The following is a 203,692-nucleotide window of genomic DNA, read 5'->3' on the forward strand; positions in this document are numbered from 1 at the left end:
TTTCATTCATATTCCACACACAAAAAAGGATGGATGAATTGAGAAAGAGAGATGTCTGTTTTATAGCGTACGGTTTCAAGTATCTTTTGTTTTTTTATATTTTTCATTCTCTTTTTTTATTAATTTGTTTAAAACTTATTTATTTTTATGTTTGTATATAAAAAAATTATTATTTTAAGTATAAATAGTTTTGTTTTGCTTTTACTATTTTTAGCAGTTGTATAGTTTTAGTTTATTTATATTTTCGTTTTTTCTTTTTTTCGTTATTTTTTTTTTAGTTTTTAACGTATTTTCTCAAGTATTTGTTTTTTTTAAAAAGAGACTTGATAGTTTATTTTTTTGGTATTTTTTGTTTTGTATTTAGTTTGCGTTAAAATCTTACAGTCGATAGCGATGTTTCTTGCACTTTAAATGCTTCACGACGAAAATTTTCCAGTTTAACTTTATTCATGGGTGCACCTGTAAAGTAAAATGTACAGAAAAGGAAAAGAAGAAGAAGAGAAAAAAAAACAATAGTAGAAAACAACAAATATACACATTTTGGAATACAATTTTTTTGAAATTTTTAAAAGCATTAACAGAAAATTACAAAATGTATTTATAAATTGAAACTAAAGTTGTATAAACAAAAATTTGTTTAAAATTAAAAGAAATGCTTGGAAATAGAACATTTTTACAACAAAATAATAGTTGATGTTTGCAATTGAAACTAAAAAAAGCCTTGAAAAGTACAAAATACATACTCAACGAATATTCCATCTAAAAACTAAACATTTTGTTTTGTATGGAAATTATTTTTCATAATAATTAAGTTTTATAAGATTAAAAATAATCAAATGTTCAGGACTGATTACATATTTGGAAGAAGAATTTCAATTTTTTTATAATATTTCGGGTTGAAGTTGAAAATTTAAACTTTATTTTTAAACCATTTATTCTTTAAAAATACAACTTTCTAGCGTCCGAATAGTTACAACTCATTACACAACATAACTTAAGTTTTCTTTAAACTTTACATAATAATGATTTGCTAGAATCATTTTTTGTCCTTTTTTTAACGATTTTTTTCCCGTCGATGTTTTTTTTAAAAACAAAACTAATGTTTAATGATTATTTTGATGATGGTTATGATAAAACATTCGCTTGTGATAATAACAAAAAGGTGAATCTCAACAAAACAAAGCACACATTGTAATAAGGAATACATTGAAAGGATACGACGTTAATTTCAAATATTATTCCATTTTTGATGATTGAGATGATTGTAAGGAATTAACAAAATGATTTGAAAACATGTTACATTTTACATATTTAGTTGAGTTAAGATTGATATACAAGGCATTAGGGTATTGTTGTTATAAAAAGCATTCTTTTAAGGGCAATTAAAGGGTAAAAAAAGAAAATTAATTTAAAATATAAAATACAAAAATACTAAAGGAATTCACTCTTTGTAGTACATAAGCATGGTTGCTACATTTACAACAGTAATTGAATTCCTCTTTAATATTACAAATAAACATTTTCATTTTACTTACCAATATAACTTAGTAAAACTGGTAAAAATATTAAACCATGTGCAGCACCAATCAAAACAATACCCAAATACATTCTAAAATAGAAAACTTGGAAGATTTGACTTTTAGCAAAAGCCAATACTAAGATCCCGCCAAATTTCGTCAGTGTTATGCCCGAAAATATTGAACTGCCCATTTTGGTGAGACAATCGGCTGCACGTCGTTCGCGTGTACCTTCTGTCGATATGGAAAAACTATGAACCAAATGTGAACAGAATTCCACCGAAATGCCAACAGCCATAACAAGATTAACCAGTGAGACAGCATTTAAAGAAATATTCCAATAGTACATGTTGCCACCGAGATTTATAACAATCATGGTAATTGTAATGACCACAACCAGAGATGAGTGTATATCGAAACCCATCAATAGGAATGTTACAATGAAAATTGCCAAAACCGATATACCCATACTTTGTAGGGTGTCTGGCCACATGGTTAGATACTGTTCGTAGAATACATAGAATACGGAATAAGGGAAAACTTCAACTTGAATGGCTTCCTCGAAGGGTAGACCTTGTGACATAAGACGTCCCTGTATCATGTGTGTTATATTGGCTGCTATTTTACGTGCCGAACGCAAAGCGAAATAGTAATCTTCGGATGTTTTTAATATGGAGTGATAGGCCATAAAGTAGGAGGATTCAACAGTGGTTTCATTAGAGTTTGGTAAATATCTATAGCGTACACCATCACCATAGGCAGCATGACCAGCTTTAGCACATGAATCATCGGGATTATCTTGTAGGAAGAAAGGTAAATATTTGCCAAAGTCAACTTCATCAGGACGTCTCAAACTGTCGCGATTAATGACACATGTATCACAAGATGTATCTACAAAAGTGTAAAAGAAGTAATAGACATTTATAACAATAAAATTTTTAAAAATTTAGCATTTTATAACAGTTTTTTTTTTACTTACCTTGATGCGGACAAAAATCACCAGTTTTTGGGTCATATTTGCAACAACTTGAGGCCTGACTCCAACTGAAGTAGTCATCAATCCAATTAGAAGCTGGTCGTGCTATATACGTGACATTGGAACGTTTGCTAGCCAAATAAATTTGTGTGCCCACACTGTCGTCGTTGCAAAACTGTCCCGAACACACTAGATTCTGATCGAATGTTGTGGAAAAGTTTAAGCCAGATTTCAAAACAAAATAAACCGGTGGACCAATACTCAAGTATTTATTTAACGATTGGAAGTAATGCAATACAAAACTATCTTCGGGCATAGAAAGTTCCTGATTTAGGCCAATTTCAATGCGTGGTGCTATGGCTATACTCGAACACAGCCAACCAAAGAATACAATCATAACCACAACACGAACAGTTTTCTTCATTAGGAATGGAACATAGACACTCTTGAAGAATTTGTATAGCAGACCTTCGGTAATGGGAGCAGCATCAGTTTTCTTGCCACGTATAAAGCAGCAGACATCCAAACGATTTTCCGCTTGACGTTTAGTATCCAAAGTCAACAAACTAACAAAACAGGTGATTTGTAGCAGGAAATCAAAGAGTAAAGCCATACCGGCATATAAAGCAAAAGCTTTAACGGCTGGCATATCGGAAAGGCCGCCCAAAAAGAAGCAACAGCTTTCACTAATCGAAGTCAGCAACATGGAGGGACCCACACGACCCAATATTCTGCCAATATGTTCTTCATGGGTTTCATCAGATCGGCGGTTGTCTCGCTGATAGGTTTGCACCAGAATGAATATGTTATCCACACCAACGGCCAGCACCAAAAAGGGTATAACCTCTACAATAATCAAGGTGGCAGGAACGCCTATATAACCGAAAACACCAACTGATGATACCACTGAAGCCAAAACAATTATAACACCTCCCACACCCAAAGTAATTTTACTATCAATGAAAGCACGGCCCAACTCTTGTACATGACCCAGGGAGATGGCAATATAGGCAAACATTATCAAGTAAGACACCAGTATGGTTAAAACATCCGATTGAGATTCACGATTCAATTCATCTTCTATTGAGCGTTCCGAGGTAAAGGCAATATCCATGTGTTTGCTCATATTGTGTTTGGTATAGTTGAGCATATAATCAACATAACGTTGTTCCCATTCCAAGGCTGGACCCAACTTTTCTTTATCATGATGATTGCGTACTAAGAAGGTTAAAATTATAGCGGTAGCACGTTCATATTTAGTATCTGAACCCAATTGTTCGCCGGGTTTTAGGAAACCTCCCAGACCAATGGCAGGATCAACTGGTCCACCATAAGGAGCCAGACATAAGTAAGGGTTGCGTATACATTGATACAGTTCATCCAAATAATTCACCTGCAAAATAAAATTAAATAGCTAAAGAAATATTCACATAAAATCACGCAAAAAATTTACCTCAAAACCATTATCATCATCCTCATCATCTAAACGTTCCAAATCATCTCTAAAATAACCCCATATTGATTGGACCACACAATCGGAAGTTTTCACTTTATCCTGGCCTCCAGAAACCAAAGGAGCATAACAAATATCCTTAAGCATAGTGGCACCCTCAATATCTCGTCCCAAATTCTTAATATCCTCTTGCAAATTGTAAACATCTGTTAGAAATTGTTTATCAAAGACCGGGCCGAATACTAAGGGACCATTTGAGGTGTTGTGCACAATATTATCTAAATCAACCGCCTTAATAATGATTTGTTCGATGCGATAGAAAGGCTGGAAGGTAGAGTCAAAGTATTCACGTTCAACACGAGAACGTGATTGAGGTGAAGCCCACAATTGTACCGGATCGGTAGTGATGTGTAGGAATTTAATGCCAAAACCTAGAGCAGCCACAAACACCAAACCACCCAATAATGTTAGCCAAGGATAGGTGGCGAAAAATTTACCCCAAGCGGTAAACATGGTCTCCAAACATTTTTCCGTTTTAGCACCCAAATGTTCAAAGTAACCAGAATCTGATTCAATGACAATATCAATACCATCATTGTTGACGCCATCCACTTCATTGCCATCACCTGTTGGGGGAAAATTAAATAGAAATTGAACAGAAAAACATGAAATATAGTTTAGTTTGTAATAATAACAAGATCTAATTTAAGACTTTCCACTTCCATTGTTTTAAGCCAATGAATAGAGACTGTCAAAATAAATCTTTGGGAAAGTGAGTTGTTTTCTATGGAAGTTTTCTAAAAGAACGACAAATGCACAACAAGTTTTGCAAGTCAAAGGACAGTTTTTAAACATACTAATGGATTCCATTTAAAATTTTGAAAAACAACAGACAGATTTTTATATACAAACAAATCACATTTTATGGTAAATACACCATTTTTAAATGCATTTTGGAATATTAGTTAAAAAGTGAAACGAAAAAGAAATTTTGAAAATTTTCAAATAAAAAATCAACAAAAAATTTTAAGCAAATTGTTAGTTAGTTTTAAATATGCAAAAAAGTAATTGAATTTCAAAAGGAAATAAAAGGTAATTTACATTAAATTCTCTTATACAAATAGTTTTCACAAAATACATTTTGAAATGATGTTTATAAGACTTGCACAATCATCGTTTTCTTAGGACAGAATGAAAACATTACAAATTTTGCTTTTGGGTAATTATTTTTTTGAAAACAAGTGCTTCTAAACAAATCAAAACTACACAATTTAGAAATTGTTATTAAATACATTTTAATTGCAATTAATTAGATATTAAATATTATTTACTTTCATAATGGGATCACTTTTAAAAGCAAAACAAATTTTGTCCATAAAAATTTTGAAATCAAAATGTATAATTGCAATTAATTATTATTATTGAATTTTCCATGTTAGTTTGCAAATACATACTAATAAAAACCGGGAAATTTAGATTGTGTTATAAAGAAGATATTAAACCAATTATAAAGTTGGTTGAAAGTCCCGCATGTTATTTACAAATTTGGATATATTTCACTACTAATATTTGTTAATGAAGTTTGTTTTTTATTCTTTTAGTTTGCAACTAACTATGTTTATATATAAAGAAAGGAATTGTGCAGTTTATGTTAGATTTATTGGAAAATTTTAAAATCCAAATCCCATATAACAATAGAAGCAAAAGTTTAAAGTTTTTTTTTTCTAAAAATTTTATAAATTTTAAAACATTAGAAAAATTATATCAGTTTTACAACTAGTTCTAGAATGCAAGCTCGTTCTAGTGTTTTGGGTTTCAATACATAGGGAAATATGATAGCGAAAGAAAGGACAAGCTTCAAACCTAGAACTAAATGGAAGCAATAGGAGCGTAAAACGTAAAGGATGATCTTCAAAAGATTCCTGAACATTATCAACTTTAAGAGGAGATGGACTTCTGCAGATTATGCAAGAAAGTTAAGGAGCTAGAAACGATATCCTATAATACGGAGAAATAGGTTCAATGATGAACTAACAAGTTTGCTTTTATGCAATCTACCAGGTTTTATCAGGGAAACTAGCTCAAGACTACTTAATGAACTGGATAAATGTAGTCTAAGGAATCTAAGAGGAGACAGACTTCTGCCGATTATGCGAGAAATTTAAGGAGCTAGAAACAATTGAGCATATAATTTACCATTTTCCTAGAATACGGAGACTCAGACAAAAATAGCTAGGAAATAGGTTTGATGACGAACTGACAAGTTTAGCTTGGTACAACCTATGCAATCTACTAGGTTTTATCAGAGAAACTAGTTATTTTGTCGAATGGAAATGACTACTCAATGGCCTGGATAGATGTAGTCTAAAGAGGAGGCGGACTTCTGCTGATTATGCAGTGATGAAGAGCTAGAAATGATTGAGCATATAATTTACCATTGTCCTAGAATACAGAGTCTCCAACAAAAATAGCCAGGCAATAGGTTCGATGATGAACTGACAAGTTTTACTTGGTCCAACTGATGCAATATACTAGGTTTTATCAGGGAAACTAGCTGTTTTGTCGAATCGAGGTATATATAATTCAGCAACTAGTCTGAGTCAATTGGGTTTCAGTGTTGTTCCAGTCTTTCCTCTTTTTAGTTATTTCTTTTTTTCTATTTAAGTTCTATTTTATTCTTGTTGAAGGAAATCAAAAGAGTTGACAACGATCACCGAATGAAGTTGCACATTATGGTATACAACTCTTACTAACCTAACCGTGGACGCTGTCGTTGTGTGAGGTGGTCCATTATTTACTGGCATACTCGTGAAATGAAAATTGAATATGAATTGTAAAATTCCAAAGCATGGAGGAGAGAAGACAGGACTGATTTATACATATACTGCCATATAGATGGGAAATCGGGCAGTACTTTAGGTGACCTTGACTGACTAGAAGGATGACCTCCTAGGTTTGTCGAAAGACTCTTTTGGGAAATCTTGTACCAGGCAGGAGTTAGGGGAGATGGACCTATAATCCGACGAAGAGCACGATATCAGGGTCGCTTGCCCTCTGAACAAGGTTGCGAATAGGTCTCCTTCACAAGATACTAACAACACAGGCCTACTCGGACAAAAAAAGCTAGGAAATAGGTTCGATGACGAATTGACAAGGATTGATTGGTACAACCTATGCAATCTACTAGTTTTATCAGATAATATAGCTGTTTTGTCGATCGGAAGTAAATAATTTAGGTACCAATACGAATCTCTTGCTTAAGTGTTGTTGGAATACTTCCTCTTTTAGTTTCGGTTTTTCTATTAAAGCTCTATTTATTCTTATTGAAGGGAATCAGAAGAGACTACAACTATCTCCCATTCCCACGACAATTGGATCTCCGCTCCGGAACGACCCGATTCTCAATCGGCCAAAGATTGTCAACTCAGCAACAGCTGTATCAAACAGAAGTTTTTCCCCATTGAAGAACATCCGGTTACATCCAATCTGTTACAACAACAACGATGTCCGAATGAAGTTGCACCTTATGGTAACCTTACTAACCTGCACGCCGTCATTGTGTGAGGTAGTCCATTATTTACTTACTGAACTGTAAAACCCAATGAATGGTGAAGAGAAGAACAGGACTAACATATACTGCTTTCAGGGTTTGTTATATGTCCCCTCCACGAGATATTAACACAGGCCGAACGAAATAGGACAAAAAATAGCACCCGGAAATCTGAATTGTTACACCAGTGTAGACATTCGTTCTGTCAGAAGAGCTTTGTAATCAATTCTTTAATCGAAAAATATACATTATTCTGTGGCGGCGGTACTCAGGGACGTTTGCAGTTATATCCGAAATTGACACCTTTTAGAGCTGGTTCGGTAGGGGCGTTACAAAGTCAATATTTGCTTTATAGAAGAGTTCTAGATCTGTTATTTTATCAATGATTTTTGTAAGAAATTGTTACTCTTCACAACATGCTCAGTTGAGGCGTTATAGAGTCGACATTCCTTCAACAGGAGTGTTCAAAGGGTCGATATTGGATTTATAAAAGAGTTTTTGAAGCTGGTTCGATTAATAGAAGTGTTCGAAATGAGCTCTTTTATCAATGCTTTTTGTTAGAAATTGTCACTCTTCAGAGTATGCACAGTTTAGGCATTATAGGGTCGATATTCCTTTTACAGAAGGGTTTTAAAAGCAGATCTTTTAGAATTATTTTTGCTCAACGTTGTTAAGGAAACTTGTTTCTTTGATGCTTTACAGAGTTTGGTTAGGTTTCACAGACTGCTTACTGCCAGGAGTTAAGTTTTACTTGGGTCCTATGGATCGCTTTGTATTGTCAGTAAAGAAAGGATTTAGGAGATAGTCTATGAGAAAGTGAATAAAGAAAACAGAACTAAACAGAGATGAACATTCTCATTTTTAGAATGATAAGAGTCAATGTAAACTAAATTCACAACCAAATTAACAAATTTCTGAATGCTAGAATACGTTCTAGTTGAACGTGTGACAGATCAGATACATCGGTGAAATGAGACGTCTCCAACGTTTGATAGCGAATCGTTTCTAGGGCCGGGCACATAAGATTTGCGAAGTTAGTTGCGAAGAAAAGTTTTAAAATCAGTTATTTTATTAATGATTGTAAACATTCGGAACTGGTCGTGCGTTATAGGATTCAGTTAGAATCCTATAGTTCCGAGAAAATGTTTAGATAACAACTTGACACCACAGAGTTTATAATCTTTCAATAACATCCGTTGTCAAAGTAAATACATACGTACGACAACACTATGTAATGTTGACAACCCAACGTTGTGAACATTGCAACAATTCGTTGTCAAAATCTAAATTTTATACACATCCGTTAAATGTTAATAAATGTGGTAAGCTACGGCTACGGCAACGGATTGTTTGTCAATAGTGAGCTTACCACGTTTGTTAACATTTAGACAACGGATGTGTTTACAATTTAGATTTCGACAACAAATTGTTGCAATGTTGTCAACATTACATAGTGTTGTCGTACGTATGTATATACTTTGACAACGGATGGTATTGAAATATTATAAACAGTTTTGTTGTCAATTTCGTACCAGACGTGTATATTTCGTTTTCCCTGTAGAACTGATTTATCAAAAACTCTTTAAATCCTTACAATGTACCAGAGAATGAGTTCAGTTTGCATTCGTAATAGAACTAGTTATTTTAAAACAAATTTTTAACATTTTCCCGGAAAATTTGATTCAATTAGAAATTTATGTTTTTAACATTAATAATTTCTAAAGATCAAACAAGTTTGATTAAAAGATCTTTTTCTAAAATGTTGGGATTTTAATTGAACAAATGTTATTGCTATATAATAACTTAACTGATCGATGATTGATTTTATAAAGATTCCATTAATGTTTATTTGAAATTGATTGTTTGAAATAAATTTGAGCAAATGTATTTAAATATTTCTAGTATTATAATAAACAATTTATTCATGATTTGTTTAACGTATGATATGAGAAGTATATTAGGGAATTTATACGCCAAAAATAAAACATTATTTGAAAAAATTCCTCTGTAGATCAAAGATAATATGGAAAAGCTAAGGTCCATTACCATTGTGCAACAATATTTGTATTGAAAGCATTACAATTTACAAATTTCAATAGAATTTTTAAATTTTATAAAGTAAATGAAAGTGGAATTTATAAAATGTTCAATCAGTTTCCTATGATTACAGTTCATTTAAAGTTAAGGAAATTTAACATTTGTTTATAACTTCATTTATAAATTTTGTTTTAAATTTACCTGTATAATTTAAATATCAGTTTTTATTAAAACCTTTAAAATGTAGTTTAGTAAAATAATTAAAATTTAATTTATTAAAATCTCTAAGAGATAACAATAAATTCTAATTTTCAATCCAATCATTAAAGGTCACACTTAACTAATTAGAAAATTTAAAACAATTGTATATGAAAAAATGGTCATCAGACAATTTTTTAAACAAAACGATTAAAACATAAAACAGTTGTATAATAGAAAAACATTTAAAATTTTTAAAATGAAATAAAAAACACAAATTAAAGCGGTAAATTTGAAAAAAAAAAACAATAAAACAACAAATTCAGCATAATAACGAGAAACAGCTATGAATTACAATATAATATTTAGTTATTATTTTAGAACAAGAACAGAAAGAAACAGACAAGCAACAGCAGACTTTAAGGCAGACTTCAATTCTTCCACTGTTCGCATTAAGAATTAAACAAAAATATGTATGTAAATGACTTATGAATGAATAATTTGTAGGTTAAGTAATAATTTCTATAAAAACATAATTAATTATGAAATATTTACAAAAGATGAATAGTAAATGAACCATTAAATGAGTTGTCATGAGTTTTAAAAGCAATTGCAATACTAAATTTTTTAATAAATATATAAATAAGTGCCACCAAATACATTTAACAAAGTGTTTTGATTTTTTGTTTCTTCTTCTTAAAAACTTCTTTTGTAAATATCAAACCAAAACATACTGGATATTTTTGATTGCAGGGGTGAATCCTCCTCGGGTGCCAACTCATTGCTGACACTGTGATCACCAGTGAAACGTCTGCCAATGGACGAACTATAACGATTATCCACCAAACCATCACCTAACAAAACTTAAATAAATTTGTTTTTTTGCCAATCAATATTATAAAACAACAATTAAAAAAAAATAATAATAATATTATTGTATAGTTAATTAAAAAGAAAAAAATATTAATTAATTAATACAAATTATAAAACGATATTTAAATGTTTTCAAATAATATTATAAACTTTTGTTTATTTTCTTTTTAAACAAATTTCTGTATGCCAAGGTTAATAAAAAGAAATTTCTCCCCTTCTCTTCATATGATGAAAATGTTAAAAATACACTAAAAACAATAATGAGAGCATGTAATTTTTTTTTTGAGAAATAATAAAAAGAAATTAGTTGAAATTTAAAGAAGCTTCTATGCCTTGTTGTTGTCATTATTGCAAATGTTTTTTATCTAGCAAAATAGTAATGGGGAAATTACTTCCTGCTATTAGGCATTAAGATTGATGTCACGTGTACTTGTGTCTCATGATACACTGGATCTATTTGTCACTTAATGCATTCTGTTTGGGACGTGATGTGTTCTTCAATCGATCTGTATAACTGTATGATCGAATTGAATGAGAATTGTGCCATAAAGTAAGGAAATTGAGGAATAATCATATCGTACAGATGGTTTGCAAAATAGATGAACAATTGGATTGAACATGGCCGAACTAAAGCTAACTATAGAAGAATAGAAGGAGACATAAGCGATATAGGTCTGTAGGAGTATTCCTCTGTAGACTTTTTCCAGGATTAAGTGAAGGGATCACTTTATAGGCAAATTGAAAACCATTGCATTGTACTCGACTCCTCCGTTTCCATGACAATCGATTATTCGCACCGGAACGACTTGGAGTTCAACAAACAACGACTAAGTATTGTCAACTCAGCCAAACCGGCTTTACACCTGTCGCTGCTACAACAACATACAACAACAACCCGACTCCTCGGTCGGCAATGTGTTTCAACATCAGCATCGGTGGATCATCGGTTTGATTGCGTTAATAGCATTTGAAAAGTTGTAAAGTTTAAGAACACTTCGTGTTATCCCATTTATCTGGATGTTCAGTTAAAAGCTGGCAGAATGCAAGCGAGAATTGTGTAGGGTCAGAAATGTTGGTATCTCCAAACTTAATCGCGAAATAGAAATCGCATTTTCCCATGATTAAGTGTCCGGATGACAATATAGGCTAATTGCAAATCTTTGCAATGTACTTGACTCCCCGGTCGGCAAGGTGTTTCTACGTAAGCATTAATATATCATCGGTGGCGCTAGTCTTGAATGGTTTGGTTGCGTTGATGGCTTATGAAAGGTTGTGAAGTTTGAGAACAACACTTTGTTTTGGATTTCATATCTGGTTGCTCAATTAAAAGCGGGCGGAATGCAAGGGAGAATTGTGCATTATCGAAAATGGTGATATCTCCAAACTTAATCACGATCCTGTCACACAACTTCAACTATTTATACTAATCGATTCTCCACTCGCCAAGGTGTTTCAACATCACGTGGAGACACCGTCAGTGCCGATCGCCTTGGAAGGTTTGGTGTTTCAACAACAGCATTAATATGGCGTTGAGGACGATCCCCTTGAATAGTTTGGTTGCGTTGATGGCCTCTGAAATGTTGTGAAGTTTGAGAACAACACTGCGTTATATGTTATCTCTCTGGTTGCTCAATTAAAAGCGGACATAATGCAAGGGAGAATTGTGCAGGGTCGGAAATGGTGGTATCTCCAAACTTAATCGCGATCCTGTCATACAACTTCAACTATTGATACTAATAGAGTCTCCACTTGCCAAGGTGTTTCAACATCACCGTCAGTGCCGATCGCCTTGGATGGTTGGGCTGTGTTGATGGCCTCTAGAGCTTTAAAAGGCGGCGATACTGTGGTGATTTGACACTGGAAGGTTGTGAAGTTTGCAAATTACACACCATTTTGCCTCAATTTTCTGAATGTACAAAACCGGCAAAATGCAATCGAGAATTTTTAAGAGTTGGAAATGGTGGCTGCAAATGTAATTGCGACCTTGTCATACAACTAAGACTAGTTGGAGAAATATCGTACTGTAGACCACAACTTGCCAACTCATGAACACAAAGTTTATAAACTCTTCAAACGATCTAAGCATTTATTGTGCTTGTCCTCATTTATAAACATACGGTTCAGCTGCAAAAGCAATGAATCCTTGGGTTTCGCCGAATCTACTGGAAATTACGAACAGCAAAGCTAGTAGTTGAGAGCATCACGGAATTGGCTCTCTGCTTGGTGAACGCTGAATGATCATTAAAGATATGTCGTTGAATCTTTTAATTGTTTTTGATTGGTGTAATTGGAGGATTGTGGGTAAATGATCTGTCAATCAGTCAAGTTCGTTATTGTAATATCTGGGGTACCAGCGTAGTAACCCATAATATATTTTTATCAGGGAACAACATCTGTTCCATTCCCAATTAGATTCATGTGCCATTTATGTGTGTTTTTCGAAGCTGGGAAGTACTTAATTGTATGTTGTGTTTTGATTGAAAATCACGGCTCAATACAACTTGAATTTAAAGTTCGATCGATATAAATTTGATCGTTGAAGTTTTTGCAATTATATATAGTTGAGAAAATGTTTTTTCCTACGGATTGTTATATCAATAATGTCTTTACGCTTAAGATGGAAAATTGTCACCCAGCGTATTCTAAAGGTACAGCAATATCTACAGTTATCGGTCGACAAGGAAAATGATGCGTCGAGGCAAAGATTTATGTTGTAGTTTTAGCAGCGACACTTATAAAAGTCGGTGCAGTTGAGTTGAACTCCGAGTCGTTACGGTGCGCAAAACTGATTGTGGTGGAAACGAGAGGTCCTATTGTCGTGAATAGGTAGGAATGTTCCATAAGCAAACCAAAAACCGCCTAGTAGGCGATAAAAGCTAAATAGACCCATATGAATTTCATGACAATAATCTGAAATTGTGCAAACCTATTATAGAGACTCGTAGAGTTGTGTAAACCAACTGCGGCTTTAATATTCTTTAGTATTCAATGTTTACAATGTTGCAATTGGCAAACCGCAGCTTCCCTCACTCTCCTATTCAATTTGTTTTGATTCCTCTGCTGAGTGGATATTATGTGAGGTGGTTGTTGTAACATGCACGACCAATACGCATTAAGCATGTTGCTCTATCCCGATCTTAGTTGTGCCAGAACTACTCCTGTTCTCCGCGTCTGGTTTTTTTCCGTTTTTGCAATGAGCGGTGGGCGACCTCTAAGTACGACATTCATGCGGTATTCTGCGACCGCGGATTTGATGGCGTCTCTATGAATATCGTTCAAAGCTGCCGAATATGATAACTAATCTAATAGATCCTGCACATATGTAATTACTTATGTTCTCTTCGTACATACAAAGGCCTTTCCTGATATGCTTAGTGGAAGCATCCAACTGTGTGCTGTTAGAGTTGGGATGACTCCTCCAATGACATCCCATGAGGAGGAACTGTTTAATTAACATGACGTTATGCTCCCTGACTGGGAAGACCTACGTTTCCTTGTGTAGATGATGTTCTGAGGAAATTGGTAAACAGCCCTTTTACAGTCCTTAGGGCAGCACATTGGTAGCTTTGAAAGTTTCTCCATTGTTTATCACTAAGCGAAGGAGACCTATCTAGGTGATCGACTAGCGCTTTGAGGACCTGGATTCTACTTCGCAATTAATGCATGATTGCAATGGCATGAGCTGAGGAAGTAAATAGTCTGTCAAATATGAACTCCAAGTTTTTGGGGTGGTTTACTGTTGGAATTTTGCCTTTTGCGACCACAGCTAAATTTACTTCCTTCCTTTACAGTAAAGAATTCATGTATTTAGTTGAGATAACCATTCACTATGTGATAATTATTCATGATTTTTTTTTAATTCAAATAAAGTTAACGTTTTTATTACATTTTAGCTTCTTACAACAATTTCAAATAATTTCTTGTTATTATAAAAAAAATATCAAACAAAAACCAATTATTATTAGTTATAAATTTGCCAAACACCATATTTATCCTGTTTTTAGTTAAATATTGTTATTGTTTTTTGTGTATTGTTGATTAAAACGATAAAAAGTAACGACTGATACAGAAATCAGAAATGTAATGATGGAATGATAGATATTAAAGATAATCACCCCTATCGCCAATCAACATTTCACGTGTAATATGTTTCCTTTTCACTTTTTTCGTTCACTAACTTTTTTATCGTGAAAAAAATTCCACTGTTGGGGAATTTGTTGATGGAATTTTGTAAACATTGAACAGCTGTTGCATAAAAAATCAACTATTGCGAATGAATTGTTCACAACAAGTTCACGATAGCAATTTTCCCTTCGAGGCGAATGAAAATTTCAAGGGAAAAAAATTTCACTTCTATTGGCGATAGGGGTGAATATCACCTATTTCGAGTGTTATATAAAATATCTCATATTTAATCAAACACATATCGCTTTTACCCTTTTTTAAACTTATTTATAAATCAGTATATTCTATGTTGATCTTTAGACCTGCCGCCTTTCGTGTTGATACTTTTACTTAAATTTTTGTGTGATAAACATTAGTAGCCGCATTCCTATTCTTCTTGTTTTAATATCTTCCAAAAATCATAATAATAAAACTAAAGATTATCAGTTGAATTAATACTATAGTGCTAAGCTGGCAATAATATTTGTATAAACATTCCTTGTGTGCAATAGCTCTTAATATATAAAAGCGTATTCATAATTGATTTGTATTATATATTTATGTTAAACAAATAACTGATTCACCATTATTTATTTCCTAGCGAATTTTATATTTATTATTCAATGAATACACATATTGTTATATTAAAAAAAATCTTTAATCATCTAGATATATCATCATCATCATCATCTGAAAACTTTTACTTCACATTATTTATAACCTAAACATGCACGTACTATGTATTTTAAAATTCTTGCTGTTGCTAGAAATTTTCCAAACTATATTGTATTTCTAGTTCTAAAATTAAAATTTTGTTATTTCAATGATTATTCAAATTTACTCCACCATGCAAAATTATCAAAGAGTAATATATGTTCATCACGTAATGCAGGCCTGTTTATAAACAAATAATAATACAATATGAAACACTCTATAGAGAAATGAAAACTCATATTTCTAGACCCAAATGTGCTGACATATGACAAATATATAAAAAAAGTTGACCAAAAAAAAAATTATAAATTGTATTGTTCTTAAAGTGGCGGTGGTTTACTCATGGTGCTAAAGTTTTCTTTCAAATTAATTAAATAATAAAAAAATACAAAGAAAAAAAAAAACGCATATGGTTGAAAATGAAAACAAACAATAAACTTACCATCCATATTTTTGGAAGGGAATAAACATACGCCCATAAGGAACAATAAACTGCCAACAATAAAGACGGCAATCATAATAACAGTAAAAGCATCAAACCCAGCTATAGTAAAAGGTTGTGGTGCTGGCGGTTCGGGTGGTGGTATTGGACATGATGCTTCACAATCTGTACAGGAACAAGCTGGTGTCTTATCCTTTAAATAAGTACCAAAATAATATTAATTATAGAATAATAATTTATTATCATTATACTAGTAACTTACATTTAATGGACTACTGCAAGGAACTGTTGGAGGATCCAATGGACGGTAACCGTCTTTAGAGGACGAGTTATTTTCATGCTGTACATAAGTTATTTGAAAAGGTACATAAATATTATTGGAATCACCCATATAGTTAAACCATTTGGTGGCACTACAGCGTGAGGCGCCATGATCACCACATACTATATCCATAGCAAGTTGACCGGTTGAAGGTACCGATACCTGTAATTAAAAAATTTTTTATATTATGTTACTATTTTAGTTAAAATAATGCATCATATTTAATGGCTCTAATTTGAGGTCAAGATAATGAAATTATCCAGATACTGTGGCACTAAAACATAAAGATTCAGAACGAAAAGATATTCAGACGGTGGCTGAATAATGTTACTTCTCTTTAGTTGTTCGCTCATCTTCATCGAGACACCTGGAAAAACGCTACGCTACGCTTTTGGGAAACGTTTCCCAATATAGAGTTTCAAATCTACCCCTAAATTGATCGTGCAAATTGTTGTTCTGATCTCTGTAAGTCGGTCACTTCCGGTGGTAGCTTTATTGTTTCTGGTGATTAATTCCTTCATCGACGTAAGGCTTATCAAATAGAAGATAGTTTGGTTGACATTACTCTTGAAATTAGCTTTCGAAATATAGCAGCTCTACTCAGAGTAGCAACGGACTTTTTTAAAAAACCTCTGCTTAATTTAATTGGTTACATTTAAGAGAAGCTGGAGCTATAGCGGTGGTTAAACTTTAATATTTTGATGTTAAGAGATCTCCGCTGATTGTTATCTCATATTTTTCGGAAAACTTCAATTGACATCGTCCAAGTTATTGGTATCGTTTTCTTGTGTAAAATAATGGTAGAGAACAATCTGATGGATCAAAAACGTAGAATTATGCGAGCTGTCATTATACACCTAAGGTTTTGACACCTAAGGTGACAATTGACTTTTTCCCAAAAATCTGAGACATAAAACAGCGGAAATATCGAATATCAGTCGCGTATACTCGATATTTCCGCTGTTTTATGTCTCAGATTTTTGGGAAAAAGTCAATTGTCACCGTCTATGTTATTGGTATCGGTTTTTGTACGAACAAGATGGGAGAAAACAATGAGCGCTGGATCTAAAATGTGGAATGGTGTGAGCGTTCATTATACACCTAAGGTTTTATCGAGTATGCGCGACTAATATTCAAATCAGCTTTGGTCACGTCTTGAATATCGGGCATCTCCAGAGTAGGGGGAGAAATATTCCAAACTGGTGTTCTACTGAATACCAGGTCAGCAACAGAAACAGAAAGTTGTCTCTGTTACTACCTCGATTTTTATAGAAGTTATCACAAGAAAGAGGAGACTGCATGACATATTGATTTGAGTTTCTAGGTTGCTACTTTTTGCACGATCGGAGTATCTATCGGTTATGGTAGTTTATAGGATAAATGCCTTTATTCCTGCTCTGATTACTATGAATAGACACAAAATTTTGTCGAAAAGTGCAGGATTCCCAAGTCTGTTATTCCGACACTGTTAGAGTTTTCTATTCGAAATATTGCTATCAGTCCGTATTACACCTCCGCGAACAAAAATTAATTGCTATAAGCTAACACCACGTCGATACATATTCCAAACTTCTCCGAACGTTTGTTAAAAAAACTGTTGGTCAAAGTGAAACACCCACTGAGTGCGATGTACGCTAGCAAAAAGTTAGTGAGACTGACCCGATAGTAAAGTCCATAATTTTCAAACAATTTACTACTAGAACATCGACTCGCGAACCTTGTCAACAACTCGAACACTTTAAATCCATGTTTATGGACTTTTTATGAGACAAACTAAATCCCTATTAGTCAGACAATACAATAATGAACTGTCAAGGGTGGGTTGTCTGTCAGACATTACTATTTTGGGTCATTGTACACAGAAATGAAGCCAGAACGGGATTTGCTTTGGTTATATCTAACGCTGTTTCAGCCGCAACTATGCTGGTATTATTTAAAATATAAATTTCCGGTTCATTCTTAAAAAGGCTAAAAACAGATGGACTTATGTACGCACTTGTATAAGGAATCTTTACACACAACAGGCAAACTATAACCAGAAATAGGCGGTATATATCGAGGTTGCTGGCTGTAATAACTGGACAATGGTTGCTTGTCAGATATGCAATTCAGCTTTCAGGAATAAAAAGATAAGGCGATTCCACCTTCTCAGTGAATGACCTGACTTAATTCAATGTTTCTGTTATCGTTCCTAGTTTCTTCGAACGGTACAGGGTTAGCTATGGAATAAAATGTTAAAAATGAGCTGATAATACAAATATTAGGTGTAGTTAGTTGATGGGTGCTGGGAAGATGAAGATATTGTACTTCGGTACGTCCCTATGTACCGTTGCCGACTCAACAGGGCCATCTCATGAGTGGAGTTGCGCGGGTTTAAGGAGGTTAAGTCTATGAATGATAAGGAGGTTAAGTCATGGCGTATAATACCAGGAGACTAATTCACCTAATGTTGGATACGTCCCTTTTCTAGACTCTACACTATATAGTGATTGCCTTTTCCTTGTCAGTGTTTACATTGGGATTGCTCTCATGCATGCAGACTAATTCACCTAATGTTGGCTACGTCCCTTTTCTAGACTCTACACTATATAGTGATTGCCTTTTCCTTGTCAGTGTTTACATTGGGATTGCTCTCATGCATATTTATCATTCCGCAACGGGACTACTATGACAAGAGATTAGATAGTATCAAGTACTTAAGCTAAATGTTTGTAGATGAACCGATACAGTCATGTACAAAAATTGCCACCTGAGTGTTCTTTTTTGAAGTCACTTAGGGGCTAACGTAAGATTAAACCGTCAAGCCAGTTACTCACCTAAAGCACATTGATAATATTCTAATTGCCAAAAGGTATTAGATTTCTTGGTTTACATTATATCCTAACTTAGTGAGTTATCTAGCTCCAGACCTAATTACCTATTGAGATATCTTACTGCTATAGGCTGGATCTAAAACCACATAAGTATACACTACAATACATCTGCCGAGTGGTATTGTCTTGTCAAAACACGGTCCTTACGACTCTACTTGACAGTTAGGGCGTAGTAAACTACCACGATTACCAGTCGTGAAATGAACTGAAATATATGAACTTTTGTAATTAAGCTTCATCAGCATGGTACGCCATTGTTTGAGCTGTCGCACAGCAATATTTTGAGCTATAAGTTCGTTAATCGTGTTAACATCAGACATCGTAGTTGCGATTTGGCTGCTTTAAATATTTTTGAGGTCCTATTTAAAATCAATATTATGCGAATCATTTAGAAACGATTTCCCTGCTTAAGGCTTATGTCGTTCAAATCATTCGTGAGACCCAGAAAGCATTAAAAATTCTTTGGAAATTTGACTAACAGGATAAGCTTTCATGAAAAACACATACATAGTGATACTTATATAACGAACTGTGATTTCCGCTATTGCTAAAAATCATTCATTCAATGCAAATCATTGATAAAAAATTAATTGTTTTATTAAAGAAAGAATAAAAAATGCATATCTTAAACAATTTTTGGAACCGATGTGCCAACAGTTAAAATATATTCAAACAAACTTCTTACTTAACCATATAAATTTTGTCTAGGAGAAATTATAATCAAAATTCATTTGCATCCCCTACACTTTAATTCAATTTAATATATGCATTATAAATTTGGTATTTTAACGAAAATGTTTGGTGAAAACAAGAAGAAGAAGAAAAAAACTTACCTGAGAGCATGATTTGTAGGTACTATTTGTGTAGTTGGCTGTTATATGTAAATCAATATTGTTGATGTATAATTTTCCTTTAAAAATAAAATGTTCAAAAAAGAAAATTAATAATTTATACGTTTTTGAAACAATATAAATTGTTGATGATAGTTGTCGTCACATAATAATCTACATATAAAAGAATAGTTTAAAAATATACCTTTATATGCGAACAAAATGACGACAATATATTTGATGTTAATACAAATGTACTATACAAAACATCTTTAGATAGTTTGGGGGGAAGAGTGTACACTTACCATCCTTGTTGCTTTCGGTTGAAACAACGTGAATAAATTCCGATTGCCTGGGTGAACATGTAAATTCGCATAAATGTCGCACTAAATTAGCCATACATGAGGGACAACGATCTAGGAAATTACCAGCTAATTTAATATTCTTATTCAGAATATCCACCTTGTTTTTTTTTTTTTTTGTTGGTTTTGTTTTTCGAGAACATTGAAAAGAAATTTAAAAGAAAAGAAATAACCAAATTTACATAAGAATTTGAATTACAAATAATAACTTATATAGTTGTATAATATTCAATTATTTATTAGCTTTATATACCTGTTGGCTATCACAGCAAAAATCCGTTGCATCATTCTCTAAAAGATAACCACAACGTTCTTGTAAGAGTTTTCTACCCTCTGGTGAAATGGGTTTCGCCGTACCATTGTATGCACAATACTGGTTACGTTGAAAATCATCTGTATTACAGACTCCATACCAGATGCAGTCCTACAAAAAAAAGCAAATGAAATGTAATCATTTTGTTGTATAATATATAATTAAAAGCTTAGCACTATTAATAAATAATAATTATTAATTGATTATTAAAATGTCAAGGGATTTAAATGTATGTTAGTTGTTCAAGTAGTCACTTTAAAGTCCAGAGAGAGAGTCGTTTGTTATTTTCATTCAATTGTTTATATATTGCTTATCTACGGAGCTTTATTTATATAAAACATAATTACAAATTAGTTCGTTTTGGGGACTTTAACAATATGTTAAGTAATTCTTTGAGTACCACATTCTTATAACTATTTCGACATCAAAATACAAAGCATTACTCTTTCAAGTTCTTCTGATCTTTAAGCGGCTAAGTTAAACGTTGGGTTGGCAATAGAAACAATTAGGATAACCTGCTGTTCATGTGCTTTTATCACTGGGGAAACGTTTCGTTGATTTCTTTGTGATACCGGTAAAGAGAAGAGTGGTTAGTGTATTAGTACACTTCGACCTAATTACTCTGGATTTCTATCCAAACCAATTCGACGCACGATTAAAGGAATGTATCACAGATAGATCCGTTAGATCGTGTATAAAATGGGCTCCTATTAAAATGTATCTATGTACAGCTAGGACAGATCACTAACAGAGAAAGTGAGTGATACTCTCTTCTTTCTCTTCATTTTGAAAGCTTCTGCAGAAGTCAGTCACCCCTGCAGTTAAGTCCCGTAGATTTCCTCTGGGAAAGTAAAGTTGGACTTGAGATCTTCGTGAGTCGTATGACGGTCACATGATCTTCGCCAGTCTACAGGTAGCCTTATTCGACAAACTGTATAAGAAAGTCAGGATGGTCTTTTTCTAGTAAAGAGCTTGAGATCTTCGCGATTCGTATGACTGTCACATAATCTTCGCCAGTCTACAGGTAGCCTCAATCGACCATCTGTATTGCGCAAGTTCGTGGAGTTTATGATAAAGTCGGGGTGATGACAGTCCGCAGGGGTATTGCCGTTTTATGGTTGATAAATAATCCTGTAGTACACTACATTGGTCTTTAAGTTTGAAGGAAACTTCCCTCCCAATATGTGCTATGTATAGCCCATAACCTACGCCATTTGTAGATATCGATCCATCACGAAGGACTGATTCGTTCACATTTAATGAATCGATACCATAAAGCTTCTTTCAATAGATGGTTTAGAAATGCAATATGCAATGTTGTCTGGGATTTCTTCCAAACAGTTGATTATGATACAGTGACTTGAATTAATCATATGAGGCACATGACGATTGTCCTGAGTCCAATCGCAGAATTGAGGGCAACCTCTTGAGCTATTAGACCAAAAAATAACCAATTCATCATCACAAAAAGAGATTTTGACAGACATCATTAGCGTCGATGCGCAAGGATTCCTCCAAATCTCTTCCGGTGGACGTCTATTCGTACGGATTTCCACCAGACAAGTGTATCATATAGCATTATGAGCTTTATTACCAGATCGAAGAGCCATTTGTTATACTTAGGGTTTATATATCAAAGACTTATAACTAGTATTTTCTGATAAAGAGAACAAATTCCGTTATGAATGCATTTACACCTAGACCACTGTTTGTACTTCTTTCTTTGGGATATAATATCTAGATATTTGCCAGATACTATAGCGGAGATGTCGTCTGTATACGCAATGACCTTAAAACCCTTAGACTTGAGTTCATTGAGAAGGAAGTTCAATGTAAGGTTCCATCCCCCTTGAGGAGATCCGCGGTTTGCCTACTTCGTGACATTTACTGCTCCCATTTCTGATGACGGTCTGATTTATATCCAAATCATTTAGAGCTGGTATTGTCGACTCAAAGTGTACGTCGTACGAATGAAGGTATTAATCTTAAATGTATCTAAAACAAATTATAATTTAGAGATCACACCTAATTAATAAAATTTACTAATGAACAAAACATCATTACAGATTGTCATTTAAATATGACCGTTAATCTATACTTAAATACAAATTATAATTGCAATATATATTTATATTACAACTGTAATTACTCCAGCAATTATATAATAATTAAATTTCAATATTATTAACTCTATTATGTTAAATGAACTATAAAATATTATTTTAATTGAAATTATTCATGTATGGCGAATAACACTTATAATTTAAAAAAAAAAAAAAAAAAAAAAAAAAAAAACAAAATTATTACCAAAAAAATTACAAATTGTTTATAGCAAAAAAAAAGTAATGCTATAAAAAGCAGCAAGTTAGACTAATAACTAATAAATTATATTAAAAATAAAATTTCGTATTAAAACAATTTAGTGACCCTAATTTGTATAAACATCTTAATTATAAAACATTTAAACTCTTTAAAACATATGAACCGTACATTATATGAAATATGAGATTTTTGCAAAATCATTAATGTGATTTAGAATTAGACAATACATATAAAAAAATATATTTAAAATGTTTATGTTAATTTAAATGACAGTAGTTTATATAGAGTGGGTTTTTTATTTCCGTTCAAGTGTACTTAAATTGTTTTAAAGTCACGTACTGAGTAGTTAATACATATTTAATTCGGGATTCACATAATACTTAAATCAGATAAAAATATAATAACAAAAATACTGGTTTGAATAACCAATTAGTTATAATAACCTTTAACCGAAGAGTCGGTGTTTTTGAAGTATTTAATATATAATACATATAAATAATATGCATTTAAGACATAAGGTTAAGTTAGGTTCACACAGGATAAGCCTAAGGTTTTATCAAACTCAGACGAACTTATAGACGTCAACAGTCATTGAATCTGAATCTAATTTTGATTCCTTACTCCTTAATGAAGAGGATCCTACCAAATTATCGCCCGTTTTGGAGCCGTCTACATAGAATACCGTAATTGAAGAGATAATTGTCGTAAAACCCTAGTTAAAGAATGACTTTGGAATAATATTCAAAAAAGGCAAAATTATTTCAGATATCAGGATCTATTAGCATCACTCTTGTATATTACAGATGCATAATAAAAATCTCTTACAGAAGTTTTGGGTTGTTCCAATCAAACGTCTTGTGAACTTCAAAAGGAAACTATTCTAAATTACACTGACATTTGAAAATATTTAAACAGGCACATTTTCATGTCTCGCTCAGATTACCTAATACTTCTGTTGTTGATGTCACCATTTACTACGAGAAGAATCTTAAAATAAAATATGTCCATCCATTTAGATTGTAGAAATTCCCTTAGGGTCATTATGAGACTGTTTGCCGTTAGATTGTCTAAGGCTTCTGATAGGGATGCTAACGGGGCATTGTTCAATTAGGACCTTTGTCAGTAAATGGGACACGAATGTCGAGAGTTTAACGTGAACACATGCCATGACGGCCTAATTTCACGGTGGGTAGACTAGAGACGGTCTACCACGCGCCCCTGAATCCTTCAATGAAGAACTCAGGTAGCAATTTTTGTACATGGCTGAGCCGGTCCATGTACAAGCACTTTGTTGAAAAACTCGAGCTATCTAATCTCTTGCCATAGTAGCCCCGTTGCGGAATAACAGGCAGCATGGGATCAATCCCAATGCAAACCCCGACAAGGAAAAAGCAATCACTGGTCTAAAGTCAATAGAAGTGGGTGACTAGTCCCAACATCAGGTGAAATCAATCTTCCGGTAAACCGGAAGGTGACCACCCTTATGATGTCATGAAAGATTGCATTATTCAAAATGCATTCCGCATCATCTAATGACCCATTTCAGTGCATTCCTTAACCTCTTTAAGCCCGAAATGGCTCTGTTGTTTTGGCAACAGCACCTAGAGACATATTTGGTAGTCCGAAATACCCAACAAAATGGATCAGGATCCCTCTTTTATGAACCGATCAATGTGACAAAGGAAATAGGAATTTCCAAAGTCAATTAATTCCAATAATTGCCCCGACAATTAGTCGCGTAGTATGTATCAATATATCCTGTTAAGATGGCAACAGCACCGAAGAACTTCCCCGAAGCGTAAAATGGCATACTAAATCAGTACTAATCTCCAATATATGGAGACTTTCCCGATCTTTCATAAATTTTCGCATCAGTTCCATTCCCATGATCATAAAGATCGCTCTACGGGATGACAGGCAACCATTGAATACTAACCTGGCAATTCCCCAGCATATACCGGCGTCCCACTACACGACCGGTAAGAAATACCGATCGGGTTCAGCAATAGGATATATCAGTCCTTAAACCAACATTCTCTCCCCGCGATTTTGGGTATTAAACCACAGCCACTACGTGGATCCCGAAGGAACCTCAACCAATTGACCGGTCAGGACTAGGTCCTGTGGACAACCGACCACCCCTAGTGCCAGATTATATGGTGCTCTGGTTAGACCCCATGCCAAGTCATTCCAAGCGAAGCCGAGGATACATTTGACATCACCAGTTTATAGTCCCGGCAGACTAGAGGTACTGGTAGCACCTCTTTACCCCGGGATTGTAATACAGCAAGATGGACATTTCATCAAGGAAACATGCCCCGAGGGGGAGTATATGGGACAGTAATAAATCGGTCTATTGCAGGTGATGCGAAGATGAGGAGGAAGCAGAGACGATCGAGCACTGCCCTAGGATACAGATAGGTAGTTCTATTATCATCTATCTATCGATCTCGATCTATCATCTATCTATCTATCTATCAGCGAGCCTAGCGAAGCGAGCAGCTTCACTAGCGATCGCTAGATCTACGAATCATCTATCTATCCTATCTATCTATCTATCTATCTATCTATCTATCTATCTATCTATCTATCTATCTATCTATCTATCTATCTATCTATCTATCTATCTATCTATCTATCTATCTATCTATCTATCTATCTATCTATCTATCTATCTATCAATCTATCTATCTATCTATCTATCTATCTATCTATCTATCTATCTATCTATCTATCTATCTATCTATCTATCTATCTATCTATCTATCTATCTATCTACCTTTGCCATTAATTGATCTCTTCACGAAAACCATAATGTTGTCGAATTCATTCAGATTTAGAAGAAAACTCTTGAAGTGCAATTTCGAATACTTTTGGTTTACGTTTATTGTATTAATTATATACATATTTTGTATTTATATCGACAATTAAAAATTGTGTTCTTCATTATCTTCGACAATAAAATCCATAATATGCGGCATTAAATACATCATGTGATTTTAAAATATAATTGATAATAAAGAAAATTTAGTAAAGAGATTTCTAATTTATTTCAAATTAAAAGAAATACCCATTGAAAATGTATTTTTAATTTGTGCAACCTTTAGACTTAAAATGAGGCAATAACAACATGAGATTAAAATATAAATTTATAAATACCAAAATAAAAAGCAATTTAACTTCTAATAACATTTTGGAAATATAATTTAAACAAAACAAATAAGTTAGATTTGTACGATAAATTTTAGGTGGCACTGTTTGTTTACAAAATCAGTTTATTTAATTTTATTGCAAATATCGCAATTTCCTAAAGTTGGTAGCAATGAAAAAGAAAAAAAAAACAAAACGCATAAAAAACATTGCCCCATATGAATGTACATACTTATAACCCAGTAAACATAATATATAAAAGTTTTTGTTATTAAAATTTTAATATAACAAATTAACAAAATTTGCAGAAATTTTAAATTGGAAAAAAATAATATGAAATATTAAAATTTAGCACTTTATTTTGTAAAATACTTGAAGATGTAAACAAAAGTGTGCGCTGGTCTTGCAATAAACGCATTACAGCGAAAAAATAAAAACAGAATAAATAAATTAAATACACAAAAATTAAAATTAGTTAAAATATACAAGACAAGAATCTTAAATAAATAAACAAAATGTATATAAGATTTAAATATTTACTCATACATACTAAACAAGTTAAAAAAACAATTACAATTTTTCTTTTTTTTTTTTATTTATTTTATTACAAGTAAAAGTTACAACTTTTTATGATTGTATGTAGTATATACCCCTATGTATGTATACTTGTATGTACAATAAATCTGTTCGGTCTACAATAAAAATACAAATATATGACTAATTAAATGCGGATACGTACAAATGAAAACAAAAATTGTTGAATTGACCATGAAAAATTTTATAAAAAAATCATTTATATACAAAACAGATTTTATTTTGTATATATGTATGTACATACACCACACCGGTAGATTGTTGAGAAAAACAGATGATTGTTCAATTACTTGAAAAATGCATATTTTTTTTTAAAATAACCATTAAATTGAAGATGTATTATAATATAAACATATTTAAGTAAATATTGAAATTGTATGCAAAAAAAAAAAATATTTTTAATGGAATTTTCGAGGCAAAATTTTGCTCTTCGATTAAGTGGGTATTGGGTTGGTGTTTAATAAGATTTATTTATATTTATAGAATTGCAAATTGAGATCAATTTCATAATTAAAATTTTCTGTACATGCTACTGCTACTAGCTAAAATATATATATAATTTTATCAGAATGAATTCTATATAGTAAACAATTAAAACCCTTGAAAAAAATGCTACATAAACTTATTATTCAGTTGAAAATTTCCAAGACCAAACAAAATTTAAAGAATTATACCACTCCATTGCATCTTTGCAAAGATTTAATTCAGTTATAGATTGACGCTTGAACAGAGCTACCAGATTATACAAATTTACTTTGAAAATCGTTGATCTATCTATTCGTGCTACTTATAGACTTCTGGGTTTTTATGACTCGTTCAGCGATTAGGTTTATTATGGGCTTAACGGGTTTGCGAATAAACAAAATTGCCGTATATGGAGTGGGACCAATGTACAATATACCCTAGAGATTACGTTATATCCAGAAAAGTTTTCCATTTGGTGCGGTTTACGCAAACGTTACATCATCGGAAATAATTTATTTTAAATATAAAGCCGTAGCTCGCGTTACGGTCAATGAAGATTATTACCACATCATGATCAAACATTTTTTGTTTGAAATTATGTAATGCAATGATCTGTGCAAAATGTGGTTTTAACAGGGTGGCGCTGCGAACCATACGGTAACCACAACCATCGGCTTTGCGATCACTTGCCTACAAGAAATGGACTTATCAATTGTGCTGAACGATTTCAAACCTCGCGATTATTTCCTGTGGGGACTCATGATGGCACTAGTTTATGCTGATAAACCAGCAGCAATTGAAGCCTTGACACAAAATACATTTTCTCATCGCCTTAGATATCTGTCCTAATGACAAAAATAGATTTCTATTTATGTGTATCCACACAGATGGATCAGAGTAAGAGGTGGCAACTTCATCGAGGAATGATTTTACAAGATGAAATGTTATCGATAAAACGCGATGTAAATAAAGTAAAGAAAATCTCAGAATATGTTCTTGGTATTTTACTTGATGACTCTCTAAGAAGGTGATAGTACCTCCAGATCTTGAGAGTTGAACGCCGGATTATTCATATTCATAAGACTACTATAGTTTTGAGAAGCCTTTAGCAGGATTGCCTTTACCTCTACAAATTAATTAGAATTGCCTCACACTTCTGTATGTGATAGTTATGGCTACAATGGCTTTTAGATTACCAATCTCTTCATCGAGTCCTTCTCATACATCCAGTCTGATCGAACTACAAATTGACGGAATATGTAACTCGCGGTCTGACCAGATAACAATATCATACGTTGTCTTAGATTTTGACTTATTCAAGTTATTCAAAAATTTAGCGAATTGCTTTAGCCTTTTATATGTGCTTAAAACGCTTTTCCCTACTAGTCAATGATCTACGGGTTCAACGACCTTATATACCGCTTGTAGATTGTCAATATTTTTTCCGACATTTTTCGATCCTTTTCTCTATTTTCTGCCGTAAGTCTCGCTTTTCTTAAGGCACCAAAGCCCGCCTGGTGGTCTCCACATTCAATGGCTTTTAGATTACCCAGCACAAATTCTCTCTTCGACTTATTAATGTTTAATATCTTCATCGAGTACTTCCCGGGGCTGTTACTTTACTGAACCGCCCTCATCTTGATGTCTGGTACTACCAGTAACGCTAGTCTACCGAGGCTATGAATTGGCATAATAACTGACCAGAGAACTTAACAATGTCTTACCTTGTCTTGGATTTTGTCTTGTTATAGTTATTGAAGAGGTCCGTTCCGGTTGTCCGTGTTTAAAATTCTAATACCGAGATGATAAGGTTAGTTTTAAGACTGATTTGCTGTTGCCGACTCCAGAAGACCATACAGAGAGAATGAGTTGATATAAAAGGGACAGGACGCAGAGTAAATCAAGTGTGATGTCCTCGTGTTATTGACAAAGTTTATATCTTTATACGGGTATATTTCGGGGTTTACTCTGTTCATGCCTGATATACCACAGAGAGTCGTATATGTATATATATATGAAAGCAATATCTTTGCGTATTAATAATGATTCTACTTCGATCAACCTAATACGACTCTAGATGCTGTTGTCGAATTAACAGGGACCATCCTTGCAGTGTAGTTTGTAGGAAGTTTATACTTTAGTTTTAGGTTATTAACAGGCGCTAGTGTTAGACTCAACAATCTATCCGACATTTACATATAGGCACTAGAGGTTGTGGTACGTAATCTATCACACAGATTCGTACCGTCCACATAGGAGCGATAACAACTTTTTTGAGTTCGCAAAAGAATAATCACACAATGGATCATATACCATGTAGCTGATCTTAACGTGGAACATTAATTTTAGCTCCTGGTAGTCATCCGATAATTTTTTATAAATTTTCTACTTATTACTGCAGTAACGGAAATTTTTTTAAATGACTAGATATTATTTTATTTTTCAAATATTTTTATTTAAATAAAAAATCAATAAAATTTAAACAACCATATAAGTTGTTAACTTTTTCCATGACCCTCGCGCAAACAAGAATTAATTGAAAATATTGAATAATTTCTTGTCTATAAAAAATTGTTATTTGCTCAATACATTTTTATCGAAAAAGAGACATTGACCTGTGTCAGCAAGTAAGAGTATAAATTTTCATGCCCTCATATTTTATTGTATAGAAATTTATTTTACATTAAATTAAGTCGGTTAAAAAAAAAAAAACAAACTGATCAATTTGATTTACGATTCTTAAAAGTTCAACACGCATTAAAACGATTTATTTATATGAATGCCTCTCTGACTTACTGACTGATTGAATGTGTTGTTCGGCGCGGGTCATATGAAAAGAGAAATCATAATTGGAAATTATTCTGTTGTAATAAAAGAAAAAAACTACCCACAAAATTTCTTACAATTACAATTATTTCTATAAACTGTGGGAATTACATTCATCATTTCAACGTGTGTGATGTTTTTACTCTATAGGCCCTGCAAAATATCAGCATCAATGACCGACCACACTACACTGAGTAAAAAAAAAAAACATTTATAGTTTATTTTCCTTTATTACTACTTGTATTTGCACAATTGAACTTTCATTTAATTCAATTTTATTTAATTAAGAAGTCAAATCATGCAAATACAAATTTGCTTGTGTTTTAATATATTTTTTTCTTTTCTTTAACATTTTGTGATTTCTCTAAGATGTACTAAAAAAAGGAAAAATTCTTGCCACTAAATCGCAAATATTTAGATTGTAAATAGTTCTTGTATTAGAACATATTCACCACTATTCTGCATTTTAATTCGAACCGAAATCTTCTCCGTTTGATATTCTGCATTTTGATTCACTCAACTTAAAAAATCGTAATTAGAACACAAAATCGTAAAGCATTCTTCTTCTTTTTCAGACGATTTCGTTGGAAAACGTAATCGAAATGAAGAATAGTGGTGATTTATGAGTATTCAAAGTTTGACGGAAATAAGGAAAGCCATGATCTATAAAAGGCCGGTATACCGTACACCATACGGTACACCTATAGGTGTTGAGCCTGAAACAATGGTATTGTTGGGGTCTCTATGAACAAATGCTCTCCTCGCATACAGGAAGGTCCTTCCTGACATGCCGTACAAATATCTAAACTATGGTAAAGTCGGGATAAGTTCTACGGTATCATCTACGGAGTAACTGTTTTATCATAAATCTTGACTAGAAGGATCCTCGTTTCTTCAGGTTGATTGTGACCAGAGGACATTGGACTTTCTCCCTCACAGGATGAGCTTCTCTGATGACTCACCAAGGCACCTTTACGTACAGGTGCCAATTTTCCTACATTGTTCTGCCGGTGCACTTTGCTTAAGTACTGGAGCTATCCAATATCTGACCTTTGCTGCCCCGTTGCTTAACTTCCGAGATGCAAAAACATGACTTCCGTTTACAATCACGAAGATGGGATGGCCTCTTTTAAGTCGGCAACAGCACCTTGAGTGGTATTCGGTAGACCGAAACACGAATCCATCAAATAAGATGGTGTGGTAAATGTGGTATGAACAGAGGTTACCCTGAACATACCTGTACAATAAGTGAATGGTCTTTTAAGAATTTCATGTAGGAATACCACTCAATCGATGCGTATTAATGTACTGAACACGATTTTTAATCAGAGGTAGGGAACTGAGGACCTTTTCAAAAAAATTGATAGTTTTAGAGGTACTCCTCCTAAAATGTGGTCCACAGGACACGATACTGTACAAGGAAGGAAAATTCAATATAAGATACCTTTCATCCATCAACATTCAACCCAGCACAATTTTCATTAATTCGACACACTCATAAAGAACAACTCTAGGTACACCGGCGGGGTAAGGCCCGTACATTCAGCCTGTATCATATACATTTAACAGCAACTCATTTCCAACGCTTAGTCCCACAGTCACTCCTCTGTGGAGTATCTGTTGACTTCGGTAACGTGTATCAGTCTTTTAACCAACATTCTCTTCCCGCGAATTTGGGTTTGAACCACAGCTAGCAAGTGCACCCCGAAGGGACCACTACAATAACTGGGACAATGCAAATTGCGAAACTCTGCCTTGTGGGCTACAAGTTTCCGTGGTACCAGATGATATGATTCTCTGGTTCGACCCTATGTCAAATCATTCCAAGATAGGCCGAGGATACATTCAATCATCAGCAGTTTATAGTCCCGGCAGACTAGAGGAACTGGTAGCAACTCTTTTCCGCGGGATTGCAATCACACCAAAATGGAGACTCTTATCAAGGTAACATTCATCCGGAGGGAAGCAACTCCGTATAGTCCGAAAGGCAGCATTTTGACAGTGAAGGAGACCACACTGGAGCAACATAATTGACTACTGGCCAGCCAATTTTTTTTTCTAATTGCAGTGTTGTTTGCAGCATGATGTAGATTGGGAGAACATTCGTCCTTAAGGCAGCGTTTAAGTATCTTTAAATATCTCTTCACTGACCGCCGCTGGGAGTCGAGGGTGACCGTAATGAAGATCTAACTGCCTAATGGTTTTACAAATAGCAGAAAATGTTTCTTCATCTAAATTCACATCAAAACTAGTCCGGAAAAACCGAAAGTCTCACAGTAAAATACGAGACATTTGACAATTACACTTGTATGTGAGAGAGGGCATGGGAACGCTTTCGGTAACTGACGATAAATTATCGAAGGAGGTATTCATAAAGGCAAATTCATATATTTATGTTTTCTGTGGAATCAGTCATTTTTTTCTCCTGTAATCAACATTACTTAAACGTACAGTAATCTTAAACAGAGGATACAGGGATCTAAGAATGGAGCATACATAGGTTTCCATATCATAATTTTTGCTGAAGTTGTCATAATGTGTATCTTAAGCTTTGTGGAATCCACACGGCCCAACTTTGGCTCAAACGTTCTTTTGGGGATGTAGCTTATGGCGTTGCCTAGCAGCTCAGGCTTATTTTTCTTCACTTCTCATACTAGATTTCTTTCTATTTCCTTTTTATTTCATCTCAATGTTCCATTCTCTTCTTATAGATATAACAAAGTGAACATTTTTGACCCAAGGTTTCAAACCTAATTGAATCTTCATATTTGAAAAGTACAGCCGGTTAATGCATGATTGCAATAGCAATGAAAGTTTTTCAGTGATCTACAATTGGAATTTAGTAAAAAAAAATGCTTATAGCTTCGCTGGTGATAGATGCAGGGATATTCTTTCTATTTTTTTGAACCAACAGAAAAATTGTTCGTCTACAATAACGAGTAATAGACAGATCTTTATAGAATAAAGTTTTTAATCAATATTTGTTATGCAACCAAAATTTTGATACAATTTTGTAAAATTTCGGCGATATTGTGAAAGTTGCTAACGATCTATAGATAAAATTGTTTAATAAATATTGTTAACTGAAATATTTTTCTCAATTTCTTAATCTCTTATTATTTATACTTGTTGTACTATAATATAGATCAATTGATTTTATATACTATGTATGTTAGCTGCAGTTATTAAATAAATAATATAAAAAAACCAGTTTAGTTAATATTACTTTATTAATTTATTTTGTTTAAAACAACAAACACGTACTTGTTTCAAATTCAGACAGTTCAATTATTATAAATGAAGCAATATAGACAAGAAACACATTTAACGAAGATTTTATAAAAGAGATTGAACTAAAATTATTAAAAATTTTTGCTTTCTCACTTGATTTAATTAGTTTCAGAGATAAAATGCAAAATATTATTATAAAAATTACACTTATAAAAGATATTTTTATAATATTTACTGTTTATGACATTTTCTTAACGATATTTAAATTATTTAGAACAAACAAGGGGGATTTTTATACAGTGATCATCATTACTGCACAAATGTACTTTGATTTCTGTTAAGTAAAGCTAAATTACACAATGATCTTGAATTTTTAATGACCAATTTTGCTTTTTTTATTGGCTTTTTTTAACACGAGTTTCGTGTAAGTTCAATATTCCATTTGCAAACATTTACTCTTATTGTTGCAACAGTAACAGTAAAAATTTGGCAATTCATTTACCAACTCTATGTAAGACAAAGTTAATTTCAAATATAATAATTTAAAGCTATTTTAAAGCATTTTTATTTAAAAAAAAAAAAAAAAAAACATTGTTGAACTTAAAGTAACAATAAACTTTTAAAAGCATAAAGGTGACATACGTTTAAATGGGGTTTTTTACACAGAAATATTAACAGTCATTAAACCTTAAGTATTAAACAAAGACAATTGTTTTAAATACATATGGAAATTTAAAATAAATGTATCATATTTTCACACTTTTAACTAAACAAAATTTTTGACTCATCATGGTTAATAACACTTGTATACTAATCACGGTATAACAAATAAATGTACAATATTAAAGGTCTTATAAATTTTTCACATGCTCTTCATAAGTATTATTTAAATTTTTATTCTCTAACACTAGAAATAAATAGGTTAATATTAACTTAGTTTGGCAACTGGTTTCAAAACATAATAAAATTTTATCTTAAACATTTAATCTTAAAAAAAGATAGTTAATTGCTTATTTGAAAGTAATGAAATTGCTACTTATAGAACCACTTTAAAAAACATCAATCAAAATAAAACCGCAATTCACATTGTTAAATATTTGATGAAATATACATTTTTGTTAAAAGTACTTGCAAGATTTTTGTTTAAATAATATTGTCCAGCTTTAAGTTGAAGTAGTTTGATCAAATATTTGCAAATATATGAGTGTAATCCCTATTTTCTTTCTTTGATCTTGCCCATTTTCATTCTTTGATCTTTTTGGGGGGGATTCTTACTCTTCTCATCTTTCTCTTATTCTTCTGTCTCCTTTTTATTTTTCTTGTTCTTTTTTAAAGGGAATCTCGATGTTCCTTTGAGTCTCCGAGAGGCTGTATACCTTGGTATACAACCCTTTTAAACTAAATTAATCACTACTTTGAACAAATGTTTAGTTGATCTCACCAGGTTTTGTTGGATTAAACCAAATTATATTAAAGTACTAGCTATACCCAGTGTGCTTTGCTACACTAAAAGCAAAAAAAACCCACTTACACATGGGAGATGCCACTCAAATTATTGCAAGTTCGCCAATATTTTCGAATTTAATTAATATGTGAGGGACCAATCCCCCCATTGAAAGTCCGCCAATTTTTCTCTAAATGTTCACATGAATGTCAAAGTTATTCATGTAAAACTTGAAGATTCTATCTTCTACAGTATCTCAGATATACAAATTTTTCTCTATAATTCATATGGGGGTTCCAAGCCACAACCTGATGAAAGTCCGCTTTTTTTCCCCAAAATGTTCAGATGAATATGAAAGTCCTTTTTGCAAAATTTTAGGAATCCAGTTGTATTAGTTTCTTAGATAAAATATTTTGTTGTATTTAATTCATATGGGAGGTGCCGCTCCCCCCATTGATAGTCCGAGAAATTTATTACGCAAAATATTTCTATGGATGCTAAAGTTCTTCTTGCAACATTGGCAGCTTTTAACTCTAATAGTTTCCAAGATAAACGAATTTGTGTATTTAATTAAGGAGGTGCCACGCCCCTGCTGCTAGTCCGCCCACTTTTTATCCTAACTAATCACTTTGAGACTTTTGTGGCTCCGACCAAATTTGAGGGCTCTAACTGTTACATTTTCCAAGATATACTGATTTAATATTTTCTTAATATGGAAGGTGCCACGCCCACTATAGTCATTCCGCCCATTTTTTCAAAAAAATATTCTTATGGATGTCAAGGTTGTCCGTGCAAAATTTGAGAACTCTAATTGTACCAGTTTCCAAGATATATGACTTTTAATAGCTATTAAATAAGTAGGCGTTGCAACTCGCCTACTTTAAATTTTAAAATAAAAAGTAGCCTATAGTTCCTTCCAGATATACAGGAAGGAACGGTCCAGCCGTTTAGCCGTCTATAGACTTCAAACAAACAAACCCACAAACAAATAAACACACATTCATTTTATATATATATAGATGAGAAAACGTTTGATTTCTTTTAAATCTCTCAATTTTACTTAAATTTTTTATTAATATAATTTTACCGAATCTAATCGTTCAAACGATCCAAATCTTTCTAAAAATTTGTCTACATTTTTAAAATGAATTTATAACAATACTTATCGGTCATTGATTTTTTTACGAAAACATATTAAATAAACAAATATTTAACAAAAAACCGCAAATCTTTAACATGCGATTCATATATTAAATAGGTTATCATTTGATTTCAAATAAAAGTAAAACTGAAATGATGAGTTTTTAGAAATTAATTATGCATAATGTTAGACTAAAATATCGGCATATATTATAAGCGGTAAAATGTTTAAATAAAAGTAAAAGTTAATAAATAAAACATATGTTAATGAGGAACTTTGAAAATTGATCAGTTAAAGCCACAAATTGTATAAAAGAAATGAACTTTTTGATTTTCAAGAATTTCGTATTAGTATGATATTGATAGGATTGAGGAAAAGTTTAACAAAGTGGTAAGTAAAGCTTTCCAAGTTTTCTGCCCAATCACTAAGGCAAAGAAAAGCTTGCCTCCATGGTGGAACTACAATAATAAATCATGACAGCTATACCGTGACAAAAAAAGAGACACGCTAAGATTTTAAGCATATTACCTCCAATCTTGAACTAACCATCCGACTATATTACCCCACAAACGGACTTTGATAGATTTTTCAAAATCAGAGTTTCTTCCGGGAGCGAGTGGTGTAGGGGTAACCTACCGAGCAATTATACTACTAGATGCTGAGGTAAGTACATCTCACCGTCTTCCCAACAACTGTAGTGTCTTTCAGGCTGAAACATGACCTCAATATCCGCGGCAACATAGAAATTTTTGTCGATAGTCAATTCTCTCACTAAATTCATATGCTACCACTTCCCTATTAGTCAGACAATGAAAGAAGGATCTGTCAAGGTTGGGTCGCATGTCTGACATTACCCTTGTTTGGGTCCCTGCGCATAGGGACTATTTTGGAAATGAACAGTCTGATAATCTTGCCAGAACGGGATCTGCTCTTGATATCTTCAACGCCTTTTCAGTACCAACTCTGTTAGGTTTTATCAAGAGCAGAAGCTTCTGATTCTTTTTTCAGAAGGCTGAAAATTGTTAAAATTATCTGGACACATGTAAAGGGGCTAAGTTATTGTGGCACTCCTTCAATGAAAAACGCACAAGACACCTTATAAACCGGAGCAGTCGGGATATATCGAGGCTGATAACACTAATAACCTTCAATGAACACTGTCGCAGTTGCAAAAACAGGGAAAAGGAAGAAACGGTCTTCCATCTTCTATGATAATATCCTGCTCCAGCTGTTAAGAGAAAATGCTTTCTTGGCAGCTAATTCATATCTAACCTTGGTGAGATCTCACGGCTACAGGATGGATCTAAAACTATAGGGGAGTGGTCTTTTCAAAACGGAGTCTCTTCGACTCTACTTGACTGTTCGAGCGCAGTGAACTACCACGTTAACCAACCAACCATGATACTTAGTTAATAAACTAAGATCTCAAGTTTTGTATTCCAGTAAGGTATACTTCCACTCGGAAACCCATATAGACCATTAGAAATCATTAATTTCACTGATAAAGTAAATTATAATGTGTCTGTAGCTAACTTGCACATTTACAGTCCTCAACTATATTGGGTCCAATGTGGCAATTAGCATGTGGACATCCTAAATTTGAAAACATGTTGGCATCATGCTCATACGACCGCAAAGTAATTGTTTGAAAAGAAAGTAATGCCCACGATTGGACTAAAATCTATTTGTCATTTTAGAGCCTTAGTAATGCATAACTATCGACATAAGTTGTTACCATTGAATTCTCTCTTTCCCTTACTGAGACTCTCAACAAAGGTTAAATCTGCCCTCATACCGACCAAAAATAATTTCATACAGAATTTTGGTATGACCTTCCCGCAGTGGATTCTAAAGAAGAAAAAGTGTAAGTGCTGATCAATGGAAAAAGAAGGAATCAAATGATGTAGTTCCTAAAAGTATAGAATACATAGAAATCCTTCTCTAGGCTTGTTTAATTATGCAAATTTTCTCCCAAAGAATGTAGCTAGGTACGCTAGTCCCTTCTAGTTTCAGTTCAACAGAGTACATTTTTGACAAATTTAAAGATTTACCCTTTGTTGTTCAAACTATCAAGAAGTACACAGAAACCCAACTTTATATAACGAATCTCTACAGAGTCTGAGACTGAAATGGCTAGGTAGAAGATTCCACGATGAACTAGGAGATATATAAGAATGTAACTTAGGCGACATTTTAGGTTTCATCTTGATTATTCAGTAAACGGACAATGGAGATTTCCCTTTCATGTCCACTTTCTTTCTGTAGTCCTTTTTGGGGGAAAGTTCGTACTCTTCTCACTTTCTCTTTCTCTCTCTCTCTCTTATACTTTTGTCTTCTCTCTAATTTTCTTATTCTTTTGTTCACCATTAAAGGGAATCACAATGGACAATGGTCTCCGAGTCTATGTATACCTTGGTACAGAACCCTTTTTAACTAAACCAAACTAATTGTCTCATTTCTTATATCATTTAGGTTTGGGTTCAAAAGGGTTATGCATCATAAAATTGTGTAAAGTGTAAAGATTAAAGATAGAGAAACAAAACATTATAAGAAATGAAAGAGAGGGTAGGTATAAAAACTGCTCAATTCCCAAGGGGGTTTCAACCTGGAAGTGCTGCTCCTAAGATGAAGATCTATCAGAGTCTGAAGTACCTTCGGTAAGAAAGACGTTAGGCAAATAGTTCTAGAATCCATTATCTTCGAGTTGATCCTATAGAATCAGTTTAAAAATATTCGAGGTGCTGGTTAGATTTGACAGGCTGCTGTACTGCAGTTGAGTACATCTTCACTTGGCTTCAAGAAATTCCTTTGTAAAAGCCTTTAAGAGGATTACAAGAAAGACGAAGCCGGAATGGAATGATAAGTGTGTGGGTCATAAAGTGGAGTGTATGAGAGAATAAGATGAGTTTCAGATGAGTTTTCATTTCATCTTGATTTTGACAAACTCTACAGTCATTATAAAGAGGACTCATGAGCATTTCTTAGTTTTCAAATTTGTAGTGACCAGTTTGAACGGGAGACCTAAATGAAAGACTGTTTTATATGCATACATAGAAAGCTATAAAGTTCAATGATCAAGCAGGTATTGTCAATAGAGTAGTCTATAAATTAGTCAATAGATTACTACATATTCTAGTAATTAGACTAATTCAAAGACATGTTTATAAACTAATTACTAGACTAGATCATGGAATGTTCATTAGAGTAGTCGATCCGCTAGTCAATAGACTAGTATATAGTCATTATACCCGTTATTAGACTAGTCCATAGTTTATTCAATAGACTAATACACATACTACCTAATAGACATGTCCATTGATTAGTCACTAGACCTGACCATGGAATATTAAGAACACTAGTCCATATTGTAGTGTAATTCTGAGGGTCTGAGTAAATAAAGCCTAAAAGATTATTTTAAAATAAATAAACTTGATTCAATTCACAGATTTTTATTTAAGTGTCATAGTAATTCATCATCAGAAGAAATAAGATTAACAACCCACCCTAATATTTTTATTAAGTTTTTCTTTTGCACATGAACTAACAAATTACTAATATACTTATAGAATAAAATGGAAACAAATGGAACATTTTAAAATGTATTTAAAATATTTTTAAACCACTCAGATAAATAATAATACTCTTATAATACTTATAATACTAATGATTAAGGTGTTAATTACAGTTTTCTTTTACTAATTCTCACTAAAGTATTATGAACTTACTATTCTCCTAACCCACAAACCCTCTCATCTATAAAAGATTCATATTGTTAAAATGTGAGAAATCATACAAGTTACAAACAAATATACTCTTAAACTTATGAATATGTATGTATATTGCGATTATATTTAGTTTTTATTTTGTTTATATTTAATACACAAATATTTATCAGTAGATATTTTTTTATTTATGCAAATATACATATTGCTCATTTGCATGTAGATGTTTATAACTCAAAAAATATTAAAAACACACTTTTATTTTGGAAAAATAAACTTCACACTTTCGAAATTTTCATCTGATGTTCGAATTTTTTATTTAAGATTAATTTCTTAAACTTTACAATGTCAAACTTTAACATTGTAAAATAATTATAAAATTTCTAGAAATTTCAAAAAAATCTTCTTCTAATAAATTAGTTCATATTTTCAAGTTATGACCATCTTATTGCAAATTATCTTTATAAAATTTATTTTCTGTTTGTATTTTCTTATAACTAAAATATTTATTTTTACTTTTAATTATGAATTACTAGTACTTGTTAAAAGCATAAAAAGATTAAATTGGTAGGTTGTTCAGTTTAATCTGTTTTTACTGATATTGCGGAGGGGATGAGTCACATGAAAATCGTTTCGATTTTATAAACAAGTTAAAAAAAAGTAAATAAGGTTGTTGTAGTTGTTATTGTCGTCATCGTTAGTTAATTTTATTTGTTTAAATATACTTTAAGAATGAATATTATATTTTTAATATGACGAATTTAAAAATTTGTTTGTTTATTTGATATTCTTATCAGCTGTTTAAAATATAATACGTATTTATTTAAGAAATGACAAATAAAATCGTTTTAAATGTGATTAAAATGTGCATTAAAACATAATTTTTATACATTTGCTAAACCACATTTATTTGGATTGCAAAATTTTATAAAATTGTATGTTGCAGTAACTGCAACTAAATTTTTATCCATCTGCTAAACCGCAATTATTTAAGTTGCAAATTTTTTTAAGATAAAATTTGTTACACTACATTTAAGGCCGTATGGCCTAAGCTGGAGTTCAAGGCAAACAAAAAACACTAATTGAGTTGGATATGTGAAATTTCAGAACTTTGGGAGTTGTGGTGTAATAGCACTCCCGATTTTCTCCATAAACTATACAATATACTAATTCATACGTTCCCACGACAATTGGATCTCCGCTCCGGAACGACCCGATTCTCAATCGACCAAAGATTGTCAACTCAGCAACAGCTGTATCAACCGAAAGTTTTTTCCCCAGGCAAGAACACTCAGTTACAGCCAACCTGTTACAACAACAACAACTAATTCATAGACCTGTCAAAATATTAGTCTATAGATAAGTAACTAGTCTAGACCATGGAATAGTTCGTAGACTAGTCCATTGATTCGTCACTAAACTAGTCTATTGATTAGTCACTAGACTAGTCCATAAGCTAGTCAATAGACTAGACTATTTAACAGACCAGAAACTAGGCTAGTCCAAAGACTAGTCCATAAACAAGTCACTAAACAAGTCTATTGATTAGTCACTAGACTAGTCCATAAGCTAGTCAATAGACTAGACTATTTAACAGACCAGAAACTAGGCGAGTCCAAAGACTAGTAAATATACAGATCCATAGAATAGTCAATAGGCTAGATCAGTACATATACTATTCAATAGAATGGTAAATAGAGTAGTCTATAAACTAGTCAATAGACTACTTAGTAAGTAGACTAATCCAAAGACTAGTTCATAAACTAATTAATAGACTAGACCAAGGAATGTTCGTTAGAGTAGTACATCCGCTAATCTATAGAATAGTACATAGACTAGTCATTATGCCAGTCATTCGACTAGTCCATAGTTTAGTCAATAGACTAATCCATATACTACCTAATAGACAAGTCTATTGACTAGTCACTAGACCTGATCATGGAGTATTCCGATGGCTAGTCCATTGATTAGTCGCTAGACTAGTCCATAAGATATTCAATAGATTAGACTATTCAATAGACCAAAATCTAGGCTAGTCCATAGACTAGTCAAAACACTGATCAATAGACTACTAAATACTCTGATCCATAGAATAGTCAATGGACTAGTAAATATAATATTCAATAGACTAGTCTAGAAACTAGTCAATAGACTACTACATAGGCTAGCCCATAATACTTAGGCTAGTCACTATACTAATCCTAATACTAGTTCATAAACTAATTACTCGGCTAGACCATGAAATGTTCATTAGAAAAGTCCATCCGCTAGCCAATATACCAGCCATTCGACTAGTTCATAGTTTAGTCAATAGACATCCTACACATACTACCATTGACTAGTCACTAGACCTGATCATGGAATATTGAGAAGACTTGACCATTGATTAGTCACTAGACTAGTCCATAAGCTAGTCAATAGACTAGACTATTCAATAGACCAGAAACTATGCCAGTCCATATACTATTCAATATACTTGTCAACAGACTAGTCCGTAGACTAGTAAATATACAGATCTATAGAATAGTCAATGGACTAGACCAGTCCATGTACTATTCAATAGACTATGAAGATATCTCTGCCTTCTAAGGACCAGTCAGAGATAACTCATTACTAGACTACAGTTCAATAGACTAGTCAATAGATTAGTACATTGAATGGACCCTAGATGCCTTCAAGTGAAACTTAGATAGTATGCCTTCTAACGACCAGGTAGAGATATCTTATGACCTTTAATAAACTGTAGACATTAAATCACATAGAAAGCATAAAGTCGTGGCTATTAATAGCAATTAAAAGATTTATATTTCATTTTTAACCTCTTCTTAAATGTTATAAAAAGTTGACATTATTTTAATAATTAAATTGTATAATATAATATCTAAACAAGAACGAGATTTTAAACCAAAAAGAACACAAACATCTTATACATACATATTTTGTTATACTCAAATTACAAATTTAAATTGTTTTTATTTATTTTAATTGAAATGGAATGTCGCATTATCAATGTAACTTAATGTTGAAGTATAATATTGTTTTTAATTCTAATAAGAATTGTGCACAATAAATATACTATGTAGTGTGTCTCGCATGATTGTATCAATTTACAACAATTTAATAGTTGCTATTAATAATATTTAGCTTTACCTGTCTATATATAACATCTAAAAACATATAGTTATCTTAAGTTAGAAGGGGTAAATCTAACGTTTGTAATAAGGTCGAGGAAGTGAAAAAATTTCATTCCAAATTCGAGTTTAACTTTCAGTTTTCAAAAAGTTTTCTTCCACTTTCTGAATAAGTGTTAGATAAACATTTTTTTAAATTATGCCGACGATAGTTAAGTAAAATGCTGTGTAATTGAAGAACATTGAAATAGTAAATGATTCACGAGTTTTTTATGAACTATTACAATAACAAGTTAAAAGTTGGCTTGACAATATAGATATTTTTATTATTACGGAGAATAGTTTTTTAAAAGAGAAAATAAACCGGCAATAGTTATCAAAATATTACATCATTATGGTTATACAATAAAATTTTTATTTATTTAAATGTTAAAATGTTTATACGTTTAATTAGAAAGTTTAAGTTATAAAGTTAGTAGATTGTACAACAAATATTATGATATTTTTCATTAAAAAAAAATTAATTTAAAATAAAAGAATTTACTTTACAAATGAAATAATTACAAAATTATATAAATTTCACATTTTTCTTTCAAAGTTCTTTGTATTATATAGATAAATTATTTATTAGATTTGTTTATAACTTTTTTTATTTTAAATAACATTTAAATAAAGAAAATCGAGTCATTTAAACAATATGATTAAACAAAATTAAATAGAAAATACAGCGACAAATATTTATATTATTACTTTTTATCTAAACAATTTAGCTACAACAATTTGTTGGAGGGGAAAAACTATTTAACAAAGATAAGAAAAAATGAAGAATCACCATTGCTAATATGGAAAAGAAACAATTTTTTAATAACAATTAAAATACCAAAGAATATTACTCAATGTTATGGAAACAGGTGTTCAAACCCCCAAAGAAAATAATTGAATTGGTCACAGCTGGGTATGATTTAGAAATAATTGTCAAAATTTCTAATTAATAATAATGTTATCACAAATTCGGCAAAAAAATTAAAGGAAGTAAAGATAACATTAAATCATACTTTTAAAAAATGAGCAATTTCTTTATTTTTATTAATGTAATAACAAAAAGTTCTTTACTATCTTTTAGAACAAACAATTAAAACTTTGATTCAAAATTAATTAGAAGAAATAATATTAGAAAACGATATTTATTGCCTTTCTGCAAATTCTGAATATCAAAAAGAATTTAATCTAATAAAGGAACAAAGCTAATATTTATTATAATAAGAAAAAAAGTTTTGATATTGAATATATTGTAACACTAGTAAGTAGTTCGCCTTATTTATTGATAAACTATGAAAAAAATAAACACAAATAGAGAAACTTAACACTATATTATATTGTTTATTTTTTTACTATTTTAAACTAACTTTTATTTCTAGTATTACATCAGTTTATTCTATAAAAAAAATTATTATTGTGATACAAATTAAAATAAACAAAGAATTACATGTTAATTTTTAGGTTCAACATATCAGAAAAATAATAACAAAACAAGGACAGAACAAAAACATAAACAAATTGAAGACTCAACATCATAGTCTTAATAGTAAATTAGCAGAAATATGAATAAAAATGTGATTGAATTAGCAAAACCAGCAATTGAATCCCAAGAGTGTTTCAAAATCCGAAAATGCAGTAGAACTAGTGACGGTTGAGTACTTACCACTGTCCTAGAATATAGAATCTTAGGTTGTAATGGCTGGGAATTTCAGTACTCAACCTTCACAGTCTAGTTAATTTGCCACTGTCCTAGAATATAGAATCTTAGATTCAAATGGCTGGAAATAACGGGACTTAACCCTCACAGTCTAGTAGTTTTTATCAGGGGAATTTATTCCTTTGACTGGATTTTATAGGGAGATTCAGATTGTCTTACAAATCTTTCTGTAATGAATCGATTCGGTAAGACTTCAGGGTTGAAATCACTTAGGAATAAAGTAGCAGATTCCTCTATTTTACAGTTTTGTTTTTCTATCTTTGGATCTCTACACTCTATGAAGGGAATCACAATGTCCCTTATGGTCTCCGATTGAAGTTTCATCACATTGAAAATCTAGAAAACGTCAACGTTTCATTTCTGGGTGTTCAGTGTTGCACCCCTTGTTAACCAAGCCTATAATAGGTTTAGGTTCGATACAATAAAGTTTTAAAAATGTTCATATACATTTTTTGTTCTATTCAGTTTTAAAAATTCCCGTTTTATGAATATCGTAGAATATGTTCAGCTTGAAGTAATTCCAGGCAAATTTCGTGTGGAAATATGGGCAAACGAAAAGCAACTACACCTCTCCTGCATATGTAATCTACTAAGATTTCTGTCTCAACGAATGAATAAGAATTCTAGGTCTAATACACAAGCCCACAAATCATATAACCCTAATTCCAAAGAACATTATGTAACAGTCTCTGAAGAAAGTCTTAAGCTCTGTGAATCTGCATTCGTCTAAACAAGGATGTGATAAGCTTCGCCTAAAGTCGTTGAAGATGTTTTGCAACTATACATACATTCCAAAAATTCCAAAGATAAGATGCAGATCAGACGTCTCCGAACGGACTATTGATTCGTCTAAACATGAATGAAGTAAATGATGCCAAAAACTGAGGAAGATGTTTTTCAACTATACTTTCCAAAGATTCCTAAGATAAGATCAGATGTATCCACACCAAAAGCACCTCAAACGGACTATTAATTATATTTAAGTTGAGAAAATTTTGATCAAGAATAAGAACGTTACATCTCCAGCGTGTCTAGGATTAGTAATACTACAAATGATTAGAATTTCCTCACCAAAAACATAAAAAGCTAGAAATTTGTACCAATGAATCATTCATTTATAAAAGTTGTTATAAAAACATAATTTAAATTAAAAAATTGGAATTATAGTACACTTTACTAAGTGCAGTCATTGTTGGTAATTGGTCTACAAACAAAAGCCTGTGACCCAAAATGAGAACTCAACACATTCCCACTCTTCTATAAGAATGTCATACAACTTTAAATAACAATAAAAAATGTGTGCCAACGAAAATCTGAAACTCATTTCTTCTATTTAAAGGCTGTTTGTGTAAGCCGGGAGTGTTGTAATTAACTATTAGAAAAAGGAACCGCTTTTCTTGCAGAAGAAAGAACAATGTCTGCAATTTGCCCACATAATAAAACACAATATATATTTTATTTGTACCCGCATACATTTTAAACAAAAATAGTTTATAGATATGTATTTAATGTCATAAAAAACTAAAAATTTGTATGAATCATAAATTTATAGAATATGTTTTAAATAAACAAAATTAACGTTATATGTATTAGAATTAAAGTCAGTGTTGGTAATTGGTCGACAAAAAGAAACAAAAAAAAAACTATTGAAAATCTATTAAAATCATTATCAAACACTTACCTGAATACTGGGAGCAATAAAATTAAAAAATATCACAGTAAAGCATAATAGATGTAACAACGACTTTGTTGCTGAAGGCGATGATGATGATGTGTGTGCTACTGATGATGATGCATACAAGGATGAGGCAGAAGAGGAGGCGGACATTGTATAGAAGTTGCGACGAGTTTTTTGTAACGGCCTTGAAACTAGTTCCGCCGCCATTGTCATCGTAATAAGTGTAATATTAACTATAATATATATGTAAAACCCTGACTGGTTGCAGTAGTATTTAAGTTTTGGGGGTTTGAGAGGAAATTGCTATGGAATGATGGAATAGTGCTATAGTTATTTACAACTACTACTATTTTTTATTTAGTATATATTGGTAGTATGTGCCCTTGAAAAGGCCAACTATTTTATGTTTGCTTTTTTCCACTTTTTTACTTTCTTCCTTTAAGGGTGTTTTACTATCCGACAAACAGCTGGTAGGTATATGTATATCCGTTTGTGGGTATTACAATGATGACAAAATGTTGTTACCGTGATGATAAAGGAGAGTAATAAATTTGTTGTAGACAGCAACAGTTCGTAAGGTTATTGCGGAGAATTACCGTTACACACAGATGTTGATAATGATGATTTTTATATTGTTTTTAATTCCGTTGCACTTTAAATGTCACAATGTATATTTAATTTACTTTCTCTTTTGTTCTCTCTCACGTAAAAGGATGATAGAAAACGGTGGATAATATAGGACCCACCCCAATATGAATTACTGTTAAAGTTCTTTGTTATACTTTCTCCTTTTTGCCTTAACAACCCCCAATGAGAGTAAATATACGTTTTTGGGTGGTGTCAAATGTTAATTGGTTTGATGTTGAAGCTGGTCGAGAGATATATTTTGCTGGAGAGTTTTTTCTTTATGTAAAAATTTGCGACGTATTTAAAGAAAAATGTGTAGACCAAAATACACGCAAAATTAGATTTAAAACAAAATGTTTAATAAATCAAATGCAACAAAGAGAGCGTGGCTAGGTAAAACTTTTAATTTAACGGCGCGCAAAGAGAATAATATTGTATAAATCAAAGAGAGTTCAATGCAAAACAAACGTAGAAAAAAACCAGACAAAAGCCTGTAGTGACGTATGATGATGGTTAATTAAATAAATAAAATAAATATGGGGATATTTTTATTTTCAATTAATATTTTTCGATTTATTTTTTGCTATTTTAAGCACTTCATTTTTTCCTTTTATGGTTTGTTTCTTCATAACAAAAAATCACTATTATTTAATTTATATTTTTCATCACTCTTAAATAAACCTCATATTTTTTTTTGTTGTGTTGCAATTTTTTTCTATGGTAAACGTCAGTTTGTTTTGTTATTGTTATTTTTCTTTTGTTTTTTATTTTCTGCTATTTTCTTCTTTATTTGTATATTTTTCTCTCTTTCGTTATTTCGTTTTTTTTTTTTCTTCACTCGAGAGTCAGAGAAATCGAATTTTCACACATCTGAAGAAATGTTTGTAAAAAATCAATAAAAGAAATTTCACTTGTTTTGTCTTTATATATGAAGATGATGAAGTTTTCCAAATATATTTTTTCAATCTTGTAAATTTGTTATTTCTCCTTTAATGCAGGAAGCCATTAATTATTTACTTTTGTACGTTGTTTTTGTTATTAACAGATAAAATTTTGCAATTATTATTTGTTTTCTGATTAGCTCTAAACAAAGGTAATTTCCAATTGTGGAAAAATGCACTTTATATAAAAAAATATATACCCAATGTCTGTGTTTCCGTACCTTCGCACAAAAACGAACACGAATCAAACGCAGCCAAACAGTGACTGAGAATATTGACTCAGAGAGCGTTCAGAACTGCGTTAAATAAAATTAACAACGGCGTCTAACGTTAATAATTGCAGCGGCAGCTTTAAATTATGTTGACGCCGTCGTTATAATAAAATGATTTTTCAAAGTAGACCTTTTTATACCCTACACTATTATAGTGGGGAGGTTATTATGTGTTTGTGCTGATGTTTGTAACACGCAGAGATATTTGTCCTAGGCCCACCTTAAAGCAATCGGCTCAGAATCACTTTCTAAGTCCTCTTGTCCATCTGTCTGCCTGTGTGCCCATGTAAACTTTGTGCGCATGCTACAGATCGAAATTTTCAAGATAATTTGATAAAATTCTGCAAGGACGAAGCCTATAGAAAATTGTTAAAATTGGTCCATTATTTCGCATAGTCCCCATACAACCGTACCCTCTAAATACGTTTTTGACCTCATATATACATATTTTAAATGTATCACCTCAAAATCTATATTAATAAATGACTTTAATATAGACGAAAATCTCTCTACCAAAAATTTTTAAAGATAGGCCCATAACCTCCTGCCCCCATATAATCCCTCTTTGAAATAATCCCTTTTTTTGTCAACAAATTGTTAAAATATTTCTTAATTAAGGTAACAATTTAATTAAATGCTTTATTATTAAAAAAATAATCAATATTTTTAAGATAATCAACATTTTGAACATATGGCGGCCAACCATGGATAAAACAGCACAAAATATTAGAGTTTAACCCGTTGTGCTCCGCTACCATCATTGTACACCCTCATTTTATAAAACGAAACTTTCGTTAATGTAAAAAAATTTTACGAAGAATACTGGAAAATTTTTGAAAATTTGAATTTTTTCCATACAAATTTTTTTGAACGTTTGCGTTTCGTTTTATAAAATGAGACCCTTAGGGTCTCATATATGTATGTATGTACGTTCTGGATCCTTATATATAGTTGAGTCGATTAAGCCATGTCCGTCTGTCTGTTGAAGTCAAATTTCTGAAGACCCCAAATATCTTTGAGATTTAAAATCAGCAAAATCGATTCGTAAATAACGAATATATGAGCAAAAATCCGAGACCACCTGTAAGAATGCTACTTGCTTTTCATAAAAAGTTTAAATTTCGTAAATTTTTGTGAAAATATATATATACAAGATCCAAATTTCGTTTCAACCTAGTTGTAGTGATTATTTAACACCATCAAAATTGGTGGATTGTCAAGATATATTTCTGTCATTGTAATGTCTGCTGATGCTGTTCGTTTCATATTGAAAACATTTTTCTTGATATTGATTAGAGATTTTTTATTTTTAATACATATAATAAGAATATACAAGTGTAGCAGAAGAATATGCTTTGTTATACCCCAATTACACATACACGAAATCTAGTAGATTTCATTTATAATCTTTTTAAAAGTCTAGACCATTTACACTTACTATTTTTGGCATTTAGGAAGATTTCATTTTTTTTAATATTTCTTGAAATTGTGTCTGATATGGAATATAAGAAGGAAAAGTGGGATATTTATTACCATTTTATTTATAATAAAAAATTAGATATTTAAAAATAACATTACCTTCTATTTTTAATAAACTTTTCATTCGTGTTTTTCAATTTATTAAAATTTTGTTGACATTTTAATTTTTTTGTTTGTTTTGTTTTTCTCGTTTTAGCGTCGTATTTTTTAGTATTATTTGTAAAAAATTATGAGTAGATTTTAACGAAATCTAGTTACGAAGTAGATATTGTTTTGTATGGGAAATCTAGTTAAAATCAACTAGATTTAGCTCGAAATATCATAAGTACTAGATTTCGTGTAAGTGTATTATACTATTCTATTTTATATAAAAAATTTTTAATACCCAATTTTATAAATACTTTCTTCCAATCCAAAATCCCACATTTTAATCAGTCCCTTCTCGTTATAAATAAAAAAAACACAGTTGAAAACTTAACACGCATATAGACGATTTTCAGGCGCCGATTAAATGTTCGGTGTCGGTTGTTGCCGTCGTTAATATTTGTCGACGCAGGTATCTGAACACAATAAACAACAGTTTTAAGAAAAATTAGAATAAAAACATAAATTAAGCTTAATTTCTTTAGTAAAATGGCAGCAAATCCTGATGAACCCTTTGAAAATCCCGATGTAAGTAGTTATCACACGTTTTACTTAAAAAATGCCCAACAACTTAATTTCTTTATTTTCAGTTTGACGAAGAAGAGGGAGAGGAACAGTTTGTGCCCACAAATGCTGGTCGTAAACGTTTGTTCAGCAAGGAATTGCGTTGCATGATGTATGGTTTTGGTGATGATAAGAATCCTTATACCGAAAGTGTTGATTTATTGGAAGATTTGGTAATTGAATTTATTACCGAAATGACACACAAAGCCATGGAAATTGGTCGCACTGGAAGAGTACAGGTTGAAGATATTATTTTCTTGGTTCGCAAAGATCCTCGAAAATATGCCCGTGTCAAAGATTTGTTGACCATGAATGAAGAGTTGAAGAAGGCACGCAAAGCTTTTGATGAAATTAAATATGTTGGTAAGTTGAAAAAAGAAAGTTTTGAAATGGGGTGTATTTTCTAACTCAAATCGATTGCAATATCTTCAAATCTTATACCTAATAACAACATAATTTGACGATCCTTTAGGATTTAAAAAGTATGTCCCTATTCTGTGTTAATTTATAGTTAATTTGCGGCTTGTGTTGGGCTACAATAAGGCGTATAGAAAAGGGAATACAATTGGCACGTATACTCTTCTATTTATTTTCTATCGATCTGTCTGTCCTTATATCTATTCAACTATCAAATGACCTATGAGCTCCCTGTTTATTTTTTTTTAATATTATAAATTTTATAAAAATGTACACTTCAACTCAAAATTACCATTATTTTTTTCTTTTTACAGGCAGTGAGGCCAAAATTAAATGACAAAAATCCAAATAGCCTACGGTCAACAATGTTTCTAGTAAATAAACAAATTTTTCTTTTTATAATTTAATTGTATTTCTTTAATAGTAACAAAAATATATATACAGCAGTTTTATTATTTAAGTTTTAATCAAAATAATCTTCAATGTCAATGTCGGGATTAAGGATATCATCTCCAAATGGTGTTAAATCGATGCCATTGAGTATAAGGTTTTCGCAAGTTTCCGCTAACTCCGTGTTACCAATTAAAATAGCTCCTCTAAGTTTTCCGTTTTGTAACACAAATTTAATATATTCATGACCAGGTGTACTACGAATTAAAAGCTCGTAGTTGGTACCCAAACCTTGGCCATTGTAACGACCGAGTAGCACAACAGGTAAACCAAATAATTGCGTAACATGACCGAAAAGTTCGAAACAAAAATCTTGATATACAGTTTCCTTATTAAAAGCAGCAGCCATACTTCTACCAGCCATGCAGCCCATTTGACGAGCTTGTGTCCACAAACGCATTTGGAACCAATGCTCAGCTTTGGGCCAGCCTGCAGTGCACACATCACCGGCTGCATATATGAACTCATTTGAAGTTTGCATCATTTCATTAACTTTTATCCCGCTGTCTTCGTCGGACAATTCCAGTTCTGGCTTACAAATATAGTCCTGTCTTGGTACTACCCCTGTAGCTGATACTATGAAATCACAATTTATTTCTTCGCCAGTGGTCAGGTGAATATTTAAAGAGTTTTTATTAGTATCTGTTACTTTTTCCATTTTGTCTATTAATGCTTTAAAGTGTATGATTGGTTTAGTTTTGCTGTCATCAGTACCTCTTAAATCAAAATGTTGATGCCAATCTGGTCCTAAAGCTGCACCTTTTTTAAAACCAACATCTTCTGTGGGTGCAATTTCATCATAACGTAAACGTTTAACAATGCCTTTAGCAGGACTATCGTTCACTTTGTTTTGCAGTTGTTGATCAATTCTCTGCTGGAAAAAATATGCAGCACCGGGATCTATAAATGTGGAGGCAATGTGATTATCTTTGACTACCCAGTGTACTTCAACACCTTCCAATTCGTGAGCCAGTTCACTAGCAATGCCACCATTTCCTACCAAAACAATTTTTTTAGCACTCTTTAATCTTTTTTGTAATTCCAAAACAGAATCTGTATCTCGTATACCCAGAATCAAAGAATTGTTATCTTCGATAAGACGTGGTGTTCCACCCGTGCACAAACACAAGTATTTATAGTGAATTTTTTTGTTTTCTTTAGTGAAAATGAATTTTGATTCCGCCTCAATTGTTTTTAATTGATCTACTACGGTTACAATAGCTGGTGCTAAGAATTTATTGTCTCCTCCCAAAGATGTTGAGGCTAATGTCCTTTCTTGCACATCAAATTTATGCAGATAACGAGCTACTGGTTCCAAATTGGCAACAGTTTTAATTACTGTAGATTCTGTCATCAGTAAAATCGACTCTTCAGGGCAACAAATGGCTATAGTTTCGGCACATGTTACACCAGCAATTCCTCCTCCCACAACGACAAATGTAAATTTAGATTCTTCTTGTATTTGGGCCATTTTTAAACTTTCTGTATATATAAATTTTAATTGGTTTAAATTTACTTTTATATTTTTTACTCGAAACAACTTATAAAACTAGAAAACAATTGATTTTTAGAATTTTCTAATTTTTAGCTTCAACCTTTCCGTAGAATTCGCTATAATCGAAATTGCGATATGGGACGTCAAAGGTTAACAAACCGTAGTCCTTTGCTCTCTCAACGGCCACCAGCAATTGCAAGTGTTTCTTTTGACACAAGCCGGTTTTGGTGTAGCTTAGTACTTCCCCGGAATGTGGTGAAATAAACTGTTTCAGCAATTCAATGTTACGGTGATCCAATACCAAGTATTCGTCCCTGCAAATGGGGCAAGGGTTACCGGTAGTTATGGTGTCTTTACGTATGCAAGTCTTGCGAGTTTTACGTGGTGGGAACAAGCCCTTGTGATTGCGACGATATTGTTCCCACACAAACTGAGCACCGTAGGTTTGTTTATATGCGTCACTTTTCAAGTAACGAATCGATGTTTCTACAGGTATTTTACGTGAACGATCTTTTCGTAATAATTTTTGTTCTTGTTCGGTTAACTCGCGTTGCTCTTGTTGTAGTTCTGGTGCGCCTTCATCAGCTGCTAATGTACTGTCAGTTGGTTCTTCTTGTTGTTGCTGTTTAATTTCACAATCTAATGTACATGTGGTTTGCAGTGTTCTCGCTAAATGGACACTTGTACCGGTGTTACTGAAGGCAATACGCGTTAGTATATTTCCTAATCCACGGGAAAATGAAATCATATTGTATGAATAATAACTTTTTCTCACAAGAAATCTATTAAAATCGGTAACCTGCGGTAGGTTTTTTCTCTTATGTGATAGCAGAGCGCTGCGCCGACAAATATAAACGACGGCGTCGGGTGACACTAGAAATATCGGCGGCGGCTTAAAATCGGTTGTAAACCGGCTAGTTAGTTTGAAAGAGGATATATACACCGAGGCCTCTATAACGCCTGTTGTGCGTTCCTCTACCAGTGTCTCAGGTTTGAATCGAACCCGCCATCTCCGGTCCACCTGCCTATCACACTAACCACTCACCTACCTATTCTAAGTCGGATATGTTTTCAGTTATTTTTAAATGTTCAACGATTTTAAATAAAAACGGAATCCAAGAGATTAAAAAGTGGGATTTTGAAAGAAATTTTTTAAAAATCGGGATTGTCTACCAGAGTAGGAAATTTTTGGTATTCGTAATACTATTTTATAATACTATACTCGTTATACAACTCATTTTCACGACATTTATTTTTAAACTCACGAGAACTATTTCTACATTTGAACAAAAACGTTGAAAAAAGAACTAATTTTACATAAAGCGTTCTCTAAAGCTTCCCTAGAATTAGTCCCGAGGTTGACAAATTCGAAAAAATGATTGTTTTAAGAACCAGAACTACTCCAGGGTGAACCAAAATTCATCGAACTCATAGAGTTTAAATTAAATGGTCGCAAAACAGAATTTGGATGTAAAACAATTTCTCTTCTGCAGGGCGATTTAATAATAATAGGATACATCCCACCAACGAGGGCGCGTTTAATGACAGGCCAACAATTCGATTTGAGATTCACATACATATGTATATAATGCATACTAATATCAACTTTGCTATGTAGTAATTGTGATGATCTCAAAGAGCCAACCAATTAAGTACGATCTGTTCGACAAAGCCATGATATTTTTTTCAAATCCAAAGACATTCCCTCATTTGCCATGCTTGATACAGACGCAAGTATATCAAGTGATCGGAAAGAATACCTACAGATAAACGTTGTTTTTCTTCTTTTTTTCTTTCCACTTAAATGTTTCATATAGTGTGACAACTCTAAGGGATCTAAAGTCGACATAAAGCCCACAATGGTTAGTACCGGACCCAAGCATTGCTGGAAGGAAACTTCCTTAAATTTAAATTAATTTCAGATTCTAAAATTCCGTAAATTTATCAATTGTGTCCTGTAAATTATTCAAAATATTTTGAAATTCCAAGCCGTTTTAAGCTGAAAAATTTTCGGCGGCGGCTAGGCTTAGTCGTAGTTGCGTAAAACGTAAGTTACGTAAAAATTGGCATCTAGTGAACAGCTGTTGACAAAGGCTGCCAGATTGTTAGTGCTACCATACTTACTATGTAACTGTCATATGGATTTTAAATTGATATTTAAAACCCGAATAAACTGGCTACATGCTTTTGTAATTATTTGTTTCACATACTTATTTATTTTTAAAATAAATAGAATAAAAAAAAATATGTTTTATATCAGTATAAAAACATAAAATAAATTTCAATATGTATTAAGGTGATTTTTTGCAGAAACCCACTAGTAAAAACTTAAATTTTATTAAATACGAATAAATTCAGTGTAAGTAATTCCTCGCAGAAAATACCAGAACTAACACCGCAGTTAATTTTTGAACCATCTGCATAAATCCTAGATTTATATTTGTTCCTGGAAGGAACTCTGAATACTCTCTCAAAGTCCGTATGTGGAGTAATAATATTAAATGTTTATCGCAGTTAGTTTAGTATATGTTAGTTTAAATATGTGTACCCTAAAAGTATACATAATTTCAATTAAAAATTCAGGACTAATCATTCATAGATCTGGGTTAAGTAAGCGTCCACTTGCAGTTCCATTTCCTACTTGATCGATATTTTCATTATATTCAACATACAGATGTGTTAAGCATAGCTACACCGCATTATATGAAGGTCGGTATTAAGATCTTCACCTGCTATACTAATGCAGAACTTTATGTGATTGCACTGCGGTAAAATTCTTCCTAGTTGTGTTCCAATTTGTATTTTTCCCAATATTTACTTCTTCTCCTGCTCATGGTGATCACTCACTTCGCCTGGCGGAGCTGCCTTCTCCTGTGCCATGTAGCCTGAGGTAATACTAAAGCTCATGTTGTGGTTAACTCGAGGCTAATTAAGTGATGGCGAGGATTAGACTGAAAGACCGTCAACATGTTTTGTACAGATGAAGGACCAGTAATACATATATATGTTTGGTTCTGAAGCTTCAGACACGCCAACATTTTGAGTCCTTCGATATCCAAATTCTCGCGCTCTCATTTTCATTCATTTTCAGATATTTTATAATCCTTATTACAGCGTGCAAGTGTTCCATAACATGCTCAGCTATTTTGTATTTGATTGCAACCCATTCTATTACTACAAGGTCATGAAGCATCGTCTAGCGGATGTGATCGTGTTTGCTGAGGGTTCTGGTGGGGTTTGCATCCTTTCTCGTTTTTTGGAGATTTACTACCCGCTGCCAGTGAATGGTTTCGTTCGGACCACTCTTAGTCTTGTGCTTCTGCCTAAGACATTCTGGGTATAGTTTCCAAAACTTTTGGTATTTATCTACCGAAGTATTAGAACATTTCTAGCATTATTAATAATTTTGAACCGCCCATATTCTCTATTTCCTCAATTGATCGCCTACCTTTGTATCTGATTGTCTTAGTCGTCTCCAGCCTAGAGAATAGAAGGATCCTATGACACATTTTTAAAGGTTTTTGTGTATTTGGGAATCCATAAAGTGACGGAATACATGAACTAGACATGAAGTTACAACCGACATGTGTTGTCACACGTGATTGGAATTGTTAGCGATAAAAATTCGTTTATCAATAATTAGCAATTTAAGTAGGTGAAGTAATCTAAGGGAAAATAGAAAGGATTAAAATAGAATATGATTAGGAAGGGCTGCTATTCTTTTACCACTAATTAGCCATTTAAGTTCTCGAAACTGTTGCCAAATATCTCAACCTTACAAGTGTATTGTAAGAGGAAAAAGAGCTTATTAAATAAGGAATAGGATTAGGGAGGGGGAGCACAACCTTTGTCCATAAAGAAGGTATAACTGGTATGTGTTGTCTATGTATATATTATTTAATGAATTCTTACATTTACATACATATACCCTCTATCACCGTTGTTAATGGTGGAGGGTTATCGAGATAATATAAGTATAGTTCCGCTATTTACAAAAACTATTAAACCCTTTTATATTTAACTATGATTAATATTAATTATGTATCTATCTATATATATATACATATATATAAAAATTAATGTGTGTTTGTATGTTTGTATATTTGAAGTTTATAGACTACTAAACGGCTGAACCGATTTTCTTGAAATTTGCACAGTGTACTCCTGTATATCTGGAAGAGGTTATAGGCTACTTTTTATTTTGAAATTTCAAGTGGGCGAGGAGCCACGCCCATATTAAGAAAATATTAAATAGCATATCTGAGATAATATAACAGAGTACTAAAATTTTGTCGGAGCCACTTTAGAGTCAATATGATTATTTAGGATAAAAAATTAGCATACTAGCAGCAGAGGGCGTGGCACCTCCCATATAAATTATATACACAAATTCGTTTATCTTGGAAACTATTATAACTAGAATCTTAAAATTTTGCACGAAGAACTTTAACATCCATGTAAACATTTTGGGTTATAAATTGGTGGGCTAGCAATGAGGGGAGCGGTACCTCCCATACAAATTAATTACAAAATTCGTTTATAATGCAAACAAATAGAACTAAATTCTTCAAATTTTGCACGAAGAACTTTAATATTCTTCTGAACATTTTGTAAAAAAACAGGGAGGATTTTCATCTGAGGGGCTTGAAACCCCCATATAAATTAAATAGAAAAATTCGTATATCTGAGAAACTATTAGAGCTAGAATCTTCAAATTTTACATGAAGAATAGAAAAATTTGTATATCAGAAAACTATAAGAGCTAGAATCTAAAAATTTTACATGAAGAACTTTGACATTCATGTGAACATTTAGAGAATAACGGGCAGACTTTCAATGGGGGCTTGGCACCACCCATATGAATTATATACAAAATTTCGTTTATCTGGGAAACTAATAGAACTAAATTCTTCAAATTTTTCACGAAGAACTTTAATATTCATCAGAACATTTTGGAGAAAAAAGGGCGGACTTTCATCTGGAGGGGCTTCGAGCCTCCATATGAATTAAATACCAAAATTCTTATATCTGAGAAACTATTATGGCTAGAATCTTCAAATTTTACATGAAGAATAGAAAAATTTGTATATCAGAAAACTATAAGAGCTAGAATCTTAAAATTTTACATGAAGAACTTTGACATTCATGTGAACATTTAGAGAATAACGGGCGGACTTTCAATTGGGGGCTTGGCACCTCCCATATGAATTAAATACAAAATTTCGTACATCTGGTAAACGGAAAATCGATCCGAAGAAATGCACCTAGCCACTAGCGGACCAAGAATGATCATCCAATATTCAGTAACTCAGTTTTCTGAACGAAGTTCCTTAATTTCCAATCCAATCAGTGTTCCTAAGGGATGTAATATTGGAAATACCATCGTTTTCAAGATTTTAAATGGAATTTCGATGAAAGCCTTTCACTATCTTCTCATTAAGCTCTACATATTTATTTTTGTATAGTTGTGGCCTTCATTCAGAGACAGTTTTTCGTTCTTATCTCGTTTGACCGATCGAAATCAGCTCTCGTTGCATTCGTCAAGTAAAAATTCTCAAGTTGTCTTTACTTTATAGCAACTATATTATATCATGGCCGATTAACACCTAGTGACTGCTACCTAATATTTCCTTTAACCTTTTTAAAATAACGGATAATAACTTTAACTTGGGAGAGACTAAAAGCTAAAAAAAAACTTCTAAATAAACCACCCAATAGTTCAAAAAAAAGCTTATTGCGTGTCATACAAAAACAATAATAAAAAATGTTTCTGCCACTATAAAGGAACAACAATAACAATACCAAAACCTCCAATTGAACTGTTATTGTAACCGTCGTCGTCGTCGTCGGTAGTTGAGTGGTTGCTTAAACAAATACAACTTATAGTATCGGGCAGTAGTAGTATTTATGGAGCCGCAGCGAAAGGACACAAATTTAACGAATTTCAATTTTTAGATCACGTGCCTTATAAACTTAATAATATATGTATATATGTAGAGTGTATGCATATATATATAAATGTATATATGTATGTTATATAGTGTTATAGTTACATTTAAATTTAAGTGAATTATTAGAGTGTATATGTGAATGTGTGTGTGTCGTGCCAGTATTAGCCTGTAGCCTTCTAACAAGACGGGCTGACTGGGGCACACAAAACAAAGTTATTAAAAGTTCAAAAAAATAAATGAAACTAAACTGAAATTATAAGAAAAAGTCATTTTGTTTTAAGTTACATATAATACAAGTATTAATCAATACTTAAAGAACAAGTGAAATTCATGTTTTTTTTATTTTAATTAATTAATACCTTTTATGAATTGAAATGAATTGATAACCCCGTACCTATAATATATACATACTTATGAACAGACTCGTTAGCATTCGAAATTGATATTGAAACGAGGTTGTTGATTGTATATATAGTAAGTAGTTGGATTAGAATAGTGCTTTTTGCAACATTTAAAGGAGCTTACAAAAACTACTAATAATAAAATTAAAAAATATACAAAATAATAATAATAAAAAAACGAGGCTATAAACAATTGACGCCAGTGTAACGTGTTTGAGGTGAGTGAGTCAATTTATAAAAAATATTTCAGTTTTTTCATTTCCTACCCTTAAACAATTAACAAACAAATTTCAAATGAAATCATTGCATTTGTTAAGAAATATTACCTAGAAAATATTCAAATAACATCACCATCATTAAACGTAATAAAATCCATTAATTTCCTAAATCATTAGCTGCTCGTTAGTTAACCCACCAATGGAAAAAATCTAACAAACTAACAATAACACAAATTTTAATAAATAATTATTCATCATTCAATAGAAAAGCATAAAATTATTGTTAAATATCTTCATTTAGTATTAATTTCAACGTAAATATCCAAGAAACGGAAGTGGAAATAAGTCAAAAATAGAATTCAAATAAAAGAAACAAAAAATAACTTATATTTACCATAACACACACTCATACTCATATTCAAATACTTGGGAAATCATCCTTAAACACTGTGACACACAAACCTATAGAAGAAATATCCTCGTGCACCCATCAAACAAATCAAAGCTTATTCAAATGTCGACACCATATAACCCATTGTATACTTTACCATTTATAAATACTTACATATTTATACCCCTAATGATGACGAAAATATTTTTTGGCGAAAAAAAAAGTCACATTTTGTTATTTTCTTCTTCTTTGGTTTTCCATAAAGCTCAGGAAATTCTGACTACAAACAAAATTTTTGCTTAACAAAGAAAAGTCGTGAATGGTATGAAAAGACATTTGATTTTTAACTTATAACTGTTTAGGGTGGCCATTTACAAAAAAAAATCAAATTCACTTTGTGAACCTGATTTATATATATCGCTCATTTACATCTAAAAGGTCACACTTAACATTTATATGTCGGCATCGAAATATAATTAAACGTTACATCTTAATATTCTCAAACAAATTTGAGTAATTGTACATTGGACGTGGTCGATCGCCTTAAAAGTACATTTTGGCGCTTTTGTAATACCTGAAAAGAAATGAGAAATTAAATATATTAAGTCTAGGCAATATACTTGTCTAGTCCATAGACTAGTTAATTCACTAGTTCATGGACTATTCAATATCATAGGTGCTCTACTTTGGGGCCTTCTGGATCTCCCACCGGTGGTTTCCTAAGTTCCATTTACTTTCGACATTCACCACTACTCTTTAAAGTTTAGATATTCCTGTTCGATAACTCGGAAAGGTTAAGCGTTAACCAATGAATTCACAGAAAAATAATTTTTGAATATCTAGACTTCTTTCCCCCCTGGTACATGTTATCTTTATGAAAGACCCTCATCTTGGTGTTATTGCAATCCCAAGGTAAAGAGAGCAGTTTATAGTACCGGAAGCGATAGTCTTCCGGGAAGAGAATGTCGGTTAAAAGACTGATACACGGTAAAGTCTATATTTCAGTATAAGTTTGGTGCTGTTGCCGAGACAACAGATACCCCACGCAGGAGTAACTGTGAGACAAAGCGTTGTAAATGAGCTTGGATGGATGGGGAGGTACTTATTCGAACCTTACCCAACCGTATACCTAGATTGATTGGAAGTGTGATGGGTTGAATGGTGATGGATGTAACGTATCATATACAAGTGATACTAATGAATTTTCCTTCTTTGTCCAGTTCAGGGTTTACTCCGTTCATACCAGATTTACCACAGTGTGTTCATGTTTCGGTCAATCGAATACATCTCTAGGTGCTGTTGCAAACTCAACAGAGACCATTCCATTTGATTTGATAGTTCGACTATTTGAGAAAAGTGCATGTACATGAACCGTCAGAACCACGTACAACAATTGCGATCTGCATGTAAGAAGCCCAAAGAGGCGGTGGTGAGTCGTCTAATTAGCTCATCCTGTGGTTGAAAAAGTATCACCGTGAAATAAGGCCAACAAGGCCTTATTCACAAAAAGCACTTCGACTTCTTCTTGACTCGACATACTCTCCCGAGGAGCATATACGATGAGTCGTCATTGGCTCAACATGTAGATGAAAAAGGTTACCGTATGGTAAAGCCATCATTGTAGATGCAAGGCAAGAAAAGTTCATCAAAGACTATGACTAGACATTCCGTTCAAGAATGTCTGGCATTCATGGCACATTTCCGATGTAATATAACCACATGCCGGGGATTTAGAAACAGCTGGACTGTCACATTTTATTCGAATATCATTACTTGTTCTTCATAATACCAAATCCAATTTTCCGATGTTTTTAACAGTATTTCTTCTTCAGACACTTGGTCCTTATAATGATTCTTACCAATTATGCCGATCTTGAGGATATTCCTAAGTTTTTAACACATCTTTGAGACAGTCTATATTTGTTTATGAGTTCAACACCTCAGGTCAATATAAAGACAATGCTAAACATATTTGACGAATGGACTTACAAATCAGTTCCTACTGCTTTTCAGCAAAGATTTTTTATCTTCATTCACGACATTTCTACAATTTGGAAAGTATGTGTAACACTTTCTGTGAAGTTTCATTGGCGTGCCTGGATCTACAGAATGAAATATCTGCATTTTCAACATCTCCATACAAATGTTCCCATGATTCTTTTAATTCTTCTGATTTTTTCCTTTGTTAAAGCTATAGTTGTCATCCTACCTCTGCGAAGTGTTATCCATATCCGTTTTATTCAAAAGTTTTCCACACACTTTTCAAATTGTAGAAATGTCGTGAATGAAGATAAAAATTTAGACCAACATGCATGACTCCAAATCCATTCCTTTAGCTAGAATTTTTTAACGGTCTGAGAGAGAAAACTTACTATGCTGTATAGATCTAGTCTATATATTATAATGCTGACGCGGCAGAGGCTAGGTGTCCGCTTAGCTAGTGTAAGCTGTATTGTAAATCTTTCATTATCAACAAAGGGCTTAAAATGCTAAAATTTACTTACTCAATAGTATTTTTCATTCGCTTACAAATAGTTAGTTAAAGATGTACATACCACAATCGCTTCCTAATAAGGAGTTAAGTAAGTAGCGTCTACTACAAGTTTTCACACAAAAATACTATTTCTTTACGTTTGTGTAAAAAATAAAAAAAAATGTCAAGGTTAAAAAGTAAGTACTTACATCCATACGTTTGTAATTCATTACTAGACTCCTTCTAAGTAATGCAGACGGTATGTAGTAGTCGTTGGAAAGTAAATTGTTTAGTATATACAAGTCATTACCATGTTTTACGGGGAATGTATGTATTGTTCATTTTTCTGTTATACAGGGCGTATAAGGAATTTTAATTCATATAACTATTAAAATGTTACGTATACGTACACTGCACTCTAGCTTATGTTACCGTTTTAAAAGCTAAATTTAAGATAATGATTTAAAAACTTTATCATTTAAACTCTAAATTATATGAAAGTTATATAAAATTCGTTTATACCAAATATTTAATTTTCTTTCCTTCTACATATATTATTCATAAATTTATCTCAAACATAATAATTTCAACAACTAATAAATAAATATACAAAAATTAAATCAATTTTATTCAATCAAAACAAACCAAAAAACAAAAATAAATGGACAACAGCAACAACAAACAAAAATCACTGACTTTAACCAACCAAAAACCATTACAAATGGTCAGTCTAGTCTAGACTACTGGTGTAAAATACTGGCAAATATAAACAACAATACAACAACAATATAAACATGTACATATGTATATCCTTGTTGCAGGTATGAGTGTCATGCTTGGCTGTCTGTCTTTCTGACAGCCTTTAAGTCGTTTAGTTGGTTTATTCATTTATTTATTATTCTTTTACAAACAGGCGTTAGTGCTCCAACACCCCTTGTATTTCAACTGTTTTGTTTACCTAATTTTTATCCGTTAAAGCAAATAAATACAATTTGAAGGAAATTTGCGAAAAGTTCGTTGTCGTAGTCGTGGTCGCATTGTCAAAACTAAAACACTCCCATTGAGGGCATAATAATATAATATTCTAATATACTTTACTACATTTGTGTATAATATTCTGTGTACTATTTTAGGAACAGATTTGATAGTTTTTGTTGGTAAATAGTACGATTTGTTAGAACTTTTTTTAAATGGTTAAAAATTGGACTGTTATATTATTATTGTTATTTATTGAACCATACAATCTGGTACTACAGAAGCCAGTTGTCCGCATAACTGCTAATGGCTGGTCATTGGTTGAAGTTTCTTCAGGTTCCACGTAGTCACTGGGAGAGAATGTCGTTGGGTATCTCATGCCCTTCACTCAGTACGGCGCATATGTTGGGAAATTATTAGGTTAACATTGGTAGTTGCTTGTCATTCCGTAGGTGATCTTTATGATCTGAGAATGGATCAGAAATTTCGAGACAGACTCCTTTGCTTCACGGAAAAGTAATACTGACTAAGTATGTTTTTTAGTTCGGGGAAGTTCTCGGTGCTGTTGCCATCTCAACATGATACATATTGTGACTTTATATCCATTTTCGATGTAATGTCTAATCAGGTCTCAGATTAGTAATACAGCAGATGCGTTGTTGGGGTTTGTGGGAACACCTCTCTATTGATACAACTTGCAATTTTATCATTCTTGTCGGGGTATACATTGGTATTGGCACCGAGGTTCGATTGACTTTGGAAGTACTTACATCTCTGTCATACAATCTTGACATGAAGAGGGATCCTGATTTATTGGTGATATATTTCTGTCTATCAAATATCTCTCTATGTGCTGTTGCCGAATCAACAGAACCCAGTGATTTGGCTTTAAAAGGTTGAATGAATCATTGGAGGATTCATTTCTTTATATCCACTTCGAATGTAATGTCTCATTTGCAGGTCTCAGATTAGTAATACAACAGGTGCGTTATTGGGGTTTGTGGGAACCCCTCTCTATTGATCCAACTAGTAATTGTCTCATCCTTGTCGGGGTATACATTGGTATTGGTACCGTGCTCACTGTTATACCGCAACATGATCACTTGGCAAGAGAATAGATAGAGAAATGGACCGGTACTGTTACGTACAAAGTTTTCTTCACTGAAGTGACTTAGGGGCGAGTAGTGGATCGTTTTGAGTCCACCAAGTGGCTGAAAAGACCACCATTAGATTATGTGAATTCAAATTTTCTGATTTTGTATAAAGAATTTGGGTTAATTTTATATCTTAATTTGTTTGGTACTTTTCAAAACAAAAATATATGTGAAATGTACCCCGTGAATAAAAAGTACCAAATATTGTATCATCTCTTAATTGTAAATTTACTTACTCACTAACGGTTTAGTAAAAATAACTACAATATGTAAAAATCTAAATAACATACATTGACAAGCAAATTTTAGGTACATATGTATGTATATAGGTACATAGGTACATTAGGGCGGACCAGCTACTTAGAAAGAAGAAGGCTAATTTTATATCAACCATAAAAAATTTTACTTCTAAAAGTACGAACAAAATTGGGACAACCGTTGGCCCAAGCCCCTTATTTAATTTCTTTAGATCTCTTAGTACACATGTTTTTCATTTTCTAGAATTGTATTATACAACTCTACTAGTAATCGTGGTATTCATCTTCGAAAGAATGAGTCTTTAGTGTCTGATTAATACATATGGGACCACTTTTTATATTAATTATAGTCCAATGCTCATAAACTCATTTTCCTAGATGTAGTTCCCTATAATTTTCCAATCAGTTTCCTTGGGGGATAACATCGTTCTCAAGATATTTGGATATAATTTTGACAAAAACCTGGCAATGATGGAGAAAGTCTTATGGCGTTTCACTGTCCTCTCCACATGCCCGTTACTCTGGATATGCAGTCAGATTAGTACACCTAATCACATTAATCTTTCTACTTGTTCTCTCGTTCTCATTAAGGTCACCACATAGGATTTTTGGGAACACATACAACGATCCATTATTTCTATTAGCGAAGTGGAACTTTTTCGCTTTGAACGATTTTGCATTCATGCCTCTGTAGTACATACTTACATATAGACGTGTACATATTCGTTGGCGATCATCCCCGAATAGTCTAATGCAAATATGAAGTAGAGCATCTGTAACAGTTCAATTGGATGTTACAGTTCATCGGCTTATTGGAAACTATGTTAACATCTATTGGTAAAATGAATTTATCTCTGTTTCTGTATATTATCTCCCAGGAGCATACATTTAACAATCTCACAGCTCCCAACAAATTGTATCTATGGTCCAATATGTCTAACCGTCAATTCGTCTGTTAGTGCCGCTCATATCTTATAGATGTCTGCGGGACTAAAACCCCATTTCGTGAAATTGTTCTAGGGAAAAAAACAGATTCCGATATTCTTAAATCCGATGTCAAATTTAAGGCATCATAATTGAGTTGCTTGTATCGGACTTAGTGAGCACAGAAAAAAAATATATTCACGCCTGGTGCCGAATTGACACCAAATTTTTCAATAACATCCGTTGTCAAGTATATACATACATACAACAACAACATGTAATGTAGACCACGCAGCTTTGTAAACATTGCAACAATTTATTGCCACAATCTAAATTTTATGTACATCCGTTGTCTAAATGTTAACAAACGTGGTACCAGGCGTGCATATTTTTTTTCCTCTGTGTGATAGTCTAGGGTTATCAAGTTTCGTTTGATTTTCAATATCGTATAACTTTATTTTATGAATATTAGTCTCAAACAAATGGTCATGTGTTGTAGTTTCACAAAACTATTGTAAAATTTAAATAATAATAATGACTTCAAAACTGTATTACCCTAATGCTCGGACTACATACACAAACTCGTTTAAATGTAAATGAATGAATGAACACATATGCATGTTGTGTTTGATTTCACATGCATACCGTTATACGTAAGTAGTTTAAAAAGTACTTTGGAATTAATAAAAATAGAAATATTTTAAAATAAACAAGTAAAAGTGTTGAATTGTACATAACTTTGTCATATACCGAAATTAATATTCTTATGTTGGAGCAGAGATCAAAAGATCCAGAATACTTTTGAGCGTCTGCGACCAATATTTTGATGTGTCACTAACGGAATAACAAATGAGGTCTACACCAACTGTTTTGCTTTTGCTTGTTTTTCATACCTTGCTTGTTTTTCATACCTTCTTCAATTTACATGCAACGCTTTTTAAGCGTCAATTTTGTTTTTTACTTATAAAGAACTTTGGGTTTTTTAACAGCTTTTATTTACTTTTTCACCTATTAACGGGTTTTAATTTATTATAATTGATAAATACATATTAAAAAATAATATGTATAAATTATCAAAATCACCTGACATATTCGTGCGCCGCTTATAAAAGTTTTTTTTTTTTTTTTAGTTTAAACATTCTATGCATCAAGACATCTTACTCAACTAGCATTTGGAAGATTTTTGGATGATTAATCAGCTGCTGCATACAAAATTAACTATTGTCAATGAATTGTTTACGATAGCAATTTTCCCTTCGAGGGGAATGAAAATTTAAAGGGACCAAAAATTTCACTTTATAATAATTGTCTATGTTTAACAATCTTCTAAGGAAGATAGTTGGGTGACTAAACACTAAACTCTGTCAGGTGATTAGTCATACAACTGATTAAATAGTAGAGAGCTTAAATATGATTCCAATTATTGACTAAAATGTGATTTATTCGAAAAACAATAACAAAATGTACAGCAAAAATAAATTGATCATCCAGATGTTCAAAATATGATTGTTTATTAATTTATTTTGTAATTATATTACGCTCAGTCGGAAGATCATAACCTCATTTTTGTATTATTGTATTTGTTTGTAACAAACCTAAAAATGACTTACAAAATGCTCAAAAACTACTAAATTATAATTGCAAAATGACTCTAAAACGACCAGTATTTCGACTCAAAAAATATACAAAAATGAGTGGAAACTGATCAGAAGTGGGGCTCATAAAAGACTCTTTTAGAAGATTTGTCATACAACTGATTAAATAGTAGAGAGCTTAAAAATGATTCCAATTATTGACTTAAATGTGATTTATTCGAAAAACAATAACAAAATGTACAGAAAACATAAATAGATCGTCCAGATGTTCAAAATATGATTGTTTATACATTTATTTTGTAATTATATTACGCTCAGTCGGAAAATCAAAACCTCATTTTTGTATTATTGTATTTGTTTGTAACAAACCTAAAAATGACTTACAAAATGCTCAAAAACTACTAAAATATAATTCCAAAAAGACTCTAAAACGAACAGTATTTCGACTCAAAAAATGTACAAAAATGAGTGGAAACTGTTTAGAAGTTGGGCTCATAAAAGACTCTTTTAGAAGAATCGCGGATAGGGTACCATTTTCAACCGACGAATGTATCATTTATGGTTAGAAAAAGAACGCATATGTGATAATTTTAACCGTACAGAAGAGTCATAAATGATTCGAATGTTATAAGAAAATGCTAGCTAAGCTTTTGTACTTGCAAATTGCAGTATACAAATGTGTTGATTCGACTTTTTTGACAGATGAGTAGAATGCGAGAAAGCGTAGAACGCATGTTGTGAACCATGGCATAATAAAGTAAGGTGACTGCGATAAAGCAGCTGATTATTTTTTTTATTTTTGTGTAAAGTATGCTTAATGTCAAAAGTTGTTATTGTTTACATGTTAAGAATGTTATTTGTTTACATTTCTTATGTCATTTTTGACATTAGTCTGATTCTAGTACAAAAACAAAATCCATGTTGTTTTTGTATTGTTGTAGTGATGCAGTCATCTTTCTAAGTGTGCCCTGGTGTGGACCATCAGCTTAAGAATATTCTGTTGTGCAACAGTTTGACTCTATAATATACATATTAAGGTGAAAGTACACAACACGCGTTGTACGCGGCAGCGCGTTATAGGCTTCTGTCAAAAAAAGTTGAAATAGTGTATTTTCATTTAACAAGTTACACACTGTAGTTTGTAACGCGTCTGCCGCGAAAAGTTCAGCAACTTTCAACTTTTGACGCGTCGGCAGCTGATCAGGGTTGTATTTTGTTTTGTGTAGAATAAGAATAAACTAAAATGAAATAAATTTCACCAACAATGAAAGAAAAATATTAAAAAATAAACGAAATCTTAAAATTTTGATTTTTAAAACAGTAATAGTCTTTAAAAACATTAAAAGAAATATCAAAATGACGCGTGGTGTGTAACTTGCAGCTTGTAAAGCGCGAAAAGATTGAAAAGCGTAAAACGCGTTGCTGCCTCAACGCGTGTTGTGTACTTCCACCATTACTTCTGATGAAGATAACTCCTCTCTTAGGAACTAAATTAAACATTTTCGTTAAATTTTAAATTCGCAATATTTAAAAGACTTTTCGAATGACCTTTGTAGAATATATTAACTTGTAGTAGTCGGTTAGTCGGTTAGTTTACACGAAAAACTGTGTACATATAAGAAAATAGGACAAACTAAAATTTAAATATAATTATTATAAAAATACACAACAAGAACAAGTGATTAAACATACTGAAAATTGCCATGAATGAATGTGTTTCAATCATGACTGACATCTTACTAAGTCAGCGTGAAAAGGGATTCATTCACATACGAAAAAATACATACATGTTTCATTTTCTCAAGGGAAATGGTAAATACATACATATTTATAACTGCAACAATTTACACGTAAAACACTATTTGACATTACGCATGTATACGTGTATATTACAAACGAATCGATTTATAATAGAACACAGTGGTCAAATTCACACCTTTTTATTTTATTTATGTTATTTTTGAATGGCGGATGAACAATCATACATTGTGTTCCATCTTTGTGTTTAAACGACTTGGTCCATTTTGGGAATATTTTATGCCTCTAGATCTTTTCTATATTTCCCACCGTACCAACAACAAACAGACGAACTTGTATGTATTTTATTATTAATATTTTTAGTTGAAAAATAGAACCCTCTATTCGCCACTTACCTAATAAAAGTATGCGTGTAAACTTATAAATAAATAAACAATTACAAAATTTAATTGTCTCACGTAAATATTTCATTAATAGTTTATTGATTTTTAAGAAAGAAATTTGTTTAAAAATTTACAAACTTTTCCAGCCGTTTATTTTTGTACTTGTATTTGTTGACAGTTTATTAAAGGTTCTAGAAATATTTCTGAATAAAAAAAGGAGAATTATTTTAACAGTAGTACCATCCAGTAAATCAAATCCACGACAACACTACAAGTGTTGCAGTCATTAAAACGCAATTAGAAAAAAACGTACCAGGACACCCTACAACATTAGCCTTACTTTCTGTATGTAGTTTAATTTCATGATAATCATGATAGTGTTTTCTGTATAATCTGCCCAAAATAAGTTAGGTGTGTCTGTACATTAGAAGTTAACAAACAAATTAGGCAAAACGCTTTTCAGGATTATAGTTTAATGAGAATAATGTATAATGACGACATTTATTTAAATGTTGTTTCTACTTAAAGTTTTTAATTTATTGTTTGGTTGAATTTTCACCTTTAAATAAATGAGTTGTAGAAATGTTTTTAATTAAAATAAGTAATAAATACATTTATATCACGAAGTCAAAGAATAAAAAAAAAACATTTATCTTTAGCAGAGATTTTAAGATGGTATGAACATTTTTGAGTTTTAATTTTTAAACTGTTTTTATCAGCTAGTTTGGGTCGGCTACTTGCGGTAGCTTGCGTATTAGGTGCTACCGCTTATCTCAGACGCCAGTAGCTGTAGCTCAGTGTTGCCGCTGTTGGAATAGGGTCCTTTAAGATTGTTCAGCCCCAAACAGGATATGAGGGCTATTTTCTTGCTCATGGGGTAGATTGGTGTTTTAGCATTTTTGGCCTACTACCAGGACAATCAACTGCCTTCCCACTCGGAGCAAACAATGTATCAAACCGCCCAATAAATATATAATAATATACACTTGATGGATTTCAGACTTGCATATTTAAGTGCTGAAATTCTCAAGGATTCCAACGGACTACTTTGCAGAAGGCCCTGTCTCAATGACATGAGAAGCAGAGTTCTACGGACGGATCGGCCAATATGGGAATCAGAAGTCCGCAAGGCGGATGTAGGGTACCCTACTGACATTAGTACCCTGCCAGAGGCAGCCAGCTTGGGGAGAACTATCTCTTTCAGCATGAATTCATCGCGATATGATGACTACCGTTCGTGAATATTATATTTATTTCAGTTTCGTTTTTTATCCATATCCATATTTACATGGACCAAAGGTTGGATTTTTTTTCAAACAGTCCGTTTTAAAATGTTATTTGCATAGTTGACAACACTTTTGAAATATTAACGATAACAGTAACTTCGAAAGTTTTCGTGAAAAAGTCAGTATTTTCTTTTAATATATTTTTATATAAATTGTTATTGTGAACTAGATATATCCAATTCGTTTCGCTCAGATGACATACCTTATATTGATAGTTTTCCTTATAAAATTGTCTGTTTGGCTGTTACAATTTCCCAGTGCCCCGTTTCTGTAATTCTCGCATCGAGAAAAACTGTCGAAAAATTCATGATCATCTTGCGTAAAACAGGGTGAATACAAGAAATTTAAAAATTTCTTATTAAATTTTAATGAGTACAGAGTCACACTGTTAAAAATTGGAAGACTTTTATATTTTAAGTTTTTTCTCGATTCGAGAAAATTACAGAATCGAGCTACAGGTATACGAATTTTTAGTACATAAGACAGGTGCCATGGCCAGGTGTCTGAAGCTGGAGGTCCACACAACACGTTCTACGCTTTCTTGCATTCTACGCGTCATTCAAAAAAGTATAATCAATGTATTTGTATGCTGCAAGGTACAAGCAAGTAACTTGGCAGAACTAGAGAGCTGACTGCATCACTACAACAATACAAACACAACATGTATTTTGTTTTTGTACTAGAATTAGTTTACTGTCAAAAATGACTTATTAAATGTAAACAAATAACATTCATAACATGTAAACAATAACAACTTTTGACAAAAAGCATGGTTAGGTTAGGTTACGTGGGTTGCTCGCTAGTAAGCGAGTTCACTTGGAGGCCTTGTGGCCCATTGTAATACCCTTAGAATTGTCATTCCCTAATATTGAGAGAATGGTTTCCCTTCCTAATTTCGTTGACTACTTGGTTTGTTCGGTCTGCGTAAAAAAACAACCGGGGTTTCTAATAAAACCGATCATGTTTACTAGTGACGCATCTCTGAGGCAGTCCAGAGCATGGAATGAGAGAATGCTTTCCCTTTCTAATTTCGTTGACTACTTGGTTCGTTCGGTCTGCGTAAAAAACAACCGGGGTTTCTAATAAAACCGATCATGTTTACTAGTGACGCATCTCTGAGACAGTCCAGATTATGGAAAAGAGCTCTGCCAAGATAGAGTAGTATATGCTCTTGTAAGACTGGGCAGTCACATGGAAGGTGTTGTACCGATTCCACTTCTTCTTCGTCCAAGCAGTTTCTACAGTTCCAGTTAGAAGCATAATCGAGTTCTTACTAAGAGACAAGAGAGTCCTACTCCTATCTGAGTGAGAGTGGGCCAGAGCAGTCTCGATATTTTACAAGTGATGATATTTGACCGCCTGAGTTGCGTCTCACTCAAAGCCCAGTCTTCTATCAATTTTTATATTGTCGTCAGGGGAGTGTGAATATCCTTTTGCGCAAGGGTTCAGTCTAGGGACGACCCTTTGGTTGCGCATTTATCAGATATTTCATTTCCCCCGATGCCCTCATATCCTGGAACCCATATCAACTCAACGTGATGTTGTGTCAGTTGTGCCAATGATTGAATACAATTGAGAAGATATTTCGACTTAATAACATTGGAGTTAAGAGCAAGAGATTGATGCAAGGCTGTCCAAGTATATATGTATGTATAGTCGAATTTTCGAGATTTAGTTCCCCAGATGGCATATATCTCTGCCTGAAGGACCGTGCAGGTGTCAGGTAGTCGAACAGACAGTAGAGGAATATTCTGTATTTGAGCCATCAGTATAGATTGAGATCACGTCGTCCCTTAGGACGGTGTTCGCGGCCCAATCATCCCTTGTCGGTATTCTAATTTTGAATGGCTTATTAAAATTCAGTGCTCTCCATCAAACAAGAGCTCCATAGGTTAAAATAGGTCTTATGACCGCGGTGTACATCCAGTGCACAATGTATGATTTAAAACCCCATCTTATCCCAAAGGTTTTCTTAAATATATAGAAGACACATAATGCCTTCTTCATTCGACTCTCAGCATTACGATTCCACGTGAGCTTAGAGTCTAAAATTACGCCAAGATATTTGGCTTCACTTGAAGTATTCAGAATGGTACCATCCTAACAAGGAGGTCTGAATTCTGTAATTTTGCACCTGCTGGTGAAAAGAACCAGTTCAGTTTGACACAACGTTTCTTGCCTTGGCAATACCCATATTGGAGTTATTGCTTTTTGATAGTTTTTGCCAGTTAATGGTTGTTTGAAGCTTTAGGTTGAGATAACTCAAAGAATGAAGAAGAAGATATAAATAAAGGTATCTTCGATGTGATGGAGAAATTCTGTTTGTAAGAAAAGTGTATTTTGGTATCTGGAATAAAAATTTGGATGATATCACATCCTACAACATACATAATTCACAGAACACTGAGTATGATAAATATTAATTATTTATAATTAAATATTACGTATACGCCACGCAGTTTGTAAGATTAAATTTAAAATCTACAAGTGCTTGATTTGTGTTTTGGTGGTTGACTGTATTTTTTGGAAAGTTTAAATTGTACATAAATAGGACACGTGGTTCCATTTGTAAAACACGGAAAGATATACAGAAAGAGAGAGAGAAAACATCTTTGTAAAACAAACGAAAAGTTAAAAAATAATATTCATAGGTATAAATAGCTATAGAAAACGTCTACAGGTATTATTATTATTATTATTATTATTATTATTATTATTATTATTATTATTATTATTATTATTATTATTATTATTATTATTATTATTATTATTATTAGATAAGACGGGGATATTATACATTCTTTATCTGTGTGAAATCTCCAGCTGAAAATAACGAATACTTGTTCCATGTGTAAAAATATCATGTTTCATAATTCTTAAAAACTAAATAAAGTACATAATTGTTTGAAGCGCCCACAATTACTTGTACCGCCTCAGATTACATTCATATCATTTACTTCCGTTAACTTTATGAATATTAAAATAGACAACCATATTGTAAGTAAGAATTCTCTGCAGTTTAAAAGTATTTTACCCTCCAGCACAGCAAACATTTCTTTATCGAAGAACTCACACGAAAGTGTCTTCCGCCCGATAAGGCTTGCACATTAAAACGCCAATGTATCTTTACCCTGATCTTCCGTTAGTTACAACTATTTCATGTGGAAGCGTTTGCCATAAGACACCCCAAAGTTTGTTTTAAATGTCTACAAATGTCATCCAAAAGCTGTATATTTTGATTTTGTAAAATGTTAAGTATCTTCTAACTATCATCCAGCAGTGACTAAGAAGTATAAATTTAGAAGACTAAAATATTATGTTTTTGTTAAATGTCTACATACTATCATCTAGAAGTCTTCATGACGTTGTGTCTTCAATAATTACTAAAAGTTTTAAATGATTGAAGAAAGAATTTATCAATTTTAGAATCGAATTGAAGCATAATGTATGCAGTTCGGGTTCAAACATCCCGAACTGCTGGGTATGCATTTATAATGGTCAAGGAGTTATAATGTATTTATAACAGATAGTTATTATTATTTGAAATTTAAAGAAAGTGATTCATTACGAAATGTCGCCACCATTTCTCACATTCTAATTTATGAACAATTTTTGTAATATTGATGTTTCATGGAATCGAAATGGTCACGTAGAAGCCTACAGAGTTTGGCCAAATCAAAAAGATTTTTACTTTTGCTGTTCATTATTTTCTTTTCGGAACTATTATATGGGTAAAGAGGAATTTCTTAAAACTTTGCATGTATTAATCGATTAAGAAAATGTTAATGTTTCTTCGTAATCTATTAACTAACTATAGACTGGACTATAGTCTCAACTATAGTCTGGACTATAGACTGGATGATAGTCTCAACTATAGTCTGGATGATAGTCTATAGTCCAGCTATAGTCTACACTATAGTCCAGCTATAGTCTACTCTATAGTCCAGACTATAGTCTACTCTATAGTCCAGACTATAGTCTACGGTATCTAATGGGAAATATGAGTCAAAACTATATCACATTTATTTTCTATGATCTTTTTGTTGCTTTAAAACTTTGTTACTAACTATTTTCTCACGAGAGATAAATATAATTTTATTCCTAAACAGTTTAAACTCGACAATTATTCTTGGTCATCCCTATACATTGACCACATACTGTAAATATCTTGTAAATATATACACTCGCATGCGTGTGTTTTTATATGTTCGTATATTTATACAAACATTTTCTTAAAGGGTTGTCGTTGTCGTGCCTACGTGTAAATATTCAGACAAATAAATTTACCTTCAACACGTGTCCGATTCTCACTCTGGCTAACCAACAGGTGTAATCTCAGCCAAAAATTCTCATGCCAACAATTTAACAAGCAGTTTTTCTTTGTCTTAACTGAAAAAAAAGGAAAATTATTTTAAACACATAAAATCAAAAGATAAAAACTAGAACTTATATTGCGCAGTTGAAATTCTTATAAATTACATACGACTACTAATACTACTTATACGGATTACTTCGTTATTATTTCAAAATTTATTTGTTTTTACTTCTTTTCTTTTTCAATAAACAACCATAAAAGATGTCCTTAAAAAGTGATCAGGAGATATTGGAAAATTCAATGCACGAAGATGATCCAAATGGCAATTCCGCACTGGAGCAGACATTTACAGAGAAAGCTTCACCGCGATGGGGTCCACAGCATAAGGGAGCTCAAGAGTTGGCAAAATTATATAGTCCAGGTATTTAATTAGTTTATTTAAATAAAATTGGACTATAGACTGGACTATGGTGTGGACTACTTACTGGACTATAATCTGGACTATAGTCTGGACTATGGACTGGACTATAGTTTGGACTATAGACCAGAATAGACTATAGAGTTAATTATAGATTAGACTGTAGTCTTCATTATAGATTAGACTGTAGTCTTGACTATAGTCTTAACCATAGACTGGACTATAGTCTTGACTAAAGACTAGACTATAGACTGGACTATTGTCTGGACTATGGACTATTTTCTGGACTATAGACTAGACTATAGTCTGGACTAAAGACTAAACTATAGTCTGGACTATAGACTAGACTATAGTCTGAACTATAGACTAGACTATAGTCTGGACTATAGACTAGACCATAGTCTGGACTATAGACTAGACGATAGTCTGGACTATAGACTGTACTATAGTCGGGACAATAGACTTTGCTATAGACTGGACTATAGTCCAGACTATAGTCGGGACTATAGACTGGACTATAGTCCAGACTATAGTCTAGTCCAGACTGTTGTCTAGTCTATAGTCCAGACTGTTGTCTAGTCTATAGTCCAGACTATAGTCTAGTCTATAGTCCAGAATATCGTCTAGTCTATAGTCCAACTATAGTCTAGTCTATAGTCCAGACAATAGTCCACTATACTATATACTGGAATATTGTCTGGACTATGGACTGGACTATAGACTAGACTATAGTCTGGACTATAGACCAGACTATAGTCTGGACTATAGACTAGACTATAGTCTGGACTATAGACTAGACTATAGTATGGACTATAGACTGGACTATAGTCTATAGTCCAGCTATAGTCTACTCTATAGTCCAGACTATAGTCTACTCTATAGTCCAGACTATAGTCTACTCTATAGTCCAGACTATAGTCTACTCAATAGTCCAGACTATAGTCTACTCTATAGTCCAGACTATAGTCTAGTCTATAGACCAGACTATAGTCTACTCTATAGTCCAGACTATAGTCTATAGTCCAGATTATAGTCTAGTCTATAGTCCAGACTATAGTCTAGTCTATAGTCCAGACTATAGTCTGGTCTATAGTCCAGACTATATTCTAAACTATAGTCCAGACTATAGTCTAGTCTATAGTCCAGTCCATAGTCCAGACAATATTCCAGTCTATAGTCCATACTATAGTCCAGTCTATAGTCAAGACTATAGTCCAGTCTATGGGCAAGATTATAGTCTAGTCTATGGTCAATAGACTGGACTATAGTCTGGAGTTTAAACTGGACTATAGTTTGGACTATAGTCCAGACTATAGTCTAGTCTATAGTCCAGACTATAGTCCAGATTATAGTCTAGTCTATAGTCCAGACTATAGTCTAGTCTATAGTCCAGACTATAGTCCAGACTATAGTCCAGTCTATAGTCCAGACTATAGTTCAGACTATAGTCTAGTCTATAGTCCAGACTATAGTCTGGTCTATAGTCCAGACAATATTCCAGTCTATAGTCCATACTATAGTCAAGACTATAGTCCAGTCAATAAACTGGACTATAGTTTGGACTACAGTCTGAACTATAGTTTGGCCTATAGAATGGACTATAGTCTGGACTATAGACTGGACTAAAGTCTCGACTATAGATTAGATTAGTCTATAGTCTCGGTTATAAATTAGACTCTAGTCTCGACTATAGACTCGACTTGAGACTAGACTATAGTCTCGACTATGGACTATATATAGTCTGGATTATAGACTGGACTATAGACTAGACTATAGTCTTGACTATAGACTAGACTCTAGTCTCGACTATAGACTGAACTATAGTCTCAACTATAGACTGAACTATAGTCTCAACTATAGACTATAGTCTCGACTATAGATTGGACTATTGTCTCGAATATAGACTGGACTATAGTCTCGAATATAGAATGGACTATAGTCTAGAGTATGGAATGAACAATAGACTGGACTATAGCCTCGATTATAGACTTGACTATAGTCTATACTATAGACTGCACTATAGACCTGGACGATAGTCTTGACTGAAAAGACAAGACTGAATTTTAGTCTTAAATATGGACTCATGGTCTTTTGCTTTTCAGGAAAACGTGCTCAGGAATTTCTTTGTGTCTACACATGTATTGCTCTAATGATAATTGATTTCATCTTAATATTAAAACACTTTCATTTCGATCGAATAATTGTCACCTGCATATCAGCTATATGTGGTATTATTACAGCAGATTTTGGTTCCGGTCTAGTTCATTGGGCAGCCGATACTTGGGGTTCAGTCGAACTACCCATCATAGGGAAGGTATGCATATTAAATACATTAAATTTTAATCATAAAGTTTTCATAATTTCCATTATTACAGAATTTTCTACGACCATTTCGGGAGCATCATTTAGATCCTACGTCCATAACACGTCATGATTTTATCGAAACAAATGGTGATAATTTTATGGTCAGCATTCCGATATTGGGATTTTTGGCCTATAGTTTTAATACAAAATCGCACAATGACATACAGCAAGATTTTGGTTGGATTTCGTATTTATTTTTATGTTCGATTTTTGTTGCCATGACCAATCAGGTAAGTTTGATTTTTATGTGAGAGGGGAGTGTTAAGTAATTTACTTTTTTTGGCTTATAGATTCACAAATGGTCTCATACATATTGGGGTCTACCGAAATGGGTACTATTTTTGCAAAATTATCATATAGTATTGCCACGCAAACATCATCGCATCCATCATGTTGCACCGCATGAAACTTATTTTTGCATAACAACCGGTTGGTTAAATTGGCCATTGGAAAAGTTAAGGTAAATTTAATTTAATTTGATGTGATTTTTTTCGATTTCTGTAATAAGTAATGTTAAATAGTAGGTAGAATTTAGAGAAGTAGAAGACTGAAAAGGGATTTGGTAGAGCTGTTAAAAATGAGAATGACAGGGTTAGAATTTGAATTATATATAAGTGGAAGATGACAGAATCCTCCAATTTGTCACTATTACACGGCGATTTTCGAAAGCTAACTAACATAGTGATAAATGAAGTTATTGTTGTTCAATGTTCCGAAACTCAGTTTCTTGGACGTAATTCCTAAGAATTTTCCAACCACCACACGTGAGGGTTGTTATTTATATCCGGAATAATACCACTCCCAAGATATTTAGATCTAATTTCGACGAAAGTGTGACAAAGAAAGGGCTTTAGAGTTTTATTGTCTTCTCCACAAGCTCTACACTCGTCAGAATCCGCAGGTCCAATTTTGTATAATTCTGACCGTAATACTGTATGTAAAGTTAAAATACTGTCTTACTAACTTCAGACTTCCTCATTTTGACGAGGTTTCTCGTATTGCTCTTAGTAAGACTGACTCCATATGATCGTTTCCTTATTCCAATTAGCCTTATCGGATTCTCTCGCCTATATTTTTACATAAAAGATTTTGTTATATCGTCAGTAATGCATCGAAATATTGTTATTAGATTCAAACACGAATCTGTCCGTTTGTCTTTTTAAAATAAAGGCTTAACATCAGACATATCTCCTTTATACTTCGAGTTATCTTCACCTTTGTCGGCCTGTGTAATTGATGATGCCTCCTTCAAAAATGACTTTAATACTAAATTTGGATTTTGAAGACTTTTTGATCCCAGTTTAGTGTCATTCGTATTACCACGGATTCCTACGGATATTTGCTCTAATGTTCCGCTTGACCATGACATTCTTTCTGGGATCAGTGTTATAAAGTTCCCGACATATCCTGTATCTGGTAAAAGTTTCACTGTTAGTTTCTTTTTAAGGAACACAATTTGCAACTAGATTTTAGACCATTTCCTGTAGTTGAAATTCGGCAAACGCGAAGATGTATACAATTAAGTCGTAAATAGCAAGTAATGTTCGAAAAACTTTAAAATTGCTCAAATAATTTCCAGATCAAGAAGTTGAAATTAAAAATTTTGCAAATAATTAAAATTTAGCATAAATTGGTAAATAATTTCTTAAAACTTACTTCAATACTCTTTCAGATTTTGGTCATTGCTAGAGAGTCTTATCGAACATTTCACGGGACTTAAGCCACGCGATGATGACTTAAAATGGGCTAAAAAAGTTACATAGCTACTTATAGATTACATAAAATGGACCAATAAAATTTAATTTACGAAAACTACATACTACAACATTTACTACTATTTATTAAAAAAAGCAACACAAAACAATTAAATGAAAGAATTCAACTATTTATCTTGCTGAATGTACAAAAACAAAAAAAGTTTAAAGAAAACAATACGGACAAAATTTTACAATTTTTGCTACATAAAAAGAAAAAACTACAATAATATAAAATAATATTTTAAACAGAGAATCACAGTTTAGGTAATTAAATATAGTTAAAATAGTTTGTTAAAATTAAAATCCTCTTAAAATAAGGCTAAACAAACTACTTAAAAAGTAACACCTAAAAGTAGACTATTAAACCTTTTAGCAAACTATGACTATTTTACTATTATAAACTGTTATTCTCTTTTTATATTAAACGCATAATTTATTTTTACAACTTTTTATATTGTTTTGAATAAGATTTAAAAGAGAACGAGTTTTTATTGCACAACTATTATTAAATTGTAATTTTTTCATAAACATTTTTAAACAAAAAATTCACAACAATAACAATGTTTTTTTAGTATTAAGATTAACAACAACATAAAAGAACTCTAAAACATGTTTTATTTAGTATTTGGGTTTTTTGATATTAAAAATAATTTAAGCAATATATTAAAATAGAAATCAAAAATAATTATAAATTTATATTTATATGGATTAAGATGAAAAATGAAAAAAAGGTACTTTTTAGACCTTTTTTTTCACTATAATTTAAGTTTAGTTTTAATCGTATGTTACAAAGAAGAAAAAAAAAACAGAAAAATTGTTCATTAAATACAACTGAAAAACTCCACCACCATTGCTAAACGGGAAAGTAAATGGTATTGTTAAAAAGATATCAATCAATCATTTCATAACAATTAGTAATATAATTTGTTTGTTATTATTGATACATTTTATATTACATTTTAGCTGTGTGTGTGTGTTTGTACTTATAAATACGGTTGTTAAGTGTTATTTACTCATAAATATGCAATAGAAATTTATCATGTTGTTCTTACTAAATATAGATTGTTATTTTCACACCCATTTTAAATAGCAGGAAACAATCGGATTTTTACAATACTAGTTTAGTACTTTTCCATAATAAGTCAAATGTTAAATTTCTTTAAGATCTTAAAATAAGGTTAGGTTGAATGTACATTAGAGATGTCCAAAATATTTCGATTTTGCTCAGATGGGTTTTATTTTGTTTATTAGTGTCTAATACTTTCTGGTGTAAAATTTTAGTAATTTTGGCTAACAATAACCTATGCCAATGTCTACTGAGAATACGTAGCATCATACTAACCTCTGACTTATACATTCTTAGGAGGCTTCTTATCCTCCTCTCGTTAGGGCCACCTTATAGTATTTCAGTTTTTCAACCCAATGTTCGATTATGTATTTCAAGTGACCACATGGGATTCTCTTGCTCATGATTTTAATTCAGCCCTCGTTGCCACGAATGGTTTTGCATTCGTCAGGATTACTTCTTCAAGATACCTTTCCTTTACAGCAAGTAAATTTATTCCTTTTTGGCTAATTATTTTGCTCAGATGGGTTTTATTTTGTTTATTAGTGTCTAATACTTTCTGGTGTAAAATTTTAGTAATTTTGGCTAACAATAACCTATGCCAATGTCTACTGAGAATACGTAGCATCATACTAACCTCAGACTTATACATTCTTAGGAGGCTTCTTATCCTCCTCTCGTTAGGGCCACCTTATAGTATTTCAGTTTTTCAACCCAATGTTCGATTATGTATTTCAAGTGACCACATGGGATTCTCTTGCTCATGCTTTTAATTCAGACCTCGTTGCTTCGAATGGTTTACTTCATCAAGCTGCCTTTCCTTTACAGAAAGTGAATTCGTTCCTTTTTTGCTGATTATCCCCGAGTGGTCTGTTACCCATATAATGTAGAGCTTACCAATGGAAGAGTTTCGGTAATGGGTCTCTTACAGTCCAATATTTAAAGCTATTGGCTAATATTGACCTTGTTGCCTTCTGGCTGTTGGAAAATATGTTAAACTTCGTTATCGCTTCAATCTATTTTGCATATAGCTCAGATTTCCGCGTGGAAGCTAGTTTTGTGATTATGGTATGTTTACTATAATCGACCATTTCTGTTTCTGGTATTCGAACGGAAATGTCTGGTCTTTGCGCATAACCTTCAACAATATCATTTCATCTAAAAATAAGAGCCGCTCGGCTGTTAGATCGAAATGAAATCCAGCAATGTTTTCTGAACTTATCACTTATACTCCAACAACATGTAGGGTGAACTCCTTATAGTGGCATTATGTTATACTTTTTGTTCATATTAGTCTACCCGATTATAGAAGCGTAAGTTAGAATTGATATAATTATGCTTTTATAAAACCAGTGTGTCATAGTTGTACTAAGACCTCATTTCGAGCCTTTGAATCGCCTACATAATGGTCAACATTGTTGTTGTAACAGTTCTACTGTGTCCGATAGTTCTTTCCTGGGGAAAAACTTTTGGTTGATACAGCTGTCGCTGGGTTGGCAATCTTTGGCCGAGTCGTTTCGGTGCGAAGATATGCTTTGTTGGTTCTATCCTTTATATGGATTTCCATTTTAGTTTCTGATCAAGATTTTTAACCATAACGATTACTGATATCGTCCTGTCAAAGTACCTGGTTAAATATGATAAGCTATGTCCTTCTTTCTTGTGAAAAGACAGGTTTCCATTTTAGTTGGGATATTTGGATCCTTACCTCTTACGATATCGTAGCTAGTCTAAATCATTTATCGGTTGAGGTTCTTATATAACGAATATGTCTTTTATGGCCTCCCCTTTTCTCCGTATCCGTTTCTCTATTATAGCTGTTTATAAAATGTTGATAAACAACACTCCATTAGGAATTTAATGATCTTTCCATATCCTTTGTTGTTGTTGTATCTTCTAATACAATACAATTTTTAAATAACTATGGTTCTGTGTCGTTGAGATCAAAGCCAAGATGTTGTGCAACCTCAACTGGATGAGTCCAAAAGTCTTCAGAACTGAGTGAGGTAGGATTGGCACTGCAGTTAAAAAGGTGAGGACCTTCACCACAGGCTGGGCATATGTTAGGGATGTTGTAGTCTATACGAGACCAATAGGCATTAAGTCTATTACTCCATCCAGATCTCAGTTGTACCAGAACTACTCTTGTTTTACGTGGCAGTATATGTTCATCTTCTGCAATAGGCGGTGGGCGACCTTCAAGTACGATATTGATATGATAATCTGCAACAGTTTTGACAAAATTCCATTACAAATTTTGAACTTTAGCAAGGAACTAACATTTAAATTTTGAATTTTAAAACATAATATTGTAAAGTCATCAGGAGTCTTCATGTCAGACAATTTGGCCATTAGAATGAGTGACAGTTGTGAATCTTTTTATTGCAGCAATAACCTGATTATTCAAATATTTATGATATTTTTGTAGGTATTACACCACATTATCGCTAAAATGTTTTCTTAAATTAGTTGAATAATTTTGATATTTGTAAATTGTATTTAAGTAATGGTTGTGGAAAATCAAATGCTTTAACAAAAGAATTGCCTTAATATTTACACATTAACAAATAAGCGAAACGATTATTTTTTTTATTATAAATTATTATTTTTATAAATTAGCAACACGTCATAAAAATAAATTAGCTTTATACTTTTTAATGATAAATACACAAGATTATTAAGATAAAAAGAAAATACCATGAAATTGAAATAAATTTTGTTGTTTTATTTTAAAGAGTTTAACAAATTATGAACTACTATAGGGCTACTTCTTCTTTTATATAATAATGTGTACAGTAAAATCGTATTCCAGAACATTTCCTCTATCACCCAGTAAGTAAAAGTCCTGTCCCAAAACTTCTATCAAGGAATGTTAAATATATATTTTTAAAGAACTTTATTTTGCAATAAAAACAAAGTAAATTTTTATTATAAGTATTTTTTATTATTTATTTTCAATTAATTTTAGCTTAAATTATAATTTAGGCACATGTTTTCTTTTATATTTATATTTCTTCCTAATTTAATTTAAAAAAATACAAAGTAAACAATTTGTACAATATTTATCATTCTTTGAAAACGAAAATCTTTTAATAGTACGTTTTTTTTTTTCATAATAAAAACAAATAATTGAAAAAACTTCAAAATAGAAATAATAATAAAAACATATTTTAAGGCCTTGTCTGAAAATACACACCAGAGTCGTAGTAGTAGATATATAAAACTAAAATTTGCCAAAAGTATTAATTGAGCAGTTTTTTTTTTAAATGAAACTAAATTTTGAGCAGATTAACAACTAAATTACAGTTATAGTTTAATGCCTTCATGTGTAGACAAATTGTTTGATGATTGGTGGTTTCAGATAAGGCCCTTTTATCACTTTGTTAAACCTACATAAAAAAATTAACTAAAGAAAATAAAAACATTAAAAATTATCTCTAAATTTTTGATAGTTATGTTCCATGTAAATTCGGATGATGACCACTTGTATTGTTGACCGCTTTGGCGATTTCCTCTTGTAACGTTGAGGGTGGATCAGATAAAATATCGGTTTTCATTGAAAGATATTTTAATTTATTTGAAACGGCTGTAAATGGAATTATTTTATATAATTAAATTTTTCAACTTTAAGCAAGGTGTTTTAAAAATAGTATTTTACCTGGCCTTAAGTCAATTAAAGAACAATGTTGATCCACCCATAAAAAGGCTGTGCGCCTTAATTCATCTAAACTTGCACTAGAGACTGTGGAGGTATATGACGTTAATAATGGCTCTAGTATAAGGCCCAACTGTAAAAGTTTAAAGCAAAATTATTAAATTAAAGACTAAAGAAGTTTATTATAAAATGTAACAAAGTAAAATGACAACTGAACCAGAACTGAAGTAAAAATGAACTAGAATTGATGAAGAACTGAACACGAACTGAGCTAGAATTTAACTAGAACTGAACTAGAACAGAACTAGAACTGAACTAGAACAGAACTAGAACAGAACCAGAACAAGAGCAGAACTAGAACTGAACTAGAACAGAACTAGAACAGAACTAGAACAGAACTAGAACTGAACTAGAACTGAACTAGAACTGAACTGGAACTGAACTGGAACTGAACTAGAACTAGAACTGAACTAGAACTGAACTGGAACTGAACTAGAACTGAACTAGAACTGAACTAGAAAAGAACTAGAACTGAACTAGAACTGAACTAGAACAGAACTAGAACAGAACTAGAACTGAACTGGAACTGAACTAGAACTGAACTAGAAGTGAACTAGAACTGAACTAGAACTGAACCAGAACTGAACTAGAACAGAACTAGAACTGAACTAGAACTGAACTAGAACTGAACTAGAACTGAACTAGAACTGAACTAGAACTGAACTAGAACTGAACTAGAATTGAACTAGAACTGAACTAGAACTGAACTAGAACTGAACTAGAACTGAACTAGAACTGAACTGGAACTGAACTAGAACTGAACTAGAACAGAACTAGAACAGAACTAGAACTGAACTAGACCTGAACTAGAACAGAACTAGAACAGAACTAGAACTGAACTAGAACTGAACTAGAACTGAACTAGAACTGAACTGGAACTGAACTAGAACTAGAACTAGAACTGAACTAGAACTGAACTAGAACTCAACTAGAAGTGAACTAGAACTGAACTAGAACTGAACTAGAACTGAACTAGAACAGAACTAGAACTGAACTAGAACTGAACTAGAACTGAACTAGAACTGAACTAGAACTGAACTAGAACTGAACTAGAACTAGAACTGAACTAGAACTGAACTAGAACTGAACTAGAACTGAACTGGAACTGAACTGGAACTGAACTAGAACTGAACTAGAACTAGAACTAAACTGAAACTGAACTTAACTAAACTTAAACTGAATTAGTACTGAACCAGAACAGAACAAGAACTGAGCTAGAACTGGACTAGAACTGAACTAGAACTAGAACTGAACTAGAACTGAACTAGAACTGAACTAGAACTGAACTAGAACTGAACTAGAACTGAACTAGAACTGAACTAGAACTGAACTAGAACTAGAACTGAACTAGAACTGAACCAGAACTGAACTAGAACAGAACTAGAACTGAACTAGAACTGAACTAGAACTGAACTAGAACTGAACTAGAACTGAACTAGAACTGAACTAGAACTGAACTAGAATTGAACTAGAACTGAACTAGAACTGAACTAGAACTGAACTAGAACTGAGCTAGAACTGGACTAGAACTGAACTAGAACTAGAACTGAACTAGAACTGAACCAGAACTGAACTAGAACAGAACTAGAACTGAACTAGAACTGAACTAGAACTGAACTAGAACTGAACTAGAACTGAACTAGAACTGAACTAGAACTGAACTAGAATTGAACTAGAACTGAACTAGAACTGAACTAGAACTGAACTAGAACTGAACTAGAACTGAACTGGAACTGAACTAGAACTGAACTAGAACAGAACTAGAACAGAACTAGAACTGAACTAGACCTGAACTAGAACAGAACTAGAACAGAACTAGAACTGAACTAGAACTGAACTAGAACTGAACTGGAACTGAACTAGAACTAGAACTAGAACTGAACTAGAACTGAACTAGAACTCAACTAGAAGTGAACTAGAACTGAACTAGAACTGAACTAGAACTGAACTAGAACAGAACTAGAACTGAACTAGAACTGAACTAGAACTGAACTAGAACTGAACTAGAACTGAACTAGAACTGAACTAGAACTAGAACTGAACTAGAACTGAACTAGAACTGAACTAGAACTGAACTGGAACTGAACTGGAACTGAACTAGAACTGAACTAGAACTAGAACTAAACTGAAACTGAACTTAACTAAACTTAAACTGAATTAGTACTGAACCAGAACAGAACAAGAACTGAGCTAGAACTGGACTAGAACTGAACTAGAACTAGAACTGAACTAGAACTGAACTAGAACTGAACTAGAACTGAACTAGAACTGAACTAGAACTGAACTAGAACTGAACTAGAACTGAACTAGAACTGAACTAGAACTGAACTAGAACTGAACTAGAACTGAACTAGAACTGAACTAGAACTGAACTAGAACTGAACTAGAACTGAACTAGAACTGAACTAGAACTGAACTAGAACTGAACTAGAACTGAACTAGAACTGAACTAGAACTGAACTAGAACTGAACTAGAACTGAACTAGAACTGAACTAGAACTGAACTAGAACTGAACTAGAACTGAACTAGAACTGAACTAGAACTGAACTAGAACTGAACTAGAACTGAACTAGAACTGAACTAGAACTGAACTAGAACTGAACTAGAACTGAACTAGAACTGAACTAGAACTGAACTAGAACTGAACTAGAACTGAACTAGAACTAAACTGAAACTGAACTAGAACTGAATTAGTACTGAACCAGAACAGAACAAGAACTGAGCTAGAACTGAACTAGAACTGAACTAGAATTGAGAACTGAATTAGAACTGAACTATCACCAAATTTGAACTGAACTCGAACAGAAATAGAACTGAACTGAAACTGAAATAGAACTGAACTAGAACTGGATTAGAAATGAAGTAGTAAACAAATCTTTTCTTTAAAATTTCATAAAACAACTTACTATCCAAAATTTCCAATTATCCTGGGTCCGACAACGTACATATTGTTCATAGAGCTGTCTAACATGCTCCGTGCCCTGACGTGTTACTGGCGCTCCATTGGCTGGTAATATTGAATGAAGATGTCTACAAAAAATAAAAAACAATTGTTATTAAAATCTTGAAATAACAAACCTTTTTATAAAATCTTACGTTAATGAATTATTTAAGGCATCACGTTCCATACGTAAGGCATCCATGCGTTCTTTCAATACATTGCGTTCATTGCGTAAATGTTTGATATGTTCAGCACCTTTTTGAAGCATTGCAGCTTTACTCAACTGAAATCATTGAAAACATATTTTACAAACAATGAATGGAACAATAAAATTATTAACCCACCTTGGCATTATTTTGCTGCAGTTGTGGTATTAAATCATGCAATTGATCAAAACCGTTCTTAATGTTGTAACGTCTCTTTTGTTCGGCATGTATATGACCAGCACGACGTTGACTATCGCGCGGATACTTTAAACTTTGTGTGGGCGAAAGTGGTGAATCTTGATCATGAAATGATTCTGGTGATAAGCTGAGATGTGTTGAACAGCCTGTTTGAGAACTTGCAGTTAATGGATAACTTAACATCTGACAAAAAAGAGGAAGAAACATTTAATAAGGAGATCAAAATGGAAGTTACGATGTAATATACTTACTTTACTGGCTGGTGGACTGCTTAGCATGGAAGGTGCTACCGGTGTTGGCAAGGAGGTTGATTTCTTTGGTGATTTATGAGGCTGCTGCTGAAGATGAAGATGTTGCGTTTGTTGTATGTGTTTTTGTTGTTGTTGCTGCTGCTGCTGCTGTTGACTTTGATTAAGTTGTTTTTGCTGATGCTGCTGCTGTTGTTGCTGCATGCTAATTGGCGATGTTGCATTAATTAACGTAGGTGATGAAGGTGAAGACAATGATTGATGTTGTTGTTGTTGCTGCTGATGATATTGTGGTTGTTGTTGTTGCTGAGCAGTCGTTGTATACATGCTACTAGTTGGTCCCGTTATGGTTGACACTTTGTTTTGCACATTCATTTGTGTTGTTTGCATTTGTAGCCCTGTCATTGTAGACATTGCCACATTTGGTGAGGTTGCAATATTACTTGTAGACACACTTTGTTGCTTACCTAATGTCGACGACATACGGGAATCTAAGGTTGAATTAAGTTTAAATTATTATGGAGCACTTAGAAAACGTACGTACTTGGTGCTCTGTGATTTATAGTTTTACATGGTCAAATGAAATGCTAACATAAAATATCTATCTATAGCGTGAATATTTCAGAATAAGACTTTAATATTTATTTTTCGGAATTTGATCGTAATTTTCACCAGACAAGAACTAGAACCTAACTAGAGCAGAACTTCAACTGAACTGGAACTAAAGTAGAACTGAACTAGAAGTGAACTAGAACAGAAACAGAACTGAACTAAAACTGAACTGGAACTGAAGTAGAACTGAACTATAATGGAACTAAAACTGAACTAGAATTGAATTATAACTGAATTAGAACTGAACTAGAACTAAACTAGAACTAAACTAGAACTGAACTAGAACTAGAACTGAACTAGAACTGAACTAGAACTGAACTAGAACTGAACTAGAACTGAACTAGAACTGAACTAGAACTGAACTAGAACTGAACTAGAACTGAACTAGAACTGAACTAGAACTGAACTAGAACTGAACTAGAACTGAACTAGAACTGAACTAGAACTGAACTAGAACTGAACTAGAACTGAACTAGAACTGAACTAGAACTGAACTAGAACTACTGAACTAGAACTGAACTAGAACTGAACTGAACTAGAACTGAACTAGAACTGAACTAGAACTGAACTAGAACTGAACTAGAACTGAACTAGAACTGAACTAGAACTGAACTAGAACTGAACTAGAACTGAACTAGAACTGAACTAGAACTGAACTAGAACTGAACTAGAACTGAACTAGAACTGAACTAGAACTGAACTAGAACTGAACTAGAACTGAACTAGAACTGAACTAGAACTGAACTAGAACTGAACTAGAACTGAACTAGAACTGAACTAGAACTGAACTAGAAACTGAACTAGAAACTGAACTAGAACTGAACTAGAACTGAACTAGAACTAAACTAGAACTAGAACTAGAACTAGAACTGAACTAGAACTGAACTAGAACTGAACTAGAACTGAACTAGAACTGAACTAGAACTGACTAGAACTGAACTAGAACTGAACTAGAACTGAACTAGAACTGAACTAGACTACTGAACTAGAACTGAACTAGAACTGAACTAGAACTGAAACTAGAACTGAACTAGAACTGAACTAGAACTGAACTAGAACTGAACTAGAACTGAACTAGAACTGAACTAGAACTGAACTAGAACTGAACTAGAACTGAACTAGAACTGAACTAGAACTGAACTAGAACTAAACAAGAACTGCCAGTATTGAAATAAACATAACACAAACTTACTTGTTGTTAAGAGTTGAGCTAATGTACTATTGAGCATTGGATCACTGGTTGCCGACTGTAACTGGTGATTCAGATTTAGAGTGTTGGTACCACCGACGCCGCCGCCAACACCACCACCAGTACCACTGTTAACAAGCATTGCATTTGCGGATGATGCTGATGATGAGGAGGACGATGAAGACGATGCCGATGAGTGTATCATGTGCTGATGTATTGAATTACTGCGAGAACGTGTCTTACTACTTTTACCCACATGATATTTTGTTGGCACCGCAAAATTATTGTCGTTTTGTGTTAAACGTGTATCGAGCTTCTGCAGTGATACATTCAAGGGTAAACTATTCGAACGAAAAATTTCTTTTGGCACCAAAGAATTGGTGGAAATTGTTGGTTGCGAAATTTGATGTTGTGGCTGTGGATGGTGTTGTTGTTGTTGTTGATGTTGTGAATTTAACAGGTTTTGTAAATGTTGTGCCTGATTAGACGACTGTTGCTGATGATGATGTTTTTGTTGCTGTTGTTGTGGGGTTTGCTGTTGCGTGGATTGTGGAGGTAAATTAAGTTGTTGCGTTATGATACGTTGCTGACTAGTTTGTTGCATATTTGGTGGTGATAACTGGGCGGGTCGTGTTTGTAAAGCATTTGCTAAACCAGGCAAATGAATGCCCAGTGTAAGAGGTAATGATTGTGTATGCATGGTACCACCTCCGGCAGAGGATGTTTGATCGTGTTGTGTTTGTTGCATGTACATTTGATTGTTAGATGTATTGCCTCTCATATTTATATACGTACCAGTGGAGGCGGATTTTTTAAAGTTACCTGTATGATTGTATGGTTTGTAGGTAGCATACCCCTCCGCTGAACCCTGCGACAAATTAAACATTGTTAGAACATCCGGCGAGGGAACCTCAATTTTAATATTTTGCAAAGTGTTATTGTTTGATTGATTGCTGGCGTTCATTTGATTTGGGGCCTGTGGAGGTGTCATAAGACCAAAACCTCCGGCAGCATTGCTACTGTTGATATTTTGTCCCGTTAACTGACCACTCACCATGTTTGCAAGATTTTCCGTTGAACTACCATAAGTGCCCGGATTATTTAACAAATTCGTATTATACTGTTGAGGTGATTGTGTAAATGTGTTGCTGAGCGTTTGTTGCTGTTGCACTTGCTGCTGTTGTTGTTGCTGCTGCTGCTGCTGGGCTGCCTGATAAACAGTGGCCTGGTGATGCAGTGTGTTGCTCGCTAGTGTGGGCTGCTGCAAATGTTGAGGATGCTGTTGCATTTGTTGATTCTTTTGTTGTTCCGCCAACATCTGCTGATAGATAGTAGTCTGATGCAGAGTCGGCTGGGCCTTGTCGTAATTGTGCGGCTCCCGCCTAAACAATAAAGTAATTTTGTTTTTGGTTTGCCCAAGAATTCTAAGCATGTTAACAATAAAAACCCTATAAATTACCTAAAAGGTCTCTGAGAACTCTTTGAAATACGTCCTTTCTTCACGGGGAAGTCATTGTTATTCTGACGTCCCATACTGCTGTTGCTGCCCGCTGAGCTAATAATATTACTGTCTCCTCCACCACTTAGGGAGCTACCGCCGCCACCACTAACAGAATTACTGAAATGTTTCATCTGTTGTCGATTAACCTGTTGCATTAGAATGCTGTTCGAGGTACTTTGGGCATCACTCATAATGGCATCATCATTTGTAAGAGACTGCATTTGATTGGCGGTTTCATTTGTGCGATTGACGGGAGGAAGCATTTGTACACTATTGTTAGCGCCACCTCGTGTAGCAAATTGCTGTTCAATATCAGAAAACTGTAGAGTATTAAGAGGTGTATTAAGTTCCAACATATTTGTATCATCATTGTTATTTGGCATTGATTGAACAACATTGGAGGAGGAGACATCCATCATATTACTAGAATCTATTTGTTCAGCTCCTGGCAAATAAACGAGAATAAATATTTTATGATAAAATAGTTAAAGGTTTTGTTACAACTTACCCATTATGGAAGAAAATCCATAATCGACATTTTTAATCATTTCATCTGAACCTTCTTCCGGTACTGGTGGTAAGCGGGAATTTTGTAATAGTTCTAAAAGTTTAAAATTTGTTTAATTTTCAAAGTATTTTTTAAAGTTTATTGATACTAAATGTTTATACAAATAATTTGATATGTTTGCCAAAACTTTTTTATTTTTGCTTTTTCGCAATAAGTAGTTCCCTTTTTACGTACCAACAAATGTTAAATCAATATCATCTAAATTCGGTTGTAATGGACCCAAACTGGGTTGTATAAAATCTGCAATACCAGCGCCACGTGCTAAAGATTATAATTAGATTACAGTTAAAACTTGTTAATAGTCAGTTGTTTATATTGGATATTTGAAAGTTTTACCAATTTCTCTTGAGTCTGGAAATGGGAAAGGACCATTTATCGCAGAAAACAACGTATCACTAGTCCAATCGTCCGATAACATCAAGCATCTGTCATTCAATGGTGACCATTCTAAAAAGTCAAATTCACTTTTCTGTAACAGAAATAAAAAAGTAATTGATTAAACATTTAGTGCTATAAAATTAACCTAACTTTTGCATTCGCGTTAACCTTACTTTTACCTATTCTAGAACTTTACTGATAACCAAACAATTTTCAGCAATTTGTAACAATATTTAATTGTTTTTCTAATAAAACAAATGAAAGGAATTGAATTTAATTTGTTCACCTTAAAATCGATAACAATTTTTTACAAATTATTCAAATTAATGAAAGGATAAAAGATTCCACTATAAATAAACAATTTTTCTTTGCCTAAGACTAATTTGGCTTAAACCTTCGAAGTGTAAAGTAATACGTTAAATCAAAATGTTAAAAGAAATAGAACTCTACTATAATATACTTCAAGTGATCGGCCTATTAGGTGTTTGTTACGATAAAAATAGAAAGTGTTATAGAATAAAAAATAATCTAATATTTTATATACGTTTCATTTTCTTACAATTTATATGGATGCTATCGATTTCTATATTCATATTTTATCCAGAAGGATTAATATTCGATGAATACAATAAAACCGGAAATTATTTCAATCAATTCTCGGCAAATATTTCTTCTGGTTTATGTTTTTTACTAAGTTTTTGTTGGATTTTTAGACAACACCGGCATTATCATCTATTGGAAAGTTTACATAAATGGAATTGCATATATTTAAACAATCACAGACATCGAATTAATTCCAAAATCCGTGTGATAATACTTGTACTGGCTCTTGTAATCTATGCTTTAAATATCGTACGTTCGTCATTCTTAATTACTCGTGTTGATTGGTGTTATTTACCTTGGTTCGCCTATTTTACACGAACTCTCCTATTGATCGTTGTGTCATCAATTTATTTTTATATTGTCCTTACATTATCTGATTGTATGGCATATGTTTTTGTTTCTATGGAAAATCTAATGTTGGAATTTAATAATTTGGATATGAGGAAACTTCATGATTTGTTGTTGCTATACTATGAAATAAGATATCTGGCGAGACAGGAGGTGAGCAGTACGTATGGGCTTGCCGTTATGGTTTGTACAATTGCTATAACTATGGAAGCAACATCTAATGTTTATATTTTCGGTACATCGGAAATGAATTTTAAAACCTTATTTAGAGCAATTGAATCCTTGTCATATATGTTTCCAATTTTAATATACCTTATCCTGGGAATTGCTTGTAATAACTTGGAAAAAACGGTAAGTTTAAAAGTTGAAATTTTTATATTAATTTCAGTAGAAAACTTGAAAATGGCCAATCTTTAGGTGAAAGATTAGCGATTAAATTAAAATTAATCCTCGAAAGATGTTTTTGAGTACTCAATTAGTTAATTTTGTTTGCAAGTTTAAGCGCCCAATGGAGGTGGTTTAAACATAAGCACGAAATGCAAAAGTGTAAACAGCTGATGCAAAAAAAATAATACAATTTTAATAAATATTAACATTAAAATGTTCTATTTATTGATTAGTATAAGTTATGGACACTTCAAAAGACATTTTTTTGTTTTTAATTTAAGTTTTTATTAATTTTCATATTAAATTTACAATTGTCTTCTTTTTTTATAAAATATGCATTGTTTTGATAACAAACAGTGACGTTTTCTGTTGTTTTGTATGGCAACACTGCGAAGTTTAATCTTGTACTCAAAACATCAAAGGGGATTAACATAAGATTAAATTTATTTTTAGATTAACTAATCTGAATATTAATTGGCATTTGATTGCCATCTCAAAACCCCGCTCTAAAAGAATTATATTCATCGGTTAGGAGAATTCGGTAAATTTTGAGACAGGACAGTTTCAATCAAATTTTGGCCAAAGGGCTGGTTTATTCCACTAATTACGTCACGGATTTTGAGTTTTTATGTTGGAATTGATTCGATTGGCTCTGAATAGGCACTATCTTTAACATATCCCGACAAGTAACATATAAATATAGATAGATAGATAGATAGATAGATAGATAGATAGATAGATAGATAGATAGATAGATAGATAGATAGATAGATAGATAGATATATAGATAGATAGATAGATAGATAGATAGATAGATAGATAGATAGATAGATAGATAGATAGATAGATAGATAGATAGATAGATAGATAGATAGATAGATAGATAGATAGATAGATAGATAGATAGATAGATAGATAGATAGATAGATAGATAGATAGATAGATAGATAGATAGATAGATAGATAGATAGATAGATAGATAGATAGATAGATAGATAGATAGATAGATAGATAGATAGATAGATAGATAGATAGATAGATAGATAGATAGATAGATAGATAGATAGATAGATAGATAGATAGATAGATAGATAGATAGATAGATAGATAGATAGATAGATAGATAGATAGATAGATAGATAGATAGATAGATAGATAGATAGATAGATAGATAGATAGATAGATAGATAGATAGATAGATAGATAGATAGATAGATAGATAGATAGATAGATAGATAGATAGATAGATAGATAGATAGATAGATAGATAGATAGATAGATAGATAGATAGATAGATAGATAGATAGATAGATAGATAGATAGATAGATAGATAGATAGATAGATAGATAGATAGATAGATAGATAGATAGATAGATAGATAGATAGATAGATAGATAGATAGATAGATAGATAGATAGAACAACAAGAACAAAAGAAAAATTTGACAGTCGTATGGCTCTCTTCATTTTTTGAAATGAAAGAAAGTTTCATTTCATCAGGGATCTATTTTTATGTAAACACATAAAAAATGAAACAGCTGTTTTTATTCTACTTTGTTAGTGTCTTATACCAATAGTATAAAAGCAAAAAATATAAATCAACATCTTTTATTCTCTTTTTAAGCAGATTACAGATGTAATTTAATTTCATTTTCCATGCGTAAAGTCTTACGAAAAGTCTCATAGTCAAAAGACACTTTAACTTTAGTTTGAGTTTAACTGATTCTCTGTCTGTTTTTCGAATTAACATAAAAATTATCTTTTACTCCTTAGGTCAATATTTTTGACAAATTATTAATATGAAATCTATCTAATAATGAAATCTATAATTACATTTTTGTGTAAGTTAGTCCTTCTTTAAGTATTTGTATTAGAACACAAATTTATATTCAGTAAAAGTGTGTAACAGTTATCGAAAACATTAAATACAGTTGTAAAATGTTCGATGAATTTCGAATCTATTATAACTTACTAAAAATAATCGGTTTAATGAACGTTTATTATAATAAACATTTAAAGTGTTATAAAATTTCAAATAATATAACGTATTATATTTATCACATATGCTTACAAATTGTGCATATATGCTCAATTGCATTATTTATGTTCAATTCAGAAATTTTCATGTTTGATGAATACCAGAATACAGGAAATTATTTCAATCATATCGCTACCAATATTTCTTCAAGTTTGTGTGTATTATTAAATTTATGGTGGATTTTGAGGCAACACCAACACTACAAGCTCTTGTTAAAGATACATAACTGGAGGCACGAATATTTAAAATCTCCAAAATATCTCTTTTATACAAAAATCCGCATGGGATATCTACTATTGGTTTTTGGATTTTACTTTTTTAAAACAATACGTATGGTGCTTTCAATGATTGAAATAGATGAGATTTATTTTTATTTACCCTCGATTGCCTATTATTTGCGTACTCTATTATTGCTTATAATTTCCTCAATTTATGTTTGTATTGTCATGTCTTTAACTGAATTTATGGAATTTGTATCGGATTCTATGTTGCATCAAACTTTGGACTTGAATAGTATAGAAATTAAGAAGGTTCAACTACTGCTTATGTTTTATTATAAAGTAAAGCATATGGCAAAAGTCGACGTTAGCTGTACGTATGGTATTGCCATAATGGTGTGTACAATTGCTGTTATTATGGAATCAACATCGAGTGTTTATTTATTGGCCATATCAGAAATGGGTTCTAATAGCACAAAAACCGTTCTTGAAGCCATGACATGGATATTGCCAGTTTTAATATGTTTGATTGTGGGCTTATTGTGCAATAAAATAGGAATGGAGGTAAGTTTTCTAATGGATTTAAGTTTAGAGAATTTTTGTAAACCTACTCGACTTTTGCATAAACGGTTTCCGAATATTTTGTCATTGTAGAATCTATTTAATACTTTTGATGTAAACAATTTAGTCGAAATATTAGCCTTTTGAGATAATCAACCCAATTTCCTATATAATCTCGAGTGTTAATTCTGGAAAGACAGACCTTGTTATACATATTTTCTGGAAAACATAAGATCCATTGTTTTCACCACTTTTGAATGCTAGGTTCTTGTTGATATCGAACAGGGCTAAGTATAAATCGAAATGCTTTACGTCAACATGTGCCATGATGGCTTTATTACACGGTGGTACTTTCACAACCACTGGATGAGCTGTTAGATGACTGACCACCGCCTCTTTATGACTTGCAAAGCACACGCAGGTGGCAATTTTGATACAGGCTTTGGCCGGTCCATGTACAAGATAACTCGAGTTATATAATCTCTGAACATTGATGGCCCGTTGCTTAACTTCCGAAATTCAAAAACATTATATACAACTACGCAGACAGGATGGCGTCTGTTGAGTCGGCAACAGCACCTAGAGACGTAATCGGTAGACTGAAACCATCAAATAAGTCTAGGACTTGTTGTTAGTCACAGAGAACACATTGTGGTAAATCTGTTATGACCAGAGTAAACCCTGAACATACCACAGCCAACGTCCAAAACACTTCCCTGTGAGCTACCGGTTTCTGGTTTGACTCCAGGTACATAAAATCTAAGGAAAGGCCCTAGCCTCGGCAGGTAACCATAGCACTTCGTTCTCCCCGAATTTCAATCAAATTTTATCCTAGGCATACTCTGGCCTATGGTCTGCCGGTTAAGTCATTCCAGGAAAGGCTGGGGATACATTTATAGTCCCGGCAGACTAGAGGTACTGGCAGTACCACTTTTACCCGGGATTGCAATCATACTGAGATGGAGATCAATAGGAACTAAGATGGCGATCAATAGGAACCATTAGCCAAGTATGCACTCGAATCAATCTTGCATCGATGGCAAATAGATAGATCATTTGCCACTAATAACTGGTCACTGTTAATATGGAATACATTCTAAAGGCAGTGGACTATATAATGTTTATATGGGATATTTCATAACAAAGAAAGAGAAGACATGGTAGTTAATCATCCAAGTTCTTCCCCTGCTCTCGAGAGCGAACATAATTAGACTTTAGGACCTACGTTTTGCTCTAAACATGCTGATCTAAGTGATGTTCCTGAAGTGGTACTATGTATTTTGAAATTTATGTTATAAAAATGGTAAAACATGTTTTACAATTTACTTGCTCCACTGTAAGGTCGCCATCTACATATTTAGATTCCTTGTGAAGATTAATTTGTCTATTTATTATTCATAAATTAATTTCTTAAATTACTACAACCTTTATTCGTTATATGGTAACCACTAATATCACTAATTAGTAGACGTCGAATACTTCCTCTATAAAACAAATATGAAACACTTTACGGTTATTTATAAACTTTTAAAATTTGCGGGTTTCATGTCCGTTTCTTACGATACTAATGAACATTGTTTTAAAATTAAAAATACATTATTTTATTATATATATTTTGCGCTCATACAAATCGCACTAACAATATCGATAACTTTATTTTTGCTCAATAAAGAAAAATACTTTTTTAGTAAATTCAATAAAACGGGAAACTATTACATTTATATAGTTATGCAAATTTGTCATGGAGCTCATATACTACTCAATACATGGTGGCTAGCGCAGCAACATAGACATCTAAAACTTTTAGAGACAATACGAAAATGGAACGTTATATATTCAAATAAGTTAACGGTTGAAAATTTGAAAAAATTAAAATTATACCAAAAAATATGTGCAATAATGTTAATTGTGATTCCTCTTAATTACCTGCAAAACGCTGTAAGATTTTATCACATACAAACTGATAGAATACCAAATTTTCTATATTTTCCCTGGATAACATATATAATTTGGTGTGTTATAACGATTTTAGTGTCTGCGATTTATATTTATATTGTGTTAATTGTATCGAATAGTTTAAAATATGTTTCAATTTCTATAACAGAATATGTGTTACAATCAAACGTTTCTGCTAGGGAATGTGATTTAAAAATATTGCAAAAATTATTAATAATTCACAATAAAATTTTAGTCGTTTCAAGAACGGAAATTAGCAATATTTATGGCTTTGCCCTATTAACATGTACAACAGCTATAATTACCGAAACAGTGGGAGATAGCTATATAATGGCTATATCGGGAGTAGATTCACACGTACTTGGATTTGAAGGACATTTATCATCACTGTATTCATTAACATGGTTATTGCCAATGTTAATATTTTTAATTATTGGATATTTAGTTAATAACACTAGTGAAGAGGTAATTATTTGTAATTTTTAAAAACTATATTACAGTTAATTATATTGATATGTGTGAGTTAATAAATGGGACATTAGTTGGCCGATTTGTATGAAATTTAACGTACAAAAAAAGGAAGTGTTGCTTTGAATTTGGACTTAATGGACCCACCAAAGGCGAGGTCAGGTGGCCCAAAAGTAGGACACTTCTGGTATGTTAAATTTTGTGTTCCGATTTCCATAAAATCTGCTCATCGAGTACTGCATTTATCTATCTATCTATCTATCTATCTATCTATCTATCTATCTATCTATCTATCTATCTATCTATCTATCTATCTATCTATCTATCTATCTATCTATCTATCTATCTATCTATCTATCTATCTATCTATCTATCTATCTATCTATCTATCTATCTATCTATCTATCTATCTATCTATCTATCTATCTATCTATCTATCTATCTATCTATCTGTCTATCTATCTATCTATCTATCTATCTATCTATCTATCTATCTATCTATCTATCTATCTATCTATCTATCTATCTATCTATCTATCTATCTATCTATCTATCTATCTATCTATCTATCTATCTATCTATCTATCTATCTATCTATTTATCTATCTATCTATCTATCTTTCTATCTAACACTCACGAGTTGTCCATAACTTTCGTGTGCAACTGTGGTTCCAATTAGATCCCAAGTGATAAATAATTTATCTATTCATTATTCATAAATTAATTCATCATATAGCAAAAGCAGCCATTAACTAGCTGCAATTGATAGTCACTAACATTGCTAATCAGTAGACTTCGAATAATTCATCCATAAAATCATAATGAAACAATTCACGGTTATTTATAAACTTTTAAAACTAGCGGGTTTTATGTCCGTTTCATACGATACTAAAGAAAATTGTTTTAAAATAAAAAATACTTTATATTATTATATATATTTTGCCATCATACAAATCTCTGTCATCATATCGATAGTTTTATTAATTCTTAATAAACAAAAATACTTTTTTAGTGGATTCAATAAAACAGGAAACTATTACATTTATATAGTGATGCAAATTTCTCCTGGAGCTCATATACTACTCAACACATGGTGGCTAGCGCGGCAACATAGACATTTGAAACTTTTAGAGACCATACGAAGATGGAACGAATTATATTCAAATGAATTTGCCGGTGGAAAGACGAAAAATTTAAAATTATACCATAGAACATGTGCGATAATGTTAATTGTGATTCCTCTCGTTTACTTGGAAAACTTATTAAGATTCTATGACATACAAAGTGATAGAATTCCTTCTTTGCTCTATTTTCCCTGGGTATCATACGCTATTTGTTGTATTAAAGCGACTCTGGTGTCTTCGATTTATATTTATATTGTGTTAATTGCATCAAATAGTTTAAAATATGTTTCGTTGTCCATAACACCATTTACATTACAACCGAATGTATCTGCTACAGATTACAAATGTGATTTAAAAATATTGAAAAAATTATTAATAATTCACAATAAAATTCTAGTCGTTTCAAGAGCAGAAATTAGCAATATTTATGGCTTTGCTCTATTTATTTGTACAACTTTTATAAGTTTCGAATGCGTGGGCAGTGGTTATATAATGGCTATAACGGAAATTGATACACAAGTATTTGGATTTGAAGGACATTTATCATCACTGTATTCATTAACGTGGTTATTACCAATGTTAATATTTTTAATTGTTGGATATTTAGTTAACAACACAAGTAAAGAGGTAATTGGTTATGATTTTTTGAAAGATTTAAATATTAGAAGTAGTTTCTTTATATTTTTTTCTGAAAATGGATTTTTATTTGTAATCTTGCTTAAAATGTTTACCTCAAATTTCTTTTATCGAATTTTATTTGTTAAAAAACCAATAACTTGAAAGACCAATTCTTCTACTAAAGAGTAAGTCACACTTTTCAGGCCTAAACTTATCCCTGATCCAACAAATTATAATTTTTTGATCTTGTTAGCTTTAAAACGTATGCCATTTATTTCTAAATCATTCATTTTCAACTCTTATTACGTTCTAAATGGACTCCGTGAACATATAATTAAAACTTTTCAAAAAATCAAATATGGACTTTCATAAAAATCGCAAAAAAATCGGAAGGTTTATCGTCACACTATTTCAAAAGGAAGACTTATACCCTATTACCCACGGATCCACTTATCTTGGATCAATTAGAGTGGGACTCAGATACTCAAAAAATGGTTCACTCCTATTGGTACCAATCGCTCTCTTAAAAGTGTAGAGCTATATTAGCTTTACTTATTCTCAAGGATCACTTAAGGGCCCTTCAGACGATCACACTTTACGTACGACAAGTCTAATGAAAAAGTAAAATTAAATTCCATCCGTATGACAAAAAAGCGAATAAAACTCGTATGATTTATATTTTTTGTGTTTACACGATTGGTATAAAACAATAACAAAGTAAGATGGAAACAGCTGTTTCACTTTTTTTGTATGTCTTTACATAAAAATACATCCTTGATCTAATGCGACTTTCTTGTTTTTTTAATAATTTCAAAAAATGAAGAGAGCCATACGAATGTCAAATATTAAATCCGTATTTTCTCTCAATGTGTGATTATTTCATTACTAATTGCGTTTAGACGATCCCATCTGTTCTCTTTTACACAAAATTTTGACAGATCATACTTGTGTGCTCGCGTGAAGGGGACTTTAGAGATACTTCGCATGATCAGTAGTATTAAGTCTAATTCCGTTTAGCAAGGAAAAGCTCCACTTACTAAGCATAAGCGAAAGTCTTAATTATCCTTAACAAGGAGTCCATAGACACATTCCAGAGTATTGGAGCCAGACTTCCCCCTTGAGGTGTGGCACGATTAGCAAGTCTTGAGACGTTGACTCCGCCCATCGTTGCAATAATAACTCTGTTACTCAGGAGCTGAGTTTGTTGATTAAGTCCCAATCCACCAAGTGCTTCGTTGCACTAATGATCATGTTATTCAGGAGCTTTTTAATGAGGTGCTAAGTTTGTTGATCAACTCACAGATGGCATCGGGCTCGACATTATTAAAGGCACCTTTGATGTCTAATAAGGCAACAAGAGAATACTCTTTGTGTAAATGAATGATTAACCATTCCACCAGAAAGATATTAATTCTGGTGGAATGGTTAATCTAAAATGTACCCCAAGGACCCTTTTAAAGAGTCTTGAGAAGAAAAATCGCAAGACTGATTGGGGTATATAGTTCATTGGTTTAGTATGTGATGTCTTTTCCTTGTAGTCTATCTATCTATATATCTATTTATCTATTTATCTATTTATCTATCTATCTATCTATCTATCTATCTATCTATCTATCTATCTATCTATCTATCTATCTATCTATCTATCTATCTATCTATCTATCTATCTATCTATCTATCTATCTATCTATCTATCTATCTATCTATCTATCTATCTATCTAAAATTCTGAGTCATATTTCATTTAACGTCGCTCAATTCTTTCAAAAGTATACTCTGGTTTCTAGGTTGAAATTTTGTTGTCCTGTGTAATTTACCATGCATTCTAGACATAACCTGCTGTTTACTTAATCCATTGTCTGTTGTATTACACGTTTAAGTAATCAACAATAACTTAACCAATTTTTACAAAAGCCCTTAAACCCTTTATAGAATATTTTGTTAATTTTAATAAATCGACTATTTAGTAAAGATAGTCGGTTAGACAAAAGACCATGGAAAAGTTACAGGAAAAAATAAAATAAAAAACATGAATAACGAATTTGAGTTTAAAGTATATTACAACTTTCTTAAAATCGCCGGTTTATTAAATGTCCGTTACGATGTGATTAACGATAGCTATATAATTCAAAATAAATATATTTTCTATATATATCATTTGATCATACAGATATTATTGATCATATGCATTATATTTAATTGGTTTTTTAAAAGTAAATATTTCTATCCAAATTTCAACGAAACCGGCAACTATTATCTACACATTTCCATGCAATTTACTAGTGAAATACATATTTTTTTAAATATATGGTGGATTTTAAAACAACATAAACATTTAGAAATATTGGAAACTATACGTAAATGGAGTTATAAATATTTAAACATGGATATCGATACTTTTCCTTTAAGTTGTAAGAAACGTGTGGGAATACTTTTAATTATTTGTTTCATTTATTTCCTAAATCTCTTACAACTCATGAGGACAGCGACAGCAGAAGTTAAGGGATTTTTACATTTACCCTTTATAATGTATGCTTTTCGTTGTATTCTTACATCGGTAATTTCCTCCATATACATACGAATTGTTAGATCACTATCGTATTGCTTTCAATATGTTTCCCTATCTATGGAACAGCTAAAATTAAGAGTTTACTTTAGTTCTATAAATGAACTTGATTTTCAGAAATGCCGTGATTTGTTGTTATTTTATGGAGAAATTATGTTTTTATCTTCAGTGGAAATTAGCAGTATTTATGGTATTCCCATGTTGATTTGTACGATATTCGTAAGTCTTGAAGCGATATCGAATTTTTTCATAATGGCTATATTAGAGTTTGGCAGTAAGGAATTTACTTTTTGGCAATCATTTAAAATGCTTTTACAAACAATTTCCTGGTTGCTGCCTATGCTGTCTATTTATCTGGCGGGATTTTTATATAATAATCTGGCAAATGAGGTAAGCAGTGCGTTCCAAAGGGTTTCCAATCATTTCTCAAATGTCCGATGTTTGAGATATATAAAAAGTACCTTCTTATATGATTCCTAGGTATCTGACAATCTTGATTCTTATCTATATTCTAGAGAATCTTGATTCTTATCTATATTCTTGATTCTTATCTATATTGTCGTTACAACAATTTTTATGTTACCAGCTGTTTTTATTTTGAATGAAGTAAAGCTATATGAAGTTTCGACAACCATTTCGATTCCATACAAAAACCTCTTGAGTGTTTTTCTTATATTAAACTTCTTCCCGATACACATGTATTTTATCAAAAACACACCCCTTTGTGGAAGATTGGCGATTGTACCGCCCAACTTCTTTCTATGTGGAACAGCCTTGCTGCAAAATAGTTCCCAAAAACTTTATAAAACTGGTTACTCTACTCTACCTATTATCTACACATCTCTATTTCAACCTATTTTTCTAGTTCCGACGCAGTCCCCTGAGTATTGCTCTTACCATGTGACTGTGTCCCTTCATATCCAGGGTTAATTGAGGCCCGATCATTAGAAGAGCGGCAGTAATATATATACTTATACAAAAATTAAGTTGTGCCGATTTTTGTAGAGATACTAGAACATTTAACATAATTATGAACTCAAGAGCCCAAATCGAGGGTAAGTTTCTATGGGGACTAGGTGAAATAATGAACCGATTTCTACCAAGTCAAAATTATCATCAAATTATTTAAAAAATTGCGACCTGTAGCTTGCGCACAAGGTTTACATGGGCATACAGACGGACGGACGGACATAACCTAATCGACTAAGAAAGTGATTCTGGTTAGAAACGCATAATATCCTCTACACTATAGTGGTGTAGGGTATAACAATAATATGTACATTTTTAATGTTGAGTTCAATTACATTATTATAAAAATAAATTTGGTATGTGTACCACATTTATCTAAATAGATTATAATCAATTAATAATTTAATTGAAAATAATAGTCGCTTACCATCGTATGAACTGAAAAATCTACAATTAGTTGTTAATAGCATGTCCTCCGATTGGGATTTAAAACCATTTCTGAGGACACTTAAATTGCTGGGTCTCTTTAATTTTCAATATAATAACGGTGAAAGTGTAAAAAGTATTTATGTCAGCCGACAAGACAAAATTCGCTCTATAGTGACATTGTGTATATCTCAAATTATATGCTATTCAATATTTATATATTGGCTTCTGCATACAGAAGATTTCAATTTAAGAATCTACAATAAAACAGGCAATACTTATTTGAATGTAAATATTCTATTTTGCTGTCTGTTATTGTCAGCGATTTATGTTTACTTTCATGTCAGACAAGAATGTTGTATTGAAATAATGAAACTGGTACAGCAATGTCAAGACATTTATTTGCACCAATGCTGTCATGGCATAACTTTACGTCAATTGTATTATATTTATCTAGTTTTGACTCTAATCAGTTTTATGATTTATTATGCAGCATTTCTAAATTCTCAATTAAAGACGGGTGCCTTGATTTCCTATTTGATAATGTTACCCATGAGTTTTGCTATTTGTAGCATTATTGTTATGTTGCATATTTGTGTGACTAAAATTTTGACTTCTTGCTTGGAATTTTTAAATAATGAAATGTGTGTTGTAATACAAACAAATCTATCACCAGGTCAAAGTTTAAAACATTTACGCGTTTTATTGTTAAAACATAAAACAATATTAAGTATTTGCCAACATGAGTTGAGTTATAGATTCGGTGGCATATTATTACCCATTGTGGCCTATGCCATGTTTTACCTTCCCTCCGGACCATTCTTTTTAATATCGGTAATTTTTGAAATGGAATTTGTAAATGTTTTGGAAATTATTTTTCCCTATGTGATATCGATATGTTGGGATGTACCCATGTTAGTGACATTTGTAATGATGATGACATCGAATAATATACAAAATGAGGTAATTTTATAAAAATTTATTTAAAAAAATTATATAATCTGAAAGTCACCTTTAACATAATTTATTTTATATATTATCCCTCCTTCGAGAAGGATGAACAGATAGACTAGACTGTTTACTATAGACCAGACTATTGACTAGATTATAGTCTAGACTATAGACTAGACTATAGACTAGACTAGACTAGACTATAGACTAGACTATAGACTAGACTATAGACTAGACTATAGACTAGACTATAGACTAGACTATAGACTAGACTATAGACTAGACTATAGACTAGACTATAGACTAGACTATAGACTAGACTATAGACTAGACTATAGACTAGACTAGACTATAGACTAGACTATAGACTAGACTATAGACTAGACTATAGACTAGACTATAGACTAGACTATAGACTAGACTATAGACTAGACTATAGACTAGACTATAGACTAGACTATAGACTAGTCTATAGACTAGACTATAGACTAGACTATAGACTAGACTATAGACTAGACTATAGACTAGACTATAGACTAGACTATAGACTAGACTATAGACTAGACTAGACTAGACTAGACTATAGACTATAGACTATAGACTATAGACTATAGACTATAGACTAGACTATAGACTAGACTATAGACTAGACTATAGACTAGACTAGACTATAGACTAGACTATAGACTAGACTAGACTATAGACTATAGACTATAGACTAAGACTATAGACTATAGACTATAGACTATAGACTATAGACTATAGACTATAGACTATAGACTAGACTAGACTAGACTAGACTAGACTATAGACTAGACTATAGACTAAACTATAGACTAGACTATAGACTAGACTATAGACTAGACTATAGACTAGACTAGACTATAGACTATAGACTATAGACTATAGACTATAGACTATAGAATATAGACTATAGACTAGACTAGACTATAGACTAGACTATAGACTAGACTATAGACTAGACTATAGACTAGACTAGACTATAGACTAGACTATAGACTAGACTATAGACTAGACTATAGACTAGACTAGACTAGACTATAGACTATAGACTATAGACTATAGAATATAGACTATAGACTATAGACTATAGACTATAGACTATAGACTATAGACTATAGACTATAGACTATAGATATAGACTATAGACTATAGACTAGACTAGACTATAGACTAGACTAGACTAGACTAGACTATAGACTATAGACTATAGACTATAGACTATAGACTATAGACTATAGACTATAGACTATAGACTAGACTATAGACTAGACTATAGACTAGACTATAGACTAGACCTATACTATAGACCTAGAACTAGACTAGACTAGACTAGACTATAGACTATGACTAAGACCTAGACTATAGACTAGACTAGACTAGACTATAGACTAGACTAGACTAGACTACTAGACTAGACTAAGACTTAGACTATAGACTATAGACTATAGAATAGACATAGACTAATAGACTAGACTAAACTAGACTAGACTATAGACTAGCTATAGACTAGACTATAGACTAGACTATAGACTAGACTAACTATAGGCGAGACTATAGACTAGACTATAGACTAGACTTATAGACTAGACTATAGACTAGACTATAGACTATCTCTAACCGACTATAGCCTAACTATAGACTAGACTATAGACTAGACTATAGACTAACTATAGACTAGACTATAGACCGACTATAGACTAGACTATAGACTAGACTATAGACTAGACTATAGGACTAGACTATAGACTAGACTAAAGACTAGACTATAGACTAGACTATAGACTGGACTATAGACTAGACTATAGACTAGACTATAGACTAGACTATGGACTAGACTATAGACTAGACTATAGACTAGACTATAGACTAGACTATAGTCTAGACTATAGATTAGACTATAGTCTAGACTATAGACTAGACTAATAAATTATTCTAATACATTTCGAATATCGAATAAAAGATCCAGAGTTCATTCTATTTTAATAAAAGTATTTTTCCAAGTATAAATAAGTATTTTGAAAACATTTAAATTAAATTAAAGTTTATTAACACACTGACACAATAAAAACCTTATTTACAAACGAATTAATTTAATTGAATAATAAATTGAAATTATTAGACATAATATTCACGACCATAACAAATTAAACAAACTCAAGTATCCATACATTGGCAATAATATGTAAAAAAATTAACAATAATAAAATGTTTATATTTAACAAATTAATTAAAAACCCTATCGATGACATGATCTCAATGTATGAAAATTTTTTTTATTTACAAAAATATATGTCCGTCGTCACCCACATTCTAATTTCTAAATATAAACGAATTAGTTTTTATAATGTCTTTAAAGAATGTTATTAAACGTCTATTTAAGGTGCTACATTTGTTGGGAATTTCCCCAGCTATATTTTGTGAAAGACAACAGAAATTGGTGGTTAGCGGGAAAAGTGAAAAATACATGTTGCGCATAACTGTATTTGTACTAGTGCACAGTGGGGCAGAATGGAAATTTTTTGGAAATAAATCTGGCATTTCTAAACGGCTGATCCGATCGGGATAAAATTTGGCGTGAGCGTAGCCAAGGAGTATTCGAGTTTAAGTTTTGAAGATGAACCCTGCAGATGCCCCAGGGACGGCGCTGTGGCGGCTCAAAGTAGGGTACCTACGACATGTAAAATTTTTAAACTCGTGCCATTTTTTTGTTTTTCACCTAAATACAAAGATTTTTATATTTTGTGAAAGCGCTCGTCGAGATCTTGAAAAAACATGCTTGGACATACTACTTATCTCTTATAATATCCGAGTTATAGGCATTTAAAAATTTAGTGATACAAAATTTACCATACCTTGGTCCGCCTTTTTTTGAATACCGGGCGTAATTTTGGACCAAATGGACTCAATTTTTTCTTGTTAGTTAGACAACAAAATTTCCAATATGTGTCTTAACTCTTTTATTAATAAAATAAAATTTTCTTTAAGAACATATAACAATTTTATAGTTTTCTAAAAGGTATCTTTACGCAGAACGCTTTGGCGTAAAAAACTTGTCCTATTTTTTGAAAATGTTGCCACTGCGTCCTTCCGAATGTGACCTATTTTTTATCAAAACTTCAACTTTGGGCGACATGTTCTAAAATCCCAAAGCTGGGATCAGAAAACTGAAAGCACTTTTGGAAACCTCAATATGTTTTCTATTTACTCCAAAAGTATTTTCCCAGCCCTGAAAGAAATGTGGACCCTATGGGCAAAAAAGTAAAAAATCCCATTTTTGGGATTTTCATTCCTATTTTTGGGAATTGCGGGATGCCCTTTGACCTTTTCAATTTTTTTTTTTGCATTTTCTTATTTAAAATGACAAATTTAACAAGCGTTGAAAATTTCATTGAGTTTTGTTCATAAATAAAGATTTTGTCATATATTACATATTTGTTTAATTTCTAAAACTATGATTTATATCAAAATTTTAATAGGATCGCAGATAGCTACAACAATTTAGTCCATATTTATCCCTTAATATCATTTTTAGATATGGAAATTCTCGACCCTTTACAAAAAATTTCAAGCCAATATCTCAATTACATTCAAAAATATGTTCATTTAAACCTGTGTCCTTTAATTTCATCTTTTTCATATTTTAGTATTAAGTATGACAGAACATACATTTGGTGTTGAATAAAATATTTGGACAATTTTTAAAATTATTTCGTTAATTATTTTATTAAAGACTATAACATTGTATATACAATAAAAAGTTATAATTTTATTATGAGCCACGCACAACAACACCTAAATCACCCCACACAAACCACCTTTCCCGCCCACCGAAATATAAAACACAATTTAATACAATATCATCAGTTAGTATAATAGCTTTTTTTATTTGAAATGTTTATCTTAAACATAATACAATTAATTCTTACAACCTACTTATATAGTTAATTCCTAACACTACTTATTTTCTATAAAATAATCTGTCATATCGGTATACATATCCAGAAGGTAATATAAGTCCTTTAAATCTTCCTTGTTTTGAGATGATAGAGTTTCATAACAAATCCATATTTTTCGCATAGTTGAAAGAACAGGATCAGAAGATAGAAGTAAACTATTAAAAATATATTCATTCTGTGATTGCCTGGAGCATTTTCTTGAGCTGAATAGTTGAACATGCTTAAAATCTCGATTCCTCTCTTCCTGGGCTTCTTCTGTTAACTCTCCAAGTGGAAGAATATTCGATTCAATTATTATTTGACCATGACACAATACTTTGTGTACTGTTGGTGTTAGTTCCCTCCATGGATACAGAGATACAAGTAATTTAGAAATTTCAGATGTATATTCCCCAAATCGATTTCCATTAATTTTATATTTAATATTCAGTGCCATTAAAATAGTGTTAACTCTTCGAAGCAACTCCTTGTCGATTCCAGTTATTTTTGAAGTAATTTCAAAATCACGAAAAAACCTTCTCGCCGTATTACCGTCATTTGTACTACCGCAACTTGAAAGTGGTTTGTCGATGTTTAATCCCATCTGAACTTTAAATTCTTCTTGGATTCTGCTCTTTTCCGCAGCTCTCAGTTCTTTCAATTCTTCATTATTTTTTGTTGATTTAGTAAGATTCTCTGGCACACTTCTATATTTGAGGATCGTATTCTGGCATGAAGTGGTGAAATTCCGAAAGACAGGTGTTCTTCATTAATACTTCTGCTTTTGTTTATATTTGAGAATTGCGACTTTTTCTCATTACATATTGAGCATCTCCAGAAGGAAGAAGTTTCTGTTATGGCATTGCTGACCTTTCCATCAATCACTGTTAAGCTTAGCTGATATGATACGTTAATAGAGAATTCCTTTATTTTTATGCAAATGGGCTCCAGTGCATTTATTTCATCTTTTAAATATTCCACTAAATCTTTTGTTGTTTTCTTTGACTCCTTTATATGTTCAAATCCAATGGGTCTACAAAAATTTTTTGAACCCGGAGTTGTATTGATATATATATCTTCAAATGAAATTCCGATGCTTGACGATGATGGATTAAGGGAATATGAACGAATTCGTAATGGCACTAATGATGACATAAATACACTTTTGTAGTCTGCTAATGTCCGACTTTTACAAGCTTGTTTGTATTCTGGAAGTGCTGATAAGCACTTCCCCACTTACATATTAAGACAACATCACAGTTATGAATTTTCCTTAGTTGGTCTTCTGAAAAGTCTGACACAATTCTTGATCCTGTGTTTTCGAGCAAAGATGATATATCAATACACGCTTCCACATCATTAACAGCAATAGGTGATGGTAGGATAGTTTGTTTTTTTCCAAGATCGCCTTCTATGATGGTAATATATTGTGTCCTTTTCATGCAGAGCTTTCCTTAATATTTGGTACTTATTTCGACTGAGACCCAGTTCCAACATAAGCGCTATTGCTTCCTCTTCAGTAAAATTTGATTGTGATGTTGGAGTTGGTATACTTTCCACAATTCGCTTAAGTCGTTTTGGTGATGCATTAGGAAGAATAGTTGCAATATGTACGACATCCATAGGTTGGTTTTCCTTTTTCAGCATTTCGTTAAATGTATCAGCAATTTCCTCATTTGAGATTGAAAAAAGTTTTTGTGTGACCCTCTTTTTTTTTTGACCTTGAACATAAGTCTTCGTATGACTTGCAAGGCGCTCCTGTTGATGTGTTGTAAGTTGAGATTTCCGTAGTAGTTTCCATCCAACTACAAAATTTTAATAGAAATTTCTTTTGATTTCCATCCACAGACTTACTTTTTACATCAAAAAGTTTTAAAAAGTTTTCAATTTTTGATATGCCTGTTTTGTCTACTTTTCTACTATATGTAGTTTTTATATAATTTGAAATGTCTTCAATTCTTTCTGGCCCTTTTGAAGATACATTCCATAAAACGGAACACAACTCTTCGTTTAATGTAATCTTCATTGTAGATTTATTAAATATGGTACTTAAAATCTAAGAAGTTTACTTATATACCAATTCTTGTCATTTCCGATACAGGTATTTCAAAGTAAAAAATTACAAATTGTCTACCTATTAACATTTAGGACTATATTACTATAACCTGTAATTCAGTCATTGATATTTCTTATTAGTGAATGAATCGAAATTATCATTACCTGTATACTTTTACCTACATGATCATAAACGAAACAGAACGAAATGATCTGTCGAAAAAATTTAGGTAAAAAATAGTTATAAATTTTTGAAAATTTAAGCATAATAGGACCTTTCAATTATAAGGATAAGCAAACAAATAGAAAATAGGTAAATATAAGATTTAAATATGTTCTGTCATACTTAATACTAAAATATGAAAAAGATGAAATTAAAGGACACAGGTTTAAATGAACATATTTTTGAATGTAATTGAGATATTGGCTTGAAATTTTTTGTAAAGGGTCGAGAATTTCCATATCTAACTAAAAAATGATATTAAGGGATAAATATGGACTAAATTGTTGTAGCTATCTGCGATCCTATTAAAATTTTGATATAAATCATAGTTTTAGAAATTAAACAAATATGTAATATATGACAAAATCTTTATTTATGAACAAAACTCAATGAAATTTTCAACGCTTGTTAAATTTGTCATTTAAAATAAGAAAATGCAAAAAAAAAATTGAAAAGGTCAAAGGGCATCCCGCAATTCCCAAAAATAGGAATGAAAATCCCAAAAATGGGATTTTTTACTTTTTTGCCCATAGGGTCCACATTTCTTTCAGGGCTGGGAAAATACTTTTGGAGTAAATAGAAAACATATTGAGGTTTCCAAAAGTGCTTTCAGTTTTCTGATCCCAGCTTTGGGATTTTAGAACATGTCGCCCAAAGTTGAAGTTTTGATAAAAAATAGGTCACATTCGGAAGGACGCAGTGGCAACATTTTCAAAAAATAGGACAAGTTTTTTACGCCAAAGCGTTCTGCGTAAAGATACCTTTTAGAAAACTATAAAATTGTTATATGTTCTTAAAGAAAATTTTATTTTATTAATAAAAGAGTTAAGACACATTTTTGGCAAAAAAACGCCAAAAATCTAAAATTTTTTGAATTTTTAAATTAAAAAACGTATATTTTTAGATCAGTAAATGATATTGATCTGAAATTTTTTGTATATTATTGGAAATTTTGTTGTCTAACTAACAATTGAGTCCATTTGGTCCAAAATTACGCCCGGTATTCAAAAAAAGGCGGACCAAGGTATGGTAAATTTTGTATCACTAAATTTTTAAATGCCTATAACTCGGATATTATAAGAGATAAGTAGTATGTCCAAGCATGTTTTTTCAAGATCTCGACGAGCGCTTTCACAAAATATAAAAATCTTTGTATTTGGGTGAAAAACAAAAAAATGGCACGAGTTTAAAAATTTTACATGTCGTAGGTACCCTACTTTGAGCCGCCACAGCGCCGTCCCTGGGGCATCTGCAGGGTTCATCTTCAAAACTTAAACTCGAATACTCCTTGGCTACGCTCACGCCAAATTTTATCCAGATCGGATCAGCCGTTTAGAAATGCCAGATTTATTTCCAAAAAATTTCCATTCTGCCCCACTGTGTAGTGGTTATGGAAATATTCTTTATGCTGCTGTGTATCTTATCATTTTCGGATGTTTTAAAGGTCTTTGATTCCAGCAATACTGGCAATATATTGATTTTAATACAACTTCTAGAGAGTGCTGGCATCCAACTGATATTGAGCACTGTGTTTTATGTATTTCGCTTTAGAAATATGAACATTTTCGAACAGATTTTTCAATTTGCTGAACACATCAATAATGAAGAGGTTAATAAACGTATTATTAGACGGTTTTATAGACAATATCAATTGAATGTAATATTAATTATTTTGTTTATTGGAAATATGATAATGGTGGGCAGGACCAGCAGTTATTCATGGAGTATGTACATTTGCAGTGTGGTAGTTTTGGGTATATATTTTACCTATAGCAGCATTTATTTGACTTGTTTTAGTTGCCTAATTTTTGTAGCAGTTGAGTCAATGATATATTTAAATGACTCCATACAAATGGCCAGGTCTACACAGGAACTAATGAAATGGTTAACACTTCGTAATCAGCTGTTGGCCATGTGTAGTCAAGATTTACAATTGGTTTATAGTTTTGTGTTTGTTTTACAATCTGCTTTTACATTGACCAGTATATCGGCTTTATTTTTCGTAACAACTGTGGAATTCGAATGGTTGCATCAAAAATTTTTCATATCTTTACAAGTTCTCACTCAAACATTTCTGTATTCCTTGCCACCCTTAATAATTTTTGTTAAAGCTATATGGGCAAATGATATTGATAAGGAGGTACCTACTATATGTCTTGTTACCTTGTTCTTGCCTAAAGTAATTGTACAATTTAAATTTCTTTCTTTTAGGCCCAAAAGACAGCACAAATCTTGGCTCGAATCCCTCGCACCAAAACGAGTTTGGATCAAATGGTAAATCTTGAATAAATTGTTTAATTCAATATAGAGCTTTATATTTAAAATTTATTAATTTACAGATTGATAAATTTCTTTGGAAAAATCTTCGTCCCAAACCGATATTAACCGCTTATGGTTTCTTTTCGTTGGACCGCAGCACCTTATTTAAGGTAAGCAGAAACTTTAGCCCTGATAACAAGCTTTAACTTAATCTTTTAAACTTTGTTATTTCTTTTTTCTTAGCTTTTTACCGCCGTTTTCACTTATATGGTCATTTTGGTGCAATTTAAAGATATGGAAAATACTACCAAAATACTTAAAAAGCAAACATAAATCTATTTAATTTGAAATTTTTTTTTTGAAAACAGCTTTCTATATATATTTTTTTTTTTTTGATCATTTATACACAATTGTAGTTATATAATTTAATATATGGAAGTATAAACTTACCGTGTCATAAATTAAACATCCTGTGACTTTTGATTTATAATTTCTTCTCCATTTTCTATACTCGGCTTTTATAACGGCCAATTGTCGTTTCCAATATTTTCCTTCGAGTACAACACTCTGAAATTTAGAAAATAAAAAAATAAATTATTTAATTTTTATTTAAAATATATTAAAATTTTAGTGTTTTATTAAAGTCTTTGGGCCAGTAAAGTGCTTTCCATCATACCTAATACCAACATGTATGAAGTGGAGTGGATGGTGCGACATCACAGCGAAGTTAACGACCACCGGTTTTTCTTGTTGTTGCTGAAGTTGGCAGCCCTTGGCCGAACAATTCGAGTCATATCGGTACGTAGAATTGGCTGTCGAGGAATGTAGAAACATTCGGAAACAGAAAGTGAAACATTCAAAGTTGCCAAAATGCTGCCCTAAGGACTGTAACAGGCTGCCTACATATAACCTCTATCCGAGTATACAAAGGTCCTCCCAGTCAAGGAACAAACAGTTCCTTCTGGGATGTCATCGGAGGAGTCATCCGTACTTTAACATCACACAGTTCGATGCTCCCATGAGGAATGTCAGGATGGAAAACATACGCAGTTAAGTGCAGGATCCAAAAGATTATTCCTAGTATATGTCAGCTTTGAACGACATCCATAGAGACGGCATCAATTCCGCGGTTGCAGGTTTCTGCGTGAATGTGGTACTTTGGAGGTCGCCCACCGCCTATAGCAGACACAGAAGAAAACCTGCCGCGGAAAGTAAGAATAGTTCTGGCACAACTAACATCAAAATGGAACTACAGACTTAATGCCTACTGGTCACGCATAGACCGTGCCGCACCCAACGAATATCCAGCATGTATTCAAGGTTCAGCCAAACCCTCTTCAGCAATTACATACAGTTGAAGAAGAAAAATTTTTAGGTATTCGTATTAATGGTCGAGTTCAAGAGCCACTAAACTATTGTGGATTTTGTCGTAGTTCTTCGTTTTAACTTAGAAATTTTCTAATTAAACACCTCATTTCGCCAAAACAAAATCTTATAGCAAACATTTCACTAGTTTCCTGGTTACACTACTAACACCAAACCGATTCCCTAATAACTCTGCCGTTTAACACTTATCTCCTGATTATCATCGCTCAACTTTCAACTACCGATTGCCATCGTTCAGTAAAATTTAACCACCAACAATTTAATCCTTAATCTAGGATTCCTCTCGGAAGAAACTTTTAGTATACGCAGATATACTGCAGGAGCTTAGGCGTCTATTTCCCATGCCAAGGGCGGATATGCTCCCTCTAGGTTTCACGTTCCTCTGTCCGTTTTTACATCCTAAGTTTGGTATTTTGAATGACAAAAGAAAAATACGACCCTATTCCTTGATCCAAGGTGCTAAAATCTTTGAGGTTAACATGCCAAAATCTCCAAACTAACCAAATAGATATCACGGATTTGATTTGGTCAACACTGTTACCGGGGTCCCCAGACTGATTAGACAGGGCAACATAGATTCGAACGATACCTCTCCTGAATTCAAGGATCAAACCTTCACCCATGACAGCAGCTAAATGTGGAAAATTACAATCAGTTCAGTTAAAAGTCCAAAGGGGAGTTGCCCACATCTTCTAAGCACCTGAAAAATGCCAATATGGCCCTGCAAAGGTGGACCAATTACGGATTCTTCAACTGGTTTAGTTGATGAGAGATTGAAGATATTAGGAAGGCAGCACCAAAAAACTTAGCTCTGCGGCACCCTAATAATGGGCAGTTACATAGAATATGTTCTGATGTTTCCTCTTGTAGGCCACAGAATCTGCATAGTTTTGTTATAGAGTTGTCTAGAGTGAATTGATGGGTTAGTAAGGCATCACCCAAAATCTTAGCTGTGCGGGACCCTAGTAATGGGCAGTTACATAGAATATGTGTTCTGATGTTTCCTCTTGTAGGCCACAGAATCTGCATAGAATCGTTGTAGAGGTGTCTAGAGTGAATTGACGGTATCTGACACCACAATGTCTAGTAAGTAATCCCGTTAGTACTCTGAGATCGCAATTATTGAGCACTTATAGCTATTGGGATTTTCACTTTGACAGTGTTATAAAATGCTCCGTTTTTCTGAGCCCTTGCATTGCTCAGAAGAGTAACACTTTCATAGCTTTGCCATACCCTCTGGGAAATTTCAAGACGTATTGTGCGTTCTTGACTTCCTTTAAGATCATGCAACCTGACGGCACAGAAAAAGTAAGACACAAAGCAAGTGACTATCATACATAGATCTTAGTCTAACTTAAAGGAAAATTATTAAGGATAAATGGCTGTCTTTGAAGTAGAAGATCCTGCACGCATTAGTTGATGAACTCGCACGTTGTAAGGATAATAACGTTGCTGCTTTCGATGACGTCTAATGTTTACAGGGAGTCCAGATCGTAGAAAGTGTGCAACGAGCACTAATCTTTCATAAAAACCGCATTCGAGGAGTTGGCAAACTCAACGAAAGGGTAGAAATTGTTCTTCTGGTCCTAATTCTATTCAAAAATTATATTTTAAATTCAAACTTAACTTCGTAACTTTTAAATTTAAAATTAAATCTGAACACCAGGTGTGAAGAACTTATTGATTTTTTTCCCTTAACTGATAAGATCTGAACTATGAACTATGAAACTAAACATGAATTTTCTCTCTATTTAAAAAAAAATCATATATATGAAATTCCTATTACTTAGTTCAATTTGTAAAGATTTATTCGCCTGATTTTCTAAATACATTATTTGTCATTTCTCATAATTTCGTCAACAAATGGGGTATTTTTTGTTGTTGAAATTCTTATCACTTGTGATTTGTTTTCAATTAGGACTAAATGAAATATAACGTTCATGCAAAATAAATATTTCTTTTCAATTGACAACCAATTTACACAAAATAAGGTAAATAAAATCTATTATTTTCATGACAGTAGCATTTTCAATAATAAATTTCCAAAATATATGTATGTATGTGTGTGGAAGAATAATTTTTAATCTAAATACTGCATTGTTATTATTTTTGTTTGCGCCTAAATTTAGCAAAAATAAATCAAAATAGCGAACAAAAAAAAGTAATAATAAATGCTTTGTCACATCACGTGCAACAAAAACAAAACACATGAATCGAGCAAAAATACACTAGGCAACACAGATTCCTCAGATTTATAACAAAATCATTGATAAAGAAACAGAAACGTTCTATAGATCGTAGATTAACATCCGCAGATGTAATCCCGAGTAAAAACATTAATCTTAACGACAAACTAAAACGATCAGGATTTGCAAGAGTTCTTGAACTAAAAGTTTAACTAATGTTTCATTTTTAAGCGACAAGACAAAAAAATTTGTAGTCCAGTGTATTTACTGAGACAATCTACCGACTATGCTTATCAGTAGGACAAACATTAAATTCCCAAAAACAAAACAAGAAAAAACAGATTTGACAAAAATATACTGCATAATATTCGCTATAATTTAAAGGTAAAATTTAGGCAAAAAAGAATCTATGCGAATTATTTCAGTTGTATCTATGTATGTGTGTATGGGACCACACTTACGCGTAACACGTGCTAATCACGCATAATATGAGTGCCCATTATAAACGGAGTTTTTGACGATAAGATGCCGAGTGTGGTGACGTGTTTTTATTTGGTGACGATTGAGATTGTTACGATTATGGGATCGAAGTTTTATTATTAAGCCAACAAAAAACTAACAACACTTATTTAGTCCATGGAATTTAGAAGATACATCTAGAAAAATAGTGTGGTAATAGTATATAAACTTACTTGCGGATTGCTATGAATATCAACGTCCAATGGTGAGGCAAATTGGCACACCGGTGTCCTACGTTTGAGTATAACTGAAAAAAAGAATAGATAGAATAGATATCATGTTAATTAAATGATAACTAGTAGTTAAGCACTTCATAAAAAACTAAAATTATGTAATTTTTTAAAACTTGAAACGAAAATTTAAAATCAAATGAATCAGAGATAGATCCACAATAAAATTTTTAATATTTTTCAATAGTTAGATAATGGGAACCTAAAACTTCTCACGAGCTAACATCGAAAAGAATTATGGCAACTGAACCACCAGAAGTAAGAAGATCCTCGAGCTTCTGCTTGCCGATATCATAGAGGAGCTGGAAGAAAAAAATCTAGGTATTTTTATGGCCCTTGATAGCTTTGACCCGTATCATTATTATTAGATTCTGTCTAATTCAGATATAATCGGCCTTAATAGAGGTGGGTGTAATGGTCTTCAGTCCAAAGGAGAGAAGGCATCCCTCGTTAAATTGAAGGATTTCGGAGCCCTCAGTCTGTCATCCTTCCAAATGAAAACCTTGGAACGGATCATTGATCTATATCTCAGATCGATAGATCCTAACCGACTATAGGCATCTGTTGAATCTTCTCTCCACTCATTTGTAGGTTCGATTGACAAACCTTTCGGGCAATTAGAATATGCCTTCTTTGACATCGAAAGACCCTTTAATAATGTGCAGTCAGAAACGGTTTTATCGCCAATGAAGAGATTGTTGGTTAGTCAACCGATTTCCTGATTCATCAGCCGACAAAAAGAATCATAATATCTAATATAGGTAATAACACTCAGTCGCCTCTCCTGTGGATATCTTGTAAAGATCATTCCACTATTTATCAATGCTTACAAACTGCACTAAGGTGATTTAGGCGTTGAAGTTCTAATAGTGTTCTTGGTGTCAATATTGGAAAATCTGGACTCGTTCTATTTTCAAAGAGATATAGGCTTTCTTCATTTCCGCTACCACGACGGACAGTGTAAAATATTTGGACTTCGACCTAGATTCTAAGCTATTGGAAAGTCCAAGAGGAAGCTTCTAAGTTAGCTATTGCTATTTCGCATGCAGGAAATCCATAGGGAGGACCATGGACATTAGCTCCAATAATGCGAAATGGCGAACATAAAGAATGATTTATTTCTAATATTAAACCTGCCATTAGATCTCTATATGTGTAGACTGCAAGTGGACGGACCATTCGAACATAGAACTGCTCTAGGCATCGGGTCATTTAAATGTATGTAACAGATGTAAGGAAACCAATCCCGCCTTCATCTGCAAAAGTGGCGGGAAAAATAACATCCGGTTCTGCAGCTTTATAAGATTTCATAGGCTGCAAAGTTTTTGATTGAAATTCTTAACCATGCCAGTTGTAATAACTATCTCTGTGTTACCCTTAACTTCCCCTAATATCGGTTCATTTGTAGTACCCGATATACTAGGTGAGCAATGAGAGTCGTCCATTAAGAGTTTCATTGTCTCCTCAATATTCTGCAGCCGCTTGCCCATCTCATCGATCATGAGTTTTTGATAGGAATTTGTTATCTTCGATACGTCAGAAAAATTTCCAGTAGTCCAGTTTCCTACGATACTCATCCCAGTTTTTTAAGCGTGGGTTAAATAGTTTACGAAAAATCTTCCCAAGGTTTCGGATCTTCTCTGTTACTCAGGGTTTCTCATGTCCTCGAACGATTCAACCTAGGCACTTGTGAACGTTTCCACTTTGGTGTCTATATCCTCTTTATTTCGACATTGAAAAGTGTCCCGTCCTAAACGGTTCTTTAGTAAAGACCCGAACATTGTCCAATTAGTATTAGACTTATTCAGAAATGTTATCGGCTTTGGTGCTGGCCGTAGAATTTTATGTTGTATTTTTGTATTTTTATGGTGTGAAAAATAGTAGTGCTCGTCCGAAACTCTCGAATTCAGAATTTCGTTTATATGCCCTTCTAAACATATACTATAGTTATATGTAATACCTCTTCTCTGATTCTATAAATTAAGACTATAGAAAATGTTTTTCGATTGTTTTAATATTTTTAAAAATTAACTATAATAAATATTTAATCGTATATATTTTTTTAATAAAATTTTTATTAAACAACAAATTTCCCATAGCAACTAATTAAAACTATTATTCACGATAATAGTTTTAAAATTTTGTTTTGTTTAGTAATATTCCATATTTTATAATATATTCTCGACATCTGTTATATAGGTGTCAATCAATAAGTAATATTTAAACTTATTATTTTCACATAATTTAATAAAATGTCACGTATATTGATTATTAAGAACAAAGTATAATGTTAATTAAGTCCAGAACCCAGTCATGAAGTCTGGTAGTTTCAAAAAAGTTTTGATTTGAACGAAAGACAGAAACTTTTTTAAGGGGATTTTTATTAAAGATAAACTTTAATCTTTTATTATTTATATATTTAGCGAGAGCAATAATTTATGAAATAAATTTATTTTTAGATTTACTATTGTTTGGCAAAATTGTTTGCCTGGAATAAATTTGAAGATTAGGAAAATATTATATATTACAGATTAGAGCACGTGAAATTAAAGTTGAGGTTTAAAGTCCTCTTTATTTTTAAACATAAACATGAGATTTATTAAAAGATTTTTATTTCAAATTATAAAAAAAAAACTAACAGCAGGTCCACAAATCAAATTTATGTTAAGTTATTAAAGAACAGATTTTTGTTAATTTTTTCCGAAAATTTATAAAAATGTGAAGGAAAATTTTTGTGTAATATTTCATTTTAAATTTAGGGATCTTACTTCGAGCGTGTTAAAAACGTGAAATTGATCATCAGTTATTCACTTTGAGGATCTATTATATAAATAATTATAAACAAATAAAAGTACTAAATAACACCAACAAAATAGCACGTGATACAAGATTTAAAAACAGATTTTTAATTGTAATTGTTTGTGATTATTATTATATATATAATATTAATATTATATATTATATTAATATTATATATTATTTTTAATTATTTTCTTATATTTTATTTAATTAATTATTTGTTTTTCGTTATTCAACCGTTATACCTCGAGTAAGACTAGTCGATGGCACTTAATCAACTTGAAAAGTTCCAAAAAGTAACGATGGAAAATTCTTCTAAAATTTAATTTTGTATTTCATAAGATTTTGTTATTATTTCTTTTAACTTGTCGTGCATAATCATATCTATTGTGTGTTGTTATTATTTTCATTTTTAATTCTATAATTGTAAATTAAATTTTATCATGTGTGAGATAATCATAAAATGGGATTTAGTGTTTCTGCTACTGCTTTATGCAATTCACTGTAAGTTGAAATATTTCTTTATTTTTACAATATCTTATAAAAAGTATTTTATATACAAAATCATAATTTTTAAATAATATGTTTGTTCTTTTAAGAAAACATTTTTTGGAATGTTTGAAGATTATTTTTAAATATTTTATAATATTAAAAGACAATTTTTATTTAAAACAACAAATAAAAGTGAATATTTTTCTAAGATTATTTAAACAAAAGTAAAAAATTTCAAATTTATTTTGAAATAGTGCAAAAGGAACTAAACATTTCCTTTGTTTAAATAATATACAGTATAGTGCAAAACATGTGCAACAATAAAAAAGTATCTGAAATAAATTACACCGATTTTGGAAAAAAATTGCGATATTTTTTTAGACAGTTCAACTGTAACACAAATAAAAATTTACTTGAAAACTTCCCATTGAATTTGAATCAAAAGCTGTTATGAAAAAAGTCAACTATTGTGAATGAATACATCACGGAATATTCATGACAACAAAGTCAACTATTGTGAATGAATACATCACGGAATATTCATGACATTATAGGATTGTTTAATTGGTAACAAAAAGAAGACTTAATTAGATGTCGAATTTTCCATATTCCAAATGATACCCGTATGTGTCCAAAGATACATTCTAGGGGGTCTGTGACACTAATAAATATAAAAATATAAATATAAAAATATAACAACGTTTTCAAAAGTGACCATTTTCTAACAAATAACATTATATTGAATGGCCAAAAAATAGTTTAGGAACATGAAGCCCCTTTTTAACTTCTCCACAAAAGGTCAATATTTTGATAGTAGTGCTTAGCGTTCTCAATAATCCAATCTAATAACTTCTACATTTTTGAAGTTCCCCACATTGTTGTTGTAAGTATAAGGAAAACACATATATTAGAATCCATAGGAAGAATGTTTTAATGCTTAACGTGAACACCTTCCTTGACGTCCTTATTTCACGGTGGTCTTTTATACCCACTGGGTAGATTTGAGAACGGTCTACCACGCGCCCCTGGCAATTTTTGTACATGGCTGTGCCGTTCCATGTACAAGCACTTTGCTGAGGTACTCGAGCTACCTAATCTCTTGCCATAGTAGACCCGTCGCGGAATGACAGACAGCATGGAATCAATCCCAATGTAAACCCCGACAAGGAAAAAGCAATCTAAAGTCAAAAGAAGGGGCGACAACCCCAACATCATCCGGTATACCGGAAGATGACTATCCTTTAGATATCATGAAAGATTGCATTATTTAAAATGCATTCCCCATCAACTAATGACCCATTTCAGTGTATTCCTTATCCTTTAAAAGCCCGCGCAACCATACTACTGAGATGGCCCTGTTGATTCGGCAACACATTACAGCGATAATAATTGCCCCGACAAGTTGAGTGGCAGGTCTCAACCCCGTAGCATGAAATAATATGAAACATTTTTGTCGTGAAAAAAATTCCCCTGTTGTGAAGTTTGTTGATGGAATTTTGTAAACTTTGAACAGCTGTTGCATACAAAATCAACTATTGTGAATGAATTGTTCACAACAAGTACACGATAGCAACTTTAGCTTTGAGGGGAATGAAAATTTCAAGGGAACAAAAATTTCACTGCTTTTGGCGATAGGGGTGAATGTCATTGCCGCTCGTGTGAAGTTATATATAGACCAGGATGCTGTTGAATGATGAAACACTTTCTGGACCAAAGATGGTTTAAAGCAAAAGAAACGGCGGCGGCTGGTCGCCGGCCATATTTTGGCAAGCAACGCCGCCGCCTACTCAAAAATGCATGTTTTTCTTCAAAGCTGAGTTGCCACTTTTAATGAACAAAAATGAATTGCTTATAATTGATGTAAACTTTCAAAAAATATTTTTTTGTGGAAGAATTTTGTGGAAGAACTTGCGGAAAGCTTAGTTAAAATGTGTAAAATTTGCCGAAAAAACAATTATGTATGAAATATATCTCATTGAAAAGGTCTTCAAAACAACTTTCATTTGATATAGTACATAGATATACAGAACATTGTACAGAACAGAACAATACCAAAAATTTCTGTACAACAATGTACACTTTTTGTGGAAATGGATATAAGTAAATATAGTTAATAAAAAATATAAAATTAATACTATATTAACTATATGTTAAAGTTTATGTTTATAATAAAATGAAAAAAAAATTAAAATAAATAATAATAATATGAAAATAATAATAATTAACCTTTTTAAACTGTTGCTATGTTGTCAATTATTTAACAAACATTTGTAACGACTCCGACGCAAAATACAGAATATGATGCGACTGCGACAATAAATATTTAACATTTTCACTTTAACAATTACTTTACAAGAGATAAATTTACGATAAAACAACCACAAACGCGTACGAAAATTTATTATGATAAAAATATTAAATAAAAAAATTTTGAGTTTTATAAAGATGAACAAAAGAAAATAATAAATTTTTAAAAACAAAAAAACTAGACACTTCAATTGTTTACACTGTTTGTTTTTATTATTATAAAGAAGAAAAAAAAAAACAAAAAATAATAATAAAAACAACTACAAAAACACAAAGGTAAATAACAAAAACAATAAGAGGAATTTAACCGCTTAGGCAGATGCAGTTAATAGTTTTTTGTTGTTGTTGTCGTTGTTGTTAGTGACGCTTTAGTCACAGTTGTGTTTAGGGCATGTGTTGACCTGAGTTTTCTTTTGTTTGAATTTTAAATATTTTCATATTGATGTTGTTTTTGCTGGTTTTTAATATTTAAACTTTTGTTTTTGTTTTATTTCATTATTTATATTGTTACGCTTAAAACCAATTCTTGAAATTTTGTTTTTTTCGTTTTTAATAACAACTAATTCCCCGTAAACTTAATTAATGTTCGTCTAACAGACCGACCGACTGACCGAACTGAACGACTAGCTGAGCGATTGGCGCTTTAAACTCTCACTGCATTACTATCGACAAAAATTGACAATTGCACGAATTATATGTGTTTGTACTTTCACGTAAGTACGTACGATAGATAGATAGATCGATCAACAAACTCTTGAAACGATCACTCTGACGTATGAGTGTTGTATGAATCGAGTATACGCCTCAAGTGTGTTGTTAACAGACTTATGAAGATAACTTGACTGTTTTATTTTCCGTTCATTCTTCTGGGTTTTAATAACTAAATAAATAAATACAGTCTCTCTCTTTCCTCTGCTCTTCATCTCTCTATAACACTCTCTCTATCTCTCCCCTTACGGTATGCTCATAAAAAAAGGGTTTTATAGTGTAAATACACACACACACTCACAAATTCATACACTTAATATTTATTTTACGGCCTATTGACGTCTGTTCGTAGGCACTATACCAAAAAAAAAACCCAGATAAGCTAATAGAATGTTATTAGTGTTATGGGGGTAAAAATCGTGATTCATATTTTAGTATAGAAAATAAATCACTTTTAGACGTGATTGTTTTACGAGTAAAATAATTTGAAAGTTGGAAAATATGAAAAGCACGTTGGGAATTTTCAAATTCATGATCGGCTACTGTAGTTTACATGATACAACTCGTTACAACTTGATCACTCTACTTATCTTTATCAGTCATATAATATCATTCATTTAATAGTGTGAACATTAGTGACAAATGTATTGAGTTTTAATCTTAAGCATGATGTCTCTTGAAGTTTCATGTATATTAAGTTTTTATCGACGTGATAGATGAGATCTTAAACTACAATTTCTTGATAATTTCTTTTAATTTATTACGCTTTTTAATACGTCATTCGCAGTGTTCCGCCAGAAAACTAGTACTTAAGATAATTAGCTGTATGAAACAATGGGTCAACATCTGAAACTAGAGTCATGACATTTTGACAGTAGATGTATTTTTGGTCATGTATATTCACTAAGTAGGGATTTTTGGAAACTCGAATTTTTAGAGGGTAAAAACAGGTAAATTCGGTAACCTAATATATCATAAACTGAAAAAGATACATCAAAAATGTTACACTTGAACAAATTTTGATAAATTTTTTACAAATCGGCAGATTTAGTTACACTTAATGGTGTGTTACTTGGAACTCACAGACCAAACCCTATATAGGACCAAATTTGAGTGAATAATTTGGTTCTTTTATACCTATTTTTGAGCAATTCAAAGCCGAATCGTATCGTTTAAGCTTTTCTGTGATATAAAACTTAAAACACTAAACCCCGTTAACTCTATCTCCGGTTATCGTTGAACCGTTAGATATTCTTCCGATTAAAATAATTTTTGTATGAAAATTGTCAATTTAATCTTACGATAAAATATAACCAGACATTAACATAACATACCCGATTGAATGGGAAGGAATATACATAGCAGAGGGAACTTTTTAGTACTTTTTCGTTCTTTAACTGATACTTTTTATACACACTTACACCACTTTAGTGTGGAGTGTACATTGGGTTTGTGCTAATGTTTGTAACGCACAATAATATTGGTTTATCCACCTTAAAGTATACCAAATCGGCTTATAATCATTTTCTCAGTCGATTTAGCTATGTCCGTCCGTCCATGTAAACCTTGTAATCAAACTACAGGTCGCAATTTTATTGATAATTCAATGAAATTTGGTACATGACCTTATATAGTCCCAGGGACGAAGCCTATTGAAAATGGTTAAGATCGGTTCATTATTTCACCTAGCCCCCATACAACTGAAACCCCGAATAGAGCTTGTAAAACTTGTAATCAAACTACAGGTCGCAATTTTAAAGATAATTCAATGAAATTTGGTACATGACCTTATATAGTCCCAGGAACGAAGCCTATTGAAAATGGTTAACATCGGTCCATTAATTCATACAACTGAACCTCCCGAATAAGCCCTTTAAGTTCATAATTATGTTTAATATACTCGAGATACGAAAAAACTGCAAAACCAAGTTCTATACTGGCCTTGATGACCCTAATGAATCTTATAATGATAGGGCCTCATTTGACTCTAGCCCCTATACGAAGCCCCCTTCAAAATATGACTTATTTATGGCTTAAATATATATCTGAGGAAAATTACAATTCAAATTAAATGCTTTATTATGTAAACTTTTTTTATTTTTATAACTGGTGTAGGGTTTTATATGGTCGGCCTCGCCCGACTATAATTTCTTACTTGTTGATTTTTAAGTAATATTGAATATATAAACATAAAATTAAACACACACAGGATTCTAATAGAATGATAAACTATAAAAGAGAACATTCTGGTACTTTTTCGTTCATCAAATGGTACCTTTTTGAATTTTAAACCTATTCCTATATTTGTGTAATCTATGAGTAAGTTCGAGAGGTGTAATCAAGAAGAGTTTTATTTAAATTTATTTAAAAGTAATTTGAAAAATAACAAATTTCTGATATACTAAATAAAGTACTTTAATATGGGTGTAGGGCCATTCTTTTTGTGAGATATAAAAATTAAAAAAATCTAAAACAAGTACAATAATGGACCATAAAATAACGATTTTACTAATTTAATATCCCAAATATAGATTCAGTGAGAAGTAGGAATACGCATTATGATAAAAGGAGGATGTATGTATATTACATCAGATTGGGAAAAATGTACCCAATTCGCTATCGGGCCTCTTGTGCACTACGTTTTACAGAAAATATTAGTGAAAAATCCTTTTATAGCGATTTATGAAAACAATTATTGTCTAATATTCAGATGTATGTAGTTCCTTAGAATTTTCCAATCGTAGTTGCTGAGAGATGTAATAACTGGAAAAACCTTGCACCCAAGATATTTAGATATAATCCAATTACAGAGAAAGTGTTCCAGAGTTTCTCTATCCTCCCCGCATATTCTACATTTGTCTGAATTCATTCCTTCAATATTGTATGGGAATATCTCGCCATGTATCATTACCGAGGGAACTGATATCAATATGTTGTATAGCTATACTTAGTAGCTATCTCCCTAATTTTCTTCTAGCTATCGGAAAATGTGTTAACATCTTACGGCTTCATATTCAATCCAATTCCATGATAACACGAACCTCCGACTGGAAGCTAGTGTTGTGGTTAGGTACACAGCTATATTCCTAGGTTATTCGGTTTTCTATGTAGAATCCCGTTTTGTCTCTCAGTTTAGAACCATCCGTGTAACAATTGCTCTAACCTTTCGTTTGATCATAATCTCCTCTCTGGGATTAATGTCTCACATTTCCTGATAATTTCAGTTTGTGGTAAGCAAGCGGGCACTTGTAACCGACATTCGTCTAAGTTTCCTTTTTAAGAATTTCACTTAGGAAAGAGTTAATCGATGCGTATTAACTCTTTAACGTATACGGGACACGGTGTCCCTTTCTAATTTTGGCTTTCCCGTTCTAATTTTCGCTTTCTTTTACAATAGTTTGATAACAATGAAACTATTTCACTTAAAAATCTGATTAAAATCTGCAAATCTGACAAGTTAAAGAAGACGTCTATAATAAACTGGTGATAATTAGTTTTAAAACATAATAATTGTTATTGCTTTAAGAACTTTTTTTTAATGTTAATCACATGATAAACAATAAATCATTATCAAAATTATTTAAGAAAAAATATGTATGTATACTAGTTTACACTAGTTTTTAATTAAAATATGTTCTATGGCTTATGTTTATATACATTAGGGGACAACTAAATTTAATGAGGATCAATACATAATTGTTCTAGTCTGTCACTGCGTAGGTCATGAGTTCGATTCCCACAAGAGACTCTGGTATAGGAGTTAACAACAGGTCTAACAATGGCTTAATTGTATTTCTTCAGATCTAATGTAACAAATAGCCCACCTCTCAAACTATTATATTCAACAATTCTATTGATCGTTTGGACAATTCATTTGATTCTATTATTGTAAGTTTTTAAATGAGGATTAAGTGTAAGACGAAAATGTCTAACAAATAAGAAATACAACAGGGTAAAGATGACCTATTTACGGCCCTACTCTTAAATAAATAACATAATACTAGATACTAAACTATCGTACTTTAAGCCTCATATATGTACATAAAGTTAGGGTTTCAGTTTAAAAATCTGTTGAATTTGATGCTGTTAAAGCTAATTTTTGAGTATATTTTAAAATATAATTTTCAACGACCTTGCTGTTTTAAATATATAAACTTTAAAACAATACAGGTTATAATAAAATAAATTCTTAAATTAAAATTATCTAAAACATTTAACGTTTTTATACGCCTTCTCTCTGAATTCTAACATTTATGGGTATTAAAACGTTAGTTCATTTGAAATAGGGTGTTTATACAAATTTAAACAAAAAGATAAGTTTATAAAAACTGATAAGAAATAACAAAAAAAAGGCCTCTAAAATAATAAAATAAACTGCTATTTTGCAAAAAAAAAAGTAAAGAAATAAACTAAACTAATTATAAATTACAACAATAAAATAATAAATAAAAAAACCATAACTTTAACAAAAGAAAATCAACAAAAATTGTAACAATAACAACTCGTACTGTATATAATAATAACAAAAGTAAATATTAGAAAAATTAAGATTTTTTTGCGTACCCTACATTAAAACAAGTTGGTATGTTAATGAGGTTAAAATATACAAATTAGAGTGATTTCCATGAGTGAAGCGTATCCAGAAGAGAACGTTTTGTATCTATCAAAACAAATAGTATGTAGTAAAAAGACCATAGTATCGTAGTAAACTTGGTGAATATAAGAAAATCTTTCGAAAAGCCAAACGAGACATCTGGAAACTTTTCTGTGAACAGGTAAATAACGTAAATGATGTATCGAAGATCGAAAATTCCTTTCTAAAACACATATCCAACCGGAATGTATGATCGGGCAGGAGGCTGGAATATATGGAGGAGACAATGAAACTCCTAATGGACTCTCATTTCACACCTGGTATATCGAGTACCATAGATGAACAGATATTGGAGGAAGGGGAGGCTAATACAGTTATTACATCTGGCATGGTTAAGGAGGCAATCAAGAGCTTTGCACCTTATAAAGTTGCAGGGTTGGATGGCATTTTCCCGGAGGCAGCTATGGTTTCCGTACATCTGTCACAGATTTTCACTGCATGCTTGAAATTGCCATAAACCCCCGTTAAATGGCAGAATGTATGGATAATATTTATAACCAAACCAGGAAATCATAGCTAAGCGACACATAAGTCCTATTGACCGATACGTCATTCCTACTTAAAACCTTGGAACGGATAGTCGATAGTATGGTTAAAATCAGTATACCAGACAAAGACCTAAAATAGAAGCAGAATGATAAACGACATTATCCACTACATAGGTGAATCTTTCGATAGCAAACTGTATACTCTTGTCCACACTGATACTCTTTTACAATCCTTAGAACAGTTTTATGTTGACTGGTTGGTCCATAACTGGATCAACTACATGCTAAGGAACAGATGGATAAGATGCGAGATGTACGATATCAGGAAAAGGGTATTTTGCAGTATACCACAGGCTGGCATATTGTCTCGTTTAATCTAGGTTACCACGATTAATAGCCTCCTAAGGACCCTAACCGAGAAAGGACTTAGACCTGTCTGCTATGAAGACGATTGGATGGGAAAGGATCCAAATTACTTGTGTAGAATAGCTGAAGAGACTCTGAATAAAGGCTTGATCTGAACTCAACCGAGAGGCTTCAATGTTAACGCGTCGAAGACGAAAATCTTTCTTTTCACAAGAAAGACCAAAATGTCTAAGTAGACTGAACCAAACCTGTTTCCTAGGCAAGAAGTCACCGGTGACAGACAATGGAGACACCACATAGAAGATAGGATCAACAAGGCACATCGCTGGGTAATCTAGTGGACTTCTTTATACAAAAAGTGTAATATCAAACTACCACATGGAGTTCAGCGTACATGCTGCTTGGGTGTAAGTGGTGCCTTGAGTACTACCTCAACCAAGGCTCTGGAAACTTTGCTGCATATTCCACCCATTGAAACATACTTAAGATATGAGGCAGCACTTACAGCTCATAACTTTAGGCGAATTGGCCAAAAGCGGTTATAGGACACGTCATCAATGTATACTGGACACATTGGAAGGCTATACACAATCATCGGACGTGTCCGATCGCATACCAGACACAGAATATTAAACACTGATCCCAGCTAGAATGTCTTGGTCAAGCAGAATATTAGAGCAAATACCCGTAGAAATCCATGGCTACACACGGATGGCTCTAAATTGGGGCACAAATTGGGCCTGGGATTCTATATTGAGAACTCAGAAACAGAAATATATCACCGTTTACCTAATCACAACACAAGCTTCCAGGCAGAAGTACGAGCAATAACGTAATGCGTAAATTGCATTCAAATAAATATGGCGCCCACAGGGCTTAACATATTTTCCGAAAACCAAAAGACAATTAGGGCAATATTAGGTGACAAAGTTAAATCTAAGATTGTATTGGATTGTAAGAAAGCTTTAACTAAATACTCTCCCAGAGGCAAGGTTTACATAATATGGGTACCAGGCCACTCGGGAATAGTCGACAACGAAAGGGCGAATGTATTAGCTTTAAAGGGAAGGAAAAGTTCGAGATAGTTAACATAAGGAATAATGAAACGTTGGGTAGAACCACAAAGATCCTATGGGGTGATCCTAATAAGAGCAAGAGTAGAAATCTGCTCAAAGTGAGCAAGTCTGAGGTTAGTATGATGCAGCTATACAAAATTGGACCTTCATATTCAGACGAATGTAGAGCATGTGGAGAGGACTGTAAAACTTTGGAACACGTTCTTTACCACTGTCAGGCATTCGTCGAAGTTAGATCTAAATATCTTGGGAGTGATACTATTTCGTATATAACATTCCTCACGAACACTGTTTGGGAAATTATTAAGAATTACGTACAGGAAACGGAGTTTTTCAACATTAGAAGATAATACATTCAGTTTACACAATGTTTGTTTTTTATCCACAAACATTTTTCTTCTATGAAAAGGGGGCTCAGAACAGGCCCGATAGTGGCCTAGGTGTATTTCTTCGGATTATATGTAATATAAATTGTCCTTTCAACCAAACCTAACCATGTAGTCCGATGACGCAAGGTCTGGACTATAATGAGGGTGAGTGAAAAATTTTCAAACTCTTCTTTCTAAAAGATGATGAAATATAACGATTTATAATAATCTAGGCCTAAAAGCTACATCCCACCTTTTTCTAATCTATTTTAAATCTACATCTGTCATAATACTGATTGACGTTTTTTAATAAACAAATAAAATTAAAACACTATGATAAAAATAAAAAATTAATTCGCATTTGTATTAAAGTTTTCCAAATGATATGTAAATAAAACTATCGCATCTTCAACAAAGGGGAGCAATTTACACAAAAAAAAATAAAATTTATTAAACAAATACTAAAACTTAAACTATGCACACACGCACACAAGATCAATAAAGATAAAAAAGGGTGCAATTCCTAGAGATTAGAAATCGGGTTTGTTTGTGTTTTTTTTTTAAGTTATACACTTGTGAAACTTGTTGTCAATAAACAATGAATTGAGTATCTTTTCAACTAGAATTTAACTAAAATAAAACAAAAATAGCAGTAAAACTTAAATAAATGCAATTAAAAATAACTAAATAAATTACATTTACAAGTTGTTTATATTTATTTAATAATTAAAACTTAAGTATTTGATAATAAAAAAACTTACATTGCATATGCCAACATCTCCAGATGACATTATTTAAACGTATTTTATCCTTCCAGCGCAGACGAACACCCTTGAAATGATTCCATTTGGGTGAAGTTAATTTTTGACTGAAAAGAATAATAAATAAAATTGTTTAATATTAATTGGAAATAAGTTAAAAATAAGAATAATAGAAGTGTAAATGAATGCAGGTTATTAATTTTAGTTATGAAAAATAATTAAGTTTTTTTAAATATTCTCAAACTTGACAATTATTCTTGTTTCTTGCGATTTATCTTTAATTCGTAGTCGTGTATCTATCCCTCTTCTCATATCGTTCCTTACTTTGTCATAAGTAGTTAAGCTTATTGCAAGAACTTAGGAATTTATCTTACAGCCCAAATCAAAAGTTCTAGACTTTGTTATAGTTTAGCCGATTGTATACGTATTCATAATAGCTTCATCAATAGCTTTCTTATTCTTCTTGGATTCGCTGCAGTACTCCCTACCGAAATCGGGAGCACCCTACTTGAAGTTTAACTGATTAAAAAAGCTGCTGAATGCTTCTCGCTTTCAACTAGACATAGCCGATCGTAGAAAATTACTAATAACAGGAGTTATCGATAGAAAAAAGTTCTAATGGAACTTCATGGCAAAGATTGCAGAGCAGAACGGGCGAGCTTGTATGGTTCGGAACGTAAATGATGTCTATGTGACCAATCAAAAAAATTCTTTACGAGAAATTTCTAATAAGCGTAGCCGACGGCAAGTCCGTCTGATCAGACTCTTTTGGTAAATTAATGATTAATTTTTGTAGAATTTTTAATTCCTTAGGAATTTGCTCCGAAACTTAAAAAAGATCATACTTAGATTTGAAAAAATACTTCTAGTCAGCTAACAGTCCTATTGTGCGTTCCTTCTTATAGAAAATAGTGGTGGGAAAGCCTTATATGTATAGTGATATATAAAAATAATTATTATCCAATGTTCTGAAATTCAGTTTTATGGGGCATGTTTCCTTGATAAAAGACACTCATCTTAGTGTATTACAATTTCGGAGAAAAGAGGTGCTACCAGTACCTCTAGTCTGCCGCGACTATAAACTGTGTGGTTGGCGACTTTAAGAGATCCATTAAAGCACTGGTGAGTCTTTAGATTTAGGGACAGAGCATTCCCCATAACATCAATAGGGTATTTTCACCTGATGTTGGGTCCGGCCCTTCTATCGACTCTAACCAGTGATTGCCTTCTCCTTTGTCGAGGTTAGATTGAGCTTGTCTCATGACACCTGTTATTCCCCAACGGAGCTACCATGGCAAGAGATTAGATAGCTCGAGTACCTCAGCAAAGTGCTTGTACATATACCGGCTCAGCCATGTACAAAAATTGCCACCTAATTTCTTCATAGAAGAAATCAGGGGCGATGGTAGACCGTTCTCAAGGCTACCCAGTGGATGAAAAAGGCCATTGTGAAATAAGGCCCTCTGGACAGGAGTTCACGTGAAGCACCTGTGTTTAGGTTAGTCTTTGAACAGGAAAATGCAACAACAAACCTCAAATTAAACCAACAGTAGGTAATTGAGTTTACAGGAGAGAATTTTTTTTCTTTTATCAGGACTCGCTTCTTAAAGACCTTTCTATTTTCTTAAAGGGGAATGAAAACACCTAAATACAGAGTAATAGAAATCGACTAACAAGATGTTGATGTTCTTCAAAGCTAATTGAAGAGTTTCTGACAGTGAGGTACCTCTGTCCCTATTGCCATATAACTCTTAGGCTATGACCTAAAGATCATTAAAAAAATGTTTGCCTGACGATGGTAATATTACCTACTACTTGCTTACTCACTAAAGATGTTAAGCTTCTTCAATTGTAATGACTTTCTGACAATGAATCATCTCTGACCATTTCACCAAATACCTCTAAGACTCCATAATTCTTTGCTGTTCAAAGGTCAGTAAAAACTTCTTTACAAGGTGCTAATTTTTCAAATGGGTGTGTTCTTGGAGAGAATCGGGAGCAAGATCCCTTATTTCAGGTGAACACATTCCATTGTAGAACAGTGAAACACACCCCACATTTCGATAGTGCTGCAGTGAATCAATAGAGTTGGATAACCTACTGTCACCGATAAGTACCTTCGCGCTTTCCTGCACGCGGTTGGGAAGCCCCAAAATGGAATTTGAAACCCATACACGAGTGTTGTATTCCAATATTGATGAAATATAAAATGTAAATAGGAAGATCAGATGGAGAGAAGAATTTATTGCGCCGTTTTAGAAAACCTAGGCACTTGAATGTTTCTTTGGACATTTGAAAAATGTGCTTGGTCCTGCGGGCATCACACTTGTTGTATATAGATAAAGCAACATGATCTGACGTGTGTTTGTGCTTTAAGACACAACATTCGAGTTTTACGGGCGCTGAAGTCGCACGTTTCCATTCAGAGACTTTGTTAAGCTAGTCATTCATGTTTTGCCTTATAGTCCCAATCTCCTAAAGGCTTGGCCTATAATTGAATGAATAGGAATGACAAATGTTGCAGTCATCTGCAAAGGAGTAGATAGGGTTGGAAGTCTGACATAGAAGGTAGTTTAGAAATGTAAGAAATAGAGTAGAAAAAGTACAGAGCCTTGTGTTACCTATGAGTTAATATTGAATTCGTTCGATGAGATCCCACATCTATAACTACTCGTATTGTGTGATCTCTGAGAAAACTCAATATAAGTCGATTGAAGTAATTACAGACATCAAAAACAATTAGTTTTGATAAAAGTTCACCATGCCACAGCCTATCGATCGTCTTAGAGATTCTAGAGCCTCCACCTTACTTTCGCCGAAGTGATGAATTGAATTGCATAATTTTCCGATAGGAAGGCTAGTAGGACTACCGTAGAAAGGCTTCTACAGAAGCCATACTGGCGGTCCTTAACTAAACTGCTGGACTCTAAATACTTGAAAAGATAAAACTTTCAAAACCAGTGGTAGAATACCGAGGAGACTTGTCGTTTTGCGTAGCATATCAGTTTCGGTGTTTCTGTTGTTTCACTTTCTGGATCTGATTGCAGAAAGATCCTTTCTGGATCTGATTGCAATTAAACTGATTAAACTAAGACTTTTGTCTGGGTCTAAAAGAGGGTTCTTTCCATGGAATGCATGTTTAAATTCCCAGCTTGGTTATGTCCTCAAATATTTTCGCCATGGCATTGGTATAATTGTATAAGAAACAAGGTTTGCAATTGAAAAGCCTTTTCAAATATAAAGGTTGGCCGTTTCGTAGCTAATTTTAAAACGTTACAATGTTTGAAGCGGCAAAAATAGCTGGAAATGGTGCAGTGATCCGAGTTGCCGAGAGGTACAAGAACCTCATCTGCATACTTATCAGAAAGTGAAGTAGGAAAAAGGTCGAGTGTATTGTATTAGTACCCTTAAACAAATAGAATATGTGTTGGGTTATTAACAAGTTACGTAAAGTGGCTGTAAGCGGCGACTATGTCAATGTATTGGTATTCTGTAGTTGTATGGCTAGAATGGCGAAGCCAATAGTTGTGAATATTGAAATCACCAGCAATAATAATTTCACTTTTCGGATAATTCTCAAGAATCTTCGATATAGAATAGGAAAGGTTATCAAAATTTGATAATGTAGTATATTTTTTTTAATTAAAAGAAAGTGTCCAAATTATCAATTTTCTAAAAAAAATTATTATATTAATGAATTTACCATCCCTGCAACCTAACCTTACCTAATAAATATGACGTTTCCCCATAACGTGTTGTGTTTTATATATTCGAATAGTTTTTTTATGCCAATTACACTAATTTTCAATGCTGCTAAATACTTTGGTAAATATTGTTTATACTATTGATTAAAATATTTTGTTTTAAAAATTGCGCGTAATTTTTCTTTCATACAATACAGGCAAACAAATGTAATAAAAACGATATTTTTGATTAGATTATTATTGTTATTGATTGTTTATCAAAATATTCTTTACAAGCTTTTAGTTTAATTTTCAGGCTTTCAATTAATTCTCACAGATTAACAAATTAACACCTAGAATTATTATATTAATTGCTTTTGTTATAAATTGAAATAAATACAATTGTTGTTTAATTATGAGATCAGAGAAAGATCAGACAATGAGCTGAAAACAACCCTTTATTAGGCACTTGGAATCATGCTTTTTTAGCGGCTAAAATATTTTTCAAAAATACTTTTTATTAATTTGTTCTAACAAAATATGATTTTAAAATTCATAGCAAAAAATAAAAATTGTTTATTGTTTAACAAAAATGTTTTTATGCTATTAAATTTATCTACAGACAGAATAAATTCAATGTCTGCAGTTCTTTCTTATCTCTTCGAACTTCAGTCAGTGAGACCGAAGTGATGATGCAAATTTGTTAAAAATTTATTATAACTATGAAATCCTTCCTGCAGTCGTTTTATTAACAATTATAACAATAACGATTTCATTTAGTGATTTTTATTTTATTATCATAAGTTAAGTTGTTTTGTGAAAATTTATTTTTATGTTTACAAATGTATACATATTTTCAATATCGATTTATTTTATTGATTCTTTTCTCATCTCTCTTTTGTATTTAGTTGTTTAGTTAAATTTAAATGCGTGTTTAAATTGTTAACTATAATAAAATGAGGAAAAAAGAAACGCAACTAATTTTAATACATATTTAGATATTTTATTAAAAAATATTCTTGCTGCATAATGGATGACGAAACGTATGTTCTTTCAGATGTTTCGCAACTTCCTGGTCAAAAATTTTATGTTGCTGAAGCTCGAGGGAATGTTGAAGAAAAGTTTAGGACCCAAAAGCAGACAAAATTTCCAAAAATGTTCATGGTATGGCAAGCAAAAGAAGCCAATCATTTGCTCTATAAATACCGAAATTTACATCAAAAAATGTTTACAAAAAAGGCTGCTTCCATTCATAATACTTCATAATGTGTCCACTTATTTTTGGCCTGACTTGGCATCCTGTCACAATGGTAAACAAGCCATGGAGTGGTGCAAGAACAATAATGTGGTATTTGTACCAAGTGAGGCAAATCCTCCAAACTGCCCGGAGCTAACGCCAGTGGAGAGATATTGGGCTCTTGTTAAAAGAGAATTGAAGAGCACAAAAAAGGTGTCTAAAAGTGTGGTAGATTTTGACCCTTCGCCAAGGGTAACTATCATGTCGTGATGCAAGGGCTTAAGTACACATCTATGTGACTAATGCTTTGGTATCCAGCCACAGGAAGTTATTGTTTCAAAGAAGTGTATAACTAAAGGTTACTCATCTTGTCATGATAGTAAGTGTGGTATGTGTCTTTCAATCCTACTTTCTTCTATCATGACATAGATGATACGCTGTTATAACGTAGTTGCCTAGTCCACGTACGCCGCCACTGCGTGGATCCTCCGTCTGTATGTACATACTCGTGGGATTCAAAATAGAGGAACCAAACATAAAAACAAACAAGGATGGGAGTAGGGACACGACGGAAGAGGTGGTAGACCTGTTAGGGACAGACAATCCGGACGTCACGGTCAACGAGGATGATGGGGAGTTGGACAGTACATGGCAGGACGGTGACGTTATCTTTACTGACTTAAATGCCAGAATTGTTAAGCATGAAGGTCAGGTACTGACCGACTTAGACGTGGAGAGTCTTCTGGAGGTGTCAAGTGACTCCTTTGGTGAAACTAGTGCCACACAGAAGAATATCTCAATGCCTTTCACCCTTAGATATCACGGAGGAAGTTTTAAGAGGCTAGTTTCCAAGAACAAAATAATGTTTTTTTGACACTTTCGACTTTGCCTTATCTGCAGCTATTCAGTTGCCCAAGAAAACTTGTATAAGTCACTGATGTTATTAATGCTTCAAACACATTTGAAAATTTTTACACATGTGTTGAGAATGCATCAAAATCTGATAAATTAGATGATTAGACTGGTGACAATCCAATAGAATGCATCAACCTTATACTCTAGCGGAAAAGCCGTAGTATAAGTTCAAGGAATACGAAATGGTACTTTGACATGCTAGTCAAGCCCATACTTTTGTATGGAGCTCTTATCTGGTGGGAAGCCATGTAGAAATTCTTAGTACATCAACTCTTATGATTGCAGTTGCTTTATGTACCAATCCATTTAAGCTCTTTTTGTTACGATTGATGTAATGGCTAATGAAGTAACCACTTTGCGATTGGTTTCACGACCACTGGTGCACTACCTATAACTAAGTCTGCCCATACAAATACACCCAATAGTCTGGGAATATCTCCCCGGGACATGTTTCCTTGATGAATGACCTCATCTTGGTGTATTGCAATCCCATAGTATAGAGGTATGCTACCAGTACCTCTAGTCTGGCGGGACTATAAACTGGTGATGATCAAATGTATCATCGGCCTTTCCATGGAATGATTTGACATTGGTTTGAACCAGAGCGACACATAATCAGGTACTACGGGTGGCCAGTTGCCCGCAGGACTTTGTCCTGGCCGGTCAGTTGATTGAGGTTCCATCGGGATCCACTTAGTGCCTTTGGTTTAAACCCAAATTCGCGGTTAAAAGATTGATACATTGATATCATTTGAGCTGATAATGTAAAGATTGGGTATGCGTTGGTGTGCGGTATACCATCGGATGCTTGTATCAAATTGATGAGACGGATTCTGAGTTGTATCAGTGGAGATGTCGGAATGCCAGATGGAGTGACGGTTGAAGTAGCGGAGGAGTCGTTGAGACGTTGACGGAGTTGTTTATACCCTAAACTTTAGTTTTACTGCGATTTTCCTTCAAGGTTGAGTGTGTTGGAATTTACTCTTAACATGCTCAACTTATCACCGTAGGTCCTTGTGGCCACTGAAACAAAGACTGACTAATTAAGTATAGATCTGTGTTTTCGTCTCCGTGTGTATTCTGTACAATCAAGATGGAATGAAATTTCGTACAATATTTACACTAATAGTTCTAGAACAAAAGATGAAAAACATTTCCGTGCACATGTGTGCAACATAAAAGCCGGAACCTTCAACTCGAAGGAAAGTTCCTTTTAAACTTCCTGACCAAACTTCGTTGATGAATGCTGGTAATCTTCATATGATATGACGAAATGTTCGATATCTTGCAACAACACTGTCGAAATAAAGATCACATAGATTTGTGTTGCCTCTTTAATGGATCACCAATAGTAAAAGTTTAAGAGTTTATATGGGTTTTCCCAGTATAAAGTATAAGTTTAAGTGGTATCCTCCAGTATAGCCTTCAGTATTTTAAGGTCTCCACAGTCAAACGTAACCTCACTTTAAAGTAAAACAAAACCACGCGGTTAATTCAGACAACGCTTAACATTAAGCAGCTATAGGAAGTAAAGGCAACAAGCACAAACTAGGCCGTGCTTAAAAAAAAATAATGGATATAACGCGAGAGTTGTTCCCAACTCACCTATAGAATGACAAGGATAATAACCCCTAATATAATTCAACTGCGGAATATAATTGCAGTGGTCAATGACATATTAGAATTTATGCCAAAAGACTTAATTTATCAGGGCTTATGTAGAAGCTATATAACTTCTACATATTTACAGATTAGGGATCAAAATGATGATGGAACCATGTTTGTACTCCGTGAAGTAAACACATGATATAACTTGCTCATCTAACCTAACCTATGACCATTTTGTGGTTATTCAATTAGGGCAATTGTTGTGTTATACGCTTTCCTGAAGTATTAAAGATTCGTAAACTCGTATTTATAAGATATTAATTATTTATTTATGGTTTATTAAACACATTTTCCATTTCCATCCTATAATAAACCACAGGTGTTTTTATTAATCGTTTATGAATACGTGGGTTAATCAGTTGCTTTAGGTGGTAATAGGGTAATCTAGAGGTTTTATATTACTAGATAAGCCCTAGACGTTTCCAAGACAATTGGATCTTCGCTTCGGAGCGTTTTGATTTGAAAACGATTTTCATCGATATTCTCAATGATCTTCATGAGATAATTGGTATCCACAATGTCAGAAAGTTCCTCTACTGTAATCAATATGGAAATACGTTTTGAGTTAAGTTTAAATTCGAATATAATCTTAGAATTTCTCCAGATTCGTACTATTCGCAATTTCTGTCGGCCTGTGTAGTAAAGCAATTTTACTTTTAGCTCCATGAAACTGTTTCAACCTAATGTTTATGTTATTTATAACTGAAAAATAAAATCAACATTTGCATTGGAGTTGCAACTGTTTAAAGTACAAAATACAAACCCGAAATTTTACTCCTCAATAAATACAAATACATACTCAACGAAAAAATGCTGATTTAGGTAAAATAGTTAAAAAACAATAATAAAATATCGTAACAACAAAAAATAGTTTGTTGAAAAATAAAGTAACATAAATAAAGTTAAAATAAAATTGAGTTACAATAAAAGCACAACAAATCACGCTCTGAACATGTGGTTTAATAAGTATTTTCCACCAACATAAAAAAGGAATATATGTAGCTATAGTTTATGGGCTAAAAACAACAACTTACCTATAGGCTAAATTCATACATTTGAAGAGTTTCGTCAGTGAAGTTTCAATTTCTAAATGGGAGGTAATCAAACCATGCGATTCGGTATTGCCATATCTATTTTGTTGGGCCATATTACGGGGCACATATAATTGTACCTCCATACAGGTGTTGGGTTCATCGTCTGCTTTCGATAAGCTAGGATCTTCGGGATCCAACATTTTAATTTCACTATCATCGAGATCATCTTGAGCTTCTTCGGCCTCAAATGTTGAGACCATAAATTGACCAGAATGTATTGATTCCCTTTCGGCTTTGCCAGAGTTAGATGTCAACGAAGAGTTGGAATCATTTGAAAAGTTATTGGGCGCTGACAGTGTAAAACCGGCCGAAGAAGGGCTGGTTGATGAAGATGCCGCTGCCACAGCTGCTGCAGTTGATGAATTGTTATTATTCGGATTCATGCCCATAATATTAGTGGCAGACGAGCGTTGATAATTATTAAATTTATTAGACATATTTAACATGGTGCTACGTTGTTTTCGTTTCAATAATAGTTTCAAACGCTACCGTATTTGTAATTTTATTTTTCTCTACACACACCGTTTGTTGTAGTGGACGCGCGCGTAAAACACACAATGAAATAATAAACTTTTATCGGCAGTTATTTTTCAAATTTTCTTTTAGTTTTTAAAAATTTTTATTTAATCTGTGTATGTGTATGGGTCGTTTTAACTATCAAGACTTTATTATCATTATCACCATCATCACAATCACAGTCACAAACATTTTCACTGTAATTATTATTATTATTATTGTAATTGTTATTGTTATAAAACATTTAAAAGTGATAAGAAATGTAATAAACTATTCCCACTATTATTATGATTATTCTTATTTTTATTTATTTTATTAATATTGTTGTATTTGTTTAGATTTGAAGTCAATTTTAAAATGAATTTTTTCTCTAGAAATTTACACGAAAAATATATTGTTTCGAATTGCAGTGACGACGACGACGACAACAACAGTGACGGCGACAACGACAAAATTGAAAATTTACAAAAATTGTTTTTAGATTTTAGCATTGGCGTTATTTCTGTTATAGTTTTAGCTGGAGTTGTTGGTGGTGATGATATCTTTTCCATTTCACAATCAACACTAAACTTTAAGGTTTTTAACAGGCAACATTTACTTTTTTACTTCTTCAACTTTGAATTTTTTAATTTCTCTATTCTTTGCACTTTATGTTTTATTAAATTTTGTATATTATTAAACGTAAATTCTCTCTCTTTGTTCTTAATTTATTTTGTTTTTTGTTATTTTTAATTAGCTTTTTTTTATAAGGTGGTCGGTCTCTCGTATGTAATTGGTCTCTCGTAAACACTGATTGTTGTTTTTTTTTTGTTGTTATTGGCCAAACACAATTTGAATTTGTTATCAGTTTAGTGTTGTTTTTGTTTTTCTTTTTTCATATATCGCTGTATTTGTGAGTTCATTTCAGAATTTCAGTAAAGAGTCATGATGATTGTATGCTTCACCTAAAAGATTGATTTGAGAAATATTAAATAGTAACACAATAACAATAATAATGAGTTAATTAATTAATCAGTTATAATTTTATAAAGTGTAAAAAACAAATATTTATAATTGTACAATTATAGATAGGTCTGTTCATTTACGGAAAAGTTTTTACTAGATTGCATACATAAGTTCATATACTTATTCAGATATTCACCTTACTAGATATATTTTCAAGCTGAGTATTATTCTAGGAAAATATGTAAGATCATTTCAATATGACTAGATGTACTGACTAGTTCCTCAGGTGAGAATTTTAAATAAAAACAAATAATGCTATGTTCGGCTGTTCCAAGTCTAAAACATCTTAAACTAGAAGCAATATATGAAGCACCCCTGATAAAACCAAAAAGGTCTTTTAAATCGAATCAATTTCATCATGCAATCATCATTTAGTCGCATGTATAATGCCTGCAATCAATTATACTGGACCAGGATCGGTTCATATATTTAATATTTAAACTTTTCATAGATTAATCTATAGTAGTGACAGATAGAACATATCTCTACTATTAAGGTCCAGAACTCTTTACTCTCTTTACATAGTCAAGTATTTTTAGACTTATTAGTCTGGCATCATTTTTTTCTCAAAACTTTAGAAAGGATAATTGATTTCCATATAAGAACTTCAAACGAAAAATCCTCGCTCTCACGCAACATGCTTACACAAAAGTTAAGTCTGTTGAAACAGCTCTTCACTCCTGGTAGAGTATTTTGAAAGATCCATGAGCTACATTATTGTATCCGTTTTGGAAGATACTAAGGTCTCCAAAAGGGCGCTTAGAGGTATTATCACCGCTCTTATGGATTATGGCCATAAATAGTCTTCTTATTAGATTAGACTAACTTTTTTTTAAACAGTTGCCTATGCTGATGGTGTTGCTGCACAGTAGATGGAAAACATCTTAAACTCTACCCCATAGGCGGGAAAAGTTCTAAAGATTGTTAGCTCATGGAACATAGAATGTGGTCTCAGTGTTAATCCAAGTAAAACGAAACTTGTAATGTTCTCCGGGATATATAAAATTCCCCCATTCTCGCTTCCTAGTCTCAATGGTGAAGTTTTAACTCTACCCGAAAGTGCCAAGAATTTAGGTGTTATTCTTGATAGGGAACTGAATGAACTCTCGAGGTCTACAAAAGCCGAGTTGGCACTATTAATCTGTAGAATGGTCATAGGTACGCAATGGGTTATAAATCCTCAGAACGTGAAATGGTTATTTGACGCTGTAATTAAGCTAATTATGATCTATGGAGTGGCTATATAAGTAATGGCAATAACTGAACAAATTCTCCAATAGATTTCATCTTAAAAATTAGATCCTCTGTTCTTCAAATTACTGGTGCTATGAGAACAACTCTCCCTAAGGTTCTGTTTGTTTTGCTAAAATATCTACCGGTGAACGTTATGACTAGGCAACTAGCTATTTGCACTGCTGTTAGGTTAAATTTCATTGGCAGATGGAATTTATATTCTAGAGGTCATGCTAGAATCATAGCAAATTTTCCTAATCCCTATAATGTCACTGATTATTGTCTGCCAGTACCTTTTTTAACAGAAGTTACCGGTATTTTATCTCCATGGAATCCAATCCGTCCGATTAGGGAAGTTTCTATAGGGTTGGTGGTTGAAATATCCGCAAACTGGATTAAGTACTATCAATTATCTAATAGGGATATCAGAATCTATACTGCCAGTTAAGCTCCAATAAAAACCGTGTAGTGTGCACTCCACATCTAAACTAGTCCACTAGTGCCAGGCATCTCTAAATGAGATGGCGAGACATTCGAACGTTACCCTTATATGGGTAAAGGGACACGGGAATAATTATGGCAATTATATTGCTGATAAATTGGCTAATGCAGAAGCCTATGAATTGGACCAATACCCAATATAACCTTATCTCAAAGCCCTAATAGCTTCCTGACTATAAAAATAAATGTCTACTTTCGACCCCCTAAAATTGAGAATTTTCTTCACTCATTCTTTAGGAAGTCTAAAAAACAATTTTAGATCACAGTCTACCTAAAAAAAACCCTGTCCCCAGTAACGGATTCCATTTAAAATTCACTGTACACCCCTCGAAGAGTACTTCAGACCCAATCCACTCGTCTCTATCACATGTTCAAAATATAAACTCAAATATGTACTTCTGCGCAAGGCCCATTTAAAATTTTATTCCGATTGGGACCAGTTTAAAAATGTCAGGTTTATTTCCAAAAATAATCAATTTCTGTCCTACTGTGGGATATACTTATGTTCAGCTAGTATTTTCCTTTAAATTTGAAAATATAAAATTTTCAAAATTATAATAGAAAATTTCAAAAACTCCCCTAACTAAATAATTGTATTCATATGGCAGCTCTATAATACTTGCTCTTAGTCTAACTTGCTCTTTTTTCGAACACCTTCAAATTTTTAAGAGAAAATTAAAAAAATAAAAAAAGCAGAATTAAAATTAATTAAAAAACAATGACACTATTAGGTAGTTAATTATCTTAATTAAATTAATTTATTTTAATAAAAATTTGCTCATAAAATTTTTGAAATATTAAAAAACAAAAAGAAAACGAAATAACTATTTAAAAAGTTATTAAATTGGGTGAGTAAAGAAAGAAGAAAAAAGAATAATAAAAATCAGCTGTCCTTTCGCATAAACGATAAAAGACCAAAAGGGGGGCAATGACATAAAGAGTAGAAAAAGAAAAACAAATAAATAATGTACTAGCAAGAAAAGTCAATCTTTTTATACATTCCCATTGTAGTTTGCATTTCACACTTATTTAATACTTTTTTTTAGCATATTGTATGTAGCGTACAATACACACAAAGTGGGCTCGTCGTTTGCTGGCGTATTATTCTTTTTTTTAATTTTTTCTACAACACACTCCGAGTCGTAAACATTTTTTTCCACGATTGTTATTGTTTTGCTGCTCATTTTGATCATTATTATTATTATTATGAAGATACATACCTACATATCTAGTATGTACAAATGTATGTATATTAAATTAGTTTGTTGTTATTTTGATCGTACGAGAATATATTTTTGTTTTCGCATTTTAAATAGACACAACTGGCCAATAAATGTGACTTCCATTATTTTTGTTGTTGTTTGATTTAACCACACAATCTTCTTTTTCTACTAGATTGTCCAACAACAGCAGCAGCAATAATAAAATCGTGTAATCGAAATATATTGGAAATAGTTAAAAATAAATGAATAAATAAATATTCATGTACATTTACAGTACATAGTTTATTAATTGATAACAAAAGTACATATTTTTGAGTTCAAATTCTAGTTTACAGTGGGAGAAAAAATACATTTTTCTAATTGATTCCTCTTGGGGAAGGCAGTTGAGCTGTATTTTTTCCAATCATTTTCTATATTTCGTTTGTTAATCTATTCTCATTGTAGGTGCTTTTGCTAGAAGAGGGCAAAATACAATAAAATTAATGTCATACTGACGTCGACACAAAAAATTTGTTGGTGCTGGTGCTCTGTTAGATTTGCATATTAATAATATATCTTTCTACATTAATACTTGTTTATTATTTTTATTATTATTAATTTAAACAATATTATCTCGTACATATTATTTTTTATTATCATTAATCGTGACACTTGGCTGTTATTGTTGCTGGCCTTTGACCATTTTATTCCTCTTTATTTCAAATTTAACACCAAAGAATAAACAAGAAGTGAAACGCTGTCATTTTTTTACAACAATAACATTACGCTCTTCTCACAGACGAGTGCTGTGTAAATCCAACACATATGTAAAAATTTTATTCTCTCTCCCAACTTCAAAACTTTTTCGCGAAAATTTGAGGATAATAGCACTTTGAAATATTTTTCATCACTTAACATTATATTTTATATTTTTTTTGCACAATTTAAACATATTTAATAGCCCGAAAATAATATATTTTTTACAAACGAAAATAAAATATTTTTTATTTTTTGACATTGAATTTTTGTTGGTTGAAATTAAAACTAAAAAAAAACAATGTTGTAAATTTTCGTATGGTAACCGAAAAAGATATTTCAAATAAATAATTTATTTTTTCAATATTATAGATTAAAAATCAAATAGACGTGTTTATAAAATGTTTGTAGATAAAATATGTGGAAAATATCTTAAGAAACCTTTCAAAATATAAATTGAAATGTAATATTTTTTTTCAATATTTTTCAATACGATTTTTTGCAACTATGTTGACTTGAGAATTCTACTAATACATTCTTAGAGTTAGGTACCGGATGACAGTAGACTTAGGTACTTTTGACAACAGTTTCATTTCTTATTTATTCTTTGTTTAACACTTTGTTTTTATTTTCTTTTTTTTCTCTCCACTTTCATAATTCACTTCTATATATTTTTACCTTTTTTGTTCACGTAATTGTTACTTTTTTATTTCGGTCTTATTTGTTCATTACGTTTATACATTTCGCTTGTTTATATCAATTTAATGAAAATTTCACTCGTTAAATATTTTTCCATTATTATTTTATCAGCACAAGTAGTAAAATAAATTGTAAATTGTAAAAAAAGGAAAACATCGAGAATTCTACAAATTCGATGTTTTGTGTTTCTTATATGACAGTTAAGTGCTGCCAAGTTTATGTTTATATATATAATGTTACCAGACAATTGCAATACGAAATACATTTTCAGGGTTCAAAATTTTAAAAGTTAAAAGCTTTATTTAGTATTTCAACTGCAGAATCAGAATTTGTTATTATTAGAATTAGTTTTTGAAAATTCTACCTTAATTACAATGTAAACAATGTACAGCTATTGCTATTGAATTGTTCATGGCACGTTTACGATAGCAATTTTCCCTTTGAGAGGAATGCAAATTTTAAGAGAACAAACAAATTCGCAATTCGTGTCTGAGTTGGAGAACAACTCTCGCGCCATCGCCATTAATTTTTTTAAGTGAGTTTATGTTTTGACTGGTAGAGACCATAGAAGACTCAAATCGTTGTTTATACCCTGGCGAATACCATTTAATACTTAGAACGGTTTTAACCTGGTGAAGACAATTAAAATTCATCAACCTTACCGGTGGAGTCGAAAACTCAAGGTTTACTTAGTGTTTGAAGGTTCCCTGCTTCCTATATGATGATATACATAGGTCGATTAGGATCCAAAAAAGGAACACAAATTTTCATTCTATTGGCGAGTAATTATGGGGGTAATTATTTATAAATTATTTTTCGAAGAGTGCATTTATCAGTGTTTCAGTCAATTATGGACCAAACAATATTAGTTTTTACCTATAATATTGGCTTTCATACTAGAATATCTTTTTCTATCGAAAAATAAATGCAGGCTTCATTATTTAGATATGAGTGTCTTTCCAAAACCTTTAGTACATTTTTCTATTAATTGACACCGTATTTCGGTCTAGGCCATTTGATATGATCGACAAAACGCAATGTTGCTGCTAGCTGAATAACGCAAGGAATATTTGAAGGAGGCAGGTGAGTTTCAATGATGTTTAACAACATACGTAAAGCTTCTTTATTTAGACGAAATTGACCGATAAATCTTAAAGTTTGTAAATGTTAATAATATATCATTGCGATTTTTAATGCAATTCTGCAGATTCCGGCATCTCTTGTAGACATACCCTTCATCTTCGTGAGAAGGGTATACATACATATAAGGTTGTCATTTTTACAATATAATTTTCCGACCTCATAAAAATCTATATTCTGGATCCTTATAGATAGCGGAGTCGATTAAGCTATGTCCGTCTGTCCATCTGTAAGTTTGTTGAAATCAGTTTTTAGAAGTTTTTCAGACATGACTAAAAAGTGGTGTACAGAGAACAACGAAAGATTATTCGATAGATGAACTCGAGAGGAAAAAACATAATCGAGATTGCTAATACTTTGGAATGTTCCAGGGAGATGGTATATAATACACTTAACCATATTCAGAATTATGAAACATTTTAAAATGTTACGCAGTCTCCTCGTCCGAGAAAAACTTCACGTAAAGAGGAACGCTTTTGGAATATTTTCACATCGGTTTGTATTTTATCTTCTATCAAAAATTATGAAAATAACCATATCTTGTTGCTTCTCCATAACCATTCCGGTCCGAATTTAAGCCCTATTCAATCTAGTTTCGTATAAAATTACTCATGTGTAGTTCATTACAATATAATCGAATTTAATTTATTTTCTTAAAAAGTTAATAAAATTAACATAATTTATAGAACTCCAGTGTAAATTAATCTGCGAATTACACAAGCTGTACGTAATTCAGTTTGAATTACTAATGAATGAGTGTCATCTCTAATTTTTATCGGGTATTTTTCATAATCAGCTGTTTGTTTTCATTGGTGGAGACAAATAAAAAATAAAATCACAAAAAAATGCAAATAAATAGAAAATACAGTGCCTCACATAAGTATTCGAATTTGGTTGTACTTTGAAAAGAAACATAATTTAATAATATTTTTGCGTGTGAAATGAAAAATTAAATTTGTTATATTGTCTAGAAAGGCCTAAGGTTAAATATCTCACTCTGTTAAATTTGGAAAAATTACATTTACTTAAATTAATTTAACTTTTTTTAAAAAAGTCCGTAAAATTGATTCACAAAAGTATTCGAATTTTTCTTGTATTTCATATTTGACCTTATTTTACGAAACAAAAAATTAGAATTAAATGGTTTTTTGCTTAAAATTGTTTTAAGGGGTTACTATGAACCGAAATTATATATTTTTAGCCCTTTTGCTCCACAATTTTGGAGCATTTGTATCATCTTTTCATGCAATATCATTAAAATTACAATTTTTACCGGATTTGCAATTTTTTCCGCTTTTCTGGAAATAAAACCTAAAATTAATATTGGGATTTAATAAAGACCCCTTGAGGTATCTAAAAATAATAGTTTTTTTATAAGGATCTGCACTTAAACTTTCCAAGACGTATTTTTGGTATCGTTCTTCTGTTTCTAATTGAATTATCTGAATCTTAAGTCCCTTTTAGTACAACTAAGGTCAATATTTTTGACAAAGTTGACTAGTATATATTCATGTAGATCATACATGGGAGTAGTTAATTATATCGACTAATTAATTGACGATTTCATTGAAAAAAATTATAATTATTTTTTTTTTTTCATTAGCATTATTTTGTCTAATGGTAATGGGTTTTAATGAAACGATTTCATTAATAATTATTTAAAATTAAATTTTCATTACCATTATTCAATGGATTTTAAAAATTTTCGAACATTAGTTCGAATTTCGAAATTAATTTCGAATATCCGAACATTATAATGTATTGTCAGTAGGTGAAATAATGTATACCAAATTTCAGCACATTCGGACTAGAAGAACTAGTTTTAACAGCTTTAAAAATTTTTCGAACACGAGTTCGAAATTTTTTTTTAGGTTTTATGACACAGAGATTAATTTAAAAACATAAAAAAATTTTCGAAAATAACTTCGAATATTCGAACTTAATTTCGAATATTCGAACATATTATTGTATTGTCATCAGATGTACTTATGACTGCAAAATTTCAGCCAATTTGGGCTACGGGAACTGGTTTTAAAAGCTTTCAAGCCTCGAATCTTCGAAAAATTTTCCTTAATATATTTTTCGACAATTATAAATACTAATTAAATTCGTTTTTGAAAATTCATTATCAAATTCATTACCATTATCAAAAAAAGTTATAATGAAAAAAATATAATTTTCATTAAATGGTACTTAAAATATTTTTCATTACAATTTTTTCTATAAATGGTAATGAAATTTTAATGCTTAATGAAAAATTCCCATGTATGATGTAGATATTAGCAAAAAAATATTTTAAATTTTCAATACATTATAGCAATATACAACTCCAAAACATGCCTTTAAAAACGACATACTATACAGTAGATTTCAGTTTTTAATACTCGTAACATTCGCGCATATGTTGCCCATTACAATAACACTGTAATTCCAAAATTTTGGGTTTTGATCATAGTAACTAATATTTAAACAGATATCAATATTTTTGAGTTAGATCATAATGATATGGTGACATGCAGCTTGGAGGCCATTGGTATATAAAAAGAATGATTCTATTATATTGAAAGGAGTTATACACTTCCACAATACATTGAAAACTTAAAATGTATAAAAGCTGATATCAAAAAAATACATACCAGAAAAATTTCCCCGAAAATTTTTGACCCTAGTATTATAAAAATAGTCCTAAGTTCCATTATATTGAATTTGCTACAGAAGAATGATCCCAATAATATATTTAGGAACATTTACATACAGATTCTTGTAACAAAAAACATTATTTTTGGATATCCCAAGGGGTCCATTAAATCTCAATACAAAATGTTGGTTTTATCTTTGGAAAAAAGAAAAAAATTACAAATATTTTTAAAAATCGCCATTTTAATGATATTACATGAAAAGAGTGTACAAATCCCCCAAAATTGTGGACCCAATTGGCCAAAAATATTTCCTTTTGGTTGATAGTAACCCTCTAAATCAATTTTAAGAATAAAAATAATTCGATTCTAGAATTTGTGTTTCGTATAATATGTTCAAATATGAAATACAGAATAAATTCGTATACTTTTGTGAGGTAGTTTTGTGGACTTTTTTTAAAAAAAGCTAAATAAATTTAAGTAAATGTAAATTTTTCAAGTTTTAAAAAACGATATATCAAACCTAAGGACTGTCTAGACAATATAACAAATTAATTTATTTATTTTGCATACAAAATATATTATTAAATTTGGTTTTTTTTTCATAGTTCACCTAAATTCGAATACTTATGAGAGACACTGTATATAACTTAACTTAGGACTCTGCTACTATCAGTCAGAGTACGAATTAAGTAATTCAACTGCTCGTGTGAACTTGGTATTTATTAACATGATTCTCCATACAAAATTTCAGCTGCGAATTACACAATGAATGAGTGCCATCTCTAATTTTTATCAGATATTTATCATAATCAGTTGTTTGTTTTTATTTATTGGAGGCAAATTAGAAATATTATTTAACTTGTTAAAATAAGTAAACAAACGTATTTTTGTATCACACACAGATGTATTCCAAAAAATAACAAAATAATTAATACATAAAAACACGGCGTTGAACTGCCAAAACGAATTACGAATGTGTTGTAGAAACGTGTTAATTGGCTATAGTAATTCAGAAGCCGAATTAAGTAATTCAACTTTTTATGTGAATTTTGTAGTAATTTATAGTACTGAAGAGTGATTTAGTTAATTTTTCAATCAGTTATTTTAATATAATATGTTGTTCTTATAAAATAGTTTTCAAAAAAGTCTCAATAAACTTAACTTTAACTTTAGTTAATTTATTATTTAGAAAATCTTAAAATAATGTTTATCAATTGAAATTATTATATTATCTTATTTTTAAACTATTAAAAATGTACTTTTCATGTTATGACATGTTATGTTTTGTTCTTTTGATTGCAAAAATAAAAATGTCGTTATTTTATCGTTTTTCTTTTGCCAAACAAACATTTGCGATATAATTTTCGAGCCTTTTCAAAGACAAAATAATTTTTTTAGTCTCTAAAATGCATTTCTAAAAACAAGATCTCAGAAGTTTTTTTGTAAAACGAACTTTCGAGAAATTTTGAAGTTTAGATAATTTTTCGAACATTTTTGTTTTGAGATTTAAACGAAAAAAACGTATTATTTGAAAATTGTCGAGGATTCAAAATATTTTAAATTATCGATGTTTTCTCGAACATTTTTATTTCGAAATTTCTTCGTTTTAGTCAATAATCTTTATTTTCGAAATTCAGGTCAGGTGGGTACGTATGATGAATACATAATAACGGGATCCTACTACGATGTTGCAACTTTTTGGAATACAATTTTATTTCGTTAATGGGGAGGAAAAAAGTACCAAAAGGGGGTAAAAACGGAAAATTTGATTTTATTCAAACACAATGAGTCAATTTAGACAAAATTTTTAGATTTAGGAACACTAAATATGCTAATAGAGTGTTATTTGGAACCCCGGTAGCAAGTGATTTTTTTAGTACTTTTTCGTTCTCCAATTTTGAGTTTTCTATGATATTAAAATCGAAAGAAGAAGATAATAATTTAGAGACTTTTAGGTACCTTTTCATTCTTCACTAGTATGTTTTTGATTTTCCTTTAAAATTAAACCTAGAAACATGAAATTAAGTATGAAATCACAAAATTTTAGTTTTGATATTTTAAGTTTTATTTTTATTCCAAATAAAGTGCAGAAATTACAAACATTCACTCACATTTGCTCGCCAGTGTATATTTACATCGACCAAAGGTTGGATTTTTTCCAAACAGTCCGTTTTAAAATATTAGTTGCATAGTGCCGGTCCACTTACAGAAACTTTAGTTGAGAAACTTTTTCTTAATTCTCATTTGAAGTTACCTTAATGTCTACACATAGAAACTTTTGTTTCGAAACTATGTGTTAATTGCATCGATTTGTTTTTGTACGAATGAGAAGAATAACAAAACAAAACGAGTTTCCGAGTACGAGAAACTCCGTACCGTGAGAGAGATGAATGATATTTCTTTATCTTTCTCTCTCACGTAAAATCAAAAGTTTCCCAAAAATAGTTTCCTAGTGTGGACCGGCAGACAACACTTTTGAAATATTAACAGTAACGGTTATTTCGAAAGTTTTCATGAAAAATTCGTATGTTTCTATTTTGTTTTTTAATATATTTTTATATAAATTGTTATTGTAAACTAGATATATCCAATTCGTTTCGCTCAGATGTCTTACTTTATATTGATAGTAGTCCTTATAAAATTTTTCTTTTTGACTGTTACAATTTCCCAGGTATACGAATTTTAAGTGTTCAGTACATATGACAGTTGTCATGGCCACTACTCTTAAGCTGGAGGTCCACACAACACGTTCTACATGTTGTGTGGACCTCCATATGTATCGTCTGATACAAATGAAAGATTGCATGTGTAAAATAAGTACATGTGGAAATACATATGTAATTTTTTCGATTAGAGCGTGCTCTATTTTCGTGTGACAAACATAAACAAAACAGCTGTTTTGTTTTAAAATAATTTTTTTTTTTTTTTAAATTGAATGAATAAAGAACTTGAAAAAGTAAGCATTTTTAAATTTTTAATAAACTAATTTATAATTTTAACAATTTTTACACATTAAAAAGACTTTGATTGCTTTTATAGGTTATGTCATACGGAAAAACACAGGCTATGAATAGTATCTAAAATAACAATTACATAATAACATACATTCGGAATTATATATGGATAAAAAAGTGACAGTACATATGTAAAATACATGTCGTCTAATACCACCTTAAGCGTATTTGAGAACTTAGCCGGCTTACAGTCGATTTTAAGCCGCCGCCGTTATTTTTAGTGTCAGCCGCCCCCGCCGTTAATATTTGTCGGCGCAGGGCTCTGGTGTGATTTCACGTACAAATTCCCATATTCTTCCTCAGTACATTTTCCCAAATGAAACGTAAAAAGTGTGAATATCTATCTAGTGTTTTTCTTGCATTTATAATAAGGTGAAAATGTATATATAGTCGGATTTGCCCCCAAAGCAAACTAAAGCACCTAACGTGCCCAAAAGTTTTTTAAAAAATTTTACGAAAATGTTTATCAAATTACCGTAAGTAATAGTTACAAAATTTAAAGAAATTTTGTGCAACTACATATTTTTTTTTTTGGTTATAAGCAAACTCACCAATGGTGGCTTTGAGGCGATAAAAAAACGATTTTGCCATATTGCTAAATGTTTGTATGAACGAGTGTTTTCTGTTGGTGTTTTTTGTGAGTGATGTAGAAAAGATAGAATTTGAAGGGGAATAGAGAAGAAAAGGGGTAAAGATTCTGGTGAAATTCATTTACAGTGGGAAAAATTAAATGTCAGCCAGCGTGTGAGTTCAATGTGTTTGCATTTGCTATGAGTGTAATGTTATTTTTGTTGTTTATTTAATGGTAAAAACGAGAAGGGGAATGTGTCATGCAACTTATTGGAAAGCACTCTGATTTTTATAAACAAACCATAAATTTGGCTGACGCAATTGCAAAACGAGTATGCCCCAATTTTTTTTTATAAAGTAGACCAAAAACAAGTCCATCAGAGCGTTTCTTTTAAGATTTCTCTGTTGTATGTTTTTGGAGACTTGTTTTAGTGACAGGTTTTTTTACCATTTGTTTTTGTTACTCTTCTTTTGTTTTGTTTTCTTGTACTGTGTTTGGTTAGTTTGATCAACAAACTTTGTTGCTGTTTACTTTTTTTAATAATACGTCTCTTGCCAACAATACACAATTTTGTTTTTAATAAATGTTACAAAAACTGCCAAATCACGAATTTAAATTGATGGACAAGTTTCGTAAAATAACGTGCAATACAAATAGTCTTGATAGCGGACACAAACATGCATATAAATGCTAAGTTTGCCATTCTATACCCTACACTACTGCTAGGAGGGTATAATGTGTTAACTGATGATAATTAAAGCGCTAATGTTTATTGTTAACTTGATGAATTGATAATGAAATGAATCTTGCTAGATGCTGTATACAGATATATGGCTCAAAACAGCATACTCATTCAAGAAATCCGTCAGTCCTCAATGTCCGACAATATCCTATGCTCCTACTATTAAGCTTCTACCATTCTAAACTCCCTGTATAATGTTATAAAAGAGATCTCATACATGTTTGGAAGTTATCTCATATTGCGACTGGCCAAAACGTTGATAAATGCTTATTTCGGAGAAAAACAAAAGCCTGAACAACGGCGAACATTTTTCACCAACTGGACGAAGAAGGTGAAACTAAATTTTTGGCATCGTATAGTCATCCCAACCCTAACATCAAACAGTTCCAGCTTTCCCGTGTAATGTCATAGGAAATTTCGTGCTAGATTGTCAGCATTGAACGATATTTGTAGAAACACTATAAATACCTTTGTTATAGGTTACCGCAGGAATGTCGTACTTGGAGGTCACAGACCGCCTATATGAAGCTTCCGATAGTCAACTGTAAAGTGCAATGGATTTGTGAACCAAGGCAGTGGAAGAAGCTCAATTTTTAGGCATGATACTGAACACTCAGGGTATAGGGTTCTTACAACATTTATAGATATGCTGCTTAATTGGAGTTGCCAGGTGTTAATGACGATGATTAATACATATTTATTTTGATAAATACATATTTATACCATATGTTTTCTTAGAAAAAAAATGCGCAAAATAGTTATATTTATTTTGAAAAAACATGTAAATATTTTTATCCTCTTCTATTTCTGTTTTTGTTTTGCAAAAAAATATTACACACAATATTCAAGTTCAATAGTAAGGGCTTTTTTGTTTGTCTTATCAGTAACAGTCAGCCAGCCATATAGTCTTTGTTATCAGCAATTTTAGAAATTGTATATATTTTGTTATTTTTCTACTTTACACCCATACCTCCTACTACACAATACGTTCCCATACTTTGGTAGAGATAATTTAAGTTTTGACGTTAAGAAATTGCGGTGTCTTGGAATTGCTAGACCACTTATTAATTAAATTTTTATAGAATTAAATATGTATATGAGTTTATATGATTTCTTATCTAGTAACATATTATGTACTTCCAATCAAGCCGTTGTAGGGAGCGGTTTATAAATACATATGTACTTTGTTCTGTAATATTTTTGTCTGAAATTTTAGTCTGCTCATTAAAAAAAATATGATGTTTTTTATAGACTCAGACAAAAAAGCTACGAGTAATCAGAAATATGCTATTAAAAGTTCAGAGTACCTATAATGCAGAGTTTACTAAACTTTTTGAATAGTAAAGTCCATTATTTGAATAGCTTTAAAACCGAGAGATTGAATTTTCAGATGACAACAGATTTATAAATAAAGATGTCTGTGCTATAAGGCTAAAAATTATGTTTTTCGAAGACTAAAATGCGTCGATCAATATTTAAACAATAATCACAGTGACCTCTCTAATCCACAAGGGTTAGACTGAAGACGTTTCATAAGTCCATTCTGAGGGACATTCATGTGTTACGATAGCCTAGTTGGTTTGGTAACTTCACTTAAAGATATATTTGGTAGCCCGAAGTACGCTTCCATTAAATTGAAAATACTTATTTCCTTGCCACAAGGATAGCCTGTGGCAAGTAAGAGTAAAGAGTTTTAAGCAGCAATATACGTACATATAACATTATTTCAACCAACATCAAACTTTATCACTCAACTTTAACAGTAATTATCCAACAACAAAATGAAACGAAGTCCTAAAATATTTGCTTGCACTTCCTGGGATATGAACAATGGGGCAATAATAACGACATAGGCAATAGCTCTCTCCTTAATTACGTATCTTCCATATGGACAATGCACTCCGAATCCCAACATGTTGAATACCTGCATGAGAAAACAGGATGTTGTCTAACGTAATGTGTTGCTGGCTAGACAATTTCTAAGTTATCTCATTCTAACTATGAAATATTGATGGAAGATTTCGACTCATCCTGTCAGACTTTTGGCGTTATATTGAAGGCTTTCCCAGTTGATGTTGAAAATTTTAAACCCACATCCATTCGCGATAATATGCTACCGATCTCAGGCAAACACGTTTAATATTATCTCAGTTAAGATCCTTTTGAAACATTATTCTCAACTGCTACCAAGATTGAATTGTTCTAGGCACTATGCATAATGCCCCATTTGTCTCCAAAGCCCTCGTGACTTTGTGGACCTTATTAACTGTCCCAGTTGGTCCACAAATGTTCATTCTATTCCATGGTTAAGTCCAACTGAATCAAATCAATTCCTCAGATTTTCTCAAAATTATATTCTTGTAAAAAGTGGTACGTTGTTACCGGTAGGAATCTGTAAATCTGCATCAGAGTCATTATCCTAATTTTATATATTTTAAGAGAGGTTTTATTGTAAATTGTATTCTATTTAAAACCTAAAAATAATTCATAACCTATGATCTTCTTTTTAGAGCCATCATGGCTTCCTCAACTTCGGAAAGCGTCTATTCAGGACAAGACTCCTTACAATCACAACTTATATTAATACCAACAACAACATCATCAATTTTAAACTTAATTGACCCCATCAACGGACAACATCAACAGCAACAACAACATGAACAATACCACAATGGAGTCGCTAGCATTACCGCAGGACTTGTATTGGGACGGGAAAATGGAGCCCATTTCTCCTCCCACCAACGAGCTATTTTCGCTATGTGAACCACTTAGCGAAAATTGGTTCGATGGTGGTGACAATTTTGCAAACGGTATTTAATTTATTTTTTGTTACAAATATATGATATTAATTAATTTTCTTTTATTAAATAAGATTTACCCACAATTTGCCATGAAGAACTTGAATTAAAACATGATGATATGGATTTAACAACAGAATTATTAATTGGGGAAGAACTTGTTGTAGAGCTGTACAATTTAAAAGAAGGTAAGTTTTAATAAAATTAGTAATTTAGAAAATTATTTAATGGTTTATTTAAGTTTAATTCAACTAGATTACAAAAACATAAAGTAGTGTGTTTAATAAGTTTTGGTTAAAAAACTAAAATCGGAAATAATGAAAAAACAAAAAATAAACAATTTTGGTATCGGAAGTAGATCACGCATTAAGCACGTTTTAATTTTAATTTGTCTGCGTGCATTGTCTCAAGTTTAAAATAAATATAGATCATTTTAAAGAACCCCCCAATTGTCTAGTTTTAATGATGCAACTTTATTTTCAAATTTATTTTTATTTTTGTATTTTTGCGTCGTATAAAAATTTTAAAAAATATTTAATTTTACAATTAATTTTTTTGTTTAATTGCTCACGTAGTTATCAGTTTTGCAGGTTTAAGTCACAATAAGTCAGAAAAATAACATTAAAGAATTTTGTGTTCGGGGAAACCTTAAGAAATAAATTTTCTTTTAATTAACTATATATTTAAACAATAAGTAATAGTAGTAGTAGTAGCAATAGTATTTCACAAAGTTTAGTTATAATTTCATTTTACGTTTCTACGCAAACGTTTAATGATATTTTTATCAACTAAAATAATAATGATAATTGCAACTGAGAGTTTTTTTTTGTTTAGTTGTAGGTAACTTGTTGCCAATAACTCTTTTTGAGCTGTAGAATTTGATAAGTATCAATGATTAGAATGATTTTACAGTTTTTTTAATGTAGATAAGACATTTTCTAAAAACACATTTATTTTTAAAAAGCTGATTAATTAAACCCCTATTGAAGAAATGTATACAGAGACGTTTACGTTTACTTCATTTCTTATCATTTTATCAACATTATATTGTTAATTTAAATTTTAGAATAAAATGGTTCCCTTTAATGAACACTATTTCTTTAACCCACAAATACGTCACCCATGACTTCTCACCATACACAAAAAGTCGGAGACTAAACAAGTATCCGACGTATCTGTATTATAAACTGAACTAGAACTGAACTAGAACTGATTTAGAACTGAACTAGACCTGATTTAGAACTAACTAGTACAGAACTGGAACTGAACTAGAACTGATTTAGAACTGAACTAAAACTGAACTATAGCTGAACTAGAACTGAACTAGAACTGAACTAGAACTGATTTAGAACTGAACTAAAACTGAACTATAGCTGAACTAGAACTGAACTAGAACTGAACTAGAACTGAACTAGAACTGAACTAGAACTGAACTAGAACTGAACTAGAACTGAACTAGAACTGAACTAGAACTGAACTAGAACTGAACTAGAACTGAACTAGAACTGAACTAGAACTGAACTAGAACTGAACTAGAACTGAACTAGAACTGAACTAGAACTGAACTAGAACTGAACTAGAACTGATTTAGAACTGAACTAGAACTGAACTAGAACTGAACTAGAACTGAACTAGAACTGAACTAGAACTGAACTAGAACTGAACTAGAACTGAACTAGAACTGAACTAGAACTGAACTAGAACTGAACTAGAACTGAACTAGAACTGAACTAGAACTGAACTAGAACTGAACTAGAACTGAACTAGAACTGAACTAGAACTGATTTAGAACTGATTTAGAACTGAACTAGAACTGAACTAGAACTGAACTAGAACTGAACTAGAACTGAACTAGAACTGAACTAGAACTGAACTAGAACTGAACTAGAACTGAACTAGAACTGAACTAGAACTGAACTAGAACTGAACTAGAACTGAACTAGAACTGAACTAGAACTGAACTAGAACTGAACTAGAACTGAACTAGAACTGAACTAGAACTGAACTAGAACTGAACTAGAACTGAACTAGAACTGAACTAGAACAGAACTAGAACAGAACTAGAACAGAACTAGAACTGAACTAGAACTGAACTGGAACTAAAATTGGACTGCACCAGATATTAACCAAAACAGAAGTAGAACTCAATTGGAACCTTGTTCGTTGAAATCATTAAGCGACAAATTATTAATAGAGACGCTATGTATTTTGGTATAAAACGTGATTCATTTTTTGTAGTTATTTTAATTATTTTTGTTTAATTTAATTTAAAGTGCTATATTAATTCTTAAAATATTGCATAAGTCAACAACTTAATGATAACAGCCGGAATAAAAATTTAAAACGCATATTTTTTTAAATTTTTATATGCAAATTAGTTTTAATTGTGCTAAAAATGAAAAGAAAGTTAATAAACTTTTGGTTTAGTAGAAATTAAAACTGAAATTAATATAAAATAAAGAGAATATAATAGATGAAAGAACTTGAACGCAATAAAATGGGAAGTGGGCATTGGAGTAGACAAATATTTTTAAAATGAATTTAAACTTTAAACTCAAAAGTAAAAGAAATAAATAGGAAAGGCAGCTTATGAAGATGTCTTGAAGATTTTGTTTATGCTTATAAATATCCAAGTTTATTTTAAAATTCATGAGAGAGATATAAATATAAATTTTTAATTTTTATACCAGTTTTTTTGTAGCAAAATTTCTCACATAACAATTTAGTTTATAAATAGAAGTTATAATGTTTTATTGTTTTGATTTTCTCTAAAGTTGAGTGATAAATAAACTCAGAAATTAAGCAAACAAGACATCATGTTATGGGGTAAGTAGAGTAAATATTCTACTAAAAATACAATAAATTTAAAGTACACAAAATATGATTAGCCCACAGTTATTTATAATATAAAGCAAGTGATGCCTACTTTTAGGCTTTTTCATTAAAAGAATAAGTCTGCAATTAACAAAAGTTCTTATAGAAATGTTATGAAGAAAATAATAAAATAAAACATCTTGGTTTCATTCATTATGTACTTTAAAACACAAACAATTTAGTGGTTGTTGCCGGGGTTTGATATTGTTTTTTAATAAACAAAATAAAACTTAGGTAATTTGTTTTTATTTTGCTTGCATTTTTTTTTCTAAAAAATTCTATATCAGATATCTCTATACTGCACTCTAATTCGAATTTTGATAATAATGTACACGCCAATCAGCATCTTAAGAGAATGTTAAAGAAATTATTATTAGTATGTATATTTAAATAAAATCAATTGCCAACTGTGTTGTGTTTACTAAAATCAAGTTCGTTTGTATGGACTTTGAACGTCTGCATATATGTTTGTGTATCTATCTATCTGAGCATATTTAATGAAGTGTTTCTCAATAAAATTTTTTTTTTAAACTATTTGCTGAAAATAAAATGACATTTCTAAATTGTTTTGTTTTGTCCATTTTATTTGGTTTTTGATTTTCTGTTTCTTTCTTTCGTGTGAGTGTTAATAATGGTCCAATAAAAACATAATTAATAATTAAATTCATGTATAACTTGCTCGTTTATATTGGTAATTGTTTGCAATTGAAACTGGTTTTTTGATTTAAAATATTTGTTTTAACTATTTGTTGTAGTTTTTTTAAGTAATGAAAGGTATACTTATTTAAATGTTTTTTAAGTAGGTTTCTTTTAAATCAAGGTGTTTTTTATCATTCTAAGTATCAAAATATTTTGCTACATAGAATTTAAATTTTAACTACTTTAAATGTATACAAATGTTTTAGTTGACACACTTTCAGAAATTGTAATCATTTTCATTTGACTTATTTTTAATCTAGTTAAGTAATGAAAAAACTTGTTTCAATTCATATTACATACATATTTATGTAGTTCACTTTAGCTTTAATTTTTTGCTAACAGCTTTAAACTGTCAAAAATTTCTTAGGTAGGTTTTGACAAGTTTTAATAACTATTATAATATTTGTGGATTTTGTAAATGATTTGGTTCTATAGCCAGTTGTGGCTCAATTTTAGTCCAAAAGGTTGCATTTTTAATCACTGATTCTTCATCTGGAATAATACTGCATTCAAACACTTGCTTGCCGGAAAGCATTCAACCACTGCCCCAGTTGGAAACAGTATCAGTAACTATGCCTAACATATTCTTTCAAAATCGTGCAGTTAAAAGGGTTCTAGCGGATCTCAACATCAACAAGTCTCATGGGTCAGAAGGTATTTCTGCACTGGTCTTGAAACAGTGCTATTCGACGATAGCTCAGCCAATAGCTAATGGAACGCCAATCTCCAAAAAGGGAGAGCTTAACAACACTAAAAATTATCGCCCAATTTCATCAAAACCATCGAACGAGTTCAAGATAAATTCAGGGGTACCTGTTCTTTCTCCTACTCTATTTCTTATTTTTCTAAAAGACCTGATGCAGATGACAGTAACATTTGCCATTCTTATTCATCAATTATAGACCAAGCTCTATGAAGATTGGGACAATTAGGCAAAACATAAATGAAACGCTTAACCTTGGTTTAATAACAAGCTCTGAATAGGGTCGTGCTAATAGAGTTGATTTCAACGCTCATATAATCCAATTTTGTGTCTTAACGCACCAACGCACGCCAAATCATGTTGCTTCATCAACAGTTATGGGTGGTGCAAATATTAAGGAAACAAAAGCTGTTCTGGACATGAGAATTCAGTGTGATGTTCGCTGGAATACACACATAATTAATTAATAATAAAGTATCGAAAGAAGCTTTCAAGTGTCCCGGTTTTTTAAATCGATGTAAGACATATTTCACTACATCTGATCTTATAACTATCTATACCACTTATAGCCGATCTAAAATGGAATATATGTAACTCTCATGTATGGGCCGGTCTAAGTCTATTTGGGCTACTCGACCGTATACAGGAGAAGACGAAAGTACTTATCGGTGACAGTAGAGTAACCAACTCTATTGGCTCATTGGAGCACCACTCCCTCTATCCTTCCTCCCATAACCTATTTTCCTATTTTCGCGTATTACGCTTCGAAACTCCTTCATCGTCTTTAATGCATCGCTTCGCAGAGTTTATGCCTTTCTGCTGAGATTGGTGCTTAAGAGGAGATTTTCTGCTTGGCAATTCGTGTGGAATCCAATTTCTCTGACGTTGGGACACAACTCTCGGTAGAGTCAGGGCATAACTCTCAATAATTCAAGATAATTGTCCATTAACAACATCGTTCATTTTCCATTCAAATACTTGTGCTATGCACTTCGTCTACGACGATGATAATAATCCGTCCTAAAGTACGGAAGCACTTCTTTAATTGAAGGCTTTTGGAAAATCCATCTCATATGAGCATTATCCATATCATATGAGATTAATGATAACGACAAACAATATTGTAATTAGCACCCTTTTTCGACAGACTTCCCCACGTGATACGATCGTGGTTGAAGTCCACTATAAATATTTCTACCAAAAAGGACTCTTAACTAAAAGCAGGTCGATTGGCTCTGATGGATCTTTCATGAGTGTATCTACAGCGTTGGTGGCCAAACACTACCCCGGGGTAGTTATGTTATTCTCACTAATACATACGCAATACGAATACTGTGAGTAAAAACACAAAGTAAACACAAAACAAAAACAAGTTTATTCAGTTGCTTGTCTGCATTCAACGAAGAAGGTCTATGTCGCTTGATGTTATGATACACGGCGAATATTTTTCAGTAGCCGTTACAAATAAATGTTTATTTCAGGTTTTACTATATTATAAAAAACTAAATATGTGGAATATTGAGTGGGAGAAGGATTTTTTATTCTGTTTAAATATATTTAAGGAAGCTCAACACATACATCGGTACATATTTACATCAACACATACATTAGTACAAACTTACATCAACACATACTTCAATACACACATACTTCATCACATATATCGGTACATATTAACATCAACACATCAATACATACTGACATCAATCCATACATCAATGCATACATACATCAATACATACTGACATCAATCCATACATCAATGCGTACATACATAAATCCATACATACAACATATATACCTACATATATACATACATACATACATACATACATACATACATACATACATACATACATACATACATACATACATACATACATACATACATACATACATACATACATACATACATACATACATACATACATACATACATACATACATACATACATACATACATACATACATACATACATACATACATACATACATACGCATGCATCAAGACATTCAATAATACTTAAATCATCGCATAAATACATACCTTCCGTTATTCATTAAAAGACAAATTTGTTATATGAATAACACAAAATAAATACAAACAAATAATTTGTTTCAGTGCAAATCACACGTATTTTCATTTGTGTACTCTTTTATTTTTTCACTACAACATATGCGATTTAAGCACTCTCTCGCTGGCCACCACTGATCTACAGTCTCTGATTGTAGTGTTTCATTCAATTCACTGTTTCATACAATGTATTCTGTAGAAGTTTTCATAATAAAATTTCCTTTATATTTCTTTTTTCAAGAAAATTAATGTGTGCTTTCTCACCTCAGAACAGATTGTCCAATATGACCACAAGCTTAATAACAATTTTCATTTGGTCTTTTAACGAAATGACACAGATCTTGAATGGTGTTGTTTATTCTCTAACTCCGTTAGATGGTGGTTCGGGTGGCCCCTCCCATGACATCCTAGTAGGAACTGCTTTGACAGCATAATATTATGTTCCATGACCGAAAGCATCTTCGTCTCGTCATGTAGGTGTTCTTCAGACGTCATTGAATGCATCCTGTTACTTCTCTAAGGACTGCGTTTTTACAGCTTTGAAACTTCTTCCATTGTGTGTCGCTAACTCTATCGTTTGGTAGGTAATTAACAAGGTGCCTGCTAGAGACTTGAGTACCTTGTTTTTACTTCGATAAAAGCGAACTAATATTTGTGGAACTGGTAGTGAGTACTCTTGGCTTATTGAATGTCTCAATTTTACTTTCTCCTAGCGAACAATAAATCCTGCTGTTTATTGAAACAGTTAGGAACAGGAACTTTTGAGTCTTTACTGAAAGTAATTGGGGTTGCGAACACTATCATCATGATAATTTAATGGTTCTTCCGGTGAAATGAAATAGTATTCTACACTTGTAGATCTTCGGGTGATATTCATTAATCCTACATACCCACTGTATATTTAATAATTTATTTATTTGATACATATTAATAAAAACTCCAATCATATATATTTGGCTTGTTGTTTACAATGCATGATTTAATTTTAAACAAATTTTTAACACTTTATATTTAAAATCAACAAACCTTAACCAATACTTTAATATTATTTTTTTATGTATAAATTATAATTTCCAGTTTTGTTTTATTTTTAATGCTTATAAATGTAGACACAACAAATTAAACCCGTTAAATTTATTTGATTTTGATTAAGAGCAAGAAAAAAAAACAAACTTGCACTTTCAAAAATATTTGATACAGTTGTTACTTATGAGCTTTTATTTCGTGAAAAGTGTACAAGTATTTGAAATGTCACGAACCAATGTGTCATTGGCTTTCTTATCAATGGCAAAACCGATAAATAGGGCACTGAAAAATGCACTTTTAAAGCAGACTTTTTTTTTATGGTGTATTCATTAAACTGGTAGGATGTTGAAAAATATTAAAACAAATTGATATTTTGTTGAATTTTTTTTTTTTTTTGTATAAAATCAGTTTCGGCGAATAAAATGTTAATAACCTTAAGGCGGTTTTTGCAGTTTAAATTAAATATTGACGACGGATGTACTTTTTCTTTATTTGCAAACAAAAACAAGTTGGAAAAATGTTAAAAGGATCATTAAACAAATATTTGTTTTCTTAAATAAGTTTTGCTTAAGCTGCTAGTTAATAAACATTTCCTAACTTCAGTTATTTTATTTCTAAATATAGAGTTTATTTTTCTAAAAAATTATTCGTTTTTCTTTTGTTTTTTTTTTTGAATCATTAAAATTTTGAATTTGTCCTTCAAACATTTTCAAAACAACAGTGTTTGTGATTATGTTCTATATTTTTTGTTGTATGTATAAGTGTTAAATAATAAATAATTTATTTTTTTGTCTCTCTATTAAACAACGAAAGTGAGAAGAGGAAAAGGAACAAATAAAATATTTTCAAACGTGAGTTCATGTAAAATGTTTAGAATTCAATTAAAAGTTTATCAAAAAATGTTTTGTTTAGACAATTCATAACAACAACTTTGAGCAAAAAAAAAAAAAAAAAAAAAAACTAAAATAGAAAAAACAAAATTTGTCTAGCTTTTTTTTATTTATTTAAATATTTAACTTAAAAAACGCAATATATAATAAAAACAACTTTAAAACTAAGCGATCACGTTTTAAGTTAAGAAAAAAAAAATGTTTTGAATTTTGTATAATGAATCAAATATTGCTTTTTGTTTAGCATAAAATTTGTCAACATAACATCAGCAGCTTCTCTTCAGCAATCTCTTTTTTTCTTCTATTATCAATTCGCTTTGCAAAGAGTGTTATCTGGGTAAAAAAAAAATAACATCTTGTCTTTGATTCATTCATTTTACGTAAAATGTTCACTTGATTTGTTTTATTTATTTATTTTTGTATCAAGGACAATTGAACTTTTCGTTCGTTGAACTCAAATTCAAACTCAGTTTTATTGATTTTTAAAGACTTTCGTATTAATATTTTTTGTGTAAAATAATAAAATTATTTAAATGTATTGTTTTACTTTCGAAAAATAATAATAATTTTTTATGCCATAATTTTGCAGTATTGAGTATTTAAGTCATTTTCCATGCCTACTGTTTGATTGTTATTTAATTCTTATTAAATATGGTTTGTGTACAGTTGAGGTTAAATTAAGAGAGGGGTTTGATGGGAATTTAAGATGTTCTATATAGAACTAACTAAAGATTGTTAACTATCAACTAACTAAAGGTTTCCGGATCATACTTCTATTTGTTATCTATTGTGGATAAAATTATAGACATTTTAGATCTTTATGCTTTGGAAGGCTTTGCAAAATGAATGAGTAAAATTTTGAACCTAACTTGTAACAATTAGGAAGAAGGTTCTTAAAACGATCCTTATCAGCACTTGGTACTTAATAAAACATTAAATAATTTTCATAGAAATCAAAAAGCTTTTATTACGCAGTCTGGGATGTCTTCGGAATTCGCATCCAAACTTCGGCAGCACACTTGCGACATGTCATGTGTGACATCTTTAAACCAAGATCTTACTATGAATTGACCCTACCGCTATTGCAGAGGTTCAATAGATTCTATAAGTAATTTCTAATTAACTCAAATCAAATTCTGCTGAGAGAAGACGGTAAACCTTCTCCTCTGGTTCGTGAATTTCTCTTAACAATATAGCGAATCTTTCGAACCTTAGAGCTTGATTGGTAGGTTTGGGTTAATGTAGTAGTTTTCTTCGAGTAAACTGTTAAGGATACATTTCATTTAGATGTCTATATTTTGGAAAGCTTTGCAAAACGAATGAGTAACATTGAACCTAACATGTGACAATTAGAAAGAAAGTTCTTAAAGACGGTAGTATTTGGACGAAAAATTGAATATGTTCTGTTCGAAATAATGCGTTCTAAGCTTCAATAAAACAAGTTGGAATGTTATCGGAATACGCATTCAAACTTCGTCAGCACACTTGTGACATGTCATGTGTGACATCTTTAAACTAAGATCTTACTATGAATTCGCCTTCACCCTATTGCAGAGGTTGAAAGATTCTATAGGAAGTTATAGTCAATTCCCCGTAACTTAAATCAAATTCTGCTGAGAGAAGACAGTAAACTTTCTCCTCTGGTTCGCGAATTTCTCTTAACAATGTAGCGAATCTTTCGAACATAGAGCTTGATTGGTTAACGTAGTAGTTTTCTTCGATTAAACTGTCAAGAAGAGTTCTAAGGACTCGATTTTGGCAAACTCTTTAGATGTATCGTAGTGAAAATTAATATAATATTGGTCTGTAGTGACGAGGTATGGTAATAGGTAGTTGAGTGTGAAACCCAGATTGTTCACAAAGGTATAGTAAATGTTCCTAGGAGTTTATTTCTGTTGATAGTTAGGGCAGGGCATTCACAAAGAAGGTGGAAGGTCGTTCTCTCTTTATCCCCGCCATTGCAACTTTGAAAAAATTCTTTGAAGGGAATCGTAACAGACTTCCATGTCTATTTACACCAAGTGTTCAGTTATTACTGCCAGTGACCTCGATATATCCCGCTATTTCAAGTTGTACGTTGCTCAGTGCGTTTCTCATTGAAAGAAGGCCAGTCTAACTTGGTCTCTTTACATGTGTCTAGATCATTCCATTTTTTAAGCTTTTTAAAGAAAACCTGAAAATACTGCTTTTGAGATATCCAGATCCCATTCTGACTTGTTCATCTGCCTGTTCATTTCCATAGTATGCCCTTGGATACTAACTAGGATTATGTCAGATCGTTCTTGTATTGTTGGAAGAATATCCCGCTATTTCAAGTTTTAAGTTGCTCAGCGCATTTCTCATTGAAAGAAGGACAGATTAACTTGGTCCCTCTACATGCGTCTATATTATTCCATTTATTTTTAAGCCTCTTGAAGAAAGAACCTGAGGATACTACTTTTCGTACATTCCGAACAGATCTCTTCTGACTTGTTCATCTGACTGTTCATTACCATAGTATGCACGGGATCCAAATTATAATAATGTCAGATCTTTCTTGTATTGTTTAAAGAATATCCCGCTATTTCAAGTTGTAAGTTGCTCAGTGCATTTCTCATTGAAAGAAGGCCAGTCTAACTTGGTCCCTATACATGTGTCTAGATCATTCCATTTATTTTAAGCTTCTTAAAGAAAGAACCTGAGGATACTACTTTTGAGATATCTAGAACAGATTCAGTTCTGAAGCTGGTATTCCAACTTGGTATCAAAAAATCGGATAATATCATATCGCTCTTGTATTGTTTAAAGAGAGAAATTCTACAGACTGAAGTACAGTCTGTAATTATCGCAAATATTTCAACCTGAAGAACACTACAGTTGTTGGAAAGCGATGAGAGATACTTATCATAGCTTCTTCACAGAATACACTAGAACCAACGCCTCAGTTCATTTTAGAAACTGTATAAATCCTGGTGTTTTTTTAATTTAGAAGTTACTCTTACACCACTCATTCCTGGAAGGAATTCTGACTCTATCAAAGCTCATGTATGGAGTAATATAGTCGGGATTTTTTACAGGATTGCGTTGTTCTTTTATCTCAATGGTTGATATATTTGAACTTCGAACATGGGAAGAAATATGATCTATTTCGGTTAAGTTTAGAAGGTGCAACTCCGCTCGGAGGAGAGGAGGAGAGAGGAATAAAAACAGATCAATTCCCAAGGGGAACTGATCTGTTCTATAAAACAGAATTGTGAGAATCTGAGTATCACTATAAAACTGAGTCGAAAAAATTTCCCCTGACTGCGGGGGTTGAGTCCCGGAATTTTTCCCAGTTGGTTATGAAACCTATTTCTAACCAATTCAACCTGAGATTCTGTGTTTTAGGACAGTGGCAAATTATGTTCACAATCGTCTCTAGTTCCTCTGCATCATCGCATATCTTGCCGGTTCCACTTACTGAGAAAGGCCCTAATTGATCAATGCCACGTTAAGATCTCAGTCATAAAGAGACAAATAGTTGATGCAAGTGAGACGACCTAGAACAACAAAATTTTATTTTTATAAGCAAAATGTTCTAATAAAGAGAATCTTTCTGATTTGTCTGTTATGTACCAGATTGCTGATAACATAAAGACCATAACTCCTACCTACACTTCGATTAGCTTTCAAACATATTGTTTCAACAGCTCGATAACAATTCCCGAAACCTCAGCCCTTTAATGAAAGGTATTATTCATACTATTATTTTAAACAAAACTGTTGTGCGCATATGTGGTGCATACTTGTTATACATTTGTATGTTTGTATATATGTATGTATAAAGTCGACGTATACTTGATAAGGTTATCACCATTTTAAGAAACAATCTCATTTTTTTTTTTGAATGTATGAGTAAACCCGACTTTCAACTTTTTCCTGCTTTCGTCCATTTGTGTTCAGACATTTTGATTCAAATGCCATTTGTTATTTAATAAACTTGTACTTATAGGTTGGCAACAGTACTCTTTTATGCAGAAAATTAATAACTGAATATTCCATAAATTTGTAATGATTTTTTAAGAATTTAAGTTGAATAAAATTAACATACATTTTCAATAAAATTTGAGCAAAAACTAATAAGCCTATCAAAAGAAAGGCTAAGGAGCTATCTTTTAATATAAGTTATAACTTTATTTTAAATACCAACTGCTGTAGAATATTTAATCTTTAAAGGGAAGCAATTTTACTCTTTCGGTATAGATGTGTATAGCCGACTCTCTGCTGTAATGACAGATGTCTAGAACAAAAAGAAAAATTTCACTTCCTGTATAAAATATTAAAAAAGATTCTTGTAAACACTTGTTTATATAAAGTTCATTGTGTAATTAACAATGAATTTATTGATCTTTTTACTGCACGTGTGAACTTTACAATATGTTTTAACTTTAATTGGTAGATAATACATATTTCTCGACATTATTATGTTTACAATAGGTTTTATAATTCCTTAATTGGTTCAAAAATTCTATTCCTACATGGCAGTAAAACAAACTTTTCTTATAATTAGGTGCGATTAAGCTTGTGACGTTATTACTTTAATTGTACGCCATTAAAATGGTTTATATTTCCGATCGTCCTTATGGGTAGGAGGGGATCTACTATTTAATCTAATATGGAGCATCAGTAATATCAAACTTCTCGTCAGAAAAAAGTGCCAAATTCTCCTACTTTGGAGTACCGATGGTTTCCCTAAAGCAATCTTTAGACAACTCCCGAAGGCCATTCATATTTAGTGCTTTTATCATATGTCCTGTTTAATCCTCTATTTTGGCATGAACGTCCGTCAACGTCAATCCCGCGCATCCTGGTATATTCAAGTCCCACCCTTCAGACATCTGATCGTCTCTAAGATTGAAATTTAATTTTGTTGACAAGGGTGTGCACGTTTAGAAGGACAATGATAAGCAATGTTAGCGTTATTGTTCCCCCTTCACGATGCTAAGCGGTGATAGCGCTACTCTATTTCACTCCCCAAGTCATAAAGTTTATACTATTCAAAGACCGAACCCAAAATGGACAATCACCTGACAGGTTTCGCTCACATCTCGACATGCCTTCCAAATTTTAAAAAATGGCTAAGTATGTCATGTGTTTAGTCTCTGCCATCACCAACATGTTAATAAAATTTGACCAGGAATACAAATTTGGAATCGAAACACTTCGACGATTCTTGGATCACAAAAGTCTATGAATCTCAAACGGGGGCTCAGAGGTAATACAAAGATGTACCAAGAAATAATAAGACAGAGTTGATAACAACTGATTCCAGGTAGAGATCTTAACACTTCCGCATATTCAACGATCCGCCTAACTTTACTTCAGACAAAGCGCTTAATTACGCTATCAAGGGGAAAATCCCATAAGTTGCTATCGCTTAATAAAAGTGATCTCAGAATACTAACGGGACTACTCACGAGGCTCTGGTCTCTTATATTATCAATGAGGAAATGCCTTATCGAAACTATGCAGATTTTGTGGCTGCCAGGAGGAAACCTCTGAACACATATTATGTAATTGTCCATCACTAAGCACTCGTCAAGAAAGAATCTTAGTTCCGAAGGATGTAATCAACCTGATTCCAATTAAATTTGTTATTTTCATACGTGAATTAAATCTGTTGTGGTGAACCCACGGGCCGTACAAAAGATCCATAACAGAGTCGCACTGCATAGGGCCCACTCTAATCTAACTTCACCTCAACTGTCAAACATAATCCGGTTGTTCTAAAAGTTTTAAAAGTTGCCGAGAATACTTTACAAAAGTTTCCGTTCGACGTTTGATAGGGTGACGCCTTGGATGTCATTCTGAATGCATTGTATTTATATGGGTCGGAGAAACGAATTCTGCATTAGATTCTGATAGGGGTGTGTCAATCTATTTCATAACATCAAATGGTCTCCTCATTGATGTCGCTTAAGGCCGTTGTGACATTCAAATCCAAACACAGGCCGACAAATTTATAAGCCATAGACCAAATACTTTTCTAAAGGATTGAGCTACGCTGAATCCGAATGTCAAAATTCTCCATCACATCTGGGATTTGAGATATCTTGTCCTGAAATTTGAAAAAATAAAATCTCAGAATTTTTCCATCACATCAGGGATTTGAGATATCTTGTCCTGAACTTTGAAAAAAACGCCATTTTTGTCCCTTTTTTTATTCGTTATAACAGGGCCAAGACAACTTTATATATAAAATGTTGTATGTCATCTGAAAGTCGATTCTATCAACCTTAAAATAAAGGCTTAACATCTGACATATCTTCTCTATTCTTCGAGATATCTTCTTCTTAATCATATCCCTAGAGGTTTAAGCACGAGCTCAATGGACTTTGGTTGTATTTCTGACCAATTGAGTGAGAGGTGTCGAAGACGACACCTAAGGTTGGGGAGAGTGAAGTCGAAAGAGTGAAAGTCGATTCTATCAATCTTAAAATAAAGGCTTAACATCTGACATATCTTCTCTCTTCATCGAGATATCTTCTCCTTAATTATGTCCCTAAAGGTTTAAGCACAAGCTTAATGGACCTTGGTTCTATTTCTAACCAATTGAGTGTTGTGAGAAGTTAAGCAGAATGTCGTAGACGACACCTAAGATTTCATAGGGTGCAAAGTTTTTGATTGCCTTCTTAACCATGCCAGTTGTAATAACTATCTCTGTGTTACCCTAGCCGATATACTAGGTGAGAAATGAGAGTCGTCAATTAAGAGTTTCATTGTCTCCTCAATATTCTGCAGCCGCCTGCCCATCTCATCGATCATAGATTGGCCATAAGTTTTTGATAGGAATTTGTTATCTTCGATACGTCAGAAAAGTTTCCAGGAGTCCCGTTTCCTACCATACTTATCCCAGTTTTTTAAGCGTGGGTTAAATAGTTTACGAAAAATCTTCCCAAGGTTTCGGATCTTCTCTGTTACTCAGGGTTTCTCATGTCCTCGAACGATTCAACCTGGGCACTTGTGAACGTTTCTACTTTGGTGTCTATATCCTCTTTATTTCGACATTGAAAAGTGTCCCGTCCTAAACGGTTCTTTAGTAAAGACCCGAACATTGTCCAATTAGTATTAGACTTATTCAGAAACTTTATCGGCTTTGGTGCTGGCCGTAGAATTTTATGTTGAATTTTTGTATTTTTATGGTGTGAAAAATAGTAGTGCTCGTCCGAAACTCTCGAATTCAGAATTTCGTTTATATGCCCTTCTAAACATATAGTTATATGTAATACCTCTTCTCTGATTCTATAAATTAAGACTATAGAAAATGTTTTTCGATTGTTTTAATATTTTTAAAAATTAACTATAATAAATATTTAATCGTATATATTTTTTTAATAAAATTTTTATTAAACAACAAATTTCCCATGGCAACTAATTAAAACTATTATTCACGATAATAGTTTTAAAATTTTGTTTTGTTTGGTAATATTCCATATTTTATAATATATTCTCGACATCTGTTATATAGGTGTCAATCAATAAGTAATATTTAAACTTATTTATTTTCAAATAATAATAAAAAAATGTCACGTATATTGATTATTAAGAACAAAGTATAATGTTAATTAAGTCCAGAACCCAGTCATGAAGTCTGGTAGTTTCAAAAAAGTTTTGATTTGAACGAAAGACAGAAACTTTTTTAAGGGGATTTTTATTAAAGATAAACTTTAATCTTTTATTATTTATATATTTAGCGAGAGCAATAATTTATTAGTTAGTTAGTTAGTTAGTTAGTTTTTTATTTTTAGATTTACTATTGTTTGGCAAAACTGTTTGCCTGGAATAAATTTGAAGATTAGGAAAATATTATATATTACAGATTAGAGCACGTGAAATTAAAGTTGAGGTTTAAAGTCCTCTTTATTTTTAAACATAAACATAATATTAAAAGATTTTTATTTCAAATTATAAAAAAAAAACTAACAGCAGGTCCACAAATCAAATTTATGTTAAATTATTAAAGAACAGATTTTGGTAAATTTTTTTCAGAATATTTATAAAAATGTGGAGGAAAATTTTTGTGTAATATTTCATTTTAGATTTAGGGATCTTACTTCGAGCGTTTTAAAAACGTGAAATTGATCATCAGTTATTCACTTTGAGGATCTATTATATAAATAATTATAAACAAATAAAAGTACTAAATAACACCAACAAAATAGCACGTGATACAAGATTTAAAAACAGATTTTTAATTGTAATTGTTTGTGATTATTATTATATATATAATATTAATATTATATATTATATTAATATTATATATTATTTTTAATTATTTTCTTATATTTTATTTAATTAATTATTTGTTTTTCGTTATTCAACCGTTATACCTCGAGTAAGACTAGTCGATGGCACTTAATCAACTTGAAAAGCTCCAAAAAGTAACGATGGAAAATTCTTCTAAAATTTAATTTTGTATTTCATAAGATTTTGTTATTATTTCTTTTAACTTGTCGTGCATAATCATATCTATTGTGTGTTGTTATTATTTTCATTTTTAATTCTATAATTGTAAATTAAATTTTATCATGTGTGAGATAATCATAAAATGGGATTTAGTGTTTCTGCTACTGCTTTATGCAATTCACTGTAAGTTGAAATATTTCTTTATTTTTACAATATCTTATAAAAAGTATTTTATATACAAAATCATAATTTTTAAATAATATGTTTGTTTTTTTTAAGAAAACATTTTTTGGAATGTTTGAAGATTATTTTTAAATATTTTATAATATTAAAAGACAATTTTTATTTAAAACAACAAATAAAAGTGAATATTTTTCTAAGATTTTTTAAACAAAAGTAAAAAAAAAATTAAATTTATTTTGAAATAGTGCAAAAGGAACTAAACATTTCCTTTGTTTAAATAATATACAGTATAGTGCAAAATATGTGCAACAATATAAAAGTATCTCAAATAAATTACACCGATTTTGGAAAAAAATTGCGATATTTTTTAGACAGTTCAACTCTAACACAAATAAAAATTTACTTGAAAACTTCGCATTGAATTTGAATAAACAGCTGTTAGGAAAAAAGTCAACTATTGTGAATGAATAAATCACGTAATATTCATGACAACAAAGTCAACTATTGTAAATGAATACATCACGGAATATTCATGACATTATAGGATTGTTTAATTGGTAACAAAAAGAAGACTAAATTAGATCACGAATTTCCATATTCCAAATGATACCAGTATGTGTCCAAAGATACATTCTAGGGGGTCTGTAACACTAATGAATATAAAAATATAAAAACGTTTTCAAAAGTGACCATTTTCTAACAAATAACATCATATTGAATGGACGGCAAATAGTTTATGAACATGAAGCCACTTCTTAACTTCTCCACAAAAGGTCAATATTTTGATAGTTGTGCTTAGCGTTCTCAATAATCCAATCTAATAACTTCTACATTTTTGAAGTTCCCTACATTGTTGTTGTAAGTATAAGGGAAACACATATATTTGTGTAAAATCCATAGGAAGAATTTTAAGTGCTTAACGTGAACACCATTCCACATCAACTAATGACCCATTTCAGTGGATTCCTTAACCTTTAAAAGCCCGCGCAACCACACTACTGAAATGGCCCTGTTGATTCGGCAACAGCACCTAGAGACATTACTGTTATAATAATTACCCCGACAAGTTAAGGTGCAGGTCTCAACCATAAGTCGCGTAGCATGAAACAATCTGGATCCTGTTGAGATGGCAACAGCACCGAGAACTTCCCTGAAATAAAAAGTCTACTAAATCAGTACTCCTCCTGTCTCCTGTCTTTGTCTATTTTTCAAAACTGTATATAATTTTTGAAAATTAAAAAATTCGCGGAATACTTTTTTTAAAAAAAATTAAAAAATGTTTTTTATTCAGTTTTTGCGAAGATACAAATTTTTCAAATTGCAATAAAAATTTTATTTATGAATATTTTTTGATGAAATTTTACAGTTAGGTAGATTTTTTTACTCAAAATCCAAAATTAAATAAAAATTTCGAATTTTCTTATTAGAAATCCCGGAATTCCCAAAAAAGTTTTAAAAAATCCCAAAAATGGGATTTTTTGGTTTTTTGCCTATTATATCCATACCAGGGGCGGGGTTATCGAAACCCGTTACAAAATGATTAAGAACTTATTGGGTCATATAAAACAGGTCACTATAATTTGATATCGACTATGCGATTTGAGAATTTTTGCTCAAAATTTAATTTTCCATAAAAAATAGAGTTTTTTTGGATGGACCTGGTCCCCTCGGTATCAAAAATTTTTAGGTTTTGTTTCATTTATCGTATTTTATGTAAAGTCAGCTTTCCAAAAAGTATAAATTCTATATACATCTTCTTAGAAACTTTTTAGATAACTTAAAAAGAAAAATATACTTTTTTCCCAAAAAAATGTCAAAAAATCGCCTTTTTTTAATTTTTTAAATTTAAATGCCTATAACTTTGGACTCAGTCATGATTTTTACATAATTCTTTCACTGCTTGGTATATAAACTTGTTGTTAAGCAAATAAAAAAAAAATGGCGAAAATCGGAAATATTTGGACCTGCTATTATCAAAAAAACTAAAGTAAGGACGGTAAAAATTTTAAAATTTTAATATTCAAATGCGAATATCTCCTAAACTATAAGAGATAATTTACTGCTACGACGACATTTTTTATAGTGCTCGATGAGGAGATTCTATATACGAAATTTTTTTTAAATCGGAACTCAAATGAAGAAATAGGATCGTTTTAAAAATTTAACATAGCCGAGGTGTCCTAATTTGAGGACCCCCCGCCGGGCCCCTGGTTGGCCTATAAGGTCCAAATTCAAAACCTAAACTCGACAACACCTCCTCTTTGTGCATACCAAATTTCATTAAAATCGGATTAACCGTTTAGAAGTTACCGAATTATTTCCCTCTTTTTTTTTCCTATACCACTGTGCGATGGATATCGAGATATCTTCTCCTTAATCATATACCTAAAGGTTTAAGCACGAGCTCATTGGACCTTGGTTCTTTTTCTGAGCAATTGAGTGTTCTGAGAAGTTTAGCAGGATGTCGAAGACGACACCTATGATTGAGGAGAGTGAAGTTCGTAATGACATTAACAGCAATGGATTGATCTCAACTGTTTCAATTACTTTGGACAATCTGGCAGTTGCAATATACGATGGGAACCCCTGTTTTTAAGAACATAACAAGATAAAGATTAAAACCCAAATTAATTTGTTTTTCTTTCGTCGATTGCAATGTTATTGTATTATAATTTATTTGTTTTCGTTTAACTGGATTAATTACTTTTCTCACCACACAATGTAAAGCATTAATCTCTCTCAAATGATCGTTGATAAACACAAACACAAACCGTGGAGACCCAGATTGAAGCAAGTGTTTGGATGTAGGGTACACATGTCAATGTATCCATACACAACACGAGCCAAAATAACAACAACAACGTTACAACTCACATTGTTATGGTTTAATATTGATACCCACTTGAACAATATACAAGTGTGAACAAAAAACAAAAAAACAACAACAGCTGGTAACTGTAGCTGCAGTAAAACTAAAAGCGCGCCCGCGTCAGATAGCCAAGCATCCAGTGAGCAGCAACAAGCCAATAACCAGAGCTATTAATATGAACAAATGAGATTTATCAGCCAAGATTCAATTCAATTGAAAACAACGAATGTCTTGAGTTGTGGTGATCGTTGATTTGAGAGTGTTTTTGAGATTTTTATATGTAGTTTTCGTTCAAAATCAAAGACAACATTCCGACACGAGTTCAGTTTCAATCTTACGATCGTTCGTGCTGTTTGTTAAAAATTTTGTATACAAAAAACACGCTTGTTAATAATTTAAAGAGTGTAGATATTTTACACCAGACAGAAATTAAGAAAAAACAAAAAATATAAAACAAAAGCAGACAAAAATAAAAATAAATACCTTTTTTTTTAAAAAAAGGGTTTGTTTTGTGCGTTTTTCATAAGTGATGCTGTTTGTTATCATGCTCGTTCGTTAATATTTGAATTTGAATTATAAAACCATAAAATAATAATAAACAAAGCAATAGAGAGACAAACAAAACTCACAACTTGATTGCCGTAGAAAATCGGTATTTTTCCATAACTGTGTAAAGTGATAAACAGAAAAAAAAATATGAAATTCATAAAATAAATTTATAAAAAACAAAAATTTTTTGAATAAAAATACAATTTCTTAAGAAAAGATTTATAAAAAAAAACGTTTTAGTGAAACGTTTTAAAACAATTTTTAATCTTATGCATTGGCCTAAACGTTTACCGTCGGGTGTTATTTACAACTTAAGGGGCTTTAATCGCTTAACATTAAATGTAATTATTCGTTGAGTTCAGCGAGTTTTTGACCGTTGTCTGGGGGAAAAATAGGTTTCGTTAATTCTTTAACATAAACTAAAGATTAACGTCAAACTGAAGTTGTTTACGGATTTAACTTCTACAACTGACAACATCCACTATAACAACGACGACGACGCCGACAAAGTTTTCACCATTGCCAAAGTCACCGTGAGCATGATACCTCACTGTGGATACCGTTATACTTGGAACCGCGAAATTGTGTTCAACTCGCAAAAGCTGGTGAAGCGGCGTTAAATTATTGCAGCAGCGGTAGCAGCTACACAGGTTTATAACCAATAAAAAAAGAAAGTCTACGTTCAAACAAAAAAAAAAGCAGTTTAAAACTAACAAAAAGAAAATATCAAATTTCGGTTCAAACGGTTACGGTTTCTTAGGCAAAAAAAAAAAAAAAAACGTTAACGGTTTTGTTTGTTTTTCTTCTTTTTTTTTTTTCTCACTCTAAGAATAGGCAACGCGACTTATTTGCTCGTTACCTTTTGGTTCCTGTTTTTGTTGTTGCTACACAATTATCATAATTGTTTGAGATTTAACAAACAATACAAGAGACAATATTAATATTTCTTTTATTATTCTTTTTTTAATACAATTTAAATCATAATTTTTTTTATTTACAATTTAATAGTTATTAGTTTTCTTTTCTTATCGTTAATCATTTTCATATCTTTTTAAATAAAAAGAAGAGAACTTTAAAAATTAGTTTGTGTCGTAACTGAATTTAAATAATTTTTATTTAAAAAAATCTCCAAAAACTCAAGGTCTAATTGCGCAAAATTAAGCCATAAAAATATAAAAAAAAAATTCTGTGATTAAACTTAATTCAATTGTTTTTGTTTTTAAATATTTTATTTTTTTAGAATTTAAGTTTGTTGAAATATTTTGAAATAATTTGTAAATATATAAAAATAAATTTTATTTCTCATCTCCTTTTTGATAAATTTTTCAATTGTTTTTAGTTTTTAAGTAATTTTTTCCATTTAATTTTATTTGTTTTAATTTTTAACCGAAATAATAATAATTCGTTCGTCTCGTTTCGTTTATTTTTAAATTAATTCGTTTTTGTTTTCTTTATTCTTAATTTAATTTAAAATAATTTAAATATCAAATATTGCCCTCGTCATATCGTGTGCCGCTGCTGCAAATATGAACATGTTTATGACACCTTATGCCTATGGTTAGTATAAATGCCTCCTTTGTCCCCTATAAATACCTTTTATTACAGATTTTTCTTTATATATATATTTTTAAAAATTTACAATTTACATAAAATATATGTAAATTGTTTCTTTGTTGCGCCAAGACAGTTATTTGCATATTTTTGTACTTAAACGCCATGCAGCTGTTAGCTGCTGATCGTTATAGATCTTTATAGTATATAAATTTTTTAATTTAATCTGGTTTTTTTTATTATTTGAAATAATTAAAAATAAAAAAATTGTTTTTGTCTCTGTCATTGTTTTATTTTAATTATATGCCTGTCCTTGTCTTTATAGGTATTTTAATCAGTCTTTATTTTTTTTATGGTTTTTAAACAAACAAATACTTTTTCTAGTGCATTTTCTAACAAATTGTTTTTGTTGCTGTCCAGGATTTCGCTTTCTGAACTTTGATAACTTTCTTTTAAAGAGAAATGTTGATGAAATAATTCACAAAATCCCCCTTAAGAGAAATATTGTGTTGCCAAGTGTGTTTTATTAGATCAGAAATATTTTATAGTTTAAAGGCCTTATTTATAAACATTTATTAAAGGTTTATAGAACAAATTTTGTATGAAAATTTGATTTATAAACCTTTGATAAAAGTTTAGGAATAAGGCAGCTAGAAGATTTGTCAGAAAAGGGTTTTCGTAGTTAAATTTTTTAATTTTTTTTAAATAGATCATAGATCTTACGATATCTCAAATCACAAAGTTACACATTTCAAAAATCTGGATTTCGAATGTCCCGTTTAGGATTTAGGTATTATCGAAGTCTAAATTTAATAGTTTTTCTTTTAAAATATTTGATATTTATTAAAAAAAATACGAGTAAAATTATTGATTTCTTGTTTGGATCTAGTCTACTTGTACATTCCGAAGATTACAGTTTCTACAAATCCCTTTCTTAATCGATTACTAAAACCGTGGAAAATGTATCTTCTATTCACTGTCGCATTGTAAAAACTCATGTTAAAAGTAAAGTTTATTTTGGGATTTAGAAGGATAACATTATCGAAAGGTGATCCAAGTTTTTCAAAATCTTTTCCTATGTCTTCTTTGCTCTGGCAATATTATAAAAGACTCAATACTCTGATTATGTTAGGTTAAGAAGCATCATATAAAGGTGCAATTTCACTCATAGATTATAAGGTCCATCATGATTTCATTCGTAAGGAGTGAAGATCCAATAATAAAGATACAAAACATTAAAGAAACATAAAGAACATAATGAAAGAGAAAAGAGAACTGATTACTGAAAAGGTTTTCAATTCTGAAGTTATACCAAATCAGTTCCCTTAAGAAGAAAGGATATGGGAATCTGAACCTCTTCATAAAACCCAGTCGGCAAAATGACTATAATGTATAACCCCAGTTCGTCATAGAACCTATTTTCTAGTCATTTCAATCTGAGATTCTATACTCTAGGACATTTGCAACTAGAGATGATGCTCCATCGTCTCTAGTTCCTCTGCATTAACGCATAACCTGCAATAATCCGATTTATTATTGTCTCACTTAATGACAAAAGCCCTGATAGAGCAATTCCCTGTTAAGAACTGCGCTTATCCAGTCGTATAAGTATCGAAGAAGCAATCGCACCAGGTGTTGACATGCCAATGCACATTCGATAGAGCAGCTTGACTATCGACATAAATTTTCACAACCGATCTAGATCGATATGATTCGGTATCAGTTCCGTTGCTTTCCACATAGCTAGGATCACTGCTTAAAAGACAATGCATTCGTTAGGGAGTTTAAAGGATCTGTTTGTATCGGTATCAGCGATGTATACCGGAACTCTTGCCTGTATGCATCTTGAACCCGTCGGTAAAACCCGACCCTTCCCTCAAACAGTCTATTGGATACAAGCCAATCGTCCCTATTTGAAAATTCTATCAAACGTGTTTCCCCGAAGTCTAGAATCGTATTTCTATAATCTGAAATTCGACAAGGGAAGTTGCCATGATCAAGTAGACCTACATACTTCGTACAGAATTTTCGTATGATTGTTGCGTGACGGTTTGAATAACAAATGCTTATAGAGTCTTAGTACATTCCTAGGCCCCACACCCTTGTGGGGTGTGTGTGGCCCCTTGGGCAGCTTGTGGTGAGGTACACCTTTCTGCATCTTCATGTAACTGTCCTTTTCCCAACGTCTCTAGCCAGACAATACATTCATAAGTGAGAATAGGCCTGACAATCGACCTTTAAATCCAATTTACCATATCTGTTTGTAGGCCCCAATTCTTTACTATATAACACTTTTATGTTAATTCCTCTTTTACATTCTTTCTTTCCATTAAATTTAAGCTTTCTATCAAGGAAAGTTCCTAAATATTAAGCTCCTCTTGACGCCATCTAACATCCCCAGATTTCAAACTTTAAGTCAAATCCGGACAACTTTTTCGAGATATCCGAAGAGTTTGGAAATTTTCTGTTGGAAATACAAGATTTCTATTGCTGATACAAATTAGAATTCCTGTTTAAAGATTTCAATACAATTCCCGGGAAATCTTCGGATTAAAAGACAATTGTATCGATTCTCTAAAATAAATAAGTCTGAGGAAATAGAAATCCTAGTTTAAATAAACCCTCAATGTTGTCCAATATGAATAACAAATATTGAATGATTTGATGGATGTTTAAAGGGACAAGATCCAAAAGGAATGAAAAACTTCCCACCAAAATATCTAGTAGCCCCAATAGGAGCAAAAAACTCACTGTTAGCTGTTTCAGACCAGTAGCGTAGTTATTACTCGTGTGTTCGCTAAGAACGTCTCCAACATAAGTATCCCTATTCAGTCTACATTCTGAAATTTATATATTATTAATATTATAAATTATTAATTAAAAAAAAAATCTTTCCCAAGAATACAAAGAAATATGTCTTTCCCAGAATACAAAACCCTCCAATATGCAATTATCTGTTTATCAGCTTACAAAAAGTAAAGCTTTACAGATGTGCAATAAGTGTGTGAGATTTTTGGGACACTCAAACGACTTTAACCTGATTTTTTTTCAATATTCAATGACGATGAGTATGTAGATTGTGCTATTAAATACTTTCATATTTATTATGTTGAAAAGCAACTGAAAATATTTGAAATGTTTACAACTTTTTGTTGTGGTTAACATAGTATTGATTACAAAAACTTATTTCAACACTAAATAAATAGAAAGCAATATTAACTAGAAGCTAACTAACATATTAATGGAAAAACCTTTTCCTTAAAAAAAATTTTAACTTCCTATTTACATTTTTCGTCCATCAGTTCAATTTTCTAGAAAGTACTAATGATTCTAATTTATTATTAATATTATTTTGAACGTACATGTACATTTTAATTTAGTTATCAGTTAGTTCAGTTAATAATATTATTTATTACATTTGTTGCCGGCCTCGTTCTAATTTTTACCTTGACTACAGTTGTATGCTGCTGCAAATTTATTATTAAATATTTTTTGTTACATATACCTACCCAGTATTATTAGTTGATTTTTTATTTTGTTTAGAATTTAGTTTGCATTAACTATGGTGTGAAAAGACAATATATAAAAAATAATAAATTTTATTTATAACAATAACAACTTGAAATTAAATATTATTGAATATGCAAAAAAATTAAATAAAACTAATAAGAAAAAAACAAAGAATTTTCATTTAAACAAATATGCTTAATAAAATTGCATACTGTAGTCAGGGTTATAGTAAAATGTGTAATATTGTTAATATTGATGTTTATAACCAGATTTTAAAAAGATTTACACTATATTGGCACAAAAGTATTTTAAGGAATTCAATAAAATTAGAATGACTAAGAATAAAGCCCAGGCTATTACTGGGCCATTAGGTTTCTATCACTTTCCCCTCCATTTTCTACAAGATACAAATATTGTTTTGTCTTGCCTTTACTTCACCTACTAATTGTAAGGCACTTGATCAAAGTGAACTATATGACAGAGCTCAGATCAGATAGTTTATTGAAACCACCTGTCTAACTTCGAGGTCAACGTGTCCTCTATGTGATGCCCCTAAGTCTAGCTTATTGTTAAGTTTTCGTGGGCAATAACGGAACACTGTGTTGTTGGTAATCATGCCCGAAGAATTGGTCTCCAGTACAATGACTACTATAGAAGTTGTCACAATATATATCTCATCTCCTCTGTTACTGTCCGATATTTAAAGGGAACAGATAACTCTATTTTATATGCTGCGGTTCTCTGTTGTAAGGAGGATATATCTGGGATAAATCTTAAAAAAGATCACAAGTTTGGAAGTAGTGAATAATAACAACGAGACCGAAATCAGACGGACCCATGTGAGCCACTTAAATTTGTTTATCTAAACCTATTACAAGTTACATGAGCCTCATAACTTATGAGAGTCTGATTTCTTTCATAAATACATATATATATTTTTGTTTTCTGCTGGACTCCAGTGGACATTCTAGCCAAATTATTGGCAATCATCATCATCGAAAATTTTTTAACAAACATCTTATTTGGACTCAATGACGATTGCAGTATCTTCCAAGCTGAAATATCAGTGATCAAGAAGTCGTCAAATTGTCTGAGGTACTATCGGAAATCCAAAAGGGATAGCACAATTTGTGATTGGTATTTTCTCAACTTGTCTATGAATGTCGGATGTCTCTGAACGAGATGGCAAGACATTCGAACATTACCCTTATATAGGTTAAAGGACACGGCAATAATATTGCTGATACCTTGGCGAAAGCTGGAATCATGCTAGAAGAACTGAACGTCGACCAGTTCTTATTGAATATTGTTACGTTAATGGCAATCATCATCATCGAAAATTTTTTAACAAAAATCTCATTTGGACTCAATGACGATTGCAGTATCTTCCAAGCTGAAATATCAGTGATCAAGAAGTCGTCAAATTGTCTGAGGTACTATCGGAAATCCAAAAGGGATAGCACAATTTGTGATTGGTATTTTCTCAACTTGTCTATGAATGTCGGATGTCTCTGAACGAGATGGCAAGACATTCGAACATTACCCTTATATAGGTTAAAGGACACGGCAATAATATTGCTGATACCTTGGCGAAAGCTGGAATCATGCTAGAAGAACTGAACGTCGACCAGTTCTTATTGAATATTGTTACGTTAATGCCCAAATTCGCTGGCCGAGTGAGCATACTTGTTCGATTTCTCGAACGTTGTGGCCCAACATGGATCCACATAGAACCGCCTATCTTCTTAGTCTTCAAAGACTGAACACTGCAAATTTGGCAACCACGCTTGTTTCATTAGTTTACCGTACAACAACTTCTGTAGTTGTTGTTAAAATGAGGATGAAGAGAAGACGGTAATCCATCTTCTCTGTCATTGTTCTGGCATTCGAAAGCTATCGAAATTTCTAATAAAATATTTTAAAATTCTATTGAGGTTTCGATCGCTTTCAAATGCCAGAATTGCCCCCAGCTTTGAAAACGGCCCGTTCTCGAACTTTAATGGTTGTGAACTACACATTCTAGGGCTCTCTTCACATTTTCCTTTTATCTCCCTGCCTTCAGTGTATATCTTTCTGCTATCCCTCTTCTTCTTACTGGACAAATTACAAAGGGATCATTATTTGACCCAAGTGATGCTGTAATTTCTGATGTTCGATGCAGCCACCTGTCAAACCTAACCTAAGACTCTCTTTTAATATCATATTTTCTAAGATTATAGAACCAAAGTTTCTGTGAAAGTGGTCTTTGAAAGTGCAGTATTTAATGTAATGTCTCCCCAGTAATACTGGGAATTTCATCTTAATGTTTATGCACGATCCTAAATCAAAGATCTTGTTATAAGGATTTCCATTAATATAATATAGAGTTTTTTTCATCTCGTTTATCCTACAGAATTTCATATCCAAATTTAAGATTTCAAATACAAATGGATCCTTTGTACTGATACGTTGTTGTTGTAACAGCTGAAACTGCTATAATCTAGTTAGAAGGTTCTGCATTTATTTCTAGGCCTAGAAATTGAACTGCTTCGAAAAAGAAGTGTCCATTTATCTATAGTGTATGTGTGTTGAAAAGTTCAGAAACATTTTTGATTCACTGTAGCTTAATTAGTCTAGTATTTTATTGCAAATCTGCTAGAGGATCCGGTGATTTACTTGAATAACTTTCGGCTGAAATTTTGTAACTGTCTGTCCATTTAGTTATGTATCCATTAGGTCTTGTGGTGTTTTCTTTTAACAATTTTTACATTTATTAACACTTTTCTCTCTCTGCTAGCCCACTGTTGTCGTGCATTTATTCAATTTGTTATTTGTCTTTCTTTTTTTATTATTAAACCTGCATTGTTATTGTTTTTGCTATCATAGTTGTTATTGTTTTTATTGCTATTGTTGTTAGCATTGTAATTTTTACAATAACTATTTTTCACACTAATACAAAATAAAATATTATGCAAATATTGTTTATTTTATTTATTCTATACATTTAATTCATTTATTTAAATTTATTTTTATACTCTCTTAGTTTTTTTTGTTCGCTTTTACTCTCTACTATTCAATGTTGTTGTTACTGTCATTTCTGTCATACATTAACATACGTTCAATGAATATTGTAAATGTTTTGTTCTTGTTGTTGTTGCTATTTTAACAACAACTTGATGTAAACAAGATTGATAATGTTGACTGTCGGTTAATGCTACAACAGCATTAGCTACTGTTGCATTATCACTAGTAAACGAAAATGTAGAAATATATTCACATCGGTGAAACATTTGGAGAGAAAAGCGTAATTGGTTATTGTAGCATAAAAAGGGAACTTGTAATAAACAGAGAAATAATATAAGGTTAGGTTAGGTTTATTTGATCAAATATTTGATTAATGTGAATTTAACATAAACTTATGAAAATAAATAGGTTTTCATTTCAAAAACAAATTGAAATCTTGTCTTTTGTTGCTATATGAGTAACAAAATGAGTATTTAAATCTAGAAGTATAGAGTATTAAGCTCCATGTGTTAAAATTTATTTGTTTTGCTATAGTTTTTTTAGCAAATGTTGTTGAACTAGTATGTAAATGACCAGCTTGTTGTTCAGTGTGTGTTGGACTGGACCCACCCTAATCAGAATGTTGCTCTCATGTCATTTTAATTTGTTAAGAAAAAAATATATTCATATTTGTAGAAAAAAATCAAACAATTTGTAAATTTAGCACTAAGTTACTAGTTGCAAACTATTGCTGCAATAAATGTACTGCTCTAGAAAATGCAAATAACAGAAAACAGGTGCTACCAGTAAATGGGCTTTCATGTAACCATATAGAGTGGTATTTGTATATATAGCAACAAGTATGACTATTTATTTGAAAATAACTTTAATTATTTAAATACCCAGTTGTTTTTATGGGGTTTACATGAAGGTCGCCTCACGTTGTTGGTCCATACTATGGTTTATGGTAATTGTTTATTTCTAAGAAATATGTTAGCCAGCTGGTAAAACTGGAGTATAAATACAAAGCTAAGAATTTTCTTATACATGTAGGTGTTTAAAGATTGCGTTGGTTTAATATTTACCATAGCGAAAGGAGCATTTTGTCAGCTATATGCAGAAAAATCCCCTGGTTTTCAGAATAAAGTCTAGTATTTATGCTCTGGAAAATAATAATTGTCTTTAAAAGATAACGTTAAGAATTTCGTAGAACTTTATACAACTTTGTGGTACAGATGCATTGGGATTTACATTTGTTATAATTATACTCCTCAAGACTGATAAAGGGCCCTTCGGACGATCACAATTTACGTACGACAAGTCTAATGAAAAAGTAAAATGAAATTCCATCCGTATGACAAAAAAGAGAATAAAAGTCGTATGATTTATATTTTTTGTGTTTACACAAAGTAAGATGGAAACAGCTGTTTCACTTTTTTGTATGTGTTTGTATAAAAATATATCCCTGATCTTATGCGACTTGCAAGTTTGCCATCCGTATTTTTTCTCAATGTGTGATGATTTCATTACATATTGCGTTTAGACGATCCCATCCGTTGTCTTCTACACAATATTTTGACAAATCATATTACTTGTGTGCTCGTGTGAAGGAGGCTTAAGGTTTTATTATAAGTTTATTATTCCAATTTTCATTAGCGATTTCTAACAAGCCCAATTTAGACACATCAAATTGACTTTCCTTTTCTTGCCTTTTCTCGAAATTGTGCACAATTTTTCCAAAAAGAGTTGACTAGTCTATGGAGTATTGACTATTCGTTTGACTAGTCTATTGACCAATCAATTGATTATTTTTTAATTCTTCTTTTGTATAGTCTTTTGACTAGCCTATTGACTAGATTATTTACTAATCTATTGATTAGTTTATTGACTATTGACGAACCAGTTGACTAGCCTATTGACTAGTCTATTGACTAGACTATTGACTAGACTACTTACTAGCATATCAACTAGTCCATTGACTAGTTTATTGACTATTGATGAGCCTATTGACTAGTCTATTGATTGGTCTATTGATTAGTGTATTGACTAGTCTATTGACTAGACTACTTACTAGCATATCAACTAGTCTATTGACTAGTTTATTGACTATTGACGAGCCTATTGACTAGTCTATTGATTGGTTTATTGATTAGTCTATTGACTAGTCTATTGACTAGTTTGATTATTGATTATTGATTAGACTATTTACTAGTCTAGTATTGACTAGACTATAGACTAGTCTATTGACTAGCTTATTGAATTGTCTATTGATTGGTCTACTGGTTATTCTATTGATTAGTCTTGACTAGACTATTGCCTAGACTATTTACTAGTTTATTGGCTAATTTATTGACTAGTCTATTGACTAGTTTATTGACTTTTGACTTGTCCATTGACGAGTCTATTGAATAGTCTATAAACTATACTGTTGAGTTCTTTGGGACTATTGACTGATCTATTGACTAATATATGTACTATCCTATTGAAAATTCTATTATGAGAAGCTAAAAAAGTACTTAATATGTCATAGGGGTACTGCAGTATTTATCGATGTCAAAAAGTACTGAATTTTCCATACTCGTAATACTACTCTCGATATCGTGACCCCATAAGATCATTGTGCTTCTATTCAGACCGAATGAAATTCTCGAATTCCTCGAACGCATTTGCCTTCGTCCGTTTAACTTCCCAAGTTCGCTTACCTTTATAACAAATACATTCCGACTCTCGTTGACGATTACTTCTGAGTGGTCTGGTAGGATGAAGAGTTCATAAAATTCGACACAACTGAATGTATATTTGTTTTAATCTGTTCAGTTTTGAGATATGACAACACATCTATAAATTGACGTCAACGTCGTTTGACACTTTTAAGGGCACACGTGCTTTGAAGCTTGTTTTTGCACGTGTATAATTTAAAATTCCTCTAGAGAATTGATAAATTGATTTTGAACGTAAACTATAAACGGGGAATAGCCGAACTAATGAAACCCTACAACAGTTAGAAATATATTTAATGTAATCAAGGTGATTTTTTTTTTGGGTCCGATGAGATTAAGGCATTCATAATCTGTATAATTCTTAGGGGGGACTTGAAAGGAAGTTTATGGTTTACTTTTTACAAGTCTTTACAAGACTTTTCTGTGATTTCGCGGGTCTTGCACTGTTGATGCTCTCCTTTCGCCATGATGAACTGGCTATCCGACTTTCTAATTGCTAAGGGTGTGCATTAAAAGTCTTCAATATTTACAGCATATTTTGGACCAAATGGAGAGGAACTAAAAAAATGAAGGCGCTTTTGCCATATGTCCAAATACGATTATTTTCGTACTATTACATTAACAATTTTTGGTGATCTTTTCCAGATCGGCGATGATATTAAGTAAACAACTATTCAAATTTTCTGGCCGATTTTATTTTAAGAAAGAACTTCTTATTTTTTTACAACATTTTTTAAACTCCATTTTGTGCTAATTTTCAAATAATAAACAAATTTAATGGCTTAACAAATAAAATAAATAAATAAATGCGTAGATTACTAAATGTTAATAAATAAAATAAATCATATTAATTTATGTGCGTCCTTGTACAATTTAGATTTAAATTAACAATTGCAACTTTTGCAATTCTAACAAGTTTCCCTCTCTCTTTTTTTTTCAAAAATTTTCTTGTGTGAGTGTTCGAATAATAAAAAAAACAAACAACACACATAAACAAATTAATAAAACTTTGACGCAATTAACAATTAAGTTTATATGAAAATTTATAAATTGTATTTATTTTGTGTTATCAACTTTTCGTCACACTTAGGAATAGTACTTTACGCCTTACTGCTTAGTCGGCCTATTCCCCCTCCCTCTATTTGAAATATGTAGGAATACCATTCTGTATCAATACGCACTTTGGATTTATAACTGGGTCACTGCATTTGTTTTGATTGATAGACGATAGATGATAACCTTTTGTTCTCGTTTATTATTGTAGTGTTTCTTTTAGATTTTTAGTTTTCAATTTAGTTGTATTTTTATTTTTCTCAATAAAAATATTTAAATTTATTTTATTTTGAATTTAATTAATGTGTTTTCAAAACGCACATTTTTTAATTGAATTATCATGTTTATGTTTTAAATATGAATTCCGTTTACTACTCATTCATAAACAACATTATCATAAAAAGAGAACAGTATTAGAGCTAGTGTTAGAGCTTCAACATAACGCCAATCGACTGAGTTACAATTCGCCATAAACTTGGTGTAGGGTATTGTATGTATAGGCTTGTTGCAACTAACTAGTTCTATTAATATTTTCAATAAATTTTCCAGTTTGAATTTTAAATTTTATATATTCCAGTATTGTTGAAGTTTGTGCGAATGTTTGCATTTGAATAAATTTATTTGTATTTTCTCATTATTGATTAACATTCTAATCTAGAAGAATTTCTAAGGACAGCAAGATTGTTTACACATTGTTATAAAATTGATTTTATTAAAGCAAATGCTTGTAATCAACAATTAGGCGTTTGAAGGAATTAAATCATTGTCTATAGACAGGTTTTGAAAAATAAGGAATATACTTGATTTTTGATATGTGTTATAGAATGTCCTACAAGTATAATACTTATATTCAGGTAACAAAGCCCAGGAGAAATTGTTTTAGTTCCAAATTGCATGATTATAAACCTGTACACTTTCTATTTTGTAATTGTCTCCTTCCAAATTGATTCTATGAGTTGGCACAAATTTGTCTTCCTTGGAGCTAGTTGTAGGAAAACTTTAGAGAACATTGCCACCTTCTTTAGCACAATTCAAGAAATAGTTACTTTTTACCAGGCTTGGGGGGTAATGATTACATTTTCAATTACAATTACATTTGAAGTAATTGTTATTGAAGCTTTACCAATTACTTGTAATTGTCTCCTTCCGACTTGATTCTGTGGAATCGTTATGAAGTCGACACAAATTTGTCATCCTCGGAACTAGTTCTAGGAAAACTTTAGAGAACATTGCCACCTTCTTTAGCACAATTCAAGAAATAGTTACTTTTTACCAGGGGGTAATGACTACTTGGGGGGTAATGACTACATACTTACTTTTCAATTACAATTACATTTGAAGTAATGTTATTGAAGCTTTACCATTAGTTGTATTGTTATGAGTTTCTTGAATAATTTGCAGTTACAATTACATATAATGTATTGGTAAAGTAATACCTAACTTACAATTACAACTTATGTGGACGGGACGGACGGACGGACACGGACGGACGGAGACGGAACGGAGGAGAGGACGGACGGACGGACGGACGGACGGACGGACGGACGGACGGACGGACGGACGGACGGACGGACGGACGAAGGGACGACGGACGGACGGACGGACGGACGGAGGACGGACGGACGGACGGACGGAGGACGGGGGACGGACGGACGGACGACGGACGGACGGACGGACGGAGGACGACGGACGGACGACGGACGGACGGACGGACGAGGACGGACGGACGGACGGGACGACGGACGGACGGACGACGGACGGACGGACGGACGACGGACGGACGGACGGACGGACGGACGGGAAGGACGGACGGACGGACGGACGGACGACGGACGGACGGACGGACGGACGGACGACGGACGACGGACGGACGGACGACGGACGGACGGACGGACGGACGACGGACTTACTACTTACTACTACTTACTGACTTACTACTTACTTACTTACTTACTTACTTACTTACTTACTACTTACTTACTTACTTACTTACTTACTTACTTACTTACTTACTTACTTACTTACTTACTACTTACTTACTTACTTACTTACTTACTTACTTACTTACTTACTTACTTATAACGAACATTTGGATTAGGTTAAGAAGGGTTATACAACATAAAACGATGCATATCCACTCGGATTCCCTTCAAGGAGTGAGGATTCAAAAACAGATAAACAAAAGAAAGCACACCCAAAGAATAAAGAGATAATAGAGAAAATCTTCGTTCCCCTATAAAGCCCAGTCGAAGAAGTGACTAATGCTCTTGACAAAACCTAGTAAACTGCGAGGGTCAAGACCCGCAATATCCCCAATTTCGTCGTTGAACGTATTTCTTAGCCATTTCCTCCTGAGAATAAAGAACATTTCTTCCTAAATAATCTCCATTCCAAATATTAATAAAAATTTTCCATTTTCTTCTTTCTAGAAAATTTTTATTCACCCTCACCACTTTTGGACAATTCACTAGATAGTGTGGTCACCAATCCAACACAGGTGATAAAAGTGCAATCACCCATCGACATCAATCATTTTGGATTTGCCAATCATGGAGCATCAATTCTAACATCATTGACACCACCCAGCTCCCCACCACAAAGCGTTGCTTCACCAGTACCACAGGCATTGGAATTACCAACAACCACAGCGCCGGAAATCACTAATTTACCACTAAATGTAAGCACAGCTTTAAACTTTATTCTATAACTAAACTAAACTTAATCTCTTAATTTACAGATCAATGATGTTTTACAAACTACCGCGGCATCAGAACCCACTTCTCCAGTTCCAGTTCAAAACCAATTCGTCTTCAACAATTGGAATAACCATCATAGTACAACTGATACAGCATCATCGAGCGTTGTTTCGTCGCCATCCTCCAATGGCTCTTCGAATTATGACATTGTTTTGAATACACAAATAATCGATGATATACTCAAGACCGCAGCCAATGAGTTCTTCGAAGAGAGTGAATCGCAATCTTCGATTTCGGCTCCTTCCACGGTAGACTACACAACCACCGATGATGAATGGATGCCCTCGTCCGGCAGTTGTTCTCCTTCACAAATTGTCTCAAACGAAACGTTTAACGAATCTTCTGGCACTTGTGGCGGTACAAAGAAACGTACTCGTCCCTATGGGCGTGGTGTTGAAGATCGTAAAAAACGTAAGAAGGAACAAAATAAAAATGCTGCTACTCGTTATCGCCAGAAAAAGAAGCTCGAAATGGAAATCATACAAATTGAAGAACAGGAACTTAGTCAACGTCATGAGGTCCTAAAACGTCAGTTGGCCGAATACAAACGTGAAGAGAAATACTTGAAACGTCTCATACGCGAGTTCTATGCTAAGAAAAATTAAAAAAAAAAAATAATTGAAATTCCAAGCCACTATCTTTCAAGCGGAAAATACGTCACCATTTATGTGTTTAACTTTTTTTCTTCTTTTAAATTATGTTTTAATTCCCCCTAACAGTTTTGTAAGAATTTATCTCTCGTTTTACAAAATTTATGTTTTTAATTAATAATTGTACTTTTTTTATATTCATATTACTTTAATGTTTTATTACAAGTTTTTTTATATATTGTATTTACTTTTAGTAAGCAATTAATAATTGTGTGTGTATTTTTGTTTGCAAAATTATTATTATTATTATTATTATTACGTCTTAATATATGTCCCCCTCCCCTGTTGTAATGCTAAAAAGTTTTTATTTTTCAAAATTTCCACCTTCAAATAATGTTTTTAAAGCAGTTTTTTATGTAAATCTAGTGCATTAGTTTTAGAAGTATTTGTGTTTATTTGTTAAATATTAACACTTATGACATGATCTAATTTTACAAACGGTCATCGAATCTATTTTGTTAGTTTAACAAAGAAAACCAACAATTAATATCAATATGAATGTAGATTTAAAAAAATATATACATATATATAACAAAACTAAACCCTTTGTTCTAAATCTATATTTAATGCTTCTCAATGCACTGGACAGAATAATAAAATTTTAAAAGAAATACATACATAAATAAATAAATACATATATTTTAATTTCAAATTTTACACAATAAAGGGTTTTACAAATAAAAAAAATGGTTTTGATTTCTTTTTAATTTATTACCGGAATTTAGTTTTATTGTTGAAATCCCTTGAAAGTAAACAGACCAAAAATATTCCAAACTATCTAACCTCAAAATATGTTCCCATACTTAAACGGTCATTATGCTACTCTACTCCTGATATGTTTTCGAATTAATATGACCCAAAAAACCAATAGCAAATATCGTCACAGTGACCTCAGGATTTTTCGTAATAAATTTCTCTATTTCATGTTTACAATTCGAATTCTGTTCAACCTTAAGCTCTTTTAAGTCCCTTGATTTTAATGCCACCAATGATGTACATCTTAAATTATAATTTCCAAAAATAGTTAATGCCCTAAGATTGCAACACTTCTCCAATATAGGCTGCAGCAACTCGTCTGTCAACTGGCAATAACTTAAATCGAGAAATTCTAGTTGAGCGGCCACTTTCATTAAACATTTTTGATAATTTTCATCGAATTGCACATAATGCAAAGTCAGGAATTGTAGAGACTCCTGACAGCAAATGGGTTGTAGGTAATTAAGAGTTAAGGGCGAAGACAAAGAGTAACCAGCACTAATGTAAAGACTTTTTAAATTTCGTCCTATAATTTCTAGTTGTTGGTTAGTGAATGCCGGAGGATCTCTAAGATTAATAGTTAAATGTTTTATCAATGCCAGTCTTTCGTATATAATATCATCAATTCTTTTGCAAACGCCACCCAAGAGGGTAAAGGTTTCGTGTATATTTAAATATTTTAATATTTCCAGCAGACAGTCATCGTTTAAATCCAAAAGAAGTGTTTCACCATTAACGCTGTCTTCTTTTGGAGTCATCTGTAAATAGAAGAAAATAAACAATAAATAATTAACTAATTACTTAATAATATTAAAATTAAATATTGTAATTCCTTTCAAAACAAACTGGAAATATCATTCATAAGTTAGAAAGAGATAAGAATTTACACCTAAGTAAGACGTTGAAAAGAGTAACCTATTCCACTGGTAAGACTTAGCAGATGACATCTCATCTCTCTTCAACATCATCACATAACCTATAAAAGATCGATGGAACTACGGAATCTATCAGAAATCTTTTGTAATAGTAACATACAGATCGATTAACAACCTAGATCTGAACGTTGTTGAAAACCTATAAATGTCAGTCACGTCGGTCTCTTGTATATTGCAATGTACCAAATCCAAACAAAGCCATTTATTTGAACTGTTCAATCAACGGTCTTACAGCAACTTCACAGCCAATGTTAGATCGGCTTGACGCCTTTAGCAAGCACTGTAGTTAGCTTAGAAACAGCCACTCTTGATTTACACCACAATGGTGTTTATATTAGTTGTACTACTACCAACTTTGAGGTTCATTTAGCTTCTACTTCCCGTAACGGATCAGCTTATTCGTGTGTTCAACTTGGGGACCATAAGGTCCATTCGCAGAAAGTTAAGATTTAAAGATAGAGAAGCAAAACACTTAATATCTTTTCAGGTGTTGCAAAGGGACCAATAGGACTCACATGTGCCTGTTTTAGGTTAATATGGGTTATTCACTATAAAAGGGTGCAACTCGGAGACAATTAGGTCTATTCGTAGAAAGTTAAGATTCAAAGATAGAAAAGCAAAACACTAGAAAAACAAACAAGAGCGTAAGTAAAGAGAAGAGATGAATGGAAACAGGTCGATATCCCAAGGGGTTTCAACCCAGAAGATTTACCGAGTCGATTTCCTAAAGAAAGAAATTTGACAGAATATAAAACCCAATCAAATAAATTACTAATTCTCTTGATAAAACCTAGTAGACTTCGTGTGTTAAGTCCCGCAATTTCCCCCACTTCGTCATGGAACCCATGTACCAACCATTTAAACCTGAGTTCCTGTATTCTAGGACATTTGCAAATTATTTGCATGATCGTCTCTAGTTTCTGTGCGTCTTCGCATAACCTGCAATAGTCCTGTATATTACTGTTCCACTTACTGACAAAGGACAATGCCCTGTAGGCATCCCTGTGAGAATCCTTAGACTGCGCTTATCCAATTCTATAAGTGTCACGGTAGTCCTCTCATCGAGTGAAAGGACTTTAATATTTTACAATCCATTTTACTATTCCAGGTTTGGTTTATGATTTCACGGGTTCTCTCCGATATCAACCTATAGTAGTGACAGATGGGTTTTTTTACCCACCTTTCCCTGTCATCTATATTAAGGCTCGAACCTTATCTAGGTAGTTCGTCCACAACCTCATTACCAAGCATAAGGTAGTGCAGCAGCACCCAGCACAGTCTAATGGTAAACAGTCTCATAATGTCCCGAAGGGCATTTATTCAATCTACAACCAGTCCTGAATGTACCATGTGACATGCCAATGCTTTAAGAAGAGCTTGACTAACGACATAAATTGTTACAACCGACCCTAAATCGATATGATTACGTACCAGTTCCGTCGCTTTCCAGATTGTTAGGATCTCTGTTCAGAAGGCACTATATTTGTCAGGGAGTATGAAGGATTTTTTTATATCAGTGTCAGAGATGTAGACGACGGCAGCCGTCGGTGAAAGTTGCAAACCCATCAAACAGTCTATCGGATACAAGCTAATCATCCCTAGTTGTAAATTCCATCAGAGATGTTTCCCCGAAGTCTCGAGTCGTTAAACCATAAATTGTAATTTCACAGGGGGAGTTGCCATGTTCAAGGAGACCTACTTCGTACAGAAGGTTTGACTAACGAAGAATCATTCTATAGGTGCCAGGTACAGAATGATGTCCAAGGCTGCTTGTGGAATACTAGTAATGGCACGAGTCGTACTACTAATGGTAAAGAGTCGTTAAACCATAAATTATAATTCCACGGGTCGAGTTATCATAACCTAGTAGTCCTGCTTCGTACAGATGGTTTGACTAACGAAGACTTATTCTATATGTGCCAGGTACAGAATGATGTCCAAGGCACACCTTAGAGTTTTATTGAGCATCTCCCGATAATTCTTCTTTATCAAATCCTCTCACCGGAAAACGCAACCATAATTCAAAATAGGCCTGACAACCGACGTGTAAATCCGATTAACTATATCTTGTTGCAGTCCCCGATTCTTTCCTATATAATATTTGCATATGTATTCCTGAGTATTCTATCTTTCGACGAAGTCGTGCTGTCAAGGATAGCCCCTAAATATTTAGCTCCTCTAGATAAACATAGTTCGATGCTATCTAACCAAAAACATCACGTCATTGGCATAGGCAACGATCTTCCTACCTTTAGATTCAAATAGTCTTAGAATACCGTTAGCCGCTAGTAGCCACAATATAGCGATAAAACATTCCCTGTATCCTTCTGGTAATCCTTTTTGTAATTCGACGATAACCTTGGTTCAAGTTTACAATTCTTCAGGAAGTCGTTAATTCACTTCACCAGGAAGCCCTGAGCTCTACAAGCGAAACCCTAATCGTCTCAATCTTTATATTATTGAAAGTGCCTCTATATAAAAAAACAGCAAGCTGTGCTCAACACAACTCCTATCATCTGTCAAGTTTCTTCAAGAGAAAAGAAGATAAGCTGATAGGTAGAAAATTCTTTGGCTTTGAGTGGCTAGCCTTCACGGCGTAACATGTTTACCTATAATGCAGACAGACTCTTAACAGTGAACAAGTATCAGTTCTGTCGTTTTCCAGATCGCAAGATTCTCTAATTGGAGGAATCTATCGGAGTTCATTGTTGGAATCTATAGGATTTTATTGTTGTTGCTGTCAACAATGAGTAATGTACTGCTTCCATATCAGTTTTCATTTTAGATAAATACATCAATAAAATACAGATTTTACTGCATTAATTGTCATTCCACAAAGAGTTTATCGAATCCAATCTAGTCTTTTCTATTATAAAATTCTACCGAAGTTTTCGCCCCGAAGTCAATGATTAAAAATGTTATTGTGAATACAAGGTGTAGGGTGTTTTATTAAGAACGAGATGAGCTTTGTTTCTACAATTAAAATACTTGTGGGTTAGTTACGGAAACATCTAATCCTTATTTTGAATGAAGATACAGCCAGATAGCTACAGAACAATGCCAACGAAGAAAATAGTTAAAATTCGTATTTAATTTTTTTTATCATCATAATGTTTATACCCTACACCACTTTAGTGGGGAGGGTATATTGGATTTGTGCTGATGTTTGTAACATACAAAAATATTCGTCCTAGACCCACCTTAAAGTATACCAATCGGCTTAGAATCGTTTTCTCAGATTAAGCTATGTCCGTCCGTCCGTCCGTCTGGCTGGATGTCCATGTAAACCTTGTGCGCAAGGTACAGGTCGCAATTTTCAAGATGATTGGATGAAATTTGGCACGCACGTTTTATTTGACCCAAGGACGAAGGCTATTGAAAATGGTTAAAATCGGTCCATTATTTCACCTAGCCCCCATAGAACAGAACCCCCCGAAAAGGGCTTCTGAGCTCATAATTATGTAAAATATACAGATATATTGATAAAATACGGCACAACTAAGTTTTATAGAAGTCTTGATGACCCTGCCAAATTTCATAAAGATCGGGCCCCATTTGACCCTAGCTCCCATACAAAGTCCCCTTCAGAAAATTACTTGAATGTCCCAAATTAATTTATAAACACAAATATCGCGATGAAATTCAGCACAATAAAATATTATGTAAATATAAATATATTCACAAAATTTTATCGGGCTTGGTCCATATTTGCCCCTAGCCCCCATATAAAGCCTCTTTCAGAAAATTAGTTTTTTATCCATAAATTGCTTAAATGTATTGGAACAAGGGAATATTGAAGATAAATGCTTTATTATGAAAAACAAATCACATTTAATATTCATAACTGGTGTAGGGTATCATATGGTCGGCCACGCCCGACTATACTTTCTTACTTGTTTTTCTTTTATTTTGCTTGTGTACAGTGACAAGCATTAAACTTACATACATATGTATATTTACTTAATACTGGTATATGTATAACTTTATTAAATCCCATTTAACTAGTATTTTTAGTTTATTTTAATACTTATAATTGATTTTTCTCCCATTCGTGCAGATAAGAGTTATATGAGTATTTTGTCGTCTATTTTTAAACAAAAACGGATTAGGAGATGCTAATTCGTCGTATAAGAGCTAGTGATAGACTTTGTATGTTTGCATTTGCATTTCATAATCGGATTAACGTGATAGATAATCGATTTAATTCGATTTGTATTAAATGTTGTTAAATAAATATAAAATTGCACATTAAGTAGGACTGTGAAAAACGAACTACATATATAGTGAAGAAAATAGAGACTAAGAGAACTATGTAGTGCCATAACTGGCTGAAAAGAAGGCATGTCTCTGTACTGACTATAAACAAAGCATAGTTTAAAGACCTATTATTGAATGTTAGGTTCAGATGTCAGAGACCAGACTATTTGCTGTTAGAGAGAAAAATTTATACTTGGCTATAGACTAGACTATAGACTAGACTAACAACTAGACTATATACTAGACTACAGAATGGACTATAAACTAGAATATAGACTAGACTATAAACTAGACTATAGACTAGAATATAGACTAGACTATAGACTAGACTATAAACTAGACTATAGGCTAGATTAGACTATAGACTAGACTATAGACTAGACTATAAACTAGACCAGACTATAGGCTAGACTAGACTATAGACTAGACTATAGACTAGACTATAGTCTAGTCTAGTCTAGTCTATAGTCTAGTCTATAGTCTAGTCTATAGTCTAGTCTATAGTCTAGTCTATAGTCTAGTCTATAGTCTAGTCTATAGTCTAGTCTAGTCTAGTCTATAGTCTAGTCTATAGTCTAGTCTATAGTCTAGTCTATAGTCTAGTCTATAGTCTAGTCTATAGTCTAGTCTATAGTCTAGTCTATAGTCTAGTCTATAGTCTAGTCTATAGTCTAGTCTATAGTCTAGTCTATAGTCTAGTCTATAGTCTAGTCTATGGTCTAATCTGTAGTCTAGTCTAGTCTATAGTCTAGTCTACATTCTAGTCTATAGTCTGGTCTATAGTCTAGTCTATAGTCTAGTCTAAAGTCTAGTCTATAGTCTAGACTATAGTCTAGTCTATAGACTAGACTATAGACTAGACTATAGACTAGACTAGACTAGACTATAGACTAGACTATAGACTAGACTAGACTATAGACTAGACTATAGACTAGACTATAGACTAGACTATAGACTAGACTATAGACTAGACTATAGACTAGACTATAGACTAGACTATAGACTAGACTATAGACTAGACTATAGACTAGACTATAGACTAGACTATAGACTAGACTATAGACTAGACTATAGACTAGACTATAGACTAGACTATAGACTAGACTATAGACTAGACTATAGACTAGACTATAGACTAGACTATAGACTAGACTATAGACTCGACTATAGACTAGACTATAGACTAGACTATAGACTAGACTATAGACTAGACTATATACCTAGGACTATAGACTAGACTATAGACTAGACTATAGACTAGACTATAGACTAGACTAGTAGACTAGACTATAGACTAGACTATAGACTTAGACTATAGACTAGACTATAGACTAGACTATAGACTAGACTATAGACTTAGACTATAGACTAGACTATAGACTAGACTATAATAGACTATAGACTAGACTATAGACTAGACTATAGGGACTAGACTATAGACTAGACTATAGACTAGACTATAGATAGACTATAGACTAGCGACTAGACTAGACTATAGACTAGGACTATAGACTAGACTATAGACTAATAGACTAGACTTAGACTAGACTATAGACTAGACTATAGACTAGACTATAGACTAGACTATAGACCTAGACTATAGACTAGACTATAGACTAGACTATAGACTAGACTATAGACTAGACTATAGACTAGACTAAGACTAGACTATAGACTAGATATAGACTAGACTAGATAGACTATAGACTCGACTATAGACTAGACTATAGACTAGACTATAGACTAGACTATAGACTAGACTATAGACTAGACTATAGACTAGACTATAGACTAGACTATAGACTAGACTATAGACTAGACTATAGACTAGACTATAGACTAGACTATAGACTAGACTATAGACTAGACTAGACTAGACTAGACTAGACTATAGACTAGACTATAGACTAGACTATAGACTAGACTATAGACTAGACTATAGACTAGACTATAGACTAGACTATAGACTAGACTATAGACTAGACTATAGACTAGACTATAGACTAGACTATAGACTAGACTATAGACTAGACTATAGACTAGACTATAGACTAGACTATAGACTAGACTATAGACTAGACTATAGACTAGACTATAGACTAGACTAGACTATAGACTAGACTATAGACTAGACTATAGACTAGACTATAGACTAGACTATAGACTATACTATAGACTAGACTACATACCAGACTATAGACTAGACCATAGACTAGACTATAGACTCGACTATAGTCTAAATTATAGACTCGACTATAGACTATATTGTAGACTAGACTATAGTCTAGATTATAGACTCGACTATATTATAGACTAGACTATAGACTTGACTACTCCATTTTATATGTGAAATATTTAATGTTTATTGCAAATAATTCTACCTGGAAAAATGCCAGAAATCTCAAACGCTTCTTAAATTCCCCGCTAACTGCTAAAACGCATTTCTCCTGCATTTGGAATTATAACAGTACTTAATTTATAACATTTGTTTTTTTTGTAATTTTTATCTTTTTAAATATTTATTTAATTAATAGACAATAACTTCTCATTCATTATGCATAATACACATTTCCTTACCTCGTTTAACTGTTAATGAGAAAATACTTAGTAACCGGTCGGTGGTCACCTGTCAATTAAGAGACATGCAATACTGTAAACAATGTAGACAATTCATTAACAAGTAGTAATTTTTCCTTTATAAAAATATAAATTTATATTTTACCTTCCGAATATGGATAATATTTGATTTTCGTATTGGCAAATAAAAATAATTTTATTTTCATTTAGATACTTTAAAATTTTAATTAAAGTTTTTAAGAATTTGTAAAAGTATTACGTTGTTAATTAATTATAATATTTATGTTGTTTATTTACACAGTTTTGCTGATTTTATTTAAAATTCTAGTTGTATAATATATTTATTTTATGTATTTCTTTATAAAATTTTTATTGAACTATTTTTGGTCTTAAATATATTTATAATAATTCCACTAAAAAACAATATCCGAATTTGTATTTAGAAAATATTCTAAATGTGTATTCCAAAAATATTGACAAAAAAAAAAAAAACAACAATATATGTAAGAAAAGTGAATGAGAAATACTAATAAAAACATATAGCACAAATCTTGCCAGATCGCAGAATTTCTAATGTCAGAATTTTAATTGTAAACAAAAATATATATTTAGTTGTTTGTGTCTACAAAATAAAGAATGTCAAATACATTGAAAATATTTAGTATAAAATAAACAATTTCTATTAAATATAGGAAGTAAATTTGTTTTAATGAATATGTAAAAAGACAATGGAAACAAATGCAAACATTTGCAAATTTGTAAGTATTAGTAAACAATTTGTTTTGTTTTTTGTTTTATTGTACAAATAAATAAAAGCCTAGTGTTAAACAAATTTGTATTAATTACACAGGGCAACATTGATAGAACATTTTAGATATCAAAATTTAAAATTCTAACGATTTGTTGTCAAAGAACAGGAGCTAACTTTAGTCCCTGTCAAGAAAATGTAATTACGAAATAGGGGTAAATACCGGTATCGCAAAATTACCCTTATTACTACAATATCATTACCGAAATAAACCGTTATATTTACCATAAGGTTGGCAGCCATGAATAATACTAAAATGTTATACTTTGACTAAAATTATATGTTTTGTGTTCTCATGCCATACCCCCATTTTATGAATGTCTGGGTGATTTTATCGTAAAGATACATATGGGTCATTTCGTGTCAAGTGACCCAACTTTAAAAATCGATGTCTTCCGATTTCACTCTAAGTTCGCCAGTTCTGGACCGATAGCATCTGGCCTACCATCCAATAGTACTAACCATGGTGCAAATTTCCTCAAAATCGATTTTTGGAGTTGGTTCACTTGATATGAAATTGCCCATATATAATGACAGATTTCACACAAAAATTATTTTGATTTAGAGAACTCCTAAAGCCCCCTTCACACGAGCACACAAGTAATATGATCTGTCAAAATTTTGTGTAGAAGAGAACGGATGGAATCGTCTAAACGCAATATGTAATGAAACCATCACATATCGAGAGAAAATACGGATGGAAAACGTATGGCTCTCTTGATTTTTTGAAATGATTCTAAAAGCAAGCAAGTCGCATTAGATCAGTGATGTATTTTTATGTAAACACATACGAAAAAAGTGAAACAGCTGTTATCACCTTACTTTGTTATTGTTTTATACCAATCGTGTAAACAAGAAAAATATAATTCATACGACTTTTATTCTCTTTTTTATCATACGGATGGAATTTCATTTTACTTTTTCATTAGACTTGTCGTACGCAAAGTGTGAACGTCTGAAGGGCCCTTAAATGGTTAAATTATAACTGGAGGTTGGAATAATGGTCTATAAAGTTTGAAAACCTAAAAAATATTTTGATTACATGTAAGTTCCAATACTCGACTACACCTTTTTCAATTGAAAATGAGAACTTTTCATTTCAATTCAGAAAATATCAATTGAAATTGAGATTTTCCATGTGAAATTCAGAAAATTCCAGTTGAAAATGAGATTTTTCATTTGAAATTCAGAAAAATGCAATTGAAAATGAGAAAAAAAGTAAATTAAAATGATAATATTACAATTAATTTTAACCAAAGAATATTTATTTTATTACAAGAATACGCATCTCGACGTGCGGGTTGTCATGATTTACACGTATTCTTTATGTATCTCGACCCGCTATTGAAAATTTATCTTGTATGAGATGCACCTTCTATGTTATTTGTTTTAACTTAATGTTGAAAAACATCCATACACGTAGTTTTCTGAATTTCAAACGAAAAATCTCATTTTCAATTGGATTTTTCTAAATTTCAAATGAAAAATCTCACTTTCAATTGGAATTTTCTGAATTTCAAATTGAAAATCTCATTTTCAATTAGAATTTTCTGAATTTGAAACGAAAAATCTCATTTTCAATTGTAGTTTTCCGAATTTCAAACAAAAAATTTCATTTTCAACTGTTCTTTTCTGAATTTCAAATGGAA

General features: G+C 32.1%; 8 protein-coding genes across 14 annotated transcripts; 3 read left to right on the forward strand and 5 right to left on the reverse strand.

Moving 5' to 3' along the window:
* Nucleotides 1-284: 284 nt before the first annotated feature.
* LOC119604339 (NPC intracellular cholesterol transporter 1) lies at nucleotides 285-47,930 on the reverse strand. 3 transcript variants are annotated; one of them, XM_037956909.1, is made up of 11 exons: nucleotides 46,088-47,930; nucleotides 20,565-20,735; nucleotides 20,255-20,411; nucleotides 19,953-20,029; nucleotides 16,187-16,408; nucleotides 15,925-16,117; nucleotides 10,466-10,585; nucleotides 3,947-4,572; nucleotides 2,497-3,886; nucleotides 1,536-2,408; nucleotides 285-459 (listed from the first exon to the last, which is right to left on the reverse strand). In XM_037956909.1, exons 1-11 carry the CDS (start codon nucleotides 46,295-46,297, stop codon nucleotides 371-373), a joined length of 4,128 nt encoding a protein of 1,375 aa, XP_037812837.1. In that variant the 5' UTR covers nucleotides 46,298-47,930; the 3' UTR covers nucleotides 285-370. The 3 variants fall into 3 exon arrangements, with proteins under 3 accessions (XP_037812837.1, XP_037812835.1, XP_037812838.1); XM_037956907.1 differs by having other exon boundaries at nucleotides 10,466-10,594; XM_037956910.1 differs by lacking the exon at nucleotides 10,466-10,585.
* Nucleotides 47,931-49,890: 1,960 nt separating this feature from the next.
* On the forward strand, nucleotides 49,891-50,988 carry LOC119604337 (transcription initiation factor TFIID subunit 13). The gene is made up of 3 exons (XM_037956905.1): nucleotides 49,891-50,075; nucleotides 50,138-50,474; nucleotides 50,843-50,988. The coding sequence occupies exons 1-3, from the start codon at nucleotides 50,037-50,039 to the stop codon at nucleotides 50,863-50,865; spliced, it is 399 nt and encodes a 132-aa protein (XP_037812833.1). The 5' UTR covers nucleotides 49,891-50,036; the 3' UTR covers nucleotides 50,866-50,988.
* Nucleotides 50,922-53,348, reverse strand: LOC119604334 (pyridine nucleotide-disulfide oxidoreductase domain-containing protein 1). The gene has a single exon (XM_037956903.1). The coding sequence runs from the start codon at nucleotides 52,447-52,449 to the stop codon at nucleotides 50,992-50,994; it is 1,458 nt and encodes a 485-aa protein (XP_037812831.1). The 5' UTR covers nucleotides 52,450-53,348; the 3' UTR covers nucleotides 50,922-50,991.
* Nucleotides 52,242-53,348, reverse strand: LOC119604335 (28S ribosomal protein S18b, mitochondrial). The gene has a single exon (XM_037956904.1). It carries the CDS (start codon nucleotides 53,219-53,221, stop codon nucleotides 52,556-52,558), a length of 666 nt encoding a protein of 221 aa, XP_037812832.1. The 5' UTR covers nucleotides 53,222-53,348; the 3' UTR covers nucleotides 52,242-52,555.
* A 5,020-nt stretch (nucleotides 53,349-58,368) lies between these two features.
* Nucleotides 58,369-82,846, forward strand: LOC119604340 (plasmanylethanolamine desaturase). The gene is made up of 6 exons (XM_037956911.1): nucleotides 58,369-59,043; nucleotides 74,816-74,975; nucleotides 77,075-77,286; nucleotides 77,348-77,566; nucleotides 77,627-77,796; nucleotides 79,009-82,846. The coding sequence occupies exons 2-6, from the start codon at nucleotides 74,816-74,818 to the stop codon at nucleotides 79,097-79,099; spliced, it is 852 nt and encodes a 283-aa protein (XP_037812839.1). The 5' UTR covers nucleotides 58,369-59,043; the 3' UTR covers nucleotides 79,100-82,846.
* A 426-nt stretch (nucleotides 82,847-83,272) lies between these two features.
* Nucleotides 83,273-146,492, reverse strand: LOC119604331 (protein WBSCR14 homolog). 2 transcript variants are annotated; one of them, XM_037956896.1, is made up of 16 exons: nucleotides 146,273-146,492; nucleotides 140,322-141,841; nucleotides 131,785-131,891; nucleotides 117,709-117,782; nucleotides 113,895-114,011; nucleotides 91,675-91,807; nucleotides 91,513-91,599; nucleotides 91,279-91,371; nucleotides 90,729-91,215; nucleotides 89,273-90,651; nucleotides 87,472-87,959; nucleotides 87,161-87,403; nucleotides 86,972-87,099; nucleotides 86,782-86,905; nucleotides 83,818-83,947; nucleotides 83,273-83,745 (listed from the first exon to the last, which is right to left on the reverse strand). In XM_037956896.1, the coding sequence occupies exons 2-16, from the start codon at nucleotides 140,825-140,827 to the stop codon at nucleotides 83,612-83,614; spliced, it is 4,230 nt and encodes a 1,409-aa protein (XP_037812824.1). In that variant the 5' UTR covers nucleotides 140,828-141,841; nucleotides 146,273-146,492; the 3' UTR covers nucleotides 83,273-83,611. The 2 variants fall into 2 exon arrangements, with proteins under 2 accessions (XP_037812824.1, XP_037812825.1); XM_037956897.1 differs by lacking the exon at nucleotides 146,273-146,492 and adding an exon at nucleotides 145,479-145,585.
* On the forward strand, nucleotides 120,836-193,384 carry LOC119604332 (activating transcription factor of chaperone). Of its 3 annotated transcripts, none has more exons than XM_037956898.1 (5): nucleotides 120,836-121,068; nucleotides 156,910-157,209; nucleotides 157,272-157,385; nucleotides 191,734-191,981; nucleotides 192,042-193,333. In XM_037956898.1, the coding sequence occupies exons 2-5, from the start codon at nucleotides 157,056-157,058 to the stop codon at nucleotides 192,663-192,665; spliced, it is 1,140 nt and encodes a 379-aa protein (XP_037812826.1). In that variant the 5' UTR covers nucleotides 120,836-121,068; nucleotides 156,910-157,055; the 3' UTR covers nucleotides 192,666-193,333. The 3 variants fall into 3 exon arrangements, with proteins under 3 accessions (XP_037812826.1, XP_037812827.1, XP_037812828.1); XM_037956899.1 differs by lacking the exon at nucleotides 120,836-121,068 and adding an exon at nucleotides 153,328-153,562 and having other exon boundaries at nucleotides 192,042-193,384; XM_037956900.1 differs by lacking the exons at nucleotides 120,836-121,068; nucleotides 156,910-157,209; nucleotides 157,272-157,385 and adding an exon at nucleotides 177,269-179,045.
* Nucleotides 193,326-201,727, reverse strand: LOC119604333. 2 transcript variants are annotated; one of them, XM_037956902.1, is made up of 3 exons: nucleotides 201,381-201,727; nucleotides 201,236-201,284; nucleotides 193,326-194,224 (listed from the first exon to the last, which is right to left on the reverse strand). In XM_037956902.1, exon 3 carries the CDS (start codon nucleotides 194,222-194,224, stop codon nucleotides 193,535-193,537), a length of 690 nt encoding a protein of 229 aa, XP_037812830.1. In that variant the 5' UTR covers nucleotides 201,236-201,284; nucleotides 201,381-201,727; the 3' UTR covers nucleotides 193,326-193,534. The 2 variants fall into 2 exon arrangements, with proteins under 2 accessions (XP_037812830.1, XP_037812829.1); XM_037956901.1 differs by having other exon boundaries at nucleotides 201,236-201,308; nucleotides 201,381-201,725.
* Between the last annotated feature and the right edge of the window lie 1,965 nt (nucleotides 201,728-203,692).

Source organism: Lucilia sericata, unplaced genomic scaffold, assembly GCF_015586225.1.
Source record: "Lucilia sericata isolate MDLA Ls3-8-SP2 unplaced genomic scaffold, ASM1558622v1 Contig000383F_arrow, whole genome shotgun sequence".
Lineage (NCBI taxonomy): Eukaryota > Metazoa > Arthropoda > Insecta > Diptera > Calliphoridae > Lucilia > Lucilia sericata.

Excerpts from the sequence above, each read along its gene's own strand:
- LOC119604332 (XM_037956898.1), top strand. The coding sequence starts at position 157,056 with ATGAACAATACCACAATGGAGTCGCTAGCATTACCGCAGGACTTGTAT. Across the intron at positions 157,210-157,271 it reads TGGTGACAATTTTGCAAACG|ATTTACCCACAATTTGCCAT; the intron begins GTATTTAATTTA and ends TTATTAAATAAG. Across the intron at positions 191,982-192,041 it reads TCACTAATTTACCACTAAAT|ATCAATGATGTTTTACAAAC; the intron begins GTAAGCACAGCT and ends CTTAATTTACAG.
- LOC119604335 (XM_037956904.1), bottom strand. The coding sequence starts at position 53,221 with ATGATTTCATTTTCCCGTGGATTAGGAAATATACTAACGCGTATTGCC.
- LOC119604337 (XM_037956905.1), top strand. The coding sequence starts at position 50,037 with ATGGCAGCAAATCCTGATGAACCCTTTGAAAATCCCGAT. Across the intron at positions 50,076-50,137 it reads AACCCTTTGAAAATCCCGAT|TTTGACGAAGAAGAGGGAGA; the intron begins GTAAGTAGTTAT and ends CTTTATTTTCAG. Across the intron at positions 50,475-50,842 it reads TGATGAAATTAAATATGTTG|GCAGTGAGGCCAAAATTAAA; the intron begins GTAAGTTGAAAA and ends TTCTTTTTACAG.
- LOC119604340 (XM_037956911.1), top strand. The coding sequence starts at position 74,816 with ATGTCCTTAAAAAGTGATCAGGAGATATTGGAAAATTCAATGCACGAA. Across the intron at positions 74,976-77,074 it reads GGCAAAATTATATAGTCCAG|GAAAACGTGCTCAGGAATTT; the intron begins GTATTTAATTAG and ends TTTGCTTTTCAG. Across the intron at positions 77,287-77,347 it reads AACTACCCATCATAGGGAAG|AATTTTCTACGACCATTTCG; the intron begins GTATGCATATTA and ends CCATTATTACAG.
- LOC119604331 (XM_037956896.1), bottom strand. The coding sequence starts at position 140,827 with ATGTTAAATATGTCTAATAAATTTAATAATTATCAACGCTCGTCTGCC. Across the intron at positions 91,808-113,894 it reads GATGTTTAATTTATGACACG|AAAAGTGAATTTGACTTTTT; the intron begins GTAAGTTTATAC and ends TTTCTGTTACAG. Across the intron at positions 90,652-90,728 it reads AGTTCTCAGAGACCTTTTAG|GCGGGAGCCGCACAATTACG; the intron begins GTAATTTATAGG and ends TTTATTGTTTAG.
- LOC119604339 (XM_037956907.1), bottom strand. The coding sequence starts at position 46,297 with ATGACAATGGCGGCGGAACTAGTTTCAAGGCCGTTACAAAAAACTCGT. Across the intron at positions 20,030-20,254 it reads AACCGAAAGCAACAAGGATG|GAAAATTATACATCAACAAT; the intron begins GTAAGTGTACAC and ends TTATTTTTAAAG. Across the intron at positions 16,118-16,186 it reads CTTGCAGTAGTCCATTAAAT|GATAAGACACCAGCTTGTTC; the intron begins GTAAGTTACTAG and ends ACTTATTTAAAG.
- LOC119604334 (XM_037956903.1), bottom strand. The coding sequence starts at position 52,449 with ATGGCCCAAATACAAGAAGAATCTAAATTTACATTTGTCGTTGTGGGA.
- LOC119604333 (XM_037956902.1), bottom strand. The coding sequence starts at position 194,224 with ATGACTCCAAAAGAAGACAGCGTTAATGGTGAAACACTTCTTTTGGAT.